General features: G+C 38.9%; 5 protein-coding genes across 13 annotated transcripts in view; 3 read left to right on the forward strand and 2 right to left on the reverse strand.

The window, feature by feature from the left end:
• The first annotated feature begins 3,340 nt into the window (after positions 1 to 3,340).
• Positions 3,341 to 97,006, forward strand: NAA15 (N-alpha-acetyltransferase 15, NatA auxiliary subunit). 4 transcript variants are annotated; one of them, XM_043970000.1, is made up of 21 exons: positions 3,445 to 3,495; positions 34,692 to 34,776; positions 35,056 to 35,114; positions 43,542 to 43,646; positions 44,756 to 44,913; positions 46,997 to 47,131; positions 47,781 to 47,934; positions 54,956 to 55,075; positions 55,551 to 55,646; positions 58,853 to 58,959; positions 61,640 to 61,712; positions 62,416 to 62,585; positions 72,041 to 72,193; positions 73,214 to 73,342; positions 74,693 to 74,906; positions 78,104 to 78,297; positions 79,849 to 79,957; positions 82,504 to 82,602; positions 91,759 to 91,905; positions 92,648 to 92,745; positions 94,513 to 97,006. In XM_043970000.1, exons 4-21 carry the CDS (start codon positions 43,553 to 43,555, stop codon positions 94,711 to 94,713), a joined length of 2,451 nt encoding a protein of 816 aa, XP_043825935.1. In that variant the 5' UTR covers positions 3,445 to 3,495; positions 34,692 to 34,776; positions 35,056 to 35,114; positions 43,542 to 43,552; the 3' UTR covers positions 94,714 to 97,006. The 4 variants fall into 4 exon arrangements, with proteins under 4 accessions (XP_043825931.1, XP_043825932.1, XP_043825935.1 ...); XM_043969996.1 differs by lacking the exon at positions 35,056 to 35,114 and having other exon boundaries at positions 3,341 to 3,495; XM_043969997.1 differs by lacking the exon at positions 35,056 to 35,114 and having other exon boundaries at positions 3,341 to 3,495; positions 91,762 to 91,905.
• A 207-nt stretch (positions 97,007 to 97,213) lies between these two features.
• Positions 97,214 to 170,628, reverse strand: LOC122730714 (malate synthase, glyoxysomal-like). 6 transcript variants are annotated; one of them, XM_043970004.1, is made up of 16 exons: positions 170,552 to 170,583; positions 158,201 to 158,283; positions 136,578 to 136,706; positions 133,896 to 134,114; positions 132,560 to 132,650; positions 131,135 to 131,211; positions 130,832 to 130,942; positions 122,512 to 122,571; positions 121,525 to 121,681; positions 120,388 to 120,586; positions 118,430 to 118,508; positions 113,500 to 113,592; positions 108,714 to 108,786; positions 101,539 to 101,606; positions 97,882 to 98,012; positions 97,214 to 97,760 (listed from the first exon to the last, which is right to left on the reverse strand). In XM_043970004.1, exons 3-16 carry the CDS (start codon positions 136,704 to 136,706, stop codon positions 97,568 to 97,570), a joined length of 1,680 nt encoding a protein of 559 aa, XP_043825939.1. In that variant the 5' UTR covers positions 158,201 to 158,283; positions 170,552 to 170,583; the 3' UTR covers positions 97,214 to 97,567. The 6 variants fall into 6 exon arrangements, with proteins under 6 accessions (XP_043825939.1, XP_043825936.1, XP_043825940.1 ...); XM_043970001.1 differs by lacking the exon at positions 170,552 to 170,583 and adding an exon at positions 169,946 to 170,466; XM_043970005.1 differs by lacking the exon at positions 158,201 to 158,283 and having other exon boundaries at positions 170,552 to 170,628.
• A 250-nt stretch (positions 170,629 to 170,878) lies between these two features.
• RAB33B (RAB33B, member RAS oncogene family) lies at positions 170,879 to 183,844 on the forward strand. The gene is made up of 2 exons (XM_043970007.1): positions 170,879 to 171,350; positions 180,678 to 183,844. Exons 1-2 carry the CDS (start codon positions 171,120 to 171,122, stop codon positions 181,116 to 181,118), a joined length of 672 nt encoding a protein of 223 aa, XP_043825942.1. The 5' UTR covers positions 170,879 to 171,119; the 3' UTR covers positions 181,119 to 183,844.
• A 17,712-nt stretch (positions 183,845 to 201,556) lies between these two features.
• SETD7 (SET domain containing 7, histone lysine methyltransferase) lies at positions 201,557 to 274,596 on the reverse strand. Its single transcript, XM_043973273.1, has 8 exons — positions 274,047 to 274,596; positions 256,030 to 256,159; positions 242,389 to 242,590; positions 232,211 to 232,397; positions 221,116 to 221,197; positions 219,110 to 219,227; positions 217,845 to 218,002; positions 201,557 to 209,689 (listed from the first exon to the last, which is right to left on the reverse strand). The coding sequence occupies exons 1-8, from the start codon at positions 274,084 to 274,086 to the stop codon at positions 209,509 to 209,511; spliced, it is 1,098 nt and encodes a 365-aa protein (XP_043829208.1). The 5' UTR covers positions 274,087 to 274,596; the 3' UTR covers positions 201,557 to 209,508.
• The window catches only part of LOC122732125, a 39,193-nt gene continuing 24,919 nt past the window's right edge, over positions 274,085 to 288,358 (forward strand). The window contains exons 1-2 of the mRNA XM_043972276.1: positions 274,085 to 274,177; positions 274,225 to 274,472. Of these exons, the coding sequence (XP_043828211.1) occupies positions 274,085 to 274,177; positions 274,225 to 274,472 (341 nt within the window). The remainder of the gene's footprint in view (positions 274,178 to 274,224; positions 274,473 to 288,358) is intronic.

Genomic DNA, 288,358 nt, shown 5'->3' on the forward strand with positions numbered 1-288,358 from the left:
CTGATGACTGGCAATTGCTAGGGAGTTGTTTGAGGCATATAAATCAACCTGCCCAGGGTTTTAAGACTGGGGTTATAAGTGTCAGAGGTAGGATTTATACCTAGATTTTCCTGACTTTCAAGGCCACCACAATATACAGTACACTGTACTGCTTCTATTCATCTCTGTACAATGAGCATAACGCTTATATTATCTATTTCATGGGGCTGTTGGGAGGAAAGAGTTTAATATGCTTTTTTTTTGTTTTTTGTTTTGGTGAGGCAATTGGGTTGGTGACTTGCCCAGGGTCACACAGCTAGTAAGTGTCAAGGGTCTGAGGTGGAATTTGAACTCAGATCCTCCTAAATCCAGGGCCGGTGCCTTATCCACTGCGCCACCTAGCTGCCCCAATATGCTTTTTAAAAAAAAATTTTTTTTAGTGAGACAATTGGGGTTAAGTGACTTGCCCAGGGTCACACAGCTAGTAAGTGTTAAGTGTCTGAGGCTGGATTTGAACTCAGGTACTCCTGACTCCAGGGCCAGTGTTCTATCCACTGCGCCACCTAGCTGCCCTGCCCCAATATGCTTTTATAAAGTGTTGTCATTATATTTAAGTGTTGCCATTACCTCCAGTTGGCCTACCTAGCTTTGAGCACTGGAGCTGGGACAGCATGTAGCATCCAAGAGACTTGAGCTTTACCTTTAGTCTTTCCATGCTCCTGGTAACACAAATAAGGCTAATTCCTTTCCCTACATCAAGTTTCTATGAAAATCTCAGTTCTTAGTGAAAGCATTACCAAATGGATATATACTTCTGAGAATTTAACCTATTCCCAGAATTAAATGAAGAATTTGGAAATGAAATAATTTGATTACTTTTAAGATCTATTTTGAGATGGAGAAAAAAACTTTGGTTTGCAAAACAGGGCTGCAAATACAACAGGTAACGTTTGTAATTCACTCAGCATCATCAGACAGTGACATGGGATAATAATGTTTTCAGTGAATACCTGGATAGAATGCCATTCAGTGTAACTGAGGCTAATTTGAATCTCTAGCTTTTAGAAGGTAGTTATCAACATAGCTATTTTATTGTTGAGCTCAGACTATCAAAGCCACTAGACTGTGCAACTAGACTGATGCTATCTGCTTAAATAAACTTGTATGCATTTTAACTATGATATTATCTGGATAAATGTAGAGTCAAGAAACCTGCCACTTTGGGGATTGGAAGCTCTTTGTTATAGAAACAAAGTCAAATTTGCCAAACTACATCAAACTACATCAATGGTTCACCTGTGCACCAGGTATTTAATTTTAATCTGATGCTATGTATCCCAGATTAATAATTCTTTTTTTTTTGCCAAAAGATTGCACTGGTGAGCTATTTTTCAATGGAAATTAGGGAGCCAATACAAAAAAAAAATCACCTTCCAATACTTATTAAGCTTGAGGGCTTGAAGTCTAAGATTTGATAAACTATGTGATTAAACTATTAATAGATACATTTCCTTGCACTTTAAAATATCAAGCTATATTATTTGATTTCAAGAACTCCTAAGGAATAGAAATATGACAGCAGGATGTGAAGCTTCAGACTCTTTCCACACCACCATGTTCTCAAGTCATTACTTCTTCAAGTAAATACATATGTTAGACACTGTGCTAGATTTGGGACAAAGACAAAAAAATGAAATGACCTCACATTCTACTGCTTCGTAATAAAGTTCTTTTCCCTATCTTTTACAATGGCTATTCTTACAAAGTGTTAGCAGAAAGACTAGCTATGGTTTAAAAAAAGGTTTTGATACCTTTTGTTTTTACATTATAGTAATTTCTCTTCTTCTTCTTCTTCCTCTCTCTCTCTCTCTCTCTCTCCCACCCTGAATCTAACCTTGTAACAAAGAAACGGTTAAGGAAAAAAAAAGGGGGGGAGAAAGATACAGTGATAGTATCTGTCTATGCAACATTCTGCCCACTTAGAGGTAGGTATGTTTCATTATCTCTGAGACCATTTTTGGTTTTTCAGTCACTCAGAGATTTACTTTCTTTTAGAAATTTCTTCATTTCCACTTGTAGTCACTGTCTCTTATTCTTCTGGTTCACACTTGTTTCATTTGTTTAGTAAAGGCTAGAGAGGATAGGGTGATGGACTGAGAGTCAGAAAGATCTGAGTTCCAATCTCACCCCAGAGACTTAACTCGTTGTGTGACCTGGAGTAGGTAATTACACCTAAGTGGGCCTTAGTAGTATCATTCTTATTAATGAACAAAGGAATTCAGTTAACACAAAAACTGGGAGAATCAGAGGTGCTAAGAAGAGCCGTACCTCACTGGGTTGATGGGAGGATTAAAAGGCGATCTCAGTCCTCGCCTGTCTGTTTTCCTACACAGGCCCCTTTTCCCTGCAGTCCCAATTCATATTCTTACTCTACACTCCTTCATTCCAGTCATATACCAACTTGTTCAGCCATTCAAATCCTTTGCCCTCTCCCCATTTTACTGTTGTTCTGCAAGTTCTGGCCGCCTCTTAACCCGGCAGCCTGTCTTTCGCTTTCTAAAAGCGATGTGGCTCGGAGTTTTCAAAGCTCAGCGACAGATCAAACGCCCCCTAACCAGTCGGCGCGGTGGGAAGGAGCGAGGAGGGCGCCGGCATTCCTGCCTTGACGCTTCTCTGGGGCTGGCCCGGGGCGAATTCCCTCTCCCCGCCGGGACCTTTCGGCTTCCTAAAATGACCCACTCGGTTATCCGAGGACCAGCCCCCAAGAGATCTTTAGACTTTCCTGGCAGGAGGCGCACCCCTTCCCCGCCCCGAGCAGAGGCTGCCCCGACCCAGGGGTCTTTGGCAGGCAGCCCGCTGACACCCAGCTAGGGGGGAAGGGGAAGCGGCGAGGAGAGGGGGGAAGAAAGTTCTGCACTTTGGGGCAGGAAGGGCCGGCATGCTCCGCCCCGCACGGCTCCCGAGCCGCCCCGGCTCACCCTCTCTTTCCCATAGGCTCTGGGCGGGACTGGAGGCGAGGACTAGGAAGGATAGGAAGGGGAGGGGACGAGAGGGGAAAGAAGGTCACGGCGCCTGCGCGATACGAGGTGTGACCCGGGTGGGAAAGCCCTCCGCGTCCGCCATTTTGGCTACCTCTGTCGGTCTGTTCAGTTACCACGTGAACCGCCGACGGGGACCCGCCGGGGGGGAGGCGGCGGCGGCGGCGGCGGCGGCCGGAACAGGGAAAGGAAGAGAAAAGCGGCGGAGGAGAGGGAGCCAGGTCGGCGGGCGGGCGGGCGGCACAGCGCGGCGGCGGCGGCGGGCGCTCGGGGCTGAGGAGGCAGCCGGGGGACGGCGGCGGACACACACACACACACACACACACACACACACACACACACACACACACACCCCCACAGCGCCCCAGACAGACCCGACCGAACCCGGGCGGCGGCGGCGGGAGCCGCGGGAGGAGCCGGGACGATGCCGGCCGTGAGCCTCCCGCCCAAGGAGAACGCGCTCTTCAAGCGGATCCTGGTGAGTGCAGCCCCCGCGCCGGACTCCGCCGCAATTCCCGCTCGGCCGCCCGGCGGCCGCCGCGCCCCGGCCCGCGCGCGCCCCTCGCGTCCGTGCCTCGCGCCCCGGCCGCCCTGCGGCCCTGCCCGCGCCCCGCCTAGGCCCGGGCGGGCGGCCCGGACAGGGGGTGCGGGGCCCCAGCGGCGGGCGCCTCATTCATTGCGAGCGCGCCGCACCTTCACTCGCCGCCACCCCGCCGGGGACGGGGCCCCTGTGCCCGCCCCGGGACCGGGTCCCCCGCACCGTCTTGCCGGAGCGAGCCGCCGCAGGCTCCCTCGGGCCGCCGCGCCCCGAGCTGCGCCCGCTTCCCGAGCGAGGGGACGGCATTTCTGCGACCCGGCTCTGCCGTCCCCTTTCCCGGGAGGTGGAGACCAGGTGGGGCCTGGCGGGAGGGGGCGGTCCGGGAGGAAAGAAAAAAAAGTTTGGAGCTTTTAGTTGTAAGATTGACTTTTTCTTGTGAATGAGACGTGTGTCTCGTGGCACAAACTCTAGCTGCAGAGCAGAGGAAAGGGCTCTAGTGATGGGTCTTTTCGCTCAACTTTTGGGTTTTTTTCCGTTACAGTTGTGAACAATTTGCGTTCCCAAATTAGTGTGTCTGGTGGTGTCCGTAGAGTCCTGTTAGGGCTTTAAAGTGTGATGTGTAGCTACAGTGCAGGACTACATTGTAGCACGTTTTCACCTGGCTTGTAGTGTGCGTGGAATAGAGATCCTGCCCTTTTCATGCCCATCCACTTTATCCAAGAAAGGATTTCGCAGTAACTGATTGTGAGTTGCTCTGTAGGAAAATGTTAACTTAGCATAAAAATCCATTTCTTACATCTTAAACTTTGAAAAATGTAGTACTCCGGAGATCATCTTCAAAAAATCAGAACTGGTAAACTAAGTCATTAATTTGGTATGACGAAATTTATTTGTACAAGAGATCAAGGAAGTTTATGTAGAAAAACAGTTGAAAAACTTCTTTCAACGTCTCATAGTTATTTTAGTCTTTGGTACCCTTGGAGTAAATCAGAATTATTAGTAGTTTTCATCCTTCTTGAGTGTAATTGGATCTTAAATATCAAATGCAGTCAGTGGCAGAGTGGCAACTTTGATTAACACTGAAATGATTCACTCGTCTGAAATACTGTGGTTTTTAAAAACAAGTTGTAGTTAAATGCTACTAATAGAACCTTAGAATCTAGATGCTAGATTGATATTGTGATATAGTATCGTGTCTGAGGATAGGAATAGGGATTAGATTTGTGATTAAATTACCATAGGGAAGTCTCATGTGAGGAAACTCTTTGCCAATTCAGGTCAGTGACTTACAGAAGTCTGAGTTGCCCAAAGCACTGATAGATTAAGTGACTTTCAGTTTGGGCATGACTTTGAACCCAGGTCTTCCTTGCTGTATTTATAAGTTATATATGTTTAAGGAAAGTAAGTATAAATAGCTGGGCAGAAAGATATGAGATGTTTTAATCACTAAGTAGTAGAAAGCTGAAAAATTATTCTATATGAGAATAAAGAAAAGGTGATTAGTGGGATGATGCATTCTAGTAGTCTGGAGTTTCAGAGTTGATCCAAATTTGTCAATTCATTGGTATTTTAGGAAGTTGAGCAACATTGGTAGATCAGACTTTTTCAGTCCAGGAAAAAACTGGGCATTCTTAATGCCTTGTAATAAAACATTGTTGCCAAATAGGTATCCATTCAAAGTTGGACTTAAGTAGGGAAATAGTTGATGTTTTTTATATCAGCTTGAAATTTAATGATAAAATGTGTATGCTTTTTTTTTTTAAGTGGAAATCTGGTTTCTCCATCACTCTAGAAGATTTCCAGAATTAGGGTTTCTGCAGTGAATTTTGTTAGGGCTGGTCCTGGGCCATTAATAGTCAGTGTGCTTTTGTTGGAGATGTGAACACTTTTTTTGTTCTAACTCTGATATGAAGAATAGTTAGAGAATTGAATCATAAATTGAATGAGATTTTTGTATAGCATGTCTTCCCTTCCTGTCACCCGGATATAATTTGTCCAGTGGAAAAAAACTGGCTTTATTTACATTTTGACATGAAATATTAAGCAGTATTTTCTTTGATTGCAAGATGATTTTACAGTTTTACTTTTGTAAATAAAAATCAGAGTTCTGGATAGTGTTTATTTTGGGTGCAACTTGCTGTTCTGAGTTATTAAAGGACATTTGAGTTCCAAATATTTTAAATTAGTACTTCTTTTGACAAATATGCTTAGCATACCTTTTTTGGTATTGTACATTGTATTATAATTACAGGTATTTTCTCTAGTCAAATTTGGTAGCTTTGGTGTAGAGGCAAGAGCAGTGGGTTTGGAGAGCTTGGTTTTAAATCAAAGCTCTGTTGCTTACTACCTGTCAACTTTAGCAGTTCATTCTCATTTTCTGAGCCTTAGTTTCCTCAATGAAATTAGGGTGTTGGACTAGAATCAAGAATTTATCTCTTAAGGGCCTTTCCATTTCTAAGAACCATAGCTATTCTGAAAAGTCATTTGCTATATCACTATCAGTGATAAGGATTAGTTGCATGCTGAAACCTGATTTTAAAGTAGGTAAAAAGAGGAGTGAAATCATTTGGGGGGGCAAAACCTGTAAATATTTCAATGAAACAAATAGTGCAAAATATATGAATTCTGCAACTGACACACAAAAGAAAGGTGTAAAAGTATTCTCTTACATTGAGATTAAATAAAAGCTGATAAAATTCTAGTAATCTAGAGTTTCCTAGGTGGAAAGAAAATTTAAGTTGTTAAAGCTAAGCAAAATATAGACTTAGTTGGATTTTAGCCCATTTGGGGAGAAAATCATTTTGAAAAGGTCTACAAACAATTAGTCAGTGAGAGATTTAATATTTTTGATGAAATAGCATGAACATTTTATTTCGTTATTAAGTGAAGGGGATAAAGTTTTCTTTGAAAAAAAAAGTGGGGTGGGGAAACACGGGAAAAGTTTTCTTTTTTAAATTTCAGGTAAAGGGAATATAGTTCTTAGTGTACTACAGATAGTGAAAGTAAATCCCTTATGCAAATTTTTTGCCCTTGAAAAGAACCTACACAGTTGATTGCATAGTATAGATTAAGTACTGTTATAGCATAGATTTACCAAGCTCAATAGATGACCAATTTATTTCACAGTAGTGTACAACAGAACTCCAGTTGTGCAGGAGTTGTATAGTTCTTGGGAACTGATTCTGACAGAATTTGTCTATAATAGAATATTTAGTAGAATTTAATTTGTATTCTTAAATATTTTAAAAGGATAAAAACAGTAATGGTGGGTGTCACATGTCATAAATTGTGCTAAAGAGCCAATAGGTGCTCTTTAAATGCTTAGTGAATAACTACTTTAAAAAGGCTTGTGGGTCATGCCTTCCACCTATGTACTTTCCAATCCCTTCCTTCCCTTAAATAAACTATCAGAAGTTGTTTGGGCCAAAAAAAAAATCACCTGGTGGTCAATCTTCTGGTCAGGGTCCTATTTGAGCTTAATTAGGCTGGTCCTTGATTGGGAATAAAGCAGAAAGGAGACATCCTTCAAACTTTAACAGCTTGGTGCAGGGCCTGCTGTAACTTTTCACATATCTTTCAAGAACTTAGGGTCACCTCCACCCCATTATGAAGCATTGGAAGAGGTCTTGGATGCAATCAGGAAGATGCTTAGTTGATTTGCCTTTTGAAATTTGTCATCTAAAAGTGTCCCTCAGTCTAAATGTTATTTTGTCTCAAAAGTTTGTGTTATCTCATATAAATACAAACACAAGTTTGTTTTTTATTTTAAATCTTTTTTTTTTTTTTTGCAGGCAATGGGGGTTAAGTGACTTGCCCAGGGTCACACAGCTAGTGTCAAGTGTCTGAGGCCGGATTTGAACTCAGGTACTCCTGAATCCAGGGCCGGTGCTTTAACCACTGCACCATCTAGCTGCCCCCATTTAAAATCTTTTTTAAAAACATTTTGAATAAGAAATCTGGTTATTCATTCAGCAAGAATTAAGTATTTAATGGAAATCTTGTGATGTTAAGCTAAATTTACTGTTGATATTTTTTTCACTTTAGATTCACAAAAGTTAATTCAATTTGGCAAACATTTTCAACACTATGATCTATTTTTAGTGGTCTGAAATTTAAAAAATAGGGTAGAAAGGAACCGTAGAACTGCAAATTCTTCAGAATATCAAAATGTTTTTGTTGAATTATTCTGGTTCACTGGAATATTGATTATTTTTGAATAAATTAAAATGAAATGTAGTTGATACTCAACTGATAGGGAGGGAACACAATTTAACCTTTGATACAAAGGGAATGCAAATATGACAGTTCTTTTTCCTACCCTTCAGTGGTTCTATAATCTAGTTGGGGATATATAGACCAGGGTGTACAGTGATGCCCCCCCCCCCCCCTTTTGGTGGGGCAGTGAGGGTTAAGTGACTTGCCCAGTGTCACACAGCTAGTAAGTGAACCCAGGTCCTCTTGAATCCAGGGCTGGTGCTTTATCCACTGCACCACCTAGCTGCCCCAATGCCCTTTTAAAATCCTTTGGGAAAGAGACAGAATACCAATAATGGATAGGTAGTTGACCTGAGACTTAGGAAGACTAGATTGCAAATTCTGTCTCTCACATATACTGGATTTGTGACTCGGGGCTGGCAAGTCACTTACTTTAGGGGCCCCAGGTAGCTGCAAGGCTAAAAGTTGAAGAACTTATGTACTGGTAGTAGGAGTTGCCTCAACTGGTATTCTCTACATCAGTGAAATAATGTGTATGGACTAAAAAGATCCCAACCTATATATAAAAAATAAATCAAGGTGACAACCTATTTTAGAAAAATCCTTTGGAAATAAATCTGGGCCTGGATGCAGGGGATGAACTTGGGGGGAAGTTCTGAACTCCTCAGTGCTGTGTTAGTGGACAGGATTGAACAGGAGACAGGAAAAGTGCTGTTCTCTTACTCCTTTAATGCTTGCAACTTCTAACCACCTGAAATTGAAATTAACTTGGACTTGCCACTCATTCACGTGAGGTGCCCCATAATCTCTGTGCAAGTAGCCATCTTGTCCTAAATTCTCCCCAGTCACCAGCAGCCTAAGAGGGAACTGTTGGAGGGGTAGGTAAGGACAAAAAAGATAAGGAGGGTCTAAGATTTGGCAGTAAGGAATCTGCATCTGGAAACCTCAGTGATAATAAAATTATGTCTTGGAAAGCATTACAGAAGTATTAAGCAACAAAAACAGACATTGTTCTTTTATCATGGGCATACCTCAGGACAATCCTGCATCTTTTCTCTCCCTCTTCTCTCCTTAGATGGAATCTTAAACTCAAGTTGTCCAAAACAAAACTCTAGTTCTGTCTAGTCTGTATGTATTGAATATGTACCTATTTATGTTGTTATACATATTATCTTCCCCTGTTAGATTGTACATGCCTTGAGAGCAGGGGCTGTCTTTTTCTTTTTTTGTATCCCCGGTGCTGAGCACAGTGCTAGCACATAGTAAGCCCTTAATAAGTGATTAAAATCTTTCAATTCTTTGATATAGACATTAAGTGCTCATTTCCAACTAGCTGCACTCTCTGGGACTGGACTCCATTATGATCATGCCTGCAGGAAATCTCATCCCTAGGAAACTCATCATCCTTCAAAATTGCATTAGCTTTAGGACTCACATCTCACCAGTAGCCTCTGCCCCTCTGATTGAAGGGCTGGAGGGTAGGATAAAGAAATCTTCCTACAGCTTCCATTTAAAGGGGACTCCCTATCAGCCAGTTCCACACTTCCTACCAGCTTGGATTGAACTTCACTATGACCCCACAGTGATATCTTCTCTTCCTTTTGTGTGTTGTTAGATTGTAACCTCCTTAAGGGTAGGGACTGTGTTTCTTTTTCATATTTGTATCCCTATCCCTACCACTTAGCACAGTACTTGGCACATAGTAGGTGCTTAATAAATGTTTGACTAACAGGAAACAGGAAGGATATTTGATTGTGGGTTATAACTGGGAGGATTCAAGGAAGATGTTAGATTTTTTTTTTTTGGCCATAGCTTTTTTTTTTCTTTTTTTTATTCTTTTTTTGCGGGGCAATGGGGGTTAAGTGACTTGCCCAGGGTCACACAGCTAGTAAGTGCCAAGTGTCTGAGGCCAGATTTGAACTCAGGTACTCCTGAATCCAGGGCCAGTGCTTTATCCACTGCGCCACCTAGCTGCCCCCTTTTTCTTTTTTTTAAATGGGGACAATGAAAGTTAAGTGACTTGCCCAGGGTCACACAGCTAGTAAGTGTCAAGTGTCTGAGGCCAGATTTGAACTCAGGTCGTCCTGAATCCAGGGCCTGTGCTTTATCCACTGTGCCACCTAGCTGCCCCAAAGATGTTAGATTTAAGCTCAGCATTAAAGGAAGAAGACAGTGATTTAGGAGCATAGGAGGAAGTTAAAGATAAATAGGCTTTGGACTGGCTTGGAAAACCTGAATCTACAATTAGTACCTACCACTGTAGGAGGCATGTCTTCAGCTCCTTTGAATTCCTGGTTAAGTCTCTTCTTCTTTCTTCTTCTTCTTCTTCTTCTTCTTCTTCTTCTTCTTCTTCTTCTTCTTCTTCTTCTTCTTCTTCTTCTTCTTCTTCTTCTTCTTCTTCTTCTTCTTCTTCTTCTTCTTCTTCTTCTTCTTCTTCTTCCTCCTTCCTCCTTCCTCCTTCCTCCTTCCTCCTTCCTCCTTCCTCCTTCCTCCTTCCTCCTTCTTCAGGGCATACTTTTTTTCCTTATTATTATTATTTTTTTTTTTGGTGAGGCAATTGGGGTTAAGTGACTTGCCCAGGGTCATACAGCTAGTAAGTGTCAAGTGTCTGAGGCTGGATTTGAACTCAGGTCCTCCTGACTCCAGGGCCGGTGTTCTATCCGCTGCGCCACCTAGCTGGCCCTTAAGTCACTTCTTTCCATCACAGGCTCCTGTCTATCACATGACTGTCCCAGGAGAAGCCTCCTTTATATTCATATAGCTATATGATTTCATTTATTTGGATGCTTTTTATAATGATTCAATTACAGCCTCTTAATACCTTGCTTGGCCTGTGCAACTCATATCTATGTCCTCCTATGAGTTGACTATTGGGGATCCACCCAACATGCCAGAGGCCCTCCTTGTCTTCTGACATTTCAAAGATCCCAGTGGAGCAATTGGGCTGTTCACCTGTTATCTCTTGTCCTCATTACATGACTAGCCTGTTTTGATCACATATTTTGCTAATGACCTTTTACTCCAGTTCTTTCAAGTTCCTTTTTTGTTACATATTGCAGCTTCTTCATATCTTCCAGGTACCCTTTTGTTGGTCTCAGCCTGATAATGATTTTTACTTCTTTAGAGACCTTTATATTCTGCTATATGTTGTATCCATTCAACACTACTGGTAGAATATTCATATTAGAAAGGTAGGCCTTTGATTCAAGGAGATATTTGGCTGTCATTAAAGGAACATTGCAATTTCTTCAGGTAAGTTCAGCCTACTCTGTTTAACTCTAGACCCAACTCAGTCTGCCACAGCTATATATACTGAAGGACAAATTTATGGGTTGAACATCTGTCAAAAGCTAAGCCATAGATCTTTTTTATCCACCTGAATTTTTCTTTGTGGATAGTTAGATTTAAACTCTTGACTGATCTCTTCCAGGAGGTTCTTCAGTGTCCTGGGACTTTATGTAGAAACCAATGTCCTAAAATATGAACATCTGGAAGAACACACCTTCTTTAACTTTTCTCTGTCATAGTAGCAAATTCCTTTGGCATTTCTGCATTTTAGACTTTGCTTGATGTTTATGATCAGAAAGGGTGGTCCATTGAATAAGATTATCGCTAGTTATCTTTTTTTTGTGGGGCAATGAGGGTTAAGTGACTTGCCCAGGGTCACACAGCTAGTAAGTGTCAAGTCTGAATCCGGATTTGAACTCAGGTCCTCCTGAATACAGGGCCATTGCTTTTATACACTGTGCCAAATAGCTGCCCCCTACCTTTTTTTTTTAAATCAGTATTTTTACTTCTGAAAAACATGAGCACTTCTATATACACAATTAAATTATATAATAAATTACATACATTACCTTAAAAGCCTTTCTGCTTCTCTTTGGTTTCTTCTGAACTTTGTAGGGAGCCTTCTAGGGAGTGGACAGGGACATTGTTACTGCTAACCTCTTCAGTCCTCTACCACTTTCTCCTCACTTAAAAAACAGAGGAGAAAAAACCCACCTAACCCTTGTAACAAGTTCGCACAGTCAAGCAAAATGATTTCATGTAGTGGTCATGTCCAAAAAAATATGTTTCTTTCTGCATCTTGAGTCTGTCACTTTTCTTTCAGGAGGTGGCTAACTTATACTATCATAGGTCCTATGGAAGCATGGTTGATCATTGCATTGATCAGAGTTCTTAAATCTTTGAAAGTAGATTGTCTTTACAGTGTTTTCTTCTTTGTATAAATTGTTCACCTGCTTTTGATCACTTCTTTCTTCATTAGTTCATACTATCCAGGATTCTCTGAAATCATCCGTATTCCTTTCCATTTACATACCTCATTTTGTTCAGCCCTTTCTCACTTGATGGACACTCTCTTAGATTCTAGTTCTTTACCCTGATTCCCTTTCTGCTCTCCTTTAGAAGCAGAAAGAATATTTCACTTGTGCATCTTCCTTACTCAATCCTAGACTGTGTTTCCCTGTTGGGTCTGATGTATTTCTAAACCATACTCTGTTTTCAAGTTCTCCTTTGTTCTTTTTAGATTGTGTGTATGTTCAACTTCTTGGTCTGTTTCAGGTAAGAGTGAAGTTCAATCCCCCTTTCCATATTTGTATACTCTTCTCATATACCCCCAATTATGAGAATAGCAAGTTTCATCCACTTTCTCTTTTCTATACTATTGTATTCGTTTTATTCCCCTAGGACCTCTTGTTTTTCTTATTTAAATTAAATACCTCCATGCCTTTTATAGAAATTAAGGTTCTGAAGGGATACTTGTTATTAGAATGTTAGCACTGCATCATCATACATTTCTTTCTAGTTGCTCAAATAAATTTACTTTTTTAGATTTTTGTGGGCTCTATTGCAAAATTCTTACTCAGCTCTGGTCTTTTCATCAGAAATGCTTGAAAGTCATCTGTTCCATTAAAGGTTCATTTATTTCAATTGTAGGATTACATTTGCCTTTGCAGGGGAATTTATCCTTCGTTGTAAGCTTGTATCTTTTGTCTTTTAAAATACAGCATTCAAGGATCTCTCTTCTTAAAAGCTTATAGGTTTTATGTGGTCATAAGTTTGTGGTTCTTTGGTAATTGAACTGCTACTTTCTGGATGCTTACTCAATAAACTTTTGTTAAGCTCCTTCTACGTGCCCTCCACAATGCTAAATGCTAGGGATACAAAGAAAGGCAAAAGACAAATCCTGTTTTCAGGAAGCTCATAGTCTAATAGGGGAGACAACATTTAAATAGTTGGAAATAATCAGTGGAGAGAAGGCACTAGAATTAAGGGGGATTGGGAAGGATTTCATTAAAGAACATGGGATTTTAGCTGGAACTTGAAGGAAGCCAGGAGGCAGAGATGAAGAAAGAGCATTCTGGGCATATATGGGGAATAGCTTCTCTAGAGCCAAGAGATAGAGGGTCTTGCCAGGAGGTCAGTGTCACTGGAGCCGAGTCTGTGGAGGTGTAAGAAGACTGGAAAGGCAGGGGTGGGGTGGGAAAGAAGCTAGGTTATAAAGGGCTTTGAGTACCAGAGAATTTTTGTATTTAATCCTGGAGGTGATAGGGAGCCACTTGAATTTGAGTAGAGAAGAGTGATATTGTCAAACTTGGGTTTTGGCAAGATTAATTTGACTGCTGAACGGACTGGAATCGGGAAAGATGTGGTAACCAACCAGCAGGAATGAGGAGATTAAGAGGCCTGTCTGTGCCAGGGTGGTAATTGTATCAGAAGACAGAAGGGAGTATATGCAGAGAATGTTATAGAAGTAAAATTAATAGGTTTTGACAACAGATAGGATATGGGGATAGGTTAGAGTATAAAGTTGAGGTTGGGAGCCTGGGTAACTAGGAGGATAGTGGTGTCCTCAACAGTAATAAGGATATTTGGAAGGAGGGAGGAGGGAATTGGGGGGGTGGGTGGATAATGAGTTGTTTAGGATGTCAGCAGGACATCCAGTTTGAGATATCCAGTAAGTAGTTGAAGATTCTTAATCTTGAGATCAACATAGAAAATAGGGCTGGATAAGTAGATTTGAGATGGTAATTGAATCCATAGGAGCTGAGGAAATGACCAAGTGAAATTTTATATAGAGATAAGAGGACTCTGGACAGAGACCTGGGGTCATTCATGGTTGGCAGGTATGACCTAGATGAAGATCCAGCAAACAAGACAGAGAAAAATCATTCAGATAGGTAAGAGGAGAACCAGGATAGAGAATTGTTATGAAAACCTACGAAGAAGAGTGGTGCCAATGAGTGGTGATCTATAGTGTGAAGAGTTCAGAGAGGTGAAGGATGAAGATTAAGAAAAGGCTGTTAGATGTCAATTAAGAGATCATTAGTGGGGCAGCTAGGTGGCCAGGGGATAAAGCACCAGCCCTAGATTCAGAAGGACCTGAGTTCAAATGCGGCCTCAGACACTTACTAGCTGTGTGACCCTGGGCAAGTCACAACCCTCATTGCCCTGACCAAAAAAAAAAAAAAAGATCATTAGTAACTTTGGAGACAGCAGTTTCTGTTGAGTCATGAGGTAGGAATTCAGAGTTTAAAAACAGTGACAGGAGAGGAAACAGAGGCATTTAACATGGAAGGCCTTCTTAAGGCATCTAGTGATAAAAGGGAATAAAGATACAGGATGATAGATAGTGGTGGGGATGGATGAATCAAGTGGGATGTTGTTGTTGTTGTTGTTGTTTTTGTTGTTTTGTTTTTAGTGAGGCAATTGGGGTTAAGTGACTTGCCCAGGGTCACACAGTTAGTAAGTGTTAAGTGTCTGAGGACAGATTTGAACTCAGGTACTCCTGACTCCAGGGCCAGTGCTCTATCCACTGCGCCACCTAGCTGCCCCAAGTGGGAATTTTTTTGAGGATTAGAGAGACATGGGTATGTTTGTAGACACTAAAATTGCAGCTAGTAGATAAGAGAAAGTCTGAATTTTGGCTATAACATTCCTGGGACTTTTTCTTTTGGGCTTCCTTGTAGGCAGTATCTGGTATATTCTTTTTGTCTTTAACTTGTCTTCTTGTTCTAGATCCGGGCAGTTTTCATGTATGATTTCTTGAAATATAGCATCCAGACTTAAAAAAAAAAATCATGGTTTTGAGGGAGTCCAGTGATTTACTTAAATTATCTATCTTTGACTTGTTTTCAGTTTAGTTAGTTTTGATATTGGATATTTTATGTTCTGATATTTCTTGCTCTCTCAGTTATTGATTTCTGTTTGGTCTCTTAGTTTTCAGGTTTGTTACTTTCTCTTCTAAGCTACTTTTCCAATTCTTAAGAATTTTAATTTCTTCTAGGTATTCATATACTATAACCATTATGGAAAATCCATTTTTCCGTTTGAGTCCCTGTAGTTGTCATGGAGTTACTTTTTCTTTTTTGGAGATTTCTAGATTTGCAATACTTTTTTATCCTGGTTGGTGTCTCTGGTTTACTAATTTCTACAGCTTTAGTTCCTGAACTGGACCTTTGTGCCAGGGCCAGCTTCTACTTTTGGGTAGAATTTTAAGCTCTTCTAGGTACTATTTGGATCTTTGAGGTTCAGAGTGCTATATATTTGAGACCCTCCTTATATGATGGTTTCAGGACAGGTTCCTCACAAAATTGGAGTCCTGGGGAGATACTTTCTGATCCATACTGCATTCTGAGCTGCTTGGTGTTTACTGTTGTTGCTTCTCTCTAAGGGTCCTGCTGTGGGTTTATAACCCCACTAGGGTTTTATTTGGGGAGCTCTCTGTTCCAGCTGCATCTAGACAGAGAGCTGGCAGCCGTGTCACTGATCCTTCTCTGGGAGGCTGAGGGTTTGTCTATTTTGGTCAGTGATTTCCATTCCCATTGCCCATGAGCTGCACAGGTGGATATTTTGTGCATTTCTAGGATGGAAGCAATCACTTAGGATAATTACTTATGGCATTTCTCAAATTATTTCTGTCTGGCAGGAAGTTCAGATTTTTGTTGGAGTTGGGGGTCAGGGTAGAAAGCCTACCTTCCTTCATGCAGCCATCTTGGCAGACAGTTCTTTGTAAACGTTTTCTAATAAGTTTATGTTATGAACCAGTGTGAACAGCCTGTGGCCTCTACTTCTGTCTGCTTGGCAAGTAAGTCAGGTATTTGCTGATAGAGGAAATTTTTAGACTCTTTTGGTGTCTTTGTTAAAGCAATTGATTTAAATTAGTTAAACATCTGTAAAAAATTATTGTGTTCTGAGTTTATCCTGGAACTTGCATTTTTCAAGGAAAAAACTATTGTCTTGATTACTATGTCTTTTGAAAATAAAATCAATTTTTAAAGCTCAAAGTTTCTATGATTTAAAAAAGTTATTCCAGCTTTTACCACTTGGATTATAGGTAAATAATAGTTTGCTTTTTTAAGAGAGGCTCCCTTAGACATAATTTTGCTTAGTCTGCTACAACATAGTTTATGGTGGCATAAAATAAAGTGGTAAATAATAAGATTTAGATCTCACTGTATGTTTGAAACTTTATTTTTTAAAAAAGTCAAATGATAATATTTGGACCCTTACAGTGTCCAGTACTTAATTAAAAGAGAGCGATCCTATTAGATATCCTATTAGCCTGAGTATTCCTTTTGTACCCATGGAATATATGATTATCAGTAAACATATATTAAGTACCTGCTATGTGTCAGGCACTGTGCTAAACATTGGATATACAAAAAGAAGCCCTCAAGGAGCTTACAATCTAATGGAGGAGACAAACAAACAAATGTGTACCAACAAACTATATGCAAGGATAAATAAGGAACTAATTAAGAGAGGGAAGGCACAAGAATTAAGAAGAGTTGGGAAAGACTTCTGCAGAAGATGGGATTTTAATTGGGACTTAAAGGAAGCCAGAAGGTGGAAAAGAAGAAGAAAAGCATTCCTTGCATGGGATATAGCCAGAGAAAATGCCCAGAGCCAAAGGATGGAGTGTCTTGTTTGAGGAGAACAGCAGGGAGGCCAGTGTCATTGGATCAAAGAGTACCTCATGGGGGGAAAAAGGTGTAAGAAGAATGGGCAGAGAGGGAAGCTGATGAAGTACTTTGAATATCAAACAGGATTTTGTATTTGATTCTGGAGGTGATAGGGAGCTCCTGGAGTTTATTGAGTAGGGTGATGACTTGGTGTGGGACCTGTGCTTTAGGAGAGTCATTTTGGTGGCTGAATAGAGGATGGATTGGAGTGGGGAAAGACTTGAGGCAGGCAGACCCACCAGTAGCTATTGCAGTAATCAAAGTGAGAGGTGAATGAGGACCCGTACCAGGGTGTTGGCAGTGTCAGAGAAGAGAAGGGGTGTATTTGAGAGCTGTTGCAAAGGTGAAATCAACAGGCCTTGGCAGCCAGCTTGGATGTGGTGGGTAACAGATAACAAGGAATCCAGGAAGACCTGTAGGTTGTGAGCCTAAGGGACTGGGAGGATGGTGTTGCCCTTTATAATAATAGGGAAGGTAGGGGTAGGGGAGGGTTTAGGTAAAAGATAATGAGAACAGGTTTGGATATGTTGAGTTTAAGATGTCTACTGGACATCCAGTTTGAGATATCTGAAGGGCAGTTGGAGATTGTGAGATTGGAGGTCAGGAGAGAGGTGATTTGAGAATCATCAGCATAGAGATGACAATTAAATCCATGGGAGCTGATGAGATCACCAAGAGGAAGAATATAGAGGAAATATAGAGGAAGAGAAGAAGAAGGCCCAGGACAGAACTCTATGAGACACAGAAATTGTGATCTGGAAGCAGATCCACCATAGGAGCTGGAGAAGGCAAAGAGAGTAGGATGAAAATTTTTATTTTAAAATAAAACGATGACATCAGTTTCTAATTATTTGTCTTTAAAGTGGATTTTGAATAAATTCAAGAAAGAAAATATTCATTTATTTATTTTAATCATGAAAGTATTTTATTTTCTACTTAACATGTAGAGACAGTTTTCAACATTTGTTTTTATAAGATTTCTTGTTCCAAATTTTCTCCCTCCTTCCCCTCTCTCACCCTCCCCCAAACAGCAAGAAATCTGATATAGGTTATATGTGTACAATGACATTAAAACATATTTCTGCATTAGTCATGCTGTGAAAGAAGAATCAGAACAAAAGGGGAAAACCTCAAAAAAGAAAAAAAAAGTTGAAATAGTATGGTTCAATCTGCATCTAGATTCCACAGTTCTTTTTTCTGGATTTGGACAGCATTTTCCATCACGAGTCCTTTGGAACTATCTTGAACCATTGTATTGCTGAGAAGAGTCAAGTCTGTCACAGTTGATCAACATACAATGTTGTTGATACTATGTACAATGTTCTCCTGGTTCTGCTCATCTCACTCAGCTTCAGTTCACTTAAGTCTTTCCAGGTTTTTTTGAAATCTGCCCGTTCCTCATTTCTTACAGCACAGTAGTATTCTATTACATTCATATATCACAACTTATTCAGCCATTCCCCAATTGATGGGTGTGAGGAAATGGGGAATGGTCTTCTCAATAAGAATATAATAGTCACCATTCAAATAATACTCCTCTGGACTTGTTTGAAGAAAAACGTCCCCCCCCCCAAAAAAAAAAAAAAAACACAACAAAATCACATGGTTCTGTGAAGCCCTGAACTGGTCTGAATTTTGTCTGATCCTGAGCTATGTCCATATGAGGGAGTATTGAAGAATTGTCCCTGTATCACCTCCCCATTGGCTAAGAACTCAAAGAATAATTATGGAAATTAGGGTTAGGAATACTACATTCTGGTTAGCCAGTTTTTGTGCGTAGATTGTAACCCTTGAGTAATCAAACCAGTGGTGAAAAAGTGGGGGGGGGCGGTCCATTCATGTTAGGGACTAAGATTTAAAACCGGGCCTTCGAGCCCAAATTCTTTGCACCCATCAGCTGCACACTGGGTTGCCCATTCTCACGAGAATGATAATAAATGAGTGTTTGACACATCACTGGCTGAGTTCCAGAGAATTATTGAGAAGGAGTTGTTTTCCTCAAAATGGGCATTCCCTCAATTTCCAATTCCTTGTCACCACAAAAAGAGCAACTATAAATATTTTTGTACATGTGGGTCCTTTTCCCTTTTTAATGATCTCTATGGGATACAGACCTAGCAATGGTATTAGTGGGTCAAAGGGTATGCACAGTTTAATAGCCCTTTGGGGCATAGTTTCAAATTGCTCTCCACAATGATTGAATCAGTTTACAACTCCATCAGCAATGCGATAGTGTTCCAATTTTTCCACAGCTTCTCCAACATTTATTATTTTCCTCTTTTGTCATGTTAGCCAATCTGATAGGTGTGAGGTGGTACCTCAGAGTTGTTTTAATTTGCATTTCTCTAATCAATAGTGATTTAGAGCATTTTTTTCATATGGCAATAGATAGCTTTGATTTCTTCATTTGAAAACTGCCTGTTCATATCCTTTGACCATTTCTCAATTGGGGAATGATTTGCATTCTTATAAATTTGATTTAGTTCCCTCTATATTTTAGAAATGAGTCCTTTATTAGAAATACTGACTATAAAAACTGTTTCCCAGCTTTCTGCCTCCCTTCTGGTTTTGGCTGCGTTGCTTCTGTTTGTACAAAACCTTTTTAATTTAATGTAATCAAAATAATCCATTTTGCATTTCATAATATTCTCTATTTCTTGTTTGGTCATAAACTTGTTCTGCTTTCCATAAATCTGAGAGGTTAACTATTCTTTATTCTTCTAATTTAGCTATAGTATCACCTTTTATGTCTAAATCACATATACATTTTGACCTTATTTTAGTATAAGGTGTTAGATACTGGTCTTTGCCTAGTTTCTGCCATAGTAGATAGAAATTATTATCAAGTTTATATCCTTGTAATTATTTGTTTAGGAATCCTATTTTGCCCATCTTTTGTCACACACTTGGTGCTATCAATAGGACTTTTGTAAATAAATCATATATCTGTGGTCCTGTAACTTTTGGTTTGCCACTTGGAAGGTCTTTGGTAAACTTCCTCACTTACCTTTTGGATATATTCTCATTGGCTAATGTTGAAATTGTTCAGTTGTTTGTCTTGTCTGAATCTTTGTAACCCCATTTGCTATTTTCTTGGCAAAGATACTGGAGTGAGTTGCCATTTCATTCACCAGCTCATTTTACAGATAAAGAAACTGAGGCAAACAGGGTGAAGTGAGTTGCCCAGCATCACACAGCTAAGTGTCAGAGGTCAGACTTGAACTCATGAAGATATAGGCCTATCACTTTCCACTGTGCCTGCCACCTAGTAATCCAGTGTTAGGATTACAAACTTTTTCTCATGATTTTTCTGCATCACTCTCATTTCTCTTTCCATTTTTTCCTCTACCTCTCTTACTTTGTCTTTTTTTTTTTTTTGGATGAGGCAATTGGGGTTAAGTGACTTGCCCAGGATCACACAGCTAGCAAGTGTTAAATGTCTGAGGCTGGATTTGAACTCAGGTCCTCCTGACTCCAGGGCTGGTGCTCCATCCACTGTGCCACCTAGCTGCCCCTTACTTTGTCTTTAAAGTCCCTTTTGAGCGCTTCTATGGCCTGAGACCAATTCATATTTTTCTTGGAAACTTTGGATGTATGAGCCCTGACATTGCTATCCCCTTCTAAGGGTGTACCTTGATCTTCCTTGTCACTAAAGAAACTTTCTATGCTTCTCAACTTTCTCTGTTTGCTCATCTTGCTGGTCTTTTACATGACTTTTAACTCCCTCTTACAGTGGGGCCCTCCCTACTTCCAAGCTACACTGTTCCAAGCTTTAGAGGGTCCCAGGTGTTTTAGTTTAAGGAAGGGCAGGTCATTCACTAGTCTGGCTTGTTCCCTGCTCTGTAGATAACCCCTGGTCAACTTGCTAAATAACCAGACAGCAAAACTTTGAGTGCTGTGGTTGTTTGCTTTGATGAGCCTGCACCACTCCCCAGCCTGGTCTCTGCTACTTAAGCCTACTTCCTGGTTTCCAGCAGTGGTAAAAAAAAAAACAAAAAAAAACCCAAAACCCAAGTTCCGACTCATTACCAGCAGAGACCCCTGGAATCTCCCCTCTGCCAACCTCTCAGCAAACCGTGAGCTTATTTCCAGATGACACTGGCACTGCAGCTGATTCAGAGGCCCTGGGGGTCTCTTTCCCTGGCTTGGCCTGCCTGGGACTGGATCTGTGTCAGTGTGGCTGTGGGGTTGGGCTCCACTCTTGCCCCAGCACAGCAGCCCCCTCCTGTGGACCTTCTAAACTGTCTTTGGCTGGAAAATTATCTCAGCCCATTCTTTTGTGGGTTTTGCTGCTTCAGGAATTGTCCTATGGCATTATTTGGAGGTTTTTTGGAGCAATCGTGTCCTGAGATTGTGTTGTGAGTTCTGAGAGCTTATTGCCTTTCCCTGACATCTTGGCTCCACCCTGGAAATCCCCAGGATTACAAACTTTTAAATATATTATTCAGCTCTTGATGAGGGCCACATTTAGAATATTGTTTAAAAAACCAAAAATATGTAGAGGCCATCTTGCTACTTTCAATAAACTTGCAATTTGGTCAAGAGCTTCTTACTCCCATGTTATTTTTGTTGTAAAATAGGGCAGTATCTTGTTTTTGCTTTGGGTTGTGCTCTGCTGGAATCTGAGCATCTGGATGGAAGGTAGTCATAAATAAAAATAAAGGGAAAAATCCATCCTCTTCTCAATAATTCTCAGGAACTCAGCAGCGAAGTGACAAAGGCTTTATTTTCTTCTCATGAGAAGGAGGCACCCTGGTGTATAGCTAGTGGGTACCCAGAAAGGGGGCTCGCAGGCCCTGTTTTATTCCCTAGTCCCTAAGGAGAATGGACCCTCCCCTTTTTCATCACTGGTGGGGTTACAATCTACACACAAAAACTAGCTAATCAGAACGCAGTATTCCCACCCCTCTTCCTTGTATGGGCATAACTCAGGAGTGGACTTTATACTTCCTTATATGAACACAACTCTGAAGCAGACCAGGGCTCCTTGAACCATGTGACCTTGCTAACCTGAGGGGGAGGAGGGGATCTGAGACCTTTGTCCTACAAACAGGTCAGGGGGAGTATGACTGACTTATATCCACATTGAGAGGAGACAACTACCCATTTCTCACAGGTAGAAATGTAGATCCATCAAAGTGGAATGAAGTCAGTGTCATTATTGCCTTCTCTGTAGATTTCAAAACCAGAGTTTCATACAGTGGCCTATACATGTCTTCTTTATTTCTGGAAGTTCTCTACAGTTTTAATGGTCCCAAATAGGTTTCACCTTTGTTTTGCAAATCTCAAGAAAAGATCAAGGGATGTAAAAAATTACTGTATGTTTTATTTTAGCCTGTGTTCAATAGTGGTTTCATAAGCTTCAATAGTACAATTGAAGGTAGGCTCACATCATTGTTTTCAGTGTTGTCTTTTCCCAAGTGAGTGAATTCATTTTCTTTTCTTTTTTTTTTAATGTGAATTCATTTTCAATGTTTTCCTACCAACTAAAATTTCAGGCCATATTTGTCTGCTTTGTTTGACTTGTACTGAATATATTTACATCATGCCTTGAAAGGCATCAATTACTCATCAACAATTTAGATAGATAGATTGATAGAAAGAACGAAAGAACAAATGCCTTCTGATGAATTTCAATAAAAAGATTCTACAGTGAGGAACCTAGATAAAATTTATCCTGAGATAGATTTTATTTGCCTTTATTTTTCAGTTCAAAGTAAAAGTACCTCATTGCTTCTGAGAACTGACAACATGGTATAATTTTATTGCCCTAGGAGGTATTCCACATACTTTTTATGGATAGATTTCTTCCACTGATGACATGACAATAAGACCAGTGTGACAGACTAATGAACTTTTCTATTTCTTTGGATGTAACAGACCAGTTAGCACTCTTTGGCTTTCTGCTTTTATACATTTCTGAATATTTTTAAGCATTGACTTACTAATATGAGGGAGGGCCAGATTGAAGTATAATAATGTTTAGCTTTTGTAAGTGACCCTTATGCTCTCATTGCCAATAAGAACTATTCTTACTTTTCAGACATTGTGGCTATTCATCTCTTTTGTCATAAACTTGGGTCTGAAAACCTCCTTGCTAATGTCTTTTATATTGTCTGTTGCATAAAGAACTTCACTGGTGGACTCATCCTTGCTGGAATCAGATGAGCTCTGTTTCACACATTGCAGTCATAACATTTACATCATTAAGTTCACTCTCTGAAAATTTACCATTCAATGAGTCAGATGGGATATTTTGTATTCTAAAATTTGTTCATTGGAGAATCTCCTGGACATTTTATCAGTGAAGATAAAAGCAAAGATATATTATTGTGATATCCCAACTATATATTCTGAAATTCTAAATAACAAGGAAAAATTAGTAAAAACTCCTCGTAATGATAACATTATATTTTACTCTGTTTTTAAAATGGTTGACAAATTCTATTGATAACTCCAAGTGGGAAAAGACTAATACTGGGCAGAGAAACAACCCAGTAGAAATAAATGTAGAAAAATTTCCTCTTACAACAAAGTATAAAATATTTAACTATATGCATCCTTTGACATTTGGTCTTTATAGGTAGGAGCACATGTTCCATTTATTTATTTATTATTTGTGAGAGTCTTAGAATCTTCACTTTGGCATGGTTGTGCAGAGTACCTTTTTTTTTAAACAAAAGAGTTAGATTCCCTTTGGAGAGCTGTGTTTATTGAAGAGTGTGTTAAAATATTTGATTACTATAGCTATTGCACAAGTTTTGGGTGAGCATATATTAATTTATTAATAATATACCAGTAAAGGATTGACCATGTGTCTCCCTAACTTCTCATGGGCTCAGGCCACATGGTAGAGGAAGCAGGGAGAAAGCTTCAGCATGCCAGTTAGCTTGAGAAGGAAAAAAAGCCACAGAAGACCCATGCTGTCTCTCAGAGAAAGAGGAGACATCAGAGAACTCAGAAGATCTACAAGACCTAAGAGCTGAGTCCTCCCTGGCATTTTTCTTTTTCTTTTCTTTTTTTTTCATTTCTTTTTTTTGGGTGGTGGTGAGGCAGTTGGAGTTAAGTGACTTGCCCAAGGTCACACAGCAGGCTGGATTTGAACTCAGGTCCTCCTGAATCTAGGGCTGGTGTTTTATCTACTTTGACACCTAGCTGCCCCCCCTCCCTGGCATTTTTCAAGTATTTTTATCCTCTTTTGATAGAGACAGGTCATTATACATTGATCAAAGCTAATTGGTTAGGTGGCAACTAAGGTGGTACAGTAGATAAAGCACCAGCCCTGGATTCAGGAGGACCTGAGTTCAAATCCTGTCTGAAGACACTTGATACTTACTAGCTGTGTGACCCTGGGCAAGTCACTTAACCCCAGTTGGGGCTCCCCCCATCAACAACAACAGCAACAAAAAGCTAATTGGTTAGCATCATTTAGTTACATTGGTTGACATGATTTGAAGGTGGTCTACATTAAAATGAACTCTGGAGATGATAACAGGGAAAAGAATGGGAAAGACCCTCACTCAGGTTGCTTAAGGCCGAGTCCATTATCTAGGTGTGGTTTAATTCCATCAGCCCTTCCCAGATAGAGACAAAAGAATCTATGTATTCCTTTTGTTCCCTTGGGTTTGTATCTGATGAGATTTGATAAAAGTTTTTCTAGGAGAACTCAACTTTCTGGATTTGGGGGGTGGGGAGAAGCACTGAGAAACTGATCTCTGGATCTCCCAAGAAATCCATTATTAATAATTATTTTCTTTTTTAAAAAATTATTTTCTCACAATCCCTCATCAGACTTGTTGAGAAACTACCATTTCCTCAATGAATTAAACTAATATTACAAATATATTACAAATGGTTCTTAACTATGGAGCTTCTGATGGTTAATATCAAGAGAAAAAGTGAGGGAAAAATCCATCCTCTTCTCAATAATTCTCAGGAACTCAGCAGCGAAGTGACAAAGGCTTTATTTTCTTCTTATGAGAAAGAGGCACCCTAGTGTGCAGCTAGTGGGTGCCCAGAAAGGGGGCTCGCAGGCCCTGTTTTATTCCCTAGTCCCTAATGAGAATGGACCCTCCCCTTTTTCATCACTGGTGGGGTTACAATCTACACACAAAAACTAGCTAATCAGAACGCAGTATTCCCACCCCTCTTCCTTGTATGGGCATAACTCAGGAGTGGGCCTTATACAACTCTGAAGCAGACCTTATTGAGACCAGGGCTCCTTGAACCATGTGACCTTGCTAACCTGAGGGGGAGGAGGGGATCTGAGACCTTTGTCCTATAAACAGGTCAGGGGGAGTATGACTGACTGTTATAACCACATTGAGAAGAGACAACTACCCATTTCTCACGAAAAGGGAGGGGAGAAATTGAGGGAAGCATTGGCAAAACTTTAGTAAGTCGACCTTACAGATTGTGTGTGCAAAAGGGAAAAGGGAAATGTCCATTTAAGTCTCTGAAAGTCTCATCTGCTACATCTTGAGGTGGTTCTTGTATCCTGGGTGTGATCTCACATGTGATTACGAGCAGCCTTTCCCAGTTCTCTCCTACTTTTAAAAAAATATACACACATAGATATATATTTATATATCATACTATGCATTATATAAATATATATTATACAAATATATGGGGGTGTACATTTGGAATTATTGTGGCATTATGATTTCTTTGCAGTTTGCCCAGAATTCCTTTTTTTTTTTTTTTTTAAGAAGTGATGGGGTCTTTATTCTTAGAAGTTTTTTTTTTTTTTTTGAGATATTTTATTTTTTCCATTACATGTAAAGATAGTTCTCAACTTTTGTTTATACATGCTTTACAATTTCAGATTTTTCTCCCTCCCTCCCTCCCCTCCCTCCCCCCTCCCCTAGACAGCAGGTAATCTGATATAGGTTATATCTATATATATCTATACATATACATATAGATATATATACACACACATATATATACACATAATAACATTAATCCTATTTCTGCATTAATCCTGTTACAAGAGAAAGAATCAGAGCAGTGATGCAAAACCTCAAAATAGAAAAAAAAAACAACAGCACCCAAAACAAAAGAAATAATATGGTTCAATCAGCATCTATACTCCACAGTTCTTTCTTTCTTTTTTTTTCTTGGATTTGGAGATCCTCTTCTATCATGAGTTCCCTGGAACTCTTCTGTACCATTGCATTGGTGAGAAGAATATAGTCCATCACAGTAGGTCAACACTCAATGTTGATGATACTGTGTACAATGTTCTTCTGGTTCTGCTCATCTCACTCATCATCAGCTCACGTAAGACCCTCCAGGTTTCTCTGAACTCTTCCTGCTCATCATTTCTTACAGCACAATAGTATTCCATTGTATTCATATACCACAACTTGTCCAGCCATTCCCCAATTGATGGGCACCCCCTCAACTTCCAATTCCTTGCTACCACGTAAAGAGCAGCTATAAATATTTTTGTACATGTGGGTCCCTTTCCCCCTTCCATGATTTCTTTGGGCAAAAGACCTAAAAGTGGGATTGCTGGGTCAAAGGGTATGCACAGCTTTATCGCCCTTTGGGCATAATTCCAAATTGCTCTCCAGAATGGTTGGATCAGCTCACAGCTCCACCAACAATGCATTAGTGTTCCAATTTTCCCACAGCCTCTCCAACATTTATTATCTTCCTTTTTTGTCATTTTAGCCAATCTGATAGGTGTCAGGTGGTACCTCAGAGTTGTTTTAATTTGCATCTCTCTAATCATTAGAGATTTAGAGCATTTTTTCATATGGGAATAGATAGCTTTGGTTTCTTCATCAGAAAACTGCCTGTTCATATCCTTTGACCATTTCTCAATTGGGGAATGACTTGGATTCTTATAAATTTGATTTAATTCCCTATATATTTTAGAGATGAGGCCTTTATCAGAAGCACTGGCCTCAAAAATTGTTTCCCAGCTTTCTGCCTCCCTTCTAATTTTGGATGCATTGCTTCTGTTTGTACAAAAATTTTTTAATTTAATATAATCAAAATCATCCACTTTGCATTTTATAATATACTCTATCTCATGTTTGGTCAAAAACTGTTCTCCTTTCCAAAGATCTGATAGGTACACTATTCCTTTCTCTCCTAATTTACCTATGGTATCACCTCTTATGTCTAAATCATGTATCCATTTTGACCTTATTTTAGTATAAGGTGTAAGATGTTGGTCTAAGCCTAATTTCTGCCATACTATCTTCCAGTTTTCCCAGCAGTTTTTGTCAAATACTGAGTTCCTATCCCAGAAGCTGGAGTCTTTGGGTTTATCAAACACTACATTACTAGTGTCATTTACTACTGCATTTCCTGAGCCTAGCCTATTCCATTGATCTACCACTCTATTTTTTAGCCAGTACCAGATAGTTTTGATGACTGCCGCTTTATAGTAAAGCTCCAGGTTTGGTACCGCTAACCCACCTTCCTGTGAATTTTTTTTCATTATTTCCCTGGATATTCTTGATTTTTTGTTTTTCCAGATGAATTTTGTTATTATTTTTTCTAGCTGTATAAAATAATTTTTAGGTAGCCTGATTGGTATGGCACTGAATAAGTAAATTAATTTAGGCAGTATTGTCATTTTTACTATATTAGCTCTGCCTATCCATGAGCAATTGATATCTTTCCAATTATTTAGATCTGATTTGATTTGTGTGAAGAGTGTTTGGTAGTTGTGTTCATAGAGTTCCTGGGTTTGTCTTGGCAAGTAGACTCCCAAGTATTTTATATTACCTACCGTTACTTTAAATGGAATTTCTCTTTCTATCTCTTGCTGCTGGACTTTGTTGGTCATGTATAGAAATGCTGATGATTTATGTGGATTTATTTTATATCCTGCTACTTTGCTAAAGTTGCAGAATTTCTTTTTTAAGATAAGGAGTACTTATTCTAGTTGTTGATGTCCTTTGGTTTATTCAGATGAAGGTTTGGGCCTAGTTTTTAATGCTACAATTGTTATGCCATATGATTTTGGGCAAGGCACTGCCACTTTCTTCCATGAATAGATCTTGGATTAGGAAAAAGCTTGATAAATCCTTAGATGCTTAATGATTTAGTCTCAGTGCATACTACTGAAATCCAGAAGTCATTTCTGTCACCTATTGAGTTAAGGTTGATAATGTAAGAGAAGACTGATGTTTCTTGCCATGGTTGGGGAGTGGGAGAGGAATAAATAAGGAACTGCCAACTTTCATAGGAGTAGTTATGATATCATTAGGGTGGGGTGAGTTACTTTCATCTCTAATCTCAGTCCAGCTCTTCTAGGGATCCGAATCTGATACTGTTTTCTTTCTTTTTTTGTGGGGCAATAAGAGTTAAAGTGACTTGCCCTGGGTTACACATCTAGTGTCAAGTATCTGAGGCCGAATTTGAACTCATGTCCTCCTGAATCCAGGGCTGGTGCTTTATCCACTGTGCCACCTAGCCGCCCCCGATACTATTTTCTACTGGAGGTAGACTGTGGGCTGGGTATGATTGGTAACAGAGACTCTAGGAAACCAAGGAACAGAATTCCTTTTTATTCATATTTAAAATACAAAGTTTTCTATGCTTGTTCAGATATAAACCCATTTTATACCACTCACTGTTGGCGTTTCAGATTGGGATGAGGACAGTTTTTAAAATTTTAAATGTTAAAGATCATTTCCTAAATTTTGGGTGTGAGGTGCAAAACATATTTATTTGGTTCTTAATTGAATAGTCTTTCAGATCCTTTGCAATTCTGAAATTCTGTGATGCTTCACTTGCAGTTAGCAGTCATTTCTCATAAAGTCAGCTTTTAGTATCCTGTCCCGACTCTTATTTGAGTTTAGCAAGCATTTATTCAATGCATGCCATGTGCAAGTTATTATGTGAGGGTTAGTAATAACTTTTATTTATAGATATATTCTTCTGTTGATGTATTCCAATTCTACATAGATTATTGGAAGAGATTCTTGGTCCTTAAAAGCTGTGATTTTTTTTTTTTTTTTAAAGCTGTGCTATAGTAGAGCATATGTTCTGGTAGAACCTACCATCCCAGAGAGGCTTTTTGAGTCTGTACCCAGGGATAGGCTCTGCTATCAGAGAACCGGTCCAGGTAAGTTTAGAGAAACTTACCACCTAAAGGTTGACCACAAAATGATAAATTTTTTCTTTCTGTCATAGAAACTCATGGAAATTGTCAACTGAGGCAAGGAAGGCAACCTCACATGGACAAAATTATGGATCATTGAAGTACATTGAAGCATGTTAAATAGATTGCCTCACAACAACCCTGTGAGGTCATGCAAGTATTGTGATTCCCAGCTTAAAGATGAGGAATCAGGCTATAAAGATAAAAAATGAAACTGTCCCTGCCTTCAGATCTTACAGCTTAGTAGTAGGTTAAATACTCTATATACAAATAATTGTAATGCAAGCCACCAATTCTTTAGGATTGTTATTTAGCCTCCAATCAGTTTTTAATGCTTTCTTCAGTAGTCTTTTATCAATATAATTTTTGTTGCTTTATAGTCAATAAAAGATGTGATTTAATATTTCTAATTTTTTGTGTTTGTTTTTGTGGCCCTAACACATGGTTTTTGCCAAGTATTGAGAAATGCAGTATTGAGAAATATGTATGCCCCTTTATGTTTCCATTCAGTAACTGGAAGAGATATATTGTATTGAACTTTTCTAAAATTATGTCATGCTAAATATTTAGGTGATAAGCCATTTGAGGAATATGTTAAATACAGATATTAATTCATTGTCTATGATGTTTTTTAACTTTATATTTTGTTACTGTTTTATCACTTTTAATCGTCTATTTTTGCTGTTTCTTCATCTGAGGTCCTGCTTTTGTTTTTCCTTAGTTCAGTTCACACATTTATAGATTGTGTTTTATATCCTTAGTTTAATTTTGTATGAATATTTCTGTTTCAAGTGTGTTACTTTGTAAACATATTGCACAAGCATACGTTGGAGATAGTGTGGATTTGGTTGCAGACTACCACGTTAAAGCAAATAGTGCAGTAGAGCGAGTCTCACAAATGTTTTGGTTTCCCAGTGCATGTAAAAGGTATTTTTAATTGTGCAGTAGTACTATAGCTAAAAAATGTGCTTACTTTAATTAAAAAATGTTAACCATCATCTGAGCCTTCAGCAAGTCATATTCTTTTTGCTGGTAAATGGGTCTTGCCTTGATGTTGATGGCTGTTGACTGATCCAGGGTAGTGGTTGTTGAAGGTTGGGGTAGCTGTAGCAATTTCTTAAAATAAGACAGCAATGAAGTTTACCGCATGGGTTGATTCTTCCTTTCACGAAAGATTTCTCCGTAGCATATGATGCTGTTTGATAAGCCTTTTACCCACAGTAGAATGTCTTTCAAAATTGGAATCAATCCTTTCAAACTCTGCTGCTGCTTTACCAACTAAGTTTATGTAATATTCTTTCAATCTTGTTGCATCTTGGGGAGTAGGGAGGCCCAAGGGAAGTGGAAGAGATGAAGGAATGGCCAGTTGGTGGAGCAGTCAAAACATACAATATTCATTGAATAAGTTCACTGTCTTATATGGGTGCTGTCTTTTGCACCCCAAAATAATTATAATAGTAGTATTAAAGAGCATTCATCACAGATCACTGTAACAGATATAATAATAATAATGAAAAAGTTTGAAATACTGTGAGAATTACCAAAATGTGACACAGAAGCATGATGTGAGCGCATGGTATTGAATAAATGGTGCTGATAGAATTCCTTGATGCAGGGTTGCCACAAACCTTTATTTTTTAGAAATTCCATTATCTGGAAAGTGAAGCACAATAAAACAAGATATGCCTGCATTCTACTTTCAGTTCCATTTATCCTTTTCCATTTTATGACTGAGTTCATTCTATTCACTTTCATAGTTTTAATTAATTGTGTATTAACCTATATCCTGTACTTTCTCATAGGCTTTTTCTTTTCTCTGCCAGAGTAAGAGTGTATGTAGTACAACTGATCCATGCTTGATGCAACCTCTACTCTCCTTCCCCTCTTCTTTCTTACCCAGACTCTATTCATAGCTTCTATCCCTCTTTTTCTTTACTTTTATCCCCTCCTCAATCCACCCCCTTCATCTTACTTATTACCATTCTTTTCTGGACTCTACCCTGTCTTACTACTGTTTCCACTCTCCCAATTTCCTAGTTTAGTTGAATGAATATTTTTTGGGGGAGGGGACAATGAGGGTTAAGTGACTTGCCTAGGGCCACACAGCTAGTAAGTGTCAAGTGTGTGAGGCCATATTTGAACTCAGGTCCTCCTGAATCCAGGGCTGGTGCTTTATCCACTGCTCTACCTAGCTGCCCCTAGTTGAATGCATTTCCTACACCAATCTGCATGTATTTTTGTATATAGTCTACCTTCTTTTGACGGTTTCAGATGAAAGTGAGATTCAAGTGATGCCCGTTTGTCCCCTACCCCGTCCTCCTTTTTTCTATAGACTTCTTGGGTACCCTGATTATGTGAGATCGGTTCCTTCCTCACTTTTTTCTTTTCTTGCCTAGTTTATTCCTTTTACTCTCCCTAGTCATTCCCCTTTTCAAATGCCCAGAAGAAAACCTATTCATTTTCACGTTCTGTTTTTCTTATTTAATTCCCTCAATACTTTTGAAGGCATCAAAATACTGAAGGGATACTTGGTTTTCATTCCCCTCTTGTTTAGAATATTGGCTCTTCATCATTATATAGTCCCTTCCAGTTGCACAAATAAGTTTGCCTTTACAGGTTTCTCCTGACTCTTGAACATAAGAGCCAAGACTGGTCTTCGGGAATGTTTGAAAGTTCTTTCTTCCATTAAAGGCCATTTTTTTCTCTCTGTAAGATTATACACAGCCTTGCAGGGTAAGTTATTTTTGGTTGTAAGTTTATATCTTTTGCCTTTTGGAATATAGCATTTCATTATCTTCACTCATGTCTAGTAGAGGTAAAATTCCTTAATACTTGAATTCTTTCCAGCTGTTTATAGTATTTTTTCCTTTGATACGGAAGTTCTGCATTTTGGCTATAGTATTCCTAGAATTTTTCCTTTTAGGTGATGGTCATTGGATTCTCTTAATCTTTATTTTGGCTTTTTGTTGTAAATCTGGACAATTTTCATTTATGATTTCTTGCAATGTGGTCAGACTTAATGAGTTAGGAAAATCACCTTAGCAGCTCTACGGAGATTGGAGTGGGAAGAGAGAGCAAATGTGATTTTTAACAGAGCACTCAATAATAATTTACTCTAAGGAAGCTTTTCAATATCTTGGCATTCATTGGGGTTTTCTAGCATAACTTCATACTGGCATATAACCATGACTTTCAAATGATGTTAATTTTTTTGTATACAGTTCCTAATTTATCTTTGCTACTTTTTCTGGAAGTCAGCCAAAGTTTTAGGGAAGATCAAAGAACTATTACTTCCCTTGCTTTTTGACACCATTGAAATTTTTACACCTATGGCACATTACATTGATTAATAGCCCAGTTTTCTTCGCTGCACATCATATTCCTTTCCCTTGGCTACAAATATTGGATGAGTAACATGAACATTTGAGGATACAAAGAATAAACAAGATTGTGCGAGAAATTGAACTTCCGTTATTTACAGTTTTAAAAAGTATATTAAATTAATCACAATACCAAATTAACCGTTGTCTTTTATGAACTTTGTACTCTGTTTTTATTGATTATTATAAAAGATCTTATAAACTTGGCAAACATCAACAAATGATCATTCCCATATATAAGGAATGGGGAAAAATGGAATTATGTACAAAACTATGGATCTTTATTACAGAGAGCTGGATTTTTTACTGTTTATAACAAATTTAACATGGTAGTTCTAAAACTTGTGTTTGTTTCTCCCTCTGCTCTTCCTTCTCTGCATTTTAAAAAAGTTTCATTAATAATGGTCTCCCTTCTTCCTTTCTTCCTTTGCCAACCTCTCCCCACCCTTTCTTGTAACAAACAGTTGCATCGAAGCAAAATAGTATATTTTCTTTGTCTGAAAATATGTCTCATTTTGCACTGCTAGTCTTATCACCTCAAACAAGAGGTTGGAAGTATAATCTTTTGGTTGATTATCACATTGATCAGAGTCCTTGAATGGTTTAAAAATGTTTTTCCTAACATCTTGTAGTCATTGTTTTGTTTTGTTTTTGTGGGGCAATGAGGGTTGTGACTTGCCTAGAATCACATAGCTAGTGTCAAGTGTCTGAAGTCGGATTTGAACTTAGGTCCTCCTGTCTCCAGGGTCTGTGCTCTATCCACTGTGCCACCTAGCTGCCTCCTAGATTTATATATATGTATGAATCAGTTCTTTAGAAATTTTAGGTACTATACTTTTATCAGAAATATTCTGCAAAATTTTCCCCCCAGGCTAATTGTTTGCTTTCTAGTTGAAAGTGATTTGATTTTGCTTATGTAAAAACTTGAATTTTATGTATTCAGAATTATGTGGGTGTTTTTTGGGGGGTGGGTGGGGCAATGAGGGTTAAGTGACTTGCCTAGGGTCACACAGCTAGCATGATTTGAACTCAGGTCCTCTTGAATCCAGGGTTGGCACCTTATCCACTGAGCCACCTAACTGCCCTCCCCACTTTAAAAAAAATTTTTTTTTTCCATGTGATTTTCTCTATCCATTCTTTAGTCAAGGACTATTGTACCACCCGTAGTTATAGAAAGTACCACCTTCCCTGCTACTCTAATTTTTGATATGATATTTGGTATTTGAAACCTATTTTGTGGTATGGCATATGAAATACTGATTTTAAAACTAGTTTCTACCAGAGTGCTTTCCAGTTTTCCCAGCAGTTTTTAAGTATTAAGTACTTACCCCAGTAATTAAGGTCCTTAGGTTTATTGAATACTTTACTACTTTTTTTTTTCCCTAGGTGGCGGCGGCAGCGGCTGCGGCTGCTGCTCCTCCTCCTCCTCCTCCTTTTTTTTTTTTGCAGGGCAGTGAGGGTTGTGTCTAGGCATTTCTTAATCAGTACTGTGTAGTTTGTTAATTACTGCTTTGTGATATAGTTTGATCTCTGGTACTGCTAGGTCTTTTTCCTTCCCACTTTTTTTTCATGATTTTCTTTGAGATTCTTGACATTTTGAACTGCCAAATGAATCATATTAGTTTTTCTCCATTTCTATAAAGTAACCATTTGGTAGTTTGGTATGTAACTTAATTTGGATGTACTTTTTTTCTTCTTCTTTTTTTTTTTTACTGTTGGCATGGCGCAACCATGAGCAATAAATATATTAAAATTTATATATATATATATATATTTTTGGTGAGGCAGTTGGGGTTGACTTGTCCCCAATTGCCTCACCAAAAAAAAAAAAAAAAGAAAAGAAAAAAGAAAAGAAAAGTATCTTGTAGCTGTATTTCTCGCATCGTGTATTTGGTAAATGGACTCCCACATATTTAATACATTTTTGTAGTTATTTGCATTAAATTGCTGCTTTTCTAGTTCTTCCTTCTGGGTTTTATTGGTAATATACAGAAAAGCTGATGATTTATGTCTCTATTTTAGATCCTCCTTTACTGAAGTTCTTAATTGTTTTTAATTTCAAGTATAGCCAATGATTTTGGAGAGTGGCATTTCTATAAAATTATAGTGCTCTGTTTTATTTAATCATTTTTCTTGACCAGGTAGTAGAGTTGGTGGTCTGACTTATGATTCTATCCTTGTTAGAAACTTATAGTGTTGTTGAATCATCTTTTGGTGATGAAGATCTGTCATTTGTCAGAATCTTTTTAGTTTAGAAAGTTAGTGGGGCATTGATACAATAAGTGAATTACTCATGACCACGCAGTTACAATGTGACAGAGGTAGGATTTGAACCCTTTTTTCCTGGCTACAAGAAAGACTCTCTATTCTCTGTGGCCTCTTAATATTGTATTGAAAAGAGTGTTTTTCAAGAATTGCTAAACTTCTTTTCTTTTTTATCAACAGAGATGCTATGAACACAAACAATACAGAAATGGATTGAAGTTTTGTAAACAAATCCTCTCAAATCCCAAATTTGCAGAGCATGGAGGTGAGTTTAAATATATATTTTTTTTGAATTCTGGATAATAGTTATTTTGCTTTACAGTTATAAACTTATTTAAAATATAATATACTTTTAGATAATAAGTAGCTATTACTATTCAGGAACATACTTCACTTAGCAGAATTTAAACTTAGAATTGGCAGAATTAGGGAATGAATTTGTTTTATCCATCCAGTAATATAGATTTATGAAAATCTGACTCAGGAATATTGCCTCATTTAGTAATTCTCTGCCTTCTTTGCTGCCATTGTGTGACTTCGTCAGTCTACCTTCCCATTGGCTAGGGACAGTCAGAGGAAACAGTCACCATCCTGCAATTTAAGGTGGGCCTTGGTTATAATTTATTAATAGTGTTGTTGTGAAACTATATTGGTTGGACCAGTGTTATTTTCTGCCAAAGATTGGATATCCAGAATTTTCTTTTGACATCTAATTTATTTGGTAGAATAATCTTTGTAGCTTTATGCTTCTTTTGTTTTTACTTCTATCTGACGGATTGTTCCTGGTATTAATACTCAAATCCTTCACTTTCTGTGCTGAGAATGATCTCATTTATTGTCCCCTTCCATACTTTTATTTTTACCATGTGAAACCATCAGAACATCTTCCAGACTGTTTCATGTTTCATAAAATACTTCTTTTCATTTTGGTACTTACTTGGTTTAATTTTTTGGTGAGGAGTAATATTATTCTCCAATTGAGAAAAATATACTGGGTTTGGTTTGAAATTTTGCTCGTATAAATTTTTTTCTATTGATTGGATTTATATAGCATGTCTCAAATGATAATTTTTGATAATTTCACATCAGATGGGAAGTTAATTTGATATGTGTGGAGCTTGTCAATTTTACCATCATGATACTTTTTTTATCATAAAAGCATTTTATTATTTTCTAGTTACATATAGAGATAGTTTTCTACATTTATTTTTTTATAAGATTTCTAGTTTCAAATTTTTCTCCCTCCCTCCCCCTCCCCAAGACAGCAAGCAATCTGATATAGGTTATATATGTACAATCACATTATGATACTTTTTGCTTTTACATTACCTTCATTCATGAATGTATCCCCTCTTCCCTGATCCAAAGAACTATTCCTTGTAAGAAAGATTGCAAAAAGAAAGAGGGAAAAAAGTTGTTGGGCAAAACCAGTTGCTGTTTCAGTTTCAGTTGTATCTGACAACATATGCATTAAACCGTTGCCCACAATTCTCTGGCTCTACAAAGAGATGAGTGATGGGGCAGGTAGGTGGTGTGGTGGATAGAGCACTGGCCCTGAATTCAGGAGGACCTGAGTTCAAATCTGGCCTCAGACACTTGACACTTACTAGCTGTGTGACCCTTGGCAAGTCACTTAACCCCTGTTGCCCTGGCACCCCCCCCCCAAAAAAAAAAAAAGAAAGAAAGAAAAGTATGAGGGAAATATTTTTCTCAGCTCTTCTCTGGTGCCAGGCTTGGGCATATTAGAAAGCATTCAGTTTCCCCCTTTTTTTGTGCTTTTAAATTCCTGTTGCCATTGCTTTCCTGCTTCAGCTTTCTTACACAGCTGGATTGTAGCTGTGGAGCTTTTTTGAGATCAAGGAAAAGAAAAGCTGAGTGGGATTGTCAAGTTATTATAAAGTAATAAGGTACTAATACCTACTAGTCATTTAAAACAACCAACCAACCAAGCCTGAAAATCCCAACCAGTATGGAGACTCTTTATCTGTGTTCCAAGTGTAGGCTGATAGCCTTTCTGGTGGAAAAGGTATTTCTCTACACTCCAGGATGTTAGGGACAAAGATGTGTTCCTAAAGGTAATATAATCTAAGCTTAAATGCAAGGAAAGAAGGATGAGGTTTGTTTTTTTTAGTGAGGTAATTGGGATTAAGTGACTTGCCCAGGGTCACACAACTAGTAAGTGTTAAGTGTCTGAGGCCGGATTTGAACTCAGGTCCTCCTGACTCCAGGGCCGGTGCTCTATCCACTGCGCCACCTAGCTGCCCCAGGATCTGGGGTTACAGAAGGGAGACTTGACCCTTGTTAGGAGCTTGTAGAATGGAAGTGTTATCAGGTGAAAGAACATACAGTAATGGCCAGAGGATAAAGAGAAGTGGATGATTCCTTGCTTAGGGAAACTGAGGAAGCTATTTGTTGACCTGATAACTACAGGTGAGAAGTTTGTTATATTCCCTGGACATGTAGCCAACAAAAGATAACCTCCCAATATATGTGAAAATAAACAACCTTCCACTTGAGATTCATGCAGGCATGTGTGATAATTCCAAGAGAAAGCTAAAAAGTATTACCAAGGTTTTAAAGTCTTGCTCTATATAATTTCATTACATTTACTTTTGATTTTTTTGTTTACATTGTTGTAATTTACTACATATGTATTTTCTTTTTTGATTCTGCTCATTTTACTTTGCATTACTTCATATAGATCATGTATCACAGTTTCCCTCTTTTCCCTTTCTTTTTGGTGGGGGTAGCTGCCCTATTATAAATTATAGAGGTAAATGTTGTATTTTCCTTACTGTTACCAACTTAAGGCAAGGGATCCTGAAGAGAAAAATTGATCTGGGAAGGGAACAGAACAGCTGGCTGAAAAGGTAGTATCTGAAAATGGGATTTAGACCATGATTTAATATAGGGGTAATAGGTTCCTGACCAAAGACATATAACATATAAAGTACATATAACAAATGCTGGTAGGGATGAGGTTGCTGAGTATCTTGCAAATCTAAGTAGAGGGTCTTTAGAAGAAAAAAGATAGGGTAGAGATTGTTTAGGTGAACTCCTACATCAGTTACCTTAGAGTGTAGTTATAATGAATATCATAATAGTAAGTTGAGAGACTTAGAAGTTTATAGGAGACATAACCTAAGGTAGGTTCCAGTGGTAAAACCCCAGTCATAAATATCTATATATCCATATCTATATATGCTCCAAATTTAGGCAGTAGGCATGAGGAAATAGAGGTCCTGGTGAAAAGAGATTTTTACATGGCTGAGACTCTTGGGGATAAAAACATGATTGATTGACTAGATAGATGCACTTTATTAAGAAGAAAAATAATAGTTGAAAATGGAAAGAAGTTTTATGTGCATATTTCTATTTTTGGATTAATACATGAAATAAAATAAGTATTTCCAAATGTATAGTAAAACAAAAAGAGGATTTATACAAGAAATTACAAATTTTAATTATTAACAGCTTTTCTTTAAAATATATAGTAAATTAAATAAAGTCTTCAAAGCTGACTAGCTTGTCTGTGATTTTCTTTTCCATTTTAGAAAATAGTTTTTTATTGACATTTTCTAACATCACCATAATATCTTGTTTATTCCTCACTTTGTTCTTCCCAGGGAGCCATTCCAAGATGACAAATAGGATTTTTTTTTTTGAGAGGGGAAAAAAAAGCACAATTGAGCAGTACCTTGAAAAAGTTTAAAATCATGTGCAATATGTAACACCTGTGGATTCTTTGGGTGTGTCTTCTCATATTTCTTCATTTGAGTCCCACTTTATAATTTCACTTATGTTTACTTTTTTTTTCTTTTTTCTTTTTCTTTTTTTTTCTTTTTGTGGGGCATCAGGGGTTAAGTGACTTGCTAGTCACACAGCTAATAAGTGTCAAGTGTCTGAGGTCTGATTTGAACTCAGGTCTTCCTGAATCCAGGGCCGGTGCTTTATTACATTTACTTTTGATTTTATGGTGTGCTGTTCTTTACATTGTTGTTGTTTACTGTGTATATTGTGTTTTTTTTGTTTTGTTTTGTTTTCTGCTTATTTCACTTTACATCAATTCATATAGGTCACGTACTAAAATTCCCCTCTTCCCTTTTTTGGAGGGGATGGGGGTCTGCCCTTTTCTCTTTTCTCCCCACCTCTTTTCAAAAGAAGGGGCAAGGGCAAGGAAGGAAACAAATCCCTTTTTAACATGTCTGCTCATATAAAACAAATTACCACTTTGGCAGTGTCTGAAAATTGGATGTCTTTTTCTATACCTTGGATCCATTAACTCTCAGAAGTGGGTATCATGCTTCCTCATTGGTCCTCTGCACTCATAGTGAAGCACTGCATTGATCAAAGTTCTTATGTCAAAGTTGTTTGTCTTTACAAGATTTAAAAAATATAAATTGTTCTCTTTCTGCTCACTTCACTCTGCATCAGTTCATACAGTTCTTCCCAGGTTTCTCTGAAATAGTCCCTTTCATCATTTCTTATTGTTGCAATAATATTCTATCACATTCCTATTATCCTTTAGTTGTTCAGCCATTCTCTAGTTGATGGGCATTCCTTTAGTTTCCAGTTCTTGGCTATAACAAAAGAATTGCTGTAAACATTTTTGTACATATATATCCTTTTTCTCTTAGATCTCTTTGGGATATAAGACTAGTAATAGTATTGTTGACTCAAAAGGTGTGCATATTTTAGTGACTTTTTTCGTTTAGTTCCAAATTGCTTTCCAGAATGTCTGAACCAATTTATAATTATGCCAGCTGTGCATCAATGTGCCTGTACTCCCACACCCTTGGCAATAATTGTCTTTTTCTTTTTCCTTCCCCCCACGCCCCATTACCATTAACAATGAAACTTTATTATTAACTAATATTAACTAATGATTGTTTTAAGCCATAAGGCATTTAAAAATAAAGCTTTTGTTACCAAAAATAATGTGAATGTTTCACCTATCAAATTTCTTATATCTGCACATTAAAAAAAATGCTTGTTTTACTTAAAAGTCTTTCAAGTGAAGAGTTTGAACTCTTTATTAAAAAGAGGAAAAAATGTGATACCTTCTAATTACTTGGCAGGAACACCTTATTTACCTCAAAGAAGCTAGAAATTTACTCCCTGACCTTCAACAAAAAACTTTATATTGTTGGTAGATGGGGATCTTTGTGAGGTTTTCTCTGCCCCCAGTTTTGACAGCCAAAAAAATTTAAAATAAAGAATTCAAATAAACAATTAAAAACACATTAAAAATTGTTGCATAACAGGATTTTAAACCATGATTTTCTAAAATAATAAAGCACAATCACATTGCACTCACTAAAAACATTTTAATGAAAAAAAATTTAGTGTAAGCAAAAAGGATTTATGTGCTCCTAATAAAGTTAAAATTTCTTTATTTCATCATCTCATTTTAAAATTGGTTTTTCCAACACACATTATTGTGTGTGTACAACCTTAAAGGCATATATTTTTTTAATATCCACATAGATTCACGTAGGCATGTATTGGTGGGCTAAAGTATTGGGCAGAATGTACAAAAATGAAATTCATTAGGGTTAACTTTAAAATTTTATACTTGGGGGTCAGCTAGATGGCGCAGTGGATAAAGCACCAGCCCTGGATTCAGGAGTACCTGAGTTCAAATCTGGCCTCAGACACTTAACACTTACTAGCTATGTGACCCTGAGCAAGTCACTTAACCCCAATTGCCTCACCAAAAAAAAAAAAAATTCTATTTGGGCTCAGAAAATTAATTTCACATCATAAAATGGGAAAGAGGTGAGATCTGAAAATCTAGGCTTTTGAGTGGATTACCATCTCAGTTTGAGTCAGAAGTGTGGTGTATTAGCCAAAAAGCTAATGTAGCCTTGGACTTTTGTATTAAGAGAAACATAGCTTCCCAAGAATAAGAATATGAATGTCTATTCTCTACCCTCATCCAACCTCATCTGCAGTATTGTTTTCAGTTTTGGGCACCACAGTTAAGAAGGACATTGGTAAGCTGAAGAGCACCAGAGGAGGGAAACCCAGGATGCTAAAAGGTCTGTCATAAAGTGATCTTTTGACAAAACTGGGGAGTCCTGCTAAGTGTTTAGATATGTGAAAGTTTTGTGGAGGAGATATTAGATTTGTTCTCCTTGACTTCATAGGGTGGAATGAATACCCATGAGTGTTTAGGTTTGGTATGAGGAAAAACTTGCTAAAGGACTACTTCATGAAGTGATAGGTTCTCCATCTATCAGAGGCCTAATGACTGCTTATATAGCTCTAGTGCCTAAAGAGTACTTGCAATAAATTTTTGTTGAATTGAGTTGGTCAGGTAAGATTCAGCTATGAGACAGTATAGTCACACATTTAAAGACAATTTTGTTTGTAAATCTATACATTAGGACAGTCGTTCTCGAACTTTTTGGTCTTAGAATCTCTTTATATTCTTAAATTATTGAGGCTCCCCCCCTAAAAAAATTGCAGAACTTTTATGTGGGGTATATCTACTGCATTAGAAATGAAAATGGAGTAGGTATTGTTATTAAATTAGTTTTGACCTCGTGGCCTTCTTGAAAGGGTCTTGGGGACCCCCCAGGGATACCTGGATCACACTTCATTAGGATATCAGCATAACATTGACTGTGGAGCCAAATAATGTGTTAAGATAGGCTGAACCTAGATACATTTCAGAAGTTAAGTTACTGACATGGGGCCTCATAAAGAAGTTTGATGATATACAGTGGTTTTGTGACATGGACACCAGTCATAGTAATACTGTGAGATAACAGTAGATTATATTACCATATATGATACTTAATAAATGCTTGTTGACTATAGAACAGAGGTATCAGACTTGCAGGTACAAGTGCCTATTGTTCCAAACTAGATTAAAATGTAATTGAGAGGGGCAGCTAGGTGGCGCAGTGGATAGAGCACCAGCCCTGGAATCAGGACTACCTGAGTTCAAATCCGGCCTCAGACACTTAACAATCACTAGCTGTGTGACCCTGGGCAAGTCACTTAACCCCAATTGCCTCACTAAAAAAAACAAAAACAAAAAAACAAACAAAAAAATGTAATTGGGAAGTGCACAACAACAAAAAATTAAAATGCAACAAAACATAGATAGTATTAATTTGTGGTTTTATAAGTCATTGGCCTCCAGGGCATTGTGTAAATTCTATAACCCACCACAGGAGGCATGTGGTGCTATGTAAAGAGAGCTGGGTTTATAGTCACAGGACCTGTGTTCAAATCCTACCTCTGATTCTTACTACATATTTTACTGTGTATAAGCCAGTTAACCTCCCTGAGACTCGGTTTGCTCATCCGTAAAATGAGGGGATTGTACTAGATAAACTGGAGGGCCACCTCTATATCAGAGATTCTATTACCATGCACCAATTTAATTGTTTTTATATAACTAAAGTCATATTAATTCCTCTGTATTTAGATTTCAGTTCTGCATGCACCTGATATTTTCCCCCTGTCTCCTGAACTCAGTCTTAAATTTTAGCATTTGTCATTTGTACTTTATACACAGGATGTCCCAGAAGTCTTAAGCCTCTAAAGCTTAAAACTGCGCTAAGACTTTCAAGATAGCCTGTACTCGCGTCCCTCATGTTCAAGTAGATCTGTGAGTTCCTCCAGGGATGCAGATCACAGCCCCTCCATGCCTAACTACCTTGTGCTCTTCTTGTCCATGTCCTTCTGTAAGTTCATCACAGGAGGTGAAAGCATTCCTAGCTTTCTTCAGACATCAAGGTACCAGTGGATCACTCTGGATATCTTCTTTTCATTGCTTGCCCTTGACAGCCTGTCTTCTCTTCCTATTGTAGATTTCCTTGATGGTATATTTTAGTCCTATTCTTATTTTAAGTTCTTTGTTGGTTATATGTTGCTGCCTGCTCAAATCCATCATACATATCTGCCATCGACTTCTGTATAGTATTAATTTCTAATTCTTTGGAGAATGTTGTATTGCATGTCTGGATACCATTTAGCATCGGTGGTATATCAATATTTAAAATATGGGCATTTGCTTCTGTGGGAAAGTTGAAGTCATTAAGGTAATTTTGTAATTTTCCTAAATCAAGCCATCTCATTCTTTTCCTGTTCAGTTCTAGACCCAATTCATGATCCATCAATATTTGTCTATCTCACTTATGTGTATTGATGGACAAACTCTATAGATTTCCATCCAAATTATGTCATAATCTGGGCAATAGACATTCTTTATCCACTTAATCTTTTGTGTGTGGATAGTCAGGTAAAACTCTTTTTAGTGGTTTTTAGATTTCTTTTCCAGGAGGCTCAGAAGTGTTTGTTTCAAGGTTTTCATGCAACGAACACATTTTATGTCATCTATGAATAATAGCATCTGGAAGATCTCACCATCCACAGAAAAAACTCTCTTCAGTTGAACTCTGCAATAGATATCTTCTTGCCCACAGTGGCAATCCTATAACACTTTATTGCTAAATTTTCTCTTTCCTGTTTATGATCAGAGGATTTTTGATCAGAGTTATTTCTGTCATGTATTTCAAAGAATCTTGAATGATTTGGGTGAGAGTTTTAAAATCAGTCTTTTCCTCTACTGAACAAAATATTTTTTCATAATCAATAAACAGTAAGCCCAGAGGGATCCTGTATTAGCTACATTTTTCAGCCAGTTGTGATATGGTAATGATATGGTTGTTGAATATCACTTGTATAAAAGCCTGCCTGTTCCCTACTAGTATAGCTTCATTAAGGGGGACCCTTTATGTATAGCTGACTCAATAAAGAGTTTCTGTAGATGGGAGAGTAGATATGTGGTTTGGTAATTGTTAATATTTTCTTGGTGTTCTCCACCTTCCCTTTCCCCCCTTTTTTGGTTGGTATTAACATGGTTTGAGTCCTGTACCCTCCCCCTGAAACTTTATTATCTTCCCCTTCTTTTGATTCATTGCATATCAATCCCTAATTGCTCTCACAGTTGTCTTTTGGCTATGTTGGCTTCTTTTTTTTTTTTTTCATCCTCATTTGATCTTCTTTCTTTAGAAACTCTGGCCATGAAGGGACTAACGTTGAACTGCTTGGGAAAGAAAGAAGAGGCATATGAACTGGTTCGTAGAGGCTTAAGAAACGATTTGAAAAGCCATGTGTGTATCCTTTTTGAAATGGGCCTCGATAAGGAAATCCCACATTTTCAGTCATGTGGTAGTATTAACTTTTCCATTTATCTCCATTTCTGCTCCATAAAAGTGAAAAAATTCATAGGTGTGTGCATTTTTGGATCCTGTATAGTAGATATGGAAGTTTTCCACATTCTAAATCATTGATGTCATTATATTGATTATTATGCTTATGATCAGTAGGTAGAATTTTGAAATTTAAGTACTAGAGAAAAATACTTAATTTTGTAAAAGAAGTAAAAATGTCATATTTCTACTACTCAAACCAACACTTTTGTGTTTCATGCTGTGTTATGCATGAAAGATATTCCTTTTATAATAAGTATTAGAGTAGATTTTATTTTGTTATTGACTTAGATAATTGATTTATCATCGCCACATTGGGGTCATTCTTTTTTTTTTTTTTTTTGCTGGGCAATGAGGGTTAAGTGACTTGCCCAGGGTCACACAGCTAGTAAGTGTCAAGTGTCTGAGGCCGGATTTGAACACAGGTACTCCTGAATCCAGGGCTGGTGCTTTATCCACTGTGCCACCTAACTGCCCCATGGGGTCATTCTTGTCATTGTAAACACAACTATTTGACTAATGGATTTATACAGCATAGTCTTGTGGAAAGACCACTGGGCTTAAAGTAAGAAAATACCTAGATTTGAATCTTCCCTCAGAAACTTTTACCTGTGTGAGCACAAGAAAGTAATTTAAAACTTTACTTAGCTTCAGTTTCCTCATCTGTAAAATACGGGAAATAATGTCTAGGATATTTACTTCACAAGTTAGTTGTGTGAATTAACTATTGTAGAGTATATAATGCAAAATTTAAAATACCATATAAATATGGCTATATTATCATTTTACTCATAAGCTCATATTGCAAATGATCTACTCCAGTTTATTTTTGTTTGTTTTGCAGGGCAATGGGGCTTAAGTGACTTGTCCAGGGTCGTCACACAGCTAGCAAGTGTCAAGTGTCTGAGGCTGGATTTGATATACTCTAGTTTATATAGCATTTTTTAGAGTACAGTTTTAGAATGTCCTATTTTTACTTTTAAATTCCGTAGTAGCCTTAACTAATTCCTTTAGGTTGGCATGTTTATGGTCTTCTGCAAAGGTCAGACAAGAAGTATGATGAAGCTATCAAGTGTTACAGAAATGCACTAAAGTGGGATAAAGACAATCTTCAGATCTTAAGGGACCTCTCTTTATTACAGATTCAGATGAGGGACCTTGAGGGTTATAGGGTAAGTATACAGAATAGTAAGTGTGTATATCAACTGTGTTTATCCAACCATAATAACAATTTTCATGTTAAAGGCAAAATGGATTACTTTCAGAAGGCTGCGCCTGATCAGTTACATGAAAATATGGTCTCAAAATATCAAATTTGACAGTGTTGTCATCAGTTTGTTGACAGTATACAGACAGTTTATTTATTTCCTATACTTTTTGTAGTTTTAAAATTCCTTTCATGGCAAGTTAATCTCAGTGATTCAAGGGTCAGAGCTAAAATTTTCATAATTCCTATGCTCAAATATTTTTGATATAGTGTTAAAATAAATTATCGATTTGCTGTGAACCTCCAGAGGTATTTTTGGAAACTATAGTTTCTTGTATGTGTTTCTATTGACAATAACTTTCACCCTCTTACCTGTATCAAGAAGGTTTGGATAGAGGAATCAAGATTGAATGTTGTATTTTGTGTGAAACCATATTTTTGTATTTTTAATTTTTTATTATAATGGGAGAGTGCATCTTCAAACAATTTTTTAATGCAGAGAAACCTATGCAATTTGGATGTTTTATGTAGTTTGTTCTAAGTAATAAACATTTTTATTGATAGTTTTGAGTTCTGATTTTTATCCCACCTTCCCTCCCTCACCATCCCCCTTCTTGAAGCAGCAAGCAATCAGATATGGGGTTATACATGTGCAATTATGTAAAACATTACCATATTAGTCATTTTGTACAAGAAAATTTGAATTAAACAAAATGAAAGAAAGTTAAAAATAGCATGCTTCAGTCTGTGTTCCATCAATATCTGTTCTTCCTTTGGGGATGGATAGTATGTTTCATCATTAGTCCTTTAGGATTATCTTGGGTCATTGTATTGCTGAGAATAGTTAAGTCATTCCCAGTTCTTCTTCATCAAACAGTATTGCTGTCTCTGTGCACAATGTTCTCTTGGTTCTGCTCACTTCACTATATATCAGTGCATACAAGTCTTTCCAGGCCTTTCTGAAATTATCCTGCTTGTCATTTCTTATAGCAAAATAATATTCCATCACCATCACATACCACAGCTTGTTTAGCCATTTCCCAACTGATGGGCATTCCTTTGATTTCCAATTCTTAGCCACCAGAAAATGAGCTGCTATGAATATTTTTGTATAAATAGGTCTTTTTCTATTTTTGGTGATGTCTTGGAGATATAAACCTAGCAGTGGTATTGTTAGTTCAAAGGGTATGCACAGTTCTTTAGCCCTTTGGGCATAGTTCCAAATTGCTCTCCAGAATGGTTGTATCTTTTCACAACTCCATCAACAGTGAATTAGCATCCCAGCTTTCCCATATCCCCTCCAACATCCAATATTTTCCATTTTTGTTATGTTTGTCACTCTTATAGGTGTGACCTCAGATTTGTTTTAATTTGCATTTCTCTGATCAATAGTGATCTAGAGCATTTTTCATATGATTATAGATAGCTTTGATTTCTTTGTCTGAAAACTGCCTTGTTCGTATCCTTTGAACTATTTATCAATTGGGGAACAACTTGTATTTTTTTTTTTTTTTTGCGGGGCAGTGGCGGTTAAGTGACTTGCCCAGGGTCACACAGCTAGTAAGTGTCAAATGTCTGAGGCCGGATTTGAACTCAGGTACTCCTGAATCCAGGGCCGGTGCTTTATCCACTGCGCCACCTAGCCGCCCCACGACTTGTATTTTTATAAATTTGACTCAGTTCTCTATTTAATTGAAATATGAGGCCTTTATCAGAGGTATTTGTTTCAAAAATTCTTTCCTAGTCTTTGGCTTCCCTTGTAATCTTGGTTACACTAATTTTGTTTGTGCAAAACCTTTTAAATTTTATATAATCAAAATGATCTATTTTTATGTAGTTCTTAAATGTTTCTTTTTCTTTAGCTCTTATATAGCCATTGAATTGAAACATGGTTTTTCTGTTACTATATACTGTTTTATTCTTTACTGCTTGTCTTTTGTTTAACTTCTAATCTATTTGCTGCACACTTAACTGAATGGAGCATATAGTATAGTACATTTAAGTATCAGAATAACAATGGGAGAAATATTGCTAAAACTGTTTTTCAGGAAACGAGGTATCAGTTACTTCAGCTTCGACCTGCACAAAGAGCCTCATGGATTGGCTATGCTATTGCATACCATTTATTAGAAGATTATGAAATGGCAGCAAAGATTTTAGAAGAGTTTAGGAAAACACAGCAGGTAATAATTGGGGATGAAATTTTACAAGCCTCACATTGAAATTTTATTATTGAGTCTAAATTTTCATCTACTTAAGTACTGTATAGATTTAGCTTCTTTAAGAATTGAATTCTCTCTCTCTCTCTCTCTCTCTCTCTCTCTCTCTCTCTCTCTCTCTCTTTCTCTCTTTCTCTGTGGGGCAATGAGGGTTAAGTGACTTGCCCAAGGTCACATAGCTAGTGTCAAGTGTTTGAGGCTGGATTTGAACTCAGGTCCTCCTGAATTCAGGGCCAGTGCTTTATCCACTGAGCCATCTAGCTGCCCCTAGAATTGAATTCTTAAAGGGGTTCTAGATTTAATGACTTTTAAGAATTGAATTTTTAAAGTACTGTGTGAACGTTTCATGGTGGCATGAAGTTGACCCTATGCTGTTGTAGGCTGTGTTAGCAGAACTCAAGTATCTGTTGCTGAAGTACTAATTTAAAGAGGTTTTTAAGGATTTGCCATCTGTATTGGTATGAGGAGTTATTCTTACCAATAAAACTACAAATACTCAAGTATAAAAATAAAAAGTATTAATTCTCATCCATTTATTTTTCTATACATTTTGTGCATGTGGAACTTTCTGATACAAAAATGATAAATTGTTAATATTATTCATATTCTGTAGACATCTCCTGATAAAGTGGATTATGAATATAGTGAGCTCCTTTTGTATCAAAATCAAGTCCTGCGGGAAGCAGGGCTTTATAGAGAAGCCTTGGAACACCTTGGCACCTATGAAAAACAGATATGCGATAAACTTGCTGTTGAAGAAACCAAAGGTAAGCTCTTCAAAATGTAATTTTCCTTAACATTTAATTATGGCTTAGAAGAGGGATAAAGGCAGTTAATTGATGGCACATGACAATTTATATATATATATTAAAAAATTTAGGGTTTGGGGGTCTTTTTTGATGAGGCAGTTGGGGTTAAGTGACTTGCCCAGGGTCACGCAGCTAGTAAGTGTTAAGTGTCTGAGGCCGAATTTGAACTCAGGTCCTCCTGAATCTAGGGCTGGTGCTTTATCCACTGTACCACCTAACTGCCCCATAGTTTGTTTTTTTTTAATAACAAGAAAATTAATGTTCTGGTTTTTGCAAGTAGTTTAGTAAGTAAAATTACTTAAATTTTTCATCTACTTTTTATATACTGAACTATCAAAGTACCATGAAAGTTTTGTAAATAACTATTTTAAAAGATTTTTATTCTGAACTTAAAACACCAAATAAGACCAGTATTTCTATATACATATTATTTATGGGTTTTTTTGTGTGTTTGTGTTTTTGTTTTTGTGGGTCAGTGGGGGTTAAGTGACTTGCTCAGGGTCACACAGCTAGTAAGTGTCAGGTGTCTGAGGCTGGATTTGAACTCGGGTCCTCCTGAATCCAGGGCTGGTGCTTTATCCACTGCACCATCTAGCTGTCCCCTCTATATGCATGTTAAACAGAAAAGATTATATATAAAACTGTAAATCTCTCGTGTACAGTAGCTTTAACAAGTTCAGCCTCTATTTTCCAAACCTCTGCTACTTTCTGGCCTTTTTCTGTTCTCTTTGCTACATATTTTAGAAATGATACCTCAATGATGCTCTTTTCTTTTTCTTTATCTCTTCTTTCCTTTCTCCCTACCCTCACCATGCCTTCCCTTATGGGGGGGCGGGGAAGAAAGAAAAACAAAGTCCTTGTAATAATTATGCGTAGTTAAGCAAAACAAATTCCCACATTGGCTATGTTTGAAATCATATGTATTGTAATGCATCTTAAGTCCATTACCTCTCAGGACTAGATGGATTTGCAGGTGAGTTCTTTCTAACAATTAAAGAATAATTCATTCTAATATTATATGCACATTGTACAAAAGTAGGATCCTATAAAATTCTTTCTATGATCTCAACATAGTCTTGATACCTGTCTAGACCAGGGAGAGTCAAAATAGAAGAATATTCAGAAATAAAACTGTTCTTAATATATGTATACGAATGCAAACATTTAAAATAAAATATTCAAAAAGAGTGTACAGCTACATATTACAAGAATTACACAGTATTATCAGGCATGAATCTGGTGATGGTTTAATATTAACAAAGCCATAAACAATTGATCAAATTAGTTAAAATGTTAATAGGCAAAAAAAGCTTTTGAGAAAATATAACACCCATTTTTGTTAAAGACACTCCTTACCATTTATCAAGTGGGGAATGGGACTTATTCTTAAAAATTATTTTCAAATTATTCTTATAAATTTTAATCAGTTCCTTACATATCTTAGAAATGAGACCTTTATCAGAAGATCTTCCCTGCCTCCCTTTAACAGTCATCCTTCTTAATTGGATCGGACTTATTTGTACAGTTTTTTTTTCAATATATATAATCAAAATTATCCATTATATCTTCTATGATCTTATATATTTGGATATATTTTACCCATCCTTAGATTTGAAAGTTAATTTCTTCCTTGTTTATGATATGACCTTTTATATATCTAGGTCATATAGCTATCTGGAGCTTATCTTAATACATGGTGTGAAATATTGGTCTAAAACTAATTTCTGCCAGACTTTTCCAGTTTTCTCGGCAGTTTTCATCAAATTAGTAAATTTTTACCCTAGGAGCTAGAATCTCTGGGTTTATTGAATCCTAGATCACTAAGTTTGTTTACTTCAATATGTCCTCATCTCTTCCACTGATTGAAATATCTATTTTTAACCTGTAACTAATTGTTTTAATTATTGCTTGTTGTTCTTTATTTTTAGTGGAACCTGGGGAAGAGAGGTAGCAGAAATAATTGCTAAATAATCTTATTGATTGATTGATGGGGCAGTGGGTGTTAAGTGACTTGCCCAGGGTCACCCAGCTAGTAAGTGTCAAGTGTCGGAGGCCGGATTTGAATTCAGGTACTCCTGAATCCAGGGCCAGTATTTTATCCACTGCGCCACCTACCTGCCCCCACTAAATAATTTTAAACAAGGAATTTAATTTTAAAAATATAATCAGTTTTGGAAATAATCATTTAAAATTTTTTTATTATGAACTTAACATATAATTCAGGCACAGTAGTCAAAGAGGTTTGTATTTGAAGTGCAAATTTCTACTATGAACACCTTGATTTTCTTTTTAAGTCTATATAATAAGTTTAACCTGTAGCTTTGAAAGCTGTCAAGCTTTTCTGTGTTACTTTCTTACCTTCTTCTGATATCTTTTCTCCATTTAAAAAAGAAAAAGATGCCTCAGTTACCTTTCTCTCCCATCCTCCCTACTTAAAGAAGAAAAGAAAAACACAGTATTTGTAACAAGTATGTATAATCAAGGAAAACAAATTCCTGTGTTGGCTATATCTAAAGAATGGGTTGATTGGGGTAGCTAGGTGGTGCAGTGGATAGGGCCCTGAAGTCAGGAGAACCTGAGTTCAAATCTGGCCTCAGACACTTAACACTTACTAGCTGTGTGACCCTGGGCAAGTCACTTAACCCCAATTGCCTCACCGAAAGGAAAAAGAATGGGTTGATTAATAAAGTTGTCATTTATCACTACACTTTCATCTCTGGCCTTTGAAGAGCAGGCAATAGAGGATTTGTGCTTTTATGGTTGATATTAATCAAGTGATTCTTAAGTAGAGGATCAAGGCGCTCCTCAGGAAGGTGAGGGTAGAAAGCATAATTTCCTGGTCCCTGAGTTGTCATATCCCATACAAAGATTGAGTAAGGATATAGAAGATTATGGAGGAGATCATTGGGTGGGAAATGGGACATTTGACTATAAACCAGGGACCCATCAATGAGTTACTTATGTAACTTCTCTGAGCACCACTTTGTTAGACTGTAAAAATTTAAGGCTAATAATATCAGCCTAGTCTACCCCACAGGCATGTTAGTGAGGATTAAATGAGGTAATTGTGAAGTAGTTTGAATATGAAAGTGTTAGAAAAATAGTGAGCTACTGTTATTAGTAATTTTTAATTCACTGATTAAATCCCTGAAATGACCGTTATTAATGTATGGTGTTATCACTGCTTAAGCACTTAACATGAAAAGTGTAATATAAATGTAGTGTTTTATTTTTCATTTTACCAGTATTTGATTTTTTACAAGCCATAATGAAAATTACAAGGGATCTCAGTCCCTATTCTTCTTTATTGTAAATGGGGACTATTTACTAGCTAGAATCAGAAAATCATACCTCAGCTATTACATATGTAAGTGAAGAGGTAGGGTGTTTGGAAAAAGATATACCAGTAGAGTTTAATTAAAGGGCCAATGGTTAAAGGTGGATGACTTAGTCTTGTAAGCAAGTAATTTTGCTTCTCAACCTCAGTTTTTCTTCTATAAAATTAGAGTGTTAGATTTTATAACTACTGAGATGCTCTCTAGCCCTATACTAGGATCCTCAGTTCTCCCACTCCCTCAATTACATGCATGATGAATTTCCAAAACATTCTTTTTTTGATTTAAAAATTTCTTCCTTTTTTTTCTTGAAGACTTAAAGCATCAGGAATAATGAGAAAGCCTTACTGATCACCCAGTTCAGTGTTTTTCAACTTTTGGGCTAAAGATCCCTGGACCATAGAGTAAGGGATCTGTGAATCCATATGTACAACAGCCATGGTCATTTTGACCTTTAGCTCCAACAGAATATGCAGAGTGGCTGAACATAATAACAAGAGGATAAATGTAAGGTCTAACATGTGGGTTAAAAAAATCAGCTTCTTAGATGGAAAGTTGTTCATATGAAAAAAGGTCTGGGGGTTTTATTGGCCTCCAAACTCAATATAATTGAACAGCATGATGTTGCAGCTGTTGTGTGACTAATAAATCTATTGCAATCTTTGGCTATAATAAGAGGCCTAATGTCCGGGATTAGGGAGATTAGAGTCCCATTGTACTCCATCTTATTTATTCACCCCTGGAGTATTATATTCAGTTGTAGCAGACGCGCTACATAAGTTTTTGCATCAAAGAAACTACTGCAACAATTAATAATAATTGGCAACTTTTTTGGTGTCCATAGAGAGACCTCCAATAAAAGTCATGGGGGAGGGGCAGCTGGGTGTTGCAGTGGGTAAAGCACTGGCCCTGGATTCAGGAGGACCTGAGTTCAAAGCCAGCCAGAAAATGACAAATCACAATAAAAGTCATGGGGACTTAGCCTTTCATGCCCCTGTAAATGGGCTTTTCAGGATGCAGAAGAAACAAATGGTTGAAGAAGGAGAGTGGGGAAGGAAAGAAAAGGAGGAAATAGTTCATTGTTTGCACTCATTAAATGGCTACATGGGAAATTTTAATTTTAATTTTTTTGGGGGGTTAGGCAGTTGGGGTTAAGTGACTTTCCCAGGGTCACACAGCTAGTAAGTGTCAAGTGTCTGAGGGCAGATTTGAATTCAGATCCTCCTGAATCCAGGGCTGGTGCTCTATCCACTGCGCCACCTAGCTGCCCCTTACATGGGGAGTTTGATAGCTCTGGTCATTAACCTAATATTTTTGTAAATATGTAAATACATGTAGCATGTTATTTTAAAAAAATATTGTTTTGGGGCAGCTAGGTGATGCAGTGGATAAGGCACTGGTCCTGAATTCAGGAGGACCTAAGTTCAAATCTGGCCTCTGTCACTTGACACTTAATTAGCTGTGTGGTCTTGGGCAAGTCACTTAATTCTCATTGCCCCAACCAAAAAAGAAGAAGAAGAAAAATATTGTTTCCAGAAGGTGCATTTCCTGTTACATACATTCTGGATTGATGTGTAGCTACAGTAAATCTGAAGTTGAGAAAATAAAGCCAAATAGACAATCCAAAGGCATCCTTGGAGCACAATAGGACAGTTGAAGTGAGGTGGTACAATGGAAGACGTATACGTTTTTTGTTGATAGGTTGTGTGTTTTTTTTTTAATTGCCAAAATTTCTTTGGAAATCTTTCTCCCCCCTCCCAGAAAACCAGAGAGATAGCAAAGAATATTTTCTTCCTTTCTTTTTCTTTTTTTTTAACGTTTAAGAAGGCTTATTTATTATTTAGGAAGTTTATTGGTAAGCAATAGAACTTCCAGAATGTCACCAGGGCCTTGAGTTTATAATGCAATATTTTTAAGTAAGAGAAGAATTAACTTGGGGTGGGTGGGTAGAAGTGTTCATCTATTCAAGCATTTGAAGAACTATAGTTTTTTGTTTTTGTTTTTGTTTTTTAGTGAGGCAATTGGGGTTAAGTGACTTGCCCCAGGGTCACTCAGCTAGTAAGTGTCAAGCGAGGCCAGTGCTCTGTCCACTGCGACACCTAGTTGCCCCCATAGCAAGCTTTTAATGAAATGCCTTAGCTCTCCGTAGCCAGCTTAAGGTATTAGTAAGAACATTAGAAAAAGAAATATATAGGCATTGCTAATGGCAAGTATTTAATATTTGTCTAGTTGAAAAGAATATGAGAGGAGCATGGTATAGTCCTCAGTAGCACAAGACTCTTTCCACTCATGTCTGTCTGTGTGACTTTAGTCATTTACTCTTTCTATGCCTCAGTTTTCTCACTTCCAAGGAATTTAGTTAAATTTCTTCTTGTCTAAAAATAGTCCAGGGGCAGCTAGGAGCAGTGGATAAAGCACTGGCTCAGGATTCAGGAGGACCTGAGTTCAAATCTGGCCTTAGACACTTGACACTGGCTGTGTGACCCTGGGCAAATCACTTATTCCTCATTGTCCTCCCCCACCTTCCCGCATAGTCCAGTTATTTCTTGAAACTACTACTGTAGAAACTAAAATTTTAGTTGGACAGACATAAATAATTGCATGGTGGCTGATTACATGTTTAATCCATTGAGCTTTAGTAGTTTAAAAAAAATGTGGACAGGTAAATAACATTGGGTTAGTTAGATCAAGGAGACTCGTTCCTGAAGATGAATTTTGGGCCAGAATTCGAAGGAAGTGTTAAATGTGCGTCTGCAGAAAATAGATGAAAAAACATTCTAAGCAGAGAGGGAAAAAAAGAAAAGCATGATCAGAAGCGCACTGAGTAAGATGTGAAAATAGAATCGCATTGTTAGAAAGGAGGTCCTTTGAGCAGACATGAAATTGTTGGAAATCTAAGGCACTATTTAGTGGAGGGCCAAAGGCCCTGATTTGCATGTTTAGAATTAATATCTGGGGGCAGCTAGGTGGCACAGTGGATAGAGCACCGGCCCTGGGGTCAGGAGTACCTGAGCTCAAATCTGGCCTCAGACACTTAACACTTACTAGCTGTGTGACCCTGGGTAAGTCACTTAACCCCAACTGCCTCACCAAAAATAAATAAATAAATAAATTAGAATTAATATCTGGGGCAGCTAGGTGGCACAGTGGGTAGAGCAGGGGCCCTGAAGTCAGGAGGACCTGAGTTCAAATCCGGCCTCAAACTCTTGACACTTACTAGCTGTGTGATCCTGGGCAAGTCATTTAACCCCAATTACCTCACAAAAAAAAAAAAGGGAATTAATGTCTGTTTCATGATAGGTGACTGCTTTAGGACCTTGAACAGAAAGTGATATGATGAAAATAGTATTTGACTTGATAACTATGTAATAGGCACATTGAAGCTAGTATGTATCACTCAGGGAGGTAAACAATTTTATAAGCTACTGAAAATTAATTTGGCACTATTGTGGCAAACATCTAATTTGTTTTGAAGGGAGCTGAAAAACATTTTGTATTATGACTATGAAATCAGATCATAAAATTGTCAGTGACTATTAGAATGCTGTTATTGATGTATTAATCAGTTTTAAAAGAATTTTTAACGAAAAGTTTAACTTAAAGGAAAGCTGCTTCTTCACACATTGTGTTAATTTGACTTTCAGGGGAACTTCTGTTACAACTGTGCCGAATGGATGAAGCTACTGATGTATATAGAGGTTTACAAGAGAGGAATCCTGAAAATTGGGCATACTACAAAGGCTTGGAAAAGTCACTCAAGCCAGGTAAAGTTTTTTTTTGTTTGTTTTTGTTTTTGTTTTTAAGTGAGGCAATTGGGGTTAAGTGACTTGCCCAGGGTCACACAGCTAGTAAGTGTTAAGTCTCTGAGGCCGGATTTGAACTCAGGTACTCCTAACTCCAGGGTTGGTGCTCTATCCACTGAGCCACCTAGCTGCCCCCCAGGTAAAGTTTTAATACTGTTTAGTATTCTTTGTAGAGTGAGAGCTGACTTTGCTAAAATATCTTTTATTAATTACTAAAAAATGCTCTCTCTAGTATTGAAGAAATCCTTTCATACAGTGTAAAAATTTCCAACAGGTATTGATTGTCATGTAGCTGAGAAATGTTGGAAGATATATTGCATTAAGAATCAGTTTAGTTTAACATATTTAGGGGACATTTATTTTTTCACTGGGAATAATATATAAATGTATTATTTAATTTTTATATGTGAAAGTCTTTTTTTCTTTTTTCCTTTAGTCAATATGCTAGAGCGTCTAAAAATTTATGAGGAAGCCTGGACTAAGTATCCTAGAGGATTAGTACCAAGAAGGCTGCCACTGAACTTTTTATCTGGTAAGTAATAATTTTTATAAGGGAATAAAAATATTTTGGTTTTATATTTATTACTGATTACCTCTTTTTTGGGCTGTGAGTATATGAAATTTACTTTAATGTAGGTATATTCTTTTTTTCTGGGATCATGGTAATCTATATTTGCAGCTGCTTTGCATTATGAGGAGAATGTTGGTGTTAAAAAGATGGGCTTTCTATACCAGGGAAGAGATTTGGATCACTGAAACCGCTGTATAATTTTGTATTTGTGATCTGTGTTGATCTTAGTAGTTTCCTTTGCCTCCTCCAATTGCTTTTGTCCTGGATTCAAGTGCTTATTCATGCACACACACATTAATTTGATAGGCTATGTATCCAGCTGCTTGGTATAACTTGAGTATTCACTTAGTTTTTATAGTTTGGATAAATAATCTTTCTTTAAAGTTTAATTTTTCTTTTTTATTATGCACTACAGTCAACAATCATGAACATTTCAATAATAAAGAACAGAAAGAGGGTTGTATATGAAATTTGTAGCTACACTTTTTTGGGGGGCAGGGGCAGTGGGGGTTAAGTGACTTGCCCAAGGTCACCTGCTAGTAAGTGTCAACCATCTGAGGCTGGATTTGAACTCAAGTCCTCGTGATTCCAAGGCCCGTGCTTTATTCACTGTGCCATCTAGCTGCCCCCAAATTAAGTCTGTTTTCTTTTCTTTCTTTTTTCTTTTCTCTCTCTCTCTCTCTCTCTCTCTCTCTCTCTCTCTCTCTCTTTTTTTTTTTTTTGGTGAGGCAGTGAGGATTAAGTGACTTGCCCAGGGTCACATACCTCGTAAGTGTTAAGTGTCTGAAGCTGGATTTGAACTCAGGTCCTCCTGAATCCGGGTCTGGTTCTTTATCCACTGCTCCATTTAGCTGCCCCTTAGCTACACTTCTAAAAAAGTATATATTAAACATAATAGTAACAAAGCTTCCTTGTTAGTTTATGGACCCTTCTAAAACTTCCTTCTTCTGTGTTTTGTATATTTTTGGATGTTTTATTAAGGCATCCTCCTTCCTCCTTTCCTACCACCATCATTCCTCCCACACCCCACCCACTTTTCTCTCTTGCTTTTTTGTGAATCTTACAGATAGAAGGGACCTTAGACGGAATCTGTGCTTCTACCCAATCAGTGATAATTCAGCCTTTATTTTTTATGTTTGTAACTTCTTAGGATGAAATAACATGCCATTTAAATCATGTTACTATGAGATCCTGAACTAAGGTAGAGGCTAAGTAGATGTGAACCATCAGTAAGAGATATAATACTAGGGTTGGTGAAACCTAACTACTAATTGGATATGGGTTTGAAGGACATGGAAAAGTCAGAGATAACTCCAAGATTGCACACCTGGTTGGGCAGTCATATTACCAAAAATAATGGAGACTATTTAGGTGGCTTTGTCTCACTGATGACAGGTAATAATAGGACAGGAGTTCAGGTGAGAGATTATGGCCATCTCATTTTCGGAATAATCTGCTTAGAGATGGTCCTTGAAGCCAGGAAAGCCATTAAGATCAAAGGAAAGATTATAATAATATTGTGTCCATGGGAGAAGCTGAAAAGGAAAGATCAAAAAGGTAGGAGAAGGGCGCAGCTAGGGGGCGCAGTAGATAGAGCACTGGCCCTGGATTCAGGAGGACCTGAGTTCAAATCCAGAGTCAGACACATGACACTTACTAGCTGTGTGACCCTGGGCAAGTCACTTAATCCTCATTGCCCTGCCAAAAAAACAAACAAAAAGGTAAGAGAACAATTGTGTTTTAAATGCCAAAGGATAAGAAAGTGTCCAAGAGAAGGTTGGAGAGAATGGTGGTGTTAGAAGCTAGATTGTATGGCTCCCATAGGAAGTCTTTCAGATTTGCCCAGTTCTTTGCTCTCCAGAGGAAATTATTTAATAGTTAAGTGCCTTTTTATGCCGCGCCGCCCCCCCCCCCCTTTCAATCTGCCCCAGTACATTGTAAGCTCCTCTAGGCCAGGACTGCTGGCTTTTTTTTTGTTTTTTTTTGGGTGAGGCAATTGGGGTTAAGTGACTTGCCCAGGGTCACACAGCTAGTGTTAAGTGTCTGAGGCCGGATTTGAACTCAGGTCCTCCTGACTCCAGGGCCAGTGCTCTATCCACTTCACCACCTAGCTGCCCCTTGACTGCTGGCTTTTTATCTTATATCACCAATACCTTATGTGTAGTATAGATGACTTTATAAAAGTGTGTTAAACTTAATGGTATTGATTTGAACGTTATCTTCATATTTACATGTCATAACTTTGTGTGGGAGATAGCTCATTTGAGAAGAGCCATGAGAGAGGGAGTTAACTTTTGCTGTGCCAAGCAAGCCAAATGCTATTGTAAATATCAATAGAGTTTCAATAAAATCATTATATTAATTCACATCTTAGTTGTATGACTGTAAGATGTGGTCTGTTGATCTTGTAATATACAATAAGAAAGTAAAAAATAATCATTCTTAGCATCAGCACACTACTATGTCATGATAAATATAAGGCATAAAAGATAATATATGAAGTGTTATACTGAGGATAGTAGAAAAGTACACTGCCTTTAAATGCTGAAGGCAACACATTTTTTATAAGCAAGATAGATGGAAAATAGGAGAGACCAAATGAAATATTGTCACTCTTTTGTAAAGTTTATAGTAATTTAAAAAAAATCTATCCAAAAGTAGGTAACTTTTTACTGTTTAGGAGAGATGCTAAATTATTATTTGTTTTTGTTTTTGTTTTTTTAGTGAGGCAATTGGGGTTAAGTGACTTGCCCAGGGTCACACAGCTAGTAAGTGTTAAGTGTCTGAGGCCGGATTTGAACTCAGGTACTCCTAACTCCAGGGCCGGTGCTCTATCCACTGCTCCATCTAGCTGCCCCTGAGATGCTAAATTATGAACACATTAGGTTTATATGATCTTGGTTGTCTTCTTCTCCCCCCCCCCCCCCCCCCCCCAATATTAATCCCCTCTTAAGGATAGAATGTGAGCTCCTTGTGGGTAGTGACTATTTTCAGAGTTTTTGTCTTTTTTGTCTTTGGATACAAAGACAAAGCACTAGCAAGTGCTAGTATACACACACACACACACACACACACACACACACACACAAACATATACATAACAACATTAAATTTTTGAAGTGATGTTTTGGTAGAAAAAACTTAATTTTTTTTTTATTCTTCTTAAGGTGAGAAGTTTAAGGAATGTTTGGATAAGTTTCTAAGGATGAATTTCAGTAAAGGTTGTCCACCAGTTTTTAATACTTTGAGATCATTATACAAAGATAAAGACAAGGTAAGACAAAAAATCAGTTTTCAAATGCTCACAGAAAATTTTATGTACATTTTACAACAAACTTTTATAACCAACTTTTTCTTTTGAGCATAGTTTCTTTTACGTATAAGTAAATTTTAATTTCTCACATTCTTATCAACTATTATGAAACTGACCGTGATCTTTTTCAGGTTGGCTTTTCTTCCTTCTTGTAGTCTGAAAAGTGTAGATAATGTACTTTGATTTTTCTAACCTTAATGCCCTCCATAGAGTAGTCAGCCAGTTGTTTGTATAAACAGTCAGGTAGTGATTTGTCTCAACACAAACACTATTCTTAGTAAAAGTCAGTGATATTTCTTGTACCTTGTCTGGTAGGTCAAGAGAATACAATCACACCAGTATGCACCTGGTGAAGTCTACCAAGATTTGTGAATAAATGGAGAGATGTGGGTTGGATGATAGTATAATTAGGTGGGTTTGGATTTGTTTGATTTATCAGATCTGAAGAATGTCAATTAATAAATAATGAATTGGAGGGATGTCTTTGTCAGCTTGTACAGTCTTTGCTCTTGACCCACTTCCATGTATTTGGATGAAGGGATAGAGGGTATGCTTAATGACAGTTATGGTGATACCATAAAACTGGTAGGATTATCCACCGCTATGAATAAATTAGATTCAGGATCTTAAAGTTGTCTAATAGCAGGCTGAATTTAGTAAGATGAATATTAATAGAGATCAAGAAATCAGCAAGAAATTAACTGGCATGGGGTATGGTTTTTTAGAAGACATTTATATGAGAAGAGTTGGGGGCAGTTATGTGAAAGCCTAAGAATTCATGCAATCATAAACTTCATTAATGCCTTGTGATATCCAAATTAAGCCAGACTGTTAGTCCTTCTGTACTCTGCCTTGATCAGTCACAGTATTTGGATATTTGTATCCAGTTCTGAGGATCACATTTTAGAAAGAACTTGGACAGTTCTTAGTGTGCCCACAGGTGACTGAAATGGTGAAGGAACTGGATTCCATTGTATATACTAAGCTTGGTTGATATCATGGAGGATATTTAGTCCAGAGAGGGAAAAACTTTTATGAAACATGTTGGTGTCTTCAGGTATTTGAAGAGCTGCCAAATAAAAGAGGACTTTTGCCGACTTTGTGCCCAGGAGGGCATGGCTTATAATATCAGTAAGGGAAGGTTAGAAAGAAGTAGAGATCATGACTTAAAATGAACTGGGGGGTTGATTAGGGTAGTGAATTCCTTGTTATTAGATGCCTCCCAAGCAGAGACTAGATGGATGACTCTTTGTTAGTGATCTCTTAGATAAAATTATTGATTTGGGCAATGTTTGCAGTAGAAGACCTCTAAGATTCCTTTTAACTCTAAAGGATTCTAAAGGAGATTCAGGGGAAAAATAGGGCTTCAATTTCTTTTAATTAAAGTAATTTTTTGTTGTTGTTAATTGAGATGGTTTGCTTTTCCACTAATCTTACTATTGTCTGGTCTTTAAAAATAAAAGATCGAAAAATGACTGCTTTGAGGTCATCATCAAAGATAGATGAGAAATTAATCTAAATTTACCTTCTTAGTTCCCTCATGTTCTTTGCTGTTTTATTTCTTTTGGTATTTGATCTCTGTTTTGAATTTGGATGCCACTGTTGCAAACAGGAAAGCCATGCTTTCTCTATTACATGTATGTGAGTGTGCGCACAGAGACTGGAGAGAGAATACTTTTTCATGGCATTATTCCTATTCTCACTCCACTTATATTGCAGAATACCAGTGCTCCCCTTTTGTCAATGTATTTGTTATTGAGTGTATTATAAACATAGAAATTTCCTTTTTCAACCATGGCCTGTGAGATTCTTAAAAACACATTTTGACTCTCCTAATAGATATTTCTATAGTTTAAAACCATGAATATTCTAGAAATCATTTACACTTCATTTAGCATTTATTATGAGACTCAGCTTTTCTGTGCCTCTTTTGACACCCTGCAAATAAATGGCTTGCCCGTTTTTTCCTTCAAGTGGATCTGTCATCATCCTGGTATTTAGCTAGGTAAAGGAAGGAAGGTTTTAGATAGTCTAGAAAGTAAATATCAAGTACTGACTGTATTAAAATAATATAAAACTTAGAATCAACACTGATCCTTTTATAGACTGGCACCTTGAAACCAGTGAGTAGTACTTTTGCATATGCAGGTCTTCATCCTAACCTACTGCTAGTTCTTGGAGATAACTACCACCATGATGGCATTTGGTCTTACTGTTCCTTCAAGGATACAGTTTGATGTAACAGGTTTCTGCTTATAATCATATTCTGACCTTGGAAGTCATGAGAGAGGTAAACTTTAGCTTCCTTAAATGCAAGCTATAATGGGCTATGGAAGGATGTTAGGTGCTTTTACAAAAGAAAATCATCGAATACAAACATTGCCTTCATAATGTTATTCATCAAGTGGCCATTGCATTTCTACGTATTCATGTGTTAACTGGCCAGCACCTATACACCTATGGTTAGTAGCTTTTAAAATATGATATAGCATCACCTGTTTGGAATGGTTTTGGTTCTGATCATATTTTGGACAGTATAAATACATGTACTACATAGGAAAAAACAATCACATAGAGTTTTGTACTTTCATTGAAGTGTGATTTTTATACTGTAATTTTATTTTGTGTTTTGCTCTTTTAGGTGGCAATCATAGAAGAGTTAGTAGTAGGGTATGAAACCTCTCTAAAAAGCTGTCGGCTGTTTAACCCCAATGGTAAGTGCTAAGGTTTTTGTTATATTTAGTACATTATTAAATACCAAATCCAGAATATCTGCCATTGGTTATGACATTTAGGTGACAGATATAGTTTTAACAAAGAAAGAAATTTGAGCAGCTTATTCTTTTATTGTTTCCTAATGAAGATGGTATGGTTTAATAAACTGAGTGCTGGATGGGCGTTGGGATGGACTAAATCCTACTTTTTCCATATTAGCTCTTTGACCCTGAGGTAACTTCTCAGTGCTTTAGTTCATCATCCATAAAATCAGAATAATACCACCTAGGGAAGTATTGTTTCATAGTGGTTAGAGAGTCGGCCCTGAAGGCAGGAAGACTGATCCGGCCTGACATATTGGATATATGATCCTGGATAAATAAGTTAACATCTCATTACCCCCAAACAACTCTCTAAGGCTAAACTTTGTGTGGAGCAGTTGGTGATCTGCTTTGGTAAGAAGGTGTTTTCCTCACTGGGACTTCCTACACCAAGAAAATCAGAGATTTGGTTAAAAAGATAGCACCTACTTCACAGGATAGCTCATTGCTGCAAACCCTAAAACAATATAGAAATGAATTGCTTTTAATCATTTTGTGTAGTAAGAATACATTTGTGTATTTGTAATGTGTTGTACAAGTTTGAACTACAGTTTAATGCAGTTAGGGAAATGTTCTTGGTATATTCTTTTTTTTCCTTTAGATGATGGCAAGGAAGAGCCTCCTACCACATTACTTTGGGTACAGTACTATTTGGCACAGCATTATGACAAAATTGGACAGCCATCTATCGCTTTGGAGTATATAAATGCTGCTATAGAAAGTACACCGACATTGATAGAACTCTTTCTTGTGAAAGCTAAAATCTATAAGGTAAGATTTTGCTATCATTAGTTTCCTAAATTTTATAAGCTCTAAGACTTAAAAAAATTTTAACTCAATTTTTTACAAAGCAGATTTTATATAAAACCATACCTCACCATTTTACACTATATGTTATATACATACATTGTGTGCTTGTGTGTGTATAAATATGTACGTATGTATATGTTTGTGTGTTTGTGTACACACACACAAAATCATATTCTGGCCATTATTTTTAAAACTGCCCTATTTACCTGTGCTTCCTTCTTTTTAAAATTTACTCTTTCTTTCTTCATTCATTCATTCATTCATTCATTCATTCATTCATTCATTTATTTGTGCTTCCTTCTAAACTACTTTTTGTTCTTGTTTCTGCATTAAAAAAAAAAAGTTATATCCCTTTCCCCACCTTTTTGGCATTATTATCACTACCAATCTCCACCAAGGATAGTCCTCTTTCCCCACTCATTTAACTGAGAGAAAGAAAGTCTCCCTGTCCCACACCTTAAAAAACAAACCTTTCTAACAAATAAATGTAGTCAAGCAAAATTAATACATGTAGTAGCCATGTCCAAAAATAAATGTCTCTGTGTCTTGTGTCAACCTTCTATTTGTCCAGTTAGGTTATATGCTTCCTACTAGGTCCTCTGGAAACATGCTTAATCATTGATTTGTTCAGGGTTCTTAAGTCTTTCTAAGTTGTTTTTGCGGTGTTATTACTCTATTTAAATTGTTTTCCTGATTGTTAACTACAGTCTCTCAGCTCATACTTGCCAGGATTCCCTGAAATTCTTTCTTAATTCTTGTTTTTGTTTTGGTTTGTTTTGGTTTTGGTTTTGTTTGTTTTTTTGGCAGGGCAATGAGGGTTAAGTGACTTGCCCTGGGTCACACAGGTAGTAAGTATCAAGTGTCTGAGGTTGGATTTGAACTCAGGTCCTCCTGAATCCAAGGCCGGTGCTTTATCCACTGAGCCACCTAGCTTCCCCCCTCTCTCTTAATTCTTAAGGCACAACCTTTCATATTGTGCAGTTTATGCAGCCATTCTCCCCAGTTGACTAAGAGACAATCCAAAGTACTCTCTTAGATTCTAGGGGTTTTTTTTTTTTTCCCTTTTCTTGTTTCTCCCTCTTAATCCTCCATTTAGAATAAGGAAGTTCGTTTTGCTTGTGACTGTGAGCTCTGAAGTATTATCCTCCTTTTGAATCCTGCCTCTATTTTAGGTAAGAGTGAAGCTCATCTGATACCCACACCTCATTGTTCCATGTTTCTATATTCTTACATACCCATTTATGAGAAACAGCCAGTTCCACCTCTTTCGTCCTTTATGCTAGTTTTTCCTCCTTTTATCCTCTCTTTTTCTTCTCTTTCAACCCTTAGAACACAACCAGTCTACCTCGAGGACCTATTTTTGTTTTAATTTAATCTCATTGCTTTTCAAAGACATTAAAGTTATCAAGGTACACTTGTTTCTTTTCCCCTTATTATTAGACAGCTTCTTCCACTTGCTCAAATAAGTTTACCTTTATAAGATTCTCTGGCCTCTAGTGTTTGGACTTCATAATTCTAATTTCAGCTCTGGTCAGAAATGATTATAGGTAATCTATTCCATTTCCTCACTTCCCCCTGTAGGATTATGTTCAGTTTACGGGGCAATATTGTGCTGTTATCTCTTTTTCCTTTTAGAATATACTTTTCCAAAATTGCTGCTGGTTTTTAGTAGAAGCTGTCAGGTTTTGTGTGATATTGATTGTGATTATTTGGTGCTTGAACTGCTCCTTTCTGCTTTTTGTTTTTGTTTTTGTTTTTGCCAGGGCTATGGGGGTTAAGTGACTTGCCCAGGGTCACACAGCTAGTAAGTGTTAAGTGTCTGAGGCCGGATTTGAACTCAGATACTCCTGATTCCAGGGCCGGTGCTCTGTCCATTGCGCTACCTAGCTGCCCCTCCTTTCTGCTTTTTGCCGTGTATTTTTTCTTCGAGAGCTTTGGATTTTGGCTGATATTCCAGGACTTTGCCTTTTCGGTTTTCTTTCTGTTTTTGTGTTGCCCTCTAGTTCCACTAGATCTGAGCAGTTTCCATTCATGATTTCTTGAAATATGGTGTCTAGGCCTTTTTAAAAAAATGTAAATTCATGGTTTTGAGTTAGTCCAGTGATTCTTGTTTTGGTTTTGTGTTGGGGTTTTTTTGGGGGGGGGGTTGGAGCACTGAGGGTTAAGTGACTTGCCCAGGGTCATTTAGCTAGTAAGTGTCAAGTGTCTCAGCCTGGATTTGAACTCAGGTTCTCCTGAATCCAGGGCCAGTGCTTTATCTACTCTGTTACCAATTCTTAAATTATTTAGTGACTTGTTTTCCAGGTCATTTGTTTTTGATATCAGGTATCTTAATTTTTTTTTAAATCATAAAAGTACTTATTATTTTCTAGTTACATATAAAGATAGTTTTCAACATTTGTTTTCATAAGATTTTTAGTTCCAAATTTTTTCCTTGCCTCCCTTCCCTTCTCCCTCCCCAAGACAGAAAGCAGTCGGATATAGGCTATATATGTGCAATCATATTAAACATATTTCTGCATTAGTTATGTTGTAAAAGAACAGTCAGAGCACAAGGGGAAAACCTCAAAAAAAAAAGAAAACAACCAAAACGTAGTAACAGTATGCTTCAGTCTGCATTCTGCATCCACAGTTCTTTTATCTTGGTTGTGGAGAACTTTTTCTATTATGAGTTCTTTGGAATTGTCTTGGATCATTCAACTGCTGAGAAGAGCCAAGTCTATCACAGTTGATCATCATACAATATTGCTATTACTGTGTACGATGTTCTCCTAGTTTTGCTCACTTCACTCAGCATCAGTCCACTTAAATCTTTCCAGGTTTTTCTGAAATCTGCCTGCTCATTATTTCTTACAGCATAATAGTATTCCATTATATTAATATACCACAATTTGTTCAGCCATTCCCCAGTTGATGGGCATTCCCTCAATTTTCAGTTCTTTGCCACCACAAAGAGAGCTGTTATAAATGTTTTTGTACATGTGTTTTCTTTTCCCTTTTCTATGATCTCTTTGGGATACAGACCTAGTAGTGGTATTACTGGGTCAGGGGGTATGGCACAGTTCCATAGCCCTTTGGGTATAGTTCCAAATTGCTCTCCAGAATGGTTGGATCAGTTCACAACTCCACCAACAATGCATTAGTGTTCTAATTTTTCCACAGCTTCTCCAACATTTATTATTTTCCTCTTCTTTCATGTTAGCCAATCTGATAGATGTGAGGTGGTACCTCGGAGTTGTTTTAATTTGCATCTCTCTAATCAATAGTGATTTAGAGCATTTTTTCATATGGTAATAGATAGCTTTGATTTCTTCATCTGAAAACTGCCTGTTCATATCCTTTGACCATTTCTCAATTGAAGAATGACTTGCATTCTTTTTGCACCTTTTCATATGATGTAATTAACCCCACTCCACCTCCTCTTTCCTCTTCTCCTCATAAACTCCTTTTTTTCACCCCTTAATTTTCTTTATATCATCACATCAAAGACAATTTATATTTATTCCCTCTGTGTATAATCCTTCTGTCTGCCCAAATAGCAATATATTTCTGAAGAGTTATGAGTATTATTTTCCCATGTAGGGATATAATTATTGAATGACTTCTCTCCCCCACCATTTACCTTTTTAAACTTCTCTTGAGTCTTGTATGTTAAGATGGAATTTTCTATTCAGTTCTGGTCTTTTCATCAGGAAACCTTGAAAGTCCCCTATTTCATTGAATGTCCATCTTTTCCCTGAGAGAGAATCATCAGTTTTGCTGGATAATAGATTCTTGGCTGCTATCCAAGCTCCTTTACCATCCAGAATATCATATTCCAAGCCTTGTGATCCTTTTTTTTGGAGGGGGGGCAGGGCAATGAGGGTTAAATGACTTACCCAGGCTCACACAACTACTAAGTGTCAAGTGTCTGAGGCCGGATGTAAACTCAGGCTCCTCCTGAATCCAGGGCCAGTGCTTTATCCACTGTACTACCTAGCTGCCCTTCCTTGTGTTCCTTTAATATTGAAATGCCAGGTCTTGTGCATTCCTGACTGTGACTCCATGATATTTAAATTGCTTCTTTCTGGCTGCTTGGAGTGTTTTCTACTTCACCTGATAATTCTGGAATTCGGCTACAATATTCCTTGGAGTTTTCCTTTTTGAGTCTCTTTCAGGAGGTGATCAGTGGATTCTTTCAATGACTATTTTTATCCTCTGATTTTACAATATCAGGGCAGTTCTCCTTGATAATTTCCTGGAATATGGTGTCTAGACTCTTTTTCTGATCATGGCTTTCAGGTAGTCCAATAATTCTAAAATTGTCTCTCCTGGATCTATTTTCCAGGTCAGTTGTCTTTCCAGTGAGGTATTTCACATTTTCTTTAAGGCATTGTTTTCTTCAGTGAGATTATGCACTTCCTTTTCTATGTGGCCAAATGAAAATTTTTTTAAATTAATAAAGTATTTTATTTTTTTCCATTACATGTAAAGATAGTTCTCAACTTTTGTTTATACAAGCTTTACAATTTCAGATTTTTCTCCCTCCCTCCCCTAGACAGCAGGTTATCTGACATAGGTTTTATATATATATACACATAATAACATTAATCCTATTTCTGCATTAGTCATGTTATAAGAGAAAAAATCAGAGCAATGATGAAAAACCTCAAAATAGAAAAAAAAACAACAGCATCAAAAACAAAAGAAATAGTATGGTTCATTCAGCATCTATACTCCGCAGTTCTTTTTTTTTTTTTTCCCTTGGATTTGGAGATCCTCTTCCATCACGAGTTCCCTGGAACTCTTCTGTGCCATTGCATTGGTGAGAAGAATATAGTCCATCACAGTAGATCAGCACTCAATGTTGATGATACTGTGTACAATGTTCTTCTGGTTCTGCTCATCTCACTCATCATCAGCTCACGCAAGACCCTCCAGGTTTCTCATCATCAGCTCACGCAAGACCCTCCAGGTTTCTCTGAACTCCTGCTCATCGTTTCTTACAGCACAATAGTATTCCATTGTATTCATATACCACAACTTGTCCAGCCATTCCCCAGTTGATGGGCACCCCCTCAACTTCCAATTCCTTGCCACCACGTAAAGAGCAACTATAAATATTTTTGTACATGTGGGTCCCTTTCCCCCTTCCATGATCTCTTTGGGAAAAAGACCCAAAAGTGGTATTTCTGGGTCAAAGGGTATGCACAGCTTTATTGCCTTTTGGGCATAATTCCAAATTGCTCTCCAGAATGGTTGGATCAGTTCACAGCTCCACCAACAATGCATTAGTGTTCCAATTTTCCCACAGCTTCTCCAACATTTATTATTTTCCTAATCTAATCTAATGTTTGCTGATGGTTTTAGGTAGATACTGTTTATTATTTTAAGGAAAGCTCCCCCTATTCCTAAACTCTCCAGTGTTTTTATTAGGAATGGGTGTTGTATTTTGTCAAAAGCTTTCTCTGCATCTATTAAGATAATCATATGATTTTGGTTGGTTTTCTTATTGATGCGGTTGATTATGTTAATAGTTTTCCTAATGTTGAACCAGCCCTGCATTCCTGGTATAAATCCCACCTGGTCATAGTGTATTACCTGCCAAATGAATTTTTTAAGGAATTGTTTTCTTCAGTCAGTCTTTGTGCTTCCTTTTCCAAGCTGCTGATTCCTTTTTCATAATTTTCCTGTGTTGCTTTCATTTATTTCCCCGTTTGTTCTTCCACCTCTCTCAGTTGATTGGGGGAGGGGTGGGGCTGGAGCAATGAGGCTTAAGTGACTTGCCCAGGGTCACACAGCTAGTAAGTGTCAAGTGTCTGAGGTTGGATTTGAACTCAGGTCCTCCTGAATCCAGGGCTGGTGTTTTATTCACTGCGCCACATAGCTGCCCCTCTCAAATTTTTTTTTCTTTCTTTCCTTTTTTCTTTTTTTTTTTTTTTGGGCTGGGGCAATGAGGGTTAAATGACTTGCCCAGGGTCATACAGCTAGTAAGTGTCAAGCGTCTGAGGCTGGATTTGAACTCAGGTACTCCTGAATCCAGGGCTGGTGCTTTATCCACTGCGCCACCTAGCTCCCCATGCCCCTCTCAATTTTTAAAATCCTTTCTGAGCTCATCCAAGAAGGCTTTTTGGTCTTGAGACCAATTTATCTTCCCTCTTGAGGCTTCACATGTTGGCAGTTTGAGAGTATTGTCCTCTTCTGAGTTTGTGTTTAGCTCTTCCCTGTGGACACAGAAGCTCTCAATGGTAAGAGCTCTTTTTTGTTTCTTACTCATATTGCAGCTTATTCTTTTTTAAAGTTGAGGTCCCCTCCTGGGGCAATATTTCAAGCTTCTTGTGCTGGGAGATAGGGGCTGTGTCATTGGTTTTCTACTGTGAGGCCTCTGGCTTGTGGATTTCTCACTGCTCTGGGCTTGCTCTCTGTGCACTGGGATGGCCAGGCCTGGTCGTGCCTGTCCTGTGGGTGGCCCTCTAGCTGGCAGCCTGTCTTCTCAGTTGGTGCTGGTGGATCTCCCCACTGACCTGCTGCGCCACCGACTTGCCCAGATCCCTTCCATGCTGAGTGAGGTGCGCTGCGCTCCCCTTTTGCCCGAGTAAGACTGACCTTTCCTGAAGTCTTATAAATTATCTAAGGTTGGAAGATAGTGTCTCTCTGTCATTTTGTAGGTTCCATAGTTTCAGAATCCATTTAGAGGCTTGACTTAATATTCTTTTTGAGGTAACCAAAGGAGAGCTCAGGCAACCTGCTGGCTTCTCTCTGCCATCTTGGCTCTGCCCCCTGACTTGCATTGTTGTAAATTTAATTAAGTTCCCTATATATTTTAGAAATGAGTCCTTTATCAGAAACACTGTCTGTAAAAATTGTTTCCTATCTTTCTGCTTCCCTTCAAATTTTGGCTGCATTGCTTCTGTTTGTACAAAACTTTTAAAATTTAATGTAATCAAAATGATTAAGTTTGTGTTTCATAATATTCTCTTGTTTGGTCATAAATTGTTCTGTTCTCCATAGGTCTGAGAGGTAAACTATTCCTTCCTCTCCTGTGGTATCACCCTTTATGTCTAAATCCTGTACCTATTTTGACCTCATTTTGGGATATGGTTTAAGATGCTGGTCTGTGTCTAGTTTCTGCTATACTATCTTCTAGTTTCCCAGCAGTTTTTGTCAAATACTGAGTTCCTATCCCAGTAGCTGGAGTCTTTGGGTATATCAAGCAGTACATTACAATAGTCTTTTACTACTGTGTCTCCTGTGCCTAACCTCCTAGTCCATTGATCCATCACTCTATTTCTTAGCCAGTACCAAATAGTTTTGATGACTGCCATTTTATAGTATTAGCTTAAATTTTCTTTAGGTTTTTTTTTAAGTTAATTTTGTTTTAGTGTCTTGCTGTCTCATGGTGCCAATGATTTTTTTTTTCTTTTCTGATTTTCAGAAATTCTGTTTCTTGAGTAAGTTTACTACCTTCTCTTTTAAAATACTTAAACTCTTTCTATTTCTTAAGCACTTTTATCTCTTCATTTCTTCTAGGTATTCATGTAGTCCTTTGAGAAAATCCATTTTTTTCCTTTCAGTCTCTTTGCAGTTTTAATGGAGTTATATTTGTAATTATTTTTGCTATTGGTTTGTAGTTTTTCTTTCTTTCCTTTTTTACACACTTCTCTAGTTTCAGTTCCTAAGTTGCGGCCTTTTCCCAGGGCCAGGCTCAGTCTCCTGTTGCACTTTTGGTTCAACAGACTTCCCTGCTTTTTCTCTCCCTTGGTCTTACCCTGAACTTTACTTCCTAGGGAGCACTCCAGCTCCTCACATATCAGCACTGTGTTGGTTACTGCTTGCTGCTACTCCCTGGCTTGCTCTCTACTGTGGGACTTCCTCAAGGGAGCACTCTGCTCTTTCTTTTTTTAAATATAGAGCCTTATAAGCTCCTTCTGGCCACACAGGAGACTTGGAGCTGGCTTTTTGTGCATTGCTTGGGGGAAAAGACTCACTTCTTTCTCCTAAGTATGTAGGAACTGGATGATTTGTCTCCCATTCAGGCAGCCATCTTGGCTGAGATTTAATAATATCATTGGAATGTCATAATTGGTAGCTGGGGAACATTGGAAAAACAGCTTACCTAGTGTCCTAGATTTCTGGGTTTTCTTGAAGTGGCTGGGTAGAACAGTGGATAGAGAGGTGGACCTGGGGTCAGAAAGCTCTGAGTTCAAATGCAGTCCTAGATATCCATTATTAGCCTGCTTGATCCTTGGGCAAGTCATTTAACCTCTTGTCTCCCCCAGTTTCCACAACTGTAAAATGGGGATAATAATAGCATTTACCTCCTGGGGTTATTATAAGGATCAAATGAAGTATTTGTAAAAAAACAAACCAAAAATGTAACACAGTGCAAGGCACATACTGTGTGTACTTAATAAAAAATGCTTGTTCCCTCTCTTCAACATACATGGTTAGTTTTAGGCCAAATATTTGTGTGACCATGTGAATTTCATGTTAAGATATATTTCATAGTAGTTGAAATTAAATGATGATATAACACTGAAAAGCCTGCATAGAAACTAGAAGTCGCTAACATTTCTGGTTTTTGCTTGTCCAGTTTTGCTTCTCTTTTCTAATTTATTTATTACTTCTTAGACTGATACAAAGTAGCATCCTAAAGAAATGTTGGTCTTTCTCTCATACTGTGTTTCCACAAAAAGTAATTTAACTACCAAGGCAAAGATATTATTTTATGTCCACAAAAGCCTTTAATGTTATAAAGGAATTTTATATGTATCCAGAACATATTTAATATTAAAACCTAAACCATTATTCATAAGATGTACATCAGCTTTGTGCATCCTGTTGACCTTGACTGTCATAAGCTACAACTTGTTGAGTGAGTTTGGGGAAGGGAATAAGAAAAAGCCACAATCTAATGCTCTAGGATCACCCTGCTATTACTTTATGCTTGCTGTATGTGGCCAATACATTGGATTAACCTAAAGTATTATTTGGTGCCATTCTCTTTAGAGATGAATGCTTCTTGATAACATATAAAGTGAGTTTAGCTTAGAGCTCTATCACCTGGGTTTGACTTTAGCTTCTTTCCACCGATTAGATGTAACTGTTTTACCTCTTTGTGCCTTAAATTGTTTTTGTGTAAAATTGAGTTAAGGATGTTTACACAAGCATGGGAAAAGAATAGCACTTTCTAAGTGTGAGCTTTGTTCTTTTTGTAGCCAGAAGCCATTAAATATATACATTATAGTAGAATCTATGGCTTCACTAATTAGCCAGTTGAGATACTATGTGACAAAGAAGAATAATTTCTTTATATTTGTTTCTACTGCTCTGCTTTTGTTCTTTGTTTTATCAGTTAAGTTTCCAATGGTTAAATGATCTGTTAAATCCTTTAAAAAGTTGTCATTCTCATGTGATCCTTATTTCTTCCTTGTAAGCATGCTGGTAATATTAAAGAAGCTGCTAGGTGGATGGATGAAGCTCAGGCCCTGGACACAGCAGATAGGTTTATCAACTCCAAATGTGCCAAGTACATGCTGAAAGCCAACCTGATTAAAGAGGCTGAAGAAATGTGCTCCAAGTTTACAAGGGTTTGTATATATCAGTTATCACACGCTTTAGTTTATTTCATAATCATTTTCATTTTTTTCACACTCTAAAACAATATCCCAACAAAGTGGATTTGACTAAAGTCAGTCAAGAATATTGAGTAAAAACAAAACAAAACAAAACAAAAAAAAGAATATTCAGTTTAATTTTTTTATAAACAAAAAATTTTTTTTACCTTTAATATATATTTTTCCAACTTAGAGAAGATATAGATTTTTAGAAGAATGTGTCTATGCACATACATACATACATACACACACAGACACATATACATACCACACCACAAAAGTAGTCTCTTTTCAAACTTTTTCCAATTAGTTTTACAGTTACATCAGACAATTGAATGGTAATCTAACCTACTTAAAATGATTAATTTTGAAGTCATTGGAAAGTGGACTCTTCGAATTCAGTGAGTTAATCAAAGGTGTTTAGAGGTTTATGTTTGTTTTTGTTTTGTTGTTTTTTGCCATCCTTGATTTAGGACAGCCACTGTCCCTGAAAAATAATACATTTGAATTGTTTAACTGAACCAGCTTATGTATTTTTTCTTTGACTTTAGATGTGTCTAATTATTAGAACTAAAGAGTTGTATTTTTTTGTTAGAAAACCTAAGTTTCTAAAAAAGCAAATCAGATAAGCCATAATGAGAATCCTAAAAGCATTAATTGCTCTTTATTTGTAGCCTCTTGCGTTCCCAAATAATTCTGTGTTCCTTTATGTTCTTAAGTCTTTTTTTTTAAGTCTTAAAGTTGGCAGGAACCTGAGAGGCCAATCATAGGAAGTCCTTCCACACCTATGACAGATGTATAGGTAATCTTTGAACCCTATGAACTTTTACTAGAACTACAATTATTTTTTGCATAGGCTAGAAATATAATTTTGCTTCTGCATATATGCAGTTACCATTCTTTAAAAAATTAAGTGACTTTTGCAAAATTGATCAGTGCACCAGTAAAAATTTTAGTGTTCATTTATTAATGTATTTTGTGCTTTCCCAATAGGAAGGAACATCTGCAGTGGAAAATTTGAATGAAATGCAGTGTATGTGGTTTCAGACAGAATGTGCGCAGGCTTATAAGGCAATGAATAAATTTGGTGAAGCACTTAAAAAATGTCATGAAATTGAGAGAGTAAGTAAAAAATTTCTTTGTCATGAAATTTCTTCATTGAAATTTTGTTTTGACTTACACTGTTTTTTTCTAATAACCCCTTTTGTAATACATTTTCCCCACCTCTTGTAGAATTAGGTTTTTTTTTTTTTAATTACATGAATATATTGAGATTTTCTTTGGATATTACCACCAATCCATACTTGACCCAGCTGCCAAATGGATAATTTCTAAGGCATGGGTCTAACTATACCATTCCTCTGCTCAAGGAACTTCATTCTTCCCTGTACAGATTCATCCATTGTACATTTACACCACTTCACAATCTGGCACCAGTCTTTTCTCCCCAAACTTTATTCTTTTTTCTTGCACACATTGTTTTTGCCATATTGGTTGATTTGTTCCTTTCTGTACACTACATTACTGCATTCTAATTCTTGCTTTCTCTGTCTTTGTAAAAGTGCTTCCCCCCAACCCCCATTCCTATAATGTTTTCCTGCACCCCTTCTTCCTATCCCCCTCTTCAGAATTCAGTCCAGGTGCAACCTCTTACCCAAGGCCTTTTCTGACCCTCCCTCAAGTTGTTAGTGTGTCCCACATCCCTCCACCGTTCAAATTAGTTTGTTTACTTTGTATTTCTCTATATTTGGGTCATGCGCAACCCCACCCCTCCCACCCCGCCAACATTCATTCCTTTGGAACAGAGACAGCTTCTTTCTTTCTTTCTTTGTATCCTTACCAGCTAGCATGATGCCTTAAATAGAAAGAAGATAGTTAATTGGTGACTGAACTCAAATTGATATACTCTCACTCAAATTTTCTCCTTTTAGAGGGCCTAGTGATTTATTTAAAAAAAAAATGACCCAATAACAACACATACTAATCTTAATAATGCTGAATAAGCCAGTTTACTTTTCCATCAGTGATGCCCTTTCCATTTTTGTTTCTAAGTAATTCTACTTAAGTATTCATGGATGTATTCATAAAACACTAATTCTAATAAATTTCTATATGTAGTTTCTTAGATTTGCTATTGTTTCATCCTCCCAAATAAGAAATGTTCCTACAGTAGTTAATTCAGTATAAATTGGCTTTTTTCTTTTTTACTTTACCTCTAACTGGTGTTATGTGTAATAGATTTTTGGGTTTATTTTTTGTTTTTTTGGTTACTCTTGTTGATGTCCTTTAAAGTGTGATTTGAGGATTGTAAATTTTGAGTTACTATGAACTTTTGATTTAGGTTTCATTTTCCCAGTTCTTTCACGACAAAAAAAACCAAAGTAATTCCAGAATTTTATAGGGTGGTATTATTATTATTATTATTGCATTTCCCTACATTAATACTTGCTAAAGAACATTGTATTATGTTAGCATTTTGTAGAAATCACTGATGACCAGTTTGACTTTCATACATACTGTATGAGGAAGATTACACTTAGGTCTTATGTGGACTTGTTAAAACTAGAAGATGTACTTCGACAGCACCCATTTTACTTCAAGGCAGCGAGGATTGCTATAGAGATCTATTTGAAACTTCATGATAACCCACTAACAGATGAGAATAAAGAACATGAGGCTGATACAGGTATAAGATCACTCATTTTTTTTGGTTTATTCTGTTTTGTGTGCATACTAACATAGATGCTTTCTTGTACGTATGTATCATATTTTGTCTTTGGGATTCTCTGTGTTAGTGAGAATGTTGTATTTTGTGTATTTCACTGAAAAGTAAATGAATGTGTCACAGCTCAGTTACATTTCTATTTCTAATTTATTCACGGTAGAAATTCTTACTTTAATGATAACTAATAACATTTACTTAGTAATTTTGAATTTCATAATTTTTATGTGTAGAAAAGAATAAGCACATCAGTGCTACGAGAGACCATGTAGTCTCACCCCCTTATTTTATAGATGTCCTTAGAAATGAAGTGAATCTTTATAATTGTGCTGGAACTCAAATTCAGGTTTCTTTCCTCCCAGATTAGTGTTTTTTTCCTACTCCAGATGTTGTTAAACTTCCTGCCTCTTTTGTTGAGAAAATTACGTTCAGTCTCTGCTTCTCTCTGCTATACCTTCCTAGTAACCTGTCTCCCATAAAGATCAAGTCTTAAAGGCTGGTTGTTATCCAGTACATTTCCCTGCCCCCTTTATAAGAGCTTTTGAATATTTTGTGAATGTTGTTGGTCAGCTCTGAAGGCCTCCATTCTTATAGGATTGGCCTTTTATGCTGGTACATTTTGTCAGTAGGAAGCTGTGTCAGTGGCATCAGTAGAATGGGGCTTGGGGCATTGAGAGTTGACTTTAGTTGTCATTGTGTGACTGCTTTTGTTCAGGGGTTAGAAATAAGCATAAATATTTTTGCAAACTTGATTTATGTCAATTTTGAAATTGCTGAGTGGGCAACCTAGAATAATTGGAAGAGCAGTAGACTAGAAATCAGGATACTTGGGTTCCAAGCCTGATTTTGGATGGCCAAGGGTCAGTGGACAAGTACTTTTGCCCCCTGGGCCATGGCTGTTCCATCAGTTAAATGAAAGATTTAGACTCAGTGATGTTGAATTCTGTTTATCTCATCTATGAAAGAAATGTGGACAAGACGTGGCCTAAGGAGATTCTGGGGGCTCCTCCCAATTGAAGTCAGCATCTTCCCTGCCACTTAATCTGAGAGAGTTGCCCAGAATTGGGAGGGTTTGAATCTACTTGACCAGTGTCACAAAGCAGTCTAGGTCTGAGGCAGGTCTTGTCCCTGATTATCATGGTTCCCAGTCTTGCTCTCTGTCCACAACTCATAATGCCTGTTCCTCTACATTAAAAGAGAGCCAGAGATTGGGGGGATGGGAGAGGGAGGTTCACAGAAATTTAAAGTTGTCTTTGTCAGGGTTTTTTTTACCCCCTGCTTCCTTCTATCGTATATACACACAGCCTCTCACTCTGTTGTCCTTTATTGAATGCACGTCATAGAATTCATTTTGTGAAAGTTCAAATCAGTGTTTTCCAAAGTAATTTGGCCATGAAACACTTTAAAGTTTGAAATATATTGATGAAATCCACCAATATTAGACTTTTGGAAGGTCTAGAGATAGAAAATACCCTTAAGAAAGAAGGAAACATGGGAATTGGGGACAAAACAGAAGATGTTAGGCCTATTTTCAAAATGAATGTAAATCCCACATAGATATATATATATATTTTTTTGCAGGGCAGTGGGGGTTAAGTGACTTGCCCAGGGTCACACAGCTAGTAAGTGTCAAGTGTCTGAGGCTGGATTTGAACTCAGGTACTCCTGAATCCAGGGCCGGTGCTTTATCCACTGCGCCACCTAGCTGCCCCCGATATTTTTAATATATACGTAATTTCATATTTACTATTTTAGAAAGAACCCTTATCTTGGAAAAGTTTTGAAACCATTAGGTTATTGAGCAATAATGATCTTTTAGAGAGCACCTGAAAGCAAGACCAACACATTTTCTCTTGAAATTTAGGATTGCTTTCACCATTGTGGGGTGCTGAATTTTTTTGATATTTTTAATTTACTTATTCTAATTTCTCGGTGTTTCAGAATTTGGATGTTCATTGATTTTGCTTGTTATCATTATTTTCATTATCATCAGCCCAAAAGTTTGACTTTATGCTAAGGAGTTTATAGTCTTAGGGAAATGAGATAGCTACTCCTGAACTCTAACAACAAGTCTATTTTTGAACACTTAGGTGAGCACAGAAAAATCCCTACACACAGCATAGTACAGAGTTAGTTTCTCTTTTTTTGGAATTGAAGATTTGTCTTGGCTAAGGAACACTTTTAAGGTCATTATATTAAGTATCATCGACATAAAGTTTCCATAGTTGGTATCCTGACACTTATTCTTGGTACATTTTTGGCTTACTATATTATGAGTATGTAGGTGCTGAGTAGAATTATTTTTGTGCTTAAGCCAGCAAAAGATGGAAAAATGTAATTTGAGATGATCTATACTGCCAATTTAAGTTGCCTTTTATAAATGACATGTTATAATTACCTTAATTCTTTTTAAAATAAAATCAACATCCTAAATGAATAAAGAATTTAAAAATTAGGGGCAGCTAGATGGCGCAGTGGATAGAGCACTGGCCCTTGATTCAGGAGTACCTGAGTTCAAATCTGGCCTCAGACACTTAATACTTACTAGCTGTGTGACCCTGGGCAAGTCACTTAACCCCAATTGCCTCACCAAAAAAAAAAAAAGTTTTAACTGTCTTCAGCCATTGAGCAGTAACTGCTAATAAATTTAACATTTGCATCTCTACGTGATATATCTTTGTTTCTATGACTTTTTACTTGTTGTGTGAGGCTATTTTTGCTGTTATTTTATTCTTGATTGGGGAGAGAGAAAAACAAGGGCACGTTGGGTGTTCCAGTACATCCCTTCCCTGCCTTTGTTTTTGAATTATCATAGTAAAACATTTTGAAATTTAAAAACACTTCTCCAAGTGTTAATCCAATTATTGGCATTACAGATAAGTAATTTACTGCTTGCAGTTTTGAATATGATAGCCTTTCAAATATGTTGTCAGTGATTGCTGCTTAGATGTGAGAAATACATTAAGGAAATTCACTATTAAAAAATTCATCTTAATTCACTTAAAATGTGTTATGTGTGTGCATATGTTTGTGCATGCATGCTTCTGTTTTCCCACACAATACTTTGAGTGAATGGTGCTGCTAAATGAATGAAAAAAATAACATTAAGATTTTGAAACTCCAAAAAGAGTTGCGATCACTTAAAAATTTTATACTTATAGCAAACATGTCAGACAAAGAGCTAAAGAAATTACGTAATAAACAAAGAAGAGCTCAAAAGAAAGCTCAACTTGAAGAAGAGAAAAAGAATGCGGAGAAAGAGAAGCAACAGAGAAATCAGAAGAAAAAGAAGGATGATGATGATGAGGAAATTGGAGGTCCAAAAGAAGAACTTATCCCTGAGAAACTGGCTAAGGTACTTGTTAGTATATTTGGAGTCTTGGGTTTAATTGGATGGAATACCAAATCTTCTTTGGCCAACATGATTATAGTTTTGAAATCTGGAAATTACTTTTTAAACTTTTATTCTGCTCCTGCTTCCCCATTCCTTGTCTTTTTTCCTGTCCATATTTCAAGTTTAAAACTTGAATGATATTTAGTGATCTGAAGATAGAATATTTAAATGGGAAATGTGAAACTTGTTAAACTGGAATTGGCTGTTTGTTCATTGATAATGTTTTAATCTATTGGTAAACACCCTTTTAAAACTCAGAGCCAGGTGCCTTATGCTTTCTCCCAATAGATTCATGAACACAAGCAGAGGTTTGCTTTATTAGAAATGTATTAGGTCTTATTGCTGATGTTTTTTTAAAAAGGTACTCTAAACCAGGATTAGATCAAAGCTCAGCTTTCTAAGCTGAAGTCTGTGTGCTGAGGCATATAGACAGCTCTCAGATAAGTCTCCCTAAACCATATTCTCTCTGTCTTCCCCTTCTTCCTCCTCCCCTCCCCCTTCTCCCTTTCTTCTCCATCTCTTCTTTCCTGTGTTTTTTTTTACTCTTCCCTCTGTCTCTCTTCTTCCTCCTTTCCCTCTCATATTCTTCCACTCCCCCCTTCACATTTCCCCAAACATTCAAAGAATTGATTTATTAATGCAGGCATATTCTCTAAAAGTTTATCATAGTAGCCATATTATGACAGGCACTTGGAAATAATTTTAAAATAATCTCTACTAACTTTTAAAAATTTTATTGGTATCTTCCGCTTTTAAATTACCTTTATTTCCCAATATTCTCCCCTTCACCTCCCAGAAATCCATCACTTATAACCTAGAATAAAAAAGATTAGGGGAAAGTTTAGCAGAACTAACCAAGAAATCAGCTAAGACTTTTGTGCAGTGTTCCATACCTACCAAATCTTAATTAGAAGAGAGCCGTTCCCCTTTACAATTGACCTAGCAAATAAGGAATTTAAATTTTTTAGTGCAAATGGGTACATCTTTTCAAAGGGTCTCCACAGGCCACACACATATGCTTAGAAGTGGATTATATGACAACATGTAAGCAGTTAAAGAACTGCTTTCCCCCCCTCCCCCCCGCATTTAGTTAATACTTCATGTTCCCCATATTTTTATAAACTGTTAAAGCTCCCATGAAATTTTAATGTCCCTTGCATTTTGTTTTGTTTTTTACTTTTGAATGCAAAATTCTTAATTCCTTGCCGTTTTGGTTTATAATACTAATAAATTTCATGGGATTATGAATTGACCTCTTCACAGTTCTGAGAATTTACCCTTGAATATTATTGTTATCCTATTAGACAGATAAAAAGGACTTTTGTGTGAATGGACAGATTTTTAGTAAGTAGTAAAATGTGTCTAAAAGGAATATTATTTAAAGCTACTCTAATAAATTCAACATTTTAAATAAGTTCACCACAGTGTTCAGATACAGAGTTAGAGTTAATAGTGATCAGATGCTGAGTTACTAAATTATTGGTATCATTATATGATATCTTTTTTTTTTAGGTTGAAACTCCATTGGAAGAAGCTATTAAATTTTTAACACCATTGAAGAACTTAGTAAAGAACAAGATAGAGACCCATCTTTTTGCCTTTGAGATTTACTTTAGAAAAGGTAGGTGATAAAGGTATACTCTGAGATGATTGATTGCACTAATAGAGCTACATAAGCCACTTAGAGTAGGATCTCCTGGCCAGTACCAGGATGCATTCTAGCAGTCATAGATACATTTAACCATGTTTGTTGTGAACAAGACCTGGAAGTGGATACAAAGGTTAACAAAGGTACTTGATGTCTATTAGGAAATATGGGACACATGTGGAAAGTCTCATTTGAGCAGTCTAAATAAAGTGTTGTAAGACTTGAGAAAAAATAGTTAATCAGAATAGGTAATCAAAGTAGTCTTTCTAGAGAAAGTGAATTTATACTGAACCTTTAAAGATGAGTAGAATTTCTTTTAACAGAAATGTAAGGCAGGGAATTCCTAGGAGAGGCACTGGCATGGATAAGCACAAAATATGTTTGGGGAAAAGAAAACACTTAGATTGGTGGCATAGGGTTAATTTAGAAGAATAATATATGAGCTAGAAAAAAATAACATTGTAAAGAACCTTAAATGTCAGTAAGGAACTTGATTTTTATGTGGTAAGAATTAGGGCATTCAAAAACAAACAAATAAATAAAAATAATTTGGGAATCATTGTTTTTTTGTTTTTTTCCTTTTGAAAATTGACATGATCAAAAATGTGACAAGCAATATGTATGTCAGTGGAAAATAATGGAAAGGAGTATTCCTTACTTGAGGGATAAGGGTGTGAACTAGGGTTTGTGGCAGGAATGGAAAAGGGTCGTATTGTCCCTTGTTTCTCATAAAGTGTGAAGGAAGAATCAATCATGACTAGAAGAAAAATTTTGTTGTGAGGGTTGAGGAGGAGTGATGAATCTTGAGTTTGAAATATAGCAGGCTATTAAATTGTAAGTACCTTGCAGGCAGTTGAAACCCATAGCTGTAGAGCTTGAAGGACCTCTGAGGACACCTAATCCAACCCTTTCATTTTACAAATAAGGAAATGAATCCCAGAGAAGATATGGGTACACCATCCTTTTGTGGGAAGTATTCTTTGACCACACTATTCTGTCTAGCCCTTGTTTGTACGTTGCATTGCCCTGTCTTCCAGTTATTTTCTGTAAGTCTTGTTAAGCCAACAAGACTGTGAGCCAGCAACTCATAGGGGCTGGAGTTGTTAGAGCTCATTGAGGCCAGTCCTCTGTTTCCTAACAGTTATGTCTACATGTCTAATGTTGGGATGAAGGGTTCTCCAGGATTTCTGAGTGTGTGGCATTTAATACTAGTATTAGGCAGTCTTTTCATAGACAATATTGAGAGCGTTGGGCCCAACAGGAGCTAAGGAAAAACCATTTCAGAATTTTGTTAGCCCTACTTTCCTAGAAGGCATTTTTTTACCTACCAATCATTTTGTGTGACATGTTTATTTACATAAAAATAGAAAGGTTGTTCCACATGAAGAATGTTTCCTCGTATCTATAATGTGGCCTTACTGGTTTGTAGGAGGAAAAAATACTTTGGAAACCTTGATGCTGGAGAGTTCTTACTATTAGAACATGAAAAGCTAGTGCTGGGGTGGGGTCTGGTCCTGATGAATCCTTGAAAAGACAGCTCAGTTCTGGCCCATGACTTGTGTAGTCAGATGTAATGATTGGAATGACGCCACGTACTGGAGACTTACTATAGGAAAGCTCCACCATGAAGGAAGGTCTTTGAGGGCAGGACCATGCGTCTTTTCTTTGGCGTCAGGAAGTGACGTTTTGCTGGTGGGAGGAGGAAGGGGGAGCTAGGCGCTCTGCCTCTCTCTCTCTTCCTGAGGACACTGGTGGAGAAGGGAGCTAGAAATGCATTCTCCCTTTAATAGATAGGAATCTAGGCCTTTCTCTTTACCAAATTCTTATTCTCCTTAATAAATGCTTAAAAGGCTAACTCTTGCTAAAGCTTATAATTTATTGGCGACCACTCATTAGATATTTTAGACAGACTAGCTAGAATTTTAGCCTTAACACAGGATTAGTAGGAAATCCATGTTAAGGTGATCACACGGCAGCTGACAGAATTTCAAGCACATGCGCTTTTCCTAGTATTTTCTCCACTACTGCAAAGTACTTTACTATTTCTTTATAAAAGCTGTAGTAATAATAACTCTGTTTTACAGTGATATGTAACAGCAATTCAGAGATTGCTGAATGCTTAAATTGCATTCATTTCTACATTTCATGAAACTTTTTTTTTGGTGAGGCAGTTGGGGTTAAGTGACTTGCCCAGGGTCACACAACTAGTAAGTGTTAAGAGTCTGAGGCTAGATTTGAACTCAGGTCCTCCTGACTTCAGGGCCAGTGCTCTATCCACTGTGCTACCTAGCTGCCCCCATGAAACATCTTGTTAATGTTCCTTGGATCCTATTGATATAGCTTGAATTACTAATGAGAGGGATCATTTGATTCAAATAATATGCTGCAATTAAAATGTAATTAACTCTTTCATTTGATTATTGTTTCAAAACTGTTAATATACTTTAGCTAATCCTCTGAGTTGAGGGCATCCTACAAAATAAATATTTTATAATGTCTTCTAATTTTTTCTTTTATAGAAAAGTTTCTTTTGATGCTTCAGTCTGTAAAGAGGGCATTTGCTATTGATTCCAGTCATCCTTGGCTTCATGAGTGTATGATTCGCCTCTTCAGTGCTGGTATGTGTTAGTTTCTTAACCCCTTAGAGTTCATATTTACAGCAGTTTTTGTTGTTAATATGCCTAAGTGATATACACAGATTTATCAAAAATTCTCTTCAAGATAAGGTTTTGAATAGTTAGTTATTAATGTAGTTGTTAGTAAAAGCAATGATCCTCTTTTATGTCTAATATCTACATTTTTTAAAGCTACAGTTATACCTGACCAGAAAAAAGTTCAGGTGAGGTACTTGAGTATCTTATTCTCTGTGGCGCTGAATTAGGCATATCCCTGAGAATTGATGCATAAATTCAGGCTTTTATAAATGCATTATTTTATTTTAAGTATTGAACTTGTTTTAAAAAATATTTTTGATAACTCCTTCAGTATTGCTGGTTTCCTTTGTAAATTTTTAACATTCTTACATTTTACATTTAAAAGCATTATTTTCAGAAGGATTAGGTTGGCTTCACTTGATTTCCTAAAGGGTCCATGGGCAACACACAAAAAGATCTTACCCCTGGTCTTAGTGAAATTTATTATTTTAAAGGGTCATGGCAAATCTATTTGAAAAGCAAAGAATCCTTTTGTAAAGTGAATATAGTAGTTGTTCTCTGATTCATTTGTTTGATAAATCTGAATTTTTTAGATTAGTGGTTTACATCGCAAAGTATGATCTGGAATAAAATAATGTTTGAAGAATCATTTTACTACTTTAGTAAAATTTTATCAAAGTAAGTCTTTAAAATCAATGTCCACAGCTAAGGAAATGTTTTAAAATTTAAAATACTCTGTTGTTTTGGTGTTTAAGTGATAGAATTTTAAGCTAGAAAAAAGCATTAGAGATTGTCTAAGTTCAGCTCCTTCATTTTTATAGATAAGGAGACTGAGGCACATTGAGGTTAAGGATTTAATTAAAATTACAGTTTATAACTAGTAGAGTTGGGATTCAAACCTAGGTCTCCTTATTCCCAGTCTCTGTATACCATGGCATGCTGTTTTTGAAATCTGAAGTTGTATGTTACTTTGTAGGCATGTTGTAATTCTCTGGGTGTCTTTTTGTTGAATTTAACAATTTTAGCTTTCAGAATTTAGAAATGTTTCACAGAAAGTTATCTCTTACTAGATGTTAAATATTATCGTTAAATTTGCATTTTTAAAAATTGCAGGAAAGAGAAAAATCAACTAAATAACACAACCACAAAAGAATTTTAGTGTGAAGTTAACAGTAAAATTTCCAACTATGAATATTATTTTAAATTTAAAAAAAACCTGAAACTAAAAATTCCAATTTCTAAGTTTTAGTATAAAGAAACCGTTTTGACAGTACTGTTCCCCCAAATGGAATGGGCTCCCTTATTATGCAGTGAATTCTTCATTATTGGAAGTATACAAATAAAAGCTGAATAACTTGTCAAGGATGTGGTATATTTATGTGGGGAATTCATTCATGTTGCAGAGAGTTGTCTTCTATGACCTCTAATATTCCTTCTAACCTAAATGATAACACTTCTGTCATTTACTCATTTGTTTATCTATTGAGGGAGATGGAGGAGGTTGTGGACTGGAATCAGAAAGATAGGATTTGAAGTGACCTTAACTTATTTAAGTCTTATTCAAAATGGGATTCCTTCCTGAAATACCTAACTTGTATGTTTTATTACTAGTTCAATGTATTCCTGAAAAGGTATGTAGCAGTAAAGATTTATAATAGTTGATGCTTATTTTTCCACCTAATTCTACTGTAATTTTTGAGCCATGGAAAAATTTTGGTTCTGAGATCCAATAAAAATCACAATGTTAAATTCCTGGGCATTTGTGCTATGTCCCATTTAAATATGAATAAACTCTGGTATATTTAGGTATGTGTCTGCTTTTATTGAGTGTGTAAAGATTATGTGGATTGATTTTTCCATTTGACTAACTTCTTGTAGGGGTTATGTGCGAAATGTAAATGCACATAGACTACACATCGACACTGGCAGAATGCTCCTTGAAGTGAAGGTTAGAATTCTTTAGCATCAACCTCAGTTAGCTATTGTCATTGCTCCAGGTATTCAGTAGAATCCACTACCTGGAAAGAACCACATGGAAATGCTTTCACGGACAGAATTCAGTCAATGAAAGCAGTCAGTGATTCACAGTAATAATAAATATATACTGTATCTTTACAAAACAAAAAGCATTTGACTTTCTTGTCATCAGTTAATCAATTACATACAAATTTTTCCAATGACAATATATGACAATATAAACTTAGAATGTAAATACATTAAGGGATAACCTCTCATTACAAAAAGATTCATTAGTCATTAAATAACCCTAACCCTTAATATATTTAAAATATGATTTGGTTTTCAAACAGAATTTTCCAGGAACATTTGTAGAGTGCTGTTGGAAGAATGGAACAGGGTACATTTGAAGATGTCCCTCCCTAGAAGGAAAGATTTGAACAAATGTTCTTTGATTCCAAACCTAGTCCTCTCTATACTATACAACATCTCATATGTAGCTAGAAAAGGCTAGATAGCACCATGTCCAGATAGATTTTAATTTCTCACATGAAGATGTCTTTAAATGAATATATGCATAAAGCAGTTGACTAGTACTTCACAACTTAGATTCCAGAGTTGAGTTAAATGTTTGTTTCTCATAAGCCTATAAGGATTTGAAACAGTCTCAGAGAGGGTCAATTATTGCTATAGTGTAAACGCAAGCAAGTAAAAATCTCATTCCCTCTTTTTTTTTTCTTCCATGGAACTGAAAATACTTGCCATCCAATTTTGGATACTTGAGTACTAAATTTATTTAGATTTTTTTATTCCTAGCATAATACTATTGCCCTATTTTCACCAAAGGCCCTATATTTTTCTCCTTAGACTACCTCTTTCTGTAGTTCCTTATTTTGCTAAGTTGCAATATTTAAAATGCCAAAAATTGGCTTTACACACTAAATATAAATTTAGGCTATGTTACAGAGCCAGGATAACCACGTGGTTCCTTTGTTTGCTGTTTTATTTATCTATCCCAGTGACTACTGTGCCTATTAGCACCACATTTGCTTAATTGTTATAATTTATAATTAATTCCATACCTTTGTCCTTTTTGCAGGATTTTAGGTTTTCCTGTTGTATTGATAGGGTTTTTTTTCTCCCTTTTGAATTTACTAGCTTTTAAAAATTTTTACTTTTAAAATACTTTGTTTTGACATATTAGTCAGTTCCCCTGTAATGTTTCCACAAAAGTTTTAGACCTAATATAGTGATTACAACTGACAGCCTACAACTTCTTACTTTAATTGTTTATATTGGGTGGCTAGCAGGCGCAGTGGATAGAGCACTGGCCCTGGATTCAGGAGGACCTGAGTTCAAATTTGGCCTCAGACACTTAACCCCCATAGCCCAGCCAAAAAAAATTTTTTTTAAATAGTTAATTGTTTATATTTCTTAAAAAGACAAACCTTTTAAAATCTTATTTATTCATACTCATCTATTCTGTTACGGCCATTTTGAGTATCATCTAAGTAAGAGTAGATTTAATCAATACTTACAACAAATTATGGAAAAAATATTTGAAGCTCAGGGGCAGCCAGGTGGTGCAATGGATAGAGCACTAGCCCTGGAGTCAGGAGGACCTGAGTTCAAATCCGACCTCAGACACGTGACACTCACTAGCTGTGTGACCCCGGGCAAGTCACTTAACCCCAACTGCCTCACCCAAAAAACCCCCAAACCAAAACAAAACCCTTTTCAGGGGCAGGTAGGTGGCGCAGTGGATAAAGCACCAGCCCTGGATTCAGGAGGACCTGAGTTCAAATCCAGCCTCAGACACGTGACACTTACTAGCTGTGTGACCCTGGGCAAGTCATTTAACCTTCATTGCCCTGCTTCCCCCTCCCCCCCCAAAAAATAAAAATTGAAGCTCAGACCTGGGTTATAGTTTAGAGCTGAAAGGTTAACACCTTAAAGATCATCTAGCTAAGAACATTTTGATCTCAGAGTCCCCTTTATACTCTTAAAAATTACTGAGGATTCCAAAGACCTTTTGTTTATATCTATCGATATTTATCATAATAGAAATGTGAACTGGAATTAAAAAATTAATTTAAAAATAATAAATACACACTAGTTACATCTTAACATACATAAAATTTCTTATGAAGTTGAAAAATAACTTTTCCAAAATAAACAGAAATTAAAAGAATGGTATTATTGTACATGTTTTTGGAAGTTTCTTTCATGTCTGGCTTAATAGAAGACAGTTGGATTCTTATATCTGCTTCTGCATTCAATCTCTTGCTGATATTTTGATTAAAGAAAATCTAGCCTCAAATGGTTGGAAAAGAGTATTTTCATAGCAAATACCATCTTGGTATTAGTGTGAAAATAATTTTAACCTAGAAAAGGTCTCAGGAACACACTTTGAGCAGTATTGATCCAACCTGTAGACCTAGGACCTAAGTAACAAAGAGAATAAATGATTTTTTTGGCTAAAGGGCACTGAGGTAGCAAATAGGTCAGGAATTGACCAAAGGTCCTTTGATTCCAAATCCACTGCTCACTCTCGATGCTGCATAACAAATACTGATGCTTGTGGGACACAGTTTCCATGTGTAGTGCCTCTGCCCTCTGAAATGATTTGTAACAATGGGTTTTTATGTATATAATACATCTTCTGAGTTGTATTTCTCCAATGGGACATATGTTCCAACCCATATCTTCGGTTTATTTATATAAGTGAGAACCAAATCAGAAGCCTCATAGAAGTCAGTGTATAATTACTTTGATCTATGAAATAATGCGACCCATTGTTTAAGGAAAGAAGTGTGAGGAAGTTTCTTCTTTCTTTCTTTGCACCACTTTGAGTTTTTCTTTTACTTCTTCATTTTAGATGTTTGTAAAATAATTTGAAAGATATTTATACCTAAGGTCACCTCTTAGTACAATAGAGTAATATGAATTATAGTGAAATTTGTGTCAATTGCATTGCTTGTATACACTCCAGTAGTTTATAGCTCTGAGAAGTGACCAAGTCAAAGAATCATCAGGAGGTTAACCAAAGGTTAGCTTTCTATCTAACTGTGAAATCAGATGCTTTCTAATAGAGTGAGTCACTGGACCAAAGAATGAATTTACCCCAACACAGTCCTGCCATAGTAGGCCAAGGGCCAATGTGAAGTGAGTTCTTGATAATGGCAGCCAAATATGAAATGTCAGAAACAATGTTATCTTCTCTGAGAAAAGATGGGATAAGAACTTAAACAAGGGAAGCTCAGGTAATATAGCAAAGAACCATTCTTAACCCAAGTTCCTAAAGGGATCTTTTTTTTTTTTTTGTGGGGCAATGGGGGTTAAGTGACTTGCCCAAGATCACACAGCCAGTAAGTGTCAAGTGTCTGAGGCCAGATTTGAACTCAGGAACTCCTGAATCCAGGGCCGGTGCTCTATCCACTGAGCCACCTAGCTGCGCCGCCCCCCCCCCCCCCCCATAAGGGATCTTAACCAAGTATGCATACATTTTGTTTTTCTAGCCAAAATGGGGCTCTCACAAGACTACATTTCCCTTGTCTGTGCCTTCACACCAGCTACCATACATATTTAAAATGCACTCTTCCCTTACCCCCATAGCTTGGAATCCCTAGTTTCTTTCAGGACTCTGATTTTATGCCACATTTTATAGGAAGCCTTTCCTGATTCCCTACTTGTAAATGGTCTCCCCCTCACAAAAGTATCTTGTACTGATTTTCTTTCTATCTGTACATGTTTGTTTCCCTGATAGAATGAAAACTAATTGAAAATAATACCTGTGCTTTTCTCTTTGTTTCCTCACAACTGGAACACAGACACACAATCAGTGTTTTTGGTCATTGTTAACTTAAAGTACCATATAGCTATAGATTTGAGCATATGGACTTACCCATATATTGTTATTCATTGTAATGGGATTTTACTTTAGTACCACAACAAAATGCAGGGGGGCACTGTTAGTAAACTGACCCATTCATGGCTTTATTTCTTTGCAACTGGAAAAACTGATATAGAAACAGGTATTGTGAGAGCCATTGTCAGTATGCCTTGAATTTAAAAGAAACACTGGAACTGGGAAGCACCTGATCGAACTTTTCAGAGAAGATAGGTATTTAGAGCCTGTGTGAAACGGATTATTCACAAGAAGTTACATCTATGCCCAGTTTTGAGACAAGATAGAAGAATCTACTATTTGCCAGAAGATCTTTGGGAACTTATCCCTGAAGTCAACATTATTTACAGGCTATAGGGAATTGGAAAAATTGGAAATTGGAGCTCTAAGAAATAGACTTGGTATGACAAATTTTATGGAAAGTTCCTAGAATTTGCATCAGAAAATTGTACATCATGGATTAAATCTGCAAATTTGAGACAAATTTAGGAGTTATTGAAAGTACTCAGGTGATTTATGAGTTATATTTCACAACTCAGGAAAATTTTAAATCAATCATGCCAGGGGGGTAGGCTTTGGAAATCTTATGCTGACTTTTGAAGTGGAATGGAAAGAATCTGGAAAATCCACAATTCTTGACGTAGACTTTGCTTCAAAGGACAAAACTTAAAGTATCCATGTATGAATTAATTTTGCTACAATTGGGGGCTGTCTTCTGGAAAAAGAGGACGATATGGACTAGATAAGGACATATTTATAAAGACAGTGAAGAGTGAAATAAAAACCTTTGGTTACCAGAACTCTGGTGAGCCTTTGAAGATTAATTTGGAATACAATCCACCACAAAGAAAATAGAGGAGTAGTATGCTAAGAGGTAGTACTATAATTAGGTATTTGCAGAACATGAACAAACCAATGGCTGTGGCCAAACTTGGAAGAAGCAGCAACAACAAAAAGATACTGCAGCACAAGACTCAAGACATTCACTGTAGTGAATCTTGACTAAATTTTTTTAAATATCACTTGGTCTACTTCTTTCAAGCCACATATTCTGGGGAAGGTCAGTGTTTTGTTTTTAAACAACCAAACCTTCACTAAATTCCTACTCTGTTGCCTCAGTGTGATACATGGGTAATCTTTGGTTCTCAAAGGGTAAGGTCCTAACATGCTGGAAGGGTTTTGCCCGGTGATGTGCTGTGCATTTCTGGCCTGTGAGGATTAGCCTGCATAAGTCTGGAGGCTTCTTAGTGGGTTTGCCAAAGCAGCTCAGCCTTGATTTACTGAATTGTTGATAATTTGTGATCTTCGTCGAGTGCTCTTGCTAAATCATGGATCTTGGAAGTATTGAACATAAACCGATATTAAAACCTTATTTAGAACTACCATTAAGAAAGTTAAATAAGGACAACTCTTCTGTTACCTTTGTCTCGTTTCGTTCTTCCTCCATTTCTGCTTTGTGTACTTCCTGCCTCAGGAACTTAATAGCTATGTGATTCTGTGTGCAGCTAGGTGGCGCAGTGGATAGAGCACCAGCCCTGGATTCAGGAGTACCTGAGTTCAAATCCAGCCTCAGACACTTGACACTTACTAGTTGTGTGACTGTGGGCAAGTCACTTAACCGCCATTGCCCTTTTAAAAAAAAAAGGTGATAGTACTAGTACCTCATAGAGGTGTTGTGAGAATCACATGGGATAATTATATATAAAATGCTTGGCAAACCATAAACCATTATACAAGCCAAAGTTATTATTAAAAATAGTTGTGTGTATACAGTTCAGCTTCCTTTGTGTCACTGAATATCAATTTTTTTCTAGGGAAGGGGTTTAGGGTATAGGTTACCCTAGAGACTTATGATTTTTACTGTGGTAAGAACTTGTGGTGAGGAAATTCACACCTTATTCCCTAATCTTGAAAACTGTAATATAAAACTACCCTACAAGGGACCTAGCTAAGAAAATATAATTGTTACTTGCAAAACAATTAATTTGATTGCCCATATATTACAAAAGTTGGAGTCTACTCTGAGTAGTTTCCAAATATATCCAGAATATGATTTAGAAATAACTTTAGCCCTGTAGAGGTAATTATATAGTGATGCACTTATTTTTTTTTTTTTAAGTGAGGCAATTGGGGTTAAGTGACTTGCCCAGGGTCACACAGCTAGTAAGTGTTAAGTGTCTGAGGCCGGATTTGAACTCAGGTACTCCTGAATCCAGGGCCGGTGCTTTATCCACTGCGCCACCTAGCCGCCCCTAGTGATGCACTTATTAACAAATCCTGGAAACAGTTTCTCTACAATGAAGTGTAGTTTACTTTTGGTGTTTGTCTTTTAAAATTTTATACTCTGTGGAGCTTAAACAACCAAGGATCACAGAGAGGAGGGTTGAACTTTGAGACTTTAGTGCTGGTACTATCAGATATGTCACTGACCTGTCTTCTCTGAGATGCCTTCCTCCATGTAGGTATCCTTCTGTAGTGGATTCACAAGCTACTTGAAGGGTGGTTTTTAACTAGAACAAGACATCTCATTTTATACACCTGGCTCTTGGTTTATCAGGAATTTTATCCTAATCAGAGACTGATCTTGAGCAAATCACTTCTCTGAGCCTGCTTGAAAATTAAGGATCTTAGATGTGCTTTTGAATCTTCAAGGCCTTATATTAATCTCTAATGTGATTTTAGATTATTCTGCTAATGTGAATCCTTTAAATATTTCTACATAACATAAGTATATCACAGTGTGGCCCAGCATGCTGGGCTTAAAAGTCAAGAAGGCCTGGTTAAAATCCATCCTATGATACTCATAAGCTGTTTGACTCTCAATAGGTTACTTAACCCTTTGTGCCTTAGGCATCTCCCTAGGATTTATCCACTATGTCATGGATACAGTTTGCCCTTGGTAAGGACGGCGATGTTCTAGTACTGGGAGCTTTTTTTTCTAGGCTTTTCTGAATTCATGTTTAAGTAGAGGTAACATTGGGTAGAACACTAGGCTGGGCATGTCTGACCCTGGCTATATACCTAAAGCTCTCTGGGAATCTCAAACAGGCTCCTTAACACCATAAATTTTAGGCAGATTCCTTGTAGAGGGAGTTTCCACTCAGGCAGAATCATAGATCCTCATTGTAAATAAATCTCATTAAACATTTACTCTTCAGTTAAAACTGTTCCATTAGTACCAGTAACTAGGGTCACAGAGCTCTACACATCATGCCCCTATTTGCACTGCTCAGAGAACACTTGTTTTGTTTGCTCAGCAGGGTCTGAAAGCAAAGACCTGCCCGATGCAGTGAGGACAGTATTAAAACAAGAGATGAACCGGCTTTTTGGAGCAACCAACCCAAAGAACTTTAATGAAACTTTCCTGAAGAGGAATTTTGATTCATTGCCACACAGGTTATCAGGTAATTAACTCATTTTCATTCTTATTGGGACCCATTGCTGCCTGTAAGTTTGCAGTCTTGGGGTAAGTTTGTGGATTAAGTACCTGGTTGAGGGATATGGGAGAAACCTCATATAACAGGAATGGCATTTTTTGAATGTTTCCTACCAAATTTCTGCCACAAATCCAGAACTTTCCAAGCAATGGGATTCTAAGTTTTTGAGGTCAGAGGCTTAAAATAATCAAATATTAATATAAATTTGGCTACAGACCATGTAAAGTAAAAACTTATGTTGGAGTGTTTAAATCCATTTATTTTTGTGCACATGGATTCTTACCTTTTGCTTATTAGATTCCAGTAGCAGGTAAAGTTCAGGACAGTGGTTCTGATGGTCAAAGCTGAGTCAGTATAGGGCAGGGGTTTTTGTGTGTTTAACTCTATATATTCTGTCCATTGGCTCTGAAGTGCTGGAACATTGTTTAAGTCTTTGGCTTTCTTGGTGTCCCTGGCTGAAAAGGTTAATTAATGGTTTTGTTTACCTTTGTGTACTCTACTGTTGAACTAAGTTTTTAACTTATATTTTAGCAGAAAATTTCTACTTCTCATTAAATAATCATAAGATGATTGAATAAAGTAAAAAATTAGTATCTCTTGGCTTTCTTTTTTCCTAATACTGTAATAGCCTCACACCTTTAGTTTTGGGGGCTGGAGGATAGTTTTAACCTGACATGAAATTCTAAGATGTTTCTTTTATTCTATTTAGCTGCCAAAATGGTATATTACTTGGATCCTTCTAGTCAAAAGCGAGCAGTAGAGTTGGCAACAACACTTGATGAATCTCTAACTAACAGGAACCTCCAGGTAAAGATTTTTTGGTCTCTCTTTAAAGCTACCTTAATGTTCTCTTCTTTTTACTAAGAGATTTGAATTCCCTATTGTTTACACATGTGAATTCTTTTCAAAATATTGCTTATTTTGTTTTTGTTAAATGTGTCAGGAATAAAGAAAAATTAGTGTAATTAATCTTGTCTAACACTTTATTCAGAATAGCTAAATTCTTGTACAGACTATGCCCTGTCTTCACTAATTTATAAGTACCCATTATATAGATGGAAATATCTTGGAATTTCACAAATAATTAAATTGCAGTTTATGCTCTTGCTTTATTGAGTAGGAACCAGTAGTGATACACATTTTTAAAGTGACATGTATAAGGAAGGCAAGGCAGAATATATCAAACTAGCAGTATCCTTCACCATGGCAGTATACGACCTTTAATCACAAATTTTCAAATTCTTTTTCCTTGCTTAAGCCTTCTTGTTGTTCAGTCTTTCAGTTGTGCCTGACTTTACATGACAGAGTCCATGGGGTTTTGGGGTAAAGATTCTTGGAGTAGTTTGCCATTTCTTTCTCCAGTGTGTCTCCATTTTATAGATGAGGGACTGAGGCAAATAGGGAGGGGATAAGTAATTTGCCCAGGGTCACATCGCTAGTATGTATCTGAGATCACATTTGGAACCAGATCCTCCTGACCTCAGACTTGGTGCTGTATTCACTCCCATTACCTAGTTGTCCCATTGCTTAAGCCTTATTGTTTATGAATTTGTCACATTCATCACATGTTCACAAGGTTAAACGAAAATAATGTCATACATTGTATGCCCCCAAAATCAGACTGGGTTTCCATTTCACTATAGTTTAGGCTTTTCAGTTTACAGAAGAAACAGATGTCCAGACAAGCTTTTATCAGTTGTTGAAGATGTTTTTTGTTTTTAAGAGGAGGCTGGTGGAGAGGGAGGCAGTTCTAGTTCTCAAGAATTAAATTGCTATGGTAATATGGGAACAAATTTTGTAGTAATAGCAAGACTAAGGTTAAAAGGTTAGTACCTACCATAAGTTAAAAAGCTTAGAGAGCGAAGTCATTTAGAAAAGACTAAAGTGTAAGGCAGAGTGACTTGCCCAGGGTCACACGGCTAGTGTTAAGTGTCTGAGGCCGGATTTGAACTCAGGTCCTCCTGACTCCAGGGTCGGTGCTCTATCCACTGCATCACCTAGCTGCCCCTGCCCAATATTTTAAAGAAGGAAAAGGTGAGAAAATGCAAACCAGTATAAATTGGCTGGAAACATAGGTTATTCTTTGGGGTTTGATGTTAATGATGAATTTTGCCTCCTATGAAATGAGGACTCTTCAGTAAACAATTAACTGCCTTGCAATATCTGGTTCCATGTGTCAATTTTATTTTTGTTATGTAGTACTTTTAACAAGTCCAAGATATCCTTTAAGTTCACATTTTTTAGAAGTGTATTTTTGTTTTATCTTCATTTTATTTTTTATTTATTTTAGTAAAATTTAGAAGACTTTTATAAGACTTAAGCTTTAGTAGTGCAACTCTAAATCATTTCAGTAAGAAAGCACGTTAGTTGACAGGTTAAAGGTATGGAATAGATAGCTAGAGATGCTGAAAACTTTTGCTTTAAATTTAGCTCTGAGGAAACTTGGAATGCTTATGGGTGAGAGATTAAGTGCACACTTTCCTAAATGTGCATCCTTTTTCATTTCATTAAGTACAAAAAAGAAACTTATTCTGTGTTTTTATATTGTAAATTACCCTTTTCCCCTTCTCTTAGACATGCATGGAGGCCTTGGGAGCCTTGTGTGATGGGAGCCTTGGAGACTGTAAAGAAGCTGCTGAAACTTACCGAGCAAATTGCCACAAGCTTTTCCCCTACGCTCTGGCTTTCATGCCTCCTGGCTATGAGGAAGACACCAAGATCACGATAAATGGAGATAGTTCTGCAGAGACTGAAGAACTGGCCAACGAAATTTGAGCCCCTTAAGCAAATGAAACGACTTTGGACCATATCTAGTGTATAATATTTTTGTCACGCACCTGCTGCATTGCTCTAACTTACACAGAATGGAAGGAGTCAACGTTTAGCCTTCAAATAGTGTTTTATGTTTTTTTTATCCTGCTGAAAAAGTATATCTATGAAATATCTAACATATTACAGGATATAGGTTCAGTTTCTTAAAAATTAAAAGCTGCTAAAATTGAGAGAAAAAAATACCTTATCCTCTATCTACCTACCCACCCATGTTTTTAAACTAATTTATATGAAATCTGGAGGCTGTTACAGCTAACAAAGCAGGTGTGTGGCAGAAATATTACTTTAAATTTGTCTTGTGAGATTACTATATCTCAGACAGCATAAATGCTGTTTTAGCACTGGATTCTTTCACTGAGCACAAAGAGTTGTTGGGGCTTTAGCATCTGACTGGTTTTGATATGGGGTTGATCTGACCATAGGAAGTATGCAATGTGAATCACTATTTACAGATAAATCTACAACAGATGCTTGATGTTGTAGTGAATGGGACAAATAGATACCAAGCAGAATTATTAAGAAACATAGGGTGTTCAATAAGCTTGTTGTGTCTCCAAAATTCACTGTACATGATCAGTTTGGTGTTCTTGTACCACAGTTTTTAACTGAAGGAACCAGTTAGAACAATCTCAATTTTAATTAAAAACTTGAAAAAAATAGTTAACATTGCTGTCCTGGGGCAAGCCTTTCAGCATTGTTTTGGCCAAACTTAATAAAACTGTAATGCAAGAACCAAATGCACTGTGATGTGGCACCAACTAATTAATTAAAAGGAAGTTTGAATTTCACCCCAAAGTGAAAAGAGAGAACCCACCATGGCTTGAAGGTAATGAGCAGAACTCCTTACTACCATTCAATGACTGATCAAGAGACTAATAGTTAAAAACCTCAGCAGGCCTTGTTCACGTTATGCAGAAAAAAAAAAAGTGCTGCAGTTTAGATACCTCTGGAATTTTTCCACAGTGTCACAGGTTTGTAATACTTGAAGCCCTACATTTCTAAGAATATATTTCTTGCTCAGTTGTTTCAGGCAAGCCCAAGACTTTGTAACTTTTAAAGGGCCCAAGATTTTTTTTCAATAACAGACCAGCTTCTTATTCCTGCAGTTACAGATGTAATTTCCTTTTTGTTGTCAAACATAAGGTACCAAATATGATGCAATAAAATGTTTTGAAAAACAGTTGTGTGAATATTTCAACTAATAGGTATTGGGCTTCTGTGAAAATACACAGATGGAGACAGACACAGGTGCAAGTCAGAGGTAATACAATGTGCTGTACAGTTATAACATTGATATGTTAATGCTGGTGCAAATGGAAGCTTTATGTAGTATATTAAGTGCTGGTGTCAGGAAAATTCCTAGATGCAAAATGTAGTACTGCTTGGCATTACAATCTATCTCAACGAAGGCTAGGGTGGCAGCTAGTACTGTGAACTTAATTCACCAATCTTAATTAAGGGGAAACTGAAGCCTGCTATGTAAATGATTTTGATTGATAAAATGAGCCTTAATATGCTAAACCTATGAAACAATGAGAACTAGCCTTGGGCTCTACAGTCTCTCATTAATGGCCTTTGCAGTATCTGAGCAAATAACAAGATTGAGTAAAAATGAATAGATTGTATATACACTTTACATTTTTGTGGTACTTTTAGTTTATAGAAAGTCAGTTCTGAGGAGGGATTTTTCAGGAAGACTTTGACTTAACTCTTGTCAAATGAACTGTTGGGCTAAAAACCAACTTTTGCCTAGTCCATTAATCTGTACTTACAAACCACATCTTAATGGTATAAAAAGTACAAACCGAATCCCATTTTTTGTTTTATTTTATTACCTGGCCCAGTCTCAGGAACATCTTGAAAGATGACAATGTATTATTGTTTTAAAAAAAAAAAAAAAGAAAAAACTTCTCCTCTGGCAACTTAAGTTCTCCATGTTGAGAGAACTGGTGTGCTACCTCTGCCGCAGATGAGGTGCTTGAGGAGGCACCAGCCATATGATGGGGGGGAGGGTGTGAATTATGTTTAAACTCTATTGTATATTGAATTGAAATTCATCTATTGTCTTGACTGTAAAAATGGCTGTAGATTGTCTTAGAATGACCATGACTACTCGTAACTCTTACTGCAGATCCCACCCTTTAAGAGAGAAATTCCTAATGTGTATATTGTAATCCAACTCAATCTTTACTGGAACAATTGAATAAATCTTATATTCTCTTTCAGGTTTACTTGATATAGTGCATAAATTGTTTAGGGTCTGAGGACCCTGACTTCCTTCATTTTACATCCAGACATTGCCCCCAAAGCACTGTAATTTAAATATTATGTGTATGTATACCACTTTGCTATGAGGGGTGGTAATTCCTCACATTTGACTCATTCGTGAATTTGGAATGACATGACAGGGAAAGCAAGATGGAAAAAACATATACTTTCAATCTATACTGAGCACCTTAAGTTTATTGCTGAGAACTGACGAAGTTTTTTGAAGGCCAATGTCATTTTAACCTACATGGACATTAGGAAGTACTGATTGTTTTCCTTTACATTCAGCCATACCATTTTATCTAATCTTAAAAACAAAACGAAATCCTTACAATTCAAGAGAGGGTTAGTACTTGACCTGATTTTATTTTGTGACAGGTGACTCAAACATTTTAAAAGTGCCTATTGGTGTAAGCCAGAGGAGAAAGTTAAAAAGTGGAAAAAAGTTTAACCTACTGCATTTCAAATAGTCAGTGAGGGTAGAATTTCTGTCAGTGAAGACTTGCTGGCTTTGTCAAGCACTGGCTCTTTACAGCCTAGATTTGGTTTGCACTGTACTATGAATAGCAACTACAGCTGTGGAATGAAAGCTATGGTTGTAGGAAGATGATACCAGGAAAGTATGGTCCAGGTTTAAGTAGGTTGTGATGAATTCAGGGAAATCTTTTTTCTGTACAATTTCCAGGAATATTTCAGTTGCAGTGTGCAGCAGCTGTTTTGCTCTAGAAAGAGACAGAAAAGGCAGGATATTGTGCTTTCTTGAGAGATGCATAAAATCAGTGAGTGCCTTTTCTTACACTTAAGATTAGTTGAATTTAAGAGATCTCATTTAGTGAGACTGACCTTTCAGATTGACAGTAATAGTCTTGTAGTTCATTCTTCAATTCCTTCACTAAGTTGTGAACGAGACTCCTTGACACCACCATTCTCTCATCATCTTCTAATTTAACTCTATGACGAATCCACTGCCATACCTGAATTAAAACATAGGCTGTTTTCCCCCATCATTCAGAGTTCTAAGGATTAAGTGTGTATTTTTTCCCAGTATAAAACTCAAAACTACAAAGTTTTATTTGAAAAATTGGTAAATCTGCCATGAAACTAGCATCTTCATATCTCATTCTGAATCTATTCAGCTGAGTGAAAAATTAATTCAGAAATAAGGTTTATTGGAAATAGCTTAGCTTGGAAGTGACTTGGATTCAGATCTTAATTTCAACCATGTGGGCAACTCCCATTGTGGATATACTTTCCACATTGGAAGCTCATCTGTAATTTATAGTCAGAGAATTGAGGACACAAAAGACTAAATAGCTTACCCATGAAGTTATCATTAACCAGAGTATGTATAAAGACAACTTGACATGTCTTCTAAAGGCACTGAGGCCAGCCCTCTGTCAATAAACTATCCTTGATTGCTTCTGGAAAGGGAGTACACTAAAATCCCTTTTCAAGGTAATTGATAGGGGGAAGAGGAAAAAGAGACTTAAGTATTAAATAACCTGCCATCATTCCCAGGCACTATGCTAAGCACTTTACAAATATCTCATTTTGTCCTCACAACTGGGAGGGAAGTGCTATTGTCCCCATCTATTTAAAGAAGCAGACAAAGGTTAACTGACTTGCCTAAAATCACACAGATAGAAGTATCCAAGGCCCAATGTCTTCCTAGCTCCCGGCCCAACACTATTCACTTCATTCCACTCTGCCAGTAACTCTTGGTTACATGACCGGTTTAAAACCATAGGCAGCTAGCAAAAGTTAAATCAAGAGGGGGCAAAGTCTATGTGATAAGGTAGGAGGGGTTACAAGTTCTCATTTGCATTCCTATCTGCCTCCTGAAGAAGTGTTAACTTGGGCAAGCCAGTAAGAAAGAAAATGGTTAACAATTAGATCTTTAATTGATTTTTTAAAATATCTGAGGCAGTCTTAAAGAACCCAATAGTACTTCTAATCACCCTGAACTTGTAAAATATTTTGTAGGACAAGGGCACTGCTTTTACCAACCTTGGCACCCCCACTAATTTCTTGTTTAATCCAATTAGCATAAATCTTTCCCACCTCCCCCTTCAGTCACTGTCCCAAAAAGACACAATGAAAACCTCCTATCACAAACATACATAGCTAAGCCAAACAAATGTTTGTGTTGGTGAATCGTGTTGAATCACGGTCGGTCATTATGATGATCAGAAGGCATTGCCCAAGTCTTTAAAGTTGTCTTTTTTTTTTCACTGGCCTGGAAACTGGATTTTGGCTATGAGGGATGTTCCTGGGAGCTTTCGTGTAGGGACTGATGGGTTCTCAGAGGTCTGTACAGTTCTCTTGTGACATACTGAAATAAGTCCAGGCTTTTTTGGGGGTCAGGTAATCTGTTCTTAAATCATGTCTTCTAGGTAAAGATCAGTTATTTTTACTGTGAGATACCTTACATTTTCTTACATTTTTTTTTCAGTCTTTTAAAATTGTTATTATTTCTGGTCAGCCAACTCACATTTCTTATCTACTATGTGCCAGGCACTGTGCTAAGTGCTGGTGATTGAAAGAAAGGGAAAACAGTCTCTGCTTTCGAGGAGCTTGGTTTAATGGGGGGGGGGGGGAGATAATGACAGTGTGCAAACAATTACTTACAAAATAGGTATCTATAGGGTAAATTAGTATTAATTTCAGAAGGCATTAAAATGAAGGGCTCTTAAAGGCTTCTTGTTGAAGGTGAGACTTGAAGGAAGCCAGGAGACAGAGCTTTACAGGTATGGGGAAGAAGAGATGAAAACACTGAGTTAGAAGATGGGAGTGCTGTGTATAAGGAACAGCTTTTATTTGATACATCCTAGTTTTTTGGGAGTTTGATGCTGGGGCAAGGGTTTGCACCAGAAAGCTAAGCCATTAATTCTCTTTTCAAATTATGCTTCCATAGCTCTCATTTCTCTTCCAACTTTTTCTCTACAATGCATTTAAAACTTTTTTTTTTTTGGAGGGGCAATGAGGGTTAAGTGACTTGCCCAGTCACACAGCTAATAACTGTCAAGTGTCTGAGGCTGGATTTGAACTCAGGTACTCCTGAATCCAAGGCCAGTGCTTTATCCACTGTGCCACCTAGCTTCCCCTAAAACTTTTTAAAAACTTGTTTCATGTCTTCAAAAAGTTCTAGTTGAACCTATACCCAAGTTGTGTTTTCTTTCGAGGCTTTGCTTGCAGATATTTTGAAGACATTCTCTTCTAGGTTTCTATCTTCAGTGTCCCTGCTACCATAATAGCTTTTTATGGTGGGATTCTTTTTGTGTTTGCTCATTCTTCCAGCCTATTTCCTCACATTGGACCTTATGTTAGGGTTAGACTCTACACAATTCTGGAGGGAATGAATGTCTGGGCTGGTCTTGCTGCTAATTTCTCATGATATTTAGGTACTGTGTTCCAGAATCTAAGGGACAGTTCAGACTGAAGACCTATTAGGTCTTTCAGTGCTCCCAAAATGGTCTTATCCAAAGCAAAATGTGATGGCTACTCTCCCTGGTCTGAGATCTGCAAATTCCTGGCATAGATGTCAGTCTGAGTAACATACCAGTGGGCTTGCTCCTGTGTGAAGGTCAGTAAGCGGCTGCTAGATTCAGCTACTATCAGCTAGATAGAAAGACCTGATGGCTCAGAGTGAAATAACTACATTGGTCTGGTATTCCTGCCCTGGTTATTCTGCTAGAGGCTTCAGCTTGGACTAGAAGCTGGAACTGAGTCTCTGCTCTACTCCTAGGGTCTGAACCACATAGTTACTGCTTGTTTATGAACCTGTTCCAAGCTCAATATGCAACCTAGGGCCTGCAAATGAATGTCACCCCTATCAATACCTATGTCCTAGACCTGGAATTGGGTCCTAAGAAGCTCTACCTGTTTTTGCATCCTGGACAAGTTTAGGCCCCTCTTTGCTGGATCTGGAACCTGTTCTTATTCTGGCACAGAGCTTTCCTCTGCAATGCTCTGTTCTCAGTGTCCTCTGTTTCTCTATGCTGACCTGGGCTGAAAAAATGACTTGGGTTTTCTGATCAGAATTTGGTCTGGTTTATTTCCTAGCTCTTTTTGGAGGTGCTGGGAATGGTCTGAGCTCATGGTATGTTTTCTTGCTACTCTTCCATCTTGGCTTCACTTTTACTGGACTTCTATCTGGTAGTGGCTAGTGGTCTGATATCAATAAAATGGTTTGTTTTTTAAAGTGCAAGATCAACAACTGACTTCCTCTTGCTACAGGGATCTTTGGAAAGCACAACTAAGCAAGTCCTAGCCTAGATTCTGTTCCAGGGCGATCGTGTAGAAACAGAAAAGTGACTGCCTAATGAAGTTGGAGAAGTTTCCAAAGTTAACCTTTATTTCACTGGTTTCAAACCACCCTAAAAGTCATACATTTAAAGACATTTCATGTCAGTTTCTTCTTGTTCCCTAACCATCACCTTTATGAATTGTTTGTACAACTTTAGCAAAGGCTGCAGTTGAATGTGTAGTGGATTTAAATACCTGTGACCTGGAGATCTCTGCTGTTGCTGAATCTTCAACTTGACCACGGTAGTAAAAATGACCTTCTCCTTTAGGAAGAACATGAAAAATGATCAGACTTAGAAGACATTTTGGATCATCCTGATGCTTATTTTCACCTAATAGTTGTAGTGATCTCTTGCCCAGTGTTATGAGGACCATTTCTCTACATCATTTAATCAGTGGTGACTATCTTCTCTTCCCATCAGTTTCATAAAGTTAGACTTTGAGAAGTTTATGACTTGTTTATTTTCTAATGCAGACATACTCTCTACTGTACCAGCTTAATGCTTGCCAGTCAGCTGCAAGCGGAAGGAGTTTATGAGTTCTGCATTCCCTACAAGTTCTTTAAACCAGAGTATTTACAACTAAGCAGTATGCTCCTGATGGTAGCTTCTTGCAAACAACTGATCCATTGTGGCCCTCTGTTGCATGGTAAGGAACTGAAAATTCCTTTGAATTTTAGGATCCAAATTTTGGACCACCAAACTTTGGTCATTTAATTGAAATTGAAAATGGGTCATTTAAATAACAGATCACAAAAAGTAAAACTTCCAGACTGACCACCTTCTCCACCCTTTCTTGCTACTCCCTCCATTTCTGCTCCCAATTCCTTTTTTGCTCTCTCTTGCTATTTGGTCTCATCTGGAGCTTGGTGCCAACAGGGCAGCAAAGAAAGTTCCTGGTTCTTCTCAGACTTTTGACCATATGCACTGATGTTTCCCACTAATTCTGATAGCCAAGATAATTATATATTTAAAAGTACTTTGGTTGCTAATATAAATTTTAAGAATCCTTTATTGCAAGCTGTTTTGTTTTTTTCCCCTCCTTTTTATTTAATTATATCAGTCTGTTGAACTGAATGCATTAAGGGGGCTGATGGTTGACTTAAGAAGCAGCTGTAAGAAGCTCAAATACTTTATTTGCTTTTTTTTTTGGAAAACGTATTTTGCTACTTCAGGAACAGGATTGTTTTCTTGCAGTTTTAGAAGCACTCCATTCACCCTGTGTCTCTGTTCTTCACTGTGCTCACATGCTCTTGAGAGGATATCAAAAAAACAAAATGAAATTGTACTATGGCAGACATTTAACTCCATTTCTATGATAATTTAAGGTTAACAATGGATATTTTTTGTAAAGACAGTAGGCATGCCATAAATATTTGTGAATACTAACATATACTAATAATTTCAGTCCACATGGTAAACGATTCACAAACTGTTAATAACCATAAGTTTCTGTTAGAGTAAAACATTTCCACTTACCTGTTGATCTGGGGAACTGGAGCAAGTAAGTGATGCAGGGTTTTTGTTTATTTCTTTTTGTTTGTTTTGTTTTTTTTCAGGGCAATAAGGGTTAAGTGACTTGCCCAGGGTCACACAGCTAGTATGTGTCAAATGTTTGAAGCCAGATTTGAACTCAGGTCCTCCTGAATCCAGGGCCAGTGCTTTATCCACTGCACCACCTAGCTGCCCCTTTTTGTTTATTTCTTGCAAGTAAACTGCCTTGTATGATTACATCTCTGCCCCAGATGGTAAAAACTCCTAAGTATTATTACCCTTTGTTCATATGAATAGAAAAGGACACTGATCTAGAGACTAAAATTTGGATTTCTGTCAACTAATTCCTGTGGATTTTGTTAGTGTTTGTGAGAAGACCATGTCTAAAGTTGTTGATTTAAATAGTCCTTGTAGCAAGCAGCTGACTTAATACCAGAGATGTCCCTGCCTTCTCAAGTACTTGTTCATTTTGGAGTTGACCGACAGTGACTAAAGTGAGACAAAACACTTAAATTGCCTACCACATTGCAGAATCCTCAGAAGAATGTTGTTGCTTGAATAATGTGTTTTAACAGTTGCCTTTCATCTTTAGTGCCCCACCCCATTTAATTCTTAGGCAGATCAATCTCCCATTCTATGGTGGGGAACAGATGGACTGAGAAGACTGGGAATGGAGAACAACTCTTTGGATGTGGTCTATTTTTTTGGCTCTCTGGTTTGGGTGACCAGGAGAGAAAGCAGAGGGAACCCCAGGGGTGTGTGGCAGGCATGTGCCCTATAGCACTCCCCTACAGCAGCAGAGTTTCACACACAGTGTTCTGTATTACAAGAAGAAAAATCGAGTTCTAGTAATACTGGGTTATTTTTTTCTAAGTCAAAATCGCTAACATCTTAGAATGTTATCAAGTCAAAAGAAACAAGTCAGTACACAGGAAAATGATCTTTTTTTTTTTTTTTTTGCAGGGCAATGAGGGTTAAGTGACTTGCCCAGGGTCACACAGCTAGTATCAAGTGCCTGAGTCCGGATCTGAACTCAGGTCCTCCTGAATCCAGGGCCAGCTCTCCATCCACTGTGCCACCTAGCTGCCCCCGAAAATGTTCTTCTTAATGGCTCCTGATTAGATATACTGGGAACCTGCATTCATTGCATATTTTATTGAATTCTTTTAGGCAAATTGTCAGTCTTCATTTGGACAGCAAAGAAAGGAGTCTGCAAACTAAAAGAAAAAAAAAAAGGGTTTTCCCTCTGAAGATGCAAATTACCCGAACTACATTATCTACCACTGCAAATCCATGCCATCTAGCCGAGTTTGGGTTATCTCTCTGACCAGTGTTTTATGAAGGGAAAGAAACCATTTCTGCAAATATCACAGCGCTGAGGGAGATAAAAGAGGAGAGCTTAAGGACCAAGATGGAAACCCCCAAAACTAGCAGCCAGAAGTGCTTGGCAGCCTGGAAAGAGAAGTTCAAAGTGGTGCCCATCATGCTTGTACAGTGATAACATCGTTACATCAATACAGAGCCCACTGATGAGGCTTGTAAGTGGTACGGGGAGACAACAGTCATTTCTGCTACCTTGTTTCTTGCCCATGTTCCTATACAACTCAGACCCACTTTTGTGGAGGGAGATGATGACCACTGCGACATAAGGTAACAGTCATTCTGAAGATGGTTCACTCTAGTACAGTATTTCTCTGGCAGATTACATTTTATCAGTTATGCCTAAAATATTGTCAGTTTCCATTATAGAACCTTAGTTGATTCATCTGTGACAGATTAAACGCTCATTTAGCATTTATTTTTCAGTTTACGCAACTGCTTAGGGTAGAGTTCTATATGTGCTACTTAATAAGCTGTATAAGGTATTATTATGAGAAGTTAACACACTTAGTTTATCAATTCCTGTATCTTGAATAGACACTACAGATGAACCATGAACTACGCCCACAACAGAAGAGTAATTGGTGAGTACTGCATATGATTATGCTCCAGAAGAGAGTAGCTCCCTGCCCATATATCCTCCCATGAATGATGTATAAGCTGTGAATCACAGAAAACTTTATCAGAAGAATTGAGGCTGAGTGAACCCAAGAACAATGAGAAGACCAGCCAGTACAGATGTGCTGTGGTGCACTGCTAATGAGGATCCTCCAAAGAAAGGGTATAGAAGTGGTGTTAATGACCAAAAAGGGAGGTGCACTAGGCATATATATAACAAGACGAAGAGAGACACAACACAAGAACAACCAAGAATGGGGATGTTACTAACAAAAACATTAACACCTAGAACACTTGATGAAGTTTGGAAGGGTCCTGATCAATAATGGTGCAAGTAAGGAGAACCCAAGTGAGGTCACAGATCCATGAAAATAACAAAGTAAGTGTAAAGTAATGTTTCTTTTTATGCTTTTCAAGCTTTAAGAAGTATCTTTTAAATTAGAGTGAGTATTCATTTTCTCTATACTAGCCATAAAAATTAATGATTTTTTATGTTAGGATCATATTTCCTTTTAGGTCTTTATCTTGAGGCATCCATTTTTGGATATGTCCAATATAGTAATTAGTTTTGCTTGACTAGCATTTTTTTTTTTTAGTGAGGTAATTGGGGTTAAGTGACTTGCCCAGGGTCACACAGCTAGTAAGTGTTAAGTGTCTGAGGTCAGATTTGAACTCAGGTACTCCTGACTCCAGGGCCGGTGCTCTATCCACTGCGCCACCTAGCTGCCCCTTGACTAGCATATTTTTAAAAATAATATTTTATTTTTCCCCCAATTACATGGTGGATGTTTTGTTTGTTTGTTTTTTGAGACAATAGGGTTAAGTGGCTTGCCCAGGGTCACACAGCTACTAAGTGTCTAAGGCCGGATTTGAACTCAGGTACTCCCGACTCCAGGGCCGGTGCTCTATCCACTGTGCCACTTAGCTGCCCCATAAAAATTGTTTTAACATGTAGTTGGGGGGGGGGCAGCTAGGTGGTACAGTGGATAGAGCACGGGCCCTGGAGTCGGGAGTACCTGAGTTCAAATCCGGCCTCAGACACTTGACACTTACTAGTTGTGTGACCCTGGGCAAGTAACTTAACCCCCATAGCCCCACAAAAACAAAAACAAAAAAGAACAAAACAAAACATGTAGTTTGGGGATGGGAGTGGGGCAAGTAAGTGATACAACAGATAGAGCACTGGCCCTAGAATCAGAGGACCTGAGTTCAAATCTGACCTCAGACACTTAACACTTACTAGCTGTGTGACCCTAGGCAAGTCGCTTAACCCCAATTGCCTCACACACACACACACAAAATTAACATTTAAAAAAGTTTTGAGTTCCAAGGTATATTCCTCCCTCTTTCCCCTCCTCACTTCCTGGAATGATAAGCAATCCAATATAAGTTATGCATGTACAATCATGTAAAACACTTCCATATTTGACTACCAGATTATTTTTTCGGGAGGGTGGGGGGCAAGGAGGAATAAGTGACTTGCCCAGTGTCACACAGCTAATAAGTGTCAAGTGTCTGAGATCGGATTTGAACTCAGGTCCTTCTGGATCCAAGGCAGGTGCTTTATCTACTGTACCACCTAGCTGTCCCCCTGACTACCAGATTCTTTTTTTTTTTTTTTTTTTTGGGTGAGACAATTGGGATTAAGTGACTTGCCCAGGGTCAAACAGTTAGTAAGTGTTAAGTGTCTGAGGCCGGATTTGAACTCAGGTATTCCTGACTCCAGGGCCGGTGCTCTATCTACTGCATCACCTAGCTGCCCCACCAGATTCTTAACAAGAATTTTGTTTCTTTTTCTACTGGGAGAAGTGATAGAAAAATAAATTATCATTAAAAAATAAAATTTAATCAAGCCTTCATCTTGCAGACAAAAAAGTTCTAATTTTAGTTTTTCCTCATATAGTAGCTCCTCCCTTTTCCCTTTAAATGTGTTTCTTTGGTTCTTCTACAACTTTGACATTTTCCTTGAAGTAAAGATGATTCTATACAATGTTCCAGGAATGAACTTCCCAGAAGTTTGGTGTGAAGGCAAAATATTTTCTACATCAGTTCAATAGATTACCTGATGATGTCCACCATTTCACAGATCCTTTTGGCTACCTTAGCCCATTAGGTTATTATCTTCAAGTAACCATCTAAGTCCTTTGTCTAGTTATTAAAAGTTTGGATTTTGATTATTTGACAAATTATTTTAACTTCATACTTGCTCACAATGAAGCTCATCTGCTTTGTGTTTTCACAGTGGAAAAATCTATCATAAGATTATTGCTATAAGAATGGCTGAACAAACTGATATATGAATGTAATGGAATACCACTGTGCCATAAGAAATGATAAAAAAGACAGTTTCAGGAAAACTTAGGAAGACTTGTATGAACTAATGCAAAACGAAGTGAGCAGAACAAGAAGAATTTGTACAATAATTACATTGTTAGGACAAACACCTTCAGACTAAAAAAATATGATCGACTGTAAAGACCAACCAAGATTCTGGAGGATGAAGCATCTTCTGGCAGAAAGGAGATGGACTCAGGGTGGAGAATGAAACATGTTTTTTGAACATGGCCAATTTGGGAATTTGTTTTGCTTGACCATGCTTATTTGTACAAGTTTTTTTTTTCCCTTTTTTTAAAAAAAATTTCTTTTCAGTTGGGGAGAAAATAGAGTTTAATTGAAAAAATAATAGTATTATTAAAGAAAAAAAATTATTCCCTTTATCTTTGCATTTTGTTATCCTGAGGGAGTTAGTATGATCAGTACCTGCATCTCTTTCTTTTTTTTGTTTTTGGTTTTTTTGGCCGGGCAATTGGGGTTAAGTGACTTGCCCAGGGTCACACAGCCAGTGTCAAGTGTCTGAGGCTGGATTTGAACTCAGGTCCCTGGGGCCAGTGCTATATCCACTGTGCCACCTAGCTGCCACTGTATCTCTTTCTTGCAGGTTACTTATAAAAAATGTTCAAATACTGACTCCCCAAACACAGAAGCAGTCCCTTTGTTCCTTGGTTCAGAGGAACATACAATGAAACTACTAATTCTTTTTGAAGAGAAATAGATCTAGATAATAGAAGTACAAACAGATGAGGCTGTAAACTTAAAACAAACACAAATGAGCCCTTAAAAATCCTATTTACATTTTTTCTAGTCATTAAAGTACCAATTTATCCTCCTCTTTGTTTCTTAGACATGTTCTGGACAAAACAGTTGTGCAATTTCTATCTGCCTCAGTTCTTAAAAGTTTATAAAAGAACATTTGCAATATTTCATAAACAGTCCTCACCCAAAATTATTAAAAAACAAAAAAACTTAATACACAATCACACAGAAAGTTAAAACAGTGTAACTAAAAATGTCAGGTGACAGCAATGATCTAAGTCCAGAGGTAGTGGTAGTGAGTCACTATGAGAGACCAAAAAGGGGATAATGATGGGTCAAGAAGAAATGTGTAGCAGATTCTCTAAAATTAAAAAAGACATTTACTCTTTATTTATGCAGAAGTACCTTTTTTTTCTTTCCAGGATTGTTTTTTGTGTAACTAATTGAGTAGATAAACTACAAAAATAAGGGAAGTTTTTATTCTTTATGAAGGCATTTCACACTCTGGTTTAAAAGTTAACATTAATCTCACCTCTGTGGGCAAGGTAAAATTCAAAGTGATTAAGATACCTCCCAAGATAACAGCAAATTGGTGGCAGAGAAACAATAGAATCCACAGTCCCCATTTCCCTTACACAATCTTCCCAAGTACACATGTCCATTGCCATGTGTAAGATATTATGGGTTCAAATGAACTGAGCACTATTTACTACAGATGGGTTGAATAACAGGTTCCCAGGTTATATAGTGAGTTTATTAGAACTAACAAAATGATTCTACTCTTACCTTTCAGCCAAGAATATATGAAGAGCACTCCAACAGCAATGTTATACTTCAGGCCATGGAGGGTGACACCTCCCTAATAAGATGGGAAAATGTGTTACTACAATCCAGTTTAAACTCCTAAAAAAAAGTATGAAGTTCTGCTTTTCTCTCTGTCTGTCTGTCTGTCTGTCTGTCTGTCTGTCTGTCTGTCTGTCTGTCTGTCTGTCTCTCAAGGATTTAAGGCTACTTACCAAATTCTGTATTTTTATCGAAGTATGTTTCTCCAAAGTCTCTAATGCAAAGAGGATACGATTACAAATTTGGAACTGGAAAGGGCTTTAGAAATTATCTAATCCGATAGGGGCAGCTAGGTGGCACAGTGGATAGAGCACCAGCCCTGGAGTCAGGAGTACCTGAGTTCAAATCCAGCCTCAGACACTTAACACTTACTAGCTGTGTGACCCTGGGCAAGTCACTTAACTCCAATTGCCTCACCAAAAAAAAAAAAAAAAGAAATTATCTAATCCAGGGGCAGCTAAGTGACACAGGGCACTGGCCCTGGATTCAGGAGGACCTGAGTTAAAATATGGCTTCAGACAGTTGACACTTACTACCTGTGTGACCCTGGGCAAGTCACTTAACTCCAATTGCCTCACCAAAAAAAAAAAAAAAAAGAAATTATCTAATCCAGGGGCAGCTAGGTGACACAGGGCACTGGCCCTGGATTCAGGAGGACCTGAGTTAAAATATGTCTTCAGACAGTTGACACTTACTACCTGTGTGACCCTGGGCAAGTCACTTAACTCTCATTGCTCCGAAAAAAAAAATAACAACCCCTTAGTTATAAGGCTAAATGACTCAAGGTTATAGAGGTTCTAAGTGATTCAAACTCAGATCCTCTGATGCAAATGTGGTGCTTTCTCCACAGTGCCACATTGACTCTCAGTATGATATAGGTCCCTTTACAGTCATTCTTTCAGTGTGAGACCTCTTGGGAGAAAGCTGATTCATAATCTGTTCCCTGCTTGCCTAGGGCAGCAGCCTATTTTCAAACAAGCTACCAGTAATGCTCAACACTCCAGTCTTTCTCTTAGAAAAGTAATGGGCTTGGGGGTGGGGGGGCTGGAGATGACAGGGTGAAGAGGAAGGAGGATTTTGACATTATCACTTTTAAACTACTTTGGCATCACTATTAAGAAAATTCAAAATCCTAAAGTTAAGATGTTATATTGAAAACATATAGCTGGAGAAACATTAAAGAATTTTACTTAAGAGGAGGTAATATCAGAACCCCTGGATATCTTTTTGTTATTGTAAAATAAGGGCTTTATGCATTTTAGTTGAGATAAGGTAAAGTACTTTATAACTGTAAAATGCAACGTAAATGAAGCTAGTTATTGTGATGTGTATGGCCCAGGGCCTGAAGTCAGGAAGACCCGAGTTCAAATTTGACCTCAGACATTAACTAGCTCTGTGAGTTCTAGGCAAATTAACCCTGTTTGCTTCAGTTTCCTCATCTATGAAATGAGTTGGAGAAGAAAATGGCAAACCACTCTAGTATCTTTGCCAAGAAAACTCCAAATACGGTCACAAAGGGTCAGACACGACTGAAATGACTGAACAACAATATCGTGCTCAAAAAACAGTGTCCCTTAAAAAGGTGGAAGGGGCAGCCAGGTGGCGCAGTGGATAAAGCACTAGCCCTGGATTCAGGAGGACCTTAGTTCAAATCCAGCCTCAGACACTTGACACTTACTAGCTGTGTGACCCTGGGCAAGTCACTTAACCTCCATTGCCCCGCCCCCCCCCCCAAAAAAAAGGTGGAGAAAACTAGTACTCAAGGGAAATGCTGAAACAAAAACTTTTTGGATACCTGGCCACCACTTTTTTGGGTTTTTTTTTGGCGGGGCAATCAATTCAATGAGGGTTAAGTGACTTGCCCAGGGTCACACAGCTAGTGTGTCAAGTGTCTGAGGCCGGATTTGAACTCAGGTCCTCCTGAATCCAGGGCCAGTGCTCTATCCACTTTGCCACCTAGCGGCCCCCTTGACTGCTTATTTATTACAAGGATTTATTTGTTTTTGTTTTATTTTGCTTTTCTTTCTCTTGGTTAAATGAGGTAGGGACAGTTAGCAATGGTGATGTCAAAAAAGGGGGGAGGGGGGCAGCTAGGTGGTGCAGTGGATAAAGCACTGGCCCTGGATTCAGGAGGATCTGAGTTCAAAGCTGGCCTCAGACACTTGACACTTACTAGCTGTGTGACCTTGAGCAAGTCACTTAACCCTCATTGCCTAGCAAAATAAATAAATCATATAAATAAAAGAGAATGTTTCATTGTCAAAAAAGATCATTTAAAAAAGGGTGGGGAACATTATAACATTTTTTAAATGTGTAGAAGAGAATAGAAGGAAGTTTCAATAGGAAGCACAAGCTATAAAGTAATGTAAAGTATTTACTTTTTAAAAAACAAGTGGCATAAAATGGAGATTCATCATTTCATATAGCATCTTCTAACTGTGTTCTGTTGTATGTCTGGAAGTAATCTTTTTTGTTAAATTCAGAATAAAAAAAGTTTTATAATACTTGAATTGGTTAAACAAACCAACCAGTTATATTTAGATTATGCCCTTCAAAATAAAAACTATCTAGAGCTGTATGAAAAAATGTTCTAAATCACTATTGATTAGAGAAATGCAAATTAAAACAATTCAGAGGTACCACCACATACCTAGCAGATTGGCTAATATGACAAAATAGGAAAATGATAAATGTTGGAGAAGATGTGGAAAATTTGGAACACTAGTGCATTGTTGGTGGAACTGTGAACTGATCCAACCATTCTGTAGAGCAATTTGGAACTATGCCCAAAGGGCTATTAGTAATAGCACCACTAGGTCTGTATCCCAAAGAGATCATAAAAAAGAGAAAAGCGCCCATATGTACAAAACTATTTATAGAAGTTCTCTTTGTGGTGGCAAAGAATTGGAAATTGAGGGGATGCCCATCAGCTGGGGAATGGCTGAACAAGTTGTGTTATATGAGTGTAATGGAATAGTATTGTACTATAAGAAATGATGAGCAGGCCAATTTCAGAAAAACTTGGAAAGACTTAAGTGGACTGATGTTGAGTGAAGGGAGAACCAGGAGATCATACACAGTAACAGCAACATTTTGTAATGATCAGCTATGATAGAGTTTGCTTTTCTCAGCAATGCAATGATCCAAGACAAGTCCAAAGGACTCATGATGGGAAATACTCTCCACATCCAGAAAAAGAACTGTGGAATCTGAATGCAGATTGAATGTATTTTTACTTTTTTACTATTTTAACTTTCTTTTTCTTTCTTGAGGTTTTTCTCTTTTGTTCTGATTCTTCTTTCACAATATGACTAATGTGCAAATATGCGCAATGTGATTGTATATATATAACCTGTATCAGATTGCTTGCTGTCTTGGGGAGGGGGGAGAGGAAGGATAAAAATTTGGAACTCAAAATCTCATAAAACCAAATGTTGGGGGGGCAGCTAGGTGGTGCAGTGGATAAAGCACCGGTCCTAGAGTCAGGAGGACCTGAGTTCAAATCCAGCCTCAGACACTTGACAGTTACTAGCTGTGTGACTCTGGGCAAGTCACTTAACCCTCATTGCCCCACAAAAAACGAAAAAAAAATGTTGGAAACTATCCTTACATGTAACTGGAAAAAATATTATTATTAAGGGAAAAAAAAACAGAATATGCCCTTCAGTCAAGCTTAACTCCTCAGATGCAGCGGATGGACAAACTTGGTTTGGACAAAAACAAAAACATCACAGCCCTCACTAATAAAATTATTCTGTAGTCAAGTATAGAAACTTCGCTTTAAGAAAAGCTTGTGATCAGTTTGTAAGGCCTTCCTGGAAACTTTGGGAAATCTCATGTTTTAATAAAATATTTTTTGTTGTTCTAAAACAACTAAATAAAATATTTCAGAAGAAAAAATACCAGATGAGCTTTGGTTCTTAAGATATATCAATTACTTCATTTGAATTTCCTTCTTCAAATTGTGTCTTACCTTAGTTTTCATGACCCCACATTATTCTTTTCCAATAACTTCTTCATATGATTCACTGACTCCCTTCTCTTTCACCATCACAAAGGTTTCATCATTGGCTCAACTGCTTTTTCCATTCTCTCCCTCAGAGATCATCTACCTGTGGCTTCGACTACTGCCTGCTTTCAGAGTGAAACCTTCCCTGAAAATTCACTCATCTCCCTTTCCTGAATGCTTGCAACGCTTATTACAGTATTACATAATTTAGCACCTAACTAAATTTTATCTTAAGTGCTCTTTAATTTGTTTCATAGGATCATAGTCTGAATATGGCTGGAAAGAGCCTCAGAGACCACCAGCAACCCCTTCATTTTAAAAGAGCAAAGTGACATGCCCAAAGTTACACATGTAGGAAGAGTTGGGCTGTGAATTCAATTCATATCTCCTAATTTCAAATCAAATTTCAAAATTTGCTTTCCCAAAATCCATGTCTTAAATTCCTTCTGAATAACCTCAACCTGAATAACCTATGCTTAGGATAGGGCCAGGTACTCAGTAAATAGAGCATGGACGCAGTGTGCCAAAAATCGAGTGCAACAACATTATCAGGGAACAGGACAGGAGGATTCTCTCTGTGGCACTATTACTACCTTTTGCATGAGGCTCTGTATTTAGGTTTTCTATCAGCTGCAAGCATGCCCTTCTCAGTCTGATGTGTTATGATATGCATCTGTCTTTAGTCAGGTAATAAATGACTTTACTTAGGTAAATACTTACAGCAGGCATGGTTAGCAGTTGTGTTGCAGTCACGTTCACACCTTCAGGAATGACATGTAACTGATTGGGGCCTCTTGTATGTTCCTTAAATAGCTGTGTCAAAGAGAAATAGATGTTAAAATTATTGTAGTACTGTTCTAGGAAGTCAGTACCTGTATTTGAGAGCCTGTTATAGTTTTTCTATTTTAACTACTTTTTGTGTTTGGTCTTTTATCCCTCACTTGAGCCATATTAAAACAAGATTCTTCTTTTTGTCATCAAATAAGCTATTTTCACCCTACCACATAAAAGATTTTTTTCTAGTATAAAAGAGTAATTATAATGAACCCACACCCTTGTCCTGTGGAGCTCTGTTCTTTATAATAAGATTGACTGCTCAAGACCTTTCTCCCTAATCTGGAGGTTTAACAATTTGTACATGCTATTTTGAAATAGGATGGTACCCATAAAATAGGACGTGATTACAAGCATTGTGTTTAGCATTTCATGCTGGCCACCACTACTGTATATTTTATTAGCCCAAGAAGAGATAAAATTATTTTTCTATTCCATAGCCTTTAGGAAACTCTTTTCTTTTTGTTCTTTTTTTTGGTGGTTGTTTTTTTGGGGTTTTTTGGTGAGGCAGTTGGGGTTAAGTGACTTGCCAGGGTCACACAGCTAGTGTCAAGTGTCTGAGGCTGGATTTGAACTCAGGTTCTCCTGACTCCAGGGCTAATGCTCTATCCACTGCACCACCTAGCTGCCCCTCTTTTTGTTCTTCATCACTGGAAAACCCTAATTGTTAGGCATGATGATAATGGTGATGGGAAATTTCAATTATTTGGACATCTACCAAAAGTATGGTAGTTGACAAATTTTGAAGGATAATTTTATTCTTCAAAAGGTAAAAAAAAAATAGGAAGAAATCTTCTGTTCTGAAAATTATTCTGGCAAGTATAAATGATTGGAATCTTGGGGGAAAATGATAATTCCACCTTAAGAATCTATGTTAAAAGATAGAAAGGTCAGGCAGTTTGACGCATGCCCTGGATTTTGGGAGATGAGATTTTAGTGTTCAGAGAAAGAATAGAGATCATCTCATGCCCTAAAGTTCTACAGGGAGGGGTAAGAGAAAGAGATGGAAAAGTCTTTAAAATGAAATTTTGACAAAAGAAATTATTCTTATGAGGAAGAGACGGGAAATAGAGCAACATGGATTTACATCAGTCAATGCAGATATTTTTTAAGTATGTGTAAAAGACAGAAGCAAGGGCAAGTGAGAGTGAAAACAAAATAACTGCCATCCTGAAAGAACATAGTCAAGAGATAAAGCTCAGAATGAGATGAATCTTTAATGAAGACTGGACCAAGAAAAAGACATTTAAAAAAATACAGCATGCAAATAAAATAAGTGCAAATTAATCTACTTTAAATAGTTTTTAACACCAAAAATTGAGAAACAGCTAGAGAAAAGGGCAGGGCCTGGACAGTAAACATTCTCAGAACAGGGTCAGTGGGTTCCACTTGCTACTAGCCCATGTCAAAGGGCCTAGGAAACCTGCTGCTGGAAAGGGGTAATGGCCTATAGTAGCAGGGACCTGCTTTTCAAACCAAAGTTTGTACAGACATTCTGTAACTGGTTCTAGTCAACTAACCATATGGTGAAGAGATGGAATTCTGACTGGCTGTTCAGCTAGAATTTGAAAGCCTTCAAGAGGCATGGATCAACCTAAATGAGACTCTTCCCTTTGTGCTCTGTGTCCAATGAGGAAGATGAAGTACTCTGGGCCCTCAAGGGGCTTTGGGCCCTCTCTCACCCAGAGCCAACATGAAGCCATGATACGTGGGCCAGGTGCTACTGCTTCTGTTGATGTTTTCTGTTATCCTTTTAGGTGAAGGAATACTGGAAATGTCTAAGAATCCATGAACTATGAAATGTCAGAAAAGTGAATACCAGAAATAGGGGAGCTGGTTAGCCCAACAAAGTTAGCAAGGGCAGGGTGCCAAATCTCAAAATAAAACCTCATCAAGCAACTCTGCTGGATTTGGAAGTGAATCTAGTGGGGGCAAATGCTTGATAGAAACTGCTTTCAGTGTGATTCCACTCTTCCCAGGGTAGAGAGGAGAGAATATTATGACACCTCCTTCTCCCTCTATGAGTTAAGAAAGAAATGCTTTGTGACTTCTCTTCTTGCTATAGCTCTCCCTTTGTAAAATACCATCCAAGACATAGAGGAATTAACACAAATTCCTAACACCAGAAATGATTCCCCAGTGGGTAAATGTAAAAAGGATAGGCACTGGCAAAGAAGAATTGAAAACTGTTAACAACCATATGAAGGAATGCTCCAAATCACTAATAAAAAGAGAAAAGCAAATCAAAACAACCTAAGAATTTACCTTACAACCTGAAAAATGGCAGAGATGACAAAAGATGGGAATAGTTAATGTTGCTGGGATTGTGAGAAGATAGGCACACAAGGGCATTTCTGGTAGAACTGAGTCAGTAAGTAATTTTGGAAAGCAATCTGGAATGATGCAAATAAGGTGACCAAAATGCCCATGCCCTTTAACCTCTGTTACTAGGCTCATACCCCAAGAGGCCAGTAATAAGAAGAAAATTCCCAGATATACCAAATTATTTATGGTGGCACTTCTGGTGATGCTCATTGTGAACAGGGATTGTTTCATTCTCATCACCTTGCCCAGTAAGTGGCACTTACTAGGTGCTTAATACTTTCTGACTGACTAGATAGAGATCATGCTATATGAAGTCTGGTTAAAGGAAAGAAGGATGTTTAACTTGGAGAAGAGATTTACGGTGGACATAAAAGCTACCTTCAAGTATCTGAAGGCAGGGTTTTAACCTACAAGAGCCATTCGATGTGCTCAGCTTGGCCCAGAGGGCAGAACATGGAGCAGTACTTCAGGGACAGATTTAGGATAGATAATAAATACATAGAAATCTTTCTAACAGTAATATCTGGAAGTAGAAAGGGCTGTGTCGGAAGATAAAGAGTTCCTTTTCTTTGAAGAGGAGTCTAAATGATTTTTTTAGGAATGTTGTACTTATCCAAGTATGGCCTCTAAAGTGTCACAGTGGAATAAGAGCAAGACCTGGAGTCCAGCTTGTTTACTTGGAATCAGGAAATTCTGAGTTAAAATCTCATGTAAGGGGGGGCAGCTAGATGGTGCAGTGGATAGAGCACCAGCCCTGGATTCAGGAGTACCTGAGTTTGAATCCGGCCTCAGACACTTAACACTTACTAGCTGTGTGACCCTGGGCAAGTCACTTAACCCCAACTGCCTCACAAAAAAAAAAGAAAAAGAAAAAAATTCTCATGTAAGGGGGGCAGCTAGGTGGTGCAGTGGATAGAGCACCGGCCCTGGCTTCAGGAGGACTGGAGTTAAAATCTGGCCTCAGACACTTGACACTTACTAGCTGTGTGACCCTGGGCAAGTCACTTAACCCTCATTGCCTCGCCAAAAAAAAAAAAAAAAATCTCACGTAAGTCACTTACTAGGTATGATCTCTTGGGCAAGTCACTTAAAACTGTTGTCTGACCCAGTTTCTTCATCTGAAAAATGGGGATAATAACGGTATCTATCTCCCAGGGTTGTGAGGATAAAACGACATATTTATCAAGCAGTACGTAAATATATAGGATTTAGATGGCTTATGAGATAGATGCCCTTTAATTGTGAAATTAATAATTTTATGATAGCAAGGATAGAGAGATGAGATGGAAGAATTTAGGTGCAACAGTTTCTCTCTACCTATACTTTTTTTTATTTTTTAAATTTTTGGTGAGGCAATTGGGGTTAAGTGACTTGCCAAGGGTCACACAGCTAGTAATTGTTAAGTGTCTGAGGTCGGATTTGAACTCAGGTCCTCCAGAATCCAGGGCCGGTGCTCTATCCACTGCGCCACCCAGCTGCCCCATCTACCTATACTTTTGCTTTTTGTAAGGACTTAGAAAACATGAGCTCAAGCTACCAAGTTACCTAATGATGGACAGTCTGATGAGGTAACCAGAAGAATAACAGAGCTATTATGAAGTGACTCATTCTGACCATGATCTGATGATACAGAGAAAACACCAAGTAAATGAGAGAGGTCTTTCCAAACACTGCAGAATGGATTATGACAAATTAGTATTGCAACTTAAGAGTAAAGAAACAATTAGAGATTAGAATCTGAAATGTCCTGTGGCCTACAAGAACATAAATAGAGTGGGTTTATTTCCAGCTTCCTTAAGGCCACAATGAAGTAAAATTTAGCTCTTCAAATTCCTTTAAGCAACAAAATAAAAGAATATCTAAGAAAGTATAACCTGTTTTCAAAAACTCTCTTCCTTAAATGATAAAATATACTTAACTCAGAACCATTTAAAAATAAAACAACAATCTGTATGTAGGATAAAAAAGATCAAAGTTGTCTATTCTAGTCAGAATGCAAACTATTATATTTGCCAACCTGGCTAAATTATTAACAAACCAATTCCTAGGATCTAGAAAATTAAATGGAAAAGATTACATCACTTTAGTTTTTTTAAAACAAAGACTACTATATTACTCTTTAAAAAAGAAACAAACAGGGGCAGCTAGGTGGCACAGTGGATAAAGCACCAGCCCTGGATTCAGGAGTATCTGAGTTCAAATCTGGGCTCAGACACTTGACATTTACTAGCTGTGTGACCCTGGGCAAGTCACTTAACCCCCATTGCCCCGCAAAAAAAAGAAAAAGAAAAAGAAAGAAAGAAAGAAAGAAAGAAAGAAAGAAAGAAAGAAAGAAAGAAAGAAAGAAAGAAAGAAAGAAAGAAAGAAAGAAAGAAAGAAAGAAAGAAAGAATGAAAGAAGAAAGAAAGAAAGAAAGAAAGAAAGAAAGAAAGAAAGAAAGAAAAAAGAAACAAACAACATTTTCCCAAATGTAAAACATGTACAAAAGTACCTTCTGCATTGGTTCCACCAAGCCAATATCATACACCATAAATCCATCCACTCCAGCCTTGATTTCAAACAGTTTGAGCCTAGAATTAGCAAAGAAACTCATTGGTAATCTGTTTTCATTCAGAACATTTTATTGGGTTTTCTTTATTTATCTTTTTTATTATAAAACTTTCATTTGGAAGGTTTTATACTTTTTATTACTTTTTAAAAAATTTTTATTTTTTGGTGAGGCAATTGGGGTTAAATGACTTGTGCAGGGTCACACAGCTAGTAAGCATCAAGTGTCTGAGGCTGGATATGAACTCAGGTCCTCCTGACTCCAGGGCCGGTGCTCTATCCACTGCACCATCTAGCTGTCCCTATACTTTTTATTTCTAAAGCATCAAGTTAAGTCATAGTTTCCTCATCCTGACCCATAGGACATTTCTAGTTCAATAGTACTTTCATTTATCTGGTAGACTTTTAGCAAATATATCATCTAAACACAGTGATAACTCAGAAGTAAGCTAAGCAAAATAAGCCCTTGAATGTTGCAATGGCTTTTAACACAAACCCAATGACCATCATGGGTGGCTTCAAAGCACAACCTTTTGGTTTAGAAAATTAAGGTCAGGGCAGCTAGGTGGTACAGTGGATAAAGCACTGGCCTTGGATTCAGGAGGACCTGAATTCAAATCCAGCCTCAGACACTTAACACTTACTAGCTGTGTGACCCTGGGCAAGTCACTTAACCCCAATTGCTTCACCAAAATAAATAAATAAATAAAAAGAAAATTAAGGTCAGGGGCAGCTAGGTGGTGCAGTGGATAGAGCACTGGCCTTGGATTCAGGAGGACCTGAGTTCAAATTTGGCCTCAGACACTTGACGCTTACTAGCTGTGTGACCCCGGGCAAGTCACTTAACCCCAATTGCCTCACACACACAAATTAAGGTCAGTTGGAGGACCTGAGTTCAAATTTGGCCTCAGATACTTGACACTTACTAGCTGTGTGACCCTGGGCAAGTCATTTAACCCTAATTGCCTCACCCCCCCCCCCCCAAAAAAAAAGAAAATTAAGGTCAGTGACTGAATGAGTCTGGTTGTATGATTTCTTTTTTGTCCTTCAGCTCTTTATAGGGTACAGAATACAGATTAGGAAGGTAACTCAACAGAGAAAAGAAATGGTTGCTCAATGATGCTGACCCCTGAGAAGCATGAGAAGAGACAGAATCAACAGTCTAGGGTCCTTTAGTTCACAATGCTACCCACATCAATATGAATAGGTCATCCAATGGAAAAAAAAATCAAATGAGAGTCAATATGTTCTATGAAGGCAGGAAAGTATGTACATATTTTTCTAGGATTTTCTTTAAATGGTTAGTATAAGTTTTCTAGAAAAATCAGTATATTTATTTATTTCCACTGACAGCAGAGAAATGAGATCAGTGAGTTGTTTGTTTGTTTGCTATTATTCCAATAACGAAAGTAGAGCAAATGAAAAAATCGGTAAAAATGAGAAGAGACATGGTCTACTCTAAAAACGGAACTTAATGCTGACAGTGAGCTTTTGTGAGCACTTCTCCACACTCCCATACTGTGAAGTGTATGTCAGAAGACACGGCTTTGAATCCTGGTTCTGCTGTTACCTTTGTGAACTTAAATCAATTCTCTCTGGGCCTCATTTTCTTCATCTGGAAAATGAAAGGGTTGGGTGAGATCCTTAAAGTCAGCATGATGTAGTTTTTAAAGTGCCAGATTTGAAGTCAGGATCTGTATATCTTTGGGCAAATCACTTCATCTCTCTGGGCCTTAGTCTCAATATCTGAAAAATGAGAGGGCTGGGCTATAGAACCTTGAAGGCTCCTTCCAGTTATAAATCTATGCTCCAGTGAAGGTTTTGGTCTCTCTGATTCAATCTCCAATGAAAGTACAATTGAGAATTTCCTCTCTAGTTCCTAAAAAGTCGAGATTTTCTTACCGTTTAACAGCTGCTAAGACTGACTGGTAGCTGTCACTTTTTTGGTCCTTTGGTAGTAACAAGGCAGCCATCCCCCCAGTTGCCAGAGCTCCTCGCCTGTGACATGTCTGCACCAGCAAATCCATATAACTCTTGAGGAAAAGCTTCTCCATGTTAACATACTTGCTCCTGTCTGGCAGCAAGAATTCAGCTCGATGGCCTGGTAGAAAAATGGGGTGTGAGAAGAAGAGGTGAAAGGACATACAAATCAAAACACTCACTGCATAATTTGCTCTCCAGGTCTGCCTGAAAAATCCTAATCCCAGCCTTGTCAGAGCCAGAGCAGAAACTCTACTGGTTCTCACATTAGACTAAGAAAACATACATAAAAAAAAAGCTGAAAAACAGTGACTTTCCTGGCATAGACACTTTCCTTTCACTAATTCCGTTCGAGAACCTTTTTAAAAAATACCTACTATGTTCAAGGAACTGTCTCGCACACTAATGACACTAAAATTTTAAAATGACAGTTGCAGTCCTTGCAGAGCTTATGGTCTGTAGTAGGAGGGCATATAAGATGCATACACCGCTGAATAAGAAAATCTGAGAGGGGAGAAATAATTTTCTACTGTGCAATGAGAGCAGAGGGCAGCATATGCAGTACACTATGAGAGCTCAAGGAAGACTTTAGAGGAGGTGGCACCTAAGCTGCGTCTTTGAAGGAAGGGGATTTCTACTGGTAGGGATGGAGGGAAGAAGCTATCGGCTTATACAGAAAGAGATCAAGGAACATATCAGTTTGTTCAGAACATGGGAGTCCATGAAGGAGAACAGTAACTTAAGTGTAGGGGTGGCCCTAGCTTGACTCCTACCTCCTTTAAAAACTCCTTCCTGTAACACCTACCTGCCAACCTTTTACCCCCTGACCCAGAAGAGATCTTTAGTTAATTCAGTTGAGATGATTTAGTTAATTCCTATCCTTTAAGGATCTCTTGGGATCCCACTTGCCATTTCTCCTGACCACATTGCTTACCCTAGGTTTACTGGGAATAGTCACACTTATTTTTAATGTTACTGTGAAAACAAAAGTTTCTCTTTTGCTGTCAAAAATTACTTTAAAAAAAAGTCTTTTTCTGTTAAAGATCACTTTCTCCTCACCAAATCTGGAGACAAAAGAGGCAGAATAATCCCAGATGCCACAGTTCAAGCCAGCAGAATGGTCTCTCAGTTCATATAGAATCTCTTCCATCTCAAATGAGGCCAGAATGCTTTCTATTAACACAGTAGCTTTGATTGTACCAATGGGCATATTTAGCTGCAACCAAATGAAGCAATTGTGAAGAAATGGAGAAGGTAGTTAAATAAAAATGATTCTCTTTAAAAAAAGGTCAGAGGAGTTATGGACGAGTTTGCCATGTTAAAGCAAAACTGACTAGAAAGACTTTTCTAGAAGCAGGGTTCTGAGCTAGGAATCAGAAAGACCTGGATGGGTTCAAAGTCCTCTTCGGACACTAGTGATGTGATGCTGGGCAAGTCCCTTAACCTCAGGGCCTCAGATAACTGCCTAGGACTTATCTATTAAGTCATGGCAGCTGAAAACACTTAGACCTGTCCCTAGTGCAGAATCTTCATGATTGATAAGTAACAGAAGTGTCTTAACATGCATCATTTCCTTGCATCTCTCTTGCATCCTGCCACACAGGAAATAACCCCTCCAGTGAAGCCTACAGCTGTGTCAAGCCTCAAATGCTTGAAGATGTTAGGCAAAAAAGACTGGTTGAGACATGACCTCAGTGTCTGTGATGAGCCCTGAAAGGTCCCTAACAAGGCTACAATGGCCAGCCTGGTTCTCCAGCCCCAATGGGGACACTGCTCTGCCTTTTGTGTCTTGGTATTCCATACACTGACAAAATCCCTTAGTGTGAAGGTCCAAGCTCCTCGTTTGACAGATTAAGACATAGATACCTAAAGAAATGAGAAGTTTTGCCTGATGTCACTGAAGCCCATGTGTTCTGAGGCTTACTTTCTGCTATACAGCCAATCCTCCACATAAACGTAACATCTGTAAGTCTCAGCAGTCATAATTATTTTCTTTCCTTATTACCAAAAAAGAACTTAAAAGTACAGTTTTTTAAAACAATTTACCTTTTCCTGGGTCCAGACAAATATGTTATTCCATAGTCTGGCTTCATGATAACTTTCTACCTGTGGCATAATAATGTTGTATGTGAATTATAATTAGTAGTAAAATGTACACCATCACTTAACTAATGCATTTTATAGAAAAGAATTGCTTACATGGGAACAGTGCTTTGTGAAGCATTCATCTGGTCCTTTGTGAAGTAGATAGTGGGAAGAGCATGGGGCTTAACATCCAGAGATACAGGGACAGACCCTGAACCCCAGTTACTAGCTACTTCTCAGAGCTGTGGTTTCCCCAATTAGAAGATGGAGATGAAACCAACCTCAGAGGACTATTGGGAGGAAAGAGCTTCACAAACTCAGTGTGATTCCTTCTCCCCTTTTTGAAGGATGAAAATCCTAAACCCGGAGAGCATAAGCACACAGTGTTGTGCCCAGGGAAAAGGAGCAATGCCCGGGTTGTGACTCCAAATCCAGGGCTTTTTTTTTTCTATATCAAAGTAGTTAAAACAAGCTATTTTTACTTTTATTGGGTGTAGGTTGTCTTGTGGCATTCCTGAATTTTTGCATTGATCTTTCTAGAAATTTCACACTGATTTTAGAGTATTGGATACTATCGAATGATCATCTTAAGTCTGTAAGAATCACATTAATTTACAAAATTAGCTTCTAACAGTTTAAAATTCATTTTTCTGTGTTACCATTGTTCATTATGGCAGTATTTTGAACTCTCAACAATAGAGAAATCTCTTCATACACGATTCTTTCCTCTGTAAGACGGAGGTAAAATTAACAAATGTGACAACAGGGAATAAAAAGTTCAGTTGGGGGACAGCTAGGTGGCACAGTGGATAAAGCACTGGCCTTGGATTCAGGAAGGACCTAAGTTCATATCCGGCTTCAAACATTTGACACTTACTAGCTGTGTGTCCCTAGGCAAGTCACTTAACCCTCTCTGCCCTGCCCCCCCTCCAAAAAAAAAGTTCAATCGGAGTTAACCAAGTTGATTTCTGTCAATAAATCAACAGGTGACCATTATTATGTTGCCAGATATTAGGTGGGCATAAAATTGCAAGGGTTGGGGCAGCTAGGTGGCACAGTGGCTAGAGCACCGGCCCTGGAGTCAGGAGGACCTGAGTTCAGGTCCAGCCTCAGACACTTAACACTTATAGCTCTGTGACCCTGGGCAAGTCACTTAACCCCAATTGCCTCACCAAAAAACAACAACAACAAAAAAACTGCGAGGGTTGTGACAGATGGGAGACTACAGAAATTCAAATGTTCCATTTTTATAAAATTATAGAATTTCTAAGCTGGAAGCAACCTTATTGATCATCTTGCTCAAGCTCATCTCTGACCACAATTTTCTGGCCAACTTTTGCTCGTGGTACTGAGTAGTGGATTTACAATCAGAGGCCCTTGGTTAGAATCCCATCTTTGTCCTTTACTCCCTTGGGTGGCAGTGGAGAAATCACTTAACCTTTCTTGGCCTCAGTTTCCTCAGCTGCAAAATGAAGAGGGTGAGAGGCAGCTAGGTGGCGCAGTGGATGAAGCACCGGCCCTGGATTCAGGAGGACCTGAGTTCAAATCCGGCCTCAGATACTTGACACTTACTAGCTGTGTGACCCAAGAGTAAAAAAAAAAAAAAATAACGAAGAGGGTGAATTGGGTGACTTGTGATGGCCTTTCCAGTTTCCAAGCTTCAATCAAATCTCTTCTCACACCCTGCACTTTGTGCTCATCATGTTCACTCATCCCTGCCTTCCTTCTTGTTCTCTAATGCTGTTAGAGCCTTGGTTCCCTTCTTAAAACAACATTAATACTGGGGTGGCCAGCCAGTTCTGTCATGTCCTTTCCTTTAGCCTTGAATGCTCAGCTTTGGGGAACTTGACTCATCTGCCTTCACTACTCTTCTCCTGGTCAAAGTTAACCCCTCCACCTATATTTGTGATTCCACCCCATCATCTTCTTTAATGCCCAAATTCTAAAACTTGGCTCCACCAAACATCATTTTTGCCTTTCAATCTTTTTCTCTATTTGCTTTGCCTCTTATTCTACAAAAGTGTTCAGATTTTCCTTATCCTCAAAGAAATTATAAGGCCCTTCCCTTGATCTCACTACTGCTTCAATCTATCACCTTAGCTCTTTTCTCCCATTTACTGCCAAACTGGTAGAAAGAATAGTCTACATTCATTTTTTATACTTCCTAGACCACTCAATCCTTAATCCCCTCCCTCTTCAACCTATACCACTTCTTCACACCCTCTTTAACTGACTACTGAAGTTGGTTACTTCCTACAATACTACCCTGGTTTACTTCCATATCATCCTACTGAAACAACACACTCTGTAGTCAATCTAATGTCTCCCTTAAGGTGAAATCCAGTGGGTTTTATCTGAACTCATCCTTCTTGATTTCTCTGCAGCATTTGATACCATTTACCAATAAACTCCAGTGGCTACCTATGGGATCAAATATAGACTTCTCTAGCATTAAAAGCCCTTCACAAGCTGCCCCATCCTATCTTTTCAGCCTTAAATACACATTAACCTTTTTCATCAGCCAAACTGGCCTTTTCACTCTTCCTTATACCACACTCCCATTTTCCACCTCTATGCCTTTATCTTGGCTGTCTCCCAAGCCTGGAATGCACATCCTCTTTACTTCCACCTCTCAGATTGCTCATTTTGCTTCAAAGCTCAGCTCAAGTATTATCTCCCACATGAAACCTTTCCTGATACCACCACCCCCACCAAATTAGCTATTATCTATCTTGTAAATACTTTGTATATAATTATATATGAACATGTTATCTCTACTCACTAGACTGTTAAGTTCCTGTAGGGTAGGGACTTTTGCCTTTCTATCTCTAATACTTAGCACAGGACTTGGCACTGAGTAGGTACTTCATGAACAGTTAGTGATGGACTGATTACTACTCCTTAATTCTTTTGTTTGTTTTGTTGTTGTTGTTGAGGCAATTGGGGTTAAGTGACTTGCCCAGGGTCACACAGCTAGTAAAGTGTTAAGTGTCTGAGGCCGGATTTGAACTCAGGTACTTCTGACTCCAGGGCTGGCGCTCTATCCCTGTGCCACCTAGCTGCCCCTACTCCTTTTTTTTTGGTTTGTTTTAGTGAGGCAATTGGGGTTAAGTGACTTGCCCAGGGTCACACAGCTAGTAAGTGTTAAGTGTCTGAGGCCAGATTTGAACTCAGGTACTCCTGACTCCAGAGCCTGTGCTCTATCCACTGCACCACCTAGCTGCCCCCAACTCCTTTTTGTTTGTTTGTTTGTTTATGGAAACACAGAAGTTTATCACCACCAGAGATTACAGAAGGGTTATCCTTAAGGAGACAAGCAGCTTAGCATAGTCGATAGAGAACCAGCAGAAAGACAGGGTTCAAGTCCCACCCCTAATACATACAGTGGCATGTAACCTGGGCAAGTTAGTAATTTCTCAATGCTATAGGCCAGTGGTATCAAACATGGCTGCATTGTGGCCCACAATACTACTGAGTAGGCCAAGCCAGATTAAAAAGTAATTGGGAAATATTAAACAAAATAAATAAAAATCATCAGGTGAGAAGAGGAATCAAACTTTCCCCTGACCCCACTACCCTTCCATCTCCTGCTGGATACAGTGTGTCCGCCTGAGCCCCTCTCCAAGCCACTTCTAGCTGCCCCAAAGCAACTACCACCTCCAGCTGCCAGCCCAGTCTCCCAAGTGAGATTTGCAGGACCTCCAAAGCAAAGAGGAGAAGCTTTCCCTTTGACCTCAGGCCTCCCATCTCCAGCTGCACCTGCCCCCCTTGGTGAGCATGCTCCACCCTGCATTTGTGACGTCTCTGCCGAATTCCTCGGACTCAGGAGTTGGGGGTGGCCCCCTCCGGGCTCCGACCATTGCTGGTGAAGGGCGCTGGGAGTGCTGGAACCCGGAGGGCAGCTCCTTACATCTCGGTGGGACCTCCAATTGTGAGGGAAAAATCCATCCTCTTCTCAATAATTCTCAGAAACTCAGCAGCGAGGTAACAAAGGCTTTATTTTCTTCTCATGAGAAGGAGGCACCCTAGTGTGCAGCTAGTGGGTGCCCCCTCCTTACTTCTTGATCCATTTTCCTCTCTTGGTTTCCATGTCAGTTAACTCTGAAATTATTAACATGGTTCTTGTCCCATCTCTTTAAATGTTTTTTTTTTTTTTTTTTAGTGAGGCAATTGGGGTTAAGTGACTTGCCCAGGGTCACACAGCTAGTAAGCGTTAAGTGTCTGAGGCCAGATTTGAACTCAGGTCCTCCTGACTCCAGGGCCGGTGCTCTATCCACTGTGCCACCTAGCTGCCCCTTCTTTAAACGGTATTTTGCTCCCTTGTCATCCTCCTCCAACCCCTTAAATGGCACTTATCCCCCAAGTTCCATGCCTTCAATTATTACCTTTAGGTATATTATGTAAATTACTCTTATCCTCATGCTCTCCAATCCCATTTCTAACTGATTTCTGTCAGTGCCTAAAAATAAATGTGTCTCAAACTGACCACATCTTCCCTTACTCCACAACCTTCCCTTTGCTCTTCTCTATTTCTTTGGATGGCATCACTACCTTCTTCCTAGTGACTCAAGCTCAAAACCTTGAAGACTCCTTTGATTTTTCCATCTCTTTTACCTCCCACATCCAATTAGTTTTCAAGTCCAATATATTTGATCTACTTATTTCTTATATCTGTCCCCTCTTCTCTATTCCAACTGTAGTCACTTTGGTTCAGGCCCTCATTTCTTCTTACCTCATTTCCTAATTTGTCTTCCTGCTTTTAGACTATATCAGACTTGTTATGGGACTTCAAACTGGAAAGTTCCTAGGGGATCATCTAATCCAACTCCCTCATTTTACATATAAAAGGTCTGAGGCCAGAAGAAGGGAAATAACTATCCAAGATCCCTTTTTCAATTCATTCAATGTCCTGCTCAAATCATCTTCTTGGTCCTCTTCTCTGATCATACAACTCCTCCACTCAAAACCTTCAACCCGACTGCCTACCAAATAAAATATAAATCCCTGGGTTTGGTTGTATCTTCTGGGTACCTTTGCTTAGCCCAACAACCATGCCTAGAATGAACTCTTCTACTTGACCCTATCTATCTTGGTCTGTTTGTCTATATATCCTGCGCCCTCCCCTTACATTAGGCTGTGAATCCTTAAGAGCAAGATCTTCATCAGAGCTATCTTTGTAGTGCTAGCATTTGGCACAATGCCCTACAGTTAATTCCATACCCCAAGGATCCACAGTTTTGTCTGTGTGGGCAATCCTTTCACCAAAACATTGCAACCCTTTTTATACCTTTGGTAACTGGACTTTATAAGTTATTGTGACTAAAAAATCTAGTACTCTGCTGCCACCTTTCTGGTGGAGAGGCTGGTCCTTGTACAACAAATATAAAGTCCATTGCTAGGCCCGAAATGGAAGAATTTCCAGCTTGGTTAAGACATACCATAGTTTGTGCTATGTTGTCATAGCTTTTGACTTACCAGAGACACTGTCATACTGTGATATGACAATAGATGTCCTTAATGACTTTTAAACTAAACTGCTTTGACTTCACATATATAATAGGTATCCTATTCCTTGCCTTCTCAATGGATGGGGGAGGGGCAGGAGGGAGAAAATTTAGAACTCCAAATTTAAAATGAATCCTAATGAATGAATAAATAAAATCTGGGAGGCGAGGAATAAAGTAAACTGTTCAAGGCCACACAGATCAACTTGGTCCTACAGAGCTGGGAGTAGACCAAGGTCTCTTAACTCATAATCCAGTGTTCATCTCTTACTTGGCTATATTGCCTTGGGACTTCTCTGATTGACTTCTTCACCATGCTCCAAGAAGCTATTATTGGGATAAACTCATCATCCTGTAAGTAAGATCTCATCTGTTTTGGTACTCTACCTCATGATACCTTCTGACTCTCTGAAGGGTGGGGTAACGAACTCCAAACCTCCATTTAAGAAGAAACCTCAGCTTTGACATCTCACTTCTCATCTGCCTGCACTACTCTGGGACTTCTCTGACTTCTCCCTCATACCCCAAGGTCAGGCACCTTCCCCCATCCCCCTTTGCAGCTTCCTTTTTCAATCTCAAACAACAAATCAAAGAAAAACTTATCTTTCCCTCTAAAATAACATCTCCCCACAAACTTCCCTATTTCTATTTAGGATACTACTATCTTTCTGGATTCACGATAACAAAATCTTGAGACTTAGAAGGAAACCCCCCCAGCATCTAGTCCAACCCATAGCTGAAAGATATCCCTTTATTATGAGACAAGGGGGGCAGCTAGGTGGCACAGTGGATAAAGCACCAGCCCTGGATTCAGGAGGACTTGAGTTCAAATCCAGCCGCAAACACTTGACACTAGCTGTGTGACCCTGGGCAAGTCACTTAACCCTCAATGCCCTGCAAAAAATAAAAATTTTAAAAAAATATTATAAGAGACAAGTGAGTGTTTGCATATTTCCAACGAAGGGGAACCTCCCACCTCCCAAAGTAGCTAGTTTAATTGTTAGCAAGTTTCTATTCACATTAAGCCTAAATTAGTTTCCTTGCAACTTTCCCCCATTGCTCCTAATTCTAACCTCTAGGGCCAGACAAAACAAATCTAGTACCTCTTCCTAAATACAACTGATGTCCCCCTCAAATCTTCTCTTCAAGTTAAACATCTTTTTGGGTCTAACCATGCCTCCCCAATGCTATCCTTATGAAGTGAAACCCAAGGCCAAGACTATTTACTTGCAGACTTTCATCACATTCAAGTCATTTCTAGACTCTTCTCTCTCTAATTCTTCCGTGTCCAATTAGTTGCCAAGTCTTTTTAGCTCTGCCTCCACAATGTCTCCCGTATCCACTCATTCACTTCCTCTCCACTCGTATGGCTACTACCTTAACCCAGATATTATAACCCAAGAGAAGCTCATGGAGACAGTGTGTGCAGAAAGAGGAAAGGAGAGGGCACGAGACGGAGCATTTCATCACAGCACAAAACACACCTGAGACCACAAGGTTGGGACTATTTCTCATTTTGACGCCCAAGCAATGAGTGCAGCGTTTGGCAGGTACCGGGCACCCTTGATAAATACTTGCTGGGACAAGTGGCTGTTTCACTTTGTCTTAGTATCACTAGCAATGAGCACAATGCCGGGTACAGAGGAAGCACTTCATAAAGACAGGTTGTCTAACTGCATCAGAAAAGACCAGCAGAGCTAAGAAACCAAAGGAGATGTGATTGTCAGCCTTTCCCTAGGGCACACAAATTCTTTTCCCCAGATCTGCCTCCCACCTAGGAAAAATGCTTTGCATGAGCACCTGCAATATCTGGGGGAGATGGATCCCAAGGCAAAAAGTGTCTGGGGTGAGATGGGCTCTATCTAAATCAACACCCTAGTTCCTAGCTTCTTCTTCTTTTTTTTTTTTTTAGTGAGGCAGTTGGGGTTAAGTGACTTGCCCAGGGTCACAGAGCTCGTAAGTGTTAAGTGTCTGAGGCCGGATTTGAACTCAGGTACTCCTGACTCCAGGGCCGATGCTCTATCCACTGTGCCACCTAGCTGCCCCAGTTCCTAGCTTCTTAAACTGTGGGTTTACACCCATTTGGGGTCATGTAACTGAATGTGGGGGTTGTGAAAAATATGGCAACAGTAAAAGGTTATGTATACCTATTTTATGTACCTGTATACCCAGAGTCACATAAAAGTTTCTCCAGCAAAAAGGGGTTGAGAGTGGAAAAAACTTAAGAAGTCCTGTGCTATGGGACAGCTAGGTGGAGCTCTAGGGGGCAGCTAGGTGGTACAGTGGATAAAGCACTGGCCCTGGATTCAGGAGGACCTGAGTTCAAATCCGGCCTCAGATATTTGACACTTAACTAGCTGTGTGACCTTGGGCAAGTCACCCCAAAATGTAACCCCAAATGCCTCACCAAATAAACAAACAAACAAACAAGAAGTTCTTCGCTAGTCATTGTAAGCCAAGCACTGAAAAGTTGCTCAGGGCTGGCTCCCTGTGCTATGCAAAAGCTCTGGAATCCAATAAGCAAGGCTCACGTCTTCTTAAATTGCAGACTAAATACTTTTCAAACATTCCATCGAGATCCATGAAAGCTTTAGGAAAAATTGCTCTTCAGATTCTGAGATGTATCTAGAGAGATTTTTTACTCTTAGGATGTCAATTTAGAAATGCAGGAAATTCCAGTTTTCTTTCAATGCTGCTCTAGGAGAGCCTTTCATTAAGAATTTCTGGGTTACTTTGATTAAGCGGTTAAGAGGAGCTATTTATGTTATAAAGATTACCTTTGAAAGATAAAAGAAAGGTCCGCTTTCATTGTCATACAAGATCTTCCCCACATGGAACATCAGCAGACCATAATCAAAGAGGGCACCAGGTACTTGCTTTCCATTCACCTACCAAAAAAATGCAAGAATCCCACTTCTGAGAAGCAGGCAAGTCATAAGAGGTCCCATTACCAGTTCTTTAATGATCTATGTGGGAACAGGTCCAAGATTTCAAAGGTACTTCAACTGAATAAATAAAAATGCCTTATTTGCCTTATACAAAATACATCATTACAGTTGTACAAAAAAAAGTATTACTACCATCATACTGTGTTCCACCATGTTCCAGGCTCTTGGTCTAAACATTAGAACGGGTGCTTTGGATATTGGTGGGGAACCTAAAATGATTTTTAAAAAAGTAACCAAAAGTAAGATAAATTTTCATAGATACATCCTGAACTCTATACAGCATACAATACAAAACCAGGAATCTTGATAATATTGTGTGAGAAAATAATGGGTTTTTTTGGGGCCCCCCTACTCGAGGGAGCCTTGCCTGACTTCTTTTAAGGCCAGCCCAGAGTCATTAGAGTTGCAAAAGAAATGCAGATTGACCTTCCCGACTACCTAAAGGAAGTTAACTCACCTAGGCGGACCTCCTCCCCCCCCCCCCCAAACCAAGTCATGTCAATCAATGGACTGGTCAGTTACCTTGGATCAATGTTCAGTGACCCACTTCTACCTGAAAGAAGATAAAAACCCTTGGGAAAAGGGGGTCAGCCTCCTCTCTTCTCTCCCCTGATTTTCTCGCTGCGCCTCTCCCCATCCTGGTATTTTATGCTGGGCCTGGGACACTGGAGGAGGCAGCCAAGCAGCCCCCATGCTCTCTCTTTTCTATCTAGGTACAAGGGCTTCTGAACTCTAATTCTGAGCAATGTCCTCTCTCTCTCTCTCTCTCTCTCTCTCCCCCCCCCCCTAACATTTAATATGCTTTAATAAATGCTAAATGCCCCAAACTGGTGCAGTAGCCTCTAATTTATAGGTAGCAATATATTAGAAACCCCAGCTAAATTCCCTAAAACCTAGAATAGAGACAGACACCTCCACATATTTTCAAACGACACAACTGTCAATTTTAGTGCTTTAGTCTGGCATGGAAGGCCTCATGTAATTTAACCTCGGTCTGCTCTCCTGATCTTATTTCCAAATACTGGGTAAGTTTTAGCCAGGCTGGGTCTACTTACTGACCCCCTGAACCTGTGATCATTTTTAGCACCATTTTTTAATTCACTCCACTCCCCCTGTGAAGTGTCAGCCCCATCTCCACTCTCACTAATCAAATTCTATTTCTATATACTTCATGGCTCAGTTCAAGTCCCACTTTAGCAGAGATTTCCTTGACCACTCTGACAACCCACAGTAGTGACTTTTCAAGCCTATTAACTCTGCACTTACTCCCTGAATGCATTTGGCATTCAATCATATAGTACTTATGCCAGTTATCTGGTTAAAACATAACTCTTGAATCATTTAACTTCTCTCTCTCTCTCTCTCTCTCTCCCTCTCTCTCTTTCTCCCCGCTCCCTCCTTCCATCCATCCATCCGATCTCTTCCTTGATCAGAAGCTCTTTGAAAACAAAGACCATGTAGTGTGAATTGTTTTTTTTTACCCTCCCTATCTATGATTCTTAGCTCAGTGTTCAGCACAGAATATGCTCAAAAAGTAATTACTAAATTTAATCTCACCTGGAAATTTATGGTGAACAGCTTGGAAGATATTATAGATACCCTTAATTTGATTAAAGAAAGTTGGACAATTGCCATCATCAAAATCAACCTGATGGTAGAAAGAAACAAAAATATTATTTTCTCATGGTTTATAGAAGGCAGCCAGGTGATGCAGTGGATAGAGTTTTGAGCCTGGAATGATGAAGACGAGTTCAAATCCAGCCTCAGATACTTACTAGCTGTGGGACACTGGGCAAGTCAAATACCTTTTTGCCTCAGTTTCCTTAACTGTAAAATACTAATAGCACCCACCTTCCAGGGCTGTTGTGAGGATCAAATGAGATAAAAATTGTAAAGTACTTATAGCACAGTGCCTGGCACATAGTGAGCTCTTTATAAATGTTTGTTATTATTATTTATTATTGTCACTGTGGGTATAATTGCTGACTCAGTTTAGGCCTTGAGATATGGCTGTACTTTGGTGAGGTCATCACCAGTTCAGGGACCCCATCAGCTTTTCAGGCCCAGGACCTGGAATTTATCAGTTCATCTAGGATCTAGAAAACTGACTAATTCTAACCAACTCATAAGACATGGATTGATGCCAATATACTAACTTCTAATGAGATACAGAACTGATGGGACATATGGAATCATCACTGGCACTCCTTTCGTGGTGAATCAATTCACTCAGAGGATCACATCATCTTAAACAGTAAAAAAAAGCTGCCTACTTTAGCTAGAGTAATCCTGCAATAAGCTGAAAAATTTCAGTACGTCAATAATGAAGGTTTGAGTATAAAATGTTACAGATCCACAACTGTAGAAAACACCTAGCTCTAGTTTAAAAAAAAAAAATTAATGAGACTGTTACATACTTCCTGGAAACAAAGTTAGCAGTGAGAAGTAAAACTGATCTACACCAGTTATCTTTAATTTATTCAATTAGTGATTTAAAAAACCACATATTCGGGGGCAGCTAGGTGGTGCAGTGGATAAAGCACCGGCCCTAGATTCAGGAGTACCTGGGTTCAAATCCAGCCTCAGACACTTGCCACTTACTAGCTGTGTGACCCTGGGCAAGTCACTTAACCCTCATTGCCCTGCCAAAAAAAAAAAGAAAAGAAAAGAAAAGAAAAGAAAAGAAAAGAAAAAACCCACATATTCAACTGTTATGTAACATACCACCATGATTCCTATCAGCAATTTCCTACTGAACAAATAACAGTGATAATACGTGATGGTAACAACTTAAAATCTACGTACAGATACATACATACAGACATACATACATACATACATACAAAATGCTATGCTCCAGTGGACTGGAAGCTCCCACATAATCCCACTGTACCTGAATGCCCTGGGCAGTGGATCCTAAGGCACTAAGGAATCGCTCAGTCTGGTAAGGTGCAGTGTCGCCAATATCCACCTGACGGTTCTGTAGTCTCCTAGGAACTGGCAACACTTTCCAGGTTTTATCCTTTCGAATGTGGGAAGTATGAGGGGAGAAGTCTGGGAGGCCACTGGTTAGGTCCAACTGAACTTTTCGAGCAATTCGCTGCTGCAGGATCTGTCCAACATGAATATTTTTTTAGTAATTTCCAAATACTTTTAAGCAACATTACTTATGCTAGCATTTGGTTTTTAAAACCTAGAGAGAAAAAAACAAAATAACAAAAAAACAACTTTCCTTTTATAAAGCCTCCACCCAGGTCACAGTTCTAGTCAAGTTAGTTCTTAACTTTAGTTGAGGGTAGTTGGTGATTCTCAAGCTTGTGGGTTTTATACTGAAAATTCCATTTTAGTATAGTCTTCCCTCTTTCTCCTCTCTATCCTCCAAACTCCAGACTTATTCTGAAGGAAATGAAAGAATTTTTATTCCTCTTTTTTGGGGGGGAAGAAACTGGCTCTTTTTTTCCTCTCTAAAAGGCAGACTTTGGACTTCAAAAAATTATTTGGAAGGAATTGTGTGATGTGCTAAAAATGAGTTTTAAAATGACTTTTTTAAAGTTATTTTTTGTATGTTTCTATTCAATTTTCCTGGTATTGCAGAAAAAGTTATGAAATGAACTTCCCTTTCTTCCTTCCCACAAATGGAAATAGTTTTGAAAAAATGACTTGCTACTCTGATACAGGGTGGGCCAAAAGTCATGATGTTTTAATAACTTTTTGAAACTTATTTTTTCTTTATTTCTACCATTTATGAGATTTTATTTTTCACACATGATATAAATTCATTTCTTATATATATTGTATATTATTCTATGGTATTATAAATTTAAAACAAAAAATAAAGGAGTTATTAAATATGGAAATCCCTTCATGACTGTTGGCCCACCCTGTATTAATATGCTTATTAAATTTATTTGAAACAAGTGCCAACTTTTAATTTAGGATACAAAAACTTTAAAAACTCCCTTTTTTCTATGTCAAATCTAAACTTGTGAAAACTACTTTGAAGTGGAAAAAATAAAACTTATTTCTACAAATCATTTTTCTAAAACCTGGGAAGATTTGATTCAAATGTCTAAAAAACAAGACTTTGTTAACTGAAAAAAATTAAATAGAAAAATAAAAAACAAAAACCAAAAGATGACAGGGTTATATATTTAGAGGTGGAAGATAAGTTATCTAGTCCAGCTTCCTTGTTTTACAGATGAAGAAGCTGAGGTTCAAAGGATAATAATATATTTTGATCTTCAACCTAATTAACAATTTCTTACCAGAGATTATTATAAAATGGATTGATCAAGATTTCCACAAAGTAGTACACACCTCTTTTTGAAACTGCTCATAAGTGTCTTATAAAGACTGAAATTAAAAATGGGATCACTTCCCCCCCAAAATGTAATAAAAAATGGGATCACTAAAAAAAAAACAAGAAAAAAAAAACACCCAAAACTCTACATTGGGACAGCTAGGTGGCACAGTGGATAGAGCCCTGGATTCAGGAAGACCTGAGTTCAAATCTGCCCTCAGAAACTTGATACTTATTAGCAATGTGACCCTGGGCAAGTCACTTAACCCTCAGTGCTCCACCAAAAAACAAAAACAAAAACCTAAAAAACAATGGGATCACTACAGATACTGTAATTTCCAAAATGAAATATGGCCCATTCTCCTCCAAGCCTGGGCCTACTTCACTGCCTATCTGTAGCACCTGTATAACATATACCTATCAACAGATCAATTTCAAGATTGCATTCTGTCTAGCTTAGTAGCATCATCTGAGCAACATACATTTTTCAAGTGCTTCCTTCCCCCCTCCCCCCAGTATATAATTAAACCAAATTCTTTCACCTTGCTGAATATTTCACTGAGGCAGCATTGTAATGTTCTGTGGGGTCAATGAAATTAGCAAAATGTCATCTAGGAACAGGAGCACTTGAATAACCTCACCATCAACAAAGAATCCAGGGGGCAGCTAGGTGGCGCAGTGGATAGAACACTGGCCCTGGATTCAGAAGGACCTGAGTTCGAATCCGACTTCAGACACTTAACACTAGCTGTGTGACCTTGGACAAGTCATTTAACCCTCACTGCCCCACCAAAAAAAAAAAATTAAAACAAAAACCAAAGAATCCAGCTCATCTTTGGACTTTACACAAGATACTGGCTTTGGCAAACATCTGCCTGTTTAACATCTCACCTCATGTAAGTACCCAGGGAATTGTTGAACACTGATACCACTCGCCACATTTACCTTAAAGTTTTATACGATTCTGATGTACATATAAGAGAGACCCCAATCTCTGAAAAAAGGGCCACATTCTGCTCTAATGAGAGAAATGCTTTCTTAAAATTCACATACAAGAAACATGACACTTCTCTACATTCTTGAGTCATTTCTTGGCTGGAGGGCCATGGAAGCGGTTCCTGCTTCATGGAATATACAACTGTTGCCAACTTCATCCCTAAAACGCAGCTCATTCCTCCTGCCAAGAGGACCAGAACACTGTTGTTGTTCAGGCTCTACCATCTGTATTTTCAAATCACAGTCAATCAAAGCAAATTTAAATCAGTGCCAAACAACCTTATCCACGTCCAGATCAAAAGTTGAGACCAATTCAGCTAGAAACCGAACAGCATCTTGGGTTAGGAGGGTGTTATATTCATGTTCCAAACCAGGAGGAGGGAGTGCCAAGTCCACAGCTGCCAACATCTGAAACACAGAACATCAGCCAATTCCACAGGGCCAATTAAAGGGACAAATCCAGAACAAAAAGTGAATTACAGCATTCAGAAATGTTCTATAAGTGAGTTAAAGTCAGATTCCAAATCTTTTCCCATTTTCTCCAAAAGAACAACATGCTAAATTTTAATATTTTTTTTAAAAAGGTCATGTGTTGGGGCAGCTAGGTGGCACAGTGGATAGAGCACCGGCCCCCAGGAGTACCTGAGTTCAAATTCGGCCTCAGACACTTGACACTTACTAGCTGTGTGACTCTGAGCAAGTCACTTAACCCCAATTGCCTCACCAAAAAAACAAATAAATAAATAAAAAGGTCATGTGTCATGTCACATTTCTTATTTGTCTCATCTACATTGTGCCACAATGTTCATATGTAACTTCATGGACAGAAATCGTGCATTTTGCTTTAAATCACATGCAATGCCTAGATGTAATTCGGAGTGTTCACAAAATACTTGATTATATTATACAAAGAACATGGCACAGACACTATTAGAATTTAAACTCTTTAATTTTGAAAACGTATACATATCTCCTATATCCTGCAGATCATCATTTTTTAGACTAGACCAGACCTATGATTTCATCAGGGAAGTGAGTTTCCCATGAGGAATTTCTTTTACTGATGAATATTTGCATATTCTCTAAGAGTTATTGTCTTAGAGCAGGAGTTTTTTAACCTTTCTGTATGTATGCTGTGGAATCCTTTGGACCCTTTCTCAGAATATTTTTGAATGTACAAAATAACAGAGAGAGGGTTAAAAGGAACCAATTATGGTATCACAACTACTTTTTAAAAAACAACAAACAGAGCAGCTAGGTGGTGCAGTGGATAAAACAACAGTCCTAGATTCTGGAGGACCTGAGTTCAAATCTGGCCTGACATTTGACACTTACTATCTGTGTGACCCTGGGCAAGTCACTTAACCCCAATTGCCTCACCAAAAAAATAAAACAAAACAACAACAACAACAACAACAAGCTCAAGGCTAAGTTTTAGAGAGGCAATTGAAAGTTAAGTCTTGCACTTAGTCATACTTGAATTCAGATTTTCCTGACTCTAGGGTTAATTCTCTATCCATTGCACTACCTTGCCTCACTAATGATCAAACTGGTACAAATTAAGTAGAACTGGCAAAAGAAGATAAAAATGAAATGTGGAGGTGAGGGTAGGCTAGACAACATTGCCATTTGATACTGTTTTATATCTTGATGTTAAACTACTGAAAATAAAGTCAACAAGCATTTACTGAGTCCTTACTACATGCCAAGCAATATGCTAAAGAGCCTACTGAGCCTCTTAAACTAACACTGAGAATATGAAAGACAAAAACCACCATGTGAGAGAAACAAGTCACTCCTCTATTTAATCAAATAAATTGGTTAAATAAACAAAGTTATTTTCATGTGACAATCTCTGAAGTAGGACTACAAATATACCTTGGTCTGGTCTGAAGAGACTCACAGAATCCCAGAATTGGAAGGGACACTGGAGGCCATCTAATCCAACTCATGAGTGAACAAGAAAATCTTCTACAATGAACCTAATAACTGACTGTCTCCTTTGCTGAGGACTTGTAGTGGGGGTTGAGGAAGCAGATGAAATCCAGCCTGATCTCCACAGCCTCCTGTAACACTGAACATCATAGCCCTTTTTCATCTTCAGCTCAAGACCTACATTGTCTACAAAGCCTTCTTGAGGACATCTCAACTCGGCCATCTCCCAATCTCCTCTAACGCACTCAGAAAGCATTTATGAAGTGCCTACTGTCTGCCAACCACCGTGTTAAGTGCTAAGGACACAGAAACAACACCGTCCCTGACCTCAAGGAGGTCACATTCTGCTTGGGGAAAGCCATATTGTACATTGATTAGTAAATAAGGGAGAGCAAGAGAGCTGTGAGAATTAGAATGTGAACAAATGGCCATGCCTTGGTTTTGCCCAGTGCGTGACATGTGGTGTAGACTATTTCTAAAGAGACCAAGAACATGAAGGTCAGTAGTCCAAAGCTGTGAGGCACCCTATGCACATGGGTCTCCCTACTTAGATGCCTTCTTGTTGGGTGTTTGTGTATGCCCACTCAAATCTTTCATCCCTTACTGTACACACTGGTGGGAGAATGTGGCTGAGATTTATGGTTGTACTGTTATGTTTTGATTATTGCTGCTTTTGCCTTCTACTGACTAAATGTTATAATTATTCCTGCTTTTGTCTCATAGTAGCTAAATGTTATGATTATTCTTGTTTTCACCATATTGTTTTGTAAATGTTTCATGCAAATGTTAAGAACAACCACAAAAGAAAAAATTAAAAGCAAATGTTGCACAGAGGTAGGAGGTCCATAAGTGTTGCACATTGTACAAATTTACAGACTTTTAAAAAGTGTATTGATCACTTATGTTGATTTTTTTCCTCTTTTTTTTTTTTTTGTCCTTAAAAATATTATTTGTGGGGCGGCTAGGTGGCGCAGTGGATATAGAGCACTGGCCCTGGATTCAGGAGTACCTGAGTTCAAATCCGGCCTCAGACACTTGACACTTACTAGCTGTGTGACCCTGGGCAAGTCACTTAACCCCAATTGCCCCACAAAAACAAACAAACAAACAAAAATATCATTTGTTATATGAGATGGCTTTCTGGGAGGGAAAAAATATTGGGGAAACTGGTATTTTTTTAAAAAGACCAATAACGATTATTTTTAAAAAAAGAATAAATGGTGTCAAGAGATTATAGACTAATATGTGTAAGATATATTTTTGGATGAGGTTCATATGGAGATATGAAATTTTTTTAACTACTAACATTCGTTAAGAGGGGTTTTGGGGAACAGTGAGGATAAGCTAAGAACAAAAAAATTAATTAAAAAAAGTCAATGAGGGGGTACTTAGGTGGCACAGTGGATAGAATACCAGCCCTGGAGTCAGGAGGACCTGAGGCCATATGTGGCCTCAGATACTTACTAGCTGTGTGCACCTGGGCTTAGTTACTTAAGCCCCCAGATTGCCTTTTTTTTTTTAAAACAAGAGCTTTATTTATTTATTTATTTAGTTGGGTGAGACAGTTGGGGTTAAGTGACTTGCCCAGGGTCACAGAGCTAGTAAGTGTTAAGCGTCTGAGGCTGGATTTGAACTCAGGTACTCTTGACTCCAGGGCCAGTGCTCTATCCCTGCGCCATTTAGCTGCCTCCCATATTCCATCTTTAATGGTAATTAAATCCAGGGAATTATATCTTTACAACTCATTTTAAGAGCTGCGCCATAAAGATTTATTAAATACTTACTATATGCCAGATAGTATACTAAGTACTGAGGCCAAAATGAAAAGCAAAAATATTCCCTGACCTGAAAGAGCTCACATTCTGTAGAGAAAAGTAACACATAAATAACTAGGTACAGACAAGATATAGAGTAATTGTAGAGAGGAGGCACTACTAGCAAGTGGAAGGACTGGGACAAGCCACCTGCAGGAGAGACTTGAGCTGTGTCCTGAAGGAAGCCAGAGAAACCAAGAGGTGAGGGTCAAGAGGGAAAGCACAGCCAATGCTGCCCTATCAAGTGTGAGGCATAGCAAGTAGGCCAGTGTTGATATAACAGAGGATAGATCCATTTTCTTCATTATAAGAGAAGACCGTGGGTTGGAGATTAATTCCTTATTGCCATGTTTTAATGGCGAACCTTCCTTTCCTACCCTCCAAGCCAAGGTGGGATTTAGTTTCTTGGCCTTCTTAGATTTTTTTTTTCTTTTAGTAAAATTGGGGGTCACTGATACTTTTTTTTTGCTTTTTAATCATTTTAATTTATTTTGTATTTATATCTTCTACATTCCTCCCATCATCTATACCAACCCTCCCCTACTCAACCCTGTTCCCACCCCCGACTCTACATGTGTTTTCTTATTATCTCTCCTTGAGGCAAATCTTGATTTTTTTTGTCTTTTTCAAAACAGTGCCTGACCAAATTTTCAGAATCGACCCACATATAAGAGCCTGAATATTAGGTCCAGTTCCCTTCAGGTGATCAAGCTATGCAAGTGTTAGAAGCAGTACCACTGCACCTGTGAGAACTGAGGAAACCTTATAGAAGTGACAATCTACTGTAGTAGAGGTGATCAGAGGAACCTCTGATTTGCTTGACTGGGGCACCTCCCAGGGAGGGACCTGGACACAGGTTCCTTGCGGAGGCACCTGACATATAATGCCTGATTGTTCCCCAGTGACTAGGGCTGCTTTTTCATCTAACTGCTGTTGACTGGCTGAGTAGGAGGTGGGAGAGAGATGGGCTCCAATTGGAGAGATCTCTCTCCCTTAGGGGAATAATGAGCTGTATAAACTGGCTTTCAACCTTTATACTTTGGGAATTGTTTGCTTTCTCCACTGGACTTCCAGAAAGTGGCAGGGCAGGGAAATCTGGGGGAAGAGATTTCCTGGTCACATACTGCACAAATACTACTGGACATATGCCTTTCTCCAAAATGAGATTTTAAGGTCCCTGAGGGAAGCTAAGAGGTCCCATGTTTTAGGATTTTAATCCCTAACACTCTCTGGACTGCAAGTTGAATTATGCTGATCACATGTGAGTCTATCCAACCAAACTGGTGTTACATCTACTGCATTTAATGTTAAGGTGGATTTAATGTAAAAGATATTGTGGGATAATTACCCATGATTTAAGGATAATTGTTCCCATTATATTAAGTGCAGATGTTTTTACAATGTACATTTCAGATGTTAAGTGTAATTATCCCACCCTTTCTTCTAAGCAAAAATTAATTGAAAAAAATAACGATTTTATTACTACTCTCCTTTTTAAAAAAATATGTGGAAATTCTGCTGTACTATATAAAAGCCAATTTGTGTTTTCCCATTTTATACAATGATATTAATTGCAGTAACTGACACAGAGTTAGAGTAAAAAAAAAATCTATTAGTTCTCATCTTAGCTCACTGAATTATTCTGACTATCCACTAAAGTAGACAATTTTAAAAGACATTTCTTGAATTCACCGAACTTAAAATGTCTTCAACACAATCATAAGGCTCAAATCTTGTCTATATTAATAAAATTTTACCATCTGAATTCTAGGTCTGCCAAACAAGAATAAACATTAAGAAACAAGTACCAGAGGGGCAGCTAGGTGGTGCAGTGGATAAAGCACCAGCTCTGGATTCAGGAGGACCTGCATTCAAATCCAGGCTCAGACACTTGGCACTTACTAGCTTTGTGACCCTGAGCAAGTCACTTAACCCTCATTGCCCAGCACAAAAGAAAGAAACGAGTACTAACTCACATTTGTATAAACTAAATTCACTTAAACTTTGGTTTTATATTTTTACATCACTGTTATTTCCAAAAACTCTGTTCTCTTTCTCTGCCTGCAGAACCCTCCCTAGTAACAGAAACAGTTAGACATAATTGGAATTTATGTTTGGTAGCATGTGCAACACTCTGCATCCAAAGCCTATGAACTTCTCTGTTGAGAAGAGGAAAATACAAGTTTCATTAGTCCTCTGAAATTGGCTGGTCATTATATTAATTTAAATTATGATTTTAAAATATGTTTATGTTATTGAGGTCACTGCAGACATTGTTCTCTTGGTGCTGCTTTTGCTGTTTCATATCAGACTATACAGATATTCCCAATATCTGAATTCCTTATATTTGCTTCCTCCCCTCATTTTATTGAAGCCTTTTATTTGAACATCAAAGTTATTCCCAGAATTATTTTTCCCTCCTACTCCTCACACCCAGTGATCTTTCCCTTGTAACAAATTTTTTCCAAAGATAGCAGCGGTTAAATAAAATCAAGGCAATCTATGCAAAATTCTACACTCAGTCCTGCCACTTTTTTTTTTTTGGTGGGGCAATGAGGGTTAAGTGACTTGCCCAGAGTCACACAGCTAGTAAGTGTCAAGTGTCTGAGGCTGGATTTGAACTCAGGTCCTCCTGAATCCAGGGCTGGTGTTTTATCCGCCGTGCCACTTAGCTGCTCAGTCCTACCACTTCTACAGTGAAATGAGGGAGGTGAATTTCTTCATCTATTCTTTCTGGCCAAGGCTGTACATAGCATTTGGTGTCATTTTAGTGGTTTCATTTAAATTGCTATAGTTATTATGTATAGTTTTTATGTGTTATGTATACTGTTTTTCTGGTTCAGCTTATTTTACCCTGAATCAGTTCATACAACTCTTCTTTTCTCTGAACTCTTCATATTTATCATTTCTTAAATTATATTCACATATCACAATTTACTCAGTGAATCCCCAATCTATATTTCCTCACTACCATAAAAAGTTCTGTGGTGAATATTTTGGTATATATTATACCTTGTTTGTCTCTTACTTCCTTGAGACATATGTTCAGTAGTGCTAATGCTAAGTCTGAGACCAATTCATATTTTTCTTGGAAGCTCTGGATGTAGGAGCCCTGACGTTGCTATCCTCTTCTGAGGGTGCACCTCAATCTTCCTTGTCACTAAAGAAACTTTCTATGGTTCACATCTTTCTCTGCCTACTCATCTTGCCTGTCTTTTACTTGACTTTTAACTCCTTCTTAAAGTGGGGCCCTGCTTCCAGGCTGAACTGTCCTAAGCTTTAGGGGGTCCCAGGTGGTATGATTTAGGAAAGGCTAGGTTCTTCACTTGCCTGGCCTATGCTCTGGTCTGTAAATAACCTCAGGCCAACTTGCCAATTAACAGGCAACAAAATTTTGTTTGCTATGGTTGTTAGCTCTGACAAGCTCCTGCCCCTCCCCCACCTGGGCCACTGCCACTCAAGATTTCTTCCTGATTTCCCGTGAGGGTAGGACGACCAAATTTCTCAGCCCCCTCAGACACCCTTGTAGTCTCGCCACCCCCCAACCCCCGGCCAGCCATTCAACCCTCTCACCAGACCATGAGCTTAGTTCCAGAAGACACCAGTGCTGCGGCTTATTTGAGGCTCGGGGGTAAGTTTCTCTGGCACAGCCTGCCTGGAGCTGGATCTGTGTTGTCATGACCACAGGGTTGAACTCCACTCCCACCCCGGTAAAGCAGCCCTCTCCTGCTGAACTTCTAAGCCCTCTTTGGCTGGAAAATGATCTCAGCCTGGTTGTTTTTTTTTTTTTTTTTTTGTGGGTTCTGCTGCTCCAGGAGTTGTTTTATGCCTGTGTTTGGAGTTTTTTGGAGTAATTGTTTCAGGAGCTCTGAGCAATTACTGACTTTCCTCTGTCACCTTGGTTCTGCCTTGTGGTAATGCTAAGTCAACAAGTATTAGCAACCCAGTCACTTTTCTCATGTAATCCCTGTTTTCCAGAATGTTTAGATTAATTCATAGATCCACCACAACTCACTAATGTATTCATCTTTTCATAGTAGCTTCGGCATTTAAGACTTATTATTTCTGTCTTTTGTCATCTTTGCCAATTTAATGGTTGTAATGAAACTTGTTTATTTTGATTTGCATTCCTTTTATTATTACCAATTTGGAACATTTTCCTAGACGGTTGCTGATGGTTTATATTTCATGAAAACTATTTGTTGCCAGGTATAGTGGCACACATCTGTCATTCTAACTTTCAGGGAGGATAAAGTTGGTAAATCTATTGAACTGGGGAGTTCTACGCTGCAGGTGACTAAGCTGATCAAGTGCTTGCACTAAACCTATCTCAATGATGGTGAGCTGTGTCGTAGTAGGAGAAGGGAGAGCAAGCTGCCTGCCTCAGGAACGGTGAACTGGCTCAGGCTGAAAACAGAGCAGGTCAATTGCCCATGCTGATCTGTGATAGGACTGCGCCTATGATTAGCTGCTATATTTCTAGACTAGTTAAGAGAAGGAGGAGGGAAAAGGGAAAGGGGAAAGGAAAAAGGAACAGAAAAAAGATAACTGTTCATGGTCTTGCCCCACCTATCTCCCCCCCCCAGCCCCATTCCCCTTCACTGAATACCTCTCTTCTTTCAAGAAACAGCTCAAGCATAATTTTCTACATGAAGCCTCTCCTGAGGCCCCCAGTGACTAATGCTATCTTCCCTAACTACTTTGCATTTATTTGTAATTATTGTCTTTATATTTATTTTGTATATCCTCATATAATTACTCTTTTGTCTCCCTCATTAAAATGTAAGCTCCTTAAAAGTAAAGTTAGCATTTTTTTTGTCAAGCTCTTCCAACACACCCCTCTACAACAACCTTACTGAACCAAACCTTACTGAACTGAGTGGGAAAACCAACAAGATATCACAGGGAATCATTTTTCCAGCCCAGGGAAATTTAGGAAGGTAGAAAGAGAGGTCTGTGGACAGTGGAATAGGAGCTGGCTGACACCATGGCATGGTGGAAGAAGCACCAGTCTTGGGCTACAGTGATGGCGGCACTGGGAATAACACCAAGGGACAGCAGGGGGACTGAACACTTGGTCAGAAAGAGATCCCAGGGGATCCCTGTGCTAGCACTGGGCACAGGACTGCGTGCCATTTGGTAGCTCTGTCATTCATTACTCATAATTTTTAAAAGAGCAAAAGAAGACCTCCTTTTTTCTTAACTGCAAGAATCAAAATCAGATTAATTCTAGTATCAGTTCCTGGCATGGCCTGCTGCTCACCAAAGGCATATTTTAGCTAAATTGTAGCACTGATAACTTGTATTTAGTTATAGGAAGTACTGGAATTCGGCCCTTCTATCACAATTAAATTTCAAAGTAGTTTAATTATAGTAGTGCATAAAGCTATTTTATGTTTAAAATGATAAACACTAACATTAGCATAGATTAATTACAAAGACAAATTATGAAGAAAAAAGAAGAAAAATGTTTTCTTAAGATTTTAAAACTTAAATTATTAGTCAAATCAAATTGAAATGTGAAAGAACAAGTTAAAGCAAACTGATTCTGTTTTAATTTCTCAATAGAGGCAATTTATCCTATAAATAACTTCCTTAAGTAAATTCAAAAGTCATATTTTACTCACAGTCTTTTCCAAAAATATTCACAAACTGTAACCTGAGCCACCACCACACTGTTAAGTCTGAAAGGAAGATCTGAATATGAAAATTGTGCTAAATCACTAGAGTTTATCTTTCAGTGTTTGATTAAGAGTGGTGCCGAATCAAGACTTTGAACCTTCACTTTCTGGTAATTTTCCAAGTATATTCCTTCATTTGTTTTTCTTTCCTTTTATAAAGGAAATTTCTTCTAATTCTAGTAAATCCTTGTGTTGTTTTTCAGAATCAACAACAAAAAATTACAAAAGAACTTGGGTGCAGAGTTCAGTGGATCATGATATTACTACTACTAAAAGTAAATCTCTTAAAAGGTCTGCAAAGTACTTTACAAATATTTCATTTGATCTGGGAAGGTAGGTGCTACTTTTTGACAGATGAGGAAACTGAAACCATGAAGGGTTAAATCTAGATATTTAACTTGTAAATGTCTGAGGCCACATTTGAATTCTTTATTCCAGGTCTAGCACTCTGTCCATTGCACCACTTGCCTGCCTAATATTGATAATAATGACAATGAGTGGCCATATTTCACTCTCTCTTTTATTAGTCACTATTTTTCTCTTTTTGTGTCCCTACAAATTATTTTGTATTCACTTTTGGATTACATGTTTTATTCCCTGCTGTACAATGTAAGCTGCCTTGAAGGCAGGGGCCATTTTGTTTTTGTCTTTGTATCACCAACACTTAGCACAGGACTTGGCATAGAGTAATAGATGTTTGTGGAACTGAATTTAATTTCCCTCTCCATTATTTCACTTTTCCTACTCTGGTACTTTCCTATGCACTAAGCTGGCAATGCCATTACTACCATTCATAAGTATTATTTTGTCTCCTTAGTCATCCTTAGGGGTTAGAAGGTTCCTAACTTCTGTTTTCTCTTCCTTGTTGGAACCAATTAAAAAAAAATTAACTCCAACTTTATGATGTAGTGGCTAGAGAGATAGTTGCTAATAACAAATTCTCACGGGGGTATACTGACATCCATCCTCCAACATTCACCAGCAGAGCAAGGAACTCTAACACAACAAAATGGGAAGCAAAAGTGTTTTTTTAACCAGACAACAAAACTACATTCTTTAATTTAATTGTGTGTTGTTTTTTTTTTGGGGGGGGGGTGAGGCAATTGGGGTTAAGTGACTTGCCCAGGGTCACACAGCTAGTAAGTGTTAAGTGTCTGAGGCCACATTTGAACTCAGGTCCTCCTGAATCCAGGGCCGGTGCTCTATTCACTGCGCCACCTAGCTGCCCCCAACAAAACTACATTCTTAGCCATATCTGAAGAACAGCATTTTAAGGTATTGTTTTTATTTTTCATTTCCTATTTAACACATTTGTTATATGGAATTTAACCATAATAGCAAGTGCATTTAGTTTTAATTTTGTTAATATCTTTTGTTTTTATATAATCTCCATTTCCAAATACATAGTTCCCTGCCCAACACCCTACAAGTCATCTCTTAAAATAATAAATAAGAGACCAAAAAAGCAGTTCAGCAAACAACCAACACATCAAGTCTTTTAATATGTGCAATATGTTACACCCAGAATTCCTGAACCAGAAAGGAGAGAGGTGTATTTTCTCAACTCCTCTCAAGTGACAGATTTAGACATTATAATTGTAAAGTGTTCTGGTTTTGTTGTTGTTCTTTCCATGGATATTGGTATAGCAAATTCATTGTTATGAATGAGAAATGCGTCAGGGTGGAAGCTCATTACTAATCACAGCTTAGGCACTAACTAACTAGCTATTAATCACAACTGTGTGATCTTGTGTCCAGTTTATGCTTCAGTTTCCTTATTTATAAAATGAAGGGGTTAGGCTACATAATCTCCAAGGTCCCTTCCAACTCTACAAAAATTTATCGAAGCACTTGCTATGATTAGCAGCAAAAAAAAAAAAAAAAGCTGAAAAAAAATTAGCGAATAACCACACAGAAATGCAAGTAAAAATGAAGTGACAAAAATAAACAAAAAACTTACAAAATGATTTTTTTCCTTTTCATCAACAGAGTAAATTGAAATTAAATTTATGGATACATCATAGTCCTGATATCATAAGTCCACCAGAACCAGCCATTTATACTTTTGAGGCATGAGTTTTTTCACTACAAAGAATAGACTAACAAGCAATGGCTGGTGATTTCTTATTTTTCTTGTTGTTTGGTTGTTTCAATCATGTCTGATTTTTTGTGACCCCATTTGAGATTTTCTTGGCAGAGATACTGAAGTGATTTACCATTTCCTTCTTCACCTCATTTTATAGATGAGGAAACTGAGGCAAACGGGATTAAGTGACTTGCCCTGAGTCTCACAGCTTAGTAAGTATTTGAGGCCAGATTTAAACTCAGCAAGAAGAGTATTCCTGACTCCAGGCCTGACACTTTATCCATTGTGTCACCTAGCTGTGGGTTCATTTACCTTTATATGGTTAAAAATAACAACTCAACTTCAGTCATTTTGGAAATTTCTGTTACATCAAGGTAAAAACCTACAGGATTTTTCACAACAGAGCCTAATCCAAAGAAGCATAGTATTTCTGTTGAGAAAATGATTATATTTACTTAGTGTTGTTGTGCACACTGACTTTGATCTAGGACATTTATTAATAAATAGAGGAATAGCCTATTGGTTAGATCATTAGAGGAGAAGAGGCTGATACGGATTCATTCCTGGTCTATCATCAGCTATTCATTTAAAATTAGGCATACTGTTTAACATGCAGAGTATAATATCTATAAAGTACTTCATTTGATTTTTTTAGAGCATGCCTTAAAATTGTGAATTATAGTAAATTAACTTCCATAAGTAAAAAGCACTAACATCTAAAAGCCAGATATGATACAAATCTAGGTTCAATGCTGAAAACTATTTCTATATTTATATTCAAAGATGCAATACCTTTGAAACTTAAAAGTCATTAATAAAAGGCAAAAACTTTGAAGAGATCCTGAGACTACTACTGTGACTATTGGCAAGGTTCTTCCAAATAGATTCCTTATATCAGATAGAGACTGGTGGAAAAAGCATTGGATGTGGAGAAAGATCTGGGTTTACATACCAGTTTTGATAACAGCTGCATAATCTTGGGAATCAGTTTCCAAAATTATAAAATAGGGAAAATAATACTTGCAACTACTCACCTCCCAGGACTGTTGAAAGTGATATATACAGATCTAAATAATTGGAAAGATATCAATAGCTCATGGATAGGCAGAGCTAATATAGTAAAAATGACAAGTCTAAGGGGCAGCTAGGTGGCACAGTAGATAAAGCACCGGCCCTGGATTCAGGAGTACCTGAGTTCAAATCCGGCCTCAGAGACTTGACACTTACCAGTTGTGTGACCGTGAGCAAGTCACTTAATCCCTATTGCTCCGCCAAAAAAATTTTTAAAAAGACAATTCTACCTAAATTAATTTACTTATTCAGTGCCATACCAATCAGACTACCTAAAAATTATTTTATAGAGCTAGAAAAAATAATAACAAAATTCATCTGGAAAGTGATATATAAATATGAACTATCATTGCTATATTAGGCAGAAGTGTGCCCCTTTCTTATTATAAAACTATATGCATCTGTAATTTTTCATAATGAAATTTTGAACAGAAGGGAAGTTATGAATACAGTGAGATACATATGTTGTAAGAAGTCACACCTTTAAAATTTTTTTCATTAATTTAAAATTTTTAACACCTTTGTTAATTAGAATCCAAAATTTTGATTTAGGATTTTTAAAATGTTAACTACATGCCACTATATTTATGACTTCCTTTTGGTTCAAAATTTCACTGTAAAAGATCATAAACATATATTTACATATGCGTTTCTTTCTTTTTTTTAATATATGTTTCTTTCTAAGAAAGGGGCATACAGACACTAACACGCTAAAATAGTAGTGGCTCATATCTATCTATGGTACTTTGCACATTCCTCAGAAAAATTCCATGAAGTAATAAGAACTATAAAATTCTTTTTTTTTTTTAAAGATTTTTTTATTACATTATTATTATTATTTTTTTTTTTTTTTTAGTGAGGCAATTGGGGTTAAGTGACTTGCCCAGGGTCACACAGCTAGTTAAGTATTAAGTGTCTGAGGCCGGATTTGAACTCAGGTACTCCTGACTCCAGGGCCGGTGCTCTATATAAAATTCTTTTAAAATCCACATATTAATTAAGATAATAAACAGGTCTTACTAAGGAGAAAATCAACCCTACGTCATATTTACAAAATGTCCCCACAAAAAGGATCAGTTTCACAACAGGAACTTTTCATTTCTTAAAAATTTGAAATTTATGACATAATGGGACAATCAAATTGGCACTAGAAGTCATATTTTGTACAAGGCCATGCTTTTGGAAGGTTGCATGGTGTCACAGAAAGATGGTTGCATATGGAATCAGGGGACCTGGGGTTCAATATTGGCTCTGCAAACTTACTACTTGGCTAAGTCTTTGTGTCTTAGTTTCCTTATCTCAACACAGAATTGGACTGGAGTGGCATCTAAAAGTTGTTTTCATTTCCATGTATCTTATTATTAGATAATTTGAATAATTTTTAAGTGATAATTTACATGTTGTGTTTCCTCTTCTGAAAATTGCTTGTTCTTACAGAATCACAAAATTACAGTTTATCCACTATGTCTATTGGGGAAACAATAATTGGGGAAACAATTAAATTTTCATCAGTTCCTTACATGAATGTATGTTGAATTTGTATATGGTATATCAACTACAAACTTTTAAACTTTATGTTTTGGCCCACTAGTCCTGATCCTGTGTTTATACCCTTAAAAGGCAGTTAATACAAGCAAGAAAAGACCCATATATTTAAAAAATTCATAGCAGCACAATTTGTAACAATAAAAAGATGGAAATAAAGTATGCTTTCAATGATTCTAGAATAGCTGAACAAGTTACAGCATGTGAATTTAATGGAATATTATCGCACTGAAAGGAAACTATCTTTGCCAAGAAAACCCCAAATGGGGTCACAGAGAGTAGGACTGGAATGAATAACAATAGGTCTAACCATGTCACTTCCCTAAACAGAAAGATTTAGTGGTTTCCATTTCTAGGATTCAATACAAACTACTCTGTTGGGCATTTAAAGCATTTCAGAATTATTGGGGTTATAAAAAAATTGTATCTTTGATAGTCACCCATTCTCTCAAATACTTAAATTTATCACATAGATAATACATAATGATCTCTTACAATTAAAAAAAACAAATGGGGGGGCGGGGCAGTGAGGGTTAAGTGACTTGCCCAGGGTCACACAGCTAGTAACTATCAAGTGTCTGAGCCTGAATTTGAACTCAGGTACTCCTGAATCCAGGGCCAGTGCTTTATCCACTGCGCCACCTAGCTAGCCCCACACACACAAATTTTCTTTTTATTCATTGTGATTCCCCTCTCATTTTGGTAATTTGAGTTTTGTTTGTTTTTAGTAAATTTAGTATTTATAATTTTAATGGTATTTTTTAAAAAAAACAGCTCTTGATTTCATGAAGTTATTCTTTGTTTTACATTTTGTTAATTCTGTGATTTTAATAATTTCCCTTCTGCTTTCTTCTGACATATAAAAATGTTATGTTTGGTGTTAAAAGTATTTCTAATGGGGCAGCTAGGTGGCACAGTGGATAAAACACGGGCCCTGGATTCAGGAGAACCTGAGTTCAAATATGACCTCAAACACTTGACACTTACTAGCTGTGTGAACCTTGGGCAAGTCACTTAACCCTCACTGACCTGCCCCCGCCCCCCAAAGTATCCCTACATCCCATGGACTTTGACATTTGTACTATCGTTAAATGTAAGGTAATTTGTTAAGAGTTTTTGCTTTGGACTTCCATGTTAACCAATGCCTTTTCATCAGATGATCACTTTTTGTCTAGATTTATTGAATTATGTTCTGGAAAAGATATATATATAATTTTGCCTAAATTTACCTAGGATTTCCCTATGTATAAGACCATGATGAATTTTTGTGAACATTTCATTTGAACTTGAAAAAAACAGGTATGTTCCTTGCTTCTTATATTAAATTATAATCACATATATGTAACAACTAGGAGGACCCTGACATCTCCAATTGCTCTTGCTCTGAAGTGCCTTCATACTGTTCTCAGGTTCAACATGGCTATTTTGGGTGATCAATTTTGCAAATCATAGTTGAAGCCCTAATCCAGTACAACACTATTTATTACCAAACCATCTAGCTCCCAATCCAACAACAATAGTATTTAATTATTGAAAAAGGTGTGTAAATAACACAAAAGGGATTAAACAGTACAGTTATTCTCTGGCCACCATACACAAAAGGGTAATCCAATGGAGGCCCCATTGGAAGCAAAATCTAATTCCTCCTTAATCTCTACCACTAGCCTAATTCACTATATCACAAACACACACACATACTACATACAGATATAAATATTGTTTAATACTATTCCGATTTGTAACTTTTTTCTTTTTTTTTTTGAAGTCTACTAATCATTTTATATGTATTTCTTTTCTTTTTTTCTTTTTTTTTTTAGTGAGGCAATTGGGGTTAAGTGATTTGCCCAGGGTCACACAGCTAGTAAGCGTCAAGTGTCTGAGGCCAGATTTGAACTCAGGTCCTCCTGACTCCAGGGCCAGTGCTTTATCCACTGCGCCACCTAGCTGCCCCTATATGTATTTCTTAATTGTAATATTGTAAGTTTTTTTGTATAAATTTAATTACTATATTATTTGGTACACATATATGAATTATATATGTTTGTATACATACATATATATATATACATATGTTTATCATGGTTTTAAGCACAGTGCAATACTACTCATCTCTGTGGATGCTTTTCATATTGGAAATCAGTTTTGTTATATTACATGTTAGTGGAATGACACAGTCACATCAGATCACATGACTCAAAAGATGGTAAAAAGTTTAAGATAAGAGCCATCTGCTGACTTCTATGGCAGGTTGGATTCTGTGAAACCTAGTTCTGTGATCAGGATTCTTCTGAGACTCCATGACCAGAACAGACTATGTGTTCACCCTTCCATCTCCCTGCTCCAAATGTAGACTGCAGCTATCCCCCTCCATCACTGTTCATTCAAGCAGTCACTTTTCTTACTACTGTTCTTTTTCTGTTAAGTATCCTCTTTCTCTTTTTTCTTCTAAGTTTGTGCAGATGAATGTGATCTGTACAAGTAAGTACTCATGTGAATCTAATGACCTGGTGCTTTCTCTAATAAACAGAAATTCTTTTGTCTCATCACTGTGAGCTCAAGTTGTGCCAGGGCTCCCCACTAAGGGAAAAAGTACTCCTTGCTCATATTATGTAAATGCAAATGCTCAATTAATCTGCCATTTTATCAACAGAGTCAATCAGTAAACATTTATCAAGCACCTACTATGTTTTAGGCACTTGTGCTAATTTCTGAGAATACAAAGAAAGGCAAAAAGGCAATCCCTGTTCTCAAGTTCACAGTCAAAAACTCAACCTATCTCTAACTTAGTAAATAAGTTCTAGGGAGCTGCCTAAGGTACAGAGAATTATAGTGACATGCCCAGAATTACAAAGCTAGATAATAGCAGTGGTGAGATTTGAACTTAAGTGTTTCTATTTTCTTTTAAAACAGCGCTCTAGGGGGCAGCTAGGTGGTACAGTGGATAAAGCACTGGCCCTGGATTCAGGAGGACCTGAGTTCAAATCCAGCTTCAGACACTTGACACTAGCCGTGTGACCCTGAGCAAGTCACTTAACCCTCATTGCCTTGAAAAAACAAAAAAACAAAAAAACAAAACAAAAAAAGTGCTCTATTCACTATACCTTAAATACACAAACAAACAGTATATACAAACACATATTTTTCAACACTATTCAAGTTTGTAATTTTTTCCTTTTATTTATCAATTCTGATAAGGTATTAAAATCTACTAATATTCATTTTATACGTATTTCTTGGTTTTAATATTATGTTTTCCTTTTGTAAATTTAATTACATATTATTTGGACATTGTATATATGTGGTTTTAAGTACAATAAAACATTCCTGTTTATCTCTGTGGATGCTTTCATACTTCAAATCCATTTTGTTATGTATCATCAAAATGATTCAGAATTTTCTTGACCTTTCTGTAGTGTGTTTAATTTTAGCTTGGGCTTTCAATTTAAATGTGTAGTTCTTTTCATATCAGATTCATTTACACATGCATCAAATATTTATTATGAGCCTTTTATAGATAAAACACATTGCCCACCTCCTGATAGAGAGGTGATAGACTCGAGTACAAAATGAGACATTTTTTAGAGTGAAAGCCCATGTGGTAATTTGTTTTGTTGACCATATATGTTTGTAAATGGGTTTTGTTTTTCTTGTTCTCTCATAGGTGAGTGGAAGATGAGAAAGTCAGAGGGAGAGAGGCAGATCTCCGTTCAAAAATAAAATCTAATTTAAAAAATAACCTTTTAGATTTACAGCATTATGCTAAGAGCTAGAGAAATACAAAATTTGATACATTTGTTGTAGCCAACATAATTCTGGGCTACTTTTGTAATTTATTCTGTAATCTTTTTCTTTTTTATGGGATAATTAATTCCATTTATACTTAATGATAAAATTGATTGCTTTTCTTATCCTCTACTATTCTTTGTTGAACTGTTATTTGTTTTGCCAAAAGTTTAAACAATTTTCTTATTTTTCTGTTTCTATAAGCCAAATATAACAAAGTAAAAAACAATTTCTATATTTTATGCTACAAAATAAGTAAATATTTCTAAAACTTGACACCCACCCTCATCGACTCTGTAAAATAAAGATTCACCTGGAAATTGCACCACACTCCCTCCTAGCCCTTTCCACCATATCTCCTCCCTCCTTTTCTGCTTTGTTTATATGAAATACCATTTTATTCCTTTGATACCTAAAGGATCCATGATTTCATTAATGTTGATACTCCACCTACAGATGTAAACTAAAACTTTCTTTGTGTCTTAATAAATTGTTTTTATAAATTGCTATGTAAAATACAATCATCTGATAATTCGTCTTTTTTTCCCCCAGAAAAATCTGGTAAAATCTTGACTGACTTTTTAAAAAACTTTATTTTTCCCACCTGACTGCTTAATGGATTTTTTTCTTTATAGATATAATTTGGAAGTTTCATGATGATATTCCTGGGCGAGCTGAATTTTAATTTTCTCTTTACTTAAGTCCTTTCTTTTTGTGGAGCATCACTGTTTTTGATAGGTCTGAGAACTTTTCTTTAAAATTTTCCATTCCAAGGGGGCAGCTAAGTGGCGCAGTGGATAAAGCACCAGGAGTACCTGAGTTCAAATTGGACTTCGGACATTTGACACTTACTAACTGTGTGACCCTGGATAAGTCACTTAACCCTCATTGCCCCACCAAAAAAAAAAAAATCCATTCCAAAGGAGTCATGATGGAAAATGCTCTCCACATCCAGAAAAAAAGAACTATGGAATCTGAATACAGATTGAACAATATCATTTTGACTTTTTTTGTTTTTCTTTCTTTTTTGAGGATTTTCCCTTTTGTTCTGATTCTTCTTTCACAACATGACTAATGCAGAAATATGTTTAATGTTACATGTATAACATACATCAGACTGCTTTCTGTCTTAGGGAAGGGGGGAATTTAGAACTCAAAGTCTTATAAAAACAAATGTTGAAAACTATCTTTACACATAACTGGAAAAAATAAAATACTATTAAAATTGAAAAAAAAATTTTGAAAAATAAAAATTTCCAGAAACAGTGATCAGATGCTTATCTCTCTCTTTTTTTTGTTTTTGTTTTTGTTTTCTGGGGCCCAAATAATTCCTTCTTTTTTTTTTTTTAGTGAGGCAATTGGGGTTAAGTGACTTGTCCAGGGTCACACAGCTAGTAAGTATTAAATGTCTCAGGCCGGATTTGAACTCAGGTACTCCTGACTCCAGGGCCGGTGCTCTATCCACTGCACCACCTAGCTGCCCCCCAAATAATTCTAAAGTTTGCTCTTCTTGATCTTGTCACCTGAAATCGCAAATTTCACCTGCATGGAAATTACAAATTTCACTTACATGGCTTCCCCATGTTTTTGTTATTTTCTAATCTTCTTTTGTCACTTCAGCAGGACTATCATTATTTTCTCTATTTCATTAATTATACTTCTGGATGAATCTTCTGAAATGTTCAGATTTACTATACATATTCGCCATCAATGTAGGCTTTCTCATTTTCTTCCTTGGAATCTTGTGGCTGCATTTTCTTATTTCTTTAATTTTACTTGTTATTCTTAACATAAATTTGATTTCTCATTTTATTTCTCTCAGTATGTCTGATATTCTCTCAGGATTCCCTGTGCCACTTCTGATGAAATTTTAAACATCAGTTCAATGTGTGCTTCTGGGGCCTTTTCCTTTGTTTCCCTTGATGTATATTTTAATCACATAGAAGCTTTTTGTTGGTTTATTCATTCTCTTTTAGTTTTCCAGTCCTATTTTTAAGGGCAACTTTGAGGAATCTCCCTCTCTTGCCATCTTCCTAGAAGTTTCCCAAGATAATTTTCAGTGTGACATAGTTAATTACAACCATCAAGTGCCTCTTTTTTCCCTATTCCCCAGTCACCCACTGTCCTCACACTATTCCCATGTCATTCAAAGTTACTGGGTCTGCAGTATTCCAGGTTCAAAAATTATCACTAAGCTCTGTGTAATTTAAGATTCTAAATGTGGATTCTAATCTGTTCCCCCAGTTTTGGGGGAAACTGACTAAAATCACTGATAAAACAAGTTTAGGTTTTTAAGGGTTTATTGAAAAATAGAAAGAAAAAGATTGAGAACAGAATTCCAACAGCCTGGCATTCCTATCTTTCCTCAAATTTCCTGTGAAGTCCTCTGCCGCCACCACCACCATCAAGTCAGGAACCCAAAAGCGCGAGAGCTCTCTGAGCAGGCTCCCTTTCCTCCTTCCTGTCTCCTCCTAGAAAATAGGAGGCTCCTCAAGTTGATTGGCTGGTAGCCTTGATAGACAGCACCCATGAGTAAACGTCATTTCCTGATGCCAAGGAAAAGCCACAATGCCTCTGAGGCATTTTCTTCAAGGTGGAGCTTTCCCACAGCAAGTCTCCAGTAGGTGGCATCATTCCAATCATTACAACTCCTTTTCCCTATTTGTAGGTTTTACAAAATATGATAATCAGATTTAAGCAATTAAGTAAAGGGGTGTATAAGTGTGTGTGTGTGTGTGTGTGTGTGTGTGTGTGTGTGTGTGTGAGAGAGATAAAGAGAAGGGTTTATTCTTGTAGGTTATTTTTTTAAGAGAAACTTCATTACCCAAATGAATTTGTAATTGGTAGAGTCTGACAGTGGGGTCATAAACTATCTTCCCTTTTTCTAGACTGTTAAGTACAAGGGCTACTTATGGCTCAATTCTATTATGATCAGCATAGGAGCCTAGACTTGTTCCATTTCTGACATGGGTTGGTCTGTCCCTCTTTAAGCAACCTGTTGGTTCACCATAACCATAGGCTTACCATATTGATTCTGGACTTGGGATAGATTAGCCTAGATAGTTCTGTAGCTCAATTCGCCCAAGCTGAAGAGAGACATTAATCTCAGCCTTCCTGGCAGCTGTGATTACAGGTTGCTACCATGAATGACTGGATTTTCTACGAGGTAGTTTAATATAGGCTGCTCTAGGATGAATTGGGCATCAGAAAAGTACATGAAATCAATTCCTGAACACTTATTAGGCATGAGTACTGGGCTAGGCATAGAAAGGAAAACATATGAAGAGGATCATCTATGTCTAGAATTTATAAAAAGTAGAAACTTTCATGACCTCTAGGTGGCAGATAAACACTACTATAGTTTAAGAAGTTTTAAAATTCTGGAACAAAATGTTAAAAGCTCAAATATAGATATCTATAAATAAGATGAAAAATAAAGCAACATATCTATAGAAGAAAGAAAAAGTACAGCATTTATAAAAAAGGCAGAAGTTAAGGCATAACAAATCTAAAAGATACTACTAATTAGCCCAAAGTAGTATAATTATAATTTTCACAGCCATATCAAATATATTTTATGTTAAATGGATAATATAGGTCCATTGACAGGGCAGATATTATAAAATCTGGAAAACCCAGGTAACTAAAACAGAGGTTTACTTTTTATTGGTAAAACCAGATAGTCCATTACCATTAATATGGTATCTCTAATAAAATTATAAAGGTTACTTGGTAATTAAGATAGTAAGCAAAAGGTTTATATAAAATTATCTCTGAAATGTAAACATCAATGTAGTCACCATTCAAATTATAATTATTATTTTCAAGCTGACTTCTTACTGTACCACTATCTCTCAATGTTATAGTTTGATTTTGTACACATACACAAATAAAAATCAACTTATTTAGAACCCATTATCCCACAGAGCTGCACTACTGACAGTGACTCTTCAAAGTGGCCATGGGGAAGGGGAAGCCAAGACTCACTGAAAATTAGCCCATGTATCCTCTTCTGGCACAAATGCCACATCTAATATCGTTGATTTCTGCATCACATAAAAGACGTATTCCTGAAAAGGTGTAGGCAAATCAAATTTTTACAAATCCAGAATTGGACTAGATTACCCCTGCTCCCTTTCAACTTATTAAATGTCTATGCTATTTAAAGCACACCAGAAAAATTAGTTATTTAAAAGAATATTACACTAGATCTTTTTATAAAACAAGGAAAATTTCATAACACTTGAGAGGGACATAGGGATATGACCCTCCACTGAGATGGAAAGTGCCCCCCTCCCCCTTCGGCCTAGTGATCTGATCTCAAAGTCTTAAAACCCCTTGGAGCCCCCTATTTCTCTCTCTCTCTGTTTTTTCTCTAGAGAGAGGCAATAATGGGAAGCTACTATCCCCCTTTCTAAATATAGGCATATCAACTTAAAAATTGCTTCAGAGTCTGCACCGAGACATTATGTAGACATGATACATTGTTGCAGATCTAACAACCCAGGAGAGAGAGAGTTATCGCTGGACATTCCAGGAGAATGATTTATTGCTGAACCCAATTACCGCATTTTGCTCAAATTAGATGTCTGCAAAGAGTATAAAAACTGCTTGGTTTCCTAATCCCGGTGTGTCACACCTCCTGGTTGTCCCAGTGAGTGTGGTGCACCTTTCTTTCGAAAGAAATAAAATCAATGCTTTGGCCTCCTTTTTCCTCGAGTCTCTATTACAGGGGTCAGTGGGTGTACTTTTTTTTTTTAGTGAGGCAATTGGGGTTAAGTGACTTGCCTAGGGTCACACAGCTAATAAGTGTTAAGTGTCTGAGGCCGGATTTGAACTCAGGTCCTCCTGACTCCAGGGTCGGTGCTCTATGCACTGCACCACCTAGCTGCCCCTGTGCATACCTTTTGACCCAGCAATACCACTACTAGGTCTGTATCCCAAAGAGATCATAAAAAAAGGGAAGAGGACTCACATGTACAAAAATATTTCTAGCAGCTCTCTTTGTGGTGGTAAAGAATTGGAAATAAAAAGGATGCCCATCAATTGGGGAATGGCTAAATAAACTGTGGTATATGATTGTGATGAATATTGTTGTGCCATAAGAAATGACAAGCAGGATGATCTCAGAAAGGCCTGGAAAGACTTGTATGAACTGATGTACAGTGAAGTGAGCAGAACCATGATAACATGCAGTGACAAGCAATATTATTTGATGAAGAATTGGGAATGACTTAACTATTCTCAGCAATACAATGATTCAAGACAATCCCAAAGGACTATTGATGAAGCATACCACCCACCTCAAAAGAAGGAACTGATATTGATTGAACACAGATTGAAGCATGCTATCTTTCACTTTCTTTCATTTTTTTTCTCTTATTCAAGTTTTCTTATACAAAATGACTAATATGGTAATGCTTTACATAATTGCACATGTATAACCTTTATTTGATTGCTTACTGCCTCAGGGAGGGGGGCAGGGGAGGAAGGCATAGAATTTGGAACTCAAAAGTTCAAATTAAAATGTTTATTATTTTTTTTTAAATCTTTACATGTAATTGGAAAAAATAAAATAATATTTACCCCCCAAAGAACTATTACCTCCCTAGTGCTTTCTTTCTCTAAATGCTGCTTATGAATGCATTAGCTTTCCTAGCTTGCCTCATCATGTGCTCATTCATATTTAGCTTGTAGTCCATAAAACTCCCAGATTTTTTTCAGAAAAATTAGCTCATCTTGTACTTATATAGTTAATTATTTGACCCCAAGAGTGAGATGACATTATCTCTATGCTATTATACTGTCATGTGGATAAAGGAAACATCTTTTTGAACTGGGAGGAGGAAGTAAAGATTGGAATGGGTTCTTGGAACAGGGGGCACTTCAGGTAGGTCTTATTTCAACAAGTGGAAATGTGAAGTTCACTCTAGACAGAGAAAACAAAGTGAGTAAAAGGATAGAGATGGGAAGGTAGGACATGGTTGAAGATGGGTAACTCGTCCAGTTTAGCTACAACCTAGTCTGCGAAAGGATAGGAGACCAAGAATGTAGTCTTTCAGCATTCAAGGAGAATGTAAGAAATAACAATCAATAGCATCAAATGCTATACACCAGTGATGTCCAACTCAAATAGAAATGGGGGCTACTAATCCATAAATGAGGATCCCTGGAGGAATCATCTTAACTTCATTTTAAAATGTGTTATCACCTATCTTTTACTGTATTTTTATTTATTTTGTTAAACATTACCAGGATAGGTGGTGCAGTGGATAGAGCACCAGGCCTGGAGTCAGGAAGACCTAAATTCAAATCTGGCCTCAGATACTTCCTAGCTGTGTGACCCTGGACAAGTCATTTCCCTCAACTGTTTGCCTCAGTTTCCAAATCTGGAAAATGATCTGGAGAAGGAAATAGCAAATCACTCTGGTATCTCTGCAAAGAAAACCTCAAACGGGGTCATGTAGAGTTGGATACAACTGAACAACATCATAGTTCAGGGTTTGAGGAAAAATAAAGAGGCCCCTGACTATATACAAAAGGAAAAGGTAAACACTAAAAATGATTGAGAAAGGGGCAGCTAGATGGTACAGTGGATAGAGCACCGGCCCTGAAGTCAGGAGGACCTGAGTTCAAATCTGACCTCAGACACTTGACACTTACTAGCTGTGTGACCCTGGACAAGTCACTTAACCCCAATTGACTCCTTTGGAATGGATTTTTTTTTTTTGGTGGGGCAATGAGGGTTAAGTGACTTATCCAGGGTCACACAGTTAGTAAGTGTCAAATGTTAGAAGCCAGATTGCAAACGGTTCATTAGAGAGTGAAAGAAGAGAAGGGAAAATATCTGATGTAGATAGCCTTCTCCAATTGCCTCGCCAAAAAAAAAAAATTAATTAATGTCAAAAATTGTTTTTACATTTAATTGGGGGAAAATAAAATAAAAAATAAATAATTTTTTAAATGCATGAGAAAAAGTATGAAATTTAGGGAACAGGTTGAAGAATTATGCATAGGCCTTCTGAGACAAACGGATGAGTGAAGACAGAAGTTTTGAAGTGTTCAGGTAGAGAATTTATGACACCCTCAATATTTTTAGTACTGCAAGGGCTTAGGTCATCTGTTATGAATGTAGGGGTGAAACTGGAAGCTTGAGGGGATGAAAAAGTATGAAATATTTTCCCTAAGGGATGTACTTAATAAGAGTTGAATAAAACAACTGCTAAGCAGCACTGAAGGCTCAGCTGAGGTCATGCAGCATAATAAATTAATGACTAATGAAATCAGCAGTTATATGATGTTCTCCAATAATGCTCAGTTGTTCAGAGAATAAAGAAATTGGATGGTGGGGGTTACCCAAGATTGAGGAAGGCCTATAAGTGGTGTTGGATTCTAGAGTGGTAGCAAATGAGTCATTGAAATATGTAATAATGAGACCACCCATGCTGGTTGGCTGTCTTCTGCTGTGGGCTTCAGAATGTTACTTGGTCTAACACTCACTAATGGTATGATGATGTGTTGTAGGTAACTTGGGGGACTCAGAGTTGCACACAAGACAAGTACACAAATATAGTAGTACATAAAATATGCTGTAGAGGCTAGGAGGAAGGAGAATGAAATCAATAACTCAATCAACAAGCATTTTTTTAGGCACCTATTTGCCAGGCACATAGTACTTAAGTTCTGGGAAAACAAATGTAAAGGGGTGTCTTGTTTAGTTGTAGACAGCTGTGCTAAGGGAAAAGTGTGGAATCAAAGTCAGAGAAAGACATAAAACACATGCACAAAAAAGTCCCTCAGAGAAATGGTACTCAGGTTAAAAATGCCCAAACATGACTGACATGAGGATTTTGAAGACAACAGCTGGAAAACCTTGATTACTAGAATTGTTTGGTGACTACAAATCAAATATATATTTCCTATATATGGTGGAAATGTGAGTTTTGTTTTGTTACCATGAGATAGGCCTGAGTCATGTCCCTGAAGGGTCTGTGCTTTGAATCATAATGGAGCTGAGATGAGTTCACCTGGACTTAAGGCTCCTTAAAAAAAAGCTCAGAGCCATAAACTCATCTCAGGAGAAAGGTTTGCCTGGGTCTTAGAAGACACCTCAGATCTTACATTATTATCTGCTGCTTAGAAGAACAGACTTGGGTAAGCCAAGCTTTGTTTTTGTTTTTCCCTACACTGCTACTTACTATTTGAGAGGTGAGAACCCTTCAAGAGCCTAGTCAAGAAAGTCAACCTGGAGAAGCTCTAAGGATGCTAGGTATCCATAGTAGTAATATTCTCAGAGCTCAGCCAAGGCAGCAGGCCTGGTAAAGCTCTACAGATATTAGGCTTTGGATTTCTTCTTTTGCTCAAAGAGCCTAAAAACTACCATACAGAGTGGCCAGGAGAGTAGAGGCCCTATCTAGAAGGGGAACGAAGGCCCAGAAGAGGATCACTGTGCAAACTCCTCCTGAAGTTGAAAAAGGACATCAAGATCTGTAGCACAGAGTTGTAAGCTGCCTCAGCCACATGTGTTCCATATGCATCTGCTTTTCTGCTATGGTTCTGTTATGGTCAGAGACCACTTTTTCTTAATGGACAATTCAGTGGAAAGATGCATCATTGGAAGCCTGTATTCCTGGCTTACTGAAGGATTATGTTATTATTCTTGCTTTGTCTTCTTAGTAAATGTTTTTTTGTTTTGTTTTTTTTGCAGGGCAATGAGGGTTAAGTGACTTGCCCAGGGTCACACAGCTAGTAAGTGTCAAGTGTTTGAGACTGGATTTGAACTCAAGTCCTCCTGAATCCAGGGCCAGTGCTTTATCCACTGCACCACCTAGCTGTGCCCCCCCCCCCATTAAGTCTTAATTCAAAACATTTACTAAGGGGGCAGGCAGCTAGATGGCTCAGTGGATAAAGCACTGGCCCTGGATTCAGGAGGACCTGAGTTCAAATCCAGTCTCAAACACTTGACACTTACTAGCTGTGTGACCCTGGGCAAGTCACTTAACCCTCATTGCCCTGCCAAGAAAAAAAAAAAAGACTTAATGGAGGAAAAAAGAAATATTCCAAAGCTGGTAAAATTGGATTTTTTTTCTTTTTTTTGGCCCTAAGCAAAACAAGACTGGTAAACCACTTATGTCTGGAAATGGAGAGCTGGATGCTAGTGTAACGATTGGAATGACGCCACCTGCTGGAGACTTACTGTAGAAGAATTCTGCCCATGAAGTGAAGGTCTTTGAGGGCAAGACCATGAGTCTTTTCTTTGGCGTCAGGAAGTGACGCAGGCTAGTGGGAAGAGGAAGGAAGAGACTGGCGCTCAGACTGGCGCTCTTTCCTGAGGACGCTGGTGGAGAGGGGAGCTAGAAATGTGCTCTCCCTTTAATAGATAGGAATCTAGGCCTTTCTCTCTCTCTTTATCAAATTCTTATTCTCCTTAATAAAGGCTTAAAAGTCTAACTCTTGCTAAAGCTTATAATTTATTGGCGACTACTCATTAGATATTTTAGACAGTTTAGCTAGAATTTTAGCCCTTAACACTAGCAAGTCACACCTTCTCACTTGTTTCACTCTCAGAAGAAGTATCTCTTTCCTTTTTTCCTTCATCTTTTACCCTGTACAACCAACCCTACCCGGCAGAACCAACTGGCTACACATATATGTATATGTACCAGATACATATAGAAGGATGACCTTAGAAGGAAATACACTAGTAGCTAGGAGCACTGGGAAAGACCCTCTGTAGACAGTAGAGTTTGAGCTAAGCCTTAAAGGAAGTCAGGAATTCTAAGAGGCATAGGTCAGCAGAGAGAAGAGCTCTAGATTCAAACAATAAAAAGATATGAAATTGGGAGATAAGTATAATGTGTAAGGAGTAGCAAGTAGGTCAGTTATGACTGGGATATAGAATGCATGGCTGGGAGTAATGTGTAAGAAGACTGGGAAGATAGGTCAGAGTCAGATTATTTAGTTTTAAATATCAAACACAGGAGTTTATATTGATCCTCTGGATAACAGGAAGCCACTGGAGTTTACCCAGTAGGGAGGTGATATGACTGGACCTATGATTTAGGAAATCATTTTGGCTATTGTGTGGAGGATGGAATGAAATATAAAAAGGTTTGGAGCAGGAAGATCAATTAGAAGGCTACTGCAAGTCCAGGCGAAAGGTGATGAGGGTCTAACCTTTTACGAAGGCTGTAGAATTTTAGAGAAGAACATTCATATGAAAGATATAGTCGAGGTAGATATGACAAATTTGGCCAACTATTATGATAAATGGGGTGATTGAGGAGTTGAGGACAACCCTGAGGTTGAGAACTCGGAGGATGGTTGTGCTCTCAATAGTAATGAAGAATTTTGGAATAGGAGTGAATTTTGGGAGAAAAATGAGTTCTGTTTTGTATACACTGAGTTTGAGATACCTATAGGACATGTGATTTCAAATGCCCAATAAACACTTTATGATATAAGACAGAAGACGTTATTTATACCTGGGAAATAACAGCATAGCAATGATCACGGAACCCCTATGTGGTAGGAGCAATATTTTCCAAGGTGCTACCTCTCATAGACTAGTATAGTTTTTATCAAAATTACTGAAACCATCATGGAATCTTAATTGGTCCAGGGAACTAAAGGTTAAAATACTGATGTGGCTCCTGGGTGGCCTGATTATAACACAGCACACAAGGAATCAAGGACTCCTTCCTTAGATGGGTAGACCAGCACTACCAACAGATAAGCAAGAAAACTGCACCCAGCTAAAATAAATAAATTACTGTTGCTGAGTACTCTTTCCATGGTATGGCTAAATAAACCTACTTTTGCTGTTAGATGGCTTACAAGAGAATTCAAAACTGGAGCACTAAGCCAGTCTGAATCAGGACCATAAAAGTTGAAGAGATCACCAAGTGAGATACAGTAGTGTATGAAAAAAGAGATATTAGGGCCTAGGAAAGAGCTTTGGGAACCACTTACAGTATACATAAATGGATAAAGATCAAGCAAAAGAGACAAGATATAGTCAGACTGAGAAGAAGAGAATGAAGAGAGAGCACTGTCATGAAAACCCAGAAAAAAGAGGGTACTGTAACGATTGGAATAACGCCACCTGCTGGATACTAACTGTAGAAGAGTTCTGCCCATGAAGCGAAGGTCTTTGAGGGCAAGACCAGGAGTCTTGTCTTTGGTATCAGGAAGTGACGCGGACTAGTGGGAGGAGGAAGGAAGAGACTGGCGCTCAGGCTCGCGCGTTTTTTCCTCTGGACTCTGGTGGAGAGCGGAGCTAGAAATGTGCTCTCCCTTTAATAGATAGGAATCTAGGCCTTTTTCTCTCTCTTTACCAAATTCTTATTCTCCTTAATAAACGCTTAAAAGTCTAACTCTTGCTAAAGTTTATAATTTATTGGCGACCACTCATTAGATATTTTAGACAGTTTAGCTAGAATTTTAGCCCTTAACACCACGTAGACTTCAATGCTCATATTATCTTATTCCCCACAGAAATCACACAGGTTTCTATCTTTAGAGATACTAGAAATTCCAGAAAAAGCCATGTGAAGAAAGAGTTCTTCCATTAATTTGCAATTTGACCTTAAGTTCACTATATCAGATAACAAAGAAACAAATTTTGTCCTCTCCTAACTTTTCCAATGATATACTTCCTCTTCTTATGGATCACTTGCCTATAGTGGACCATTCCCTCTTCTTTTAATTTATCTTGCTGTCCTAATTGTCAATCAACCAATGAGTATTTCTTAAGAATTTTCAATGTGCCAGACACTGTGCTAAGTGCTATGAATACAAAGAAAAGCAAATTGTCCCTGACCTCAAAAAGCTTACACTCTAATAGGGGAGACAACATGTAAATAACTAGTTACATATAAGATACAAAGTAAATGGAAGATAATCTATGAAGAAAAGGTACTACCTGCTAGCGGAAAGGGAAGGAGTTCAGAAGAAAGGATTTGAGCTGAGTCTTGAAGGAAGGCAGAGAAAGTAAGAAGTAGAGGTGAGGTTTTGGGGGTAGGGAAGAAAAGCATTCCAGGTATGGGAAGCAGCCAGTACAGAGGCACAAAGATAGGTGGTAGAGTCTCACGATCAAGGCCAGAACAATGATAAAGTGCATGGAATGAAGTGTAAGAAGACTGGAAAGGTGTGAAGAGGCAATGTTATGAAGAACTTTAAAGGTCAAAAGAGGAGTTGATATTTGATACTAAAGATATTAGTTAGGACTGCAGCTCACTGAGGAAACATCAGGGCAGAGATATTGTCAGACCTATACTTGAGAAAAATTACCTTTGCAGTTGAATGGAGGATGGTTTGGACTGGGGAAAGACTTGAGGGATGGAGACCAGCTAGAAGACTATTCTAATAGTCAAGAGAAGTGATAAGGGTCTGAACTAGGTTAATGTCTTTGAGAAAAAATGGGGATCAATACAAACGATACTGAGAAGGTTGAAACAGGATTTGGCAGAGGATTAGATACATAGGTTAAGAGTGAAGAATCAAGTATGATAGCAGTTATAGGTTTCAATGACCTGGAAGATGGCAGTACCCTCAACAGTAAGAAGGTAGTTTGGATAAGGGGAAAGTCTTATGGAAAAGATGAATTCTATTTCAAACATGTTAAATCTGAGATGTCTATGGGAGATCCAGTTCAAAATGCTCAATGATTTGACTGGAGTTCAGAGAAAAGACTAGAATTTGGTATATAAATCTGGGAATCATCTGCATAGAGATGATATCTGAACTTATGGTGACCAATGAGATCACCAAGACAGTGTGGTAAAATATGAAAGCTTTTAACAGTCGGTTAGGATAACTGAAAGACGCCAGTTTTTCAAGGACCACCCTTTTGGGGAGGAGATGAACAGTCCGCCTGCTGCGCATGTCAGACTGCCTGCCGGGTTTTTTGACTTCCAGGGTGGAGAGAACGGGGGTAGGCCTTTTTGCGTGCTTGGCGGGACTCCTGGCGGTGCGGCACAGACGGTCTCCCTCACTCCAAAGGTGGCCTTTTTGGTTTGGTGAGTTTTTATAAGAAATATAGACTAAGCCTAGATTTAAGACGATTTCTACTGTATTTCTACTTTCCTATCCTTCTAATCAACAACACCTTATATACAATAAAGGCTCTATCTAGAAAACCAGAAGCTTCTTCCATTTACTAGTCTGGGAGATAAATTAAGGGAAAAGTTAAGTAGGGGAGATTTATGATCTAATATCCAATTTTAAATTTCACAACAGTACGGAATGGAGGGGGGAAAAGTCTAGTACAGAACCTTGGGGAGCATCTGGAGAGTGAGGAGCATATAAGAGAATGCAGAGAATAATGGCATAAAACCTAGGGAGGAGAGAGTATCTAGAAGATGATTAACAGTATCTAAAAGCTGTAGGGAGGTCAAGAAGGACTGAAGAGACCATTAGATTTGAAAATTAAGAAATGATTGGGAACTCTGGAGAGGGCTGTTTCAGGTGGATAAGGTTAGAAGCCAGATTGCAAACGGTTCATTAGAGAGTGAAAGAAGAGAAGGGAAAATATCTGATGTAGATAGCCTTCTCCAGGCGTTGACATAGGTAGGAGATACACAGGATGATAGCCAGTGAGTAGTGAAAGATATAGCAAGGATTTTTTAAGAATGGGGGGGGAGATATACGGGATCAGCTAGGTGGCACAGTGGAGAAAGCACCAGCCCTGGATTCTGGAGGACCTGAGTTCAAATCAGACCTCAGACACTTGACACTAGCTGTGCAATCCTGGGCAAGTCACTTAACCTTCATTGCCCCACAAAACAAACAAACCAAAAAAAGAATGGGGGAGATATGTGTTTAAAGGCAGAAAAGGAGCTAGTAGGTAGTGAAGATTAGAAAATGGGAATAAATGTGGGGGCAATCTTCTGAAGAAGATAGGAAGACATGGCATCAAGGGTACAGATACAGAGGTTAGTTCTAGCAAAGAAAAGGGCCACTTCATCATCAGAGACTGGGGTGAATATCAAGAAAGAAAGGTGTCTGAATGATGTAAGAGGAGTAGGGGGAACAGGGGAAGCTCTCAGTGAATTTTTTTCAATGAAATTTGAGGTCTGGTCCTCTCCTGAGATGATAAAAGGAAGGGGTCCCATGGGACCCTTGAGGGGATAAGGTCTGTTAACAACCACTGTGGAAAGTTGGATAGTAAATTGATTAGGAAGCAACAGAATTGCACAAAAATGTAGTTGTTTTTCCTTAATAATCTGTTTTTAAAATTTTCATGTGCACATTAAAAAAACCCAATTTGTTCTCATCAAGTGTTTCTTTTGAGTATTTCAAGGTACTTCATGAACTGAACAAATCTTTTTGCAATTCCCTGATAGTCAGTCAAGCACTGTGCTAAAACTAGAGATGCAAGAGCAGAAAACAGTCCTTGCTCTCAAGGGATTCACAACCTAATGGGGGAGACAACTTGAAAAGATTACGTACAAAGAAGCCATATACAGGATAAATGGGAGATAATCACCAATGGAAGGAATTAGCATTAAGGGACCAGGGAGTCAGGAAAGGCTTCTCTTAGATGACAGAATTTTAGTTATAACTTAAAGGGAGCCAGGAGGTGAAGATGACAGAGTATTCCAGACACGAAGAACAGCCAGTAAAAGTTAAATGGCCAAAAACAGGAGTTGTGCACAGTAACATCATTCCCAGTTCTTCATCGAACGATATTGCTAACTATTCTCAGCAATACAATGATTCAAGACAATCCGAAAGGACTAATGATGAAGCATACTATCCCCCTCCAAAGAAAGAACTGATATTTATTGAACACAGACTGAAGCATGCTATTTTGTGCTTTCATTTTTTTATTCAAGTTTTCTTATACAAAATGGCTTATATAGTAATGTTTTACATAATTGTACATGTATGACCTATATATGATTGCTTACCACCCTCAGGGAGGGCATAGGGGAGGGAGGGAAGGAGGGATAAAATTTGGAACTCAAAAATTTAAATAAAAGTGTTTATTATTTTTTTTTTGGCAAGGCAGTGGGGGTAAGTGACTTGCCCAGGGTCACACAGCTAGTGTCAAGTGTCTGAGGCCGGATTTGAACTCAGGTCCTCCTGAATCCAGGGCCAGTACTTTATCCACTGCACCACCTAGCTGCCCCCTATTATTTTTTTTAAGGCTCAGAGTGGGGAGATGGAATGTGCAAGGAAGAAAAAAAGAAGCCAGAATAACTGTATCACAGAGTACTAGGTAGGGAGGGGAAGGTTAAAATGATAAAAAGGGAAAAGTTACATTAATACACTGCTGGTGGAACTGGTCCAGCCAATTCTGTAATTTGGAACTATGTCCCTAAGCTATTAAACTGTGCATACCCTTTAGCCTAGCAATACTGCTACTAGGTCTATACCTCAAAGAGATCAACGAAAGAGGGAAAAGACCCGTATGTACAAAAAATACTCATAGTAGCCAAAAACTGGAACCTGAAGGGGTGCCCATCAATTGGGGAATGGCTGTTTAAATTACGAATGGGATGGAATACTATTGTGCTTTTAGAAATAACGAAGGGAATGATTTCAGAGAAATCTGAAAGATTTGTACGAACTAATGCTGGGTGAAGTGAGCAGCAGAACCACGAAAACAATGTATAAAATGACAACAAAATAGTAGACAAACAACTGTGAAAGACTTAGGAACTCTGATCAACACAGTGAGTGACCAACCACAATTCCAGAGGATTCATGAGGAAACACGGTACCTACCTTCAGATAGAGGTGACGGACTCAGGCACATTTTTTTTTCTTGGACAGGGCTATTGCGGGGATTTGTTTTCCTTTTTTTACACACATTTGTAACGAGTTTTGTTTTTCATGCTTTCTCAAAGGGGGGCGAGGGGAAGAGAGGGAGAGAGTTCAAACTAAAAATAAAACGAAGTTGAGGGGGAAATGGGGAGGGGAAAGACTGAGGTAGGAAGGGGCCAGGTTGTTAAGGGCTTTGAAAACAAAACAGGAATTTTTATCTTCGACCACGGAGGTGGGGGTGGACCGAGGGAAAGCCCTCGTCCACGGCACGGCCGTCCCTCACAGTCAGGGGGTGGGTCTGGGGAGTTCTCCCATCTTAGGTAACGTCCGCGAGCGCCTAACACTAATGACCTCCAGGTCCTGTACAACCTGGAAGCTAGAGCTAGAGTCGGCTCCATCCAGAATCACTCACATCACCCCCAGCCCACCCTATTTTCCTAACCCTAGGCCGCCCACACCCAAGGCTCCTTAGGTCCCCGCCCCCTTCGCCACGACCGGAAGCGCCTTCTCCGGTTCCCCTGTAGCCGCGCGACAGCGTCTCTCCGACGTCGGGGACGCACGCCTTACCTTCCGCAGGCGGGCTCACTCCCGGCTCTTCGCCAGGGAATAGAGCGCGGGGCGGGGGGATTTCGGCAACGTTCTCGCGAGACCTCGATGTGCGCGGCCCCGCCCCTAACCCTGCGCGTTTGTGCCTCATCCGGAGGGGCGGGAACGTCGGACGCAGCGGGCGCCAGCTGACAGCTCTGTCTTTCTCAGCTGTTACCGGCGCTTCCGGCCAAAGTTGGCAAGGGGACAGGCCTGCCCTCGTCCGAACCCCTCCTCGTGTGGAAGTGGAGCACGGACGCGAGGCTAGGTGGGGCGTTTGCGTGAGGCTCTCGGCTCCGCCAGGGAGAGCGGGGGCGGGGCCGCGGCGGATGTCGCGGCGGCGCGAGGCGACAGCTGCGCCCGGTCCACGACTGAGGGCGGCGCGCGGCGCGGGGCCCGGGAGAGGCGAGTTCTAGGAGCGCGCGCGCGCCCCCGAGCGGCGGCCGGGACTGCGAGGGGACGTTGCGCAATCGAGGGGTGGCTCGGTCTCGTAGGTTCCGCAGCCGCCGCCTCGGCCCCGGCCTCCGCCTCCGCTGCCGGAAGCGGTACGATGGAGCTGGAGTCGTCGCTGGAGGCGAGCTTCACGGCAAGCGGCGGGAGCGCGGGGCTGCCGCCGGCCCGCTCCCGCATCTTCAAGATCATCGTGATCGGGGATTCCAACGTGGGCAAGACGTGCCTGACGTACCGCTTCTGCGCCGGCCGCTTCCCCGACCGCACCGAGGCCACCATCGGCGTGGACTTCCGCGAGCGCGCGGTGGACATCGACGGCGAGCGCATCAAGGTGAGCGCCCGCCGTAGCCGCCCGGGCCCGCGGCCCCCGCGCCGGCCTCCGAGAGACGCGCTGCCGATGCTTCTGTGGTTGCTAAGGGGCTAGAGCTGGAAGGGGCCGAGACCCCGGGGCCTGGGCCAGGTCTTTCCATATTGGTCCTGAGAGGCGCAGCTAGCGCCCATGGAGCGCGGGACATTTGATCCGCACCATCACCTGGTGATCCCCCTTTTATAGAAGAGGAAACCGAAGCTGCGAGGGTCAGGGGATGCCCCCATAGATGATGCGGAATGAAGGGATGTAGAGAAACCTTAGAGGGCGGTTAAGAGTGCAACCCCCTCGTTTTACACATCAGGAAACTGAGGCCCAGAGAAATGAAGTGAGTCGCTAAAGTCACAACAGTTGTTTCTAAGGGACCGTAGAGAATCAATTAGTAGTGCAGCTCCCTAATTTTACAGATTTGGAAACAGGCCCAGGAATGACCGGCTAAGGCCACAGCAGTTATTACTAATTACTAAGGCAGATGAGATGGAGGGAGGAGTTAAGACTTTGATTGAGTCTTGTCTCTCCCTTTGTGACACCTTGGGCCAAGTTAATCTCCCAGTGCCACCCTTCTCCAGCTCTTAAATCTATACGATGCAGTAGTTGCTGGACCGCATTGGCAAAGGGGAGTTCTCCCGACCAGGGTTTCACACTCAAGAAATCACATTGCACACCCACACAAGCAAGGTATTACCAAATGCAGAGGTTGGATGTGAACACAGATCCAGAGTGCTTTCTGCTACGATGTGGAGAATCAGATAAAGAGATAGGTGCTGGGGATAGGAGAGGTCTTTATATACACAGATCGGGATATTTCTAGAGGGCCTGCTGACTGGCATGATAAAATGTGATGGGAGTCAACTGAGGACAGCATGGGGAGAGGGGGGGGGGGAATTAATGGGATATCTGTTCTCTGCCTAGCCTCAGACTTGAAACAGTCAGTCAGTAACTTATTATAGATGTGTTTTGCATATAGTAGGCACCTAATAAATGCTTTTTCATTCATCGGATCTCCAGGACACTGTCTAGGTACAATAGGGAAAGTTATAGAGGAAAAAAAAGTCCATTAAAAAACAACAGGTCCAGGGGCAGCTAGGTGGCGCAGTGAATGGAGCACTGGCCCTGGATTCAGGAGGACCTGAGTTCAAATCCAGCATGACACTTGACATTAGCTGTGTGACCCTGGGCAAGTCACTTAACCCCAATTGCCTCACCCCCAAAATAAATAAATAAATAAACAACAGGTCCTCTTAATAGAGTAAGATTTTCAAAACCTATTCCACACATAAAACCTTGTATGGCCATTTTTCTTTCTGGAGGGTAGAGGATAATTTTGTAGTCTTCCTCTAATGCAGTGGTACAACAGAGGTGACCATTGGCTGAAACTAGTCAGAATAAGCAGCTGGTCACAGTAGAAAGACCAGTTTTTAATAAGGCATTTATGTTTGTTGGGCAGTAATGCTTTTGTCATAAGTATATACCATCAGGTATAAATGAAATAATTGCAAACATTATAGAAGCCAAGATATTCATTAAAATGCAAGTATTTTCTTGCATTTATATCATCTTCATTTCCAAATGTAGCTGATACACTCTTCTTAAAAGCACCTTTGATGAAAAAAACAGTAAATTCAATATTCTTATATTTGCCGTCTGGAAAACTGCCATTTTCAGTAAGCCTCTTTTAGAAAATGGCTTATGTTAGCAGGGCCATCATAAAATCCATTGATAAGGTCTTACTGAGAGTCTGTTTTGTGCAAAACTAAATACTAACTAAATATTAGGGGGAGATTCAAAGAAGTGGGGAGATAAGACATTCACTGCAAAATTGTTTATGGTAAGTTTTAAACTAATTAGAATATCAGATTGCCACTAACTAGCTCAGATCTCCCCTCTTTGGACCAGTTTTTATCTGTAACCGGAGTTTGACTGAGGTCCTTTTGAGCTCTATGAAAGGACAGTTCAGAGTTAATGCTAATTCATGAATTAGTATTCTATTCAAAAATTAAACTGAATGAAGTGTTAAATTTCTTTCTCTGACTGAATTAGTATTTATGTAAAAAGACAAAAGTTTTTAAGAATCAAGAATCAACAAGTTTTTAAGAATCAACTTTTGGACCATTCTTCAAAACAAAAGTTTTGTTTATTTTTAATATGCCCTCAAACACTATATACATATGCAATATTTGGAGAGGGTTAAAAATCTGTGTTTGGAGACTTAATTAAATTTCTTGAATGAAGATGCCTCTGATTTTTTTTTTAATCAATAGTCCTAAGCATATCTTCCATGTAAATGTTTTTACAGTCTTTGTCCATTTGAGGATTATAGCTGAAGAGAAAACTTATCTGTGCGGAGGGAGAAGGAGAAGCTGAAACTTAGAGAGTGAAAGGTCAGGGCCTAGTTCATCCTGTATTCCAGTGAATAACAGAGACTGCTTTGATTATGCAATTTCTTGAAAGTATAACTTTCTCCTTATATTTGTGATGTTCCTCAGTCTATTACCCAAGGGATTTTTTTGTTTTTTATTTCTTTATTTTTTGCAGGGCAATGAGGGTTAAGCGACTTGCCCAGGGTCACACAGCTGGTAAGTGTCAAGTGTCTGAGTCGTATTTGAACTCAGGTCCTCCTGAATCCAGGGTCGGTGCTTTATCCACTGCGCCACCTAGCTGCCCCCAAGTTTTTAATCGTGTGCAGGACTATAAAAATTTCATCAAGACTACATCAGAGACAGGAGTTAGAGAACAATTCCTTGTTCCTTCTCTTCTGCAGTCATGTAACAGGTGATGAGTAGTTGAAACGAGTCAGAATTAGCAGGAGGAAGGGAAGTAGAGGCTAGTCTCTTTGGGGTGTGGGGGGATGTTTACACAGGGCTCCAGATCTTGTTAGGATAGGGATTCTTAACCTCTTTATGTTTTGGCAGTCTTTGGCAGTCTGAAGCCTGTGTCCCCCTTCAGAAAAATGTTTTTCAATGAATAAAGCAAAATACTTAAAAGATTATAAAGGAAACTACACATATTACAAAGGAAACCAAACATGAATAAAAAGGAACCTTATTTCCATCTAAGTTTATAGATGCCTGGGAGGGGGTGTTAGTCTGTTAGCAAGGTTATGAATTACTGTGTTAAGAAGGGTCAGGAGGTGGGGCAGCTAGGTGGCACATTGGATAAAGCACCGGCCCTGGAGTCAGGAGTACCTGAGTTCAAATCCAGCCTCAGACACTTAACACTTACTAGCTGTGTGACCCTGGGCAAGTCACTTAACCCTCATTGCCCCTCAAAAAAAACACCCAACAACAACAACAAAAAAGAAATGTCAGGAGGAAGGATAATGGAAAAGGCAAAAATCCATTTTGAACATGTTTCTAGTCACTCTCCTCCCCCTCTAATTTTCCTTGCCTCTTCATCACCACCAGGAAGAATCTCCATCCTGCTGAGGTTTGTACCACATACCACAGAAGCTGCTACAAATACCACAATTTGAATCCAAATTGGGGCCTGGTGATATGTGTATTTCTTCGATTTAGAATATGGACTGAATTCTGTCTTCTTTGATATCGGGAACTCTCTGATGAAGGAAATTGCCCTTTATAGATGCAAATCAGAACTTTCTCTGTAATTTAAAGTCTTAGAGTTGCCTAATCTATTCAGAGGTTAAGTGATTGGAGGTTAGGTCATGTAGCCAGCATGTGTCTGAGGTAGGGATTGAGTCCAGGTCTTCATGGCTTTGCAGTTAGCTCTCCAGACACTACACTGCTGCCCCTTGTTCCTTTAGTTTCAAGTTGGAATTCTGAATACGTTTCTCAAGAGAAGCAGTGTTATAAATGGTGGTTAGGTTATATAATACTTCAGAAGCTGCCCTGGGAACATAACTAACCACTAACCAAGATCTATAATGTCACTTTTAAAGAAAGGTAAATTCTCATTTCCAAACGACAGGCTTGTAGGCCTTTGTAACATTGCCCATTAGTAAGATTTGTAAGGGGCAAATGTGGTATAGAAGTTTAGAGAAGAGTGTCACTTCCAGGGTCAGAAAAGTGTCCAAGAAGGTGAAATTTGGATGAGCAGAAAGGATGAAAATAGTAAGGGACCATGGAAGCTTTCTGAGGTGGATGGTGGTTGGCAGGGTGAGTGTTTGACAAAGGTTATTCTTGCAGTGCATTGGGGGAAGAAGGACTGGTTCTAGAGAGGTTATTTGGGGAGTCTAGACTTGTGACATACAGTGGGGACTTGAAATAAGGCAGTGTCAGTGAGAATGGAAAGAAAATGGTATGAAGGAAAATTCAAAGACTGTGGTGCTGGGGGTATTAGGGAAGAAGGAAAATTTGACGTTATGAGTGTTTTGGGAAAAGGTAGTACCACATAAGATAGAGAAGTCAGGGGGTGGGAATGATTTGGTAGAGAAGATAAGAATCTCCATTTTTGTCATTTTGAGTCATGAAGAAATGTACAACCGGGGGCGGCTAGGTGGCGAAGTGGATAAAGCACCAGCCCTGGATTCAGGAGTTCCTGAGTTCAAATCCAGCCTCAGCCACTTGACACTTACTGGCTGTGTGACCCTGGGCAAGTCACTTAACCCCCATTGCCCCGAAAAAACCCCAAAACAAAACAAAAACAAGAAATGTACAACTGTAACTGGAGATCTGGACCTTTCTCTTCAATGTAGAGGACTATTAAAGTGGATGAGATTTCCAAGAGTGTACAGAGCAAAGGGATTATATGAACTACATTATATACTTCAATGCCAAATAGAATTTATTTTGGAAATCTCTGATATTTTAGAGTAGCTGTAACCTTTGCTCTATATATAACCTGTTCTATAGGAATCTGTTTTATATAGTTCAAAGAAAGTTTGTTGAACGACTTTTTCATTCTTTTGTTCCTGTATAGAATTGAAAACGCTTCATATTTCTCCCCCCCAAAATCCACTATTTTAAAAAAATTAATAAAGTATTTTATTTTTTTTCCATTACATGTAAAGATAGTTCACATCTTTTGTTTATATAAGCTTTACAATTTCAGATTTTTCTCCTTCCCTCCCCTCCCTTCCCCCTCCCCTAGACAGCAGGTAATCTGATATAGGTTATATATATATATATACACATATATATATATAAATATATATAAATAATAACATTAATCCTATTTCTGCATTAGTCATGTTATAAGAGAAAAAATCAGAGCACTGATGAAAAACCTCAAAATGGAAAAAAACAACAGCATCAAAACCAAAAGAAATAGTATGGTTCATTCAGCATCTATACTCCGCAGTTCTTTTTTTTTTTTTCTTGGATTTGGAGATCCTCTTCCATCATGAGTTCCCTGGAACTCTTCTGTACCATTGCATTGGTGAGAAGAATATAGTCCATCACAGTAGATCAACACTCAATGTTGATTATACTGTGCACAATGTTCTTCTGGTTCTGCTCATCTCACTCATCATCAGCTCATGCAGGACCCTCCAGGTTTCTCTGAACTCCTCCTGCTCCTCATTTCTTACAGCACAATAGTCAAAACCCACTATTTCATTGATGTACCTACTCCCTCACCAAATGAAAATTACAGCTTTTAGTAAGAGGTCTTTATGGGTTGTTAGGGCTGAAAATAATCTTCATAGTCGCACGGAGTAGATGACCTCCAAGGTCCCTTCTGACTCTAAGTCTGTGAACCTATGATTTATGATGAGTTCTGTTTTGACTTATTTGAACATTTCAAATTATTGAGACATAGATATCTAGTATAAAATATACTGGTGACTACATTTATTCTTAGTTTTCCTCTCACATATAACTCCAATTTTCATTTTATCTGAATTTACACCTCTTGGAATATATAATTCTTTTTTCTTTTTCTTTTTTTTCTTTTTAGTGAGGCAATTGGGGTTAAGTGACTTGCCCAGGGTCACACAGCTAGTAAATGTTAAGTGTCTGAGGCCGGATTTGAACTCAGGTACTCCGGACTCCAGGGCTGGTGCTCTATCCACCGCGCCACCTAGCTGCCCCTTTTTTATTTTTAAAATTAAAATTACGTTGTATTTTTTAGCCAACAAACATCCATCTTTTCCTTCCCTACCAACCTTTCTCCCCATTTGAGAAGGAAATAAAACAAAACTCCTGTTACAAAATGTATAGTTGAGCAAAACAAATTTCTACATTGGCTTTCTCAAAAAACAACTTATTTTTCAGTCTAAGTCCTTCACCTCTCAGGCAATGGGTAGCATATTTCATTGTTGATCTTCTGGAATTGTGGTTGGTATTTATACTAATCAAAGTTCCTAATTTTTTCAAAGTAGTTTGTACTATGTTGTTGATATTGTATAAATAGTCTTCCTGGTTTTGTTTACTTTACTCTGCATCAGTTCATATAAGTCTTGGCAGGTTTTTCTCGGAAACTTTCCCCTTCATCATTTCTCATGCCACAATAGTTTCCATCACATTTATATATTATAACTTGTTCAGCCATTCCCCAGTTTATGGGTACCCCCTCATATTTTCATTCTTTGCCACCTCAAAAATAGCTATAAATATTTTTGTACATCCTTAGAAATTGTTTTACTTAGGTCTAAATCCTTCCCTTAAGCTACTACCTTCATTCAAATTCCCTATTCCCCTTCTCTTTCCTTCCTATTTTCCTGTTGAGTGAAATGTATAATTGTACCCAGCTGCGTATGTGTTTATTCTTCCTTATTTTGACCAGTTCCAGTGAGTATGAGGCTCAATATCAGCCACTTCCCCTTATCCCCTTCTTATTCTTGTTTGTATAGATGTCTATTTCCAGTACCCTGATTACGTACAATAATTTTCCAAACGTTCCTTTTCCATCCTCCAATTGTATTCTTATTCCCTCTCTTTTCATTCTTTCAATATCATGAAGACATAACAGAACCACTCACAGGCCTTCTGTCTAATTAGACAGGAATCCTTGACCCCCCTAAGGATATTTTGTTGTTGTTGTTTTTATTCTTCTCTCCCAAAGAGGACCATAACATCAGTGTGATGTCATAACTTGCAATGTATTAGATTTAAATGAGGGAGGGCTGTGCAAAGTCACCAGCCTCACTCTCTCTTCCAGAGCCATTTGGCTCTAGTGGCAAGATATAGACTGGGACGACTGGAGATGGCCCCAGATGTTTAAGGCAATTGGGTTAGGTGACTTGGCCAGGGTCACACAGCTAGTTAAGCATCTGAAGTCACATTTGAACTCAGATCCTCCCAATTTCAGGGCCAGTGCTCTATCCACTGTACCACCTATCTGCCCAATATAAATGATACCCATTTAAGAAGTGATGAAAAATGTTCTTTGGCAAAACCCTACATCAATTTGTATTATTATCATTACTATTATTACTCTTATTGTTATAAATCCAGTTCAATTAGATAAGCATTTATGAAGCACCTACTATGTACCAGGTATCATTCTTGGTACTGAATATACAAAGACAAAAATGAAACCTTTCCTGCCTCCAGTTCAGTTTGTATTTTTACGGGGGGGCCATGGGCGGGGGGGGAATCACATATACATGGTAAAAATTTGAGTAGTAAATACAAAATAACAGGTCAGAAGTGATCTTAAGTACTACTGCATAGTAGTAGGACTATTCACACTACTTATGCATAATATTTCATTCATAATGTGTTGCAGCCTGCTAGCAAAAATTAACCACAAATTAACAATGCATCAGATATCTGAAGTCAGTATGTCTTATCCTCTCTTAAGTCTTGACTTCTTCAAACCAAACATCCCCAATTTCTTTTTTGATATAACAAAGTCATTAAGTAACTATTCCATGGACATTCTTCATTTTTGTCAATTTTCCTCCTAAAATGTGGTCTGCAGAACTAAACACAATGTGGTCTTACCAGAACAGAGTATTGGGAAGGTAATCTCACTCTCCCTTATACTAGACATTCAACTACTTTTAATGTAGACCTATCTAACTTGCATTAGATTGTTGGTTTATTTTAGGTCTTTTACATGGTTGACTAATTAAGCTTAAAATCAACTAAAGTAACCATGTGGTTCCTTACATCTTTTTCTCCACATCTTTCTTACCTTGTACTTGTGGACAATCACAAATAATTGAACCTATCCTCAGAACTGCTAAGTAACTATTGTAATGATTGGAATGACGCCACCTGCTGGAGACTTACTGTAGAAGAGTTCTGCCCATGAAGCGAAGGTCTTTGAGGGCAAGACCAGGAGTCTTTTCTTTGGCGGGAGGAAATGACGCGAACTAGTGGGAGGAGGAAGGAAGAGACTGGGGCTGACTCTGGGACTCTTTCCTGAGGACGCTGGCGGAGAAGGGAGCTAGAAATGTGCTCTCCCTTTAATAGATAGGAATCTAGGCCTTTCTCTCTCTCTTTACCAAATTCTTATTCTCCTTAATAAATGCTTAAAAGTCTAACTCTTGCTAAAGCTTGTAATTGATTGGCAACCACTCATTAGATATTTTAGACAGTTTAGCTAGAATTTTAGCTTAACACTATATTGTTATTAGACTCAAACTGTGCCCGTTTTCTATAACAATAAAAAATTATTAGATGATAATAATTGTGAAAAATAATAACCAGAGAATTGGACCCCAATGGGAAATTTTTTTTCACATCAGCTTTTTTATTTTTTTAAAATATTTTAATTAATATCTCCTTTTTCTTACATCATCATATTTATCCCCACTATCCTCTCCTTCTCCCAGAAAATTATCCCATATGACAAATGGTGTTTTTTTAATTATAAAAATATTTCATTATTTTCCCAGTTACATGTAGAGATAGTTCAACATTTGTTTTTTATAAGATTTCTAGTTGCAAATTTTTCTCCCTCCTTCCCTTTCCTTCCCCCCCCTCCCCAAGACAGCAAGCAATCTGATCTAGGTTATATATGTACAATCACATTAAACATATTTCTGCATTAGTCATGTTGTGAAAGAAGAATCAGAACAAAAAGTAGGAACAGTATGATTCAATCTGCATTCAGATTCCACAGTTCTTTTTTCTGGATGTGGAGAGTATTTTCCATCATGAGTCAAAGGGTAAATTTTTGAAGGGTCATGGTAATTCCTAAAGACCACCATATAAGACTTGTAGGATTTTGGATTTATATTAGTACCCACACCAATTATATCATAGTTCCTGGAAATATTGCAGTGATCGATAGGAAAGTACTTTGGAAAAATACAAAGTACCATATAAATTCAAGTTTGTTTTTTGTTTTGGTTTGTTTTGGTCCTGGAAAAATAGGATTCCTAAGTGTTCCAAACTGTAATTATTCTATTGTAATCTTTTCCCCTCTTTTTCTTTTCAGATACAGTTATGGGACACAGCGGGTCAAGAACGGTTCAGAAAGAGCATGGTACAGCACTACTATAGGAATGTACATGCTGTTGTCTTTGTGTATGATATGACCAATATGGCCAGTTTTCACAGCCTGCCATTATGGATAGAAGAATGCAAACAACATTTGCTTGCAAATGATATACCAAGGATTCTGGTTGGAAATAAATGTGACTTGAGAAGTGCCATTCAAGTTCCCACAGATTTGGCCCAAAAATTTGCTGACACACACTCTATGCCACTGTTTGAAACCTCTGCTAAAAATCCCAATGATAATGACCATGTGGAAGCTATATTCATGACCTTAGCTCATAAGCTCAAGAGCCACAAACCTCTGATGCTTAGTCAGCCACCTGATAATGGAATTGTTTTGAATCCTGAACCAAAACCTACAATGACTTGCTGGTGTTAAGTATCAGTATTTTAAAAGTTAATCTTTTGACTTGTTGAAAAGATGCTTTTTAAGTATACAGTAAATCCCAAGTTTTAGTCATAAGTATTCTAGGGTCATCTTAGCACTTTAATGTTTGTCTTGTAAATGGAGGTGAAGTCATTCATTTGTTTCTTTGCACCTTGTATACAACTTAATGAAGTTTTGTCATTTTGGTTGTATGGGGAAAAAGGGGGCAAAAAAAGAAACTCCAGTAGAGTTTTGAGGGTAAACAAATAGAATTAATTAGTTCCTCTGAGCTCATTGTTCATTTGAATCATTGTGATATGCGTCTTCATTATAGAGTTGAAATGAAGCAAAACCAGAAGGAAAAAGATAATCTTCCTTCTGAGCTAAGAAAGGTTAGGGGTGCCTCAAATGGAAGAAAATGAAGGAATTTTAAGAATCTTCAATTAAATTATTTTAAACAGATCATTGCCTAGCAGCCAAAGGGTTTATGCAATGAAAATATCTAAGGGAATTAAAGTAACTTTTTTTACTGGAATATAATTTGAATGTGATGTGTTCTCTCAGCTTAAAAAGGGTGAAGCCCCAATTTTTGTTTGTTTCTGCACCTTACAGAATTTTCAAAAATCCTGTCTTAAAACATTATGTCAAGTATCTGTGATTTTTGTCAGTGAGGAAACTCTGTCCACTGACATAGATTGCAACCTGTCTGTGATTTATGAAGCACATAGCTATCCAAAATCCTTACACCTTGAAATAGCATTATTATTAAGTTACAATGATTCCATAATTTGCATTATTAAATTACATTTTAGAGCCAAGGGTTTGGTAGCAAAAATATGGGAATGAGAGGAATGTGCCTAGGATTCTCATCCAGGCTTGATGTCATAAAGGATATGAATCTTTCAATATTACTTGACCACTTGGTGCCTCAACCATTGTAGATCAATTTTATCAAAAGAATTTTAAAATACAAGCATTATTTTAATTTCAGGCCTAGATAAATTATTTTAAATAGATATTGTGAAAGGTCAATTTTAAACTTCACTCACTACATAATGAGATGGGGAGGGGTTGGGCTCTTTTCTCATTTGGCTGGTTTAAAAAGGAAAATCTGCTTGAAAGTTTTTGCAGTGCGTGTCAGGAACTACATGTAATTGAAGAAAAAAAGAATAAATCTGAAGTTTAGCTACCACAGGAAGACTATGCCTTAGCTATTAGTGATTTTCAAGTTTGTATTTTGAATGTTATCTCCTGCCAAAAACTTCAATTTAATAACTGAAAGTTTCTGAACACCAAGGAAGTTATTAATTGTCAATTATAGTTCTATGTACTCGTTAGCTCAAATTCTATGATTCTAAGTGTACTTAAATAATAGTACTTTGCTGCAGGTATAGTATTTTAAAAGGAAAAACGTTGTCTTTAAAAATTCTGTCACAGCAGCTCTATTTCAGTCTAAGAAGTAAATTGATATTTATGGGGAAAATTGCATCTCTCTGTAGTGAACAAAATACTACAAACCTTTTTTCCAAGTTTGCACATACAACTATTATGAAAAAGGGAATTAAGCCATGGGATTTAATTGAGTACATGAATTCGGTAATTTTTTATAATACAGTCCTTGTTGATAAATTTCAAGATCAAATTAAATAAATGGACAAATTGTGCTTTTGTTATGTCCAGGATATGTGGAAAAGAAATTAAGCATTCAGCCAGTTGAGGGCTTTTTACAAATTTATTATCATGGTGATCTTATGGTGATTATTGAATTATAAAAGAAAGATAATCTATTAATTGAAGTATGGAAAACAGAGACAGGAAGTAATTATTCCATTTTAAATTACTGTGGCCTAAGAGAAAATAAATTGGCTTTATTCTTGTTTAGGAAGAATCAATTTTCCTTAATCATACTAGATTAAGGAATGATGGTTTCCTCCTAAATTGAAATTGTAGTTGTTTTTGTAATAGTGCTATAATGACAATAATAGCAATTATTTGGGTAATAATTTTTAAAGAAGGGAACTTTACTTCTCTTTATTGCCTTCCCTAGCCTTTTTTTTTTTTTAACATAGGGGCAATGAAGAGTTGCAGGAATTGGTTTACAAACTTTCTAAGGACATTCTATGTTTTTTCAACATTATTATTGATGGTTTAAAAAGTAATTAAACTAGTTTCTTGAATTAAGAAGTTACAAATATACTTTAATTCATTAAAGGATTTATTTTTGACAGCATATTAATGTCAAAATTATCTTGTTTATATCAATTTTTAAAATTTTTTTTATTTTTTTTATATTAAAAAATGTTATTAGTTTAATTGGGGTAAGCTTTCCAACATCAGCCAAAAGAACTATATGAAAACATTTCTTTGAATGTTGGGAAATGGCTTCTCATGAATCATTAACTGTAATGTATTAAAACTTGTAAGCACAGATCCTACATCTTGTGAATTTACAGTTTATAGTTATTTTAACTATATTCTGCATTTCTAATTTCAGATGTGTTTTTAAATAGTTGTTATTTAGGGAAGTTCCAGTATGGGACATTAATCCAGAATCTAATAAAGTTAGTCAGTAGCAGTGTTTTACTCAAAAGCATATTCTGTGTATCTTTCTCCCAACAAACCAAAATTAAAGTCAGATAATTTTGTTTTAGAATAGTACCACTGCCATAACCAACACCTCTCCCTATTCTCTCTGCCCCCCACCCAGCCTAATAAACAAGCTTTGCCACAAATAAAAATAGGGTGTTCTGTTTTATTTACTGTGTGCTTGTTGGTTTTACTGTAATATCATGATACATCAGAATAGGGAATTTTCCATATAGTCTGAGCTTCAAGTGGTATTTAATAAAGTCTGAATGCCAACCTATTTAGAGCTTAATCTCTTCACTCCTGGGGCGATAGGTGGATTCTTTCTATTTTTACATTGCCATCTTATTCTGTATGGGCAGTTTTCTTTATTGATTTCTTGATATCTGATATCCAATTTCTTTCTTTTGCTCATATGATGCTAGGTTAGTGGCAGAGAAAGATGGGAGCTAGTTTGTATTATTATAGACTGCCATAATTTATCTTGAATTGTCACATTTTTGTGTATCTATTCCTCTTTTAGTGTTCCTTTCATAGAAGTTATTTCAGTCTTCTACTAACTTTTTAGGGTAAATTGCTAGTGTACTGATCATTTAAAACTAATGCATGCCTACAGATTTATAGAGCCATCAATCTTTTAGTAAGCACCTACTGTATGTCTTGGAGTATGTTAGGGTCTAGGAATACCAAGACAAAATGAAATAGTCATGTGTACTGATAAGTGAGACAAATATTAATATTAACGTCTTTTTTTGGGGGGGGGCAATTGGGGTTAAGTGACTTGCCCAGGATCACACAGCTAGTAAGTGTCAAGTGTCTGAAGCTGGATTTGAGCTCAGGTACTCCTGAATCCAGGGCCAGTGAGCTATCTACTGTGACACCTAGCTGCCCAATATTAACGTCTTTTAAAGTTGATGCAGGCAGCTAGCTGGTACAGTGGTAGAGTACCAGACTGGAAGTCAAGAAGCCTCATTTTCCTGAGTTCAAATGTGGCCTCAGGCACTTAGCTTTGTGACCCTGGGCAAGTCACTTAACCCTGTTTGCCTTAGTTCCTCATCTGTAAAATGAACTGGTGAAGGAAATGACAAACCATTCCAGTAACTTTGCCAAGAAAATCCCAAATGGGGTCACAAAAGGTCGAACATGACTGAACAACAATAATAAAAAAGATGATGCACTAAAAGATTAAGAATAGATGAGAACAGGAAATTAAAAACAACCCAGCTCCTGAGTTGGTTTTTTATAGGATGTGTAATCTTTGATTTCTATATTAGATATCCAAGGGCAGAAAGGAAGAACAGTTACCAAAATCTCCCTGTTTTGAAGCAGAGTACAGAGTTCTTTTTTCTGACCACTCTGTTGGCTTTGTGTACAATTTCCCAAATTTCATAACCAATACCTTATTAAATAAAGTTGGGGACTGACTCCTGTCCTGCTAGTTTGGCAAAATTCAGAAGTTTCAGGTCTTAAAACTAATGGTAAAAGTTGAACTCCCAAGCAAAAATGTGTCAAAGAATTCTGCCTTATAATCCTCCCTTTGAGTCTTCTAAAAATGTGGTCATCAAGCATGCTGGGGTTTCTCTTCTATTACCCTAACCACCCAAGCACTTTTCAAATGGCATGTGGAAGGAACATTGGTAAAAGCAGTGGCAAACCAAGGTAGAGTTAGAGGAAACAGTAGAGTTTAGCTCTCTATCACTACTAAAAAACCCAATTACCAAACACCTCACTCCACGTCCTCTCTGGGCTTGGGGCAAAGTAAATAACTTTAGTGTTAAGAGATCCTGAGGGAACAGCTAGATGGCACAATGGATAAAGCTTGGGCCCCTGGATTCAGGAGGACCTGAATTCAAATCCAGCCTCAGACACTTGACACTTACTCACTGTGTGACTCTGAGAGACAGATACAAAACAGCAAGGTGCTATGGCTGAAAAACAAAACAACCAAAAAATCCTTGATTAGTGGGGTGGGAAAAGCTGTGGTATCATAAAGAAGAAAAAGCTTTCATACAGGTTTCCTGTTGCTTTTAGAGGGGAAATGGAGGTTGGGGGAGAGGGAGGCGAGGGAAGAAAGGTAGACCTTAGTTGTGATAGTGAAATAAAAATCCCTCAAGGAAAAAACCCAATTGGGTGTATTGCAACAGAAGATGTCAACCCTCAATTTAACAGGATTGAAGAAAAGATTTCTCCACCTCTTGCTGCATCTGAAAAAAATAAAAAGTTTCAGCTAAGACCAATTCCAGGAGAGAACTTTGGCATCGATGATCAAGGAAAAGTTACAGGTCAAAACTCTAATTTAGGGGCAGCTAGGTGGCACAGTGGATGAAGCACCAGCCCTGGATTCAGGAGGACCTGAATTCAAATCCAGCCTCAGACACTTGACGCTAGATGTGAGACCCTGGGCAAGTCACAACCCTTATTGCCCCACCCAAAAAAACCCAAAACTCTAACTCGAAGGAAAAGTCTAGCCTAAAGAAAGAACACTTGGGGTGAAGGAAATATCCTTAATTTGATCTTCAGATTAAAATGGAACTTTTGAGTTCAAAACAAAAGACAAAATTAACTTTTATGATGCCAAGGATGATCGAGACACAAACCCAGAAGAAGAGAGTAATTTTAAAAACACCTACAGCCAAAACCTCCAAGAAAAAAAAACAAAAAACAATCTGGCCCACAGGAACAATTAGAATTCTTCAAAGAATTGATGCAAGGGTTTTAAAAAGATAGCAAAATAAATGAGAGTGATGGAGGAAAAAATTTGAAAAAAAAAAATGAAGAGCTTAATAGAAGAGGTACAGAACCTTTCTCTTCTCTCTACAAACTCCCTAAAAATCAGAATGGATCAAATAGAAATTAATGACTGCAGGAAACAAGAATTCTTTACAAGTTTAGAAATGAGGAGATAGAAAATGTAAGCTATCTAATGTCAAAATCAACTGGAAAACAGGTCAGGTAGAGATAACTTAAGAATTATAAGACCAAATCTGGCTCACTGCCCCTTTATGTATATAGCTCATGAGCTAATAATGACACACACACACACACACATATATATATATATATATATATATTTTATTTAGTGAGGCAATTGGGGTTAAGCGACTTGCCCAGGTTCACACAGCTATTAAGTGTCTGAGGTCGGATTTGAACTCAGGTATTCCTGAATCCAGGGGTGGTGCTCTATCCACTTTGCCACCTAGCTGCCCCTTGATGTTTATATTTTAAAATACAATAAAACTATTTCAAAATGTAAAGACCAAGTGATGAGCTGAATTTGGCCTTTAGACTATAGTTTTCCCATCCTTATCATAGACAATTCATTGATTACAGTATGTAACAAACACACCTAGTGGCATAGCTTCTAAATTTACTTAAAGAATCAATTAAAAGAAGGCTATAGAATGATAAGAGTGGGGTACCTGAACTTACCATTATTCAGCCCATGGCAAATCTAACCAAAAATAAGAAGTTAAGGACCTGAATAGAATTTTAGAGAAATACTATTTGAAAGATCTCTGGTTATTGAATGGAAAAAGAAAGGAATATATGTATTAGTGCTTTTATGAAAATTGATTATGTTTTTGAACATAAAAACCTTACCAACAAATGCAGAAAAGCAGAAATATTACATATATTCTTTACCTATCACAATGCAACAAAAAAATGACCTACAGGCTCTTTTACAGAAATAAAGACAGACCTAAATAATTGGGAAAATATTGATTGCTTATGTGTTGGATAAGTCATATGAGAATCATGGTGCCACCCCCTGCTGAGAAAGATATTATGAGAACCAGGGTGTTGCCCTTTGATGAGAAACATGTGACTAGTGTCCCGGAAGTTTCCTGGCTTCTGGAAGTTACCTCTATTCATAGAACTACCTGTAAGTCATGTCAATCAATGCTACCAGCCAATTAGCTTGGAGCCGTGTGTGGGGACTGCCCCTCTTCTCATCGGAACTAAAAACTGTCTCTGGTTCAGAAAGGAGCTCATGGTGGCAGAAGAAGGAGGAAGGTAGCCAGGTTTCCTAACTTGTGGAAATTCATTCTCTTGGATAGCTAGGTGAAGGCAGCTTTCTCTCTCTCTCGGATAACCCCTAATATACTTTAAGAAATGCATAAAAGACTATATTGTCGCTGAATTTAAAAGTAAACCATAGCTAATTCTCCCCCCATACTGGGGGTGGGGAGGGGCAGGTAAGGACACACACACATTAGATTTTAAACATCACAGTCAATATAATAAAAATTACAATTCTACCTAAATTAATTTGGCAAGGAAGGAAGAGTGATCAACTGCTCGGGAGTCAGAAGACCTGAATTAAAATCTACTACTACAGGTGTTACCTTGGCAAAGTCACTTAACCTAACTGGTCCTCAGTTTCCTCATCTGTAAAATAGAATAGATGATTTCTGAGGTCTCTTCCAACTCTAGATCCTATGAACCTATGACCTCTTTGGAAGTGTCTCCAAATTTGAGCTTAAAACAAAAATTTCATGAAAGGGAATGAAGATTTTCATGGGTGAAAGGTTGAAAGTTAAATAGAGGTAAAGTTAGCTTTAAGGAAGGAGTCATCAAAAGAGACTGAACACTACTTTTGCTAGTTCTTTGCAGTAACTCAAGACAACTCCCATAGCTTTTCATTTGAGGAGACGAAGTTTAGGAATAAGTTGTCAGGATCTGGGTGACATTTCATGGCCAGTTTTTACTGTGGCTCTTTGCACACACCAGCTGTGCACCTTAACAGGAACTGGTAGGATTAGAAATAAATGTACAAAGGCTTCCCCATGCATTTAAACAAAGCAACCCATTACTTTACATCATTGACACTTCTAGTTACCACCCTCTCCTTTCCAGTATTACAACTTACATGCCCTAGAGTACTCTGAGACCCACTGACACTGGCCACCTTGCTGTTCCTCAAGCAAGATTTACCACATCTCCTGACTCCAGGCATTTTCACCAGCTGTTTCTCATGCCCGGAATGCTCTTCTTCTTCTCTGCCTCCTGTCTTCCCTGGCTTTCTTCAAGTCTCGGCTAAAATTTCACCTTCTCTAGGAAGCATTTCTCCCTTAAAGCTAGTGCCTTCTCAACATGATTAGCTATAATTTGTTTTCTACTTCTTGTTGGTACATAGCTGTTTGCACGTCATTTCTTCCATGAGACTGTGAGCTCTTTAAAAACAGGTACTAACTTTTCCCTTTCTTTGTATTACTAGTGCTTAGCATGGTGTCTGTTACATAGTGGGTGCTTAGATTTAGGGAAATGGATTGAGTGAAAACCATACTTATCTTGTCAAAATCTGCTCTAATGAAGTTATAAGCCATCTAGAAGAAGTGCCCTTTTCTCCAATCAGAAAGGATTAAATATAGATGAGTAGGTTCCTCTGACCACTCTGGGAGAATGGATGAAGGGAGGGGTCAAAGAAAGACCTGAGTAGTGATTAATATTCTGGAGTGTTAACTCCAAATTTTGTTTTTAACATATTATGACATTTTCCATGTTCAGAATTCCTATAAATGTTCCTTTAAATCCCCTTGTCTGAGTACTTGACAAGGTGATAGAGGGGATAGGAACTATTCTGAATTTGTATATTTTTCTCTCTCAAATGCTTGGATTTAAAATAATGTTAATGAAATAAAATTGTTTCTGGAAGACTATGCTTAAAATGCAGAGTTCACTATTAATATTTTTCTTTGATGATAAGGTAACTTAATAAAGGTATCAATAATCTGAAGTTCAAAATGCAGTGTGTATGTGCTTCTGTCAACTTTTTGGAGGGTTTTAATTTTTGTACTTTATTGTACCACACGAACAGTAACATTTCTCATATCATTGCCTTTAATATCTCTCAAGTAAGTAGGCTTGACCTTGGTCCACAGATCCCAGCCAGGGATTGAGAAGGCATGAAATCCAAGCAGCCTATTGTCTAGCTGCTATAGAGAATGAACTGAAAGCTTTTTTTTTTTTTTTTAATGATCAGCGTCTTTTATTTCTGCATTAATCCATTGTTGGTGGAGCTGTGAACTGATCCAACCATTCTGGAGAGCAGTTTGGAATTATGCCCAAAGGGTGATAAAGCTGTGCATACCCTTTGACCCAGCAATACCACTTTTGGGTCTTTTTCCCAAAGAAATCATGGAAAGGGGAAAGGGACCCACATGTACAAAAATATTTATAGTTGCTCTTTACGTGGTGGCAAGGAATTGGAAGTTGAGGGGGTGCCCATCAATTGGGGAATGGCTGGACAAGTTGTGGTATATGAATACAATGGAATACTATTGTGCTGTAAGAAATGATGAGCAAGAGTTCAGAGAAACCTGGAGGGTCTTGCGTGAGCTGATGATGAGTGAGATGAGCAGAACCAGAAGAACATTGTACACAGTATCATCAACATTGAGTGTTGATCTACTGTGATGGACTATATTCTTCTCACCAATGCAATGGCACAGAAGAGTTCCAGGGAACTTGTGATGGAAGAGGATCTCCAAATCCAAGAAAAAAAAAAAAAAGAACTGCGGAGTATAGATGCTGAATGAACCATACTATTTCTTTTGTTTTTGGTGCTGTTGTTTTTTTCTATTTTGAGGTTTTTCGTCATTGCTCTGATTTTTTCTCTTATAACATGACTAATGCAGAAATATGTTTAATGTTATTATGTGTATATATATATATAACCTATATCAGATTACCTGCTGTCTAGGGGAGGGGAGAGGGAGGGGAGGGAGGGAGAAAAATCTGAAATTGTAAAGCTTGTATAAACAAAAGTTGAGAACAATCTTTACATGTAATGGAAAAAAAATAAAATACTTTATTAATTAAAAAAAAGCAGTTCTGAAAAATCTGCCAGAAGTTCTATTTCTTGCATAGGTAGTAGAATTATATATGTAGAAATGCAAGAGAACTCAGAGGTTGCATAGTCCAAATTTCATTTTGCAGCTGAATAAGTAAGAACATAAATGTTAAATGACTTCTACAATGTCATGCAGGTAGTAAGTAGCAGAAATGAGAATCAAATTCAAGTCTAAGAACCAAGGACTCTAAGTTCAGAGAACAGAGGTATTTCCACTACGTGGCCTCTCCCCATGGATCAGTCTGCATCTCTCCATGTTATGTCAGACTCCTGCCAGCCCCTGGGGGAAAGAAGGGAAAGAAGCAAAAAAAGTGAGAGCCATTGCTTTGTGGAACCATTGGACACCGTGAATCCTCCTTCGTTTTCTTATCCCTTCCTGCATTTATATCCAACGATGGATAGGCGTGTGCAATCTTGTTTAAAGCAGCCTTGAAATGAGTGAAATCTACATCTCTTTAAGCAACATGCTGCTCTGTAATGCTTCTACCCACCCCTTCACTGATTCTCTTTAGTGAACTGTTTGCAAACTGAAAATTACTTAAACCCTTTAGGCTATTCTGTGTGACTCTTTAAAGACATGGCCTCAAAGGCCTGTGAAAGAAGAAAGAGCCAGATGGCACATGTGAATCATACTTCCTGCAGATCAACCATTTGCTTCCAGAAAAAAAGTTATTCTGCATTAAGAAGGCCCTGATCAAATCTGCTTTGAAAGTTCTGGTACGGGAAAGCCAAAATGAAAGCATCAAGCTTTAAGTTCCTTTCTCAGATGAGTAAGATGAAATAGCATCCTTAATTAATAGTACTTCAATGGATTTAGGATCCCATTGGTGTGGCTTCTATCAGTGAAGACTATAATCTCCATGTAAGTCATCTAAAGTTCAACAAATATTTATCAAGCTCCTACCATGTGAAAGGCACTGGGGACATAAGTCAAATTAACACGTATTTATTAAGCACCCACTATTTGCTCGGGACTGTCAAATGCTGAGGATACAAAGAAAGGCAAGAAAACCCAATCCTTGCTCTCAAGAATCTCACAGTCTGATGGGAGAGACAGTACACAAACAACTATATACAAACAAGATGTATACAGGATAAATTGGACATAAACTCAGAGGGAAGGCACTCACTTGAAGGGGAATATTGAAAGGTTTCTTACCGAAGCTTGAACTTTGGTTGAGACTTGAAAGAAGCCAGAGAATCAAGGAAGTAGCGATGAGGAGGGCAAGAGTTCTGGGCATGAGAGACAAGTGAAAATGCCTGGAATAAGGAGATGGAGTACCTTGTGCTAGGAAGGGCAAGTAAGCCAGTGTCACTAGATCACAGAGAAGAGTCACATATGTGAAGCCTGGAAAGGCCAAAAGAGACCAGGCTATTAAAGGCTTTAAAATCCAAACAGAGGATTTTATGGTTAATATTAGTGGTACTAGGGGGCTATTGGAGCTTATTGAATTGAGGGGTGACATGGTTAGACTTGCACTTTTGGAAAATTAATTTAATGGCTGAATGGAAGATGGACTGGAGTGGTGAGACTCTGGAGGCAGGGGGGCAAACTAACAGGCTATTACAATAGTCTAAGTGTAAGGCAATGAGGTATTGTACCAGGGTGGTGGCAGTGCCATAGAAGAGAAGGGGATGTGTATAAAAGATGTTATGAGGGGCAGCTAGGTGGTGCAGTGGATAGAGCACCAGCCCTGGAGTCAGGAGGACCTGAGTTCAAATCCGGCCTCAGACACTTGATACTTACTAGCTGTGTGACCTTGGGCAAGTCACTTAACTGCAATTGCCTCACCCAAAAAAAAAAAATGTTATGAAGGTAGAAGTGACAGGATTTATCAACTGATTGGATATGGTTGGGGAGAGTGAGAAGTCCAGGATTGTGTTTTTTTAATTATTGTGGCTAAGCTGTACATTTTAAAATTATTGTGGATAACATATATGTGTGTGTGTGTGTGTGTGTGTGTGTGTGTGTGTGTATGGCTATTTATTTAATAATGGCTATTGCAGGGGCAGCTAGGTGGTGCAGTAGATAAAGCACCGGCCCTGGATTCAGGAGTACCTGAGTTCAAATCCAGCCTCAGACACTTGACACTTACTAGCTGTGTGACCCTGGGTGTCACTTAACCCTCGTTGCCCCACAAAATGATGATGATGATGATAAAAAATGGCCATTGCACCTGTTTTGGCATTAAGTATTTATTATTAATATTGAAATGTCCACATGACAGTTCAGCAGAAGCAGGAGAAAGCCCCAATAACATGTCTCTCACAGAGAGAGCACATGGCCTCAGGCAGGGTTCAGAAGCCCTACATTACCTACTCTGTCCTAACAGGAGAGCAAGCACCAAGAGATAGCAATCTGAGCCAAGAGCATCATCCAAGATGGTGACAACTGTCGGGTTTTATCCTTATTTGATAGAGGGGTCACTAGACACTGAGCAAAGCTAATTGGCTAGCATCATTCAATTCCATTGGTTGACATGACCTGAGGGTGGTTATTAAAATATTAATATGATAATATTTTATTATTTAATAATATTATTAAAATGATCTCTATAGATGACATCAGGGGGAAGTATCCAAAAGACTACCCCCTAAGCTGTTCAAGGCAAAGTCCATTATCTAGGTGTGGTATAATCAGTTCACTGAACTAGACAAAATAGTCTTTCTCCATTTCTTGGGTTCACCCAGGACAGGATTAAAACTTCTTCCTAAGAACTGAACCCTCTGAAGTTGGAGGGGGGATTAGAGGGGGAGGGGGGAGAAAGCCAACTAAAACTGGGTCTCTGGGTTCCCCGGAGAAATCCATTGTTAATAATTTTTTTCTTTGTGTGTGTGTGTCAATTGGGGTTAAGTGACTTGCCCAGGGTCACACAACTAGTAAGTGTTAAGTGTCTGAGGCTGGATTTAAACTCAGGTCCTCCTGACTCCAGGGCCAGTGCTCTATCCACTGCGCCATCTAGCTGCCCCATTAATAACTATTTTCTCACAGGATACCTATGTTGTTTTTTGTTTGTTTGTTTGTTTTGCGGGGTAGTGAGGGTTAAGTGACTTGCCCAAGGTCACACAGCTAGTAAGTGTCAAGTGTCAGGCCACATTTGAACTCAGGTCCTCCTGAATCCAGAGCTGGTGCTTTATCCACTGCACTACCTAGCTGCCTCCAATACCTATGTTTTAAGCCAGGGTAACTGGAAGGATGGTGGTACTCTTGACAATAATAGGAAAATTAGGAAGAGGAGGGAGTGTTGGGGAAAAGATAATGAGGTAGTTTTTAGACACATTGAGTTTAAGATGTCCAATAGGCAGTTGGAGATATGAAACTGGAGGTCAGGAGAGAGGCTAGGGTTGGATGAATAGATTTGAGAATTATCTGCATAGGAACAATAATTGAATTAATGGAAGCTGATGAGAACCCAAGTGAATAGTATAGAAGGAGAAGAGAAGAGGGCCCGGGACAGAACCCTGGGGGGATACCTACACTTAAGGGACATGAAATAGATGTTGTTTCAGTTGTATCTGACTCTGTGACTCCATCTGGTTGGTTTGTTTGTTTGTTTTTAAGATATTGGAGTAGGGGGCAGCTAGGTGGCTCAGTGAATAAGCAGCTGCCTTGGATTCAGGAGGACCTGAGTTCAAATCCAGCTGCAAACACTTGGCACTTACTAGCTGTGTGACCCTGGGCAAGTCACTTAACCCTCATTGCCCCACACAAAAAAATTTTCTTTAAATATTCGAGTGGTTTGCGATTTCCTTTCCCAGCTCATTTTACAGATGAGGAAACTGAGACAAACAAGGTTAAATGACTTGCTTGGGGTCACACAACTAGTAAGTGTCTGAGGCCAGATTTGGACTTACCTAGAGAGAATATCAAAGAAAGGGTGATTGGTGGTGTCTAAGGCTGTCAATGAAGTCAAGAAGGAAGAGGATTGAGAAAAGCCAGGTGATCTGGCAATTTAGAGATCATTGGTCCCTTTGGAGAGAGGTTTCAGTTGTATGATAAACCAGATTGCAGAGTTAAAGAGAGTGTAGGGGCTTCTGGGTGGTGCAGTAGATAGGGCACCACTCCGGGATTCAGGAGGATCTGAGTTCAAATCTGACCTCAGACACTTGACACTTACTAGCTGTGTGACTCTAGGCAAGTCACTTAACCTTCATTACCCTGGGGGGGGGGGGGAAGGAGAGGGCAAAAGGACAAGAAGAAGAGGCACTAATTTTATATGGCCTTTTCAAAGACAAAAACAGACAAAAAAAACCCCTCTAAACCATTTCTACCCTTGATGAGTTTATCATTCTAGTGAAAGAGGATATGACCCATGGAGTGCAAGATAGAGAGTAATGGGAGCAGAGGCTTGCAAAGCTTCCAGCAAGAAGTGTAGAAGGCAGGAGATGCCAAGCTCAGAAAGGGGGAGATGGTATGTTAGATTGATAAGTAGTAGTCCAGTTGAACTGGAACATAAAGTACATTAAGGGGAATAATGTAAAGTCCGTCTAGTAAGGTAGTTTGGAGCCAGATTCCAAAAACTTTAAATACCAGAAGGAATTTAAAAGCAATAGGGAAGGGGCAGCTAGGTGGTGCAGTAGATAGAGAACTGGCCCTGGAGTCAGGAGTACCTGAGTTCAAATCCGGCCTCAGACACTTAACACTTACTAGGTGTGTGACCCTGGGCAAGTCACTTAACCTTTTAACTTAAGCCTCAGTTTCCTCATCTGGAAAATGAGGGGATTGTACTTAATGGCACAAAGATCTCTATGGTTGCATCTGTCTCATATTAACAAAACAAATAATTATATCCTTTAAAACTGCCTTACATTCTAAGTAAAATGCTTTCTAAAAAATCAACACAACAGAAGCAGCAGGATGCAATGTTCTCTATACCTTTCAGTTTTGTGTGACTGAAACTATGGGTCGGCTTTGCAAAGTCATCTGCAAAAGTCCGAAAGTTCTCTTTTCCCTAAGGAAACCCTTGACAAGTAAAGTATTACAGAGATAGAGAAGGTGACAGATAGGCCAGAAGGTGATGACACCTTGATCACCTTTGGGAACTTTATGTTGGTGATTTCCCATGCACACTGCCTCTGTTGTCACCCACCTCATTCATGACCTTGGTTCTAGTCAAACCTGTGCCTCTGCCCTCCCCTGCCAAGGTTACAGAGAGGTCAGAAATTTTGCATGAACTTGGTGAAGAAACAAAGAAATATAGATTTATGGAAAGAAGACTGAATTTTGAGTCTGAAGACCTCAGTTTTAATCCTAGTCTGTTACTAATGTATGACTTGTGACTGAGCACCTAAACTCTCTGGGCCACAGTTTCCTCATCTTTAAAATTTGGGGGCAGCTAGGTGGCGCAGTGGACAGAGCACTGGCTTTGGAATCAGGAGGATTTGAGTTCAAATCCGGCCTCAGACACTTGACACTTACTAGCTGTGTGACCCTGGGCAAGTCACTTAACCCCAATTGCCTCACAAAAAAAAAGTTAAAATTTGGGGATTAGATTAGATCATATCTAAGTGCTTATATAGCTGAGCCTGACATTTCCCTTTTCTCCTCCATTTGCCTCTTTGTTGACCAATGTGGTCAGGATTGGAAGCAGGTGTAGAAGAGAGGGAATCACAGTATCATAGATTTAGACCTGGATGGGACCTTAGGAGCCATCAAGTCCAACCTTCTGTGGTAAAAATTATTTGTGGTAAAGATTAATATAGAAAGTTTTAGCTAAATCATTTGAGAGATTGTGCATGCTACTGAGCAGCTTTTGAAGGACCTCCCCTTTTGGGGAGGAAAACTCGAGGAACTTCCTAAACGCCAACTTTAAAGTGACGGCGGGAATGGAAGTTCGCGCTCTCTAGCGAGAGCATGTGTTTTGTACTCTTTTTTGGGTGACTGCTGAGTTACTGCAGACTGACTGGGTTGGTGAGTTAATGACAGAAAACCCTAAGTTTAGTGTTAAGACTATCTATCTGCATTTCTATTTCCTTATTTCCTTAATTAGTTTCACCTTTGTGGTCTAATTAATTCCCAAGCAATAAAACCTGATCCTTTATGAACTAAAGCTCAGAGGCTCCTTTTTCTTACTGGCCTGGGAGGTATATATATATATATATACATATATATATATATACACACACACATATATACATACACACACATACATACACATATATATACATATACATATATATATATATATATGTAAAAGGGAAAGTATAAAAGGGAGAGATTAATGCTCCATATATCCAATTTTGACTTTCACACCTCTCATTTTACAGATTAGGAAATTAAGGCTAATAGAGGTTTAAGTGACTTGCCCAGGGCCTCACAGCTAGTAAGTACCTGAGGCAGAATTTGAACTCAGGCCTTCCTGACTTTAAGGCCAATACTCTAACCATAGCATCAGCTAGCTGCCTCTAAACAGGAAAAACTTTGTATGGTCTGGGTTGGGAATGAATTTTAGGTCCACTGGCATGCTGTCTGTCCCAAAACCATTATATGGAAGAAGGAAAAGATGAGTTCTGCTTGGCCCCAGAAAGCAGAACTAGAAGTCATAGGTGGAAATTGCAGAGTGGTGAGTTTCAGCTCAAAGGAGAACAAAGCTGTCCAAGAGTAGAATAGATAGATTGCCCCTGGAGGTGGTGAGTTCCTTATCACTGGAGAGCTTCAGAATCTGGAAGATCACTTGGGGATGATATAAAGGAAGGAGATTCTTGTTCACACACTGATTCAATTAGAAAACCATTGAGGTTCCTTTCATTTCAATGACTATGAATGCCACCCCATGCATACATAGTCATACCCCCATGGTGGCATTAATTAGCTGAAACATGACAGCAGGTGAAACAACATGAGGAGGTTAGATGCAGCGATCTCTGTGGTCCCTCTTATTCTTCAATCTACATTCCTAGTATCATGAGTGGGCGGGGTCAATGAGGGCCCAGTCCTTAGAGCACATATGGATTTGCCATTCCTGGTGAGTCACATAGAGAATATACAATACTGCCTGCCTGGGTTCATTCCAACATTCCAACTGAATCTATTTCCAGTCACAAGCAACTGAGGGGCGGTACTGCGGTGATAAAGAGTCTTCTAGTTGGCTGAAGAGCCAGAACCTGGGGTACATACAAAAGGTTGCTGCCTTCCCTGGTGACTTTTAAGTGAGAAGGCTTGTACTGAGGCACCAGGTGGAAAGGAAGGGTAGTGGCTGTCCCATCTTCCCACCCTGCTGCCATGTATCTCTGAGGGCATTCAGTCTGCTTTTTGTGTGCTCATTCTTGTCTGATCTGAGGTGAATGAGTATCTGGAAATGAAATGTAACCTTATGAGCTTCAAAGGCCTGGAGAGCCAAGAGAAGCCCCTTTATTGACTAGTGTTCATGGGAGACAGCACGATAGAGCATAGTAGGGGTGGAGCACCAAGAGCTGATGCTGGGAGGAAGAAAACCCTGAGCAACAGTCTACTTGACCCAGTCCAGCTGTGGACTCACTCATCAGCTGAGATGCTGCACCCTGCAAGAGGCCCAGCCCAGCTGAAAAAAGGAAGCAATTCATCCTTTGCAATGCAATGTCCTGAAATAAACTTTGTGGGGACTCCACAAGGGGCAAAAAGAATTTATAAGGAACCCTTCCACCCTATGTGTTTCTTACACTATCTTTGTACATTAGGCTTCAGCCCACTCTCTACAGAGACCTTGATATACCTAAGAGTGTACTGATGGACTAGAGGATTTTAAAAAATAATTTTGTCCTTGCTATACCTTCTCAGTAAATATCCCTTTGTAAAAGCTAACTGATAGCTACTGGTTAATAATATTGTGGAGAGTACACCACGAGGGAGCTTAGATAGGATATCTGTAGTCATGGTCCCTTAGAATCCTCTCTGGGGACCTAAGTTGCCACAGCAAGTTGGGGATGGGGTGGTAGAATGATCACAGAGGGGGTGCTGCACTAGGAACTTAGAGTCACTCACAAAAGATTAGAGATGAATGAATGGTACCTGAGAGATGATCTTGCCCAATGCTCTCATTTCTTCTTTCCTTTTTTTTTTGTGGGGCAATGAAGGTTAAGTGACTTGCCCAAGGTCACACAGCTAGTGTCAAGTGTCTGAGGTTGGATTTGAACTCGGGTCCTCCTGAATCCAGGGCCGATGTTTTATACACTTAGTGATCTCATTTCTCAGGAGAATAAACTATGGTTTGTATTTATATAGTGTTTCGAGTTCTGCAGAGTGCTTTTCTACATATCATCTTACTTGATCCTCACAGCAACCCTGGGAGGTAGAAATACTAAGCTTCTTTGATAGTACAGGTGCTTTCCCTTTTTACGGATGAAGAAACTGAAACTCAAAGAGAGTAAGTAATGTGTTTATCTCATATCATTTTTTTTTTTGCAGGGTCACACAGTAAGTGTCAAGTGTCTGAGGACGGATTTGAACTCAGGTCCTCCTGAATCCAAGGCCAGTGCTTTATCCACTGCACCACCTAGCTGCCCCCAAGTGATGTATTTATGATCATCCACGGTATTGGAGGTAAGAAAACTTGGACCTTCCACTCCAGCCAAGCCAATCTCTTACAAATTGCTTCCTAATTCTCATTTCCATTCTAATCTGTTCACTTGAAATATTACTCTGTACCTTTCATCCCTACCAATTGTAGGGGCCAAATTTAATATGGGGAGAGTTAATTGGGTGGCTCACTGTAATATTGGGGTTCAGAAAATAACAAGGGACCTCTAAGTCCAAGGTTTCCTTTCTTCCAAACTGCCTTTTTAGTTATTTCTCCCAGGCTAATAAGAAAGGAGATTAACAGCCTCTTTTCCACAAACAAATCAAGTTTTATTAATGGGAATAAAATGTACAATAAAGGTGAAATTGTTAAAGCCAGTGACAAGGGAATAGGGGAAGAGAAAAATGGATAAGCTCCCTGGCTCTAGCAAAGACTGACTCAATCCCCAAACTTGCTTCCAGCTCAGCTAATTTGAAGAGCTGGCCTCGTTTCTATTAACTCACCACCTGGGGTCCATAGTTTCTATGGGAGTCAACTGTGCAGCTCCTCTCCAGTCCACTCTCAGAAGCTCACCAATAGGAGAGAGAGCACTCCCAGCCTCAGTGTTCTCTTTTCTACCTTTTCTCTCCCTCATCCAAAAGGGAGGTCCTGCAAGTTGCTTGGCTGAGAGTGGTCCCCCTGGTGATGTCAGTAGTATACGTCACTCAGGGCAGGCTAGGTGTGGCCTATGTCTAATCATCCCAAGTAGGTACTTAGTCGGTTTCTCAAACAATACTAAATCAATCAAGTGGGACCTCTGGGTGTCTGCCAAATTCCATTATTTTATCACACATTTCATGTCAATCAATCAGTAAACATTAAGTATCTACCCTCTGCCATCCAGTATCTCCTTTAGGAAATGACTCAGAATGCACCTCCTCCATTAGCTACCTTGGATTAGAAAGTTTTGTCCATGTTGATAATTCTCAGACCCACTTACTCAGCCCTAACTTCTCTCTTAATCTCTAGATTCACATCTCTAATTTCCTATTGGAAGTCTTGGACTAGATTTCCCATAAACATCTAAAACTCAACATGTGCAAAATAGAACTGATTATCTTTCTCTCTAAGCCCCTCTCTTTCTTTCCATCTTTCCTATTACGGTGGAAGGCGCTACCATCCCCCCAGTCACTCAAGCACACAACCTAGGTGTCATCCTTGACTCTACTCTTTTGATACTGACATATGGAGGATTGGTGAATCTATTTCCAGTCATGAGCAAGTGAGAGGTGGTTCTGAGTGGTACCCCATGTCTAAACTGCTACCTTTGTAATATCTCTACCATGTACTTTCTCTCCTCTCACAATAATAATAAACTCCATTGGCTCTGTTACCTCCAGCATCAAATATAAAATTGTCTTTTTGACAATCAAAGGCCTTAACCTGGCCCCCTTCCTACCTTCCCAGGCTTCTTACAATTTACTACCTCCCGCCCCCATACTCTGCAATCCAGTGACATCAGATTGCATGTTGTTTGTACATAGTTATTTATATGTTGTCTCCCCCGTTGGGCTGTGAGTTCCTTGAGGGCAGGGACCTTTTGCCTTCCTTTTTATCCCCAGTGCTTGGCACAATGCCTTGCATACATTAGGCACTTAATGTTTTTTTGTTGATGACTTGAACCCAGGAATATTTTTTTTCCTGATTATCTTTGTGTGTGGTGTGTATTTCATCTGTACTTTTTTGGGGGGGCGGGGAGGGGATGGTTACAATCTGCCCCATATTCCTTTAAAATGTTGTTTCTCTGAATGCAGATTGAAGCATACTATTTTCACTTTTGTTGTTGCTTTGTTGTTTCTTCTTGTGTGTTTTTTCCTTTTGTTCTGACTCTTCTCTTAAAATATGACTAATATGGAAATATGTTTAACATGATTGTAATGTATATAACCTATATCAGATTGCTAGCTGGCTTCAGGAGGGAGGGGAGAGAGGGTGGGAGAACAGTTTGTAGCTCAAAATTTTACGAGAATGAATGTTGAAAACTATCTTTATATATAATTTGAAAAAAAAAAGGTCTGGTAAAATGGAAAAAAAAAGAAATTAAAATAAAAAACTAAAACTCCTTCCCATTTAAAAAAAATGTGGTTTCATGCATATGTGATTTTTCTCCCCAACTAGATTGTAAGAACAAAGATGATAGGATCATAGATTTAAAGATGTTGGGGTTGTTCAGCACATTTTATGGTGGTGATAGGAAAAAAAAAAGTGTCCATAGTCATGTAGCTAATTAATTGCAGAAAAGGGATTTAGCCACAAGTACTTATTCACCCATCTGGCCTCTCCATAACTCTTATATTTCTAATGACCTCCAGAGCACCTATTCTATCATTTTGCACAAATCAGGGGAATCATGAATGTTTCACGAAGACTTAATTTGGAATGAGTTGCATAATATTAAGCATTCTACTGGAAAGGACATATAGATCCTTTGTATAAGTACCTATAAAGGAAGAAAAAAAGAAAAGCACAAGACAGGATTGTATTTTTTTTTGTTTAATACTTGCATTGCTTCTATAGCGCAATTATAGCAATATTTAAAATTCACTTCTCATTACAAATATTTGTCAAGTTTTATTTCAGAAACATTTTTCCTACTTCCTTATACATGCACCCAGACACACTATAAAAACTCATTCAAAACTCAGTAACATCAAACATCATTCATGTAAACATCTTTCATTAGTTTCCCGTAGTTTTAAAAATCCCAACTCTACAGATGTTGGATAAGGCTTATCAATTTTGTTCAAATGCTGTAAGAGACCAATCAAGAATGTTTGCATGGTACAGTGGGGTGGGGTTCCTGTTTTGCTGTGGTGTCTTCTGCAAACTCACCCCATTCTTTCAACACTTAAACATACCTCACACTCTACTAAGTGACAGCTCAGAGTTAAATGAAAAAGTAGACGAAAAATAGAGGTATAGAGCCATAATTAGGAATTTTTGTGCTAGTGGCAAGCTTCACAAAACATACCTTCAAATCAGTTTTTTTTCCCAGATATACTCAGGTGAAGCAGGAACAGAGCAGAGATCTCAGGACAATGCCCCATAATGAGAAGACAGCTCCCCCTCCCCAAGACACCAGAACCCTAAAGGTGAATGAGGCCACTGATGCGATGGGGCTCATTCATGACAAGGGGGCTCAATTGGGATGTATTGGTTAGTGTTGGGGAAAAGATGCTGCCAGTTACCATCCTCTTCTAACTTATTGTTCTTGTTAATTAAGCGCCAAACTCAAATTTTGTTGCTCTGGGTCAAAGCACCACTACTCCATCCTAGTTATGGCTCTGTGCTCGGGAGTTTTCTCATGTTAGAATCAAAAATTATAGTAGCAAAAAATTGAACCACTTAAATCCACATTAGGATGTGTGCACATACATTGGAAATTAATCATAACAAAATTCTTCATTTTATTTTATCCAAGAGGCACCATTAAGAAAACTCAAGTCTTGATAATCCATGGTAACAAAATTTTACTCTCATTTTTGAGGGATAGTTGAGAGGTATGTCCTAGAAATGCGACTGGTCTTAATATTAAAATGACTTCAAACAACTGTGAGTGCATAATGTTCCATACAGAAGGGGCAAGATTCTCCTCCTGTCTGAATAGGTGTCTCTCTGGTAGTAAGTTAGGAGTTCAGGAAAATGCATTCACTCCAGAACTGAGATTAGGTAATTCGCCATTCTGTAAAATGCTGGTTGATGCTGCCTGCTCTTTCTCCAGCCCCTCCTTCTGGAGGGTGAAGATCTGTATGCAGGAGCTATCGACAGAACTTTGGGGATCTCCCCACCCTGAGAATGAGGCTTAACCTGATCTTCACTAAGAGCAACCTAACTGGGTCTGTGCCTGGGCAGTAGGGATGGAGGTTAATAGCCGCTGGAAAATGCATTTCCAGGCTTCCAACACCCACTTGTGGAGTCCAGTGATGCTGCCCTAAGAAGATGCTGCCACACAGGGTAATCACACCATTTGCCCTAATGGCTCTGATTGATTTTTAGGACCCTTTAGTGACTGAAGAGTGATATAACTCCATCAGCCCCTAATTTACTACCCAGAGGGAACTCAGGCACTGGGGGAAATGGAGCCCATTAGCTTCTTCAATAGCAGATATTAACAACTGAGAAGTCGCTGCTACTTAGAATATTTTTTAGGCTCCTGATGTTTATAAAATTGTTCTGTATTCTTTGCTAATGCACTCAGAAGATCCTCACAAAACTTTATCTTTTTTTTTAAATAGCACTGGAATAAATCAATTTCATTTAAATATATTCATTCTACCATGAAAATATCTCATACAAACATCTATTTACATACAAATGCATTAAAATTTGTGGAAAGTGTTCCCCACACCTGTGGATGTATGGCTTGAATATTTTAATTGCTTTTAATGTGTATCCTTATGCTCACAAAAATAAAATGTGTATTAAAATTTTATAATTTTCTAAAAACAAAACAAAAAAGCAAACCAGGAAATTCAAATTTATAACAGGGAAAAAAGAAGAAAGAATCTTACTGGGGAGCTTCAAATGGAAATCCTTTGAAAAAATTGCACACCTTTGATCTGTGGAAGGTAAATATACAAGTAAGAGATCTTGTGACACCAGCTTTCTGTTGGTTGGTGAGCTGGCTTGTTTATTTTTGAATCATTTACTATAGAAAAATAAATACCTTGGTTTGAAATCATCCTTACTTTTCAGATTGAAATTTAGGTGAATGACTGGCTTTCTAAAAGCAGATGTCTACTCTTTCTACCTGAATATTTTCAATATGTTCTCCCAGGGGAGTTGCAAACCTTTCCTTGGTCTGGACCATCAGCATAGGAAACACCCAGTGTGCTAACTCCCTCCACCCATGCAAATCAGCAACTCAAAGAGTTGCTTGAGGTTCGAAGAGGTTAAGAGACTTGGTGTGGTGATATATCATGGTCTAGTGGGTAGAGATATGACCTTGGAGACAGGAAAACCAGGAAGGACTTGAACCTAGGTCTTCCTGACTACAAGACTACAGTCTCTATCCACTAGGCCACATCACCTTTCTTTTAAAAATATAACACATGTATGTATGTGAAGATACATGTATACTTGTGAAGATATATATGAAACTTTGCTATTACCCTGTGCAACAACCTGAACAATTATAATGAAATTAGCCTTGGTGGTATTTTCAGGTTGTTAACATTACAAAGATAAGAGTTTTTCCATGTTTCAGGCATCCCAGAACACATCTCTGGTCCTGATCTGATTTCCTAAAGGGGTTTTTAAAAACTGATTTTCTTCTTAAGTTTCTTAGGTAGACCAGGGGTGAAGCAAGTCACAGAGCAAGCAAACAAACATACAAAAAAAACATAAAAACAACCCAACCCCCAAACCAAAAACTCAGGTCTTAATCTGTTTCTTTCATCTGGGATCTTTCTATTAATCAAGCTTTTCCTTCCCAAATTAGTCAACTCAAATACCATTTAGGGATGTCTCTGCAGATTAGTTCTGATCAAATGCTAACCAAAGCTACTGTGTCACCATGGGTTGAGAAGATGCTGAGAAAAGAGGCATGCAGAAGAGTCAGGCTGAGACTCATGGTGATCAAAGCTCCTTGAGGCTAGTCCAGAACTAAGCACATACAAGATCTCAAGTTGTTTTGTCAGCACAAAGATGTCCCTTTGGGCCCTCCACCTTTAATCTTTGAAATCCTTGCATCGGTGATACTGGGGAAGGAACCCGATCTAGCCCCCTTCCTTGTCCAGTCTCTTCTGCGTCACTCCTCACACTTTCCAAGCTTCTTCCCTATATTATGCTTCTGGAACAAACTAAGGCCAAGTTCTTTCCTTGCTCTCCTCCCCAGCACCATATACATGCATGTGTGCCCAGTTTCAGTGGGGGCAAACATGGAGATTAGATAACTATAGGAAAAATCTAGGCCTAGAACATACATTCTTTCCTGGGAACCTCTACACCGCCAACTTCTTCACCTACATACAGAAAGCATGAAATCCAATCCAGATTTTGGGCAAAACCCTACATTTTTACAGATGCCTAGTCTCCAAGTCTAAAAATGACTTAAAGTGCCCAAGTTTCTTGGACTAAAGAGCCCAAAAAGAATAGATTGGAAGACAGGGAACCAAAGCCAGGCTTTTTCTGCAGAGTTTTTGCCTCCAAGGAAGACTTAACAAAAACTTCAAAAACAATGCCTTAAAACCTACAACCCTCCATGCTTACTACTAAGCTGTTGTGGAAAAATTGTTTTTCTTCAGTGAGGTGCAGCCTCTAAACTGAATCCCATAGCAGAGACAGGCTGCTAGGGTGGTAGGGTGGTGAGGAACAGATCAGAAAAACGAGGCAAGAAGTTGCATCTATTGCAACACTGAAGGAAAAAGCAGGGTGAAGAGTCAATACAGACAGACTAATCTTTAGGTAGCCATTCCTTGTTTGCCAACAATCAGCACCAAATGCCCTGGGCAACAAAATGAGGAAAGCCACTGAGAAAGGTCAGTGATATAGTCTGGCCAACACATAGGTCAGGGACCCCTTATGGTCTATATCGTACCATCAAGACTTTGACCCCAATCATCTGTCCATTAGAAATTAGACTTCTATTCTTCCAGAGTGCTCTCAGAAGGGGCCTGCTCAGAAAGTAAATAGTGATATAGATGAACACATTTCACATAAACCTAGGTGAGGGCTGGCAGTATTTCCTTTCCCCTCATGCATAAAGGGACACACACACACACACACACACACACACACACACACACACACACACACACACACCCCTCACATTCAGCTTATCCAAAGCAACAAAATACAATGATTGACTCACCTGCCTTAAACAGGAAAAACAAGGAATATAAAATAGTAACCAGTAAGTCTAGTTTAGTGGAAGAGGCAATAAGGGAGGGAAAGAAAGGGAAAAAGAGACAAAAGGAAGGAAAGACAGCAGAAAGGAAAGAGGAAGCAGAGGGAAACTGATGGACTTGTACTGCATGCACATTCACAAAGATGGGACCAGGGGTAGGCAAGACAGGTTGTCACCCAGGATGTGAACATGTAGGGGTTACAATTAGGGATTTTGGGGAATATCAGATTTTACAAATACACATGCTTTTAATGCCATAAAGTTCCACTCTCCATAGCATGTAGGTTTTTATTTTCTGGAAAATCAATTTGTATTTGTGTTTCAGGGAAGGAAGTTTTCCTGTCCCTTTGCTAAACAGGAAAACTCAGGGGGTAACATATAATTTTCATACCCCCCCAAAAGCACCCAGATGCCTTGTCCCAGCTTTGTCTATGTATACACATGTGATATAATACAAAGCAGAGAGAGAATACAGAGGGGGAGGGGAAGGAGAAGGGAAGCGCCAGTGGGTGAGAGATGCTGTGTATATAATACAAAGTGCACGGGGAATGGAGGCAGAAGACCACAGGTCAAAGTCCTGGTTCTGCCACTTGTCTCTGAGACCTTAAGTCCTGTGACTTCAAGCAGGTCACTCCGTGTCTTAATTCTCATCTATAATGAGGTCCCTTCCAAACCTACAGCTCTATCTCAAACTCTCCTGGAAGACAGAGACAGAGGTAGGGAGAGAGAGGTAGAGAGAAGGAGATAGGGCCAAGGAGATGATCAATTTTCATATGAGCATCAGATCATAATGATTGATTGGGATATTAACTTTGGAGTGATGTAACCTATCAGATGTAGAGATGGAAGGGACCTTAGAGAGATCAACTAATTCAACCCTTTCATTTAATAGAAGAGTAAGCTGAGGCTCAGAAAAGTTAAGTAACCTTCCTGAGGTCACACAAATAGCAAATACCATGGTCAGGATTTGAACCCATATCCCCCGACTCAAGATCCAGGGCTTTCCCCTATAATACATGCTTTTTATAGCTTGTCACTTACTCTAATCCTTTATCCTTTACCCTTTAGAGGCTCCATGTTGAATGGCTTAACCAGAGCAATCCACTGGGGGAGAAATGATCTCTTGCAGTGGCAACGACCAAGGCAATATCACCCTGAGGAACACAATCATCAAATCAATGGCTAGAGCTACCCTCCCTGGCTAGAGGTTCCTCTGTCCTGACCCAGATTGTTCATCATTCTGTGATTCAAATGACTGGGATAACTAAATCCAGTTTGCTTTTGCTAACTGCCCAGAAAGAAAGATCACTCACCTTCAAAAACATTCACTTGTATAAAAACCTGAGCACCATGAGGACAACCAGTGTGTAAGTCCAAGAAACACTGTCCCCTCTATCACAGTTTATGGAATGGGGTCTTTCCCCAGAGTGGTGGTCATTCTCACCCTCTTCCTTGGTGTTTGTTGATCAGAAAGATATGCAGGTTACTCAATTCTTCTTCCTGGCTGATCTATGGCAGTGCAGAGGAGGATTGATTCACCATTGCCAACTCTCCCGGATGCATAAGCATCAAATTCACTCTCTCATTAAGTACTTGTTTATGGAATGCCCACCATCTATGAGCAAAAATAGTGAGAACCACCTGGGTCTGACTGAGCTCTGGAACCATGGGGTCTTGTGTTAATAGCCCTAGCTCAGGATGAGCACCCTGGGAAGCATGCTGGCACGGATGGTGGGGAGGAGAGAGGCTGCCTCTGCACAAGCCATGACAGCAAGACCTGAATAGAACAAGCTCTGCGGCCAGAGGAGAACTGAACCAAAGGCACGGGGCCTTCAATCAAGTCCAATAATATGTAGTAGTGTATATGGTAATGAGTAATCTAAGATTTGATTTGAAATAGCAAAGGCTGATTTCACCTCTTTATCCACCACATACCCCTGCCATCTTCCAATCAACAAATAGCTCCCTCTCTGATACCACTCAGAATCTTTATCTATCCTAACTAGATGCCTAAGCGGACCAGTTGGGTGTCAGTTTCCAACAGTGACACTTTGAAAATTAGAAGCACCGCTGCCCTAGAGACCTGTGTCAAATGGAATGCTGGCATGGCCCAAGCAGTCTGAAGCAGATATTGCTATACTTTAGCTGTGTTTAAGCAGTTGAAAAACAAACCCAAATCCCCCCAAACCTATAAATCCATTCAGAGCAATCCAAGTCATAGTATAGACCTAAATAGCTACCTTACACAGAGGTTTTTTTTTTTTTGTTTGTTTCTGCAATTTTTTTTAACGTATATATGGCTTGCAGAGTGGCTGAAATGCTAATAGCTTTGACTATAATGTATTATTTTTGATTCACAAGTTGTACAATGCATTGAAACAGGTAAGTAATTTGCAAACACAATGGTGAAGAGCTTTTGCCTTAAGATTCTACACTGAACCTAGAGATCAATGTTTGTGCCATAGTTATTTTCATTAAAAAGCCAACCCCTAACCCTTTTTTGCATCCCACATGGGGACTCAGGGCTGCTTTTTGAACATGGCATTCAATATACTATGCCCCAAATAAGCCTGCTGTTTAAAGGTCTCATGTTCTATAACTCTAAGTTATACTAGGGCTCACAAGGAGGGAAAGATTTACAGCACTATTAAAGATCCCATACAGATCATGGGCCCCAGATTGCTGCTTCCAGGTGTTAATTCCTCTCCCCTCTTCCTTTCTGAATATACATATTAGAAATCTCCCACAGCTTGATGCAAGTAAGTCCAATCCATTCCTCTTACTGTCTTAAAGCAAAGAGCTCTTCATTTTCATGCAAGGATATTAATTCTATAAAATACACTGGCTCCTAGAACCAGTTATTTATATCAGGATGTAAGAAGGAAACAATGATATAGATAGATAGATAGATATAGAGAGAGCGCCATAGAGATCTATACACAGCCACTCACACAAAATCCTTTAGAAAAGTTATTCCCTTGCAGGAGATTTCTAAGAAAGGGGGAAATGACTCAAAAAAAACCCAGGCTTCTTCTGTACACTAGGAAAAACAAAGTCATTCTTTTGCAAAGATACAGATCAAAGGTTAAAAGGCAAATTATGCTATGTTTAGAGAATACCCAAGTGTAATAATCCTCTAATCTCCACTGTGGCATATATGCAAAAGTGTAATCACACCATTGACATTGGCCATGGAAATAGCATCATGGAAAACCTCTAACTAAAAAAAAAAAAAAAGACCAAAAAACCCCATTTCCCTTTTTTTCAGTCAAATCATTTGGCATCTCTGAATATGGTGCAGACTTAGATTCTAAATACCCAAAGGACATCACGCTGTCTTAGGCAAAATATTAAATAATACCTCCCAATCAGGTGTTGTTGTAACGCTAGCTAATTTTAAACCTAGCATGAGTAATAGAGTCAAAACTAGTTAGTATGCAAGAAACTCATTGCTAACACAGAGTGAGAGGATATGATGTAACAGCATGATCAGTCCCTGGTTATCCAGTTTTCAGTATAAATGTAGTGCATAGATCCAAATTTCTACTCCAGGTCAATAAACCAAAGAGCCGAGTTTGTATTTCACTTCTCCTGGGCAGCCTGGAAGACCTTCAATTCCATTCGATACCATTCCGGGGCTTCTGGCATGCTCTTTCCAGGAGGGTTGTGATCATATCCGTAGGCGACAGTGAGCTCTTCATCTCTCTCCACTGCTTGTTTGGTGCGGATGCATTTGATGGGCCCAAAACGTGGATGTGCAAACCTAAACACCATGACAGATCACTGTCACTAATGGCATTTTTCAGCATCAATAATAAATATTGCCCAAATGTCTAATAGCAATGGCTTTAGCCAAGAGTTGAGGACCAAAGGCCCTTTCAAATGATCTTCATTGGAAGTATCAACAATTAACACTTCCTGTCAGTATATGTGTGTATGTATATATACACACACATACACACATATATGAATATATCTATACATAGACACACACACATACATACATACATACACAGAAACAAACCAATGAATATACACCCAATGAAACCACCTTAAAAATCTATCCTGAATGACATCAGTACAATATGATTCTGGGAAAAGGACAGTGGACCTGGGTTCAAATCCTGACTTTGCTGCTTATTATTTGTGTGACTTCAGGCAAGTCGTGTAACTTCTCATTTACAAAATGAGGTATTTGAACTAAATTACATCTCTGGTTGCTTCCAGTTCTAAACTATAATGATGTCATTTCTCAGGGGTTGTTGTTTAGTCATTTTCAGTCAAGTCCAACTCTTCCTGATACCTTTTGGAGTTTTCTTGGAGTGGTTTGCCATTTCCTTCTCCAGCTCATTTTATAGATGAGGAAACTGAGGCAAACAGGGTTAAGTGACTTGCCCAGGGTCACATAGTTAGTAAATACCTGAGGCTGGATTTGAATTCAGGTCTTCCTGACTCCAGGCCTGGTGCTCTAGCCACTGCACCACATGGCTGCTCATCATAGCTAAGCTATGATGATATGTCATCTCTTGGTGGTATAGCTGCGTAAAATTTGAGCCCTGGAGCTGCCACTGTATTCTACAGAGTCTGGCATACATTTCTTAAGTACTTACCATACTCAAGGCACTATTCTAGCACTGAGGTTACAGATAAGAAATGGGAACAGTCCCTGCCCTCAAGGAGATTACATTCTGCAAGGGGAAAATAATACATACACAGATATATACAAAGTAAAAATTTGGGGGAGGGGGAAGAATTCTCAGTTTCCCTGCTCTTTTTTTGGGGGGGAGGGGTTTGCAGGGCAGTGAGGGTTAAATGACTTGCCCAGGGTTACACAGCTAGTAAGTATCAAGTGTCTTAGGCCGGATTTGAACTCAAGTCCTCCTGAATCCAGGGCTAGTGCTTTACCCACTGCACCACCTACCTGTCCCCAGCTTCTCTGCTCTTAGAGGGGATGTTAGGGAATCTGAGCATCCTGATGTAATACTTGTATTCACAAAAGCTCAAGATGCACTGGCTACATCTGCCCTGAAGCATCTAATCTTTGCTTGCATAAAAAGTAAATAAAAGGGACAGCTAGGTGGCGCAGTGGATAAAGCAGGAGGACCTGAGTTCAAATCTGACCTCAGACACTTGACACTTACTAGCTGTGTGACCCTGGGCAAGTCACTTAATCCTCATTGCCCCCCCCCCCCCAGTAAATAAAAGATCTTTGAAAATGTAAATCCCTAAGCTCTCAGACAGTTTGCCTCCCATGTCTTCCTAGTTATTCCTCATGAAAGCAGAAGCATTTTCATATGATCATTTTGACTAATCAGAACAGCAATGTCGTCTCTATTATTTGGCTTCTTTCCCTTTGCAGGGTAAGTAGGTGGTGCAATTGATAGAGTGCCAGGCATGAGGTCAAGAAGACCGATCTTTCTGAGTTCAAATCTGCCTTCAGACATTTACTGTGTTACCCTGAACAAGTCACTTAATCCTGTTTGATTCAGTTTCCTCATCTGTCAAATGAGCTAAAGAAGGAAATGGCAAACCACTTCAGTATTTTTGCCAGGAAAACTCTAAATGGGCTCATGAACAGTTGGACATGACTGAAATGACTGACCAACAACTTCCCTTTGCAAAATGTGTTCATTTCCACAAATGACTTATGGAATCAGTCTGTCCTTTATAATCCCATCTGAGAAATAGGGCACAGAAGGGGAACTAAGCATAATTTAGAAAACTTCATTTTTCAAGAGCAAGGTCCGATTGATGAGTAGGGAAGTGACGGCTTGGTGAGCCCCCATAGAGTGGGACAAAGGGAGGGAGTGGAATTAGGGCTTCTTTGTAGTTTAATGTGATGGAAAGGATAATATCATCAGACAATATGTCTCAGGTCACCTTCCACCTTAAAAGGAAAGCTTTTCTTGACACAGGCAAAGAAATTCAAAAATCCTTGATTATTATCCCTTAAACTTTCTCTATAAATAAAGTTACCCATTGTTAAAACTATATGAAAAGAATGGAACTCAGGCTGACATTTTGTTCCAAGATCCAAATCTATGATTTTTATGTTTCCTTTTTGCTTTGTCATTTCCATACTCATTAGCAAAAAACTTCAGGGGGTGGAAAGAGAAAAAGGAGAAAAGAACTCCCAATCATTTATTTCAGGTGTTGGTTATTCTTAACCACCCTCTCACATTTTTTTTAAAACAGTGTTTTAAGCTTTACAAAGCACTTTCCTAACATTAATCCCTCAGGATAGAGAATTAGAATATTAATTAAGCCCATTTTAGAGATAAGGAAACTGAGGCACCTATACTTGCCCAGAGTCACAGAGCCAGTACTTTAATGCAGATCTTCTGAGGCCAATTTTCATGCTCTTTCCACCATGCCTCACTGCTCCTTCTTAGGTCTGTATCTCTGCACCAAATGATTTTGGGGGGCCTGCACCTGTGATTTCATATGCATGAATTCCTCTTCCAGTGTGAGATGGCGCTTATCTTTAATTTGTAGTCTTTCAGAGTTGCCTATTTGTAAACTTCGAGTGTTTAAAGGACTTACAAAGAAGCAGTCTCGGGGTTGGAAAAGATCTCAGTTTCCATCCAGTCCAACCTATGCCCGAATACCTATCACTTCTTTTTGTTTGTTTGGTTTATTTTATGGGGCAATGGGGGTTAAGTGACTTGCCCAGGGTCACACTAAGTACCAAGTGTCTGAGGTCGAATTTGAACTCAGGTACTCCTGAATCCAGGGCCAGTGCTTTATCCACTGCACCATCTAGCTGCTCTATCACTTCTACAAGAGATCCAATGAGTGGTCATTTAGCCTCTGCTCAAAGATTTCTCCTAAGAGAGCATGATGCTTCCCAATGTAGCCCATTATACTTGGGGACTGCTGTGTTAAGAAGTTTTTCTTTCTATCTAGCTAAAGAGTTTTACTCTTCAATTTCTACCCACTGCTTCTAGTTCTGTCTCCGGGGGCTGAGCAGAACAAGCCTAATTCTTCTTTCATACAATAACCTCTCAAATATTTTGAAGAGAGCTATCATGTCTCCCCTTACACCTTCTCTAAGCTAAACATACTTATTTCCTTTATCCTCACAAGGACATCCTTTGATGCTCTCCTGATTATTAGCATCCTTTCTAAAATATGGCAACCCAAAACAAAACACTAACCTAGTGTGGTCTTCCGAGGTCAAAGGACAGCAGTACTTCCATTCTTTCCCCCTCTACTTGTCCTAGCCATTATATCTCTATTTATGTAGCTGAATATTGTATTAATATACTTGGCTACCAATAACATACTGTCAATTTGCTCTGAGCTGATAGGCAATTAAAACTCCCAGTTGTTGTTTGTCCATTTTTTTCAGATGACCTAGTTAGCCATACTTTCCCCCTCTTATACCCATGAAGTTGATTTTTTTTAATCCAAGTTCAAGATTTCACATTTATCCCAATTAAATTTTATTTTATGACATCTATCCCAATGTACCAGTCTATTCACTTCTATTTGAATCTTCACTCAGTCTCCTCTCTCTCTTCATTGCTATCATTTGAAAATTTGATAAGCATATAATCTATGCTTTTATTGATGCCCTTGACAAAGAATGATAAATAATACAAGGTGGAAGATAGATTCCTGGGCACTAGAGACTTATTTTCAAGTAATTGCATTATAAGGAAAAGATGGGTTTTGTGTGGGACAACAATAAACTCATATCAGTTGACTCTTCCTGAATGATATTCTTCACCAAAACAAAATATCCAGGTTGCATGCTGAGAATTCAGAAATATAATACAGTTTGATTTAGAAAAGGATAACTTGTATTTGGGTCTCCTTCAAAGGAAATTTCAGTAACTTCTCAGTAGAATATTATTCAAATGTATCTCTTCTCTCTACTGCCAATTTCCCCCTTCTGCCAACAGTACAGAGTGCCCTGAAGAAGCCATTTTCTAACCTCTCTCTGATGTACTAAATGTCTTAATCTTATATCACTATCAAAATCCGGTTTTTCCAGGAATCGAGTTTGCACAAGCATGATTGAAATCAAAAGCCTATGGAAAGCAGAGAAAGAAGTTAGTGGTTGAGCTGGCAATCTCCAAGCTGGTCTGGACACTTTTTTAAACCCAGCTAGCTTTAGCACGAAAGTTCACCTTGTGTGAGTGACTCTCAGGTCTAAAGGTATTTTGGGTTTTTTTGGTTTTTTTGTAGGGCAACGAGGGTTAAGTGACTCGCCCAGGGTCACACAGCTAGTAAGTGTCAAGTGTCTGCATCCGGATTTGAGCTCAGGTCCTCCTGAATCCAGGGCTGATGCTTTATCCACTGTGCCACCTCGCTGCCCCACCAAAGGTTTTTTACAGAGTGAACACAGGACAATTTGATGGCCTCATTATTAATCTGACAGATTTTTACTCGGTTCCTTTTTTCTATTTTAGTTTGGGGTAGTTGGGGAGACTGTGCTATCAAAGAAAAAAATACTGAGCCTGATACTGGGTTCCCCCACTTTCTAGCGGGGGAGCTGCATGGCCTTTCCTCCCATTGGGCCTCGACACTCTCATCTGTAAAATGAAGGGGTTGCGCTGGATGACCTCCCAGGTCCCTTCCAGCTCTAACATTCTGTAATTTTGTGAAGGTAGAAACAGCAACAGTCACAGCTAGCACAATGTCAGAGGCAGGATTTGAACCCAAGTCTTCCCGACTCCGAGGCTAGCCCTGTACTTACTATACCCCACCCCTGTATCCATTGAATGATTAAGACACCAAAGGCATACATGAATGGATTCTCATACACACACACACACACACACACACACACACACACACCTCTTTCCCCCTTAATGAGCATTCTTTCCTTCTATATAGAGGGTCCAACACATAGGCACAAATGTGTGTATACTATACATACATATATATACTTATGTGTTCATTATACATAAATCACATGCACACTATATACACACAGATCACTATATGTAAACACAAAACACTATATCAAACACACACATAACACATGCACACTATAAACACATATAACATACTATGCACACTTACAATGCACACTGTTTATATTAAAAATATAACTCACATACCACCATACCTATATTTGAAGTTACAAAAAGAGCTGCTTCTCTTTGCCAATGATATTCAGCTAGAATAATTTTTAAAGTATTTAAAAGAAGTATTGAGGGGGCAGCTAGATGGCGCAGTGGTTAAAGCACCGGCCCTGAATTCAGGAGTACCTGAGTTCAAATCCGGCCTCAGACACTTGACACTTATTAGCTGTGTGACCCTGAGCAAGTCACTTAACCCCCATTGCCTGCAAAAACCCCCAAAAAACAAAAAACAACAAGAAGTATTGATTTGTATAACTAAAACCTTATATGACAAAACCAGGTATGTTGAGGAAAACTGAACTAGATGGCACCACATAGAGGCAGTGTGGTATAGTGACTAGAACTCTGGGATTGAAGTCCTGAAGCCTTGGGTTCAGATCCCACATTTTTTTTTTTGTGGGGCAATGGGGGTTAAGTGACTTGCCCAGGGTCACACAGCTAGTAAGTGTCAAGTGTCCGAGGCCGGATTTGAACTCAGGTACTCCTGAATCCAGGGCCGGTGCTTTATCCACTGCGCCACCCAGCTGCCCCCAGATCCCACCTTTGATGCTTACTTACTACCTGTGTGACCTTGGCCAAGTTATGTGATCTCCTTTTGGCACTGGCAGAGGGAATTCCCAGTCTGGAAGTGCCCCCTTCCCTCCCATGCCACATGCATGCACTCCCCATGATTTTGTGTGATTTGCACAGTGGCAACCCCTTTTCCTCTTTATCTTGAATTACTGAGGATCTGACCTGTAGCTCTCCTGTGGTATAAGTCAGACACTCATGAAGAGAAAACCACTGGGATACTTCACATTGCATTCCCTCCTCTTCTGTGGGAAAAAAAAACAAACTCTGCCCTTTCAATGAAATCCCAGAATTGGGGGGTCTTGGAGAGCTCTGCTTCAAGAGCACCACCATTAGGCTGCTCAACTTTGTTTCTGGGCTTCTTGTAGTTGGGGGATGATGCTGGTGGCAACTCCATTTTGTAGGATAGGTGCCCCCCAACCCCCAATACTTGTCATCAGCTGCTATGGAAAAAGCAAGCTCAGTCTCAAGCAATGTTTATGCTACTTTTTTTTTTCTGGGGCCATGAGGGTTAAGTGACTTTCCCAGAGTCATACAGCTAGTGTCAAGTGTCTGATCCTGGATTTGAACTCAGGTCCTCCTGAATCCAAGGCTAGTGCTTTATCCACTGTGCCACCTAGCTGCCCTATGCTACCTCTTAGACACAATGGGACCATTTTTCAGGAATTTGGAAAACCTTATTTATCTCAGAACAGACAAGCATATCCAGTCTGCCTGGAAGTCTTTTTGTGACCTCTCTGTTGAAAAAATGAATGAGCCAAAAGCTTCAAGGCGTCTCTGAGCCTCAATCTCCTCATCTGTAACATGGGAGTAATAATATTGGCAGCATTACAGGGTCGTCATGAAGCTCCAATGAGATGTTTGTAAAGTGCTTTATAAACTTTAAAATCCTAGTATAGGGGCAGCTAAGTGGCACAGTGGATAAAGCATCAGCCCTGGATTCAGGAGGACCTGAGTTCAAATCCAGCCTCAGACACCTGGGCAAGTCACTTAATCCCAATTGCCTCACCAAAAAAAAAAAAAAGTCCTAGTGTAAAAGTGAGGAATAATTGTGACTATTTTTATTAGGGGTGTTAAAATAGATCTCAAAGCAATGGAAACATGGATGACAGGTCCTTGGCTAAGCATAGATGCCTGAGTAGCATGCAGTCTGTTTTTCTTCTCTGGTTTAATACCTTTTAAAGCCATAGAATCACCTCTGAGGTGACCTAGTGGTCACCTCATTTTTCAAAAGAACAAACTGAGAAGCAGAGCAGGCAAAGACCTGCCCAAGAAAGGATGGTAAGGTGCATATGGAGGATTTGAATAGGCCAAGTCCTGAGCTCTTTCCACAGAACTGCAGAGGCAGAGCTAGGACTTCAGAGGTCATCTCATCCAACCCTCCCATTTTGCAGATGAGGGAAACTGAGATCTAGAAAAGGCTTACCCAGAGGTTGTCACCCAGGTAGTAAGTGGCAGAGCTGGGGATTAAACTCCAGCCCCTCCGGCTCCAAAGCCAGCATTCTTTCCAAGGTACCATCTCCACATTTCAGTCATCCCGATTACTTTTCTTTCTTTCCTTTTTTTTTTTTTTGAGGGGCAATTGGGGTTAAGTGACTTGCCCAGGATCACACAGATAGTAAGTGTTACATGTCTGAGGTCACATTTGAACTCAGGTCCTCCTGAACCCAGGGTCAGTGCCATCTAGCTGCTCCCCACCCGATTATTTTTCAAAGATAAAATTGATCAGGCCACCATTTCCATCTAGTATCTCAGCTCTTGGGGACCAGGGAGAAATAACAATCACCCACTGCCATTTTACCTCTGACTCCCCCTAACGACATCTAGTACCTCATCCAGGTCAGAGAATTGGCTTGTTTATGTTAAAATGATCATAAGGTTTAGAGCTGAGAGACCTTAGCATTCTCATCTACTTGAATTCTCTCCTTATGGATGAGGATCACAGGATTTTTAAGCTGCAAGAGACCTTAAAAAGTCATCTGGTCCAATACCACCCCCCTCACAACCCCCCACAGTTTTGGTAGTTGAGGAAATTGAGATGGAGAGCTATAAAGTGACTTAGTCAAAGCCACGTAGGGATGTGGTAGGAGAGCCAGGATTCCAACCCAGGATTTGTGACTCCAAATTAAGTCTTTTCATGACCTCAGGCTGCCCGACGGAGTTTGTGCTCTGCTGGTGAATGCCCTGTATGTAACCCTTCCACCACGAGGTCTCTTTCATGACAGGGCCTCTGTACCTCCAGCTTGTACTTACACATCATAGATGCAGTTAGGTGTAAAGGAGTGATTGGCCTTGTGTCCCAGGGAGGCACAGTACTTGGATGCGTGGTTGTAGGGCTCAGGCACGTCGATGACCGTCTCATCATCAAGAGAGAGTGTGTTTCCATTAAGGTCCCAGTCTCTGTCATCCACCTTTCATAAAAACAATACCGTCAGCAACACAGAGCTATTTCTTTTCTTCCAGGAAGTATAAAGAGCTTTGCATGGATTTACTCATGTGTCCTTACAACTTTGGAGTTTATAAAGTGGTGGAGCATCTATCCCTCCATCCTCTCATTCCCAGGGGACATACAAGTAGAGCCGTAAGTAGACCAGGGTGCTCAGTATTTTGCCCCAGGACTTTGAAATTTAGAGGTGATTAATAGCATGTATACTGCTTTAGTAGGTAAAAACAAGTGGACTTAGTACCTAGTCAGCACAATAACTTAAAATAGGAAGGTAGCAGATAGCAGTGGCTACCTTCCCAGCTGCCACCTCAAGATAGCCATGTCCAAAATATAACCTATGTCAGATTGCTGTCTTGGGGAGGGTAAGGAAAGGGAGGAAGGGAGAAAAATTTGGAAATAGAAATCTTATAAAAACAAATGTTGAAAATGATTTTTACATGTAACTGGAAAATAATAAAATACTTTTATAATTAAAAAAAGATATCCATGTCCAGGGCTCTGGTGTCTCTATCTCCTCCCCATAGGTCCTTGTGTCCTTAGAGGTCTCTCCGAGGTCTCCCATCCTTTCTCAATCACCTGCTTTAGAGGTGTCTGCCCAGGTGTTAGAATTCCTATTTATTTTTAATGGACACAGCTTGTTTGAAGAGGAAAATAACAACTACCCTTAAAGTCCCTTTGTATGCTTCATATCAATCAATTTCCCACCCTGATGCTGAATTAGAAACTGTCAAGTCAAGTAAGTTAGGAGGTAGATAAGGGGATAGGACAGAAGGAGATCCTAAATTTAGGTTTCTGATGAGTTTTCAGCCTAGATCCCCATTTTGGGTCTGAGCTCAATTTTGTGATATGTGCCCACGCTTGTAAAAGAAGTAAGGGCGGGGAACGCGAAACCATTTTACAGTTGGGAAATGGAGGCCCAGGTTGATGTTCTTTCCCCAAAAGGCAACTTTTCTCTTTTTCAATCTTTATAATGACTGTTAATGTTGATATGAAGGTACAGAAAATCTTGGGTTATTTCCACTGATACGCTCTGGCCTCCTTAGCTGGTTTTCTCTTCCCCAGCGACACTTACTTCTTGGTGTGTAATTCGGATTCCATTATAAAATGACATAACTGTGTTAGGTCCCACTGCTACTTTAGAAAACAGTCCTTCTCCAGCATTGGGAATGTGTGATTCAGCGACATAAACCCTAAGGAGAACCAAAACAAGGGGTGGGGATGAGGTTCAGATAGATCTGGAGCTCTCTAAAGCATGATTATGACTATTCACTGAGAACACAATGTCTGCCTGTGCAAGTTGCATGACTGGAGCTAAGAAAGGGTCCAATAACTGATGAAGAGACATATAACTCTACTCTGGCTCACAGAAGCAAAGAACGGTTGAGGTGGAATGTTATACACTTTATCAGACCCGGGAGATGTGCTTGGTTCTTTCTCTTTGGTAGAAGGGAAAGTCCTATTAGGAGACAAGTCAAATGATTGGAAAGTGATAGTGATACAAAAAAAATTTTTTTAAAGCATCAACAAAACATTAAAAGGCCACTATATGGTACAGTGGGTAGAGTTCTGGGTCTGGAGTCAGGAAAATTGATCTTCCTGAGTTCAAATCTAGCCTCAGACACTGTCTAGTCATGTGATCCTGGGTAAAAAGTCACGTTACCCTATTTGCCTCAATTTCCTCATTTATAAAATGAGCTGGAGAAGGAAATGGCAAACTGCTCCTGTATCTTTGCCAAGAAAACTCCAAAGATCACAAAGAGTTGGACATAACTGCCACAACCGAACAAAACAAAACAAAAAGAATTAAAGCCTAACTAAAACCTTCTTGTCTGCTAATTGGAAAAAGTGTAAGATGGGTCTCTTTTGAGAAGGGATTACCTTTAAAAGGTCTTACAATAACATGTTGAAGTTTTTAGTTTCAGTGGGTATTTTAAAAAGAATGTTTTGTATTTTTGGTAAATGTAAATTTTTCACTAATTCACTAATTTCCCAAGGGACACCTTTTCAAAAGCTTAAGAAAGTGCTACCTTAACTTGTTAATGCTTAAAAGAAAGGGCCATCTTAATTGGAAATGAATTTTATTTTTTTATTTTATTTTTTTGCAGGGCAATGAGGGTTAAGGAACTTGCCCAGGGTCACACAGCTAGTAAGTGTCAAGTGCCTGAGGTCAGATTTGAACTCAGGTCCTCCTGAATCCAGGGCCAGTGTTTTATCCACTGCACCAGCAGGGATTATCTTTTGCCTTTCTCTGTATCCCCAGAGTTTAGCTCAGTGCCTAGCACTGTAGGTGCTTAATAAATGCCTATTATAAGGATATGAACCTCCCACAAGGAGGAGACTAAGAGAATGAGGAGATAATCTACTTTTCTCACTATAAATATAACCATTTTTCCTCTCCCTATTCAAGACACCTATCTCCTTTGGGTGATTCTCCCTATGGCTACCTATCTTTTTAATTTTTTTTTTTTTTTTTTTTTTTTTTTAGGCAATGGGGGTTAAGTGACTTGCCCATGGTCACACAGCTAGTAAGTGTCAAGTGTCTGAGGCCGGATTTGAACTCAGGTACTCCTGAATCCTGGGCCGGTGCTTTAACCACTGCGCCATCTAACTGCCCCCCCCACCTATCTTTTAATAAAACTTGGGGAACTGAAAAAAAAATGCTAGTTATAGACTGACTGAACAATAATAACATCAAGTCACATAACTTCTCTGAGCCTGAAATCCTATCCATTAACATGGAGTTGATAATATTTGCATAGTTACCTCCTAGGATATCTGTGAGGCCCAAATGAGATAACATAGATGAAGCACTTTGAAACTTAAAAGTGTTGTGTATCGGGCCTCAGACACTTAACACTTACTAGCTGTGTGACCCTGGGCAAGTCACTTAACCCCAATTGCCTCACTTAAAAAAAAAAAAGTATGTAAAGGGAAGCCATGATCATTCTTAAGTGAATAAGTAAACTTTATCATACCGAGTACCACCGTCAAGCTCTAGTACTAAATCCATAGTTGTTTCATATCAGATAAATGAAATGAGAGTCATTTAACAATTCTGAAGGAAACAAAACAACCCACCTCTCTGACTCATAAGGATCAGGAAGCAGAGGATTTGTAGAAATGCAGGATGGTGTCGACTTATCAAAATGGTAGACAGAACCTAAAAAACAAAAACCCAGGCAGAATCACCATTAGCATGTAGTAATGAAAAATATTCATCTCTCTCTCTCTGTCTCTCACTGTAACAACAAATGGTAAAATGTTTCAAAGAAATGACACCAAATTATGTCCTAAAATAGAAATAAATCCTACAGCAGAGGAAACAAACATATGACATTTGGAGACATATTATGAGACATCCATCCACTTTCCTTGGGTCATTAGGATCACAGAATCATAGATGCATGAAGCCTCAAAGCCCATCTAATCAAGACCCCTCATTTTATAGATGAGATCAAGGCCCAGAGATTTCAAGTGATTGGCTTAAAGTCACATAGGTAGTAAATGACTAAGCTAGAATTGGAACGTAAGTCCTCTAGGTTCCAAATCAAGAATTCCCTTCAATACATTACATTATCATGTTCCAAAAGTCTTAGTGAAGTTTTAAACTATTAAATAAGGTCTGCTAATTCTCACTTACTTTATGTTGCTTAGCAGAATATAAAACTTTTTATACAGGGTCAATTACCCAGGAATAGACAACTAAATAGGTAGCTACAGACAATTCCTTCCCCCCTCCTCTTAAATACAATTTAATAGTTTAAAACTTCATTAGGACTTTGGGCACAGGAGACAGAGCCAAGGTGGTGAAGTACAGACTAGGACCCAGCTGAACTCTCCCAACCTACCCCTTCAAATGACTTTAAAATAATGTCTCAAATCAAATTTTGGAGTGGCAGAGCCAACAAAAGGTCAAAGAAAGACATTTATTAGCCTAAGACAATTTAGGAGGTTTATAGGAGAAGTCAGTAACATCGGGGTGGGTGAAGGCACAGGGCAAAGCCAGAGCAGTGGCAATGGGTGTGGCAACAGCAGCAGCTTTGTGAGCTCTTAGCCCAGAGGCAGTAAGGGAGTGGGACAACTGGTCATAAAGAGAATTTAGGGGACCATTTGCTGGCACTGTGTGCAGCTGGCACTAACTAACAGCTATATTGTCCATAAGTAGTTCTAGGTCAAAGTTCCAAGGTGGAGAAGAGTGCTTGTGATCAAGTGCTAGGGAGCATGGGTCCTGGTCACAGTTTCAGGATCAAGAGGAATACTAGTACTCTTGGCTGCAGGGAATCAAGGACCCTTCCTGTGTAAAGTCTAGAGCACGGGAAAAGCAGTGACCACATCTCTCCGCAGACTACATCACCTTTCAAGCAGCAAAAGCTTAAAGACCCCCAGAACTGGCTCTGAAAAAGCCTGAAGCTTGGGACAGTTCCTCCTCCAGGTGAGCAGAATCCATCTTCAACATACAGTTCAAAGTAAAGAAATAGGCTGGGAAAATGAGCAAACAAACAAACAAACAAACTCCACCATTAAAATCTACTACTACCACTGTGGAAGGGAAGACCAAGACATAAACTTAGAAGAAGAAAACAATATGAAAATAGCTAAAAGCAAAGCCTCAAAGAAAAATGTTAATTGAACCCAAGGCCAGCAAGAATTAATGGATGAATTAAAGATAGAGGGAAAAAAGGGAAAAGAAATGATAGTGAGGCAAGAAAATTATGAAAAGAGAATTAACAGATGGGGCAGCTAGGTGGCACAGTGAATAAAGCACTGGCCTTGGATTCAGGGGTTCATGAGTTCAAATCCAGTCACTTGACATGTACTAGCTGTGTGACCCTGGGCAAGTTACTTAACCCTGATTGCCCTTCAAAAAACAAAACAAAACAAAAAGAATAAATAGGCATTTGGGGGCAGCTAGGTGGTGCAGTGGATAAAGCACTGGCTCTGGATTCAGGAGGAACTGAGTTCAAAATCCAGCCTCAGACACTTGACACTTACTAGCTGTGTGACCCTGGGCAAGTCACTTAACCCTCATTGCCCTGCCCCCCCCTCCAAAAAAAAGAAAAGATAATTAACAGCTTGGTAAAAGAGGCACAAAAAGTACTAAAGGAAATATTACCTTCAAAACCAGAATTGTAAAAATGGTAAAAGAGGCACAAAAAATCATTGAAGAAAGAAGTTAAAAAGCAAAATTGGTCAAATGAAAAGAGGTAAAAAAAATTTCACTTAAGAGATCATTTATTTTTTTAATTAAAAATTATTGGACTATCTAAAATCCATGATAAAAAAAGAGCCTAGATATCATATTTCAAGAAATAATCAAGGCAAACTGCCTCCAAATCTTAGATCTAGAGGGTAAAATAGAAATGGAAAGAATTCATCAATCATCTCTTGAAAGAGATCTCAAAATGAAAATTCTCAGGAATATTATAGCCAAATTCCAGAACTCCCAAGTCAGGGAAAAAATACTTCAAGCAGCCAGAAAGAAATGATTCAAATATTGTGGAACCACAGTCAGAATCACATAAGACTTACCAGCTTCCAGGTAAAAGGAGTGGAGGGTTTGGAATATGATATTCCAGAGGGAAAGTGAGCTAGGATTACAACCAAGAATAACCTACCCAGGAAAACTGAGTGTTTATAGCATTTATACCTATTATATATAGTATTTATACTTCAGGGTGGGAAATGGACATTTAGTGAAAGAGAGGACTTTCAAGCATTACAGATGAAAAAACCAAAGCTGAATAGAAAATATGACATTCAAGCACAAGACTCAAGAGAAGTATATAAAGGTAAATATGAAAGAATAATCATAAGGGACTCAATAAAGTTAAATTGTTTACATCCCTATATGGCAAAATGATGCATGTAATTCCTAAGAACTCTATCATATTACAGCAGTTAAAAAGAACTTACCTAGATAGAGGGCATGGTTGTAAGTCAATTATGTTGGAATGATTTAAAAAATAATAAAGGAAGAGGTGAGAAAGAGGGATTCACTGGGAGAAAGGGGCAAAGAAAGGTAGAATGGGAAAAATTCTTTCACATAAAAGAGGTGCCTAAAGAAATGCTTTTACAGTAGAGGGGAAAATGGACAGTGGCAAGCAACACTTGAACCTCACTCTCATCAGAATTGGTTCATAATGGGAAAAATTTGTATACACCCTCAGTTGGATATAGAAATCTATCTTACCCAATAGGGAGATAGTAAGGGAACTGGAAAAGAGATATAGAGGTGGAGGGATGAAAAAAGGGAGGGTGGATTGGGGGAGGCAGTGGTTAGAAACAAGACAGACTTTTCAGGAGGGACAGGATAAAAGAAGAGAGAAGAATAAAGAGAAAAATGGGATGGAGGAAAACGCACAGTTAGTGCATAACTGAGAATGAATGGGATGAGTTAATTCATAGAATGGAAACAGAAAGCAGAATGGATTGGATACTAGAATCCAATAATATGTTGCGTCCAACAGACACACTTGGGACAGAAAGACATATACAAAGTTGAAAGGAAGGGCTGGAGCAGAATCAATTATGCTTCAGCTGAAATGAAGAGGCAGGAGTGGCAATCATGATCTCAGACAAAGTAAAAGTAAAATTAGACCTAATTGTAAGAGATAATTGGGAAAACTATATTTTGATAAGAGGTACCATAAACAATGAAGTAACATGGAAAAATTTTGCAGCAAGTTTTTCTGATAGAGATCTCATTTCATATGAAAAAAAATGCTCTAAATCACTATTGATTAGAGGAATGTAAATTAAAACAACTCTGAGGCACCACCTCGCACATCAGAAATGACAAATGCTGGAGGGAATGTGGGAAAATAGGTACATTAATAAACTGTTGGTGGAGTGGTGAATTGGTCCAACATTCTAGAGAAATCTGGAACTATGCCCAAAGGGCTATAAAACTGTGCCTTTGATCTAGCGATACCACTACGGGCTGGAGGGGTTGGGGGGCTGGGGTGGAGGTGGGGCAGCTAGGTGATGCAATGAATAGAGCACTGACACTGAAGCTGGGAGGACCCAGGTTTAAATCTCTCCTCAGACACTTACTAGCTGTGTGACCCTGGGCAAGTCACTTAATCCCAATTGTTTTAAAACATCCGGGACCATCTCTAGTCATCCTGATATATATCTTGCCACTGAACCCAGATGGCTCTGGAGGAGACAGTGAGGTTGGTGACTTTGCACAGCCTTCCCTCATTTAAATCCAATTCAGTGCAAGTCATGACATCAGTCCCTGGTATCATGGTTCTCTTCAGAATGGAGGACAAACAACCACTACTAGGTTTGTATTCCAAAGAGAGCGAAGAAAAAAAGGAAAGGACCTATATGTACAAAAATATTTATAGCAGTTCTTTTTGTGGTGGCAAGGAATTGGAAATTGAGGGGATGCCCATCAATTGGTGAATGGCTGAACAAGTTGTGACATGATTGTGATGGAATATTATTGTGCTATAAGAAATGATGGGGGGGCGGGGAGCTAGGTGGCGCAGTGGATAAAGCACTGGCCTTGGATTCAGGAGGACCTGAGGACAAATCCAGATTAAGATGCTTGACACTTACTAGCTGTGTGACCTTAGGCAAGTCACTTAACCCTTGTTGCCCCACAAAAAACAAACAAACAAAAAGCTAAAAAAAAAAAGAAAGAAAGAAATGATGAGGGGTATGGTTTCAAAAAAATTATGGCAAGATCTATATGAACTGATGCAAGGTAAAGTGAGAAGAACCAGGAGATTATTGTGCATATATTCCACATCCAAGATTTTGAATGTCAGGTTTCACTTCTCTGGCTACAATCTCATCTTTCTTCATACATTTGCCTTCATAATCATTTTAGTCCATTCCTAGGTTTAGATAATCCCCATCATCTGCTTTCAATGCTCACACTTCAAGGATACTAAACAATGCTGAAGAAAGTTGAGACATTTCTGGTTGCATTCTCTACAAACAGCTCAGCTGTTCGGTTCTCACTGCTCTGAACTTCTTTCATCTCTCATTGATTCCCTATCACATTTCTCACAGCAGTTGTTCTGAACCTTTTCTGCTCTCCTCAGCCACAAGCCTATACCTTCATTGTGCAAATTCCCTTGCTTCCTACCTTGCTGAGATGATGATCAAGGCCATTTGATACAAATTCCCTCAACCTCATTTCCTCTCCATTTCATAATTTCTCTCTTTACCCATCTTCTTTCCTCCTGACTTAGATGAAGAAAGGTCTCTCATCCTTTTAAAAGCTAACTTGTAGGGCAGCTAGGTGGTGCAGTGGATAAAGCACCGGCCCTGGATTCAGGAGGATCTGAGTTCAAATCCGGCCTCAGACACTTAACGCTTACTAGCTTTGTGACCCTGGACAAGTCACTTAACCCCAATTGCCTCACCAAAAAAAAAAAAAAAAAGCTAACTTGTTTCTTCAATCCTATCCCCACTCATTTCCTCCAGAACCCTGGTTCATCAATGTGGTATCAGGTATGAAGGTTTGGACTGAAGTCCTAACTCTGCCATTGACTAACTCACAGACTTAGGACAATGACTTTGGAGATGACCTCTAAGGTCCCCTCTAGCTTTACATTTGTTTTTTTAGGAAACCTCTTTAAACTAAAGTTTCCTAACCTGTAAAATGAATGAATTCATGTTAGGCTGTTTCCCAGCTTTAGCTTTTGGTGAGTCTACGAATTCTTGCTCTTGTCACCAGACCTAAGTAAAAATAAAAGAAAAAACCACCAATTTTCTTGGATCCTATTACCCTCTCAAAGTATCGCCACCTTTTCTGTTTCCTTTATTGCCCAAACCTCAAAAAAATATAAATTATATTTGCTGTCTCTAGCTACTTTCTCACGAGCCATTCTCTTTCTAATGTCTTATATTCTGTCCTTCAGCTCCATCACTTTAATAAACTGCTCTCTCTGAGATCACCAGTCCTATCCTAATCACTGATTCAATGGGCTTTTACTGGTCCTTATCCTTTTTGATCATCCTACATGTAACTACACTCCTGACTTTTCCTTACACCCTTTCTAATGATTTTGGTTTCCCTTTATTTGTATTCTTCTATTTACTACACTCTGTCCTTAGGTGATTCTATCCATTCCCTCTGCTTCAAGTCCTAGTAAAGTACAGGTGATTCCCAAATCTGTATTTCCAGTCATTTTTTTCAAAGCACTAGGTTGACTTTTAAAGTTTTTGATATCCCATTCACATTTTGAATGTCAGGTTTCACTTCTCTGACTACAATCTCATCTTAGATATCTGTGCCTGTATGTTTTGTCAGTACCTCAAAATCAAAATGTTTAAGCTGAAATTGTTGTCTTGAACTGCTCAAATAACTATTCCTTCCAAGTTCCCTATTTCTGTTAATGGTACCACTTTTGTTTTTGTGGGTTTTTTTACAGGGCAATGAGGGTTAAGTGACTTGCCCAAGGGTCACACAGCTAGTAAGTGTAAGTGTCTGAGGCCGGATTTGAACTCAGGTCTTCCTGAATCCAGGGCTGGTGCTTTATCCACTGTGCCACCTCGCTGCCCCAATGGTACCACTTTTATCCCCTTTATCTAGGAATATTTCCTTCTCCTTCATCCGATTACCAAGTCTTAACAGTTCTTCCTCTTCAATGTCTTTTCCATTCATTCCTTCTGCTCTGTTCTCAATGCCATCCCTCCTAGTTTAGCCCCGTTACCTCTCATCTGGACCACTGCAATAGCCTACTAATTGGTCTCCATAACTATTCAATCCCTGTTCCAGTCTATCCCTCATTCTACCATCAGATTAATTTTCCTCATGCAAGGCTCTAATGATGGTGCTTCCCTCCAATTTCAGGGGCTTCTCACTGAAGTTCAAACTCCTTAGTTTATCATCTAAAGGCCAATACAATCTGATCCCAATTTACCTTCCAGTCTTCTCTCACCAAACATGCACAGATTTCCACCTCTTGGTTCACATTATTTCTTAGTTCAAAAACAGCCCTTCATCCTTCACTCATCAAAATCATCTTCCCAATCCTTCAAGGTCCAATTGAAATGCTGTATCCTCCATTATTCTTCTATTTCACAAGCATGGGGCAGCTAGGTGGTGCAGTGGATAGAGCCCTGGTCCTGGAGTCAGGAGGACCTGAGTTTAAATCTCTCCTCAAACACCTACTAGCTGTGTGACTCTGGGCAAGTCCCTTAACCCTAACTATCTTAAACATCCAGGGTCATCTCCAGTTATCCTGATTTATACCTTTCCACTGGACCCAGATGGCTCTGGAGGATACAGTGAGGTTGGTGACCTTGCACAGTCCTCCCTCACTTAAATCCAATTCAGTGCAAGTCATATCACCCTGATGTCATGGTCCTCTTCGAGAACAAAGGACAAACAACAACATTTCACAAGCATGCATTGAAGGATCCTGGGCCCTTTTTCTGCTTTTCGTTTTTCAGCTATTATATGGAAGCCTTTTGTTTTTCAGCTATTATGTGTATGTTCCTAACCTCCACCTGAGCATCAAAGGGGAAAAAAGAAAGGGAGAAGACAAGGCTGATGTTGAGAACAGAAGTTTCCTTTTCTCTTGCTCTTATTAACATTATTAACATTTCCCTTGGAAATACTTTTTTCCTTCTAGTGTTGATCATTCTGGCCCAAAACAGTAAATAGGCTAGAGTGGGTTATTTGCCATTCACATGAAAGCAGACCATACTTTTACAGTTGAACAATGGATTGGAAGGTGCTGAGGATGTAAGATCCCACTGTGCTTAATGGTTTTATTAAAAGTCATTTGTTTGCAAAGAACACTCTCACTCAGCAAAGTGTTTCCTATACATATCTTAAATCATAAAAGATTAGACGAAATATAAAACAGTAAAGACAATTGTTGAAAAACCTGATACTAATTGAGGCAGGGAGCGATGTGCTAGTCAAAAGTATTTGCGGGGCAGCTAGGTGGCTCAGTGGATAAAGCACTGGCCCTGGATTCAGGAAGACCGGAGTTCAAATCCAACCTCAGACACTTGACACTAGCTGTGTGACCCTGGGCAAGTCACTTAACCCTCATTGCCCTGCAAAAAAAGAATTAATTTTTTAAAAAGTATTTGCCATGGTCAGACACTGTCCAGTGCAAAGTCCGAATGGAAAAGGGATTCTCTCTGGATAGTGTGATACTCCAGATATTTACAGCTTCAGGTGGCATTGTGCTGATTTATCAAGCCTTAGAACAACCTGGAGCCTTTCAGATGAAATCCATAATCACTCTAGAATTTGGTGTAAGTATGCATGCAAGAAAAAGCAAATGGAAAGGAAAAGGAATTTTAGTAAACCACTTACAAACTATCATGATTTGTCTGTGAACAGAAAAACTCATAGTTCTATACCTGGAAAGGACCTTAAGAGATCATCTCTTCCAACCCCCTCATTCTCCAAAGGATGAAACTGAGGCCCAGTTAAGTTTAATGATGTCCAAGGTCACACATCTAATAAGTGGAGACATATTATCCAGACTATGATATACAATAGGGTATACAGCCCGTAGAGCTGGTTCTCAGTATCTTGGGAAAAAAGTGCAGAAGGTCAAAGGACTGAATAGAAGAAGAGGGTTGGACTGTATTTGGGAGATCTGGCATTACTTTTAATTATACTATGAAACAAGATAGCTGAATAGTTATATTTATGAATCAATAGCTTTAATATTCAAAACTTCTTTCCTTATGCTTAAAACTTCTTTCCTTATACTTTCTTTTTCTACTGCAGTAGCTTCTAGTTTCTAGCCTTGTAACCTATGCCTGATCGGTGGATATGTAAATAATTTGATCTCAATATACCAGAATGAATCACACAGTCACCTAATAGAGCACAGAAAGGTACTCCTCAAAGGAAACATGTTTTGTCTGGCTATGATGACAAGTGACTATTACTGTCTGTCCCAACACACTTAATTTATAAAAATGATTCAGCACAACTGCTACAGTAGCACCTGTAGGCTTTCAGAAACCTGCCTTCAGGTTCTAAGTGGTTTGTGGGTCAGATGCACTCTTAACTATAATTCCAAGTCCCTACCAGAGTGTTTACTTTTCTTAGGCAAAGGCAAAAAATGAAATGACAGTAACATAATGTCCCTTCTTTAAACTTGGAACTTGTTATCCCATAAATATACACAGTTACAGTGAGAAGAGTGGATGTACATGGGGCTCACTCATAGAGTACACATATGAAAGAGAACACATGTGGCCACAGTATATACATGGAAGTGCGATTTAAAGCTATAAAGCTACCAAAGTCTTCTTATAATATCATCATGTGTCTATCTGCTGAGCTTGCTCCCTGCTAGGTGTTGTTTCCAGTTCTTGCCATTGAATGTCACATCTCCACTCCAGCTAATATTTTGCTATCCAGATAGCCTCAGATTCTCCTATTACTCTGTGGATCATATACTAGGGATACTGTGGTTAGTAAGCCTCTCCCCTGAAGGGGAGGGGTCAGAGTTCTGTCGGTCAGCTCTTTCAGTCTTCTACTGGTTTTTACTTAATCCTTAGCTAAGTCTCTATTTTGAGGTCCACTAGACATTTTGTTCACTATCCACTGAGGACTCCTGTAGTAAGCATCTTCTCTTCAGAAGACTTCAGATCTTTCAGCCAAAGGCTATAAAGTTCTGCTTTTTAACTAATGTTATCACAGAAAATAGGAGATGCCCAGGCTAAGACTATTCATCTTGACCCAACCCTACAGTTTTTTTTCCCTTCTCTTTGCCAGCTATTCTCCCATCCTAAATATATTTCTATCCCAAGGCCCCATTCTCCTGACTGGTGACTGCTACTCAGACCACTATTTCAGAAGGATCTCCTATAATGCTTCACTTAACTTCCAACTCTCTAGCCTTATTTTCTTCCTCTGTGTCAGTCATTTTGACCCCTGAATTCCACCTCCCCTTCCCCCCTATTTTTCAGGTCTCCTTTATATGTGGTCTTCCCTCATTAAGCTCCTTGAAGGTTGTCTTGCTTGCTTTTGTTTCATCATCACTTAACACAATGTCTGACACATAGTAAGCACTTAATAAATGCTCACTTGATCTGTCTATCAATCTATCAATCATTTATGTATATTCTCTGAACTCCTCTCTCCTCTTTTACTTCCTTAGACTCCTTTAGTCACAACTCTCATCCAACTTTTCTGAAACCCATTTTAGTTCTTTGTTCTTATACTCATCCCAGTTAGGATAAGTATCCCCAGAGGCCTATTTCTTCTTTTTGTTGTTATTTCTTCTTAAATGAAACTATGGTAAGTGAGAGAAGTGATTGTTTTTCTTTCACATTAATAACCAATTATTAAGTTAGGATTCAGGTTTTTTCCCTTTATTTCCTCATTTAGGGATCAATTGTATAGTTCACCCAGCCTAGTCTCTGAAGGACAAGGCTGATAGATGAGACTGCCCAAATCATCTGGGGACATGCTCCTCAAACTTAGGTAGGACCCCACCAAACTAGAAGACCTTACTTCTGTTTAGAGTATAAACAGAATCTAATCTTGGTGCATTCTACCTGAAGCATCCATCCCATGCCCTTGCAACCCTCAATTAGGGTTTAAGGAGACCTAGCTCATGAAGGAGAAAACCAACCAGAGTGGTCTGCATCGAGATGGATTCCTTTGTCCAAATTGCTGCAGATGGCTGAGTCTTATGATCAATCCACCTTCTTAGTACAGGAGCTGAAGACTTTTAGTCCATTTTCTCATTAATATGTCTACCCCTCATCAATTGTTTGCTTGTCAGGGTTGATTTTCACCTGTCAGGGGCACTTCCTTTTCCAAAGGTCTTTAAACATTCAGTGATCTCCATAGCTTTATCTTTGGTTACCAAGAGAGACCACGGATCATAAGGGCTGGACCGGTTGGAGAAGGAAGAATGAAAAAAGCTAGTTCCACTTCCTCCATCCATCCACTCCATCACAAATCAGAGCCTAATCTCCCTATAATTTCTCTATACCACTTCAAAAATCAATGTCTCTCCCAAATGTGACCTCTCAACACTATAAAACAATTTCTTTTTTTCTTTTATTTTGAAAACCAATTTCTTCTGGTGGAATCTATGATGAAAGGGAAGAATATTTACAAAATACACAGCGCCCCACCCTCCCTCAACCTGCACAGACACATACAATCATATTGGTTTTAACTTTAAAATCAGAATAGCAAACTCCAAAGTTTACTTACTTCCTGGTACCAGTTCAAAGTAGGGCTTTCCTTCCTCAATTGACATGTTAGCCAATTTTCCTTCTATCAACTCTCCATCTATGAATTTCCCATAAATAGTGGTCCTTCCATCAGGGTACACATAAGCTATTTTGTCTCCGGTCATCTCCCCTTCTTCATTAACTTCACCTACCAGAGTACCTCCATCCTGGTAGGAGAAACCAAAAAACAAGAAACATTATATATAGACATAATAGGAACAAGATATTTCTTCACCCAGTCTCCTACTCAGTTTATTCCTAATTTTATGAAGTATAGTCCTTACAGGGGTAGCTAGGTGACACAGTAGATAGAGTGCCTGGCCTGCAGTCAGGAAGACCTAACTTCAAATCCAACTTCAGACACTTACTAGCTCTGTGATCCTGGGCAAGTCACTTATCCCTGTTCACCTTAGTTTCCTCATCTGTAAAATGAGCTGGAGAAGGAAATGGCAAACCACTACATTGTCTTTGTCAAGAAAACTCCAAACAGGGACATGAAGAGTCAGCGTGACTGAAAAACAACAAATAGTAGGACTCAGAAGGTAGAAGCACCTTTAAAAATTAAACAAACAATTCATCATCTGAAATACACATGATGACTGAAGAATGCATGAGTAGGTGTAAGAATACAAGAGAGGAGGGCAGCTAGATGGAGCAGTGGATAGAGCACCAGCCCTGGAGTCAGGAGTACCTGAGTTCAAATCCGGTCTCAGACACTTAATACTTACTAGCTGTGTGACCCTGGGCAAGTCACTTAACCTCAATTGCCTCACTAAACAAACAAACAAACAAACAAACAAAAAAGAGTACAAGAGAGGAGAGGAATAAGAAGGAAAGCCTGACACAGAGATGGGGATGCTCAAAGTTCTCATCTGGCTTAGATAAAAACTAGCTGCAATTTCAGTAACATCATTTACAAACTATTATAGTTTGCTTGTGAACAGGAAAATTCATAACTCTAGATCTAGAAAGGCCCTTAAGAGATCATCTCTTGCAACCTCTTAATTCTACAAAGAAGGAAACTGAAGCCCAGTTAAGTTTAATGATGTCTGAGGCCACATATTTCTTTTTTGGGGGTGGGGCAATGAGGGTTAAATGACTTGTCCAGGATCACACAGCTAGTAAGTATCAAGTATCTGAGGTCGGATTTGAACTCAGGTCCTCCTGAATCCAGGGCTGGTGCTTTATCCACTGCACCACCTAGCCGCCCCAGGTCACATATCTTTTAAGTGGAAAAGCTAAGATTATAACCCAGGACCTCTGACTCTGAATAGAAGGTGAAAAAATGACTGCAATAAAAACTATTCCCAAATTAATGTATAACAGAGGACCATAAAAATCTGATTATAGCCACAATTTATTCTGTTGCTTCTTTTCCTCCCCTTCTCCCCTACATCTATCAAACCCTGGTGTTAAGGGCTGAGAAGATTGTGGCATCATAGATTTAGAACTTGATGGGATTTTTAGTAGGCAATCTAATCCACACTCCTAATTTTACAGATGAAGAAATTGAGGCTGAAGAAAGTTAAGAGAGTTGCCTAGGTTAACACACATATAATAGCAGAACCAGGATTTGAACCCAGGTTGTCTGACTACAAATTCAATGTTCTTTCTATTGTGCCAAACAAAAGGAGAGCATGTAATTGGCAACTAATAAACAAATCAATTTAGCACTTCTCAATCTAATGACATTTTACAGAAATGTGACTGCTTGCTTTTTACAAGGCATCTAGCATAAGAGTTTCTAGACTCTCATTTTCTACTTTTTGTGGGGATGCTAAACCATAAACATGTATCCCTGTTGGAAGACTAAAGAAAACCCTCCCTCGTCTCCTTTTCACTCTCTTCCCTCTTGATGTCACTTCTCCCATGTGTCTCTTGCTTCTCTACTTTTGCTTCTTTCCTCACCCTATTCCAGTGGAGGAGCTAATTTTGTTTTGGGTCTATTTCACATGGGTAAATTTTTTGTCCCCCAAAGATAATTGTTTTGGGGAAGGATATGGGGCACAGGTTACTTCTGTATATCCCAAAATGTAAGTACACATACATAAGAGATGGTGTCCTAGTTGAACTGAGGAACTAAAAAATGATGAGCGATCTGGGTCACAGGTGCCTATATTGTGTGTGTGTGTGTGTGTGTGTGTGTGTGTGTGTGTGTTTTCATCCATAAAACTCTTAGAGTGATATTTCTAGTGTAACTAAGAACTGCAGGAATACATAAAAGATCTTGGAGGTTTTGATATAAATAATAGTTAGTTATATCATGACTTTTTCCAATAACTCAGTTATTTTCCCAACTCAAAGGTTCATATGCCTGAAGATTATTCTGTTAAGTAGCACGGGGTTACTGAATATTCCCACAAGTGCCAGAGACGGAGAAGCAGCAAGAAAAAACAAATAGAAGGTTCGTATTTTCTGCTCTACACTATTCAAACTGAGAGGTATTCAAATACTCTAGAAAAACAGAACACTTCCTTGAGAGGGACATTATAGGAAATGCTTTTTGTGTTCTGGAAATGCATCAGAAGCATCTTTTATGCTTTTTCCTCCCTGCTAGCTTATTCCTAATTATACTGAAAACATTAGCACAGTGCAAAAGGGGATAATAACACCTTCAGCACTGCCTCCCTTCCAGGAGAGCTGAGAGGATTATTGAAACAAGGATTGTTGAAACACTGAAGCTCTTTAGACAGACTCTCTCCCAATGAATGTCATTAATGTGGTTTTTCAAGAGAAATCTGCTTGTTCTGTACACCTTTTACTTTAAGCTTTCATCTGATCCTTATTTATGCATTTGTGTATTCTGATAGTGTCTAGAAGCTTGTTTTTGTGAGGGGAAATGCAAAGTTTTGATTTTTTTTTTTAACTAAAGGAAAAAAACAACTTGAGGGCAGCTAGGTGGTACAGTGGAAAGAGCACTGGCCCTGGAGTCAGGAGGACCAGAGTTCAAATCCAGCCTCAGACACTTACTAGCTGTCCCACTAGCTGTGGGACCCTGGGCAAGTCACTTGACCCTGATTGCTTCCCCTCAAAAATCCCCCCAAAGCAAACAAACAAATTTGTATGACAGTTCCAAAGTTCATAATATCATCAACTTAGAAGAGGAAGGGGAAGTCATTGTTTGTCCTTCTTTCTTCTTTTCTTTTTTTTTTGTTGTGAGGCAATTGGGGTTAAGTGACTTGCCCAGGGTCACACAGCTAGTAAGTGTCAAGGGTCTGAGGCTGGCTTTGAACTCAGGTCCTCCTGAATCCAAGGCCAGTGCTTTATCCACTGTGCCACCTAGCTGCCCCTGTCCTTTCTTAAAGAGGACCGTGACATTGGGGTGATGTCATGACTTGCACTGAATTGGATTTAAGTGAGGGAGGGCTGTGCAAGGTCACCAGCCTCACTCTCTCCTCCAGAGCCTTACTCTAACCCTCTGTTTTACAGAAGAGGAGACTGAGGCCCAGAGAGGTTGAGTGACTTGTCTAAGGTCACACACAAGTGAGAGATGTAGTAACTCTAACTCCAAATCCAGCACTCATTCCACACCACCACATTGTCTCAAGGAAACCCGATAGGCAAATTGCACTCCCCAGCTTGGATCTCCTTTATGTACACTTGGTCCAGCTGAGTTGCTTTCTGTCTTTGTTTTCTTTAATGCCCTTTTTGCCTTCTTAACAAATACATCTGTGATGTTGGAGTCCCTGTGTTGGGGTTTTACTGTCCTTGGTGGTGAAAAGTTTCTTATAAGGCTCCTTTGTTGATCTTTCCATTTTTCTCCCTTTTGTCCTTTTAAAATTTTTATCCTTAAATGCCCTTAGGATAGCTTTGCTTAGCTAGGTTCTTACCAAGCTTTCTTTACGCTGCTTTTGCCCTCTATTGCTTCTGTTTTAATGAGTGATTTTGTTGTTGTTAAGTTGTTATTCAGTTATGTCCAACTCTCCATGACCCCATTTGGGGTTTTCGTGGCAAAGATACTGGAGTGGTTTGCCATTTCCTTCTCCAGCTCATTTAAGAGCAGAGGAAACTGAGGCAAACAGGGTGAAGTGACTTACCCTGGGTCACACAACTAATAAAGTGTCTGAAGCCAGATTTAAACTCATGAGGATGAATCTTTCTGATTCTAAGCCCAGTGCTTTATCCACTGTGCCACCTAGCTGCCCATAATAAGTGAAACTGTGCATAATTTCCCATATTCCTCCTTTGTAAGATTTTATAAATTAATCTATATTCCAAATTAGTGTTGCATTTGGTTACTCCCTCTCCTCCCTTGGCAAAGGTTTGCTAAGGCACTTTTTTTTAACTCTTTTGGTCTTCTTGTTATGATGACAGTGACATTTATAGTGCTTACTATGGTTTGGGTGCTGTGCTAAGCGATTTACAAATATTATCTCACTGTATCTTCACAATTACCCTGAGAGGTTGCTGCAATTATTACCCCCATTTTACAGATGAGGAAATAGAGGGCAAAGGTTCAGCGACTTGCCCATGGTCACACAGCTAGTTAGTGTCTGAGACTGAATTTGAACTTGTCCTCCTGACTCCAAACCCAGTGTCTTATCAACTGTGCCACCTAACTGATAAATGTGTGTGTCTGTGCATACATACATACATACACATGTATATATAATTGATTTATATTATTTAAACTTCAGTATGGAATTTGGTCCATAACCCATTTTTCTTTATCAGGAACTTGTTTGACTATGTCAAGATTGAGTTGTTTCAATTGCACCCAGTGACTCTTTTTTCTCACTTTCATTCTTTTTCTACCTGTGTATTCATTTTGATCTTTACTCTAATAAGTTGGTAGTCTGAAAACATATGTGATTCAGGTATGACTATCACCTCAAAAAAAAACAGATGCCCCCCCAAAAATAACTTGCTCCCTATTTATTAAAATAGCAATGTAAATTTTTATGATGTTATTCTGTGTTTGCCCCAACTAATGGCCATTGAGTCTTTTCCTCAAGTATTCATAAGGCTCAGACCTGAGACTTCTGTGTGATCTACAAGTCTTTGGCTTCTTTATTCCTCATTCCCAATCCATGCTTTTCAAACAATTTCTTTCCATTTTCATCTAGTCTTAACTTCACATTGAAGTCCCTGAATATAGTACCGTGGAAAGAGCACAGCCTCTGGGTTCAAATTCTACCCCTCTGGCTTCCCTATGTAACCATGTACAAGCCATTTATCCTCTGTGGGCCTCGGTTTATTTGTCTGTAAAATCTCATTCTTTGATGATGGCAACCGTGACATGAAAGAAAGTACAAGATGGCCCCAGACCCACGTGGTTCCCTTCTGCTTCTGAAGTGATGGTGACAGAGAGGTGGAAAGGGGGGCGGAGAGTGCTAAAGTTTATAGACAATCTAAAAACTAATTTCGTTGTTGATAATCCACATGTGAGATCCCTGTCCAAAGAACAATGAGTGAACTGAGTGAGCACTGCAGGAACTGAATGAAATCAATCTTGACATTCTTGTTATAAATGAAATTAGCAGGAAATTGCAGCTAAATGTAAGGGTGATTGTATTAAATGGCCTCCAGGGTCCCTTCCAGCCCAACGTCCATGACTCTCTCAATAGGAGGCTTGTAGGCTGATTTCATTTGGAGGGCATTATCAAATTCTTCCTAGAATTTCTCTACACCTTCATTCTCAGAAAGAGATATTAATGCATAAACTGCAACTATTTTCATGTTATTCCTTTTTTTATTTTTTATTTATTTTTCTTTCTTTTTGGCGAGGCAGTTGGGATTAAGTAACTTGCCCAGGGTCACACAGCTAGTAAGTGTTAAGTATCTGAGGCCGGATTTGAACTCAGGTCCTCCTGACTCCAGGGCAGGTGCTCTATCCACTGCACCACCTAGCTGCCCCCATGTTATTCCTTTTGCAAATATTTATCATGAGAGCTGGAATAGGAGATAACCAAATGTCTCATGTGCCAGTGCTTCTTGTTACCTTGGGATATATGATAGATGAAACTCGGCCACTTCCTTTATTTGCTTCTCCAAGGAGAATCTGGGAACTGCCTTTCAATTAGGTGTGACTTCCTTCTGGTTTCATTTATAACAAGAATGTCAAGTTTGGTTTGATTTGATTCCTTCTGTGCTCTGTTTGCTCACTGGTCATTGGACAGGGATCTCACATTTGGAGAGTTAAAGTTTGTTGTTGTTCAGTTGTTTCAGTCATGTCTGAATCTTTGTGACCCCATTTGGGGTTTTCTTGGCAGAGATACTGGAGTCGTTTGTCATTTCCTTCTCCAGCTCATTTTACAGATGAGGAAACTGAAGCAAAATTAACTGACTTGCCCAGGGTCACACAGCTACTATGTGTCTAAGGCCAGATCTGAGCTCACGAAAATGCATCTTCCTGACTCCAGGCCTGGCACTCTATCCCCTGTGCCACCTAATTGCCCCACATAAAGTTTATAAACTATCTAAAAACTATTATTCATAGCATCTCTGCCCTCTTTCCCACCACTTTGTCACCATCACTAAAGAAGAGGAAGGAGGCCACATAGGATAGAGGTCATTTTGTACTCTTTTGCGTGTCATGGGTTGCCATGGACAAAGAATCCATCACCAAATGACCTAGTCATAGTGACCCTCTCTGTACTTAGTGAGACTGATCTCACAAAGCGGACTCAGTCCTTTTCCAATATCCTAGAATCTGTTAGAGACTACATTCAACTTGACATAACCTTTGGGACCCCTGGGTCATCTCCACACAATAAGGCATCTGAGTAGAACTTTGTGGAGCAAATATGAACTATTGTTAAAATAGTTATTTTTGCATTTCTTATCTCCCCTAGCAGACAATAATCATCATGAGGGCAAATACTGTATGACTTATTCTTCTTTGTAACCCCAAAGCACTTAGCTTCCGGATAATTGGCTTTAACAACAGAAGGACCAGTTGTAAAACTGGATGCAAAAAACATTATCATTTTACTCTTAAATAAAAAATTTCATCCTATTTGTTCTATTTTCTTTGCTTTAGGGATTAAAAAAAATGTACCATGTAAACTGACATAGTTTGGTCCTTTGAGGTAGCCTGAAATCCTTGTCCTTCTGGTATTAAACAAATATTTGTTTAATAAAAAACAAAATTTGTATCAGCTTTATTAGCACTATGAGTGATGACCAAAATACTCAGTCTGTATCATTACAGATATCTTCTAGGATTTTGGCAAACATCTCCCTAAGGACTCTGCCCTTTGATGTCAGCCCTATTTCTGACTAATCATTTAGCCAAACTGGGACTCTATTTGTTTTTCTCATCTATAAAATGAAGGTATAGATTAAACTAGATGAAGTTACTAAGGCACCTTCAACTTGTTCTAAATCCTATGAGTGAACCCATTTAGTCTACCTATTCAACATCTACTATGTGCCAGGCACTGTTCTAGGTATAGAGATGATGGAGGAGGCTGAAAGGGTTAACAAATAACCCAAGATTTGATCAATAGTACCTAAAAGGGTTAACAGAGAAACTTAGGTTTGTGTGCTTACAGTACTATAACCAAGAGAGTTCAACTCCCTATAAACCAACACCATCAACAGATACAGTAACTAGGGACTATTAACCATTAATAGCCATTAATATTCCTAGATGACAGGACACCTAGAAACCAGATCTTAAGTAAAGAGATATTATAAAAACAGGGACCCTCTGGCATTGAGAAGTTTAAGCATGTCTTTGGGAACATGTGCAGAAAAAGCCAAAATTTGTCCTTAGATTCACCTTCTGATGGGTAAACCCCCCAAACACACTTCCAAGGAAAAAGGTATCTGCCTTGGAGGTTGTTTTAGGACCCTAGGAACTCCAAATTAGAATAAGACCTCCCATGAACCTCCCACAAGGAGGATATTAAGATAAAGAGGAGATAACCTACTTTTTCTTATTATAAATATAAACATTTTCATCCCCCTATTCAAGACACCCATCTCCATGGTGCTCTCCCTATGGTCAACAATCTTTCAATAAAACTTGGGAAACTGAGTCACTGAATCTTGTAATTCTTTGGGATGCCACATGATTAATTTGATCCATTAAACCCACCCCCTACATCAGAGAGATCCCTCCCCATTCCCCCCAAAAACCCAACAACCCACCAAACAAACAATCTAGTCCCTGCCTTTAAAGAGCTTCCATTATATGAGGTGAAATTGGGGAAGAGGAAAGAAGAAATTCAGTAAAAATACAAAAGAACTTCCTGGTAGAGGGCATTAGCAACTAAGGGAATCAGAACAGGCTCTTTTTGTAGAAGTGGGTACTTGAGCCAAGGTCTGAAGGAAGCTGAGGGGTTCTAAAATGCAACATTGAGGAGGGAGATCATTCTTGGCCCTGGGGGAAGGCTGGTGCATAGGCACAGACATCAGAAGTACAATGTCCTATGTGGGGAAACAGCTGGGCTATCTAGCTAGAATGTGGAGGGTGGGGAAGAGAGTAATGTACCAGATGCCTAGAAATGGCCAGGAGCCATTGGGATGGGCTTTAAAAGCCACATGAAGCTCTGCAATGGGTAAAAATCTTTCAATATCTAGGCAAGAATGTTCCATACACAATAGTGGATGGTGGAGACAAAAGGTTGGATACCAGTCCTGATTCAGTTGCCTCCCAGAAGATAGGAAACCACACAATTCCTTTGAAGCTTAGCTGTAAAATGGCAATAATAATACTTACACTGCCTTATCTCACTAGGTTGTTGTGAGAATTGCATGGAATAATATACATAAAGCATTTTATAACTACAGAGTGCTACTACATAAATATCATTATCATCTGTCTGGCCAGTAATGAAAGCTACTTATTTCCTGAGGAGGCTGGATGTTTCCAGATCCTTGTAAATGTTTTGGTTATTTAATTTTTTTTAACAGGGCTACCTCACATGTCATTTTCTTCTATCCCCATTTACAGGTCTGGGAGTAAAACTTAGAAGCAGAGCAGCAGTATGTAAATAGATTTAGGAGGGGCTGCCAATCTTATTACTTGTGCCTGAGTGAATGTTCTCATCAAAAAAAAAAATCATGAAATAACAGCCTTTGGATGAAATGAAGGCATGATTTTATTTAGATTCAAATGCTAGACAAAATAAACTTCAAGATCAATGTTTTCCCAAATCCATTCATTTGAAAGGCTTTCAGGAAAGTCACCAAATGCAGCTGAGGTATCAGAAAAATCCAGACAGGGCAGCTCAGAGCAGTGATTTCTTGCCTGGTTTGGCCACACCCTGGAATTATTGTCTTTAATTATCTATCTCAAGCAATGCCAAGACATGCTGCCAAATCACTGAAGGCCAAATGAATGTTAATTCTTTGAAACACACAACTGTCACAAGGTCCTTATATAAGACCCAGGATGGACCTTGTGAAATCAAGCAATAATAGTGAGGCAATTTGAAAAAGGAAAATCTCAGGCTTATTCTTGGTCCATCAGAGACAGAAACGGTAATGGAATGTGTCACTCTCACTTTCTCACCCCAATAGAGGTAAATCCAGAAAGCCAACCAGGCAAGGGAATGAAAAGCCTATTTAGTTTGGGCCATTATATTAGTTATGAAATGGAAGAACTAATAGTTGTTACTGTAAGCCATTTCCACCCCCCACCTCCCAAATTATATATATATGAGACAGGTACTCTGAGGAGGTAAAGAGAATGCTAGAGTCAGACACTTTGCTAAGAATTTTACATTATACAGTTGAGGAAACTGGGGCAGTCAGAGGTTAAGTGACTTGACCAGGGTCACACAGCTAGTAAGTGTCTGATGCCAGATTTGAACTCTGGTCTTCCTGCCTCCCAGCTCAGTACTCAATCCACTGTGTTATCCAGTTGTCTAGTCAGGAAGATCTGGGTTTGAATTCCACCTCAGCCACTCGTTAACTGTATGAACATGGGCAAGTTACTTAACCTCCATGACCCTTAGGCAACTAATAATAAGTTACTGACTAGTTACGATTTAAATTAGGTGAAGGAAGTTCCCACATTAATGAAATTGTAGGTCCTTCATATATATTGACATTAAAATACAGGTTAAAGGTATTAAATTGTAAAAAGGTGAAGGGTTGGGGGTAGATTTGTATTATATTTGGTCCATTTGTTAGTTAATATTAAATTTATAAAAATCACATAAAAACATGTTATTTCTTAGCCAAGTTAATAATCATTAGGCTTACTGGGTAATATATCCAGCAAATCCCATGCCGAATATTATCTTTGTATTGTCCCTTGAAGATCAGTCTCCCATCTGAGTCATACTCCTGTGCAGGTCCATTCAGTTCTCCATCTGCATAGGTGCCCTTGAGGACTCCTCCATCCTCGTACCTGTATACTCCTTGCCCTTGTAAGGCATCATCTACATAATACCCTTCCAGTGTGCTAAGAAAGAGAGAGAGAGAGAGAGAGAGAAGGGGTTCAACCCTCTTATAGAAATTAGCACCGCATCAACTTAACTCCAGGCTCAACTCTTCAATAACTCTGTGTGTGTGTGTGTGTGTGTGGCCTTAAATTCAAAACAGGCCCCAAAATTTCCAAGGATCATAAGGATCACATAAGTAAGATTAGGAATGGTAGGCTAGACTTAACTCTTAACCTCCGGTTCCTCCTGCAGTCATTTATGTTTTCCCTCTAGGGTAAAGTCAAGAGAAGGGGAAAGGTACAGGGGAAAATTGAGACCATCTCTAAACTTCAAGTGTGTCAAACTCATACCCTTTCCTATAATTGCTAGGGTAGAAATGTCAAGGCAGGGTACCCCTTAGCACTCCCTTACCACTCATCCTCAAGAATGATGGCTTCCAAGGTATGGGTCAGAGTCCCTGGATAGCCCCTGACAATCGTTCAGTCTATAATGTATTAAAGATGGTCTCTTGTAATATAGATATTCACCATGAGCAAATGACCAGGTTTCTAGTTTGGACATAAGTTAATAATTTTATTTTAATCACATCTCATAAAAAACAGCACTCTTAACTTCTCAAATTCTAGGAAAAGTTTGTCATGGAATCCAAGCGTCACTTGTCAACACAACTGGGAGCAGGAATGAAGGTGGGTGTGTGTGTGTGTGTGTGTGTGTGTGTGTGTGTGTGTGTGTGTGTACTGGGGGAGGGGGAGCGATGAAGCACACTGCCCTATCCCAGGCTGGATCAGAAGGACAGATTTTGAAAGTCATTGCTCCAGGATAGGAGAAAGTTTACCAAAGGTTACCGTGCAGGTCTTACAACATTCTTCTCCCTTATTACTCTGTTGAATTTGGGATTTTTTTTTTTTTGGTGGGGCAATGAGGGTTAAGTGACTTTTCCAAGGTCACTTTGCTAGTAAGTGTCAATTGTCTGAGGCTGGATTTGAACTCAGGTCCTCCTGAATCCAGAGCCTGTGTTTTATCCACTGAGCCACCTAGCTGCCCCTTATTACTGTTAATAATAATGGCTTGTGTGCATATAGTGTATTATGATTTGCAAAGCACTTTTAAATAGACTATTTCATTTACAAACACACCTAGACTCCAGAAAGTCAGAGCACAGAAGTACAAGGTCCCAAGTGAAATTCTTAGTATGTCCTTGTCTCTAAAAAAGGCAGAAAATCTTCTCTTTAACTCAGTTTACCAAAAAAATTCTCATTTCTATACAATCTAGTAAATCGTCAGTGATTTGGAATAATTATAGGGAAGGTCAGTTTGAATGAACAAAAGCCATACATTTTAGAACTTCAAAGTATTCTTAGAGAAACTCCTGGTAGAGGATCAAAGATTTGGAGTTGGAAAAGTCCCTTAGAAAGGACAACTAGTCCAACCATGTCCTTGTTATATTATCCTTCGTTATTTCTGATTGGTCTCCTTCCTCAAATCTCAGCCCACTCTCCACTCATCTGCCAAAGAGATCTTCCTAAAGTGAAGGTCTGACGATGTCACCAGTGACATGGGAGCTGGTTTTGGGGGGCTAGTCCATCCAAAGAATTGGCAGGCTCACAGCAAATCTTGTAAAATAGAGATATTTTTTAGGAGAGAGAAATACATGGCCAGGAGACAGTAAAATAGAGACTATCCCCCGGAATGGAAGGAGAATTGACCTTTTATACATTTCAGACAAAGAAGGCTCTGTGTCAAGTAAGGAGATTGCAAAATAACTGGGGAGGGGATGTTTTGGGGGTTGAGTGATGAGCTATCAGTCACACATCTTGTTGATGTACAAAAAAATCCATATCTCGAATGTATGGAACTTGCATATTGTCCTTGCAGACCTTGATATGCTTATCGATATTTCCATCATAGATAGAAATGTCTATAAATATCCCAAGGTCTGCAGGACCCCTGGTCCATGTGTCCTGGCAACATCACATTCCTAAGGTGGGAAACAGGGATTGTTTTTTATTTTGGAAATCTTTGGTTTCAGTGTCTAAATTTTAAGGATTGTTTTTCACTCTGCTAAAGTTTAAGGCCCAAGTTTCTTAGGGTCTGCATCCCACCACAACCAGCACCTCCCTACTCAATAACCTCCAGGGGCTCCCTACATCCTTCAGAATCAATTCTACAATTCTCTGTCTAGCTTTGAAAACCCTTCTCCAACTGGCCCCTTTCTAGCTTTCCAGTCTTCTTACTCTTTTTTTTCTCCTTCGCATACTACTCTGAGCCAGTCACACTGGCCTACTTTCCATCCCTTGCATGTCATGCCCCTCCCCAATCTGTGCCTTTTCGCTGTCTGTCTCTCTTCTCACTTCCACCCCTTGGCTTCTTTCAAGATTCAGTACAAATACCACTTTCCACAAGAAGATTCTCCCAGTCCCTCCCTTCCCCTCAGCTAGATGACCTCCCATTTACACTGTATGTATCTTGTGTGTACATAGTTGTTCGCAACTACTAGAATCTGAGCTTCTTGAGGGTGGGAACCATCCATGCTTTTGCCTCTTTTTTTTTAATCTCCAGAGCCTAGCAAAGTGCTTGGTAAATTGATTGACTGACCACAATAGATTGACTCTGACACTAGGTTACCAAAAAAAAAAAAAAGTATTGCCCTTGTAAAGGTGTGGCATTAATGAATAAATAAAAACCATTTATAGCAACCTCAACATTTAAGTGCCTACTATGTGCCAAGCATAATACTAAGCCCTGGGGATACAGTAAGAGGCAAAAGACAGTCCTAGCCCTTAAGTAGCTTACAATCTAATTGGGGAGGCAACATGTGAACAAATATTGACAAAATGAGCTGTGTCCAGGATAAATAGGAAATAATAATAGAGGGAAGGAACTGGGATTAAGAGTGGTTAAGAGAGGGCAGCTAGGTGGCGCAGTGGATAGAGCACCGGCCCTGGAGTCAGGAGTACCTGAGTTCAAATCCGGCCTCAGACACTCAACATTTACTAGCTGTGTGACCCTGGGCAAGTCACTTAACCCCAATTGCCTCACTAAAATAAAAAAATAAGTAAAAGAGTGGTCAAGAGAGAAGGGAAGCTAGGTGGCGCAGTGGATAGAGCACGGGCCCTGGATTCAGGAGGACCTGAGTTCAAATCTGACCTCAGACACTTTACACACTTACTAGCTGTGTGACCCTGGGCAAGTCACTTAACCCCAGTTGCCTCACCAAAAAAAAAAAAAAAAAGAGTGGTTAAGAGGGGCAGCTAGGTGGCACAGTGGATAAAGCACCAGCCTTGGATTCAGGAGGACCTGAGTTCAAATCTGAAGTCAGACACTTAACACTCACTAGCTGTGTGACCCTGGGCAAGTCACTTAACCCCAATTGCCTCACCAAAAAAAAAAAAAAAGAGTGGTTAAGAAAGGTTTCCTGTAGAAGGTGGAACTTTAGTTGGGACTTAAAGGAAGCCAGGGAGGTCAATAGTTGGAGTGCGAGAGGGAGAGCCAGAGAAAATAAAAATGCCCTGAGCCAAGGATCAGAGGTTTAGAGCAAGAAGGGACCTCATAGGCCACCTAGTCCAAACCCTTCATTTTACAGATGAGGAACCGGGGACCCAGAGAGGTCAAGGAACTTGTTCAAAGTCATCCAGGTAGTCGGTTGTTCATCTGGCACTAACATATCACAACAGCAACCTAACCAATTCCAGGCCTCTGCTTACTACTTGTATTTGTATGCTCAAGTGTGTGAAAATTCCCCTTTCAGACTTGTTTTCATTCTCAGTGAAAGGCCTGGCTTCTTTCACAGAGCTCAGCTTCAGTTAGAAGGACAATAAATCTGGATTCGTGAAGTACTCATTAATGAAGTTTCCCTTGGGCTTTTCTACAACAACAACAACAAAAAGGAAAAAATCCCTTGGAGAAGAGGCATTTGATTATATAATTAGGCCCTAGGTTGTGTGAATTTCGTGTATTTTTCACTTTACATTTTCAGTAACATTTAAAATTACCCTTCAAACAATCTCCACAGCCCTTGGGTGTAACTTGGGATCATCCTCACATTTTCACCTAACTACAAAATGTTCACTGGCTTTTCCCACCCTGCGTCACCAACGACAACTTTATTCTCTTTTAACCAATGTCATGAGAGGCAGATCTTGGAAATAGGAAGACCCAGGTTCAAATCCTGTCTCTGATACCTACCACCTATGTGTCCTAGAGCAAGTGATATATAGCAAAGCTTCTTAAACCCCATATGTGGTTGTGTAACTGAATGTCAGGGTTACAAAAAAATCAACAGTAAAAGGTTATGTATACTGATTTTATATACCTATATATGTGGGATCATGTGAAAATTTCTAGGGTGAGGGGTCAGCCAGGTGGCACAGTGGATAGAGCACCAGCCCTGGATTCAGGAGGACCTGAGTTCAAATCTGACCTCAGACACTTGACACTTACTAGCTGTGTGACCCTGGGCAAGTCACCTAACCCTCATTGCCCTACCAAAAAAAAAATATATATATATATATATATATATATATATATATATATATATATATACATATATATATTCTAGGGTGAAAAGGAGTCTTGGGTGGAAAAATTTTAAGAAGCCCTGATCTAGAGCACATGATTTATGGCAACATTCCTTGGGCTCCAGTGTACTCACATGGAAAATGAGGGGATTAGACAAGGTGATCTCTGAGGTCTCTTCTAGCCCTATCTGTAACACTAGAATCTTATCAGTTCCCAAGCAGCTTTCTGTCTATAATTTCAGACCACTTGTTTGATCTGCAATTGTGAAGAAAGTTTACACACACACACACACACACACACACACACACACACACACACACACACACAAGTCCCCAAAGTCAGTGCCATTTTAAGCTCTGGAAACCCCTAGGTGGTACAGTGGATAGAGCTCTGGGCCTGGAGTCAGGAAAACTTGAAAGTTCAAATCTGACCTCAGACATTTACTAGCTGTGTGATCCTGGGCAAGTCGCTTTAATCTCAGTTTTCCCATCTATAAAATGGGCATAATAGCACTTACCACCATCAACAAAAATGAAGAAATTGGAAGAAGGGGTGGGTTTAGGGTAAAGATAATAAATTCAATTTTAGCTATGTTTAGTTTGAGGTACCATTAAGATATTCAAGTGGAAATGCCCAGCATGGAGCTGGAAATGGGATGCTGAGATGTGAGAAATAATATATGATAAAGTTATGGTGTAACCTTTTGTTTATCAAAATATGGAATTGATGGACAAGTCTTTGTTTTGCTTTATAGAGATTTATGCAGTAGTAGTATATAGATTGCTACAACCTTAAAGCAAACCTACAATTTGAGTTTGAGATCATTGGACTAGATGATTGAAACCCTATGGGAGAGAGTCCCTGAAATGCTAAGACACAGTGTGGTCGGAATGATTTGATTTTCCAGAACCAAGAACTGAACTAAACAATTTCTGAGGATGACAAGATGTTTCTTGGAAAACTGAAAGTGAAATAAAGTTTCATGTTAGCCAGGCGAATGGAATGTCAGAACGCTTTGATATCTACTGATAGTACAAAGAAACGGATTTTTTAGTATTGTACAATGTGATTTTTCTTTTAACTTTATCATTTGTAGAAACTGATCTTCATAAAAGAACTAAACCTTGGGTATAGCATCTGGAGGCCCATGTCTGCTCATTTTGAAATATCAATTCACGAAAGCTCTTCTAATAATGAGGACATCAGTTTCTCAGAATGCAATTTTTGTGTGCTGAGTCCTCTGGAAATTCAGTTAATCAATCTACCCAAATGGAGCCATCCAATGGATTTTAACTAGTCAAACAAAAAGTTGTGGCAGAATTAACCCTACCATTCCTTTAACTTATCCCATTTTGCCAGCAATTTGAAATAAAAATGAAAATAAGGAGAGACTTTTATCATGAAGATAGGAAAATATATTTCCTCTAAGTCATAGCAGAGGTTGAATGACTATTAGGGATAACGTAGAAACGTTTTCTGCATTATGTAGAAGCTTGAGCAAGATGGAGGGTCCTTCCAACTCTGACTTTGGTAGTTCTATGCTCACCACACAAAGTACTTTCCCTACTTTTGTGAAAACCAGTCACTGATAGTCTCTAAGCTGTCAGGTCAAAAACATCAGAACACAACACAAAACGTCTTGGGGGCAGATAGGTGGCACAGTGGATAGAGAGCACTCACTGGGCTTGGAATCAGGAAGATTACTCTTGGTGAGTTCAAATTCAACCTCACTTACTAGCTGTGTGACCCTGGGAAAGTCACTTAACCCCATTTGCCTCATTTTCCTCATCTGTAGAATGAGCTGCAGAAGGAAGTGGCAAACCACTCCAATATCTCTGCCAAGAAAACCCCAAATGGGGTCACAAAGCATCAGAGATGCCCAAAACAACTGAAAAACAAAAAGAAGGAGGGAGGAGATGATGACTAAGGAGAAGTCTAGCTTTGAATCCATGATCCTACAAGAACACAATAGAAAGTATTCTGAAGTGGAGGCAGGGCAATGAATATTCTGATTTTGCAGCACTAAATTCTGGAGATCTTTATTTAAATTTGCCTTTATTTTTAATCTAGATGTGTGAATTCATCAGTACAGTAATCTTCACCCTACCCCACCCAGCTCCCTCTGGCCTGAGGCCACTAGTCTGGGATCCCATAGCCAATATGCAAGGGGTTATGGAAGCCACATCTTCCCAATGACCAAGGCTGGCCCTTTATCTACTAAGGCAAGCTGTGTCTCAGGTTCTCATCTAACTGCTTCCTTTGAATCTACACAAGGAAGACTCATTAAGACTTTCTACTGGTTTCCAGGAATTCATCCAGTTAAAAATTCAATAGAGCTATTTCTTCTTCCAGAAATCCATGTGGAGGAAATTCCTGCTATTAAATTCTACCATTAAATCACATACCACTTAAAGAAAAGTTTTGCCTCCCCCCCAAAAAAAGTTATCAGAACACCTAACAGGAGTTCTCCTCCCTTCCTTCTAAGTCACCAAACCAAGGAAGGGATTTTCATGAATTTATAACAAAGATAACAGACATTTCTATTTCCTGTTTCCCCTGCCACTTCCCAGTACTACTTTCTACATTTGTTTTGTTTTGAAGCCAAACTATTGGGAAGGAAATTTCCTCTATGAAAGCAATTTAGATTGTTCAACAGTTCTGAGTTTTAGCAAGTTGCTTGGGTGTCACTGGGAGGTGAAGGCCAAGAAAATATGTAACAAAGACCTACATGGAGAATATGTAACATATACTACTAGCACCCACATATTCAGGCCTCCAAAGTGGCTCTCTATCCACTATCCTATGCTGCCTCTCTTCTTCTAATTTTTTTACATTCACTTTTTTTTTTTGGTGAGGCAATTGGGGTTAAGTGACTTGCCCAGGGTCACACAGCTAGTAAGTGTCAAGTGTCTGAGGTCAGATTTGAACTCAGGTCCTCCTGACTTCAGAGCCAGTACTCTATCCACTGTGCCACCTAGCTACTCCCTCATCTTCTAATTTTTAAAATATGGATCCACCCAAAGGCCCTCCCAAAAAATTATTAGGAAATAAAGCAGTGTTTTGGTAGGCAGTGGCACAGTTTTGTTTTTTAACCTTCATTTCAAAGTGCTTGTTTCTGTCTCATTGAGGTGATATTTCTAGCCCAAAGCCCCAAGCAATTCAGATCCTTACCCTGCCTTTCATAAAATCCCAGAATCTTAGTGGAAAGGGTCCCCAGAGGCCACCTAGTCTTACCAGTATCCTACTGTGACATATCCCCAACATGTGGTCATCCAGCCTTCCCTAAGCAGAGGTTCTCAAGCTTTTTTGTATCCTGGATCCCCCTGGTAATCTGATGATGCCTAGCAATCCCTTCTCAGAATGATGTTTTTAAATGAATAGAATAAAATTAGATAGAATTACATAGATACAGATTTCACGATTATATAGAATTATGAAGTGTAACAGTACTTTGGCACCTGCCCTCATCACCTAAAATAGAGGCACCCCCAGTAATCACTGTCCCAAAAGGAATTCAATTATATTGGAAAACAATTAACAAATTTAAAAAATCAAACCTTCCTAGACTCCAGTTTAAAAATCCCTGCCTAAAAGTCTTCTACCATGTGAGACACCTAGTGACCATATATAAACCCTCAAAGTTTGGACAGTGACTCGAAGGCCTCCAGTTCCCTTTATTAATCTATGATTTCTCTTCCATCCCTGGATTTGCTAAACCATTTGAGGGGCTGTTTGGGGTGGTACCACCTGCTGGGATAACTTCCAAGGTAAGTGACTACCTGATACAGGTGTGCAACTTCCTTTTGGCTTCCAACAATGGAGTAGGGCAGGAGAGGATACACACATTTTGGACCAAATTTCTTGTTTATTGCAGAGCCAACCTATGTTTCCTTTTCTTAATGTGATGAAAAGATTTGTGGCATTTTAGACCTGGGAGGGATGTTCTGTCATCCAGTCCAACCTTCTCCTCTGGCCTCCCTGATCAAACTCCCCTTCCTGATGAGATCTGCCTGGTTAATAACTGCAGAAACTTCATAAATCAGCAGGCTACATATTAGAGAGGAAAGAGCACTGGGAAGTGTCAGCAGAAGACTGAGGCTCAACTCTTGGTTCTGCCACTTATTACAAGTCTGGCCTTGGACCTATCTGGGCCTGAACTTCCTCATCTGTAAAATGGAGGTGTGGGTTTAGATGATCACTAAGGTCGCTTCCAACTTGGAATCTATGGCCTAAAGATGATAATGACTCTTTCCAAGACATCATCCAATGGCTCTCTTTTGCAGTAGAATCTTTCAAGCACAAGGATACTGGTCTTTTTCCCCCCTCAATTTTTTTTTTGTTTTTGTGGGGTTATGGGGGGTTAAGTGACTTGCCCAGGGTCACACAGCCAGTAAGTGTCAAGTGTCTGAGGCTGGATTTGAACTCAGGTACTCCTGAATCCAGGGCCGGTGCTTTTATTCACTGCGCCACCTAGCTGCCCCCTTCCCCTCTCAGTTTAAGATCATTGGCCATTAGTCCTAACCAAGGATATACAATTTCTTGACATCCATTTTAACTCTATGATTCTGTGGGAGGGTCTGTGACTACACAAGGGAGGTAAAAAAAAAATTGGAGAACTCCTGTCCTGGCTTGCATTCCATAATAACTATGGCCAGTACTTTGGCCTGAATTCTCAGAACTTGGCCACACAGGGATATAATTAGGTATTCAGGTATGAGGGAAAATTCAGTTGAGGGAAAGTGGGATTCAGGGGACAGCACACTCAATTTGATGTAGTGACATTGGGCAAGGGAGTGACATCCCCAGGAGAGTTCAGATGTGTTAAAGCAATGGAAAGTGGGGTAAGACGCTGAGGGTATAAGGAGTGGTTACAATGTGTAGGGCAGGGGCAACAGAGGGTCTTCATATATGTAGCCTAAATAACCACTGTAAGGAAGAAGTTCCTTCTCAGTTTGGTGCCTAGGAACAAAAACGTAATTGCCTTGCCCTATTTCTGATTGTGGGTAGAGCTAGCATGTGATGACCACTACATGCCTACCTGGACATGACTGTCTTTTTTCCTCACTCCTCTAAATCTTTAATATCGGTCTCTATCTATTTGGGTACTTCTCTGCAGCCTACAAAAACTCTCCTGATCTCCCCCAACAACCCTCACTAGATCCTACCCCATTTGCTATAACCTTGCTTCTCCTCTCCTTTTAGGCTAAACTCCCTGAAAAAAAACATGAGTATGTGGTGCTTCTACCTTCTTCTCACTCTCTTCTCAATGCTCTGCATTATGTTCTCATTCAAATGAGAATGCCCTCTCCAATATTACCAATGATCTCTTCATTGTCAAATGTAATCCTTTTCTTATCCTTCTCCTGCAGTATGTCACTGTTGCTCACCTTCTCTTCCTGAATAATCTCAATTCTTCTCCTGTCTTCTTTTCTGGATCTTCATTTATAGTATGCCCACTAATTTTTATTTTTCTTTGTCTCTGCCTCTCTGCCTGGAGTCAGAAAGACCTGAGTTCAAATCCAGATTCAGACACTTACTAGTTGTGTGGCCCTGGCCAAATCACTTAATCCTATTTGCCTCAGTTTCCTCATTTGTAAAATGAGCTGGAAAAGGAAATGGTAAACCATTCTAGTATCTTTGCCAAGGAAATCTCAAATGGGGTGACAGAGACAGACACAACTGAAATGACTGAACAACAAAGTTTGCTCAGGACCTGCTCACAGTCTTTGAGTGTGTGGCAGCTAAGCCCGAATGCCTATTTACTGGGAAATGTGCTGTTGTCCATGGTGTCTAATGTGGGAATGAGGAGGAAGAAAAAGCATTCAATTCAAGTTGAAGTTATATAAAAAAAGAGAGAGAGAGAGAGTTTCCTTGGACTCACCCAAGTAGTCTGTCTCTCAAAATCTAGTGAGGAACAAGAAAATGAAATTGAGCTGTCCTGGTTTTCGCTGGAGCTACCCTCCCTCTTTTCCTTCCTCCCTCTTGGAAACATTGCTGCCACTTGTTACAAGAAACAATACTCCCTTTTGTCTTCCAACTTCTCTACCTCATTGCCAGGAAGAGACGGCTGTGTTGTGTCCAGGGGAACAACTGCACTGCATGAGTCCTTAGTCAGTTTACAGCTTCTTCCCCACCCCACCCCCGCCCCCCTTCATCTAAAATATCTTGCTATTTTGGACAGGAGGGCACTGGGCTCGTTCAAAATAATATCACATACAGCAGAAGACTCACTAGGTGAAATTTAACCTTTGTTCTTTGAGGAAGAGCTGACATTTCCATGACAAGACCAACAATTTGGGAAGGCAGGAGGAAGCTCAGCCCAATCAATCCCACCCATAGAAGTCAATGCTAAATTATTCATTGAAGGATTAATCAGGTTCTCTGCTTTCTCCCTCAACATTATGGTCCTGTGACTGATTCCCTACTCTTCAGTATTTTTCCTAGGTGGAAATTCATCAAGGAAAAAGAATGAAATAAAAATGAAAAACCGTTCCTTTACTCTTTGTTCATAGCTCTCCCTCTTGAAATTACTTTGCCCATAATTGATACTTACTTCTGTACATGTTATAGTCTCCCCAATAGAATATAAGCTCTTTGAGGACAGGAACCATTTTGTTTTTTTTCTTTGTTGCCCAAGTGTCTTCCACATAGTAGGTGCTTAATAACTGTCTGTTGAATCTAACGGATATAAATGGCAAAAAGCCTCAGTGGGGGAGGTTAGACGGACTGATTAGAGGCAGTATGTCTGTAAAGTTATAATTTATAGATAGATTTTGATTATGTATGCTCTCTTAGCCTCCTGCCATTGTCATGAATAATTAAGAATCCCATGCACAAGAAAAACCTTCTTTGAAATCAACCTGTTTATATTTGTCAAGTGATTGAATGAATATTACAGAATACTGTCAACACAGCAGTTCATGGTAGCCCTGCTGTGTCTGTAGCAAAAGAATTTTGGTTCACTGTTACAAAATGACAGGTATCCAGTCCCTGTTATCCACAAAGAGAGATCTTATTTATAGCTGAGAGGCCCAGGATTTTGTCTAGCTGATTCTTTTAGAATGGATCAAGGTTTAGGAGTTGCTCGCCTCCCCAAAACTTGAGTTATTATGTTATGCTGTGTCCTATAACTAACATTAGTTTAACCCATGTCAGTATTAACCCCTAATTGTTAGTCTCTTTGACTACAGGGAAAAACCATGGGGGCAATGTCTTTAAATTCTAACTGTGACATTTAAATAGTTCCAGGGACATAATTTCTGGGTAGTCATTTTTTTTTTTGTGGGGCAATGGGGGTTAAGTAACTTGCCCAGGGTCACACAGCTATTAAATGTCAAGTGTCTGAGGCCGGATCTGAACTCATATCCTCCTGAATCCAGGGCTGGTGCTTTATCCACTGTGCTACCTAGCTTCCCCCAAGGCTAGCATTTTTGATATCCTTTTGTTATGGGCCCAGGCCACTCCAGAAGTTCTCTGGGGCACATCAAAGAACCTTCTCCTTGAGAAACTAAACCAGAGGACAGATACACGCCTAGAGAGATAAGCAGAACCAGTTTGGACAGAGCTAGCCCTTCGTTCTAGTCCCTCAACCCTGGGATGATAAGATTAGGTGTGGCTGCTTTCTTTGTGTCCTGAAGAGATGGCTTGGGAGATCTGCAGCCACCCCTCACCCAAGTCCTCCAGCCACCACCAGTATGGGATGGTCCTCCCTCACTAAGGAACTTTCCACAGTCAGATGGTCACCCCCATCAGTCCTCTATAAAAGTACCTGCCAGTCTCCTGCTCGAGGAGATTGGTATCATAGAGCCACTCTATGCCTTTCTCCCCATGAGAAGTGCAAGGATTTCTCTTGCTTTCCCTTCCCTTCCCTTCCCTTCCCTTCCTCAGCCCCAAAATAAACTACTATCTTATTCTAACTGCTTTTGTGTGCAAGAGGGTGTAATTCTTTAAAGAGGAATTCCTAAGGACCCCAAACCTCTAACCCCTAACCCCTACCCAGATCCCCTATCCCTTACCCCATTTTCCCCATGACACTTTTTTTTGGTTGTTTTTTTGGTGAGGCAAATGGGGTTAAGTGACTTGCCCAGGGTCACACAGCTATTGTTAAGTGTCTGAGGCTGGATTTGAACTCAGGTACTCCTGAATCCAGGGCTGGTGCTCTATCCACAGTGCCATCTAGCTTCCCCTAAGGCTAGCATTTTTGATAAAAGGTCAGTGGCACTCTCAAAAGCCAAAAATGATCATGGCAGCAGCCTAATGGCTTATGTACCCTTGGAAGAGGGGGTGTTCCTGAGGGTGACAATCAACTTTGATTTGTTAACAATAAATGAGAAAATTAACATTACAATGAGGAGCTGGACTTACTCTATTGACTTTGATTATGTCATTTAGTTCTAAATTACTCAGTGTTGGGAAATCTATGTATGTCCTCCACCCAAGCCTGAGGTAGTTGGGTGGAGTAGCAATACCCAAAATGAGGAGAATATTAATCCTATCTTCCATCAGCCCAGTCCTTGAGAGATTGGACAAGAAAATAGAAGAGGAAAAAAAAAAAGCAGGGGTCTCCCCAGTTTTAATGTTTGGCTATTAATATGAGAGAAATAATCATTTCCCTCAAAACTAATGTGGTTTAGGAGACTGGTCACCTCCTTGCATGAGGCAAGGTCAAAGTAGCTTCATCTTGCTTATTGGCAATGGAGTTCTTGCCGTCATTCACACCATCACCCACATTCACAAGGGATAAGAAGCTGCTTGCTCACCATTTCCTCATGCAGTAAAGGTAAGCAAAGCAAAATGATCAGAAAAAAAGAGAGAGACCTTAACTGGAGGTACAAATTAGGGGTGGGGAGGAAGGGACATCAGTTATGAGATCAACATAAAAAACAACATGGAGACAAATTCTCCCAAAAAAGAAGCATGAACACAAGTTTTCAAATGCTACCTTCCATCAAAGAAGAAAAACTTTCCCCGGCCATTCTTTTCTCCATGGACAAAGTGCCCCTCGAATCTGTCTGTGGAGGAGTAGGTGACTGTGCAGAGGCCATGTGGTAACCCATCATCATCCAGATGCCCTTGGAGAAATTGAAAAGCAAAGGAATCCATAAAACCAGGGTTGTTCCAACCATTAATGAATGAGTAATGTGACTAAAGCTTAACAAGGTGCCCTGATCTCAGACATACGATTTTTTTTCAGACATAAGATTATCCAGCCCAAGAAGTATTTAAAAAAAAAATTTGCCTTTTATTTCTTTAACATCATAATGATTATGGGATATAACTATTCTCTCTCCCTCCCTCCCTCCCTTTCCATGAACCCTTCTTTGTAACAAAGGAAAACAGTACAAACTAGCCAAACTTGTCTGCAACTTTCTGTACTACCAAAAGGAGGGCTTCTCAGAAGGTACTTCACTCACCTGGGTCCCCTGAGCAACAAAGATAAGGGGGCACATTCTCCAAAGAGGCTTTTAAAAAGTACAGGTGCTCAGTAAACTTATTATACACGTTAGGGAAACAATTTACTTTAAAGGGGTACAAAGATTAGAATTTTTTGTTATTTCTGTTCTATGAACATAGAAAAGTTCTTCTTTAGTTGGAGACCCTAGGGTTCCACAAGTCATCAATTACCTAACCATTGCACAACCTTTCATCTTTTATCTTAAGGGTAGTAGGTACAATAGTTATTCAGTATGTGGTCAAATATACTATCATTCAATTCATCAACTTATTATCATAATATGCCTTACATTTACATAGTCCTTTAAGGTTTACAAAGCTCATTACATACATGCTCTCATTTGATACAACAACCCTGAGAAGATGTTGCTGGTATTATGATCCCCCAAACTTATGTTATTAGAACATGAAGAACTATATATTGAAATGGTTCTGATATCTCAGCAATGTGGATGTTCCCTCCACCATGCAGATTTTTAAAAAAGAAGTTTTATTAATGTATTTTGTATTTACATTACAAATATTTATAGACTGGGACAGCTAGGCAGTACAGTGGATAGAGGGCTGGGCCTGGAGTTAGAAAGACTCATCTTCCTGAGTTCAAATCTGGCCTCAGATACCTATTACCTGTGTGACCCTGGGCAAGTCACTTAACACTATCTCAGTTTCCTCATCTGTCAAATGAGCTGGAGAAGGAAATGGCAAACTACTCCAATATCTTTGCCAAGAAAACCCCAAATGGGGTCATGAAGAGTCAGACACAACTCAATTCTGCCTTCTCTGGTTTTTTTGTTGTTGTTTGTTTTGTTTTGTTTTGTTTTTTTGCAGGGCAATGAGGGTTAAGTGACTTGCCAGGGTCACACATCTAGTAAGTGTCAAGTGTCTGAAGCTGGATTTGAACTCAGGTCCTCCTGAATCCAGGGTCAGTGCTTTATCCACTGCGCCACCTAGCTGCCCCAGTCAGACACAACTGAAACAACTCAACAATTTATTAATTGCTCCCACTTTGTGAGAGATCTCTTGAAGTAAAGTAAAACAATTAAGTAAAACAAATAATATAGTGACCTACTCTGGAAGTACAGGACATATTTCTTATCTGTAGCACCTCTGGATTTAGAAAACAAATCTATTTTTTCTTCTTCTCATACCTACCCCATTGGGGGTGGGGTGGGAAGAAAAGCAAAAAGTAATTTCTTAGGACAAAAATGCATTGCCAAGCAAAATAAATTCCCTCAATAGCCATGTAAAAAATGTCTCATGTTATACCCTAAATCCATCATCTCTCTGAAATGGGTAGTCTGTTTCATCGTCAATCCTTTGGAATCATTAATGTTCATTATATGGATCAGAGTTGTCACAGCTTTCAAAGTTGTTTCTTTTTACAGGATTGTTGTTATTGTATAAATGGTTCTGCTCATTTCATTTTCGCCAGTTTATAAAAGTCTTCAAAATCATCCATTTGAAAAATATTGATGTCTCAGTATGAATCGTTCTTCTGGGTCTGCTTATTCACTCTGCATCAGTTCATGTACATCCATGTCTTTTTGAGATCATTTATTTTCTCATTTCTTACAGCATAACAGTATTCTGTCATATTCATATGCCATAAAAATTCAGTTATTTCTGAGTTGATATACTGTCCATTAGGTTCCAGTTTGGGTTTGTGTGTGTGTGTGTGTGTGTGTGTGTGTTTTGCCACCACACACAAAAAGCATCTATAAGTATTTGTATCCATAACCCATTCATGATTGCCTCTCCTGTGAGATTCTTGCTGGTGCCCTTTGAGGGCCAGCACAGGTTAACACAATGTGCCATTTCTCTTGACGTGACAAAGATTCCAGCAGAAGATTTCATATAAACAAACTGAAGCTAAGACACCTTGAACTGAACCTATTCTACTTTAACTGTCCCTCTAGCTCTGGCTAATACTGCAATGTGAGTAATATCACTGAGTGTCCCTTCTGGCAGATATTCAGGCTATGAACAGAATTTGTCCATGTCATTCCCCAGCTTAATAAACTCTTAGTAGTTCCATATTACATCTAGAATAAAAAAACAAACCACTCTCTCTGACATTTAAGGCCCTTCACAAATTGGCTCCATTCTGATTATATTCTACTCTATACATTCATCTGTCGCACCAAATGGGTTCCTATCCCCATCACTTTGTCTAGGTTGTCCCCTATGCCTGGAAAGCAATCCCTTCTCATTTCTGTCTCTTAGAATCCCTAGTTTCCTTCAAACTCAGCTTGAGTATCACCTGGGTATAAGAACTTTCCTTATTCTTCCAGTGACTACCACCTTCCCTACCTCCCCCCAGATTACTTTGTATCTTTCTTTTCTTGCCTTGATTAGTGATTTCCTTGTTATACAGAATGCATGGTAAGGAAGCTCTATCATATCAGTTGGTATCTTCTCTGCACCTCACAGTGATACAGTTTCCCGGGGGCATTTATTTGCTCAGGATCACATGGCCAGGATGCATCAGAGTTAAGATCAAACTCTGACCAAGGCCATAGCCCCATTCACAATGCCATGCTGTCTCTGGTATATTTGCATCTATTTTGTAGATACTGATAATTATAGTGAGGTTTTCCTTTAAAGAAAGTTCCTTGAGAACAGGAACTGTTTCATTTTTTTCCCCAAATGCCTGGGACATAGTAGGTTCTTAGTAAATGCTTGTCAATAAAATGACAAGATGAGGAGACAGGGATAGGTTGTCATTTCCATCTTTGGAAGTCATCCATACAGATATCAGTGGCAAAATGGAATAGAGTGCTGGACTTGGAGTTGGGAAGAAAAGTTCAAATCCAATCCCAGGGGCAGCTAGGTGGTGCAGTGGATAAAGCACCAGCCCTGGATCCAGGAGTACCTGAGTTCAAATCCAGCCTCAGACGATTGACACTTACTAGCTGTGTGACCCTGGGCAAGTCACTTAACCCCCACTGCCCCGCAAAAAAAACCCAAACCCCAAACCAAAACCAAATCCAATCCCAGACACTTACTAGGTATGTTACCCTGGGCTGTCACTTTACCTCTATTTGCCTCAACTGTAAAACAGATATAATACCACCTATCTTTGCAGGGTTGCTTAAGGATTAAGTTAGATCATATTTATAAAAAGCATTTAGCACATAGTAGGTGCCACATAAACACTTATCCCCCTACCCCTTGGTGGAGTCTACTTCAGTGCTTTTATTTTGAATAACTGTAGCCCAAACACCTACAAAAATGACAATGTCTGAAACAGCATCAGTCAATAGCAGAGTGAAGTGTTTAGACTACTGGAGGTCTACAAAGATGCTCCTGGAAGTCCATAGACATTGTATAGTATTAATCTCTTGTATTAATTTATTGTTCTTCAGCCACATCCAATTCTTTGTGACCCTGTTTGGGTTTTCTTGGCAAAGATACTGCAGTGGTTTGCCATTTCCTTCTCCAGTTCATTTGATGGATGAGAAAAATAAGGCAGGGTTAAATGACATGCCCAGGGTTACACAGGTAATAAGTGTCTGTGGCCAGATTTGAACTCAGGTAGATTAGTCTTTCTGACTACAGGCCCAGCACTCTATCCACTTCACCAACTAGCTGCTCTGTAGTATTAATTAGTAATAATCAATATCACATATCATTAATGTTTGTACTGTCAGTATGTTATTATTTTACTGATTTCTTTTTGGGTGGGACAATGGGGGTTAAGTGACATGCCCAGGGTCACACAGCTAGTAAGTATTAAGTGTCTGAAGCCGGATTTGAACTCAGGTCCTCCTGAATTCAGGGCTGGATATTTTTTACTGATTTTTAAAAAACAACCCTAGGGGCAGCTACATGGCATAGTGGATAGAGTACTGGTCCTGGATTCAGGAAGACCTGAGTTCAAATCTGCCCTCAGACACTTGACACTTACTAGCTGTGTGACCCTGGGCAAGTCACTTAACCCCAATTGCCTCACCAAGACCAAAACCAAAACCAAAAACAACCCTAAAGCCCCTATTTAATTTGCATAGGAGCTCCCCAATGAGGAACCTTCTCTACTCCAATACAGATCATCCCCTTGTCTAAAACTTAATAGTTTTACAGAGTTTTCTATGGACCCTGAGCTAGGTAGTGAAGTGGATGCATCGGACTTGGAGTCAGGAAGACCTCAGTTCAAATGTTACCCCAGATGTCTATTAACTGTGTAATGCCAATCAATACACTTAAATCTCTTTGTGCCTCAGTTTCCTCATTTGTAAAATACATGTAAAAATAGAACCCACTTCAGAGTTGATGTGAAGCTCAAATGATGTAATACATAAATTGCTTTGTAAACTTTAAAGCACTATATACATGTTAGATATTATTATTATTAATTTCCAATTAATTTCCAAAGGTCACAAAGCCATTGTTTCAGAGATAGAGTATAAATCCACTTCTTCCTTCTCTCTAGTATATTACACAGCTTTCTTCAGTTTTTACTGATAATGAACAAAAACCTTTAGTGTCTTCTCAATATTATTAGTGGAAAGAATGGGCAGGTTGGTTTTTGGGGGGTTTTTTGGATGAAACAAATAGAAATGGGTGGAAAAGGCAGAACAATGCATCTTTTGCCGCACTGAAATCATTATTGGGCTGAAACATCTGTGCACTAGTGAACTTTTGAGCATGATCGCTACCAGAATAGCTAAAATGTAGCCCATAGATATCACATGCCACCCCGGAGAAAAGGTTGAAAAGAGGATACTGCTCACAAGAATGTCTTGACTTTCTAGAATTTTTTTAAAAATACTATTCAAAATACAAAATGGCTTTTTTTTTCTAAAGAGATAAAAACATTGTCCTTTAAGATCTGCTAAGTAGGCATTTTATGATTATTTTTCAAGCCAGGTAACAAACACTGTTACTTTTCTTACTTAAATTCAGACGCAAATAAGCAAACCAGCTCCTAGTGCTACATTGAAAAGTTTGGTCATGCAGAAGAGATGTTGGTGAACGTTGTTATTTTAGTAGCTTCTGAAAGACCTGGTTCTACTCTCCTTACATATGAGTCTTTCCTCCTGGGGCCAAAGAGACACACCAGCCAGCAGAGAATTGGACTGTGCTTGTTCTGCTGTTGCACAACTATATTTGACTGCCCAGGAGAGCTTTCAGGGAATTCTTTAGTCACATGAAAAATCCTCTGGATAAATGGCTTTCCCAGAGTAACAACACCAATTGCCTTCTTGGGGCGCAACGAAAATGAGCCTTCCCTTTCTTCTTGCAGGAACACAAAAGTCACGAGCGAATGTGGAGCCCCCCCCCCCCACACACACTGCTCCTCCCATTTCCTGTAATGCTGTAGAGCATGACATGACCGTTGAAAGGCCTCTGGGAGCTAACAACAGCCCTATGGATTTAGAGCTTCCTACTTCTAATTTGAAGTGTAAAAATAGAAGTCTCAATTTTGATTTTTCCATTACAGCATCTAACTTTTCAGCTTGAAAATGAATCTCTTGTAGAAAACAGCACCCACCATTCAGGTAACAAGATAAGGTTAAAAAAAACAACAACAACAACAGTCACAACGACTGAATGTCAGTGGAAAGATTTTTAGTAAAAGATTGGGGTGAGGGGAGTGATTAGGGAATTCCAATGAAAAAATCTCTTTCCTCAGTCAAAGTATTTCCATCACATTTCTGGAAGAAAAACAAAAAGCATTACCTAGCTAATGAAACACAAGCACTTGAGTAAGGAAGATTGAAAGAGACATATGATGAGCCCTTAAGGGACCAGCTTCATGATTTAAAGTTGAGATTAATGCAAAAGGCACTCCACTAATTTACCAGCACTTGTCCCAGAGTTTCTCTCATGAGACAGATGAGGTGAAGCCTTGCTTTTGCATAGTGTAGCCCCTGTGAAATCAGATCTGGATTCTGGTCCTAGCTCTGTCATTAACTTACTGTGTGACCACAGGAAGTCACTTCAACTCTCTACGCCTCAGTTTCCTTATCTGTAAAACCAGGGGGTTGCACTAGACAATCTCTAGGCCACAGCCATGGCCCACAAAGCCTCTCTGGCCTTGACTACTTACAACAGGATGTTTCTGTTCTAGATACGCTGCCTCTTCCTCCTTCTGGCCAGGAACGCTTCTCTTTTCTAAAATCTTTCCCGTTTCCAGCTTCTATTGAGTTTTCTGAGAGGGAAAGTCAATCAGATTCACTCCCTAGAGACCTTACCCCTCCTCATCAAACCCTCAGCTTGCTTCCAGACCCCTGGGTTGAGCCATGCATGGAATACAGATGGATCTAAGATTCATCAAGAGTTTGGTCTAATACTTTGCCAACTCATAGGATCATAGGAGAAAGAAATGACAGAAGGGACTTTTCAGTCCAAGACCCCAAATAAGGAAACTGAGTCCACAAAGGCTAACTTACTTGGCCATGGTTTATACAAATAAGAAAAGACAGAAGCAAGATTGGAACCCAGGTGCTCTGACCCCAAATCTGATGCTCTTCCCATGGTACTGTGCTTCAGAAGGACTATCATGGGCACCCTCCTTCTGCCACTGTCTAAAAATTTTCATGCCCCTGGCTGTATCCCTTCCCTGAATATCCTGCTTTGGAGCTGTTGTCTTCCTAGAATTGAGTTGGGGGTGGGGGTGAGGGGTGCTACCTTCATTTTCTTTGTCCTTTTAAAATGTGCTTAATTGATGCCTTTTGTCTTTATATCACAGTCATTTTTGGAAGGGAGAAAAAAAAATCCCACCTCCAACTCCCCCAAATTGTACCTTCTCTTGTGACAAAGAAAAACAATTAAGCAAAGTCACCCTTCAACTGGCAATGTATAAAATATTCAGTCTTAGTAGTTTCCCTGCCTCTCTGCCACAAGGATGGGATGAATGCCCTAATTTTCTTTCCTTTGTTGTCCATCCCACTGTATGCTTCTATCCTTGGGTCCCAAGTTAAGAAATATCGTATACTCTTTCTTCTTTTGAGTTACAGTGTGCTCATGGAAGAACTACTATTTAGCCTTGACTAGGTTAGTCTGGTTTCTCTCTGACAGCCCCTTTTAAATGCACTAGAATCATGTTAATCACCCTTTCCCCCCAGTTCTAAGTACTATGAAGCTACTTTCCCAACCCTCAGTAGTCCCCAAAGTAGAGACAGATGGATTTAGCTACCTGAAAGAAGAATGGGGCTCAAATGGCACTCCTCTTATTTGATGTCATTGTTCTAGGGTGTTCTGCATGTTGCTTATTTTTGCATAGCATAATAAGCACCCAGTAGGTGTTTTGAAATACCACCAATATAAAATGGGTACAAACTCGCATCCTCTCAAATTTACCTAAAGTAAGGATTAAGAGTTCTCCTAAGGGGGCAGCTAGGTGGCACAGTGGATAGGGCACTGGCCCTGGATTCAGGAGTACCTGAGTTCAAATCTGGCCTCAGACACTTGACACTTACTAGCTGTGTGACCCTGGGCAAGTCACTTAACCCCCATTGCCCTGCCAAAAACAAATAAACAAACAAAAAAAGAGTTCTCCTAAGGATTGCTACTGTAACGATTGGAATAACGCCACCTGCTGGATACTTACTGTAGAAGAGTTCTGCCCATGAAGGGAAGGTCTTTGAGGGCAAGACCAGGAGTCAGGAAGTGACGCGAGCTAGTGGGAGGAGGAAGGAAGAGACTGGCGCTCAGTCTCGCGCTTTTTTTTCCCTCTGGACTCTGGCGGAGAAGGGAGCTAGAAATGTGCTCTCCCTTTAATAGATAGGAATCTAGGCCTTTTTCTCTCTCTTTACCAAATTCTTATTCTCCTTAATAAATGCTTAAAAGTCTAACTCTTGCTAAAGCTTATAATTTATTGGCGACCACTCATTAGATATTTTAGACAGTTTAGCTAGAATTTTAGCCTTAACACTATTATTCCTTCCATATTGGAGGGGCACTGGTACCCCAAGATCTGGAAAATAAGAGACATACCAGAGAAGAAGTCTGAGTTTTTTCTTTTTCTTTTATGGTTTTTTTTACAATACTTCATTGTAAAATTTAGGTTAAGTATTTAGTCATAGGCTCTGTGTCATCTATTGACCTTCCCATATCATCTGCAGCTTCCACAAAATTCCCAACAAATTTCCATTTAGTTTCTTATGCCAACCCTTGATATAGCAAAACAGTGATGGAGGAAGTTGTGATGTGAAAGGGATAACTGTATATTCAGCTCATAAAGCACCCTGAGTTCCCCTTTAGGGGTTCTGTGCCAATGTCTACAAGGCAGTCAACTACCATCATAGTTCTCCAAATGATAGAAGATCCACAGCTGGCCCAGTAGGGGCAGGATAAAAATATAAAAATGAGTCACTATATTGCTTTTATAAGGCATTTCAACTAAACAGTCAACAAACAAAACTCACTGTATCCTCCTACATTGAGGCCAGACAGTTATTTATAGACATCAGGGAAGGAAAAGATGCAGCATTCATCAAGTCCTCCTCTGAACTATGTCCTAGAGATGACAATCTGAAGCACAATGGCAAAATTAACTTCTATCCCCATTAACTTATAGGTGAGTTGCTCCTGATCCAATGACCAGCCTTGGTTGGTTTCAACTCATCTATACTCTGAGAATCCTTGTCTTCCTTCAAGGTTCACCTTATATGCCAAATTTCTTATAACAGACTTCCCTGGTTCCATAGCATCCCCCATCTTCATCATTTGTTCTTAGCCTCCTCAATTTTTTGGGCACTTGGTCTCATTTCTAAATATGTTGCCATCACCTAGTAGAATGCAAACTTAGGGATGGCAAGGACCTTTGTTACAGGATTAACAAGGTATGGAGAGAATGCCAGACTTAGGGTCACAAAAATCCTGGTTCAGACCTTGCCTGCCCCTCCCCCAGCCTCCCACAGTGCTGAGCAGAGGGCCTGGCACACACTAGAATCATTTGTTGGACTGAATTAAACTTGGTATGAGAGAATGGCCAGAAGCCTGTGTTCCTATGAGAGTGTCACTGAGAAGCAGAAATTCCCTTTGGATCCGTGATCACAGCTGCCATTGTAACTGATTTATCCCACGCTCAGCGATAGGAGATTTGACATATAGTGCTGCATTTTGCTCTCTAGAGCTCAGGTCTTTACAATACAGTTGGTTTTCTATCCCAGAAGACTCTTCATTTTTCTCTGCAACAAGGAAGGGATTTATTGGTGGTGGGAAAAATAGTAGGAGGTGACAGTGATGGCAATAATATTTTTTTAAAAGGATAAAAAAAAGTTACTAATTGGGGGGGAGAGGAAGCACACCCTTCTCTTTTTAAGATCTCTCTGGCAAAGTCACATAGAGTAAATTCATGCCATTGAGTTTAGTTTCTTAATATGTAGCTTGGTTTGCAAATTTAATGTTTCCTAGTTTTATAGGATTTTGGAGTTGAGCAAAGAGCTTAGGGATCACTAGCTCCACTGTACTCACTTTACAGATAAGGAATTTAAAGTTGAGAGAGAAGAAATTATATGTTCAAGGTCACAGAGGACTAGTACTAGGATCTGAACTCAGGTCCTCTGATGGCAAACCCAGATCTTTAATATAGCTCAGCTACTGCTTTGTTCCAGTCATCATTTTTATACGTAATGAAGGAGTCATGTAGTGGACACAATGGTGTATGTGGAGCAGGGAAGAGCTTAGTTCAAATCCCATGTCTGCCACTCAGTTACTGTAGGATCATGGATCTATCAGGTAACCTCTCTGAGCCTTGGGCAATTCTCTAATTTAGTAAATAAATTATAGATGGGTCATGATCCATGTTGGTGAAAGGAATTTTCACACCTATGAAACACAGATCTTGGACATTTCAACTGAAACTGTCTTTGTCTCTGAGTATAAAACACACATCCATGTGCACAATATACACACATATACTTTATTCCACTCAACAAACATTACCTACTTCATGCAGCAAAAGGTAGGTATCTTATTAACAAAGAATAATAAAGTCTTAATCCCCAAGGAATTTATAATCTGATAGGGGATTTAAGACTAGTAACCAGGCAATAATATGTATTAAGAAACACCCATCCTCTTCCTTAAGCTTTTGATTTGGTTTTCTTTGAAATCTAAGCTAATTAATGTTGTCTTTATTATTTTTTGTGAGCTTCTTTAAGTTTATTATTTTTAAATTTAAAATTTTTTTCCTGGACTTAAGAAATAAAACAAGCATTTCCATAACATAGTAGAATAGAAAAAAAGCACATGAAACTGCAAATCTATTATGAATCTATAACAATATTGTTTTAAAAACAACTGAGTTAATACATCTTTTTGACAATTATAAATAGCCAAATTAACTACAAAGGACATCAAATATATTCTTGACTTTAATTTTCCTAACATTATTTGAGATTTGTGTTCATGGGGTCAGAGTTGGAAAGGATATTTGTAATTATCCAGTTCAACTCCTTCATTTTATTTTACTTTAAAAGACATTTTACTCGGGGCAGCTAGGCAGCTCAGTGGATAGAGCGCCAGCCCTGGAGTCAGGAGATCCTGAGTTCAAATCCAACCTCAGACACTTGACACTTACTAGCTGTGTGACCCTGGGCAAGTCACTTGACCCCAATTGCCTCACCCCCCCAAAAAAACCCAGAGCATCTGTAAAATGTCTTTTTTTTTTTTTTGGTGAGGCAATTGGGGTCAAGTGACTTGCCCAGGGTCACACAGCTAGTAAGTGTCAACTGTCTGAGGCTGGATTTGAACTCAGGTCCTCTTGAATCCAGGGCCGGTGCTTTATCCACTGTGTCGCCTAGCTGCCCCACTGATGCTCTTTTTAAAAACATCCTCATTGTCACCTCCCATTGACTCACTGCCTTCCACTCCTGGTTCCCTCCTTTATAAACAAGTAAGTATAGGCAGCCAAAATAAATTAAACCATTGGCCAAGTCTCAAAGTGTATGCCTCATTCTGTAGCAATGGTTGACCACTTTTAGGCCAAGAAGCAAGTTGACTGTCAGTTTTAAAAAGTCACAATTGGTTCATAAGTCTTAATTTAAGTCATAATTCTTCCTTTAAATCACTGTGGTCACATATAAATGCTTCTCTCGTTTCTGCTTATTAGGCTCTACATTAGTTCATAAAAGAGTTCCCAAGTTTTTCTGAGGGAGGAAGGGAATAAGTATTTATATAGTGCCTACTATGTTCTGAGCACTGTGCTAAGTGCTCTTTACAAATTTTACCTCATTTGACTACTGTAATAATCCTTTAACTCATCTCCCTGACTCCATTGCCTTCTCATTCTAATTTATTTTCTATTCTGCTGCCACAATAATTTTTCTCAAGCTCAGCATTTTTCAAAACTCTCCCTCACTTGACCAAAAACTTTCAATGGTTTCCCATAGCTTGCAGAATAAACTGCTTAATTATACCAGCACAATCTTAGCCCACACTAGCAATCCTGTGTTATCTCATACTATTCACTTATCCCTGCCCCAGGTTCCTAGCAAATTGAAAGACTTGGCATTAACATTCCTTTCACTTTTCTTCTTTCAAGTACTTAATCACACTATAATCTCTTCCTTGAATGCCTACTCCCACCCATCCAATTTCCACTCATTCTTCAAGAATAAGGACAAATGCCATTCCCTCCAGGAAGCCTTCCCTGATTTATTTTTCTGGCTATCTGTGATCTCTCATCCTTTCAACTTCTATATTTTTTATACTTAACACTATTAAAACACTTTAAATTTTTAATATTCGTTTTTAAAAATTGAGTTCTGAATTCTCTCCTTTCCTCCTACCCCTCCCCAACCTGTTGAGAAGGCAAGAAATGTAATATCAATTATACATGTGAAATCATGCAAAACATCTCTATATTGGCCATGTTGCAAAAAAACAACAAAAAAAAACAAAACCAAAAACAAACCAAACAAATACCCCCCACACACACACACACACAAGAAAAATAAGGAAAGAGAAAAAATTATGCTTTAATAAAATTCAGACTTGCTTAGTTTTCTCTCTGGAGGTAAATAGCATTTTTCATCATAAATCCTTCAGAATCACTTGCCACATTTTAACTTAGTGTTACTTAGGTAAAGAGCACTGGATTTGGGAGTCAGAGGATAAGTTCAAATTTTATTATTTACTATATGGTCTTGAGCAAGTTACATTGCCCTTAGTTTCAGAATCTGAAAAATGGGTTCGGGGGTTGGGGGAATGGAGGGCTGTTTACTGAGATGACCCTTAAGGTTCTTTTTACCCATAAATCAGTGACAGTCTGCTGTAGTTCAGGCTTCACTCTCCTCATGTACAAAATGAGGGGGTTAGCCAGATTACTTTTAAGGTCCCTCTTGATTTGAATCCTAGGATCTTGTGAACTTTTTTTTACTACCTCGTAAACTTCTTGAGGGCAGGAACAGTTTTCTTGTTTTTACTTGTACTCTCTGAAGATCCCTACATAATACCATGATGCAATAACTTATCTGTTGCATAAATGGACTTTGCATTCCCACGGGCCCTGAATAATTATAGGTTTATCTTCATTGCAGAAAAATGAACCTACAAGTATGGTTCAGTGCGGGGGTGGAGGTGGGGATGCTAGGTTGGGAGGCAGAAATACTGAATTTAAATCCTGGCTTTGACACATTAATTGTGTGATCTCAGAAAAGCGATAACCTCTGGGGGCAAAAAAATTAAACAATAAAATGTTTTGCATGACTGAACATCTATAACCTAAAACAAATTGCTTGCCTTCTCATTGAGAGAGAAGGGAGGGAAGAGGGAAGGAAAGAATTTGGAACTCAGAATTTTAAAAAATGTTAAAAATTGTTTTAATATGTAATGGGGGGGGCGGCTAGGTGGTGCAGTGGATAAAGCACTGGCCCTGGATTCAGGAGGACCTGAGTTCAAATCCGGCCTCAGACACTTTACACTTACTAGCTGTGTGACCCTGGGCAAGTCACTTAACCCCCATTGCCCTGCAAAACAAACAAAAAAACCCAACAAATATGTAATGGGGGTGGGGAATGAAATCTTAAACAAGCAGTAACCTCTGAACCTTTATGTCTCATCTATAAAATGGGAGGGGTACTAGATGACCTCAAAGTTCCAGTCTAGCTTTCACTGCTTGAAACTCAGGCCTTTCCTGGACCCTACCTTAAAACAGCCACTACAGAGGTGTAATAAAAGCTAGAATTTGTATTAAGCTTTACAAAGTGTTTTACATACATTCTCTTATTTAAGTCTCACAACTGACTAGTGAGTTAAGTTCTCTAGGTGTTATTATATTCATTTTAAAGATTAGGAAACTCAGGATCACAAAGCTGACATGTATCAGAGGCAAAAGTGTACTTGGGTTCACATATAGGACTTTGCCCACTCACCTTTGGTATTAAATGTGCTGTCTGCTTTTGTCCCCAAAGAGCCATGAACATAGCAAGTGTCCTCATAATTTCACTCTCTACTGCCTACCCATGGGAAATAGCTGTGCTGCAGTAGTTGAAATACCGGATTTGAAATGGAGGGCCTGGTTTTACCACTTACTACTCATGAATTTGGACAAATCACTTCTCTGGGACTCAGTTTTCCTTTGTGCAAAATGAGGGAGTTGAACCAGATTATTTATAAGGCCCCTTGTAACTAACTCTAAATCTATGACCCAGTGATCCTTCCTCAATTTAGAAACTAAGAAATTGCCTTGTGATGGAAGGGAAATAAATGTACAAGAGCACAGAAGGGTATTTTATCTCTCTCTCTTTTTTTTCTTTTCTTTTCTTTTCTTTTTTTTTTTTGCAGAGCAATGAGGGTCAAGTGACTTGTCCAGGGTCACACAGCTAGTAAGTGTCAAGTGCCTAAAGCCGCATTTGAACTCAGGTCCTCCTGACTCCAGGGCCAGTGCTTCTGTACCACCTAGCTGCCCTCAAAGGGTATTTTATCTCAAGTTGGGAAAAGATAAATAACACCATTGTGAAATAAATTCCTATTTTAAAAAAAGATAAGTATATTGATTACTGAGCTTCATCTGTTGCTCTGAGTCTTAACCATCTTTCTTATTATAAGAAATGATCCACAGTTACCCTTTAAAAAATGTTGTTGAAAAAAATCACATATTAATAGATTACACATAGAAAAATGTAAGGCCAGCTATTCTAAAAGCAGAACTGCTTGGACATATCAATAAGGAAGTCTATCAGGCTAGTATCTGTACAGGAAGGTGGAAAACGCTGTTTTATTAGCTTCTCTGTTACATTTATTATCAGCCCAAGGGATGGCCCCTTTAAGACAGGGTATGGACAAGAACCACACTTATAGGTGCTAGAAAGGGAAGATCCTAGATCAGAGAGAAGAGAGCTAAATAATCTAGGCCAATATAATTTTACAAATGAGGAAACTGAGGTTCAGAGAGGGTGAGTGACTCATTCAAGTTCACAGAGGTAGTAAGCAATAAAATCAGAATTTGAACCAAGGTCTTTTGACTCCAAATCTAATGCTTGAGCCATACAAGTATGAAAAAGAAAGAAGTTATTGGAAACATTTAACCTCAAATGTCCAATACTTTTAAATGTACAGTCAACCCCATAAGACTGAAGGGGAGGGGGAATTTCAGTATAAGTCTTTGGAGAATGGAAGAGCTCATTTTAGGGGGTGGGGTGCTATACAAGAATCATAAAGTTACTCAAGAGTTGTTCTTAGGAAGAGAATATTAGTCAATGTCATTGCCCCATACAGGTTTTAAATGTAAAGAAAAACACATGAGGGGGCGGCTAGGTGGCGCAGTGGATAAAGCACCGGCCCTGGATTCAGGAGTACCTGAGTTCAAATCCGGTCTCAGACACTTGAAACTTACCAGCTGTGTGACCCTAGACAAGTCACTTAACCCCCATTGCCCCGCAAAACCAAACCAAACCAAAACAAAAAAAACACCACATGAAACAAAAAAGCCAATTAATATCATAGGTGGGTATAATCATAACATTATTGAATGATTTAAGGTTGTCAATGTACTTCAAAAAATCTTGCTTGATATAGAGTAGATGCATGTACACACATACATGTACTTAATATAGTTGATATATGTACATACCACATGTATACAAGTAATACCTGAGCAATTGACCCATCCTCAGACAGTTTCAAACCTAGAAGATTTCAGCTGTCCTATAGGCCAGTGCAGACTTGCCTAAGATCCATTCAGCTTCTGTGATTAAGTTATTCTTAAGTTATTAAGTATGCAATCCTAACACAACAGTACCTCCACCTTTAAGCTGATTTTTAGACTATTAGGAAGCCGGCCAAGGTCAGAATCTTCAAGGGATGGGGGAGGAGGGAGAAGAGGGTTAACCAGAACATAGCTTTACATTTCTCAAGTTTCAAAGAAGAAACATGGATTTCAGTCCTCAGAATTAAGGTCACACTAACCTTTGAAATGTAAAATTTTAATTATTTTTTTAATATTAAAAGATTAGACCTCTTAATTTAAAGTGATATTTTGCTGGTTTTTTAAAAAATAAGATAATTCTCATTCATTTTCATTCCAGGAGCACAAGAACTCACTTTTTCATCAGTACAATTACCATATGTATAAGTGCTATACATACAATACACATGTGTGCAAAATTTTGTGGCATGGGGCCCTCAAATCCCAGAACTGGCTTTGAGCGGTAACCACAGGGTACTGAAAGGAACACCAGAAGACCCGAGTTTTAGGTGGGTTTTGTTACTTATTTATCAGGGTGACCTTCATCAAAACACAATTTCTCTGGGCCCAATTTCCTCCTGTTTATAATATGCTACACCTATATGCACTGTTCAAGTGGGACACGAATGGTGAAGACTTTAGATTTGTAGCATTTTTGGACAAAGTTCTGACATTTACAAAATGACATTCTTTGAGTGGTCTGGAAAGTGACAAGACAAATCAAATATACACCCTTATTTTTTATGATCGGGTTGGGCTAAGTTTAAGAAAACTTAAAATGTTCTATTTGATCTGATCCCAAGGTCTCTGGTGAGCCACAACAGTTTAAAAAAAAAAAAGAAGAGAAGAGAAAGGAAAGAAAAAAGAAAAGAAAAGAAAAAAATTCAAGGATTATCTAGTTTAAACATTGACCCTCTTCCGACCGACTTGTTCTTAGAATTATTTATATTGGCACCAAAAACTTCATTAGCATATGAAAATTATTTTCCCTTAGTGCATACTTTAAAAATACTGTGAAGTAATTTCCCCAAAGTATCAGAGCAGATTATAAGAACAGGCCCAGTAAACTCGTGATGTTTAAAGACTATTTGCTAATTCTAGACATTGTAAAAGTTATAAAAGCTTTCATCAGAAAGTACTGAATTGAATGATTTTTTTTTAATGGCAAAAGGGGAATGGGGAGGAGCTAACAAATGGAAGGAACTGAATGACCAGAGAGAGACAGAGACAGAGACAGAGACAGAGACAGAGACAGAGAGACAGAGAGAGAGAGAGAGAGAGAGAGAGAGAGACAGAGAGAGAGACAGAGACAGAGACAGAGACAGAGACAGAGACAGAGAGACAGAGAGACAGGGAGAGACAGAGAGAGAATCTCGAGCGCTATCGAGCTTGGGAGGAGGAAGCTGCCAGGAATGCCGTGTGATATCCCGGACAACTGAAGGTATGCAATTCAGAAAGTTGTCACTCAGCAGCTGCTGCTGTAGCAGCCTTAGCGTCGGGGTCCGGCGCACGTGTCCAGAGGGGGCAATGGCCCGTGCTGGGAGGGGAGGTCGACAGGTTGAGTTGAGTGACTGCTGGTGTTCTGCGTTAAGCAGGGGTAAGGTGAGGGGAAACGAGAGAGAGGTCCTGGGCCCGGCTCGCCCCTCGGGCACCGATGACCTGCTCTGCGCTTCTCTGAGCGCCTCCAAGCCCCAGCTGCCCTCCTCCTACCACTCCTCCAGCAGCTGCCGCTGCTTCCCCCGCAGTGCTTCCGAGTCTCTCCTGGGGGAGCGGTGGCGGTGGCGGCCACGTGCCGGCTCCTACATCTTGCATCATAGCAAAGCCCTAGAGCCTTGGGGTGCCCAGCAGGAGCTAGAGCCGGACGGGGCAGGCTCGGGCACTGGCGAGATGCGGGGCAAAACAGCTTCCCAGATGGGGCTGGGGAAAGAGGCGCTTGCTAGTGCTGCCAACTCCTGCCTCCCTTCCCCCTCCCCAAAATCTCGGGGAGGTGGGGGGGGGAAGGGAGAGGTGGCAGCTAGTCGCAGGTTTCGCAACTCTGAAGGCATGAGAAGGCGGCCGACCAGCCAGGCTATAGAGAAGGGGAGGGGTGCCCCTTGTCGGCTCTCCTTTCTGTCACCCTGTGCGCTGTCTAGGGTCCCCTGACTCCCTGGACCGGGCAGTGCCCAGTGCCGGCTCCCAAACGCCAGGCGGCCGCAGTTGGCTCTTTCTACCTGCTCTGGTTGGAACTAGCTAGTTCAGCCCACGGCTGGTGGCGGAGAGGTGGAGGGAGAAAACTCTTGGATGCCCTGGGGACTCCGGGCTCCCCACTTCGCCCCTCCCATCCCGTGCCCGAGCCCCCACCCCCACCAGCCCCGGAAAAACACTGGTACCTTCCACCGCCTCCTCCACCATCTCGTCGTCGCTATCCATGGCGGCGGAGAGCGCAGCCCAGCCCAGCGCAGGCTCTTCTCTGGGCTGGGGGTCGGGACCGAGGACCGAGAGCGGCCGCTCGGCTGCTCCTGTTTGCCTTCTTCCCTTCTCCCCCTTTTCCTACTGCTCCTCCGGGAGCTCGGGGCCGCCGCGGTTGCTCAGCTAGAGCTTGGGTTCAGCCCAGCGAGTTTGGAGGAGGAGGAGGAAGAGGAGGAGCAGTTGGCCGGCCGTCCCCTTCCAGCCTTTTTCCCAATGTCTTTTCCTTCTTTTGCAGCTATGGGCTCCCCTAAGGTCAGCTCAGACCCCTGCATCCACTTTCTCCTGACCGCTGCCGAGCTCCGGGAGTCTCGCTGTAGCTTCCCTCGCTGCTGCTGCAACTTTGTCCTGTAAATATCCCCTTCTTTGTTAACGAGCAGCTGATCCGCTGACATCACCCGGTGCTGGTGCGCTCGCTCCCTCGCTGATTGACAGCTCCCTGTCCCTTCCCAGAAGTCTGGTCCCTCTCGCCGGGAGAGGCAGCCCCATTCCTCGCTTACTTATTCCCATCCTGGCCCCCCATCATCAGCCTTGCTCTTTTGCTGAGCAGGAGTTCACAGAAGGGCAGAAGCAATTCCTGCCTTCAAAGAACTTACAGTCTCAGGGAGATAGAACCTGGACACAAGCCAGCGCAGCAGTGTGTGTGTGTGTGTGTGTGTGTGTGTGTGTGTGTGTGTGTGTGTGTGTGTGTTTATAGGACAGGCAGGTTAGAGCATTTCTAGATGAACCCCAAAAAAGAGATAGAAAGGAAGCATTACTCAGGAGCCTCATTTCCTCTTTCCCTCGGTGCCCACCTCCTTCACTTCCAAAGCGTTTTCCATTAGGAGTCTGCACCAGGGCGCAGATGTTCATGCTGTGAGACAGCATCAGGACTGGCCTCTAGGGTCCTGGCACGAGGGGATTGTAATTCAGATCCAATTCAACCGATCAACTATAGCCCCGCCCTTCCCCTATCTCTAACTCTCCCCCCCTCCCCCCAATTGCAACTCAGGCCTTCAAATCCTAAAGGCATTTCTGCACCCTTGTGAAGCAATGAAACAAACAGCGTTTCCTAATGAGGTTTCTCCTCGTGGCTACTGAGAGTGAAAAAGGCACAGTGGAGCAGAGCTAATGAGGACCCCCATGTCTACCGTCTCTTCCTCCCCCTCTCACCCTAATAGCTGTTTCCTATTTACTGCATACTGGAGGTCACTAAATTAAGAACCTTCATAAAGAAGAGAACGAACTACCTGCTACCCATTTCCTATCCCACCGCTCCCGACCCATTATTAGGGCACTTCATATTGCAGGTGGCGGTAAAGAGGGCTGTAAATAGCTGGCTAAATAGATGCAAATTTATATAATGCTCAGTGCTGCCTCTTGAAATCACAGTGCCACCTTGCCCCGAGGGTCCTTCGGCTTGTGTACTAGGGGACAGAGGAGGAGTCTTTCAGTTTCATTTTCTGAAAGATGAATAACTCTCGAACAAACTTAGGCACACAAGTAGAATCCCTTAAGGGAAAGCCTTTGTTTTATGTTCCTGTGTCATTATTTGCCCAATTGTGTGTTTCTTAAATTCTCTTTCTTCTTACAGAGAAGATGAACAAAAGTCCAGAGACTAGGGTTCTCGGGTAAGGGGTCCCACTCTCAAGCTAAAGTTTTCAAAATTTCCACCTTGAATGAGGATAATAATAGCATCTCCCTCCCAGGATTATTGTGAGAATCAAATTGTAAAGTGTCTGCCACATAATAGGTACTTAATAGGTGTTTCCCAAGCTTTAGTGGTTTAAAACTGCTCTAAGACTTTTGGAAACCATATTAAGAAGTAAACAGACACTTGACACTTACTAGCTGTGTGACCCTGGGCAAGTCACTTAACCCCCATTGCCCGGGGAAAAAAAAAGTAAACAATCTTGTCCAACAAAAGAGGTTTTTTTTTTTCCTGATATTTTCCAGTTCCATATAATTTTCCTTCCTGGATTCTTCATTCTGTTTAAACTGTCCTATACACAACATTCCATCTCCTGACTCCCTGCCTGTGCACAAGTAAGTTGTCCCTGTGTCTGCACACACTCCATCCTCACCTGGTCCTTTCATAAAATTTCTAGCTTTTTTCCAAATAGAATTCAGTTGCCACCTCCTCTGAAAGTCCTTTCCTGGTCATCCTAATTATTAGTATGCATTCCTTTTTTTTTTCCACTCCCTTTTGAAGTTACTTTCTACCTACTTTTTTGTGTGCATGTTATATACAGTTTTCCTTCCCAGGAGAATGCAAACTTCTGCAAGGCAAGAACTATTTCTCTTTTTTTGTCTTTGCATTCCAGAACAGGAGAGTGCCTTGAACCTAGCAGGTGTTTAATAAGTGCTTGTTCAATTCAAATAGAAATCCAAATAGAAAAGGGATTCCTTTTTTTGTGGTAAAGTTTTATAGCTGCTCCTGCTAATAGAATTCCCTAGATCACTATTGGAGATCAATGGCTGCTCAAAAGAGATCAGTTTAGTAAACTATACAGGAAAAATAAGGTGAGTGAAGGGTGTGCACTGACCAGATTATGACATACAATTAGATAGGCAATGCATGTAGTCTACTTATCAGATTCTTTCAAAAAGGGATTGCAGGGCAGCTAGACGGCACAGTGGATAGAGCACTGGCCCTGGATTCAGGAATACCTGAGTTCGAATCCGGCCTCAGACATTTAACACTAGCTGTGTGACCCTGGGCAAGTCACTTAACCCCAATTGCCTCACCAAAAAAAAAAAAGTGTAAAAAAAAAAGGGATTGCAGTGGGATGATTAGGAGGAAGAAGAGGGTTCAGATCGCATTTGGGAAATTGCTTGGTGCTTTCAAGGTTTGCAAGTTGTTACCTAAAATAAAAGGCCAACTTTTTGTTTTTTACACTAACATCCTTCTGGTCATATAATATAGCTGCAAATAGTGGAATAACACAATCTCAGAATAACCTTGGTTGCAGATAAACTAAAGGACAACAGAAAGATTTTAGGTAGAGGCAAACTGGAGCATATTACTAATGATGAGTACAACATAAGAATTGGTACATTGTAGCCAAGGGATAAGTACATGGTAGATGGTCAATAAGAAAGGAAGGAAACATTTATTAAGCACCTATAATATATCAGGAACCTTACAAATATAATTTCACTTCAACTTCAAAATACCCATGGGAGGGAGATGCTATTATTACCCTCATTTCTGAGTTAAGGAAATTGAGGCAAGAAATGGTTAAGTGACTGGCACAGTTAGTAAGCATCTGAGGATAGATTTGAACTCAGACAACTCAGGACTCTTAACTCTAGACAAATACTCAATCCATTGTGCCACCTAGATGATTGTTGATTGAAGAAATGTTGTATAAAAAACCAAAAAAAAAAGAGGTAGGCCAATTATTAGCAAAAGTCAGGATTGATAGATGAACAATCTAAGTGCTGCACTGGTATCCACAGATTATTAAAAGAATCAAAGGCTTTCAGTGCATTGGTTAGGTTCCCTATAGAGGATTTGTGCAAAGACATGGACAAGAAAGATGAGAAGATGTGGATACATTGCAACTTGTCCTTTTGGGGTGATTACCTCCATTGATGAGATCATAGATTCATCTAAAGATATAAGAAAGAATATTTATACCTGAGACTATAATAAGAGGCTCATGACCAGATTCACCTCATTACAATGGACTTTTCAGCAACAGTAACTCACAAAGTCTCTGTCAAGACATAATTGGGTTAGGGGCAGCTAGGTGGCACAGTGGTAAAGCATTGGCCCTGGATTCAGGAGGACCTGAGTTCAAATCTGGCCTTAGACACTTGACACTTACTAGCTGTGTGACTCTGGGCAAGTCACTTAACCTTCATTGCCTTACAAAAAAGGGGGGGGACATAATTGGGTTGTAAGCCTCCATGGTGGATGAAATTCTATATCACCGTAATACTGAAGTATAATATTTTCCCTCCTATTTTACTCTCCCAATTCTATGAACCAATTTTTATATGTCAACTCTTCCCTTGCAAAGGGAGACAGAAATTTGCCCCCCTTGCCCATTTGCCTGTTCATTTCCAAAGGCAGAGAAAATTCAGGAAGATCAAATTAGACAGCCAAGAATAATTTCTCCCACTACTCAACCCACTGGCTTTAGAAATGTGAAACAGAGTCGAGGTGGGAAAGACAAAAAGATCATCTCTTCAACATACATCTCAGGTGACACTAGCTCTAATTTAATAGGGCTGAAGATTTAGTTCTGTATTTTTTCTATTTTTCAGATCCTCTAATACAAAGGTCACAAGATTGTAAATTTAGAAGTAGAAGAGCCCTTACAGATCATCTGGTCCAACCTACCTAATATTTTTACAAATGGGGAAACTGAGACCCAGGAAGTTTAAGGAACTGCCCAAGGTCACAAAGCTGTAGAGAGTAACAGAGGGTGGGATTCAAACCCCCATGCCCTCCAAAAGACTGAGGTTTCAGACCAATGTCTATCACTGCTTCAAGCAGGGCCCCTTGTATAGAACATATACTAAATAGATTAAAGATAAATTATATATATTTGAATATATATGATTGGAATACATGGACTATATTGGATATTGTAAATAATATAACATGGAATATATATGTACATTTTATATAAATATATTTGTATATTATTCCAGGTGCAGAATTTCTTCTAGGTGTGTTTTAGCCCATCCAAACTGCAATGAATTTTCAAACCTGATAGCACATATGAGTTCAGTCTGGTCTCTGAGAAGCCAAAGCCAGGTTTTTCTTCATGTTTGGGTACTTTAGTATCTACACTGATGGTATCCCTGTTCTTCAACCTCTCCCTATTTTCATTAGTTGTATCTTATTCCACCTGAGCTATCCACCAAGATTGTCATACCTGAAATCTGACCTGTATCATCACCTGTAACTATGCTAACCCCACAATTCTAAACTCCATGATTCTCTTCTCTGATCATAATCTATCATCCTTTCCTGCTTCCATCTGCTTTCCTTGCCCTTTTCCTTTGTTCTCAGAACTTTCTAACCCTACATCAAGTGCTGTTCTGTCTTCAGAACACTTCACTTTCCTTCACAGTTCTGACCACAGAGTTAACTAATTCACCTTGACATCATCCTCCACACTTGACTCTATGTTTCATTTTTCCTTTTTCTATTCATGCCCTGGCTCACTTTGCTTTTACTTCTGCATTACTGAACACCACAGGAGGCAATCCCACTAATATGCTGACCAGATCCACTGTAAACTCATGATCTCAACTGAGCCCTCTCAGCTATATGCTAATTCTTTTATCACTAAGCAACCTTTAAGGTAGAACCTGGTGCCATGCCTGTCTAGATACTTTTGTTGTGGATAACAGGCTAAATTTTGGAGAATCATCTGAGATTTTAAAAATCTTTTTTCCTTTTTGTTCTGAGATGTAGACCTCCATGGACAGCTAGGTAGTGCAGTGGATAGCATACTGGGACTGAAGTTAGGAAGACATCTTCCTGAGATCAAATCTGGCCTAAACATTTACTAACTTTATGACCCTGGCTAAGTCACTTAACCCTGTTTGCCTCAGTTCCTTATTTGTAAAATGAGTTGGAGAAGGAAATCACAAACCACTTCAGTATCTTTGCCAAGAAAACCCCAAATGGAGTCACAAAGAGTCAGTCATGACTGAACAACAACATTAAAAGTAGACCTCCATACCTGAATTCAAATCTGGCCTCAGACACTTAACACCTACTAGCTGTGTGACCCTAGGCAAGTCACTTCATCCTAATTGCCTCACACAAAAAAAAAGTAGACCTCCATGGGTCTTGGCTGCCTGTTCCAGCACTGTTCAGTATAGACTTTTACAAACACCAAAGCAGATATAAACTTTGAGGTATACTTAAAAAAAAAAAAAGCCATGTGCTGAGTGTGTTTTAGTACCAAATCAGAAATAAGCCAGGATCAGCAGGAGAGTGCTGTTGTATACTTGTATATTGGGGGTGAGTAGTTACAGTAGCTGCCAAGTTATTGGAAAATTTCTGCACAATGATGGCTGTAGTCCTTCACCAAGGACTATTGATTTGGGCATGCTTATGGGTAGTGATGACAGTGCCACTGAGGTAGCTGACAAGTGCTTGCTGACTCAGAACAGGATGCTGCATTTGGGGCATGATGGCACACAAATACTAAAATATTGCTACAGCCTACCACATGTAGTAGGGAAATCCTCCAAGCCTCAGTTTGGAGCCCTTTTCTTTCTGTTAATGATATCATCAGCTCTCTTGTCTAGAATGCACTTTTTCCCCTCAATTCTGACTCATAGAATTCCTACCTTCTTTCAAAGCAACCTCTTAAATGAGGCCTTTTCTGATTTCTCCTATTACTAGTAGGATCTTCCTTTTGAAATACTTTGTTTTATTTGCATATACTTTGTTTTTTGTTTTGTTTTGTTTTGTTTTTGTGAGGCAATTGGGGTTTAGTGACTTGCCCAGGGTCACACAGCTAGTAAATGTCAAATGTCTGAGGCCGAATTTGAACTCAGGTACTCCTGACTCCAGGGCTGGTGCTCTATCCATTGCGCCACCTAGCTGCCCCTATTTGCATATACTTGTATAAATCTCTTACTTGTATAAATGTGTTGTATCCCCCCCAATAGGATGTAGGTTCTTGGACTTCAGTAACCATTTCATTTTTATGTTGCGACCCTAACACCTAGCATATAAGTGCCTTAAATTTAGTGGGCAATTAATAAATATGTCAAATTGAATATAAACTGTCTATATGACCCATCAATTTGATATAATACTATGTGACTACATGTGTCCTCTTTACCTGGTGCATATGTCTATTATATATGACCTATGGGTTATGTGAAATGTGTAGGCTATTTCTAAAAACTCTGCATATATTGGTAGAATTTTCAGGGACTTCAGATTTTTCATCTGGGTGGAGTAGAGCAAGGCAATGAGCCTTTGTTCTTATAGCAGTTCCCAGTAATGGAGGCCAGTTTTGATTCCCTTCCCTGCCTCCTTTCTAGTGCTTCCTTGAAATATTCTCAGTCTCACAATAATTTGCATAGGATGGAGTTAGTCACCAAAGGGATAGTGGGAAATAGAAAGCTATTTCCCCTCCCTCTCTTCAGTGTGAGATTTTGACCTGTGGGGAGGGTCAGGGAAGTGGATACTCTTAGATATGCAAGAGATTAGAATCCAGAATCTTTAATTTGGCCAGGGATGAGGATTAAAGGCCATCATTTGGACTGAGGAAAAATTCTGCTGGCTTTCAAAGAGGTCTGTACCATTATTTGAAGTACTTTTTAATGTATCTTTATCAAAGACTTGTGGACCTCGTAGTACTATGTTGACTAACCTCAAGGTGAATTATCCTGGGTTAACTCATTGTTTTGGCAAGATGGCAGATGCCTCAGTGGTAGTAATAATAACAACAACAACAACAACAACAAACAGTTAACATTTGTATAGCAGTTCAAGAATTGCAAATTGATTTTACACTATCACTATCATTTATTTATTTATCACTATCATTATCACTGTATCCTCACAATAGCCATGTGAGAAAGGTGCTGTTAGGATCTCAGTTTTAATGATGAGGAAACTGAGGCTGACAGATTGAGTGACTTTCCCATGGTCACATACATCCTGGTTGAGCAAGATTTGGAACCTAGGTCCTCTGACAAATCTAGCACCTTTGTTGTTGGAGAAAACTTCTAGAGGCCATGGTAGAATGCCTTTACCAAATCTGGGACATGAACATTTTACATAAGTTCTTTCTATATGAACTATATGAAAAACATTTCCATGTTGTTCTCCTGCATGGTGAGGGGAGGAGTGGTCTCAATTCTAGGGTAGCTCTTTAAGCTGGGAGTAACAATACGGATACCTATAAAATGATGGGAGCTGCCAAAGGGAAAGATTTCTTGCCTGTCTTTGGAATCGGGTCTTTCCTGGATTTTTGTTGTTGTTGTGTATTTATGTTCTAAATCTTTTTAGTTTTGATTGCTTCCAGGAAAAAAGTGAATACCTCTAAAGGAGACCAAAAAAGCTACATTCAAAAGTTCCCAGGGGTAAAGTGAAATGAAGATTGTGATTATGGGAACTTATTAGATGAATTTGAGATCATGAGAGTTCAACTGCTCGAGCCACACTTGATTGATTATTGATCTCTCTAAAGAAGTTCTAAATCTTCTCACTTCAAGCCTCCAAATAGATGTGCTTCCCCCTCAATAGATCTCCATGCTTCCTGTTTAATTGAAAAAATTGAGACTTGACTTTTCACTTCCTTTATCTCCCCTATTCCACCCCTCAAAATCCCCCTACATTTTCACCATCACTTTGACTGCAGTCTCTGAGTTCTTGCCAAAACTCATCCCTGTACCCACCTCCTCAGTCCGTGCCCTCCTGTGATCTTGGTACGGCAATCATTCCCCCCACCCTCACCCCTCCACCACCCCCCTGCTTTCAGTCTTATTTCCTACTGTTTCCTTCCCAATTGGCTACAAGCATGCTCAGATTTACTCCATCCTTAAAAGACCTTCACTTTAGTCTGCCACCCCCTCAAGCTGCCATCCTATATTTCTCTTCCATTTCACTGCCTAGAAAGAATAGTCTATACTTGTTGTCTCCACTTCCTCAACACCCACTCACATCTCAACCCCTGGCAATCTGGCTTCCAACCCCATCACTCCACTGCAACTGATCTCTCCAGTTACCAACAATAATAGTAACAGCTAACATTTATTTAGCATTTTAAGACTTCCCAAGTGCTTTCCTCACAACAGCCTCATGATGTATGTAGTATGAGTTGTGTCTTTATTTTGCAAGTAGGGAAATAAGGCTCAGAAAGGTTAAGGGATTTGCCTATGTTCATACAATCAATAAGTATCTGAGGCAAGATTCAAACCCGGTTCTAGGATTTTATGTCCAAAGTTCCTTCCGTGATTTCATTAAAAAAAAATCCACTATGTCATTCTGTTTTGGTGAGGCAATTGGGGTTAAGTGACTTGCCTAGGGTCACACAGCTAGTAAGTGTTAAGTGTCTGAGGCCGGATTTGAACTCAGGTACTCCTGACTCCAGAGTCAGTGCTCTATCCACTGTGCCACCTAGCTGCCCCTCACTATGTCATTCTAATAAAAATTTCTTTATTGTTAAATTGAAAGGCCTCATCTTAGACTTTATTCTTTTAAAAATTATCATAATTATTATTTTACTTCTGCAGCTTTATTAACTTTGATCACCCCCCTCCTCCTGTGATTTTCTCTTCTCTCTTGACTTCCATGACAATATTTTCTCCTAGCTCTTCTCTTATTTATCTGATTGCTCCTCCCAGTCTTCTTTTTTTTTTTTTTGGATCATCATCTATTTCCTGCTGCTTTAGCAAAGGTGTCTTCTTCCTCTCCCCCTGCACTCTCTTCCATTCAGAGCTCTGGCCTGGACTCTTTCTTCTATTCACTGTTTATAGATTTTTCCCAATGGTGATTTCATCCCTTCCCATGGGTTCAAGTATTATCGCCATTCAGATGACTTACAAATCTCCCTAAGCAGCCCTACTCTGTTTCCTGAGTTATACTCCTGAAATCCCCCTGAATGTCTAAAACTGGGTATGTTGAAAATGGATCTCATTATTTTCCCCTCCCAATCAAACAAAGTATCTGTTAAGTAATTACTATGTGCCAAGCACTGTACAAAAGGTCTTGGAAAACAAATAGAACTGAAAAGAGAGATATTCCTTGCCCTTAAGAAGTTTATATTTTAGAGGGGAAGGGGAAGGGGAAGAAAATAAGCATTTCTATGGTGCCTACCCCAAGCCAGGCACTTTGCTAAATATTTCTACTTGTCCAAATATTATCTTATTTGATCCTCACAAAAGCCCATCAAGGTAAGTACTATAATTACCCCCATTTTATAGGTGAGGAAACTGAGGCCAACAGAGGTCAAGTTATTTGCTCAGGATCATACAGTTAGTAAGTGTCTGAGGCCAAATTTGACCTCAGGTCTCCACTATGCTACCAACTTCTTCTGTTAGCATAAAAAGGGAGTTGGAAAAATGAGAAGGGAGGGACATGGGGAAGCTGGAGAGGTTGTTCAGGGAGTTAAGAGCTGGTCCAGGTTTAAACTGAGCATGACTGGCATGGATACTTTTTCAAATGAGGTCCCAGGAAAGAAGTTACAAGTTAGGGGGCAGCTAGGTGGTGCAGTGGATAAAGTACTGGCCCTGGATTCAGGAGGACCTGAGTTCAAGTCCCATCTCAGACACTTGACACACTTACTAGCTGTGTAACCCTGGGCAAGTCACTTAACCCTCATTGCCCTGCAAAAAAAAAATACACATACACACACACACACACACAAAGAAATTACCAATTAGAGCAAACTTTAGGGATAGAGGCATTGCCAATGTGAAAAGACCACTGATGCAGAGATGAACCCCCTCTTCAAAATAGCATTTTTTTCTCCTATTGAGGGCATTACTTATCCTTACAATCACCTAGGTTCATAACCTCAACCTTTCCTCCTCACCTTCCCATTTCTAATCATTGATTCTACTAATACCTTTCTTGAAACTCTCCCCTTTTCTGTATTCATGAGTACTACCCTTATTGAGGCCTTTGTCAACTCTCACCCAGACAATTACAGAAGTCTCCTAAGTGATCCCATTGCTTTCAGTTTCTCTCTTCTCCAATCTATTCTCTACACAATTGCCAAAATCACCTTAAGGTGTTGGGCTGACCATGTCACTGTGCTGGCCAAATACCTTTTGTGTATTTAGTGTATCCCACAGCTTTTAGGATAAGGACAAAATCCCTCAGCCAGCAACTTGGGCCTTATTACATTCCATTCCCCTTTATGAACTATATATTCCAACTCAATGATGCTGATGAACTTAACACTCCATTCTACCTCCAAATACAGCACTCTATGCACAATAGCAAAATCTGACCCACAGAGAAGTGTATTAATTGCTGGGGATGCAGGCTGGGTGTGGCATGATGTCACAAGTACATGTTGACCAGAATCCAGTGGGCAAAGCCAGAGCACAGCTTCACCAAGACTTCTGACTCCAGATGTAGCACTGTTTCTCCTGCACTGACGCTCTCTCCCCTCATTTTCTTTGTTTTGGAGATGGGCAAGGTTGTTACAGTGACTTGATATGATGTCATTGATTATATTTATTCATGTCTAATGTATCAGTATCATACTTAGGTACAGCTTAATAAAATAACTTTTGAAATGAATAGAAAAAATAAAAAGACACTATCCTTCATCGTGTGATTCTTTTCATCAGAAATTGCCACCTACTTTAATTTACCTCTTTAACAAAATAGCTAGGCACAGATCCAGAGATACATATTCCAACAGGAACATAATGTGATTAAAACAAAGAGCCAGCAAAGCATTCCAGGGGACTTTTCACAGGGAAGCAATCCTTCAGTCAGCCTCATTTTGACTTTATAAGTAGAGATTGATTATACTGAGTCAGGTTGGTATAGTGGAGAAAGGGCCAGCCTTGGAGTCAGGTTCAAGTGCTGCCTCTGATGATTGATCCTAAGCAAGTTACTTAACCTTTCAGGGTCTCTGGGCAACTCCTTTCTTTCTTTTTTTATTTTAGCAACAAACATTTATTTATTTTATTTTTTCCAGTTACATAGTTATATGTAAGGGTAGTTTTCAACATTCATTTTCCTTTTTCTTTTTAGTGAGGCAATTGGGGTTAAGTGACTTGCCCAGGGTCACACAGCTAGTAAGTATTAAGTGTCTGAGGCCGGTCAACATTTTCATAAAATTTAGAGTTCCAAATTTTTCTCCCTCCTTCCCTCCCTTTCCTCCCCCCTCCACAAGATTGCAACCAGGTTATATATGTGCAATCCACAAGTGTTCTTTTTATCAGTTCTTTCTATAGGGGTGGATAGTAAACTTCCTCATTAATTCCTTGGGATTGTCTTGGATCATTGCATTGCTGAGAGTAGTTAAGTCATTCACAATTGCTCATTGAACAATACTGCTGTCACTATGCACATTGTCCTCCCAGCTCTGCTCACTTCACTATACATCAATGTTCATTAGTCTTTCCAGGTTTTGGGGGGGATCATCCTGTTTGTCATTTCCTGTAGCACAAGACCTTTCCACTACAATCATATAGCACAGATTTTTCCATCATTCCCCAATTGATGGACATTCCCTCAATTCTCAATTCTTAGCCTCCACCAAGAGTTGCTATAAATATTTTTTGTACAATTTCCCCCCTTTTCTCTTTTTCATGATTACTATTGTTAACTGTTTCCCTTCCATCCTCTTCCCTTCCCCATGATATTTATTCTATTATCCATCTTCTTTCATCCTATCCCTCTTCAAAAGGGATTTGCTTCTGTCTGTCCCCTCCCCAACTCTGCCCTTCCTTCTTTTGCCCCTCTCTCTTTATCCCCTTCCCCTCCTGTTTTCCTGCAGGGTTAGAGAGATTACTCCACCCACTTAAGTGTGTATATTATTCCCTCTTTGGGCCAATTCTAATGAGATTGAGGTCTTTGAGCCAATTTTGAAGAGTGTTAGGCTCATTTACTGCCCAGATTAAATGGATTACTCCATCCAGATGGGTGTGTGTGTGTGTTAGTTGGGCAACTCTTTAAGAATATAAATTACAAACAAGTTGCTGAACTGCCTATGTAAAGTGAGATTTCACAGTGGTCTTACAACAGATCCAGGACAAAGGGGTGTGTGTGTGTGTGTGTGTGTGTGTGTGTGTGTGTGTGTGTGTGTGTTTGGGGGGGTGGGATTAGTAAGAGATGCATGTAACAGAACATACTGTAAATCCATATGCTTTTTATTATCTCTAAAGTAAAATATAAACTCCCCCTTTTGATATTTAAAGCCCTTTGCAACCCGGCTCCAATCTGCCTTTTCTAGCATTATTTTCCATTACTCACTTTCACAATTGCTAGAGTTCAACTAGACTGACTTTCTCAATAAACCTTCATAGGACATTTTATCTCTGATCTCCATGGTTTTCTTTTTTCCTCCTTTGTTACTTTCTTTGTTACTTTGTTCCTTTTTTATTGATATCTTTTTACACCACCTTTATACTGTCAGTTCCCCTTGTTTCTCTCTCTTCCCTTTCCATATGAGAGAGCCATCACTTACGACAAAGTTTTGTTTTGTTTGTTTTTTGGTGGGGCAATGAGGGTTAAGTGACTTGCCCAGGGTCACACAGCTAGTAAGTGTCAAGTGTCTGAGGCTGGATTTGAACTCAGGTCCTCTTGAATCCAGGGCAGGTGCTTGATCCACTGTGCCACCTAGCTGGCCCCCAAAGTTTTTTTTTTTAATAGAAGAGGAAAAGGTAATCAAAACCAATCAATACATTAAAAATATCACATTACATTCAATATTCCACACTTGGAGAACCCACATTTGGAAAGATGAGGTAGAAGCAGGTATCTTCTTTTATCTCCATTTGGACCAATCTTTGTGTTTTTAATTTCACTATATTCAGTTTTTATGGTAGTAAAATAAGAAATAAAGTAGGTGGTCATTGATTAGGGAATGGATGAACAAAACTATCATATATAAATCTAATGTACTACTATTATGATATAAGAAATGACATATCTGGGGGCAGCTAGGTGGTGCAGTGGATAGAGCACCGGCCCTGGAGTCAGGAGTACCTGAGCTCAAATCCGGCCTCAGACACTTAACACTTACTAGCTGTGTGACCCTGGGCAAGTCACTTAACCTCAATTGCCTCACTAAAAAAAAAGAAAGAAAGAAAGAAATGGCATATCTGAATAATCCAAAACAAACAGAAAGATTTGTATGAACTCATACAGCAGTTGTCTTTGTATCCCTAGCACTTATCACTTAGTCCCTGGAACAGAATAAGCACTTAATGTTTGTTGACTGACTGACTGACTGAAATAAGAGAACAGTATATACCATTAATGGAAACATCAATAAATGGAGGTCAAACCCTGAATATGTGGAAAACCCCAGAACATTCAAGAAGAGAGAGAATGGAATATACCTCTCTCCTTGGAGAATAGGGATGAGGGGGAGAAGGTGAAGAACTAAGGAAGAATATTACCTTCATTGTATTTCTTTTTCCCAAGGGAGTGTTTTTCCACTCAAAAAATGGTTAATATGTAAAGAGGGGCGAGTAGAAGGAAGCATCAATATGATATATACAATTAACCAAGTATCTTTTATTTTTTTTATTTTATTTTTTTCCAGGGCAAACTGGGTTAAGTGACTTGCCCAGG

Source organism: Dromiciops gliroides, chromosome 6 (genome assembly GCF_019393635.1).
Source record: "Dromiciops gliroides isolate mDroGli1 chromosome 6, mDroGli1.pri, whole genome shotgun sequence".
Classification (NCBI taxonomy): domain Eukaryota; kingdom Metazoa; phylum Chordata; class Mammalia; order Microbiotheria; family Microbiotheriidae; genus Dromiciops; species Dromiciops gliroides.

Bases quoted from the DNA above. Each gene is read 5' to 3' on its own strand.
- NAA15 (XM_043969996.1), top strand. From the start codon at position 3,442: ATGCCGGCCGTGAGCCTCCCGCCCAAGGAGAACGCGCTCTTCAAGCGG. The intron at 61,713-62,415 runs GTAAGTGCTAAG...TTTTTCCTTTAG, and splicing joins TCGGCTGTTTAACCCCAATG to ATGATGGCAAGGAAGAGCCT. The intron at 78,298-79,848 runs GTACTTGTTAGT...TTTTTTTTTTAG, and splicing joins TCCCTGAGAAACTGGCTAAG to GTTGAAACTCCATTGGAAGA.
- LOC122730714 (XM_043970005.1), bottom strand. From the start codon at position 136,706: ATGTTGGCAGCTGTGGACTTGGCACTCCCTCCTCCTGGTTTGGAACAT. The intron at 113,593-118,429 runs GTACTTTTGTAC...TCTTTGACACAG, and splicing joins TGGTGGAACCAATGCAGAAG to CTATTTAAGGAACATACAAG. The intron at 97,761-97,881 runs GTCAGTCTCACT...GTCTCTTTCTAG, and splicing joins TATTACTGTCAATCTGAAAG to AGCAAAACAGCTGCTGCACA.
- RAB33B (XM_043970007.1), top strand. From the start codon at position 171,120: ATGGAGCTGGAGTCGTCGCTGGAGGCGAGCTTCACGGCAAGCGGCGGG. The intron at 171,351-180,677 runs GTGAGCGCCCGC...TTTTCTTTTCAG, and splicing joins TCGACGGCGAGCGCATCAAG to ATACAGTTATGGGACACAGC.
- SETD7 (XM_043973273.1), bottom strand. From the start codon at position 274,086: ATGGATAGCGACGACGAGATGGTGGAGGAGGCGGTGGAAG. The intron at 256,160-274,046 runs GTACCAGTGTTT...AATTTCTCCAAG, and splicing joins GGTGGAGGAGGCGGTGGAAG to GGCATCTGGATGATGATGGG. The intron at 221,198-232,210 runs GTAAGTAAACTT...TTTGTTTTTTAG, and splicing joins CTTTGAACTGGTACCAGGAA to GTTCTGTCTACCATTTTGAT.